The 214,925-nt window shown below is 44.6% G+C and overlaps 2 protein-coding genes across 2 annotated transcripts; one reads left to right on the forward strand and one right to left on the reverse strand.

The window, feature by feature from the left end:
* Positions 1-31,503: 31,503 nt before the first annotated feature.
* On the forward strand, positions 31,504-199,236 carry LOC138681523 (interferon-induced, double-stranded RNA-activated protein kinase-like). Its single transcript, XM_069769100.1, has 20 exons — positions 31,504-31,649; positions 38,102-38,225; positions 38,334-38,454; positions 48,794-48,849; positions 55,781-55,829; positions 59,646-59,749; positions 64,652-64,784; positions 82,196-82,260; positions 83,231-83,285; positions 86,006-86,049; positions 114,341-114,410; positions 116,817-116,872; positions 116,968-117,033; positions 118,474-118,596; positions 169,766-169,879; positions 173,427-173,601; positions 175,437-175,580; positions 177,282-177,377; positions 180,962-181,024; positions 198,985-199,236. Exons 2-20 carry the CDS (start codon positions 38,122-38,124, stop codon positions 199,093-199,095), a joined length of 1,749 nt encoding a protein of 582 aa, XP_069625201.1. The 5' UTR covers positions 31,504-31,649; positions 38,102-38,121; the 3' UTR covers positions 199,096-199,236.
* Positions 145,286-152,070, reverse strand: LOC138681524 (acrosin-like). Its single transcript, XM_069769102.1, has 3 exons — positions 151,887-152,070; positions 150,809-150,954; positions 145,286-145,712 (listed from the first exon to the last, which is right to left on the reverse strand). Exons 1-3 carry the CDS (start codon positions 151,945-151,947, stop codon positions 145,365-145,367), a joined length of 555 nt encoding a protein of 184 aa, XP_069625203.1. The 5' UTR covers positions 151,948-152,070; the 3' UTR covers positions 145,286-145,364.
* Positions 199,237-214,925: the final 15,689 nt, after the last annotated feature.

Raw genomic sequence — 214,925 nt, forward strand, 5'->3', positions numbered from 1 at the left:
CAGGGGTTTCCCTGAAAGCTATCCATGGAGCCCATGTAGTATAGGTTTTATCTACACTACCTGGGGATTGATTTATTAATTGCTCCATTCTGTAGATATCATTCAGCTCCGCCACAAACTCCGCGCGCGAGGGGAATTTTTCTTGTTTCCAGAAGCGTGGGATCAGGTTCCTAACCGCAGTGAGGAAGTGTCTGAGGATGCCCTTCTTATACCGAGAGATCGACAAGTCACATAGGGATAGTAATGCTAAACTTGGAGAGGGTTGGATCTGCGTGATAGACATCTTGTTGTGGAGTTCAAAGACGGCCAACCATAGGGCTTTTATGGGGGGACATTCCCACCAAGTGTGAATATAGGAACCCGTCTCCTTTAGGCATCTCCAGCAAATGTCAGGAGTCGTGGGGAATACCGCATGTACCATAGAGGGACATCTGTACCATCTTGTTAGGATCTTGTAGCTCCTCTCCTGCGAAACCGCACATAGTGACGATCTAAACGTGAAGAGAAGAATTTTTTCTCTATCTTCAGGCAACAGTGTTCCTCCCAGTTCGCTCTCCCATTTCGAGAAGAATGCTGGTGAACCCTGCAGTGGAGCCCTTCCCCCCTGGAAGATTTTATATAACAATGAGACGGTATGATCCGGAGGGTTTGTTGATGTACAAAGCGTCTCAAAAGGAGTTAGTGACCTGCCAATAATGGTTTGTTTAGAGATCGCATGAATAAAACTTTTAAGTTGTTCATAGAAGAACCAATCGGCAGGGGGAGCTTCCTCCTCCGGAAAGAGTTCCTGAAGGGATTTCATCCCGGTCTCTTTTAAATAATCATGAAGAATGGGTTTGGATTCTTTTCTCGTTTAAATACGTCTCTCTGCCTAGCCCCGCAGGGAAGGCAGGGTTGTCATAGATTGGGATCAAGGGGCCTGGGAGAGTTGTGATCTTAAGATCCGAGTTTCTATTTTTAATGAGGAGTAATATGTTTCGTGTAAGAAAGGGCAAGTAGGCGCTCGACCCCGTCCCCCTACCCCCGGACCAGAGAACAACCTGAGAGTCACAACCATTCAGATCATTCTCTAGCTTCACCCATTTTTTGCTATTTTTGTTATGGTAGAGGTCTAATACACATGTTCCAATTGATGCATAACTATAGATCGCAAGGTCCGGGAGGCCTAGACCACCTGTCAGCTTTGATCTACTTAATAACGCATACAAAATACGCGCCCGACTGTGAGACCATATAAACCGGGTGATTATTTGTTTAAGGCGGGAAAAGAAGGAGGCTGGCAGATATAGCGGTATTGTTTGGAAGAAGTATAAAAGGCGTGGTAGGAGGTCCATTTTAACTGCGTTGATCCTACCTAGCCACGACAACTGGAGCCTATGCCATTTCTCTAGATCCAAATTGACTTTTCGTAGGGCTGTTGTAAAATTGGTCTCGAACAGTTTGGAAGTCTGGTTGGTAATTTTGATACCTAGGTAGGTGAGGAAGTCAAAGCGCCATTTAAATGGAAAGGTCGTCTTTAGTTGTTCGACCAAGGGGAGTTGTAATGAGATGTTTAAGATTTCGGATTTGTGGGAGTTCATTTTAAAATTACTTAGGAGGCCAAATGTGTGTAGTTCCGAAATAATGCTGGGCAGGCTTGTAGATGGAGACGTGATATATAGCAGAATATCATCTGCAAAAAGTGCTATCTCGTGTTCTTCGGAACGCAGTTTTATCCCTTTGATTGAGGGGTTATTTCTTAATGCCACGGCCAAATGCTCCATTGTTAGTATATATAAGAGAGGAGAGAGTGGGCACCCCTGCCTTGTACCATTTCTGACCGGGAATACAGATGAGAGTGCGCCGTTGACCTTGACCTGTGCACTAGGAGAGGTATATAGAGCAGAGATCCTGCGCAACATATTTTCCTTTAGGCCTATTTCCTCTAGAGTTTGAAAAATAAAATCCCAATGAACCCGGTCAAAAGCTTTTTCAGCATCAATTGACATGATACACAGGGGGTCCCCCTCTCTACCCGCTCTGTCAAGCAGAGAGATAGTTCTGATTGTATTATCTCTTGCCTCCCGTCCTGGGACGAATCCTACCTGGTCCTGATTTATTAATTTAGGTAAAAGGGGACATAATCTATTTGCCAACATTTTAGCATATATTTTAATATCTACGTTTATCAATGAGATCGGCCGATAATTGTTACACATGGAAAGGTCTTTACCAGGTTTGGGAAGCACCGTGATGTGAGCGGCAAGTGACTGCGTAGGAAAAGAACCCCCAAGAGAGACAAAATTACAAGCCTCCAAGAACAATGAGCAAAGTGATACATTGAATGATTTGTAGAAGCCTGCTGCGAACCCATCAGGGCCTGGACTTTTCCCTTGTTTTAGGGCGCTAATTGTTTCGGATATCTCCTCCTCTGAAAATTCCCTTTCGAGGTCAGCCAAGTCACTCTCAGGCAATGAGGGCAATTTGTGTTCCTGCAAGTGTGATTTAATTTTGTTATGAAGAAATTGTGGGGGTGCATCTTTATAGTGTCCTGCTATGTTGTATAGGGATTCGTAGTATCTGCTAAAATTGGAAAGGATATCTCTTGTATTAAACAGTTTTTTTCCCCTCTTTGTTTTTGATAAAAGGGATGTATGTATTAGGATTGCGTTTGTTAAGAGCTCTGGCCAAGAGTTTACCACTTTTGTTGCCGAGTTGGTAGAAGCGGCTTCTGAGTCTCTCCCTAAGACACTTAGATTTTTGATCTATGATAGTCAATAATTTCTGCCTGACAGAAGAAAGCCGGGCAAATGTATTGGCATCGAGATCTCGCTTATGCTGGTTTTCTAATTGATGGATTTGATCTGTTAGGCTAATTATTTCCGCCGCTCTTTCCCTTTTCAGCCGGGCACCATGGGAAATCAAAACACCTCTCACAACGCACTTCAAGGCCTCCCATCTCACAGTGGGAGACGTGGTGTCCCCCCCATGGTCGGCCACGAAATCCGTGATTGTCTGTTCAACCTCGGACTTACATATTGGGTCCAGGAGTAAATTTTCATTCAAACGCCAGGAGAATCCCGATCTCAAGGCAGTATGAAGTGACAGTGATAAGTAAATAGGTGCATGATCCGACCATAGTATTGACCCCACGTCCGCCTCCATCTGCAAGTTAAGTAACCTGTGTGAGACAAAAAAGTAATCTATTCTACTGTATGTGTTATGAATTTTCGAGAAGAAGCTGTAGTCCTTTACTGTAGGGTTCAAAACCCTCCAGATATCCACCAGTCTCAAGCTGCGTAGTTGGGATCTAATTTTGTTAATAGAAGAAGAAGAATAGGAGGACTTACCCGAAGAGACATCCACCGCAGGGTTCATTGGGATGTTAAAGTCGCCTCCAAGTATCACAGGAGAGGAGCCAGCGAACTCCTCAAGGCGCTTTTTGCAGTCATCCCCAAAAGTCTGTTGTCTTTGGTTTGGGAAATAAACATTAGCTATTACAAGTTTGTATGATGCCCATGAAATGAGTAGGAAGATAAATCTACCATTTTTGTCGATTAAAGAATCCAGGATTTCAGGCATGAAGGATTTGTGGAAGGCTATTGAAACACCTTTTGATTTGGAATATGGGTTAGGGCTGTGATACCATTTTGGATAATTTTTTGTGATACAATGTGGTACCACTCCAGTTTTGAAATGAGTCTCCTGGAGCAGTAACACAGAGACCCGTTGTTTGTGACTATCATACAAGACCCGCCTCCTTTTCTCTGGAATATTTAGCCCCTTTACGTTAAAGGAGCAGAATTTTATTTTATCCATAATCTAAAATTTTTACAACTTCTTGCAGCATAGTGAGCCCCACCCGCTGGGACATGGGACAGCCAAGTGTGGAAGGGTAAGAACAATAGGAAAGGGGGAGGAAAGATAAGGTAGAGAAAAGGTAAGAATACATGAAGAACATAGAAGAGGGTGCGTTACGATTGACGCACCGAGTCTGATCTTGCATCATTATGGCTGGGGCAATATGATGGGAGAGAGAAAACTCCCTCCCCACTCCCAACCTGTGCACCTCAAATGGGAAAAGGAAGCCGAGGAGAGCACTGACCCCCCCACTTCCCCGTGGACTTGATAGGTCCTATGGACTAGGGTTTACAAGCATATAATATCTAAACAAGACAAAATAGTAGTGGTTTTAACAATAACCCAAACAGGGTCGAGGTGTCTCGCATGTTGGCAGGAAACTACAAACAGTTATAACATTCACGACACCATATACTTAAAAGTTTAGAACTTAGACCAGATCCCCATGGCAGACCAACAATAAGTCCGTCCGCCCAGCCAGGGGGAATTCGGCCTGTTAACAATATATTAACGTAGGACCTATTTAACTGCAATAAAACATCTGGACGTTTTGCAATAATGAACATAGACTAGTTGATAATAAAAAGGAAGAAAAATGAAAAATGAAGAATGAAAAGGGAAAAAAAGGAACTTCATGGAGGATCAGAAGGGACCCCATTGGGGAGCCTTTTCTTGGGCTGAGGGACCTTGAGCCATCTTGGAGGGGCATCCGGAAGTGTTGGAGTTAAAGGCCAATCTGGAAGATCTATTAACGGCAGTTCAAATGTTCCCAAGAAGTTAGCCAGGTCCCCAATTCGGCGGAAGTATGCGCTTTTGCCACCTTTGGATGCCGTTAGTTGAAATGGGAACCCCCATCTATAGGGGATGTCTCTTTCCTTAAGAACCGCCAACAGAGGTTTCAAGGCTTTACGCAGGAATAAAGTACGCCTGGATAAATCTGACAAGAGTAGAATTGGTTGGCCTTCAAACTGGAGAGATCCCTTTTTCCTAGAAGCCATCATGATAGCCTCTTTAGTTCTGAAGTAATGCACTCTACAAATGACATCTCTAGGGCGTGAGTCAGAGGTGGGTTTGGGACCAAGAGATCTATGTATCCTGTCAAATTCGATAGTGCTGTCCTCACAGTCACCTAGAATGTCCAGGAATATTCTCTGAACTGTACGGTCTAAGTCTTGAGGACTGACGGACTCTGGGAGGCCTCGTATACGAATATTATTACGCCTGTTGCGGTTTTCCAGATCTTCGAGGCCAGAAGACATTTCCTCCAGTTTTATAGTATGATCCATTAAGATTTCTCTGTGCGCCTGGAGTTCCTGTGAAATATCTTCCTGCGTCTTTTCTACGTCCTCTATGCGTGATGTAAACTCCATCTGTAGATTATGTACACTGTATCTCCTTTTTGTACGAGTTCTCAAGCCTGCAAGCAAAGCTTTCTAGATCCGTTTTTGTTGGAAGAGCTTTAATATATTTGCTTAGTTCAGCTATATTCATGTCCTCAGGCAGGTCTTTATCTCCTTTACTGTTATCTGTTGATTTTATGGGAGAAATATGTGAAGCCTGTGGCCCTTTTGTGGAGGAGTTGTTTTTATGTGAGGCTTGCGACATTGTTGATCTCGTGTTCCTTGTTTGGAGCGGCTGATTTAGAAACCGTTTCATGTCCTCCAAAAGAGGTTCCTTATGTAAGCTTGTGGAGTTTCTAGAAATCCTTTTATTTTTGCCCATAAGTGACTGCTGCTTCCATTGGTAGTCCAAAAAGATATTTAGGGGAACGTGGGGGTGCAGTAATCACCGCATTAGCCACGGCTCCCCATCAGCAAGCCCCCTCCGGGGTGCGTAAGTTTATGTTGTTAGTGTTAAGGGGAGCATGAACAGAGCCTCTGTCAAGAAGAGGAAGGACCCCTTTCTGTTATTATCGAACCCAGCACTAGGTGTCGCCAGAGGTCTATGTTTGTAAGACGTAGGTCTATTAGATGATATGCTGGAGAATTGTTTTCCAGTGTTAATATAATAAATGCACAATGACACCTTGGTGTGGTATGATGATAGAGAAGCTGCTACACCTCTTCAGAATAAGCGCGCCAAAGGTCTCAGATATTCTAGGTCACGTGGGTGCTTCTTCATGGAGGAGGTTGTCTCCAAGATGGCGTCTGCCTCCCAGTGGCGGGAAAACAATCTGGTCGATAAGCACAATAGTGGTTGCTGTAGGGGTCCCTGATACCACCTGTGCGGCCTTATCCCAATCCAGCCCCCCCTCGCCGGGGTATAGCGCCGATATAGAGACTGCGTGGGCAGCGCTGATGCCCGAGAGGGACTCCCGTTGCCGGGCTTACCTTGCTCCCTCTTATGTAGGGAGGGCGCCAGAGTTGTCAAGGACCAGCCTTTATCGTCTGCGGTGGAAAGTAGTGTCCCCGGCTGGAGTCGCATGCACCGCAGGGTCAGGAGCGGCGCCCCAGCTTCCGAGGTCCGGAGCGGTCACCAAGGGTCAGCGTCCCAGCACAGTGGCCTAGCGCTGGCAGGCTGCGTTGAGCTCTAGCAGAGCGGCTCACCTCCGGGTCCTCTGCCTCCGTCTGTGGTCCCCCTGCCTCAGCCGCTCCGTGTGCTCGGCCGCAGCGTCCTCCTCCCGGGAGTGAACTATTTTTAACTAAATTAAAGGTCTATTAATTTTGATAATAATCGTTTATAAGTGTTGTGTATCAAATGCTCCTATTGTTCAACTGTCATATAATTTAAGATGATATTTAAATGTCAGTTGGAAGTAATAGTGTCTAAGCTTGCTATAACTCTTAATAACTAACGGAGAATCAAGATATAACCTAGAAACTGTAATTCTTTTATACTAATATATCGATTGTTCTACTTTCTATAAGTATGATGGGTATGGGCTTTAAATAATTCTGTTAGGTCAATTAACGCAACCAGATATTCAGCTCCTCGGTCTCTCTGAAAGCAATCCAAGGAGACCAAACATTAAACACTTTACTCGAAGTTACGGTATCTTGACCGATCAATTGTTCTATTCTATATATATGATTCAGTTCCATAATAAAATCAGCGCCATTTCTTTTGTATTTTAATCAATGTTAGAATGGTTTGACATTTTTGCATTAGTTTTCATGTTGTGCATACATATTATATACACCTGCTACCTACTGTACATAATTCCCACAAAGTTATCGTTAAGTAAAAGGTTTATTTTTGATTGGTGTTCTCCCTCATGGAAGTCCTCAACATCTGGTCCTGGACAACCAAAGTCATTGTTAACATTTAGCCTGCTTGGGTGTAGTGCCCCCATAGCACAAGTCCACACATCCAGCCAGGACCCCCACTTTCATGTATTGTGCAGGGGCGTGAAAGACTAGTACCTCGCCCATGGCTACTGCCCTGCACCACAATACATATGCATTATTGCATGTGTCAAACACTTGGTATTATTAATTCTTCTCGGTTCATTTGTATCAATGCTTCCTTTTTGTTGAGTCCATAATGAACCATTTTTATATGTCAAAAACATAACCGGTGCAAAAGAACTACTTTACTGTAATAAAGCTGTGTTCACGCATTAAGTTTTTGCTGTGTTTTTTTCAGTGCAGATTTGTCACAAAACCTGAAGGGTTTCCTGATGCCAGCAAAGTGAATGAGAATCCTGAAGTCTCATGCAGACGATGCTTCTTTGTGACTTGGAGATTTGGTGCAGATTTAAATTTGCAGTATGTCAATTCTTTCAGTGTTTTTGCTGCATATTTCACCCATAATAATGATTTTTTTTTAAAAATCTGCACTAAAAACACAGTAAAATTCGCAGTGGTTTTAACTGCCAAGAGTGGCAGAAATGGCACAGAAATTTTTAACCAAATACTTAACGTCTGAACATAGCCCAATGGGGTTTGTCAGGGTTTTGTGTTTATTTTTATACTCTGGACAATGTAATAGACTAGTCTTCTAATAAATAACAGAAACCAATAATAATCAAAGTAAAACAACAAAAAAATGAGGGCCTTTTCAATCACACGCCATGATGATTATTATGTTATGTAAATGAAGACTTTTTCGATATTTTTCTGTAAAAGTGATGTGACAGAATAACACACAGACCTTTAGGGTATGTGCACACGTTGCGGATTTTGCTGCGGATCCGCAGCGGATTGGCCTCTGCGGATTTTCAGCAGTTTTCCATGCGTTTACAGTACCATGTAAACCTATGGAAAACAAAATCCGCAGTGCACATGCTGCGGAAAATACCATGCGGAAACGTAGCGTTGTTTATTCCGCAGCATGTCAATTCTTTGTGCGGATTCCGCAGCGGTTTACACCTTCTCCACAATAGGAATCTGCAGGTGTAAAACCACAGGTGGAATCCGCACAAAAACCGCATAAAATCCGTGGGTAAAACGCACTGCTTTTTACCTGCGGATTTCTCAAAACAGGTGCGGAAAAATCCGCAGAGGCTTCATCTACGTGTGCACATACCATACCCTTAATCTGTGTAATTTTAATACTGTAAGTAGCCAGGTTTCAACATATCTTGTACCTAGAACAGCACAGTGGCCCAGTGGTTAGCACTGCAGTCTTGCAGCAATGGGGTACTGGGTTCAAATCCCACCAAGGACAACATCTGCAAGGAGTTTGTATGTTCTCCTCGTGTTTTCGTGGGTTTCCTCACACACTCTAAAAGACATACAGATAGGGAATCTAGATTGTGAGCCCCATTGGGTACAGAGATGATAATGTCTGTAAAGCGCTGTGGAATTAATGGTGCTATATAATTATTAATGCCCGGTAAACAAAAACGTATTACGGTAAATTATTTAGATCCATTGATCTAATTTAAATCTTCTGAAAAACTGATTTTAAAGAAACAAAACTGTAATATGTTCAATAAATGGTTTGAATGTGCTTTATTTCTGGTGTTTTTATTTGCTGAAGCAGTTCTAGCACATGTGAACATGGACGTTAGGGCAGGGCTGGGCCGGATCTTAAACGCCTAGGACAACTAGTGATGCGGTGTTTGTAAAATATGTTTGTGTGCTTGTGGCTGATGATAGTGTACATTACATGACAAAATAAGTCACACCATGAAGAATCTGAGTTGCCCTCTAGGAAATCTTTAGTTGTTTTTTTTACAGTAGGCAGGATATTTTAATTTGAAACTTCATAGTTTAGTACAAGTTTGTAATAAATAATCAAGCACACACTACCCCTCTATACTCACTAATCAAACCTCACAACTTTGAAAAGACAGGAAAAAGGGGCACATATTACGGCGCACACCATGGCAACCTCGTTAATATGCATACCACACAGTACGATAATGCTTTAATATCACCTCACAGTATGATACCTCACAAGCCCACCCTACAAATAATAATGCTCCAACATGCTCTCTTCACACCAGTTCCCCCCACAGTAGTCCCTACATAATATAATGCCCCCACAACTCACCCACATAATATAAGCATCCCACTATACAGTACAGTCACCCACACAGTGTAATTCCACACAGTACATCGCCACAGAGTATAATCTTCAAACACCATCCCCAAAAACAGTATAATGACCTCGCACAAACTGATACCCACAGTGCCCCCACACACAGTATAATGACCTACATTCCCCCCTCCTATACAATGAAGTCCCCAGTCCTCTCAACACAGTTTGATGCTCCCATAGAACATCCTCACATACTATGATGCCTCCCCACACGGTACGATAACCCCACAGCTTCCCCAAAGTATATACCCTCACACAAAGTATAATGCCAAGTTATGCTTATGGGAAAAAATGTATTCTGTGCAGACGGGACAAGTAGTTTCCGCTAGCCAGCTGTGCACAATGTTCATGTGCACAGTAGGAGGTCCAGCATGCGTGACCAATCAGAGTGGACGCAACAGTTACCTGACAGATCATACATACTCGACCTCCTACTGCGCACTCGCACCTTATGTTTAATGTACTGTTCAAGAGAGGCTGGGGCACGTGTGTTTGCATCTGCTATGGGCCGGGAACTGAGTTTTGATTGCCCTACTTCACCTCTTCTAAATGGATGTCTGGGTGGGGTGTGTGGTGTGGTGGGGTATGTTTCTTACACACTTTTCTTCTCCCACCATCTTCACCTTACTCTGTGACCCAGCTGACATATTCCTCATCAAGGAGACAGAGGCATGACACTGTATACCTCTTCTGGACCTTGAGTCTAAGACTGTCCTGGCATCCAGGCATGACTGGAGCTGTGTCCTCATTTTTCTAGGTAACGAATACTGACCAGTGCTGTTTTTTTCTGCTACAGTTTAGCTGGACTAGAACTTGTTATCTCTGCTATGTTTAGCCTTGCTGTCCACCAGGGCCGGCGTTAGGGGCAGGCAGACCAGGCAGCTGCATATGGCCCCCGCTCTTCCAGGGGCCCCCACTCAAGCAGCGGCTATGTGGCCAGTACAAGGGGCCCGGCAGTGCCCCCTGCCCCCCCCACATCGCACATTCAACTGATCGGCATCGCAGCCGATACAGTTGAAAGAAGTGATGGAGAAGAGAGTGTGATGTGGTGCTACCTCTCCCATCACTCCAGTTCTCCCTCTGACTTAGCAGCGTGTGCCAGCAGTGGAGCTGATGAGATGCTCTGCAGAAGCCAGAGCAGAGGGGGAATGAGGAGGAGAGGTAAGTATTGTTTGTGTGTCTGCTGCACTATGCTGTGTGTGTGTGTATATGCATTATAGTGTGTGTAGCTGCATTATACTATGGGTGGGGGGCTGCGTAATCTATTGGACACAGAATGAAGAGATGATGGAGGTAATACAAGGCATATCTATACTCACCTGACCAGGTGTCAGAAATAGCGAATTCAGGATGCACAAAACCCAGCATCCTGAATTAACTATTTCTGACACCTCGTCTGGTGAGTATGGATATGCCTCGTATTACCTCCATCGTCTCTTCATTCTGCGTCCAATAGATACTGCAGACTTAAGAGACGCTGGATCGAATCAGAAGTCGCCTACCATAGCACTGACGACATACGTGGATTTGAGTTGATTATAGACAGACGGCACTCGGTACAGGTTTCAAAACAGGTTTTTAGTTACACAAAACATTCCAAAAACATTTTAACATTACAGGTATATACACAAACACAACAGAACATTTTATTAAACCATTCCATCTTGCCATGCCACACGTCCGATATCAGAAACCAAGTAGGCAGCAAATTGGCCCCTCATCTGGGCAACTTTTACTGTTGACCGCTGAGGGTAATGGTGGTAATCTGGCAAAGGGTTTGAAACTGGTTCATCAAGTTCAATGTTGGGTCGCTCTTTAGCCATTATGTAGTTATGCAGAATCACACAGGTTTTGACAACCTCATCGACTCTCTCCATTTTTAGATTAATGGTTGTTCCAAGAATGCGCCATTCTGAGACAAGAATCCCAAAGGTATACTCAACAGTTTTTCGTGCCCTGCTCAGTCTGTAGTTAAAATTTTTTGTTGGTGTGGTTCCCGACTGGAGTATGGTTTCAGTAGGTTTTCACACAGTGTTGGGAAGAGGTTGTGCCAGGGGGAAATTAAAATGTTTTGCATACAAGCGTTGGCCCATGTCGAGTTTTTAAAAGTCATGGAGTCATTGCCACAGCCAAAAGCTCCAATGTCCACGGCGACAAAGCGACAGTCAACATCTGCAATCGCCATGAACACTATGGAAAAATATTTTTTGTAGTTGAAGTACTCAGATCCAGTTTTGGAGGGTTTGGTAATCTGAATGTGTTTTCCATCCACTGCACCCAAACAGTTGGGGGAAGTACACACTTGCCAGAATTTTTCAGAAATTTCCAGTCACATTCCGCACTGGGTAGGGGGATAAATTCTTCCTGGAGAACGTTCCACAAAGCACGGCAGGTATCCGAAACTATTCCAAACAAGGTGGAAATTCCTAGCCGTTACTGAAAATGGAGCGATGATAAGCTCTCTCCAGTAGCCAGGAATCTGCCAAAAAAAGAAATAAAAAATTACGAATAATATTTATGATGGGGTTTTGCAAAACAAATAAAGGAAAAAACAAATAATACATGGCAGAACAATAATAATTATTACAGGGGTTTGTTTTGAAACATTAAGTACCTTAATGTGACCAGGAGACGTTCCTCAGCAGGAATCGCTCTACGGAGCTGGGTGTCCTGTCTCCTGATGGCTCCTTGGACACGACCAATCAAATCCCAGAAGGTCTCTTGAGACATCCTGGTATAGTCCACAAATTTTTCTGGGTTCGCATGGAGCTCACTGTATAGGGTGTGGTAGGCTCAACGGCTCTCCAGGACATCGATAATGGGGTGTCTCTAAAAATGCCGACACCGAGTTCTTCTCTGTTTTTCTCTGTTTCTTTGTTGCTCACAAGCAAACGCAAAGGCAATAAGCAGCTTTAGATCCAAATCCGGGATGAAATAAAAGCTCTCCATGCGAAGATACATCGTGACGCAGGATACAGGACCAAAATCTGAATATTTCAGCTGTACAAAGGGTCTATATAAAGAAATCCCATGAGACACGCCCATTGTTGTCCCATTGGTGGTGCCTGTTTATCTAGATTTTTCTCCTGGCAATTTTTCACCATAACAACTCAGGCGCATAAAAAGCGCAAACACATGCAAAACGCATGCTAACGTATGTAAACGTTGCAGTTTTTTTTACCACATGCATAAGCTTCTGCGGATAAAAAGCGCTGTTTGCATGTTCTTTTTCGTGCGTTTATGGTTGCGGATGAAACGCTACGGACACAGCCGCAAATGTGAAACCAGCCTTACATCTTTGCGGCTTACTGCAGCCAACACTAGTTTACATACCGTATTTTTCGGACTAAAAGACGCACTTTTTCCCCCCCCAAAAAGGGGGGAAAATGGGGGGTGCGTCTAATAGTCGCAATGCAGGCTTACCTAGGTGGCAGAGGTGCGGGGGCAGAGGTCCGGTGGCAGAGGTGCGGTTGCGGGGGTGTGGCGGCAGAGGAGGCGCAGTAAGCGGGGTCCCTTTCCCCGGTATGGTGATGCAGCAGGCCCGGTATGCAGCAGAGCCGGGTGAATCCTCTTGTTATCGGTGGTGGCGGCCATTTTCCGGAGGCCGCGCGTGCGCAGATGGAGCGCTCTGCTTCCCGGGGCTTCAGGAAAATGGCCGCCGCGATCTCCATCTGCGCACGCGCGGCCTCCCGCAGCCATTTTCCTGAAGCCCCGGGAGCAGAGCGCTTCATCTGCACACGCGCGGCCTCAGGAAGATGGCCGCGCCCACCGATAACAAGAGGATTCACCCGGCTCTGCTGCATACCGGGCCTGCTGCATCACCATACCGGGGAAAGGGACCCCGCTTCCTGCGCCTTCTCTGCCGCCACACCCCCGCAACCGCACCTCTGCCACCGGACCTCTGCCACCGCACCTCTGCCACCTAGGTAAGCCTGCATGGTACGCCAGGGACCCCTCTCACGCCATACCTCTCACTGCACCTCCTGATCCCAGCACCTCCTGATCCCAGCACCTCCTGATCCCAGCACCTCCTGATCCCAGCACCTTCTCATCCCAGCACCTTCTCATCCCAGCAACTCCTGATCCCAGCACCTCCTGATCCCAGCACCTCCTGATCCCAGCACCTCCTGATCCCAGCACCTCCTGATCCCAGCACCTCCTGATCCCAGCACCTCCTGATCCCAGCACCTTCTGATCCCAGCACCTTCTCATCCCAGCACCTTCTCATCCCAGCACCTCCTCATCCCAGCATCACCCCACCTTGCCTCCTGTGACCCTGCTCTGCCACCGCCATAAGATACTGTAAATTCGGACAATAAGACGGACCCCCATGTTATAAAAAATCTTTTTTCTGCAATTTTCACCCCAAATTTGGGGTGCGTCTTATGGTCCGGTGCGTCTTATAGTCCGAAAAATACGGTAATATCTGTACATAATTAAAAAAAAAAAAAAAAACGTTCCACGGCAATCACGTTTTATGTGCCAATAATACATGTTCTTCATGAAACAGCTAGAAAAAAAAAATCAGTTTGAAAATGGTGCCCACACATCTGCGCAGTAGCAGCTATCGATGGATATAGCTGCGATCCGATTGCTGCTACTTGGCTGGCGAAGGGCGGTGCCATCTTGCTGGAGAAGAAAAAAAATTCCTCCTCCAAGACGGCACCTGCCTGCAGAAGGTTTATTTAAGTATGTTGTACAGATGTTCAATATAAAAACTAGGGGGGAGGTCAGTGAAGGATCAGTGACCTGTCAGAAGCCATACTGATGAATACCTAATCAGAGCACCACATGAAGATCCCCCACAGGCCGCCCCGGAACACGAGCATATCATTAACTGAATACAAAAATTGAAAGGAACGAATGGCACTCACCGGTTAAAAAAACTTCTTTATTCCAATACGATAAAACATTGGTGTCGGGAGGATGGGAGCAGGAGTGGAATGGACGACAGCCGTTTTGCACTGCATTGGCACTTCTACTGGTCACATCATATCATAAACTGAAAATAAAGATTAAACAGCAACCACAAGACGGATTTCATGAACCAAGGTATCATTGTAATCAATAAAGACATCCCACAATGGAAAGCAATATTCTGGATCTCTCACACACACTCATAGTGTAGTGTATTGGGAAAATACCCATACTAGAGATCCATCATAGTTATCAAGGACACTCCAATTACATATTTAGAAAAACCGGAGAAAGACACATGGAGTACAAGTCCCAAATTGAAAAGGTAAAAATACACGTTTTTATTCAACAATATTTAGGAATACATAATCATAACAAATACAAAATGTACAGCAAGGAAAACTCTGGATAGCACTGAAAAATCAAAGCAGCGGCAGCCCCCATGAACCACTGATACTATTTAAACCTAAAGTGCCATTAGTGCATGTTAAAAGGTAATGATACCACCACAGCTGGAAATCTAAAAGTCAATCCCTATCACTCCCCCAGTTGGGTGCCACTCATCCCAGTGGCATGTGTCATAATCTAACCGGTCAGCAGCTCTTACCCATTCAGCCCTGCGGCGGTGACCCCTGTGTACCGACTGAATGGGTAAGAGCTGCTGACCGGTTAGATTATGAGACAAGGGCTGCGGCGGTGACCCCTGTGTACCGACTGAATGGGTAAGAGCTGCTGACCGGTTAGATTATGATACATGCCGCTGGGATGAGCGGCACCCCACTGGGGGAGTGATAGGGATTGACTTTTAGATTTCTGGCTGTGGTGGTGCATGTTAAAAGGTAATGATACCACCACAGCCGGAAATCTAAAAGTCAATCCCTATCACTCCCCCAGTTGGGTGCCGCTCATCCCAGTGGCATGTGTCATAATCTAACCGGTCAGCAGCTCTTACCCATTCAGCCCTGCGGCGGTGACCCCTGTGTACCGACTGAATGGGTAAGAGCTGCTGACCGGTTAGATTATGAGACAAGGGCTGTGGCGGTGACCCCTGTGTACCGACTGAATGGGTAAGAGCTGCTGACCGGTTAGATTATGACACATGCCACTGGGATGAGCGGCACCCAACTGGGGGAGTGATAGGGATTGACTTTTAGATTTCCGGCTGTGGTGGTATCATTACCTTTTAACATGCACTAATGGCACTTTAGGTTTAAATAGTATCAGTGGTTCATGGGGGCTGCCGCTGCTTTGATTTTTCAGTGCTATCCAGAGTTTTCCTTGCTGTACATTTTGTATTTGTTATGATTATGTATTCCGAAATATTGTTGAATAAAAACGTGTATTTTTACCTTTTCAATTTGGGACTTGTACTCCGTGTGTCTTTCTCCGGTTTTTCTATCATTGTAATCAGTATAACAGCGCCGACCTGACACTGTCTGTAGGTTGCTGTGCACAATCCGGCTGACAGGTTCCCTTTAAGGCTACTTTCACACTAGCGGTTTTTTCAATACATCGCAATGCGTCGTTTAGGGCAAAACGCATCCTGCAAAGTTGTCTGCAGGATGCGTTTTTGCCCTATAGACTAACATTAGTGACGCATTAACACACGTCGCAACCGTCGTGCGACGGTTGCGCCGTGTTGTGGCGGACCGCCGGGAGCAAAAAACGTTACATGTAACGTTTTTTGCTTCCGACGGTCCGCCATTTCCGACCGCGCATGCGCAGCTGGAACTCCTCCCCCACCTCCCAATAGGGCAGCGGATGCGCTGGAAAAATGCATCCGCTGCCCCCGTTGTGCGGCGCATTCACTGCTAGTGTCGGTTCCTCGGCCCGACGCACTGCGACGGCCCGAGTACGACGCTAGTGTGAAAGTAGCCTAACATGATTTGCTTGTCATTTTTTTTTTCAGACTGACACATTAGCATAGTAGATTACATTATTCTGCCTGTGAGAAATAATGGACTCTGCCAGAAAGGAGCACGTTTGCCTTACTATGAAAAAGTGTTTGCCCCTTTCCTGATTTCCTATTCTTTTGCATGTTTATTGCAATTAAATGTTTCAGATCACCAAACAAATGTAAATATTAGACAACGATAACACTTAACCCTTAAGACATAAATTAACTGGTTTATCACATCTTTGGGAAGCAGAGTTCAATTTCCCTAGCCATACGCAGGCCTGATTACTGCCACACCTGTTTTCAATCAAGAGATTATTTACACAGGACCTGCCTGACAAAGTGAAGCAGACCAAAAGATCCGAAAAAGCTAGACATCATGCCGCGATCCACAGAAATTCAGGAACACATGAGAAACAAAGTAACTAAGATCTATTAGTCTGGAAAAGGTTATAAATAGTGATGAGCGAATATACTCGTTACTCGAGATTTCTCGCGCATGTCCTCCGAGTATTTTTTAGTGCTCGGAGATTTAGTTTTTCCGCAGCTGAATGATTTACATCTGTTAAACAGCACAAGTACATGTGGGGGTTGCCTGGTTGCTAGGGAATCCCCACATGTACTTATGCTGGCTAACAGATGTAAATCATTCAGCTGCGGCAAGAAAAAACAAATCTCCGAGCACTAAAAAATACTCAGAGGACCTCCGAGCATGCTCGAAAAATCTCGAGTAACAAGTAAATTCGCTCATCACTAGTTATAAAGCCATTTCTCAAGCTTTTGGACTCCAGGAAACCACAATGAGAGACAATATCTACAAATGGTGAAAACATAGAACAGTGGTGAACTTTCCCAGTAGTTGTCAGCCGACCGAAAAGTCTCGCCCTCCATCATCTGTTTGGGGGTCTCCATCAGCTCAGCACAGAGTGCTCCATTAGCTTCGTCCAAGAGGCCTCCACATTATAGGGACTCTGTCACCTGAATTTGGAGGGAACAATTTTCAGCCATAGGGGCGGGGTTTTCGGGTGTTTGATTCACCCTTTCCTTACCTGCTGGCTGCAATATTGGATTGAAGTTCATTCTCTGTCCTCCGTAGTACATGCCTGCACAAGGCAATCTTGCCTTGCGCAGGTGTGTACTATGGAGGACAGAGAATGAACTTCAATCCAATATTGCAGCCAGCATGCAGCCAGCGGGTAAGGAAAGGGTGAATCAAACACCCAAAAACCCCGCCCCTATGGCTGAAAATTGTTCCCTCCAAATTCAGGTGACAGAGTACCTTTAAGCTGGAGTCCTCCACCAGCTGAGTCTGGAGTCCTCCATCAGCGCAGTCTGGAATCCTCCACCTGAGTCTGGAGTCCTCCACCTGCTGAGTCTGGAGTTCTCCACCTGCTGAGTCTGGAGTCTACCAGTAGCTCAGTCAAGAACCACCCACCAGCTCAGTCTGGAGTACTCCACCAGCTCAGTCTGGAGTACTCCACCAGTTCAGTCTGGAACTATCCTTAGTCCGGAGTCCTCCACCAGCTCAGTTGGAACCATCCACCAGTTCAGTCTGGAACCATCCACCAGTTGTCACGCCTCCCGCACCTCCCTCTGGCTCTTTACATGCTTACCTGTCTCGGCGCGCCACTGCTGCTGGGTCTTCTTCTGGCTCCCGGCGTGCGTGTCTGGCTCTGCATGCTCCTGGGGTGTCTGTGTGCCGCCTAGCCTCCTCTCTTCCTGTCTCCTCGCTGGATCCTGGTTCTCGGCGGCGACGCGTGCGCACTTCACCTCCCTGCTCTGGCGGCACACGCACACTCCCACAGGCTGGTCTTCGCTTGCTCCGTTCCTCCCCTTCATGATCCTGGAGGTTTCCTGACCCGGAAGTTCTGCGCTACTTGTCCTATATCAGGTAGCCTTTTATGATCCGGTGACCTTGGAGCTGCATGAGAACTTTCACTGGAGAAAGTGGCCACTATACTGACCGCAACCCTGAACTTAACACCGCAACTAGAAGTAGCCGTGGAGTGTACCTAACACACCTAGACAACTCGTCACAGCCGGAGGACTAAATACCCCTAAAGATGGAAATCGGAATACTTCTTGCCTCAGAGAAAATCCCCAAAGGATAGACAGCTCCCCACAAATATTGGCGGTGAGTCGGAGAGGAAAAAACATACACAGGCAGAAAAAACAGGATTTAGCACAGGAGGCCACTCTAGCTAGATAGGACAGGATAGGACAGAGTTCTTTGCGGTCAGTATTAAAACGCTTCAAAAAATCCACAGCAGAATATACAAAAAACTTCCTACATCTACTAAAAGATGTAGGAGCGTAAATCTGCAACTCCAGTGAAACCAACCAGACTGAGAAAACACAGACACAGTCTAATCTGGACAAAAGAAAAACAAATGAACAGTACTGAAAATAAGCACACTGCATGTGTGCCACAGGAAAAGAAACAGACACTTATCTTTGCTGAACTGGCAGATAAGCAGGAGAGGCCAGGCAGAGATCCAACACTTCCAGAGAAACATTGACAACTGGAAGGGGCTAAAGGATCCTGCACACCTAAATATCCCAGTGAGAATTGTAATTATCCGATACACCTGGCCAGGACTGCGAGTCAGAGACAACTGCATTCCCACCAACAACCACTGGAGGGAACCCAAGAGCAGAATTCACAACAGTAGCCTCTCTGTTATGACCTGGTGGTCAGGACAATAATGGACCTGGTGGTTAAGAGCACACGGAATGACCTGATAGTTACTGATAATATAGGACGAGCTCTGAGACGTGGGAACTCTGCTGACCGCAATCCCTAATCCTATCACACACACTAGAAATAGCCGTGGATTGCTCCTAACGCTCCCTATGCAACTCGACACAGCCTAAGGAACTAGCTAGCCCTAAAGAAAGAAAAATAAAGCCTACCTTGCCTCAGAGAAATTCCCCAAAGGAAAAGGCAGCCCCCCACATATAATTACTGTGAGTAAAGATGAAAATTACAAACACAGAGATGAAATAGATTTAGCAAAGTGAGGCCCGACTTACTGAACAGACAGAGGATAGGAAAGGTAGCTTTGCAGTCAGCACAAAAAACAAAAAGACCACGCAGAGGGCGCAAAAAGACCCTCCGCACCGACTCACGGTGCGGAGGCGCTCCCTCTGCGTCCCAGAGCTTCCAGCAAGCAAGACAACAATCAAAATAGCAAGCTGGACAGAAAAATAGCAAACCAGAGAAAAACAAGCAGGAACTTAGCTTCTGCTGGGAAGACAGGTCACAAGAACGATCCAGGAGTGAACTAGACCAATACTGGAACATTGACAGGTGGCATGGAGCAATGATCTAGGTGGAGTTAAATAGAGCAGCAAGCTAACGAATTAACCTCGTCACCTGTGGAAGGAACCTCAGAAGCCGCAGCCCCACTCACCACCACCAGAGGAAGCCCATGGACAGAACCAGCCGAAGTACCATTCATGACCACAGGAGGGAGCTTGACAACAGAATTCACAACAGTACCCCCCCCCTTGAGGAGGGGTCACCGAACCCTCACCAGAGCCCCCAGGCCGACCAGGACGAGCCAAATGAAAGGCACGAACCAGATCGGCAGCATGACCATCGGAGGCAAAGACCCAGGAATTATCTTCCTGACCATAACCCTTCCATTTGACCAGGTACTGGAGTTTCCGTCTCGAAATACGAGAATCCAAAATCTTCTCCACCACATACTCCAACTCCCCCTCAACCAACACCGGGGCAGGAGGATCAACGGATGGAACCACAGGCGCCACGTATCTCCACAACAATGACCTATGGAATACATTATGGATGGCAAAAGAAGCTGGAAGGGTCAAACGAAACGACACAGGATTGAGAACCTCAGAAATCTTATACGGACCAATGAAACGAGGCTTAAACTTAGGAGAGGAAACCTTCATAGGAACATAACGAGACGACAACCACACCAAATCCCCAACACGAAGTCGGGGACCCACACAGCGCCGGCGGTTAGCGAAACGTTGAGCCTTCTCCTGGGACAATGTCAAATTGTCCACCACATGAGTCCAAATCTGCTGCAACCTATCCACCACAGTATCTACACCAGGACAGTCCGAAGACTCAACCTGCCCTGAAGAGAAACGAGGATGGAAACCAGAATTGCAGAAAAACGGCGAAACCAAAGTAGCCGAGCTGGCCCGATTATTAAGGGCGAACTCAGCCAAAGGCAAAAAGGACACCCAATCATCCTGATCAGCAGAAACAAAGCATCTCAGATATGTTTCCAAAGTCTGATTAGTTCGTTCGGTTTGGCCATTCGTCTGAGGATGGAAAGCCGAGGAAAAAGACAAATCAATGCCCATCCTAGCACAAAAGGCTCGCCAAAACCTCGAAACAAACTGGGAACCTCTGTCCGAAACGATGTTCTCCGGAATGCCATGTAAACGAACCACATGCTGGAAAAATAATGGCACCAAATCAGAGGAGGAAGACAATTTAGACAAGGGTACCAAATGGACCATCTTAGAGAAGCGATCACAAACCACCCAAATGACCGACATCTTTTGAGAGACAGGGAGATCCGAAATAAAATCCATAGAGATATGTGTCCAGGGCCTCTTCGGGACCGGCAAGGGCAAAAGCAACCCACTGGCACGAGAACAGCAGGGCTTAGCCCGAGCACAAGTCCCACAGGACTGCACAAACGAACGCACATCCCGCGACAAAGACGGCCACCAAAAGGATCTAGCCACCAAATCTCTGGTACCAAAGATTCCCGGATGACCAGCCAACACCGAACAATGAATCTCAGAGATAACTCTACTAGTCCATCTATCAGGGACAAACAGTTTCTCCGCTGGGCAACGGTCAGATCTATCAGCCTGAAATTTTTGCAGCACCCGCCGCAAGTCAGGGGAGATGGCAGACAAAATTACCCCCTCTTTGAGAATACCCGCCGGCTCAGGAACACCCGGAGAGTCGGGCACAAAACTCCTTGACAGGGCATCAGCCTTCACATTCTTAGAGCCTGGAAGGTACGAAACCACAAAATCAAAGTGGGAGAAAAATAGCGACCAACGAGACTGTCTAGGATTCAACCGTTTGGCAGACTCGAGATAAGTCAAATTCTTGTGATCCGTCAAGACCACCACGCGATGCTTGGCTCCTTCAAGCCAATGACGCCACTCCTCGAATGCCCACTTCATGGCCAACAACTCTCGATTGCCAACATCATAATTGCGCTCAGCAGGCGAAAACTTTCTAGAAAAGAAGGCACATGGTTTCATCACCGAGCCATCAGAACTTCTTTGCGACAAAACAGCCCCTGCTCCAATCTCAGAAGCATCAACCTCGACCTGAAACGGAAGCGAAACATGTGGCTGGCACAACACAGGGGCAGAAGAAAAACGACGCTTCAACTCCTGAAAAGCTTCCACAGCCGCAGAAGACCAATTGACCACATCAGCACCCTTCTTGGTCAAATCAGTCAACGGTTTAGCAACACTAGAAAAATTACTGATGAAGCGACGATAAAAATTAGCAAAGCCCAGGAACTATTGCAGACTCTTCATAGATGTCGGCTGAGTCCAATCATAAATGGCCTGGACTTTAACAGGGTCCATCTCGATAGTAGAAGGGGAAAAAATGAAACCCAAAAATGAAACCTTCTGAACTCCAAAGAGACACTTTGACCCCTTCACAAACAAAGAATTCGCACGAAGGACCTGGAACATCATTCTGACCTGCTTCACGTGAGACTCCCAATCATCCGAGAAGACCAAAATATCATCCAAATACACAATCAGGAATTTATCCAGGTACTCTCGGAAGATGTCATGCATAAAGGACTGAAATACTGATGGAGCATTGGAAAGCCCGAATGGCATAACCAGGTACTCAAAATGGCCCTCGAGCGTATTAAATGCTGTTTTCCATTCATCGCCCCGTTTAATACGCACAAGATTATACGCACCACGAAGATCTATCTTGGTGAACCAACTAGCCCCCTTAATCCGAGCAAATAAATCAGACAGCAGCGGCAAAGGGTACTGAAATTTGACTGTGATCTTATTAAGAAGGCGGTAATCAATACAAGGTCTCAAAGAGCCATCCTTCTTGGCCACAAAAAAGAACCCTGCTCCCAATGGTGACGACGACGGGCGAATATGACCCTTGTCCAAGGATTCCTTTACATAACTCCGCATAGCGGCGTGCTCTGGCACAGATAAATTGAACAGTCGGCCCTTAGGAAACGTACTACCAGGAATCAAATTGATAGCACAATCGCAATCCCTATGAGGAGGTAGGGCACTGGATTTGGGCTCATCAAATACATCTCGGTAATCCGTCTAAAACTCCGGGACTTCAGAAGGGGTGGATGACGAAATAGACAAAAATCGAACATCACCATGTACTCCCTGACAACCCCAGCTGGACACAGACATAGATTTCCAATTCAATACTGGATTATGGACCTGTAGCCATGGCAACCCCAAAACGACCACATCATGCAGATTACGCAACACCAAAAAGCGAATATCCTCCTGATGTGCAGGAGCTATGCACATGGTCAATTGGGTCCAGTACTGAGGCTTATTCTTGGCCAAAGGCGTAGCATCAATTCCTCTCAATGGAATAGGATACTGCAAGGGCTCCAAGAAAAAACCACAGCGCCTAGCAAACTCCAAGTCCATCAAATTCAGGGCAGCGCCTGAATCCACAAATGCCATAACAGAATAGGATGACAAAGAGCAGATCAGAGTAACGGACAAAAGAAATTTCGACTGTACCGTACCAATGGTGGCAGACCTAGCGAAACGCTTAGTGCGCTTAGGACAATCGGAGATAGCATGAGTGGAATCACCACAGTAAAAACACAGCTCATTCCGACGTCTGTGTTCTTGCCGTTCAGCTCTGGTCAAAGTCCTATCACATTGCATAGGCTCTGGTCTATGCTCAGATAATACCGCCAAATGGTGCTCAGCTTTACGCTCACGTAAGCGTCGATCGATCTGAATGGCCAAAGACATAGACTCATTCAGACCAGCAGGCATGGGAAATCCCACCATGACATCCTTAAGGGCTTCAGAGAGACCCTTTCTGAAAATTGCTGCCAGGGCACATTCATTCCACTGAGTGAGTACAGAAAACTTCCTAAACTTCTGACAATATATCTCTACCTCATCCTGACCCTGACACAGAGCCAGCAAGATTTTCTCTGCCTGATCCACTGAATTAGGTTCATCATAAAGCAATCCGAGCACCAGAAAAAATGCATTAACATCACGCAATGCCGGATCTCCTGGCGCAAGGGAAAATGCCCAGTCTTGAGGGTTACCACGCAACAAAGAAATAATGATTTTCACTTGTTGAACAGGGTCACCTGAGGAGCGAGGTTTCAAAGCAAGAAACAATTTACAATTATTTTTGAAATTCAGAAACTTAGATCTATCCCCAAAACACAAATCAGGAATAGGAATCCTAGGCTCTAACATTGGATTCTGAACCACAAAATCTTGAATGTTTTGTACCCTTGCAGTGAGATTATCCATACAAGAGGACAGACCTTGAATGTCCATATCTACACCTGTATCCTGAATCACACAGAGGTAAAGGGGAAAACAGAGACAAAACACACTGCAAAGAAAAAAAAATGGTCTCAGAACTTCCCTTATCCCTCTATTGAGATGCATTAGTACTTTGGGCCACCTGTACTGTTATGACCTGGTGGTCAGGACAATAATGGACCTGGTGGTTAAGAGCACACGGAATGACCTGATAGTTACTGATAATATAGGACGAACTCTGAGACGTAGGAACTCTGCTGACCGCAATCCCTAATCCTATCACACACACTAGAAATAGCCGTGGATTGCTCCTAACGCTCCCTATGCAACTCGACACAGCCTAAGGAACAAGCTAGCCCTAAAGAAAGAAAAATAAAGCCTACCTTGCCTCAGAGAAATTCCCCAAAGGAAAAGGCAGCCCCCCACATATAATGACTGTGAGTAAAGATGAAAATTACAAACACAGAGATGAAATAGATTTAGCAAAGTGAGGCCCGACTTACTGAACAGACAGAGGATAGGAAAGGTAGCTTTGCGGTCAGCACAAAAAACTACAAAAAGACCACGCAGAGGGCGCAAAAAGACCCTCCGCACCGACTCACGGTGCGGAGGCGCTCCCTCTGCGTCCCAGAGCTTCCAGCAAGCAAGACAACAATCAAAATAGCAAGCTGGACAGAAAAATAGCAAACCAGAGAAAAACAAGCAGGAACTTAGCTTTTGCTGGGAAGACAGGTCACAAGAACGATCCAGGAGTGAACTAGACCAATACTGGAACATTGACAGGTGGCATGGAGCAATGATCTAGGTGGAGTTAAATAGAGCAGCAAGCTAACGAAATAACCTTGTCACCTGTGGAAGGAACCTCAGAAGCCGCAGTCCCACTCACCACCACCAGAGGAAGCCCATGGACAGAACTAGCCGAAGTACCATTCATGACCACAGGAGGGAGCTTGACAACAGAATTAACAACACCTCTCCCCCTGCTCTTTGCCTGATTGTCTATTGTGCTTCACGCTAGCTTCAGGTCCCTTGCTTCCCTGAGCTTTCTTGTTTCTCTCCCACTCAGTCCAGTATTTTTGCACTGTCGTATCCAGTGCTTCCCTGTCCTGGTACCCCTCTGTAGTGCTCTCCGTGTGGCTTACGTCCATCCCTGTCTGCTCCTTGATCTCCCGTTTCCCAGTCTCTCCTGAGTTTCCTCCCTCCGTCCTCCTCTGTCTGTTTTGTAACAGTCCCTCTTGTTATCTCCAGTCTCCGCTTCTCGTTCTATTTCCTCTCTTGCCTTTCATGCTTCTCCTATGTCCTGTCCCCGGGTATCAGCATCCACGACAATAGTCTCCTTTGGGCCTGCCCCTGATGCTCCCTGTATAGGGGGTGGTTTACCAGGCCAGCTCACCATTGGGAGGTTCGTTGTTGCGGTTCTCCGGGTTCACCTTTGGAGTTCCACAAATCCTACATCAGTTCAGTCTGGAACCATCCACTAACTTAGTCTGGAACCATCCACTAGCTCAGTCTGGAGTACTCCACAATCTCAGTCTGGAACCATTCACCAGCTCAGTCTGGAGTCCTCCAGCAGCTCAGTGTGAAACTATCCACCAACTCAGTCTGGAACTATCCTCAGTCTGGAGTCCTCCACCAGCTCAGTCTGGAACCATCCACCAGTTCAGTATGGAATCATCCACCAGCTCAGTCTGGAACTATCCTCAGTATGGAGTTCACCAGAAGCTCAGTCTGATGTCCTCCACCAGCTCAGTCTGGAGTCCTTCACCAGCTCAGTCTGGAACTATCCTCAGTCTGGAGTCCTTCAACAGCTCAGTGTGGAACCATCCACCAGCTCAGTCTGGAGTCCTCCAACAGCTCAGTCTGGAACCCTCCACCGGCTCAGTCTGCAGTACTCCACCAGCTAAGTCTGGAGTCCACCAGCAGCTCAGTGTGGAACCCTCCACCAGCTCAGTCTGGAGCCCTCCTTAGTCTGGAGTCCTCCACCGGATCAGTCTGGAATCCTTCACCAGCTCAGTATGGAACCATCCACTAGCTCAGGCTGGAGTACTCCACCATCTCAGTCTAGCTCAGGCTGGAGTACTCCACCATCTCAGTCTAGAACCATTCACCCGCTCAGGCTAGAGTCCTTCATCAACTAAGTCTGGAGACATCCACCAGCTTAGTCTGGCGCCTACCAGCAGCTCAGTCTGGAGTCCTCACCACATCAGTCTGGAACTATCCTCAGTCTGGAGTCTTTCACCAGCTCAGTGTGGCACCCTCCTCAGTGTGGAGTCCTCCACTGGCTCAGTCTGGAATCCTCCTCAGTCTGGAGTCCTCCACCAGTTCAGTCTGGAGTTCTCTACCGGTTCAGTCTGGAATCCTTCACCAGCTCAGTCTGGAACACTCCTCAGTCTGGAGTCCTCCACCGACTCTTTATGAAACTATCCTCAATCTGGAGTCCTCCACCAGCTAAGTCTGGAGTCCACCAGCAGCTCAGTATGGAACCTTCCATGGCTCAGCCTGGAGTCCACCACCAGCTCAGTATGGAACCATACACTAGCTCAGGCTGGAGTACCCCACCATCTCAGTCTGGAACCATTTACCAGCTCAGGCTAGAGTCCTTCATCAACTCAGTCTGGAGACATCCACCAGCTTAGTCTGGGGTCTACCATCAGCTCAGTCTGGAGTCCTTCACATCAGTCTGGAACTATCCTCAGTCTGGAGTCATTCACCAGCTCAGTGTGGCACCGTCCTCAGTGTGGAGTCCTCCACTGGCTCAGTCTGGAGTCCTCCACGGGCTCAGTCTGGAATTCTCCACCAGCTCAGTCTGGAGTCCTCCACCGGTTCAGTCTGGAATCCTTCACCAGCTCAGTCTGGAACTCTCCTCAGTCTGCAGTCCTCCACCGGCTCAGTATGAAGTCCACCAGCAGCTCAGTGTGGAGTCCTCCACTGGCTCAGTCTGGAATCCTTCACCAGCTCAGTCTGGAGTCCTCCACCAGCAGCTCAGAGTGGAACACTTCACCGGGTCAGTCTAAAGTCCTCCACCAGCTCAGTCTGGACTTCTCCACCGGCTCAGTATGAAACAATCCTCAATCTGGAGTCCTCCACCAGCTAAGTCTGGAGTCCACTAGCAGCTCAGTGTGGAACCCTCCACCGGATCAGTCTGGAGTCCTCCACCTGCTCACTGTGGAACTCTCCAGCGGCTCAGTCTGAAGTCCTCCACCGGCTAAGTCTGGAGTCCACCAGCAGCTCAGTGTGGAACCCTCCACCGGCTCAGTCTGGAGTCCTCCACTGTCGCAGTCTGGAGTCCTCCACTGGCGCAGTCTGGAGTCCTCCATCGTCGCAGTCTGGGATCCTTTACCAGCTCAGGATGGAGTTCTCCTCCGGCTCAGTCTGGAATTCTCCACCAACTCAGTCTGAAGTCCTCCACCAGCTAAGTCTGGAGTCCACGAGCAGCTCAGTGTGGAACCCTCCACCAGCTCTGTCTGGAGTACTTCACCAGCTCAGTCTGGACCCCTCCACCGACTCAGTCTGCAGTATTCCATCAGCTCAGTCAGGAGCTATCCTCAGTCTGCAAAAAAGGTTGCACTCTATCATGCTAAAGCATGTCAATTTGGAATATGTGAAATTTGAAGAGCAATATGGCTTTGGAGAATTAGGAAAAAATGAGACGCTTAGCATAAAATTTTGCCAAATATTATGTGCCCATCAACCAACGTTAAGGTGGTCTCAGTCTGGTGGATCCCTGGCCTGTGTGAATACCTAAGGCTGATGACTGAATTCCAGGGTGAATGTGGACACCTCTCTCAACAAAGTCTATAGTTATAGGTAGGTAGGAACCTGATGTGATTAAAATCATCACATATATATTGTATATGGAGGTAGCTCCTCCTCGTATGCACCTTTTCACACTAGTCTGGATGTGCCAGTCAGTTTTTTGTCCTTTGTATGTTAGCTTAGTGACTGAGCACTCCGCCCTCCACCAGGTGGTGATTTTAATTGCAGCAGGTCCCTAGCTTACACATAAATGCAGGCATTGCTGACAGGTGTCCACATTCACCCAGGATTTCAACCAGGTGGAGTCCTCCACCGACTCAGTTTGGAATTCTCCACCGGCTCAGTATGAAGTCCTCCACCATATAAGTCTGGCGTCCACCAGCAGCTCAGTATGGAACCCTCCACCGGTTCAGTCTGGACTCCTCTAATGGCTCAGTCTGGACTTCTCCACCACCTCAGTCTGGAGTTCTTCACCAGCTCAGGCTGGCGTTCTCCACTAGCTCAGGCTGGAACTACCTTCAGTCTGGAGTCCTCCACCAGTTCAGTCTGGAGTTCTCTACCGGTTCAGTCTGGAATCCTTCACCAGCTCAGTCTGGAACACTCCTCAGTCTGGAGTCCTCCACCGACTCTTTATGAAACTATCCTCAATCTGGAGTCCTCCACCAGCTAAGTCTGGAGTCCACCAGCAGCTCAGTATGGAACCTTCCTTGGCTCAGCCTGGAGTCCACCACCAGCTCAGTATGGAACCATACACTAGCTCAGGCTGGAGTACCCCACCATCTCAGTCTGGAACCATTCACCAGCTCAGGCTAGAGTCCTTCATCAACTCAGTCTGGAGACATCCACCAGCTTAGTCTGGGGTCTACCATCAGCTCAGTCTGGAGTCCTTCACATCAGTCTGGAACTATCCTCAGTCTGGAGTCATTCACCAGCTCAGTGTGGCACCGTCCTCAGTGTGGAGTCCTCCACTGGCTCAGTCTGGAGTCCTCCATGGGCTCAGTCTGGAATTCTCCACCAGCTCAGTCTGGAGTCCTCCACCGGTTCAGTCTGGAATCCTTCACCAGCTCAGTCTGGAGTCCTCCACCGGATCAGTCTGGAATCCTTCACCAGCTTCGTCTGGAACTCTCCTCAGTCTGCAGTCCTCCACCGGCTCAGTATGAAGTCCACCAGCAGCTCAGTGTGGAGTCCTCCACTGGCTCAGTCTGGAATCCTTCACCAGCTCAGTCTGGAGTCCTCCACCAGCAGCTCAGAGTGGAACACTTCACCGGGTCAGTCTAAAGTCCTCCACCAGCTCAGTCTGGACTTCTCCACCGGCTCAGTATGAAACAATCCTCAATCTGGAGTTCTCCACCAGCTAAGTCTGGAGTCCACTAGCAGCTCAGTGTGGAACCCTCCACCGGATCAGTCAGGAGTCCTCCACCTGCTCACTGTGGAACTCTCCAGCGGCTCAGTCTGAAGTCCTCCACCGGCTAAGTCTGGAGTCCACCAGCAGCTCAGTGTGGAACCCTCCACCGGCTCAGTCTGGAGTCCTCCACTGGCGCAGTCTGGAGTCCTCCACTGGCGCAGTCTGGAGTCCTCCATCGTCGCAGTCTGGGATCCTTTACCAGCTCAGGATGGAGTTCTCCTCCGGCTCAGTCTGGAATTCTCCACCAACTCAGTCTGAAGTCCTCCACCAGCTAAGTCTGGAGTCCACGAGCAGCTCAGTGTGGAACCCTCCACCAGCTCTGTCTGGAGTACTTCACCAGCTCAGTCTGGACCCCTCCACCGACTCAGTCTGCAGTATTCCATCAGCTCAGTCAGGAGCTATCCTGTCTGCAAAAAAGGTTGCACTCTATCATGCTAAAGCATGTCAATTTGGAATATGTGAAATTTGAAGAGCAATATGGCTTTGGAGAATTAGGAAAAAATGAGACGCTTAGCATAAAATTTGGCCAAATATTATGTGCCCATCAACCAACGTTAAGGTGGTCTCAGTCTGGTGGATCCCTGGCCTGTGTGAATACCTAAGGCTGATGACTGAATTCCAGGGTGAATGTGGACACCTCTCTCAACAAAGTCTATAGTTATAGGTAGGTAGGAACCTGATGTGATTAAAATCATCACATATATATTGTATATGGAGGTAGCTCCTCCTCGTATGCACCTTTTCACACTAGTCTGGATGTGCCAGTCAGTTTTTTGTCCTTTGTATGTTAGCTTAGTGACTGAGCACTCCGCCCTCCACCAGGTGGTGATTTTAATTGCAGCAGGTCCCTAGCTTACACATAAATGCAGGCATTGCTGACAGGTGTCCACATTCACCCAGGATTTCAACCAGGTGGAGTCCTCCACCGACTCAGTTTGGAATTCTCCACCGGCTCAGTATGAAGTCCTCCACCATATAAGTCTGGCGTCCACCAGCAGCTCAGTATGGAACCCTCCACCGGTTCAGTCTGGACTCCTCTAATGGCTCAGTCTGGACTTCTCCACCACCTCAGTCTGGAGTTCTTCACCAGCTCAGGCTGGCGTTCTCCACTAGCTCAGGCTGGAACTACCTTCAGTCTGGAGTCCTCCACCGGCTCAGTATGGGGTGCTCCATCGGCTCAGTCTGGAATCTACTAGCTCAGTCTGGAGTCCTCCACCGGCTCAGTCTGGAACTACCCTCAGTCTGGAGTCCTCCACCGGCTCAGTATGGGGTGCTCCATCGGCTCAGTCTGGAATCCACTAGCTCAGTCTGGAGTCCTCCTCCGGCTCAGTATGGGGTGCTCCATCGGCTTAGTCTGGAATCCACTAGCTCAGTCTGGAACCCTCCTCAGTCTGGAATTCTCCACCAGCTCAGTCTTGACTCAAAGGGAACCTGTCACCCCGTTTTTTCAGATTGAGCTATAAATACTGTTAAATAGGGCCTGCGCTGTGTGTTACTATAGTGTATGTAGTGTACCCCGATTCCCCACCTATGCTGAGAAATAACTTACCAAAGTCGCCGTTTTCGCCTGTCAATCAGGCTGGTCAGGTCGGGAGGGCGTGTTCACAGCGCTGGTTCTTCCTCAGCTTTACGTTGGTGGCGTAGTGGTGAACAAGCAGCGCGCGATCTGCGCTGTCATCTCTTTCGTCGGTGGGGGCGGCCATCTTCCTGGGGCCGCGCGTGCGCAGATCGAGTGCTCTGCTGCACGGGGCTTCAGGAAAATGGCCGCGGGATGCCGCGCGTGCGCATTAGAGATCGCGGCGGGCATTTTCCCAAAGCCGAGATGCAAACTCGGCTTTGGGAAAATGGCCGCCGCGATCTCTAATGCGCACGCGCGGCATCCCGCGGCCATTTTCCTGAAGCCCCGTGCAGCAGAGCACTCGATCTGCGCACGCGCGGCCCCAGGAAGATGGCCGCCCCCACCGACGAAAGGGATGACAGCGCAGATCGCGCGCTGCTTGTTCACCACGCCACCAACGTAAAGCTGAGGAAAAACCAGCGCTGTGAACACGCCCTCCCGACCTGACCAGCCTGATTGACAGGCGAAAACGGCGACTTTGGTAAGTTATTTCTCAGCATAGGTGGGGAATCGGGGTACACTACATACACTATAGTAACACACAGCGCAGGCCCTATTTAACAGTATTTATAGCTCAATCTCAAAAAACGGGGTGACAGGTTCCCTTTAATCTCCTGATGATGAGCACCATGCTAAAGTTGTTTTCTTTTTCTGCCATTTATTATATGCAAAAAAATTTTTTGGCAACTTTAATAAAGGGCAGACATGTTTAGAAGGGTTCCCAGAGCCTGTGTGCTGCCAGAAGGGGGTGTACCTTTGTGTGTTATGGGCAGTGTGAGACTCGCTGAAACCTTTCGGTGCCCACTTTGTGACCAGCCTGCACCACTGGGCACCTCTGCATTGTATGTTATTATGGGGATCAGTTTTGCTACTTAAGGGACTTTTTGCATGTGATATTAGTGGGCCCAACTGGTGGTCTCTATGGTGATGCCGGACCTGAACACCTGATAATCCGGCCATGTGTCCGGCATAGGCCGTAGTCACTGACAGGTTTCGGTTTTCTGCTATTAGACGAGAAACGAAACTGAAAGCGGCGGCACTCCCGTCTCCGCCGCCCTCCAGCCAGACTCTCTTGTGTTGTTGCAGCTCCCGTAGCAGAAGCCATCGGTGTCCGTACATAACCCTTCCCGGGACACGGCGGCGAGTAACCGGTGCAGTCTGTGGACGCCAAAGAGCGGCAGGTGAGGAGGACGCGGCCCCGGAGCTGACCATAGGCGGACGTGCTGTGTAGCTGCCACCGCTGGGGAGAACACACAGGTCTCTGGGAAGTGGGAACCTACGCGGCATGCTGGGAGTTGTAGTTCCACAACCCACTACCAGCCTCACTCTAGGTTTTTTCTTGGTGCAAGCCAGGATTCCTAATAGTGTAGATTGGTATGCTGAGATTTGTAGTTCACCAGAAGAATTTTCAGGGTTGTGAATTGTAATGGCGGACATTTACTATTGTATGGTACCAGAATTTTTTAGCCCAGCTAGATTCTCGGGGTGTGTGCACACAATCTTTTTGCTGAGTTTTTGGAGCAGAAATTGAGCAACAATGCCCCAAGTTTTTTAAAAGTTTCTGTTCAGATTCTGCTCCAAAAACTGCAAAAAAAACAAACAAAACCCTCTTCTTAAGCCGGCGTCACACACAGCGTATGAAAATACGGTCCGTATATTACGGCCGTAATACGCTGAAAAGTCCCGAAAATAGTGGTCCGTAGCTCCTCCGTAGGCAGGGTGTGTCAGCGTTTTTTGTGCATGGCGTCCTCCGTATGTAATCCGTATGTCATCCGTACTGCGTGTTTTTATTGCAGGCTTGCAAAACCAACAAACGGCTATACAAGGGATCCATGTGTTAAAAAAAAACATATATACTGTATCTATCTATCTATCTATCTATCTATCTATCTATCTATATAGTCAGTAGACACATATATGTACATATATTAATATTTCATCCAGCGCGATATAGCAGAAAGCCGGTAATTCAATTACCGGCTTTTGCTTTCTCCTTCCTAAACCCGACATGATATGAGACCTGGTTTACATACAGTAAACCATCTCATATCCCCATTTTTTTTGCATATTCCACACTACTAATGTCAGTAGTGTGTCTTTGCAAAATTTGGCCGTTCTAGCTAGTAAATTAAAGGGTTAAATGGCGGAAAAAATTGGCGTGGGCTCCCGCACAATTTTCTCCGCCAGAGTAGTAAAGCCAGTGACTGAGGGCAGATATTAATAGCCTGGAGAGGGTCCACGGTTATTGGCCCCCCCCGGCTAAAAACATCTGCCCCCAGCCACCCCAGAAAAGGCACATCTGGAAGATGCGCCTATTCTGGCACTTGGCCACTCTCTTCCCATTCCCGTGTAGCGGTGGGATATGGGGTAATGAAGGGTTAATACCACCTTGCTATTGTAAGGTGACATTAAGCCAAATTAATAATGGAGAGGCGTCAATTATGACACCTATCCATTATTAATCCAATACTAGTAAAGGGTTAAAAAAAAACCACACACATTATTAAAAATTAATTTAATGAAAAAATCACAAAGGTTGTTGTATTAATTTATTCTACTCTCATTCCACTCACTGAAGACCCTCGATCTGTAAATAAAAAAAATAATATTAAACCAATAATATACATACCTTCCGAGGATCTGTCCCGTCCAACGATGTAAATCCATCTGAAGGGGTTAAAATATTTTGCAGCCACGAGCTTTGCTAATGCAACATTGCTCATGTCTGCAAAACCCCGGAGAATGTAGGTAAAGTAGGTCAATGACCTATATTTACCTGCATTTGCGGTGAGGCGCCCCTCTGCTGGCTGTTCCTAGATCGTGGGAACTTTCCTAGAAAGCTCCCTGGCTCCAGTTCATATGAGGACAACCAGCAGAGGGCGCCTCTTATGATCTCGAGCCTGGGAGCTTTCTAGGAAAGTTCCCACGATCTAGGAACAGCCAGCAGAGGGCGCCTCACCGCAAATGCAGGTAAATATAGGTCATTGACCTACTTTACCTTCATTCTCCGGGGTTTTGCAGACATGAGCAACGTTGCATTAGCAAAGCTCGTGGCTGCAAAATATTTTAACCCCTTCAGATGGATTTACATCGTTGGATGTGACAGATCCTCGGAAGGTATGTATATTGTTGGTTTATTATTTTTTTTTTATTTACAGATCGAGGGTCTTCAGTGAGTGGATTGAGAGTAGAATAAATTAATACAACAACCTTTGTGATTTTTTTCATTAAATTAATTTTTAATAATGTGTGTGTGTTTTTTTTAACCCTTTACTAGAATTGGATTAATAATGGATAGGTGTCATAATTGACGCCTCTCCATTATTAATTTGGCTTAATGGATCCCTTGTTATTAATTTGGCTTAATGTCACCTTACAATAGCAAGGTGGCATTATCCCTTCATTACCCCATATCCCACCGCTACACGGGAATGGGAAGAGAGTGGCCAAGTTCCAGAATAGGCGCATCTTCCAGATGTGCCTTTTCTGGGGTGGCTGGGGGCAGGTGTTTTTAGCCAGGGAAGGGGGGGGGGCAATAACCGTGGACCCTCTCCAGGCTATTAATATCTGCCCTCAGTCACTGGCTTTACTACTCTGGCGGAGAAAATTGTGCGGGAGCCCACGCCAATTTTTTCCGCCATTTAACCCTTTAATTTACTAGCTAGAACGGCCAAATTTTGCATAGACACACTACTGACATTAGTAGTGTGGAATATGCAAAAAAAATGGGGATATGACATGGTTTACTGTATGTAAACCATGTCTCATATCATGTCGGGTTTAGGAAGGAGAAAGCAAAAGCCGGTAATTGAATTACCGGCTTTCTGCTATATCGCGCTGGATGAAGTAACAATATATATACATATATGTGTCTCAATTATATATATATATATATATATATATATATATATATATATATATATATATATATATATACCTATTCTATGTGTACACATTTATTCTACCTATTCTATTGTAAGCTGTCAGTGTGATTTTACTGTACACCGCACTGAATTACCGACTTTTCTCTCTAACACCGCTGCGTATTCCTCGCAAGTCACACTGCTGGTCCGTGTGTAATCCGTATTTTTGGGGCTTCCATAGACTTTCATTGACGTTTTATTTGCGCAATACGGTGACAAACGCAGCATGCTGCGATTTTCTACGGCCGTAGAAAGCCGTATAATACTGATCAGTAAAATACAGCAGATAGGAGCAGGGGCATAGAGAATAATTGTGCCGTATGTTTTGCGAGTTTTACGGACATAGTTTCTGCGCTCTTACGTCCGTAAAACTCGCAAGTGTGATGCCGGCCTTAGTGTAGAGATACCTTTATGCAATGTTCACAGGGAATTTATTTCAGAAAATAAAAAATTTCTTGGAAAACTCTTCCTGTTCATTTCTATGGGAAATCTACTTTGCTGTTCATACAAGGATTTTTTTTTAACCTGAAAAGATTAACCCCTTTACCCCCAAAGGTGGTTTGCATGTTAAAGGGAATCTGTCACATAATTTTGGGCCTATAAACTGCGGCGGCCACCGGCATCAGGGGCTTACCCACAGCATTCTGTAATGCTGTAGATAAGCCCCCATGTAACCTGAAAGATAAGAAAAACAAGTTAAGGCCCCTTCACATTTAGCGACGCTGCAGCGATACCGACAACGATCCGGATCGCTGCAGCGTCGCTGTTTGGTCGCTGGAGAGCTGTCACACAGACCGCTCTCCAGCGACCAACGATGCCGGTAACCAGGGTAAACATCGGGTAACTAAGCGCAGGGCCGCGCTTAGTTTCCCGATGTTTACCCTGGTTACCATCCTAAAAGTAAAAAAAAACAAACACTAGATACTTACCTACAGCTGTCTGTCCTCCAGCGCTGCGCTCTGCTTCTCTGCTCTCCTCCTGTACTGTCTGGGAGCCGGAAAGCAGAGCGGTGACGTCACCGCTCTGCTTTCCGGCTCACAGCCAGTACAGGAGGAGTGCAGAGCACAGCGCTGGAGGACAGACAGCGTTAGGTAAGTATCTAGTGTTTGTTTTTTTTTACTTTTAGCATGGTAACCAGGGTAAACATCGGGTTACTAAGCGCGGCCCTGCGCTTAGTTACCCGATGTTTACCCTGGTTACCAGTGAAGACATCGCTGGATCGGTGTCACACACGCCAATCCAGCGATGTCTCCAGGGAGTCCAGCGACGAAATAAAGTTCTGGACTTTATTCAGCGACCAACGATCTCCCAGCAGGGGCCTGATCGTTGGTCGCTGTCACACATAACGATTTCATTAACGATATCGTTGCTACGTCACAAATAGCAACGATATCGTTAACAATATCGTTATGTGTGAAGGTACCTTTAGATTATACTCACCCAGGGACAGTCCCGCTGCGGTCCGGTCCGATGGGCGTCACGGTCCGGTCCGGCACCTCTTATCTTCTTACGATGACGTCCTCTTCTTTGCTTCCTGTCGTGGCTTCGGCGCAGGTATAATTCTCTGCCCTGTTGAGCGCAGACCAAAGTATTGCAGTGCGCAGGGAAAGGACAGTCTGACCAGGTAATAACTCTGGAACGCTTCAACGGATCTCGGTGATTCTGAAACAGTTTTTTCGTGACATATTGTACTTCATGTTAGTGGTAAAAGTTAGTCGACATGACGTGCGTTTATTTGTTAAAAAAAACGAAAATTTGGCGAAAATTTAGAAATTTTCTAACTTTGAATTTTCATACCCTTAAGTCGCAGAGATATGTCACGCAAAATACTTAATAAGTGACATTTTCCACATGTCTACTTTACATTAGCACAATTTTGGAACATTTTTTTTCTGTTAGGAAGTTATAAAGGTTAAACGTTGGCCAGCGATTTCTCATTTTTCCAGCAAAATTTACGAAACCCTTTTTTTAGGGACCGCCTCACATTTGAAGTCACTTTGAGGAGTCTATATGATAGAAAATACCCAAAAGTGACACCAATCTAAAAACTGCACCCCTCAAGGTGCTCAAAACCACATTCAAGAAATTTATTAACCCTTTAGGTGCTTCACAGGAATTTTTTGAAAAAAAAAGTAAATTAATATTTAACTTTTTTTCACAAAAAATTTAGTTCAGATCCAACTTTTTATATTTTGACTAGGGCAATATCCCATATGAGGGAGAAAACCACTGTTTGGGCGCACGGCAGAGCTCGGAAGGGAAGGAGCGCCATTTGACTTGAATTTGTTTTGAATGCAAAACTTGCTGGAACAATTGGCGGATGCCATGTCGCATTTGGAGAGCCCCTGATGTGCTTAAACAATGGAAATCTCCCACAAGTGACACTATTTTGCAAACTAGACCCCTCAGGTAACATATAGATGTGTGGTGAGCACATTGAACCCTCAGGTGCTTCACAGAAGTGTACAACATTGAGCCGTGAAAATAATCACATTTTCCTCACAAAAATTATATTTTAGACACAAATGTATTTTCATAAGGGTAACAGCAGAAATTGCACCATGCAATTTGTAGTGCAATTTCTCCTGAGTACGCCAATACCCCATATGCAAGAGAAAACTACTGTTTGGGCGCATGGCAGGGCTCAGAAGGGAAGGAGCCTCATTTGACTTTTTAAATGTTAAATTTCCTGAAATCATTAGCAGACGTCATGTCCCATTTGGAGAACCCCTGATGTGCCTAAACAGTGGAAACCCCCCACAAGTGACCCCATTTTGGAAACTAGACCCCTCAAGGAATGTACTTAGATGCGTGGTGAGCACCTTGAACCCCCAGATGCTTCACAGAAGTTTATAACATTGAGCCGTGAAAAAAAAAAAAAAAATTTGTGTGGGGTCACCCTCATTTTTGACAACCAGCCAAGCTAAAGCAGACAACTGGGGGCTGGTATGCTCAGGCTGGTAAGGGTCTATGGATGTTGCCCCCCAAAGCCTAAAAATTGCAGCCCGCAGCCGCCCAGAAAAGACGCCTCTATCAGATGTTCCAATTCTGTCGCTTTGCCCGGCTCTTCCCTCTTGCCCTGTGGCAATTATTGTGCACTGTAAATATACAGAATAATACAGATACTGAGGATTACACCCAGTATACAGGACAGGAGAAGTGGTACTGTGCAGACCTCTGGAGTGGCCTAAATGGGTCTGACAGATTTTGGTCTGAGGCGCTATGCATTCTCTCTTATTTAAATTGGGTGAGATCCACCTGTTTTTGATGCCGTTGAAAAGCAAAACTGAAAGAAATGAACTGGAGTATAAGCTGGCTTACATGCAATGTGCAGGAGCATGTTCACATTGGCCATTAAACGGACAAAACTTGCGATAGAAATAGAATGAACATATACCCTGCTATAAGTAAGTAAAAAGCAATAGTACATATAAATAACATAGGGGACTTCATGAACACTGTTATGACCGTTCTGACTGGGTATACCTTGGCGCTGGTGAAATGCCTTTTATGCTTTTTTGAATCAAAAACAGTATTTACTAAGTACAGAATGTTATATGTGCTATTGTTTTTTACTTATAGCAGGGTGTATGTTCGTTTTATTTCTATCCTAGTTTTGATTCCATGATGTATTTGGAACATGCCAAAATTAATGCCCAATTTTTTTAAACAGGTATTTACACTATTAATATATTTTCCTTTTCTTTAAGGTTCCTAATTGAAATCCATTATGGCAGAACATAACTATAAAGGCATGCTCATAAGTCAGTGTGACACATCTGGGCTGCGCTTTAGCTTTCAAATCTCCTCAACAGGACCAGCTCACAATCCCAGGTACAGAAGGTTCTTTCACTGGCTGTAGGGAACGGAGGATATCTTTATTCTTTATTTTATAATGTTGACATTATGGATTTTTTTTTCTTTTTGTTTTTGTATTTTTAGATTTACTGCCTGTGTGTTTGTAAATGAAGAAAAACGTGGCGAAGCACAAGACAAAACTAAAAAGGCAGCTGAGAACCTTGCATGCAAAATGGCTTTCCTCTCTCTACAAAACCAAGACCAGGTAAACAGTGTATCTATTTTTTAAAGGGGCTGTCTGCTTTTGACAATCTTTTTCTAAGTCCCTTTCATATGAACTAATTACTACAGTAGGTCTCTTTTCTTAATACCTTGATTTCCAAAATCTTTCTGTAACCTGAGCTGTTCTCCTTGTTACATGACCTGTGTCATGATTCCAATGGCAGGGAATCACAAAAGGACAAGCACCAACGAGCTCTAGGGTGATGGAACCTGAGCTGACCGCGACCCTAAACCTGAACACACAAATAACAATAGCCGGGGAACGTGCCTACGTTGATCCTAGACGTCTCGCACCAGCCGAAGATCTAACTTCCCCTATTAGAAGAAACACAGACCTCTCTTGCCTCCAGAGAAATACCCCACAGAAATAGCAGCCCCCCACATATAATGACGGTGAAATGAGAGGAAGGCACATACACAGTATGAAATCAGATTCAGCAAAATGAGGCCCGCTAAAACTAGATAGCAGAGGATACAAAAGTAAACTGCGCGGTCAGCAAAAAACCCTTCAAAAAACCATCCTGTAATTACTTGAACTCATGTTCCAACTCATGGAACATGAGGAGCAATTACAGCCCGCTAGAGCAACCAGCAGCAAAGAAACAATTATATGCAAGCTGGACAAGACAAAAATAAATCAAAACGTGGAACAAGAAAATCAAAAACTTAGCTTGTCCTGAAGATTACTGAAGCCAGAAGCTGAGGTAACAAAACACTCTGATAACCTTGATAGCCGGCGGGGAAATGACAAGAAAGCCCGGTTAAATAGGAAACTTCCAAATCCTAATAGAACAGGTGGACACCAGAGACAGCAGAACACCAGTCACCCAGTACCATCAGTAACCACCAGAGGGAGCCCAAAAACAGAACTCACAACAGTACCCCCCCTTGAGGAGGGGTCACCGAACCCTCACGAGAACCACCAGGGCGACCAGGATGAGCCCTATGAAAAGCGCGGACCAAATCATCAGCATGAACATCAGAGGCAACCACCCAAGAATTATCCTCCTGACCATAACCCTTCCACTTGACCAAATATTGGAGTTTCCGTCTGGAAACACGAGAATCCAAGACCTTCTCCACAACATACTCCAATTCTCCCTCCACCAGCACCGGAGCAGGAGGCTCAGGCGAAGGAACAACAGGTACCTCATACCTCCGCAACAACGACCGATGGAACACATTATGAATAGCAAACGATGCCGGGAGATCCAAACGAAACGACACAGGGTTAAGAATTTCCAAGATCCTATAAGGACCGATGAACCGAGGCTTGAACTTAGGAGAAGAGACCTTCATAGGAACAAAACGAGAAGAAAACCACACCAAGTCCCCAACACGAAGTCGAGGACCCACGCGGCGACGGCGATTAGCAAACTGCTGAGCCTTCTCCTGGGACAACTTCAAATTGTCCACCACATGACTCCAAATCTGATGCAACCTATCCACCACCATGTCCACTCCAGGACAATCAGAAGGCTCCACCTGACCAGAGGAAAAACGAGGATGAAACCCCGAATTACAAAAGAAAGGAGAAACCAAGGTAGCAGAACTAGCCCGATTATTAAGGGCAATCTCGGCCAGCGGCAAAAAGGTAACCCAGTCATCCTGATCAGCAGAAACAAAACACCTCAAATAAGTTTCCAAGGTCTGATTAGTTCGCTCCGTCTGGCCATTCGTCTGAGGGTGGAATGCAGACGAAAAGGACAAATCAATGCCCATCTTAGCACAGAACGTCCGCCAAAATCTAGACACAAACTGGGATCCCCTGTCAGAAACGATGTTCTCCGGAATCCCATGCAAACGAACCACGTTCTGGAAAAACAGAGGGACCAACTCAGAGGAGGAAGGCAACTTAGGCAAGGGTACAAGATGAACCATTTTAGAAAAGCGGTCACACACAACCCAGATGACGGACATTTTTTGAGAGACAGGGAGATCCGAAATAAAGTCCATGGAAATGTGCGTCCAAGGCCTCTTCGGGATAGGCAAAGGTGACAACAATCCACTGGCTCGAGAACAGCAAGGCTTAGCCCGAGCACAAACCTCACAAGACTGCACAAAAGAACGCACATCCCTCGACAAGGAAGGCCACCAAAAAGACCTGGCCACCAAGTCTCTAGTACCAAATATTCCAGGATGACCTGCCAACGCAGAAGTATGGACCTCAGAGATGACTCTACTGGTCCAGCTATCCGGAACAAAGTCTCTCAGGCGGACAACGATCAGGTTTACCCGCCTGAAACTCCTGCAAAGCACGTCGCAAGTCTGGGAATACGGCCGACAAAATCACCCCATCCCTAAGGATACCAGTGGGCTCAGAATTTCCAGGGGAGTCAGGCACAAAACTCCTAGAAAGAGCATCCGCCTTCACATTCTTTGAACCTGGCAGGTATGAAACCACAAAATTGAAACGAGAGAAAAACAGTGACCAACGAGCCTGTCTAGGATTCAGACGCCTGGCAGACTCAAGGTAAATCAGATTTTTGTGATCAGTCAAGACCACCACACGATGTCTAGCACCCTCCAGCCAATGACGCCACTCCTCAAATGTCCACTTCATGGCCAAAAGTTCCCGATTACCCACATCATAATTCCGCTCAGCGGGCGAAAATTTTCTAGAAAAGAACGCACATGGCTTCATCACCGAGCAATCGGAGCTTCTCTGTGACAAAACCGCCCCCGCTCCAATCTCGGAAGCATCAACCTCAACTTGGAAAGGAAGCGAAACATCAGGCTGACGCAACACAGGAGCAGAAGAAAACCGGCGTTTAAGTTCCCGAAAGGCCTCCACAGCCGCAGGAGACCAATCAGCAACATCAGCACCCTTCTTAGTCAAATCCGTCAAAGGCTTAACAACACTAGAAAAATTAGTTATAAAACGACGATAGAAATTAGCAAAGCCCAAGAACTTCTGCAAACTCTTAAGAGATGCAGGCTGCGTCCAGTCACAAATAGCCCGAACCTTGACGGGATCCATCTCAATAGTAGAAGGGGAAAAAATATACCCCAAGAAAGAAATCTTTTGGACTCCAAAGAGACACTTTGAGCCCTTTACAAACAAGGAATTAGCCCGCAGGACCTGAAACACCTTCCTGACCTGCTGAACATGAGACTCCCAGTCATCAGAAAAAACCAAAATATCATCCAAATACACAATCATAAATTTATCCAGATATTCACAGAAAATATCGTGCATAAAGGACTGGAAGACTGAAGGAGCATTAGAAAGTCCGAAAGGCATTACCAAATACTCAAAATGGCCCTCAGGCGTATTAAATGCGGTTTTCCACTCATCACCTTGCTTTATTCGTATAAGATTATACGCACCCCGGAGATCAATCTTAGTGAACCATTTAGCCCCTTTAATGCGAGCAAACAAATCAGTCAACAAAGGCAAAGGATACTGATATTTTACGGTAATCTTATTCAAAAGACGATAATCTATACAAGGTCTCAAGGACCCATCTTTCTTGGCCACGAAAAAAAAACCTGCTCCCAAAGGGGACGAAGATGGACGGATATGTCCCTTTTCCAAGGACTCCTTAACATAATCCCGCATAGCAGTATGCTCTGGCACTGACAGATTGAACAAACGACCTTTAGGAAATTTACTACCAGGAATTAAATCTATAGCACAATCGCAATCCCTGTGAGGAGGAAGCGAACTGAGCTTAGGCTCCTCAAAAACATCCCGATAATCCGACAAAAATACAGGAACCTCAGAAGGAGTAGATGAAGCGATAGAAATCGGAGGTGCATCATCATGAACCCCCTGACATCCCCAGCTTAACACAGACATTGTTTTCCAGTCAAGGACTGGATTATGAGTTTGTAACCATGGCAGACCAAGTACTAGAACATCATGTAAATTATACAACACCAGGAAGCGAATCACCTCCTGATGAACGGGAGTCATACGCATGGTCACTTGTGTCCAGTACTGAGGTTTATTCATAGCTAAAGGTGTAGAGTCAATTCCCTTCAAAGGAATAGGGACTTCCAGAGGCTCAAGACTAAACCCACATCGCTTGGCAAATGACCAATCCATAAGACTCAGGGCAGCGCCTGAATCTACATAGGCATCGACGGAAATGGATGATAATGAGCAAATCAGAGTCACAGACAGAATGAACTTAGACTGTAACGTACTAATGGCAACAGACTTATCAACCTTTTTTGTGCGTTTAGAGCATGCTGATATAACATGAGCTGAATCACCACAATAAAAGCACAACCCATTTTTCCGCCTATAGTTTTGCCGTTCACTTCTAGACTGAACTCTATCACATTGCATTGTCTCAAGTGCCTGTTCAGAAGACACCGCCAAATGGTGCACAGGTTTGCGCTCCCATAAACGCCGATCAATCTGAATAGCCATAGTCATAGACTCATTCAGACCCGCAGGCGCAGGGAACCCCACCATAACATCTTTAATGGCCTCAGAAAGGCCATCTCTGAACTTTGCAGCCAGGGCGCACTCATTCCACTGAGTAAGCACTGACCATTTCCGAAATTTTTGACAATATATTTCTGCTTCATCTTGCCCCTGAGAGAGAGCTAATAAAGCTTTTTCAGCCTGAATCTCTTGGTTAGGTTCCTCATAGAGCAAACCCAATGCCAGAAAAAACGCATCCACATTAAGCAACGCAGGATCCCCTGGTGCCAATGCAAATGCCCAATTTTGAGGGTCACCCTGCAGGAAAGATATAATAATCTTAACCTGCTGAGCAGGGTCTCCAGAAGAGCGAGATTTCAAAGAAAGGAACAGCTTGCAATTGTTCCTAAAATTCAGAAAACTAGATCTATCTCCAGCAAAGAACTCTGGAATAGGAATTCTAGGTTCAGACATAGGAGCATGTACAACAAAATCTTGTATATTTTGAACCTTAGCAGCAAGAGTATTCAAGCTGGAAGCTAAACTCTGGACGTCCATGATAAACAGCTAAGGTCAGAGCCATTCAAGGATTAAGAGGAGGAAAAAAAAAAAAAATCAGCCAGGCTGCAATTAGGGCTAGGCAGCAACCTCAGAGGAGAAAAAAAAAAAAAACTTCCTCAGACTACTTTTCCTCCTACTTCAGCCCAAACATTTTGTGGCCGGCTATACTGTCATGATTCCAATGGCAGGGAATCACAAAAGGACAAGCACCAACGAGCTCTAGGGTGATGGAACCTGAGCTGACCGCGACCCTAAACCTGAACACACAAATAACAATAGCCGGGGAACGTGCCTACGTTGATCCTAGACGTCTCGCACCAGCCGAAGATCTAACTTCCCCTATTAGAAGAAACACAGACCTCTCTTACCTCCAGAGAAATACCCCACAGAAATAGCAGCCCCCCACATATAATGACGGTGAAATGAGAGGAAGGCACATACACAGTATGAAATCAGATTCAGCAAAATGAGGCCCGCTAAAACTAGATAGCAGAGGATACAAAAGTAAACTGCGCGGTCAGCAAAAAACCCTTCAAAAAACCATCCTGTAATTACTTGAACTCATGTTCCAACTCATGGAACATGAGGAGCAATTACAGCCCGCTAGAGCAACCAGCAGCAAAGAAACAATTATATGCAAGCTGGACAAGACAAAAATAAATCAAAACGTGGAACAAGAAAATCAAAAACTTAGCTTGTCCTGAAGATTACTGAAGCCAGAAGCTGAGGTAACAAAACACTCTGATAACCTTGATAGCCGGCGGGGAAATGACAAGAAAGCCCGGTTAAATAGGAAACTCCCAAATCCTAATAGAACAGGTGGACACCAGAGACAGCAGAACACAAATCACCCAGTACCATCAGTAACCACCAGAGGGAGCCCAAAAACAGAACTCACAACAGACCTGTGGCTGAGAAATTCCTGACTTCCTGTGATGTCATGTCAGATCCTTCCTGACTTCCTGGCTCTGGAATCTGATCTGACATCACAATCATGTGACCTTTACATGCTGAGGAGTGCGGTGCTCCACACACCCTATTCTATACTCTTATAAAATATGCAGTCCAGCTCATTTTGTTGAGCTGTATCTTTAGGCTTCACTCATCAAAAACAGCCAGCTATTTTGGATTCTTATTAACTACCATATTTTTCGGACTATAAGAGGCACTTTTTTCTTATAGTTGGAATATATTTACAAATAACGTAGCGGCGGTCCCGGTCAGACAATGCAGCCTCCCTTCCCAGGTTGGCGCAGCTCTCTGTTGCGGCGGTGGCCTGTTGGGCGGCTGTGGCAGTGCTCTGTGGAACGGGGGAGGTGGTGGTCTGTGGGGCAGCGGAGCTCCGCCATCATTTCGTGAAAGCTCGGAGACCCGCTCAGATCCATTCCTGCGATGCGGTGGCCTCCGGGAAAATGGCTGCCAGGGGCGGCACATGCTCAGATTCAGATCTTGGCAACGAGATCTGAATCTGAGCATGCGCCGCCCTCAGCGGCCATTTTCCCGTAGACCCCCGCATCACAGGAATGGATCTGCATGGGCCTCTGGGCTTTCACGAAATGCCGGCGGAGGCCCGCCGCTCCACAGGTCACTGCTGCCCCTGTCCCACAGAGCACTGCCGCCCCACAGGCCACAGCCGCCCCACAGGCCACAGCCGCTCCACAGGCCACAGCCATCCCACAGAGCACCGCAGCCCCACAGAGCACCGCTGGCCCACAGAGCACCTGTCGCCAAATGCCTGCGGAGCCCCGCCGCACCACAGAGCAGCTCCACCCCATTGCCTGGGATGGGATTTCCCGGAGGCCACTGCACCAGCCTGGACCTCCGAACAACCCTTTGACCACTCCTTCACCTGTGCCGAACCCCCCCCCCCCCAAGCTGAATTCGGACTGTAAGATGGACCCCCATTTGACACATTTTTTTATTTCCCTATTTTCCTTCGGGTGCGTCTTATGGTCTGGTGCGTCTCATAGTGCGAAAAATACGGTATCTGTTCACTCCAGTCAAAACCCCTCCCATCTGCAGCTAGCCGATGACAGAGCTGGTTGGGCAGAGTTTTGGCTGTCAAACAGTTATTTTACGCCCCCAGTGAGAGCCATTCAGAAACTGCATGTGGCTCTCACCGTTTTGCCGGCTCCCATTGTTCACAGAAGGGAGCCAGCTCTTTGTGCCAGATCGGTTGTGAATGACCCATCACTAATGCAGTATACCCTGTATATACATCTTTCTCTCCCCACCCATCATCTGTAAAGGCTGACTAGGTGATAAACATTATTACAATTATTACTTTGTCTGGTGTTCTATTGCTTTGTGTGTTACTTGTATCAAGGTGAAGCTGGGGATAGGATGGGAGGGTAAAAACAAGGGATGTGCTCACTGCTGGCATGCAGGCCAGCACAAGGGCGGATGTGAAATGTAGTCAGAAGGGAGAAGAGGATCTGAAGAGGGAGTGATGGCTGTAAAAACAAGTTGGTGCTTGGGGCAGGAAGTAAAGCAGAAAGGCATAAAACAACATGAACATTGGTAGAAAACGGGTTCTTTCTTAGTGGATCACATCTTTAGATGTAATCTCTTAGTAGGATCAACCCTCCGGAGCCGTCTATTGAGGCATGCAGGGCATAGAAAGTTGAATAAAATAATAGCTAGATCTTTGTGATCTGATGTCTTATTCTAGAGAAATACACTTTTTTCATAATATGCAACTGAAGTGTTAAAAGGGTCATCCATGCTGGGGGTTCAGGGCTGCAGTCACTCTATGTGACTGCAGAATTGTGACTCCTAAAGCGCTCGTTGTCAGGATTCTTTAGTGCTGGCGCCAGGATAGGCTGGTCGATTTGCATACTTCCGGCCACATTCCGACTAAACATATCTGGTCTTGATTAATTTGCTTGTATTGAGTGAGGACACACACATCTAGATGGCACGTGACCGCATGTATGCAATTTCAAAGCTTCGGTAAAACATGCGTTGGGTACAGCGGAGAGAGTGGATGAGCAGCATCTTTCCATATTCAAGATACCTTGAAACTTATCTCCTTCTTTCCCTCCACACCAGCCACTTTGGGCATTTGTCACTTTACACCTTTTAAAACGGTTACAATAAATATTTAAATGTTATCTATACTCGTGTTTCATATCTATAGGCTTCATGTATGCAATTTTGCATACTTGGAGTTATGCGCTTACCTGCTCTCGGCAAAGATACTGGAGAATCCTGACAGCGTGCACTGCAGACTTGAACCCTGAGCCTGGACAACACCTTTAACACTAGGATTAGTGGTATAGTCATTTTGACTACTTACTTGCAGTAGTTCTAATCGGGGTCACGAGTCCAGTAGTCCTAGTGTTAAAGGGAACCTGTCACTTGGTTCATTATACTCACATGCAGGGCGGTTCGGTCCGATGGGCGTCGTTGGTCTTGGTTCGGCCTCCCTTCTTCTTATGATCCCCATCCTCCTGCTTGCTTTGTGTGGATAACACATCCCTCCATCATCTACAGTCTTTGCAGGCGTACTTCTACAGTCTTCTCAGCAAATCCCTCCTGTGCAGGCGTACTTCTACAGTCTTCTCAGCAAATCCCTCCTGTGCAGGCGTACTTCTTCTACAGTCTTCTCAGCAAATCCCTCCTGTGCAAGCGTACTTCTTCTACAGTCTTCTCTGCAAACCCCTCCTGTGCAGGCGTACTTCTCTGCCCTGTTGAGGGCAGAGCAAAGCACTGCAGTGCACAGGCACCGGGGCTCTTTCACCTTTCCCGGCACCTGCGCATTGCCGTACTTTGCTATGATCTCACCAGGGCAGAGAAGTGTGCCTGCGCAGGAATGCGGTGCTGAGGAGATGCCATCCACACAAAGCAAGCAGGAGGACGGCATCACAATAAAGAGAGGCGCTGGACCAAAAAGAGCGACACCCATCGGACTGGACTGCCTCGCAGGTGAGTATAATTAAAGTTTTTTTTCTTCTCTTACAGGTCAGGTTGGGGGCTTATATACAGCATTACAGAATGCTGTATATCAGCCCTGAAAGGTGATGGCCATAACTCATATCGGCCAAAAGTGCTGACAGGTTCCCTTTAAGATCAATGGGCCAAATACAGATCCCCATGAGAATCTGCCTCCAGAGCTTATTTTAAATGAAAGGGGGTGTTACCAGTGTTATGTAATAGCTGACAGTCTGCTCTCATGTTCACAGAGCTGTGTGTGATTCCAACTAATACAGTACAGCATTACAAACACATCTGCTTAGTTCTTCAGCTTCCATCTCATAGGCAGATAATGTGGGGGAAGGGTAGTTGTTACACCCACCAGTCTCACGCCCTCCAAGCGCTTCCCTACTCACCCTGCGTTTCACTCTGCTCCATCCAGTACTTGACCATCTCCCTGAGTTGTGCTGGTTGTGAGTCATGGGGGGCGCGGCCAAATTCTGAAGGCATTTGTATCCACTCTGTCCTGCAGAGATTTGCTTTCCCAGCCTATTATCTGCTAGCAGGTGATATATCAGGTGACTCCACCATCCATTCCTTGCCTGAATGTTGATTCCTAGCCTGCTAGCACCCGGTTATGCATTTGTCAGTGTTCTTGTATACCTTTATTGACTCGGTCTGTTTATCTGCTCAGATTGACTACTCCATCCCTCACTTTGACTTTATTTTGTGAACCCATGCTGCTTGCGCTGACCTCAGACCATCTGACTACGCTTTTGACTTCCTCCAGTACCTCATACCAGCACCTCTGACCCTCCAGTCAGCTGCTGCAGACATGGGAACTACTATGGAGTGGTACCTGATGACTACCGGCATCCCAGCCTATCGTCACCATCAGAGGCCCTAGTGAAGACCTAGTATACACTTAGTCACCCCCTCCATGGTAAACCCGGTCCGTGGCGCATTGGGTCCACAACCACCAGCATTACGGTAGTACAGCAGAGCTGACTGCACTGACTAGAGAGCTGTAGCTGCAAATGTATTTGTCCTGAGAAAAATTTAAACTCTGCTTCATTGTATAAGTTGTAATCAGATACAACTCTGCAAGCTCGGTTGACAGCACTATGAGTTAATAACTGCACCTGTTTGTCAGGAGACAAAGCTCAGCTCTGCTGTGCTGCGTTAGTTATAATCACAGCTGTGCAGAGCTATAGGAGAGCAGACTGTCGGTCATTAAATGTGTCACACTGGTAAAGTCCCCTTTCATTTGAAATACATGCTGAGCTCTGCATACCTCCCCCACATAAATCAGTGGAGTGGGTGGGGTTATACAGAGCTCAGCATTCAGCGAACTTGTAGATCTGCAACAGAAAACAATTTTTAGTTAAAACTTCAACAATCATCAAAGGAAATTACAATACAGGAATCAAGGTTTAAAATCTATATTTGTTTTCTGTTTATTTTGCAGCCTCAACCAGTAGCTAACTCCCCCTCCCCAGCAAGTCCTGCAGTATCAAATATAAGGTAATTCAGACATTGTTTAAAGGGGTATTCCTATCATTAGAAGTTCACCTCTATCCATAGGATACGTGATAACTCGCTGATTGGTGGAGAACTAACCTTGGATCTTTACCTATCCTGAGAATGGACCTATGCAGAGCCCTGTCTCTATAGGACTGCTGGAGATAGCTGAGTAAAGCATTCCGTTTTTTCCTGCTGTCACGTAGAGCATTAAAGTGCCACTCCAGCATTTATTTGTGTTTTTTTTCTGCATAGCTGGAGAGGTGCTTTTATTCTAAGATTCCTGACCCTAGTCTTATACTTACTAGCCGCCATCTTCACCTGTTTTCGGTGCCACTTTGGACCTGCTGCACCATCTTGTGACATCTACTTCTGACTGGCCAGAAGTATCGTCAGTAACGTGAGCTCCGGTTCTCTATGGCAGATCATAAACTGCCATAGACCGACTAGAGCGGTGTCGATAGATGGTGAACTTACATTAGAAGCACCACTCCAGCACTGCAATAAAAAAACAACAACAACAAAAAAAAACAGGCTGTAAATCAGACACTTGCCAACACCTTTTTTGTTTTATAACCTCTTATTATTTGCATTACCTTTTTATTAGTTATTTCAGTGTTAGTGTGATATTTTTGTTCATTATCTTCTCATGTACGGGGAACCTTTCAGATCCCCCAGATTGTACCCACAGCTACTATAGTGGTATGGGTGCAGAGTTCTTTCATGGATTTCATGTAACTTATTAATGCTGCAGTGTTTGAAGAATATAATTTTATCCTGCGGCTTTACATGTGAGGATAGGGCAGGACGAATCAGTGCGGCATCTTTTCCTCCCTGACTAGTTCTGCCTCGAATCTTATAGTCACACCTCTTTTGGCTTGATTGCCAGCCTACCAACAACAAATTGCTATAATAATGTACATTATTTACATATCTGTAACAGGGTGGTCTTATTATGGTGCCCTAAGCCCCGACGTGGGTTACCCCCATGGGATTATGTATTGCTTGATTGCCAGCCTGGATAATGGTAGGACCCTAATGCAAGATGTCAGTCACTTCCTGTGAGGCGTAATTAGAAGACCCAGGACTAATTTGGGGGAACAAATGCCACACTGGGCTAGTCCTGCATAGTTTTCATATGCACCTCTTTACAATACAATGTTATTCTTCAATCAGGGCAGTAATAATATGGCACGTAAGACACCTATTCAGATTAAAGAAATGCGCACTGTAGTAGCAGCGGATCTGACAAGTTTCCCTGTCCTGTAAATTCCATTACATGCCACATGTTACGTCCTATTAATTTATATTTCTCCATCGCCGCATTGGGGGACACAGGACCGTGGGTGTATGCTGCTGCCACTAGGAGGCTGACACTAAGTAAATACAAAAAGGGTTAGCTCCTCCTCTGCAGTATACACCGCCCACTGGCTCCGGATAATCTCAGTTCTTGCTTAGTGTCCGTAGGAGGCACACTGCGTCTGTTTTTCTCCAGACGTTCTTATTTTTTAATTTTATTTTTTAATTTAATTTTTTAACTTTGCGCAAGAGGATGAAGGGGCGACGGACCCTTTTAAGGGGGCCGATCTCCCCTGAAACATCAACAGGCGAGGACGGAGAATTTACTCCCTGTACGCTCTCCTGCGACGTGGGATGTTCAGCCGTGAACTAGCCCTGTGAAATCCTAGGGGAACGAACCCTTAGGATACACAGAGGCCACCTTCCATGTGTACAGTCCGGCCGCTCTCCCTCTGCACCACCACTGAAGAACAGCGGTGTTGCATGGAGCTCCCCGCACATTGCGAGAAGCGCTCCCCATACTCTCAGCGGCCATCTTTGATGAGAGGAAACCTTCTGGACGGCGCCTGCACCTTCTCCTCCCGATCACAGCGCTGCGACAGGACACAGGACCTGGGTAGGTGCGCTGCACACTGACACAGGCCCTCCTCCTGCACACAGTGCTCCGCTTTTTTAGCTGCACATAAGTGCCCTACATCAGCCCTGCACGGATGTCAGCAGTACAACATGTCTCTGCCTAAACCCTCCAAAAAGACTGCAAAAACACATACGGTGTTCTTCACTTCTTGCACCTCCTGTCAGGCTGCGCTACCACGCGGGCATACTGCTCCGCTCTGTAATGCTTGTGACTCTAAATGCGCTCAGGAGCCCCCCGCCGCAACCGAGCCCACGGTGACCAGTCCCCCTGAGTGGGCTTTTGTCACTTTCGCAATCTATGGCTTCTTTGACTAAAGCTATAGACTCCCTCCAGGATCCAACCAGGAGCAGGACCACTAATCTGCCTATTCAGGAAACTTCCCCTATGGCTGCGGAATCTTCAGCCTGCAGGAGCCGCTCTCATTCTAAGCATAAGCGGCCATCTAGGAAGCGCGTCTGTAGCTCGTACCCCAGGCTCTCTGGTGCCTCGGTGTCTGTTAGCTCCGCTTCCCGCTCTCGCTCCCCAGGCACCTCTTCCGACCAGGACTCTGAACCTGAGTCTGATAGGCCTCTAGATCTGGAGTCGCAAGGTTTTCAGAGCTCTATAGATAGTCTCATTGAGGCCGTCAACCAGTCCCTTCAGGTTGATGAGGAACCGGCGACCTCCAGTACGGATAATTCGGTGTCCTTCAAAAGGACCAAACGTACTCAAAGGGTGTTTGCCATTCACCCGGAGTTCCAGGACATAGTCCAGCGACATAGGAAGCGTCCAGACAAACGCTTTCAAGGCCAGAGATCTCTGGAGGCCAAATATCCTTTTTCTTCTGATCTCTGCAAACAATGGACAGAATCCCCTCCTCTGGATCCTCCTGTTTCACATTTGTCCTCTAAAACCCTTCTATCCATGCCGGACGGATCTTCTATCAAAGATCCCACAGATCGCCTAGTTGACAGTCTCAACCGTTCAGCTTTTGAAGCTTCAGACTCGGCACTCTTTCCCTCCTTCGCGACTGCCTGGGTAGCCAAAGCCGTGACTTGTTGGGCAGACTCTCTGCATAAGGCCTTACAGAACAGTGATCTTCCTTCTGACATAGCGGATCTAGCAAATCAAATTTCCTTGGCTGGCGATTACTTAGTAAACGCTTCCCTGGATGCGGCGAACTGCTCTGCACTTGCTGCTTCAAATGCTGTGGCGATTAGGATAGCGTTATGCTTGAGGAACTGGCGAGCGGTCTCCGCATCTAAAAAGTCCCTCACGTCTCAGCCATATTTCAGTGGCCGTCTTTTTGGTGAAAAGCTGGACAAGCTGATTTCAGACACTACAGGGGGAAAAAGTACTTCCCTCCCCCAGCAGAGATTCATACAACCGTTCTGACGACAGCAGCAGGCTCGTTTTCGGCCCTTTCGTGGAACTTATGCATGGCATTCCTCGGACAGTTCCCCTGGTTCGAGACTCCGCGCAGGCAGAGGCAAAAGCCATCAGACTTCATACAGGCCCAACCATTCCTGGAGGGGCCGCTCCACACAGTCTAGGTCCAGGGGATCTCGTGCCCAACCATCTTCCTCTAAATGACTCGCAACCTCGTCCGGACGACACCGGCAAAGTAGGCGGACGCCTTCTTTAGTTTCGTCATGCCTGGCTCCCAGTCGTTCAGTGCGCAGTCGTTCACGACGAGTATGTCAGGGAACTGGTGTCCTCCGGCTACAAAATCGATTTTTCCTTCCCCCTCTAACCCGGTTTTTCGTTTCCAAAGCGGGAGTGCGAGCTCAGGCTTTTTCCCAGGCCATCAAGTCGCTCCGCCAAGACGGAGTAATTGTCCCTGTCCCAGAGGACAACACGTTCTGCTGTTTCTATTCACATCTGTTTATAGTCCCCAAAAGGGATGGAACAGTCAGGCCCATCCTGGACCTAAAGCTCTTGAACAGATTTGTCAAAGTCCGTCATTTCAGGATGGAATCCCTCCGTTCCGTCATTGCCTCGATGGAACAAGGCGAATTCTTACCATCCAATCGACATTCGGGATGCGTACCTCCACATCCCAATCTCCCCACCTCACCAAAGGTTTCTTCGCTTCGCCGGCGGACAGGAGCATTTTCAGTTTACAGCTTTGCCTTTTGGCCTCGCCACTGCCCCCAGAGTTTTCACAAAGGTCGTGGCGGCGGTCATGGCCATTCTGCATTCCCGGGGTCTAGTTGTGTTTCCCTACCTAGACGATCTACTGGTCAAAGGCCCATCTTTCCGAGCCTGTGAGGAGCGTTCGCATTTCCTTAGATACTCTTTCTCGGCTGGGCAGGTTGATCAATTTAAAAAAGTCATCTCCTGTTCCAGCTCAACGGATCTCCTTCCTGGGCATGACCCTGGACACCTCCCTAGGGTTGGTGCCTCTTCCTCGGGACAAGGTCCTGGCTCTTCAACAGGGGTCTGGAAGCTCCTTCAGTCGTCCCCTTGTTCCATCCGTTTCGGCATGAGGATTCTCGGGAGGATGGTGGCCGCAATGGAGGCGAATCCATTTGCGCAACTACACCTCCGTCCCCTCCAGCGCGCTCTGCTGGATGCATGGGACGGGAATCCTTTTTCCCTTGACCGTCTGTGTCTTCTCTCTCCTCGGGTCAAGCAGACACTCCATTGGTGGATGCCCTGGTCCTCTCTTATCCAAGGTCCTTCCTCCCAGTCCATTGGCTGGTAGTCACTACTGATGCCAGCCTCCTAGGCTGGGTAGCGGTCTTTTGTCATCACACTGTGCAGGGAACCTGGACTCATCACGAGTCTCGCCTTCCAATCAGTATCCTGGAGATACGTGCGATTCGGCTGTCCCTAAAACAGTTCCATCATCTCCTAGCAGGCCGTCCCATCCGTATCCAGTCGGACAATGCCACAGCTGTGGCTTATATAAATCATCAGGGGGCACCCGCAGCAGAGCTGCAATGCGCGAGGTAGAGCACATCCTTCGCTGAGCCGAAAACAACCATTCGGTCATATCGGCCGTTCACATTCCAGGAGTGGAGAATTGGGCCGCGGATTTCCTCAGCCAGCAAGGTCTTGCCTCAGGAGAGTGGTCTCTCCATCAGGACATATTCCAACAAATCTGCCTTCGTTGGTTTACTCCGGACGTAGACTTGATGGCTTCCTGTTTCAATGCCAAGGTACTTCAGTTTGTGGCCCGGTCCCGGGACCCCAGAGCAATGGGGGCGGGCGCCCTAGTCCTTCCTTGGAGTCAGTTTCGCCTTCCTTACTTCCCCCCCCCCCCCGCCCCTGCTTCCCAGAGTCTTCAGGAAGATCAGGGCAGAGGGTGTCCCGGTAATTCTCATCGCCCCGGATTGGCCTTGCCAGGCGTGGTATGCAGAGCTGGTCCAACTCATCGCAGACGTTCCTTGGCGCCTACCAGATCTACTTTCTCAGGGCCCGATCTACCACCAGAACAAAAGGGCCCTGTGTTTGACGGCTTGGCCGTTGAATCCTGGGTTCTGACTCAAGCAGGTTTTTCCCATGAGGTAGTTTCCACCTTGATCAATGCCCGAAAGCCGGTGTCATCGCGCATCTACCATCGGACCTGAAGGATCTTCTTTGATTGGTTTTCAACATCCCTAACATCCTGGATTTCCTCCAATCCGGTCTGGACTCGGGGCTTTCACCGAGTTCCCTTAAAGGGCAGGTCTCGGCCTTGTCAGTCCTTTTTCAGCGGAAAATTGCTTCCAAACTTCAGGTCAAAACCTTCTTTCAGGGAGTATCTCACATGGTGCCTCCCTACAAAGCGCCTCTAGAGGCTTGGGACCTTAATCTGGTCCTAGGTGTCCTGTAGGAATCTCCCTTCGAGCCGTTGCAGGACATCTCTCTACCTCTCCTTTCATGGAAGGTGGCCTTTCTCATCGCTATTACCTCGATCAGACGAGTCTCGGAGTTGGCTGCTCTTTCCTGTCGGATGCCGTTCCTTACGTTCCACCGGGATAAGGTGGTCCTCAGACCGTCCCCTACTTTCCTCCGAAAGGTGGTGTCTTCCTTCCACCTCAACAAGGATATCGTACTTCCGTCATTTTGTCCGTCTCCAACGCACCGCGTGGAAAAGGCTCTTCACTCCCTGGATCTTGTCAGAGCTCTCAGAAAGAGGGTGTCTAGGATGGCACCTTTTCGACAGACGGATGCTCTGTTCGTGCTCCCGGTGGGACACCGGAAAGGGCTGGCCGCTTCTAAGTCGACAGTCGCCAGATGGATTCGGTTGACTATTCAAGAGGCTTACTGCGTCAGAGGCAAGCCTATCCCTACGGCCTCAGGGCACACTCCACTCGGTCAGTGGGTGCTTACTGGGCCATTCGGAATCAAGCGTCTGCAGAGCAGGTTTGCAAAGCTGCAACCTGGTCTAGCCTGCACACCTTTTCAAAGCATTACAATGTTCATACTCAGGCTTCTTCAGATGCAAGCCTGGGTAGGCGTATTCTGCAGGCAGCGGTAGCGCACCTGTAGACAGCAGGTGCCATAAGTTTACACTGTTGGGTCCACCCAGGGACTGCTTTTGGAGGTCCAACGGTCCTGTGTCCCCCAATGTGACAATGGAGAAATAGGGATTTTTGTGTACTCACCGTAAAATCCTTTTCTCCGAGCCACTCATTGGGGGACACAGCACCCACCCCTGTTTTTGGCTTGTTGCCTATGATGAGTGTTTTAGTCTTTGACATGTTGTTCCTACGGTTACATATTGTTAATCTCCTACTGCTTTGCTACGAACTGGTATTATCCGGAGCCAGTGGGCGGTGTATACTGCAGAGGAGGAGCTAACCCTTTTTATATTTACTTAGCGTCAGCCTCCTAGTGGCAGAAGCATACACCCACGGTCCTGTGTCCCCCAATGCGTGGCTCGGAGAAAAGGATTTTACGGTAGTACACAAAAATCCCTATTTTCACTTTTGGAAGGCGGTAAGCAGTTTTGTTGCAGCTTTTTTTTTTAAACTTTTTATTGAAAATATTGTTGCTACAATTTCTTGCGATTTTTTTTTTTTTTCACAGACCTGAACCTAGTCCATCGCTTGCTAATGGAGCTGCCAGCAACATTGTGGTATGCCACCCTGTTTTATTTTTTATTTATTTGCATTTCAGTTTTCTTTTCATAATAACATGTGGATTATCCCAACAAATGCTACTTATTAGCACTTCAAGAAAATTTCTGACTGAGAAGTGGAAAAAAATCTGAAGACATTCTAGGTCGCTTGCTTTTCCAATTATCCCTCTGCCCTAGCTTAGGGGCCCCACATACTTGGCTTTGGCCAAGAATGGTTCAGCTGGTCATTTGGCCAGCAGCTATGTCTTCTGACTCCTCTATATAAAGGAGCTTGCACTTTGCTGAACGCTTTTATGTTGCCTACCAGCCTGTCACTGACAGAGTTTTCTAATGTCGGCTTATCTCACCAAGAACAAAAGGATTGATAATCCAATATCAGATCTGTCCAATTCTTGTTTTTTCAGATATTACCTGTTGGCAGAGAGTCAGGAGGCCCCAATGTATATTAGACTGTTGGCCGAACCCACCAATAATGGTGGCTTTGGCCATCGTTAGCTGACCATGTGTGGTTCCTTCTCACTTTGAAATGGCCACCTTAGACAATCAGGAGGATCCCTCCATTTCAGGCAGCCGAATCTCTTCCAGGTGACTTAGAACAGGTTTGCGCGGGTAATCTTCTTAAAGGGGTGGTCAAAAGCTAACATTTATTTTAATCCTAAATGTCTATTTAATGTTATAATCTAATCTCTTTTCTGATAAACTTTAATTAAAAAGTCTGTATTGATCCATTGATCCCTCACTACATTATCTAAATACTTTATATATACAGTTGTACTCAAAAGTTTGCATACCCTGGCAGAGTTTTTGCTTTCTTGGCCTTTTTTTCAGAGGATATGAAAGATAACACCAAAACTTTTTCTCCACTCATGGTTAGTGGTTGGGTGAAGCCATTTATTGTCAAATGAATGCAGCACGTTATCAGAAAATACTGGAGGCAAATTTGCACTCATCAGCCCCGAAGCTGCGCATGGGACGTACTTGGAGGTTGCAATATGACAACGTTCCAAAACATAAGACCAAGTCGACCTGTCATTGGCTACAGCAGAACAAAGTGCAGGTTCTGGAGTGGCCATCTCCGTCTCCTGACCTCAATATCATGGGGAGATCTCAAGCGCACAGTTCATGCTAGACAGCCCAGGAATTTACAGGAACTAGAGGCTTTTTGCCAAGAAGAGTGGGCAGATTTACCATCTGAGAAAATAAAGAACTTCATCCACAACTACCACAAAAGACTTCAATCTGTCATTGATGTTAGATGGGGCAATACATAGTATTAAGAAATTGAGTATGTGAACTTTTGATCAGGATCATTTGGATGTTTTGGGTTATCATTATGATTTAAAAAGTGAAAACACAATAGTTTGACAATAAATGGCTTCACCCAACCACTAACCATGAGTGGAGAAAAAGTTTTGGTGTTATCATTCATATTTTCTGAAAAAAGGCCAAGAAAGCAAAACTTCTGTCGAGGTATGTACATTTTTGAACACAACTGTATATTTTGTTTAACCTACTTTCATTTTGTTGACGCTTTGTTTGAAAGTCTCCAGTGCATGCTGCCATATTCAAATAAGACTTCATTAGGGGGCAGAGGCTGTGGACAATGCTGCAGCCTCTACCCCCACCCCCACCCTGAAATGAAGCTTCATCAGTACCATCTGTGTTTCAGCAGCTGGGCTAGTCCCTTCTATACAGAGCATGCGTCAGTTGTCAATTCCGATGTATTCTTTGTAGGATCTTGTGACTGTGCAATATTCTTTTAAATACACAGTGACAGTGCACTCCTTCGTTTGCTCTGATGAGTGACGAGCTAGTAAGAGAGTGCCCTATCTGTGCACGTTGTAAGGAGAGTACCTGGCAAGCAGGCATCAACCTCTATACTGCAAGTGATGCTGGGTAAGCTCCGTACAATGTGCACTGACTGAGTTCTGTTGCCAGCTCATCACTTCTCATCAGAGCAGGCAATGAAGCTCAATGTCACTGTGCATTAAAAAGAACATTGCACAGTGACAAGATCCTATACGTCAGATCCTATACTTAGCATACGTCGGAATTGGTAACTGATGCATGCTCAGTATGCTCAGTATAGCAAGACTAGCCCAGCCTGAAACAGACGTTATTGATGATGCTTTGCTTTAGGATGTGGCAGACGCTGCTACAGTGACCGCTGCCTTTGCCCCCGGATGAAGTCCCGTTTGAGTATCCCAGCATGCACTGGGGGTTCTCAAACAGAGCATCATCAAACAGGAAGTCGGTAAAAAAAAATAAAGCAGTTAGATAGCATGGTAACTTTTTAATTAAAGCATATTAGATAAGGGATTAAACTATGAAATTAAAATCGACATTTAAGATCAAAGTAAATGTTAGTTTCAGACCATCCATTTAAGTGCATGCGTATAGATGACCAGCATATCATTCATCGGGGCAGGAGCTTCTCTTTTTCTTGCTCGCTACAGCAAGGGAAATCGACAGGATTAACACTAGGGTTAGGGCGTGGATTATAAATATCCTTAGGACTAGGGTTAGTGAAAGGATTGAAGCCCCCGTACACATTAGACTAAGGTCAGCTGAACCCGCTAGATTGGCCGACAGTGTAATCTTATGGGGTCTCCCAATTCTTCCTCCACAGGTGGAGCCGATAGAGAGAAGGATCCGGCATGTCAGATTTCCAATGGCTGATCCTTTTCTTCTCTAGTAGATAAGCCGCTCCCAGAGGAGTCTGGCAATGGCTCTTACAGAGAACACGAGTGCTGGAGAGTAGTAAGGGACTAATTGAACAGCAGTGGAGATTTGAGACTGTAGAGACTATGATCGCAGTGATGCGGTAGCAGAGCCTATGAAGAAGAGGCATATACTGTCAGATTGGCCTTTTAACTCGTACCACAATGTCTCCTGTTCAGTATGATGTAATAGGAATACAAGCGAACAATAAAATGTATAATATGGGATTTTTTATTTATGTTCTCTGCTTTGAAGGGATCCTGTCATATCCAATAACGCTATTAACTTGCAGACGTAAAGTAAATCAGCAGGCTAACTATTACCATTATGGATGTGCCCGACTTCTGTACTGAAATTTGGCACCCGGGAGAGCACAAATTTTATTTCTATCTGTAAGCATGCCCCGGCACTGACTGACAGCCAGCTTTGTAATGATGCACTGCACAGTCAGCTGTCAGTCCGTGCAGGGCGTGTTCTCAGCTGCTGCTCTCAGTGCTGTGAGTGGTGACTGTAATTGCTTTGGGCATGCCTGTATGACCAAAAGCTGCATCTTTCAGGAGAAAGTTCATTTTATCCTGACTGCCATACATTTGGCAAATCCATAACGCTGTTAATCCACAGATTAACGCTATATCTGCAGGTTAATAGATAATTATTAGAACACATAGGTTCCCTCTAAATCTTTTCTGTGAACATTTATACCTTTTTTAGGAGCTTCTAACAGCACTAAGTGTTGCGGCACAAACCCTTTAAAGTGCGACAACCATACCACACATCCACCCAAAAATCTGTAAATGTATGCATTTCACACTGCCACTATTTATCCATGCGCCTCGTAATACAGTTTTTGCACTGTAGTTTAGTGGCTTCTTATCAAAACTTGAGTCTGAAACACCTGTCTTGAAGAATTCTTCCCTCTGTGATTCAGGTTTCAAAAAGGAGGACCAACATTTTTTCCCAGCATAAGTTTACAAAATCATAGATTGTTCAATCATAGATTTATACATGGAGTCAAATTCATACACTCATGTATTTTAAAACCACATGCTCTCTCTAGAACTCTCTTATAATTGCATCCATTTTTTTATGTAGGTAGACCTTAACTACATTGGATTCTTCAATGAATTTTGCCAAAGAAATAACTGCTTGGATTCTAGATTTGTGGCTGAGCGCAGAGGACCTCCTCATTTGCCAGAGTACGTGAATATTTTAAATGGGTTTTTTGGGGTCACAATTTTGTTGATTTCTGTGAATTTTAATAAATGCTCAATTATATTTAACACTTTAACCCCTTAACAACCGCCAATGCGCCTTTTAACGGCGGCAGTTAAGGGTACTTATTCTTCAGCGCCGATTTTTACTGGCACTGAGAAATAAGGGTATAGCGCCCCCCAGCGTCGGAAAATCTCCAGGGACACGGCTTCTGGATAACGGCGACCGCAAAAAAAAAAAAAAAGTCCAATTTCACATGTATTTCTCTCTTCACTGATATGATCTAGCACATCAGAGGAGAGAGAAATGGGGTCCCTCAAACCCACCTGTTACGTCCAGCACCCCTCGGTCCCTCTGGCTCTGTCCTCCGGCCCTCGACGTAATCTTTCGGGAAGAAAATGGCGGGCGCATGCATATTGTGCCTGCTGAAATCTGCTGGATGGCACCCGACAACAATAGGAGATTTTTTCTATTGGTCCATTTTGATCACTGTGATAGACCCTATCACAGTGATCAAAATAAAAAAAATAGGGTAGTAGGGTTGGGCTAGAGTTAGGGTTGGGGCTAGGGTTAAAACTGGGGTTAGGATTATGTTGGGGTTAGGGTGGGGTTGTGGTTAGGGTTATGGGTAGGATTGGGATTAGTGTTAGGGGTGTGTTGGGGTTAGGGTTGAGATTAGGGCTGTCTTAGGGTTGGCTTTAGAATTGGGGGTTTCCAATGTTTAGGTACATCAGGGGTCTCCAAATATGACATGGCGCCCGCCAATGATTCCAGCCAATTTTGGGTTCAAAAAGTCAAACGGTGCTCCCTCCCTTCTGAGCCCTGCCATGCGCCCAAACAGTGGCTTTCCCCCCACATACGGTGTATCAGCATACTCAGGAGAAATTGTGCAACAAATTTTGTGGTTCATTTTCTCTTCATACCCTTGTGAAAATAAAAAAAAGTTTGGTCCCACAGTATATTTTTTGTGAAAAAAGTTAAATGTTCATTTATTCCTTCCACATTGCTTTAGTTCTTGTGAAGCACCTGAAGGGTTAATAAACTTCTTGAATGTGGTTTTGCGCATCTTGAGGGGTGCAGTGTTTAGAATGGTGTCACTTTTGGGTATTTTCTGTTATATTTACTCCCCATACTCACTTCAAATGTGAGGTGGTCCCTAAAAAAAAGTTTTTGTAAATTTTGTTGGAAAAATGAGAAATCGCTGATCAACTTTTAACCCTTATAACGTCCTAACACAAAAATACAGTATTTTCGGATTATAAGACTCAATTTTTTCCCAACAAATTTGGGGGGGAATATTGGGTTGCGTCTTATAATGTGAATATACCTTACCGGTACTGTTGCTGCAGGCCGCAGGCTGGGATGAAGGGGTGTCCGGCAGTGCTGCAGGTGTCTGGCGCTGCTACCTAGTGCTCTGCGGGTGTCTCCGGTGCCCGGCGGCGCTGCGGGGGTGTCTGGCAGTGCTACTGCTGGTCTCCGACGCTGCCCGATGCTGCTGCAGTCTCCGATGCTGCCGGGGCCCACCCCGTCAGTCCCATGGTTTCCGGTGTGGTGGACTCCTGGAAAATGGCAGCCGGGCGGGGCAGCGCATGGGCAGATGGAGATCTTGGCACTGAGATCTCGGGAGATGAGATTTCAGCGCTGAAATCTCATCTCCCGAGATCTCCATCTGCGCATGCGCCGCTCCCACAGCGGCCATTTTGCCGGAGTCCACTGCACAGGAAATCATGGGACTGCCGGGGCTCTGGCCTTTCACAAACTGTCAGCGGAGCCCCGGCAGCATCGGAGACCGCCGCAGCAGCATCGGGCAGCGCCATCCGGGCACCCGCAGCACTGGAGACACCAGCAGAGCATCGGGCAGCAGCGCCGGACACCCGCAGCAGGACCACCGGATACCTCCCCCAGCACCGCCGAGCACCGGAGACACCTGCAGAGCACCGGACAGGACCGCTGGACATCCCCGCTGCACCGTCGGGCACCGGAGACACCCGCAGAGCGCCGGACATCCCCGCTGCACCGTCGGGCACCGGAGACACCCGCAGAGCACCGGGCAGCAGCTCCAGACACAAGTAGCACTGCCGGACACCCCTTCATCCCAGCCTGCGGCCTGCATCATCACCCCACTCCTGCCTCCTCCAGCAGCAACCCTGGGTCGCCACTTCACTGCAGCCACCACCTCCGGTAAGCAGTAAGACGCATGGATTATAAGAAGCACTAATTTTTTTTCCCCTGTTTTTCTTCTCAAAATCTGGGGTGCGTCTTATAATCCAGAGCGTCTTATAAAACGAAAAGTATGGTATGTTTCCAAAATTGTGCTACTGTAAAGTAGACAAGTGGGAAATGTTATTTATTAACTGTAATGTGCGATATGACTCTCTGATATAAGGGCACAAAAATGAAAGTTTGAAAATTGCAAAATTTTCCAAATTTTCACCAAATTTCCGTTTTTTTCATAAATAAACGCAAGTCTTATCAAAGAAATTTTACCACTAACATGAAGTACAATATGTCATGAAAAAACACTCTCAGAATCAGTGGGATCTGTTGAAGCGTTCCAGAGTTATAACCTCAAAAATTGACAGTGGTCAGAATTGTAAAAATTGGCTTGGTCATTAAGTACAAAATTGGCTCTGTAACTAAGGGACTAAGGACAAAGGTATTTTTTGTTTGAGCTTTCATTTTTTCCTCCACCTCTTTCAACATCCATAACTTTTTTATTTTTCTGTCAACATAGAGGAGTAGAGGCTTGTTTGGTTGCTGGACGTGTTGCAGCTTCATATGAATGGCACCATACATTTTACCACATAATGTACTCAAACAGAAATGCAATTCCGACTTTGTTTTTCTGGCTTGTTTTTCTGGTGCTCATTGTGGCACCCTCGGAGATTTGTGTGCCCAAACTCTGACCAAGGTTTCAGACCTTAACCCCTTCACGACCAGATTTTTTTTTTTTTTTTCTCCCCCTTTTCCCAGAGTCATAACTTTTTATTTTCCAGTCAGTATGGCCATGTGAAGGCTTGTTTTTTTGCGGTTTGTACTTTTGAACAACACCATTGGTTTTAACATATCATGTACGGGATTAGTGAAGTGCTTTCGGTAAGCACGAGTTAAATGCCGCTGTCAGAAATTGCGATTCCACCGGCAACTTTTGCAGGCACATATCAGCAGTATAGAGCAGCTGCCATGTGCCCGGAAAGGTGCGGGCTCAGCGTCGGAGCCCGCACCAAATGGAGGGAGTCTGACTTCAGCGTACTATTATGCCCGATGTCAGAAAGGGGTTAATTAACCTGCTATGGTTCCGGCTTGTTCACTATCATCATTAGGAAAGGCCAGGTGATGCAAAATACCCAGTTTTATAGATACCCATCTTCTAACCTTGTGCCAAAAAAAGTCAGCCATGGGTTCTTCGCCACTGCCTAACACTCTGAAAATGAAAATGGTGGAGACCCACAAAGCAGGAGAAGACTATAAAAAGATAACAAAGCGTTTTCAAGTTTCCCTTTCCTCAATTTGAAAATTAATTTAGGAATGGCAGTTAACAGGAACAGTGGAGTTCAAGACGAGGCAAAATTTCAGCGAGAGCTTCTCATAGGATTGCTAGAGAGGCAACACAGAACCCCGCTTACCTGTAAAAGACCTTCAGAAAGATTTAGCTAACTCTGGAGTTGTTGCACATTGTTGTACTGTTCAGAGAAACTTGCACAAATAAGGCCTTCATGGAAGAATCATCAGAAGAAAACCTCTCCTGGATCCTCACTATAAAATTCAGCTTCAGAAGTATGCAAAAAAAATCTAAACAAGCCTGATGCATTTTGGAAACAAATCCTGTGGACCGGTGAGGTTAAAATAGAACTCTTTGACCACAATGATCAAAGGTAAGTGGGGAGAAAAAAGGGCACAGAATATCAGGTAAAGAACATCTCGCCAACCATTAAGCATGGGGGTGGATCAATCATGCTTTAGAGTTGTGTTGCGGGGAACATTTCACTGGTAGAGGGAAGAATGGATTCAATTAAATTTCAACAAATTCTTGATGCACACCTAACACCATCTATAAAAATAAAGCTGAAGTTGAAAAGAGGATGGCTTCCACAAATGAATAATGATCCTAAATATGTCAAAATCCACAATGGACTACCTCAAAAGGCACAACTGAAGGTTTTACAATGGCCCTCACAGTTCCCAGATCTGAACATCCTTGATAATCTGTGGCTAGACCTAAAAATAGCAGTGCATGCAAGACGACCCAGGAATCTACAGAACTGGAAGAATTTTCCAAGGAAGAATGGATGAAAATCTCTCAAACAAGATTTGAGAGACTCTTGCCTGACTACAAAAGAGTTCTCATTCTGTAATATTTTCAAAAAGGGGGTGCTACTAGATACTAACCATGTAAGGTGCCCAAACTTTTGCATCGGCCAATTTTCTTTTTTGTAATTTTTAAAATGAAAAATATGAAAATATACTTTTTTTTGGCTCACAATACAAAGGGTATGTGTCATCTTTAACTTCAGACCTTTTAGAGAACATTTAATCTTCAACTTGCTTAACAATTCACAATAACAGTAATTTTGACCAGTGGTGCCCAAACTTTTACATGCCTCTGTAAATGTACTGTATTTTTTTAAACCTCTTTTCAAAGACTGCTATAACAGGTCTAGAATATGCAACCTTTATGTCAAAATGCACCCTTTCTAGGCACTTTTAAAGTTTTGGAGTAATAATAAATTGCGGGAAAAAAATTGAAAAATTTGACATGGGCTTTTACAACAATTTGACTCAATTTGTGCAAAAAAAGTTACAAAGTAATGATAAATATCCTGGTGTATATTTTGCCCTAACTGGATACAATTTTCTCAACTCTAAAATCCCTTTTGGTTTTGTAGTTTTTTCTGCAGTGTAGAAATTGGCAAAAGAAAATTTCCTGCAGCTGAAGGAAAAAGTAAGAAAGAAGCAAAAAAGAATGCTGCATATTTGGCATTAAAAGAGCTTAAGCCGGAATATCCTGGGGATCTCCAGGTATATTATCTTTTATCATAAAAATTTATTATTACCTTTATCATAAAATGCAATAAGCAAGTACATGTTTACCAAGTTTCTAAAATAAGCACCTCCATCATAAACGTACATTGATCATAGAATAATGATTTTCATAAGAAATGAACAGGTCATGGGTAAACTCTGCATAAGTCAAAAGCTGCTAATCAGTGGTGGAGGTATGGTTACATAGAGCAATTGACGAGGTGGCATAAGACAGCTAGTCCTCTAGTGTTAATCTCCTGCTGATAAAACACTGATTTTATTGAAACTGTAGCAAGCAGCCTATTAAGTAACACATTGCTAGAGTCAGGGTCTCCGCTCTTACATCATGATACTCTCAGATTACATGGCAAATACCTGGTGACAAATTACCTTTTTTTTTTTTTTTTAATGAGTCCAGCTATAGAGTGATATAGCAAATGATTTCAAATACAGTATAGCAGTCTCCATCCATTCAGCCTGACCGACAACTGCGGCTCGTACTGAGCAGTGCAGGAGGAGGTCACTGAGGATTTGTCAATCACACTTGGTTCGCAGAGATTGAGTTAAACTTTCATAAAAGATTATACAGATACTAGCTATTGAACCCGTTCTATGCCCGGGTGGCGAGCATTTATATTGGTATATGGTCTCCATCCTGGTATGTGCTGCTCCATCCTGCGCCCCCATCCTGTCATGTGCTGCTCCATCCTGCACCCCCATCCTGTCATGAGCTGCTCCATCCTGCGTCCCCATTCTGACATGTGCTGCTCCCATCCTGCGCCCCCATCCTGTCATGTGCTGCTCCATCCTGCGTCCCCATCCTGTCATGAGCTGCTCCATCCTGCGTCCCCATCCTGTCATATGCTGCTCCCATCCTGCGCCCCATCCTGTCATGTGCTGCTCCATCCTGCGCCCCCATCCTGTCATGTGCTGCTCCCATCCTGCGTCCCCATCCTGTCATGTGTTGCTCCCATCCTGCGCCCCCATTCTGACATGTGCTGCTCCCATCCTGCGCCCCCATTCTGACATGTGCTGCTCCCATCCTGCGCCTCCATTCTGACATGTGCTGCACCCATCCTGCGCCTCCATTCTGACATGTGCTGCTCCCATCCTGCGCCCCCATCCTGTCATGTGCTGCTCCCATCCTGCGCTCCCATCCTGTCATGTGCTACTCCCATCCTGTGCCCCCGTTCTGTCATGTGCTGCTCCCATCCTGCGCCCCCGTTCTGTCATGTGCTGCCCTATTCTGTCATGTGCTGCTCCCATCCTGCGCCCCCATTCTGTCATGTGCTGCTCCCATCCTGCGCCACCATTCTTTAATTTGCTGCTCCCATCCATATGCCCCATACGCTGCTCCATAAAGGTTTATGGCCCCCATAAAATGTTCCATAGTATATGCCCCCGTACACTGCTCCATAAAGATTTATGGCCCCCATAAGATGCTCCATAGTATATGCCCCCGTACACTGCTCCATAAAGGTTTATGGCCCCCATAAGATGCTCCATAGTGTATGCCTCGTACGCTGTTCCATAAAGGTTTATGGCCCCCATAAGATGCTCCATGGTATATGCCCCCGTACACTGCTCCATTATGGTTTATGGCCCCCATAAGATGCTCCATAGTGTATGCCCCGTACGCTGTTCCATAAAGGTTTATGGCCCCCATAAGATGCTCTATGGTATATGCCCCCGTACACTGCTCCATTATGGTTTATGACCCCATAAGATGCTCCATTGTATATGCCCCCGTACACTGCTCCATTATGGTTTATGGCCCCCATAAGATGCTCCATAGTGTATGCCCCGTACGTTGTTCCATAAAGGTTTATGGCCCCATAAGATGCTGGTGAAACCAAAAACATAAATAGGTTGGAACCCTAGAACAATAGAAAACCAAACCAGAAAAAACAACAAGGATCCCTAAAAAATAACTTTTAATCACAACAATTACAAAGACTCTATTTTATCAAATACAATAAAAAGGTATATAATGTACCTAGAGAACCCTATAACGGAATACCATGAATCCTGCCTATCAATGGAGGTTGGCACCCTAATTTACCGCGGTAGGCGCCCCCACTCCTCGACGGCTCACCCTATTCAATCCCTAGCTGAACCTGCAATCCAGGAAAACTGGTGAGTCCTAAAGCTCAATCCTATACTGATAACTGCCTGACAGTGGAGGTAGACACCCTAATTTACTGTGGTAGGCGCCCCCACTCCTCGGCGGCTGACCCTCGGGTCCCTTACAATCCCTACAATAAGGATAGACAAAAGATAATGTCCCAAAACACCTCCGATACCCGTGAAAAAAAACACAAAAAAATGAAAAAATAAACATAAAAAATTAGTAAAAAGAAAAAAAAGAAATTGATTATGAGTGCAGCTCTATATGGCAATGCAGAGTGCAGCGTAATAATGTATAATTCCATAGATATACCCTCAAAAATAACCGGGTAAAACGGAGTGCAAAGATACGTTTTGTCCAAATCGGATTTTCCTGAACAGCACCGGAGTGCAATAATGAACAGATATTGTATGATGACAAATGTATTTTAAACACACTCCTCCCTCTGCCAAAAAGACGTCCCGTCTTGTTTGATAGCAGAATATCTAATAGCATGCGAGTGCCCTATGTCAACAAATGACCTCTCAAATATCACTGGAAAGACAAACACTAATGTGCATTACTAATACTCCAGTAAACGGCAACATGACACTCGAACATCCCGTAGTTACAAGACAAAGAATTGAAGATGTAGAAACATGGATCTACCAGGTAATGCAGAAATATCAAAAATAGAAAAATGATTTTAACATGAATACACCTCTTTAGCAGTTTCCAGGGTACAAAGACACAATCGTCTTGACCATATAGACAATCAAAAAAATGCCACCGCTATACTCATCTATTTGCTGAGGTGTTTTCTGACATTTCCAAGTGAACCCAGAAGTCCATGTAGTAAAATGGATGTCATCTTGACCATAGTCTGTCAGTAAATCCCCAGGTAATGCTCGACGCGTTTCCCCCCCATTGGGGATGACGGGTTCATCAGGGGTTAGGCAGCCACACAAAAGATACAGGAGCTCCATAGTGTATGCCCCCGTACACTATTCCATTATGGTTTATGGCCCCCATAAGATGCTCCATACTAAATGCCCCCGTACACTGCTCCATTATGGTTTATGGCCCCATAAGATGCTCCATTATGGTTTACTAGATTGTGGCCCGATTCTAACTCATCGGGTATTCTAGATTATGCATGTCCCCGTAGTATATGGACAATGATGATTCCAGAATTCGCGGCAGACTGTGCCCGTCGCTGATTGGTCGAGGCAACCTTTATGACATCATCGTCGCCATGGCAACCATTATGGCATCATCGTCGCTGTGCCCGTTGCTGATTGGTCGAGGCAACCTTTATGACATCATCGTCGCCATGGCAACCATTATGACATCATCGTCACTGTGCCCGTTGCTGATTGGTCGAGGCCTTGCGGCCTCGACCAATCAGAGACGCGGGATGTCTACGTCCTTTATGACATCGTCGCTGTGCCCGTTGCTGATTGGTCGAGGCCTGGTGGCCTTGACCAATCAGAGACGCGGGATTTCCAGGACAGACAGACAGACAGATGGAAAAACCCTTAGACAATTATACATATAGATGACCCCATAAGATGCTCCATTGTATATGCCCCGTATGCTGCTGCAATATATATATATATATATATATATATATATATATATATATATATATATATATATATATATATAAAATACCATACTCACCTATGGTCGCTGGGCGCCGAGTGCTGGGGGACCTGAGCAGGCGGGGACACTGGCGCGCTGTGGGGGTCAGGTGCCGGTATCGCCGCCAGCTCAGGCCCCCCAGCACTTACTATATTCACCTGGCCCCGTTCCACCGCTACGCGCCACCATCTTCCCGGTCCTGTGGCTGTGACTGGTCAGTCAGAGGGCGGCGCCGGCGTGCATTAAGCGCATCATCGCGCCCTCTGAACTGAAGGTCACAGGCCGAGGACCGGGAAGATGGCGGCGCGCAGCGGTGGAACAGGGCCAGGTGAATATAGCTCATACTTACCCTCCTGGCGGTCCCTGCTTCTCTGTTGGAGATCGCGGTGTGTGTTCAGTGTTTACGCATACCGCGATCTCCTGGGAGCGTCACTTTGTGAGGCCCAGACTGCGCCGGCGCTTGCGCAGTCTATAAAGGCTTCGGACAGAGTGATGCTCCCAGCGTTATATTATAGATTCTGACTTGTATTTTCAAAGTAAATACAGTATCATTATCAAGTCTATTTCTCTATCGCCTTTCATTGGGGGACACAGGAACCATGGGGTGTATGCTGCTGCCACTAGGAGGCTGACACTATGCAAATAAAAAAGTTAGCTCCTCCTCTGCAGTGTACACCCCACCGACAGGAAGTAGGATCTTCAGTTTAGCTTAGTGTCAGTAGGAGGTGGACACGGGTCTTTCATTAGACCCTTATCTACCTCAATGTGCGTCGTTTTCTTTCAGGTTTTTCGGAAGGGATACAGGGTGAGCAGTCACACCTGTAATCCCACAATCGGACTATGAGTACGGCGTGTACTGCCACCCCGTATCCTCATAGATCCCACAGCAGGACCAAGATCCTGGCACACAAGCGTGCTCAGAAGTCCGGTCCTGGCTCCGTCCCCCACCCACTCGCCCACCAGAGCCTGTCGGTTGGAGGAGACGAGGACGTCCATCAGCTCCCTGGACGTCTGATACCTTCACCGGTTTGAGGTTAGTAACAGACTGCATGGGATGTTTAGGTGAGTATTCCTGCTCCCCTTCCTCTGGGTCCTTCTCGGGGTGACATGGGAGAAGTCGTTTCTCCTTCACGCGGCGGCCCTTTGGGGGCCCACCGTCTGGGCGACCGCACTACCCTTTTTGCTGCGGCCGCTCCTGTTCCCGAGTGGCGCGGAGGCCCTTCTGGCCGCCGCGCTGTATTTTACGGTGGCCGCCCCTGCGCATGGCGGCCGCACTGCTTCCCCCGCACCGTCTCTGCAGCCGCACAGCCCCTTTTGGCTGCGGCCGCTCCTGTACCCGAATGGCGCGGCGGCCCTTCTGGCAGCTGCGCTTAATTTTACTCCGGCCGCTCACCTCTGACGGCGGCCGCGCTGCACTGTCTAGGCAGCCGCACAGCCCCTTTTTGCTGCGGCCGCTCCTTGCTCTGGGTGGCGCGGCGGCCCTACTGGCACCCGCGCTGTCTTTTTGCAGCGGCCGCTCCTCCCTCTCTGGCGCGCACACAGCCGCGCCGTTTTCCACCGGCGACCGCGCTTTTCTGTGGGGCCGTTGCGGCGGGCCTGCAGGCAGCCTGCGCTGCCTTTTCCTCCGGCCGCGCTCCTTTCTGTCTGCGGGCGGCCGCGCCGCTTCCTGGCTGCATGTCCACCGTCGCCGCGGCCCTCTCCGGCGGTCGCCGACTTCTAATTTAGGTCCCGGCTTTTCCCGGGGCCTACTTCCGGCCGCCACTCCGCCCATTTCCTTCTCTCCATCGGGCGGGCTTTTCTCCCGCCCGACTGGTTCATTTCGGCACAGCAGGCGGTACTGACACGGCGGTTAGCCCCGCTCACTTTCCCCTGTGCTCTCAAGTTTGTTTTTCGGCGCCAGGAACGCCTTGCCCCACTCCTTGCGGCTGCAGCTGGTCCCGGACTGAAGGGGCCAAACAGCAGTGTCCCAGAAGTCTGCTGTCTGTTTGCATTTCTGCGTTAAGGATCATCGCTGATGTGCATCTTCTATCAAGATCCTCCTCTGGGCAGCTATGCAGCCTTTCCGTCCGAAGATCGCTCCGCCTGTCATGAGTAGCTCTGCTCTGCAGACTGCCACTCCTCTGCCCTTCTGGCCCCTAACCTTCTGGTATTTCTTCTCTCTGTCAGACGTGTAGCCCCCCTCCCAGGACCCTCCCGCTGTTCCGCTACAGAGCGAAAACTCCACTCCAGCCTGGGTGTCCTCTCTATCACAATCCATAGCGGATCTAACACGGGTGTCTAAAACCCTTGTGTCTGTGGTTGATAGGTTGCCCCTGCAGACCCCCGGAGTAGCCACGGGTCGCAGGAGACTCCGCCTGAGCCTTCCGTTATAGGTCGCAAAAGGTCCAGACAGGAACGCTGGTCTGAGTCCTTTTCCCATTCCATTTCGCCCCACGGTCCTTTTCTGCGGTCGGCTTCCCCCGATCCTCCTCCCCTGCGTCAGGCGAGGCTTTCTCTGATGCGCCTTCGTAGGATATTTCAGCGCTGGATTCGAACCAAATCCATGAGGGATATGGTTCAGTACCTCATGGGAGCGATAAATCAGACCTGTGGCATCAAAGATTCCGCTACGGAACCCGCAGACCAGGCGGTTTCGTTTAGACGGGCTAAACCACCTTCAAAGGTTTTCGCTCCTCACCCTGATTTAGAGGAAATCATGACGAGAGAAGGAGAGAATCCGGCCAGACGCTTTCAGAGAGGAAAGCGCCTTGGCGTTTTATATCTCTTTTCTCCGGAGCTCACCGCTAATTGGACTTCTCCCTCGGTGGATCCTCGAGTTTCCAGGCTGTCGAGAGACCAACACTGTCCTTTCTCTAGCTGGCGGAGCATCTCTGAAGGATTCTAATGATAATCATAGAATCCTTTGCGAAGTATCCAAATGGGCCAAACCGCTCCGTCAGGGCATCCCGGACGGGACTCCACCCGGACAGCTAGCTGAGCTTGCTAGCCAGATTTCTCTTGTAGGTGAATACCTGGCCTCCGCTTCCCTGGATGCCGCGTCTTGTGCGACTCAGGCTTACAGCAATGCTGTTCCCTCCCGTCGGACCGTTGGCTCAAGGCCCGGCAGGCGGATTTGTCTTCCAAAAAGTCACTTACCAGCCGACCTTTTTCAGGGTTCACGCAGCAAAGGCCACAGGCACGTCCAGAGAAGAACAGGGTATTTTTTTTTTAGACCCACTCCTTCCTGGCGTTCTCGCTACTCCCAAGGTATATCCTCCAGGTCTAGAACTGGAAGATCCACCTCAGCATGACTCTCGACTAGAACCCAGCCCACTTCCCAGGCTGGGCAGCCGTCTCCTCTTCCTCAGGGACTTCTGGATCTCCTCAGTAGAGGGCACATGGGTCAGGGAAGTTGTATCCTCGGGATACAAGATAGAGTTCGTTTCATGACCCTGGGATCGTTCCTTTGAATCCCGACCTCCAAGAGACCCCGCTCTAGTTCCGGGTTTCTTCGCAACCATTGCTTCTCTTCTCAAAGCCGGGGGTAATTGTTCCCGTCCCAGAAGAAGCACGGTTCACAGGTTTCTATTCTAATCCTTTGTGTGACCGATAAAAGAAGGCAAGGTTCATCCCATTCTGGATCTCAAATTGCTGAACAGGAGAGTTCGTCTGAGACTCCTCAGGATGGAATCCTTTCATTCAGTAATTGCTTCCATGGAGGCTCAAGATTTTCTGTGTTCCATAGAAATTCAAGACGCCTACCTCCATGTCCCGATATTCCCGGGACATCATGCATTCCTGGGCTTTGCGGTGCTCCAGGACCCTTTGCAGTTTGTCGCCCTGCCGTTCGGTCTCGCAACCGCTCCCAGGGTTTTCACGAAGATCAGGGCGCCACTGATAGCCATCTTGAGGGTCAGGGGACTGGTACCTTTTCCGTACCTCGACGGCATCCTCATCAAGGCTCCGTCCTTTTTCTCAGGCTCGCGAGAGCCTCTCCATCGTCCTCGACACTAGCTGTTTCGGGTGGCTTGTCGACAAGAAGAAATCCTGTCTTGTTCCCTCGCAGCGCCTCCTTTTTTTCTGGACATGCTCTTCGACACTCGTCAGATCAAAGTCTTCCTTTCCCGAGGGTAAGAGATCCGTCCTTCGTCGGGACGTACACTTGCTCCAGGGTCCTCGGCTTCCCTCTTTCCAATCGGCCATGAAGGTTCTGGGGAGGATGGTAGCAACATTGGAAGCGACACCCTTCGCCCTATTTCATTCACGTCCTCTTCAGCAGGCCATCCTGTCACAGTGGGACAGGTCTGTCTTGTCCCTGGATCGTCCAATCCATCTCTCTCCCCGGGTCAATCGGTCCCTCAACTGGTGGCTGATGTCACCTCTCATCTCCCAGGGCAGGTCCTTCCTTCCAGTTTTCTGGCAAGGTGGTGAAGACAGACGCCAGCCTGCTCGGCTGGGGCGTGGTGTTTCGCCACCTGACTGTTCAGGGTCATTGGTCGGCGCAGGAGTCTTCTCGGCCGATCAATGTGCTTGAGATTCGGGCCATCTTTCTCTCCCTTCGCCACTGGGAAAGGATTCTCAGGGGTCTACCTATCCGAATCTCGGCGGACACCGCCACGGAGGTGGCATGTCAACCATCGGGGGAGACTCTAAGTTCCTTGGCCGAGGTATCCAAAATCCTCCTCCGGGCAGAGGCAATGGTTCCGGTGATATCCGCAGTGCTTATCCCCGGTGTCGACAATTGAGCCGCCAACTTCCTCAGCAGCTAGGGCCTCTCGGCAAGGAAATGGTCCTTGCATCAGGGGTTCTTACATCAGCCTTGTCTTCAATGGGGGACTCCGGACGTGGACCTCATGGCGTCCCGAATGAACATGGAGGTTCCTCAGTTCGTCTCCTGGTCTCGCGACCCTCTCGCAATGGGCGTCGACGCTTTGGCCATTCCTTGGTCGCAGTTCGTGCTCCCCTATCTATTCCCATTCTTCCCTTGCTTCCCAAGCTGTTGAGAGATCAAGGCGGTGGGGTGCCGGTCATTCTGATCGCCTCGGATTGGCCCAGGAGAGCTTGGTTTGCGGAGATCGTCAATCTTCTCGCGGACGCCCCCTGGTGCCTTCCAGACAGTCCCGATCCGCTGTCTCAGGGTCCGATCTGCCACCCGAATTCTCGGTCGTTCAGTTTAACGGCGACCGCAGTTCTAAGAGCGTCTGGTCTTTCGGACTGGGTGATTCTCACCATGATCCAGGCTCGGAAGCCTTCGTTTTCCCAGACTCTACTATCGTACCTAAAAGACTTACTCCCGTTGGTGTGAGTCCAACCACGTTTCATCTATGTCCTTTTCCCTGCCTTCCATCTTGGCCTTCCTCTAGGCAGGACTGGATTTGGGCCTTGCCCGGAGTTCCCTCAAGGGCCAGGTTTCTGCGCTTCCCATCCTTCTTCAGAAGACTTTAGCTTCTCGGCCACAGGTTAAGACCTGCCTTCAAGGAGCAGCCCATGCTGTCCCTCCGTATAGGGCCCCTGTGGATTCATGGGGTTTTAAACCTGGTACTGGACGTTCTGAGGTTTTCCCCCTTTGAGCCTCTCAGAACTGACAGGGGAATCTCCCTATCTTGGAAGGTGGCCTTTTTTTGTGGCCATCACTTCTATCCGCGCGTTTCCGAGTTGGCTGCCCTTTCTTGCCGACCTCCGTTCTTGGTCATTCATCAGGACAAGGTGGTCCTCAGGCCTCCGCCTTCGTTCCTTCCTAAGGTGGTTTCCACCTCCAACGAGGACGTCGTTTTACCTTCCTTTTTGCCCAGCTCCGACGCATCCTCTGGAGCGATCGTTGAAAAAGCTGAACCTCGTCACGGCAGTGAGGATCTACCTGGATAGAACGTCCACTTTCCGGAAGACGGGTTCTCTCTTCGGCATTCCTGATGGCACGCGCAGAGGCCATCTGGCTTCTAAGGCGACTATTGCTCGCTGGATCAGAACGACAATTCTGGAGGCTTACCGGGTCAAGAACAGAGTGCCCCCTCCTGGGATCAAGGCTCACTCTACCCGGGCAGTCGGCGCCTCCTGGGTGGTGCACCACAGGGCTTCCGCCCTACAGCTTTGCAAAGCGGCAACTTTGTCTTCCATCCACACGTTCGCCAAATTTTACTAGGTGCATACCTATGCTTCGGCGGACGCCTGCCTGGGCAGAAGGATCCTGCAGGCGGCAGTGGTGAGTCCTCTGACCTGATGGAAGTCTGTTTTTCCCACCCCAGGGACTGCTTTGGGACGTCCCATGGTTCCTGTGTCCCCCAATGAAAGGCGATAGAGAAAACAGGATTTTTGGTTGCTTACCGTAAAATCTGTTTTTCGGAGCCTTCATTGGGGGACACAGCACCCTCCCAAGTTGAACACCTCTGTTTATTGTGTTATACTGTTTACGTTTGAGTTCTTTGAACACTCTTTGAGTGTTTGAAACTGTTAATCTGTGGAGCGCTGCGGAATTTGTTGGCGCTATATAAAGTTTATTATTATTATATTATTATTTCTCTTTTACACGTTGCTTCTCCTACTGCTTTCTCACTAACTGAAGATCCTACTTCCTGTCGGTGGGGTGTACACTGCAGAGGAGGAGCTAACTTTTTTATTTGCATAGTGTCAGCCTCCTAGTGGCAGCAGCATACACCCCATGGTTCCTGTGTCCCCCAATGAAGGCTCCGAGAAACAGATTTTACGGTAAGCAACCAAAATCCTGTTTTTAACCTCATCGGTCCACAGGACTTGTTTCCAAAATGCATCAGGCTTGTTTAGATGGTCTTTTGCATACTTCTGAAGCTGAATTTTTATGGTGAGGACGCAGGACATGTTTTCTTCTGATAATTCTTCCATGAAGGCAATATTTGTGCAAGTGTCTCTGAACAGTTCAACAATGTCCACAACTCCAGATTCTGCTAAATCTTTCTGAATGTCTTCTGTAGTCAAGCTGGGGTTCTGATTTGCCTCTTTAGCAATCCTACGAGCAGCTCTCACTGAAATTTTGCCTTGTCTTCCAGACCTCATCTTGACCTCCACTGTTCCTGTTAACTGCTATTTCTAAATTTCGAATTGAGGAACGGGAAACTTGAAAAGGCTTTGCTATCTTCTTATAGCCTTCTTCTGCTTTGTGGGTCTCCACCATCTTCATTTTCACAGTGCTAGGCAGCTGCTTAGAAGATCCCATGGCTGCTGTTTTTTGGCACATGGTTAGAAGATGGCCATTGTTGCTGTGGTTTTGTGCTGGTGGGGTGGTGCGTTCCGCTGCCGGTGCATTGTTGCTGCGGCGGTGGTCAGCACTCCACTCTGCTCTGTTAAGGCAATAGGGACCAACTGAGAGGCTCGCCGTGATGTGGCAGTGGGCTTCATACAGTCTGATCAGAATGTTAAACTAAGAACCTCATGTTCAGTTATGTAAATTTTTGTGTAGCAGCATTAGATCAATGAATGATTTTTGGAGGTGTGGTCCATTCTCTTTTCTAGCATATTAAAAATGTTGCTCAATACTGGCTTCAATATTTCACATGTATGGGTCATCCAAAGTCAATGTCCGTTCAAGGTAAAACTGCATTGCACATGATCCTGTCGGAGTAGGAGCAACATATATTGGTGCAACCTGTGCAGCCTCCCAGGGTTCCCAAGAGGTAAAGGGGCCGCACCCACCTCCAAAGCAGGTGGAATTGTGTATTATGATGAGCTATTGAACAGCACAGACCCCATATACTGTTCTTGCATAGGAACCCTCTTCTGCCTCTGTCCCCACTGTATCTGTATTTAGAGCTGTAAGGCTATGTGCACACGTTCAGGATTTCTCGCAGAAAATTCCTGAGAAAAAACGGACATTTTCTGCAAGAAATCCACAAGAAATCTGCATGCAGTTTTGCCGCGATTTTGACGCAGTTTTGACGCGTTTTTTTGCCGTGGGTTTGCCACGTTTTTGCCGCTTTTTTTTCTGGACACTTCCCAATGCATTTTGTAGTGGGAAATCCGCAAAAAAAACGCAAAATTAATGAACATGCTGCGGTTTTTACCGCGATGTGTTTTTTTCGCGGGAAAAAAAACGCATCATGTGCACAAAACATGCGGAATTCATTCTAAATGATGTGATGCTTATTGTATGCGTTTTTTGCGGTTTTATAGCGTTTTTATCGGGAAAAACCGCGAAAAAACCGCAATGTGTGCACACAGCCTAATGCTCACCTTGTGACGTGGACTCGTTAAACCCCAGGTCAGGGTGGGTACACGGACCCTGGGCATCTGTGCAGCTGACAATAGCACGTTGAGAGCGTAGACGTGGCAAACACATTGTCACCAGAACAGCAGAAAGGTCAAAGAGAAATCCGGGTTGCTTGGATTAAAGCAGGTTAGCATGGTGTGCACAGGAGCTGGAAAGTAACAATCCAAATAGACTGATAGGCAATAAAAGGTTAAGGGATATGATGTCACATGCCGGGCAACCTGCAAAGGCTGGCGTGGAGCACAACAGAGGCCAGCGGGCATATGTGAGGCGTGGAGTAAAGCCCGGATCCAGGACAGGTGTGCAACAAGAGCTTTACAATTTATCTACTTTTTGACTTGAAGCTAAACACAACAACGTACAAAAAGAGTAACTAAACATGGCTAAGTTAGTGACAAGAAGGAGAATGGGAACAGCAGTCGAGATTGCATGCTGCTGATTTGGTATTGAGGTGACAGCATGGTTATTGCAGGTGGTAGGTTTCTTCAGATATGTGGGGTTTTAAGTTACATTTGAAGGTTTCAAAGGTGGGAGAAAGTGATTGTTTCTGCTAGTGAATTCTAGAGTTCTGGGGAAAGCACAGGAAAAATCTTTAAGACTGTTGTATGAGGAACAGACAAGAGGAGTCATAAGGAGGTGTTGTGACAACTGGAGATGATGTAGGGTGTTAAGGTACTGTGGTGAAATATGTGTATGTATATTATATATCTATATGTGTGTAGGGACATCTGTCTAGGGTTATATGTGTGACTAGTGATAATGTAGCATCTGTCCTGAAGGCCAGCCGCACCTAGATGTTAATACAGTTAGGGCCAGAAATATTTGGACAGTGACACAATTTTCGCGAGTTGGGCTCTGCATGCCACCACATTGGATTTGAAATGAAACCTCTACAACAGAATTCAAGTGCAGATTGTAACGTTTAATTTGAAGGGTTGAACAAAAATATCTGATAGAAAATGTAGGAATTGAACACATTTCTTTACAAACACTCCACATTTTAGGAGGTCAAAAGTAATTGGACAAATAAACATAACCCAAACAAAATATTTTTATTTTCAATATTTTGTTGCAAATCCTTTGGAGGCAATCACTGCCTTAAGTCTGGAACCCATGGACATCACCAAACGCTGGGATTCCTCCTTCTTAATGCTTTGCCAGGCCTTTACAGCCGCAGCCTTCAGGTCTTGCTTGTTTGTGGGTCTTTCCGTCTTAAGTCTGGATTTGAGCAAGTGAAATGCATGCTCAATTGGGTTTAGATCTGGAGATTGACTTGGCCATTGCAGAATGTTCCACTTTTTGGCACTCATGAACTCCTGGGTAGCTTTGGCTGTATGCTTGGGGTCATTGTCCATCTGTACTATGAAGCGCCGTCCAATCAACTTTGCAGCATTTGGCTGAATCTGGGCTGAAAGTATATCCCGGTACACTTCAGAATTCATCCGGCTACTCTTGTCTGCTCTTATGTCATCAATAAACACAAGTGACCCAGTGCCATTGAAAGCCATGCATGCCAATGCCATCACGTTGCCTCCACCATGTTTTACAGAGGATGTGGTGTGCCTTGGATCATGTGCCGTTCCCTTTCTTCTCCACACTTTTTTCTTCCCATCATTCTGGTACAGGTTGATCTTTGTCTCATCTGTCCATAGAATACTTTTCCAGAACTGAGCTGGCTTCTTGAGGTGTTTTTCTGCAAATTTAACTCTGGCCTGTCTATTTTTGTTATTGATGAATGGTTTGCATCTAGATGTGAACCCTTTGTATTTACTGTCATGGAGTCTTCTCTTTACTGTTGACTTAGAGACAGATACACCTACTTCACTGAGAGTGTTCTGGACTTCAGTTGATGTTGTGAACGGGTTCTTCTTCACCAAATTAAGTAAGCGGCGATCATCCACCACTGTTGTCATCCGTGGACGCCCAGGCCTTTTTGAGTTCCCAAGCTCACCAGTCAATTCCTTTTTTCTCAGAATGTACCCAACTGTTGATTTTGCTACTCCAAGCATGTCTGCTATCTCTCTGATGGATTTTTTCTTTTTTTTCAGCCTCAGGATGTTCTGCTTCACCTCAATTGAGAGTTCCTTTGACCGCATGTTGTCTGCTCACAGCAACAGCTTCCAAATGCAAAACCACACACCTGGAATCCACCCCTGACCTTTTAACTACTTCATTGATTACAGGTTAACGAGGGAGACGCCTTCAGAGTTAATTGCAGCCCTTAGAGTCCATTGTCCAATTACTTTTGGTCCCTTGAAAAAGAGGACGCTATGCATTACAGAGCTATGATTCCTAAACCCTTTCTCCGATTTGGATGTGGAAACTATCATATTGCAGCTGGGAGTGTGCACTTTCAGCCCATATTATATATATAATTGTATGTTTGAACATGTTTTTGTAAACAGCTAAAATAACAAAACTTGTGTCACTGTCCAAATATTTCTGGCCCTAACTGTATGTACTTCCTTGGGAAGTGTAGGAATTCTGTCTCCAGATCTCACCAGGGGGTCTAGCTAGAGCCAAGAACAAAGGAACACTTGACACCTCTGAGTGCTTGGAGGGGAGATGCTAATTGCGGCTTGAGAGAAGGTATCCCTGGGAACCATTTCACAAGTGTCCCAGAGGAAATGAATATATATTCATTGGTAGAGTGGCCGTGCCTAATCAAACAGACCGCAATTATGATATTAACCTGGGAGGCCGGTCTAGAAACCTGACCTCAGACCAAAGTTATAAATTTAGGCTGCAGACAGAGAATTGTGTTCACATGATGAGGGCAGCCTGAAAAGCTGATGTGTTCCACAACTACATTCACCCCCCCCTCAGGAAGCAGAAAGCAGACTACAAGTTAGATGATTTCTGTAAGTTTTCTCCTGTTTATTTGATACTGTTTTGCATAAGTTGTATGTCTTTTTATTATCATATTTTTATACCTTTTTCTTATTGTAATCATTGAACCTTTTTCTATTAAAGTATAAACCTTTAATAAGTTGAACCTTGAATGTTCTAAGGAATCCATAGCCTAGAGGTGTGTGAGCCTTATGAGTGCAGGGCCGCGCTTAGTAACCCGATGTTTACCCTGGTTACTATTGTAAAAGTTAAAAAAAACAAACAGTACATACTTACATTCCGGTGTCTGTCACGTCCCCCGCCGTCAGCTTCCCTGCACTGTGTCAGCGCCGGCCGGCCGTAAAGCAGAGCACAGCGGTGATGTCACCTGCTGACAGTCAGTGCGGGAAGCTGACGCTGGGGGACGTGACAGACACCGGAATGTAAGTATGTACTGGTTTTCTTTTTTTTTTAACTTTTACAATGGTAACCAGGGTAAATATCGGGATACTAAGCGCGGCCCTGCGCTTAGTAACCCGATATTTACCCTGGTTACCAGTGAACACATCGCTGGATCGGCGTCACACACACCGATCCAGCGATGACAGCGGGTGATCAGCGACCAAAAAAAAGGTCCTGATCATTCCCAGTGACCAACGATCTCCCAGCAGGGGCCTGATCGTTGGTCGCTGTCACGCATAACGATTTCGTTAACGATATCGTTGCTACGTCACAAAAAGCAACGATATCGTTAACGAAATCGTTATGTGTGAAGGTACCTTTAGTCGAGGTAGATTAGGATGGGGGAAAATTTAAAGGAAGGCCTTGTAAGTCAGGGGGTGATGTGAGGAGGTAGCGTGAGAATTGGAGACGTTAAATGTGCAGACCGTAAGGTAGGAGGCTATCCAGTCTTTGATGCCAAAGGATGAGACTATTAGTAACAGAAGGAAATAATGGACAAGTGAGGAGATGGGATGTAGAGAGTAGGGTGTATACCAGGGGTGCACAACCTCCGATCCGGGTTCCACATGCGGCCAGTGATGCCTTTCTCTGTGTCCCCAACCATATAGTAAGAAAAATGCTTGTCTGGTAGGTGAACTATAAGTGAGCAGCACACACAGAGGACCAGTGGTAGCAGCCGGGGAGCAGAGACTGGCAAGTTCTAATGGTGCCCAGTGTAGACATCTCTGGATGCCTCATACATCAGGAGAAGGTGTTCCTCTCACCTGATGAGAACTCCAGAAAGCAGCATGTGAATTAGGTGGCCTTTCATACCTGTGACTCGCTCTACTGTAGTTTATGAGAATTGTAAAACATTAGGCAGAAAGCCCAAACCCATGATCTATTGTAAAGAGCCATGTGCATTCATCATGTCTTCCTTTTTAGGGCCTATTCATAAAGGTCTTTTATGAAGATTTAGAAGTGTATTTTACTGCGAATCCACATTAAAAATTGCATCAAATACACTTTTTGTATGTGGATTTTTAAGCAAAATCGGTTTCTAAATCTTCATCAAAAACCTGAGAATGTATCATTATCATGCAGATTGGTGGTAAGAGTCCTGTAAATAAAATTTAAGGGGTTTTACCTTCTGTGATATTTATGGCATACTGAAAGTAAATACAATAAATTTCATAGGTACAAATTCTTAGTACGGCCCCCGGATTGTCATCCTGAATCAATGTGGCTCTTGGACCAAGAAAGGTTGTCACCTCTGGATCTGTAATGGTGGAGAAGCAGGTTTTGGATGGAGAAGACTGAGCAGTTGTGTAGAGGGGTAGTGGTCTGTAGGACAAAGCTTTCTCTAATGTTATCAGTCTCATGTTGCGACGTCTTCAGATGAGATGAGAGTAAGGGTACCGTCACACAGTGGCATTTTGATCGCTACGACGGCACGATCCGTGACGCTCCAGCATCGTAACAATATCGCTCCAGCGTCGTAGACTGCTGTCACACTTTGCAATGTACGACGCTGGAGCGATAATTTCATGACGTATGTGCGATGTAGAAGCCGTTGGTTACTATGCGCACATCGTATACAATATCGTGCACACCTTTGTTACACCATGCGATCATGCCACCACAGCGGGACACTAGACGACGAAAGAAAGTTTCAAACGATCTGCTACGACGTACGATTCTCAGCGGGGTCCCTGATCGCAGGAGCGTGTCAGACACAGCGAGATCGCTGGAACGTCACGGATGTATCGCTGGAATGTCACAAATCGTGCCGTCGTAGCTATCAAAATGCCACTGTGTGACGGTACCCAAGGAATGAGCACGTGTGTTACACCATAGACACCATGTCTGCAGCATGTAGATGAGATTTTTATTTTCTTTCTCTTCCTTTAGCCTGGTAAGTTAATGTACTTTCTATTTACCTGCACAAATCCCCTGGCCGTGTAGTTTCATCTTAAAAAGAAAGCATTGCTAATGTTATTTTTTGAGCATTTTTGCTATGGTGTGTCCATTTAGACACAGAATGGTAAGTTTACACACGGCAATGTTCAGGATTACCAAGCAGGATGTCACATAGCAGTTTTCCATAGAAGTATGCTAATGAAATCCTCAAGCTCAGAATGATCCAGCATCATAACTTTCCAATTATTCCAGTTGCAACAGATCCCAGGACTAGATGGTATAGAAGAAGCCGAGGAAAATGGTGCCAAGTCTGAAAGGTAATTCCTTCTTCATTATAGGCCATATGCTTCCTCTGATTCACTGAGCTTAAAAGGGTTGGTCACTTTCTGCTACAAACTCTGAAAAGGTATAAAATGGGCTGACCAGTATGGAAGACCGTTCCTCCCTCAGTCCTTACTACAGCACCCCAGGTACAGAACCCCTTGCTCACCATGGTATTTGTGTGTAAAGAGTTTACACCAGTGGTCGCTGCATTCAAAGTCCTCGAGGTGGCGATGGTCACATAATTCATACAAAGGATCTCTAGCTTGGCTGTGTCCTTCTCTGCACAGACAATAAAACATTCAGATACAGACAACATCTATCTTACTTATTTACACCATCATTGTACCACCTCATGCCCTGACGTAATCCACATGGCTTACATATGCCTCCACATTATAATTTAAAGTAAGAGTTAAACCCCCCATATTTGCTAGATGAAGTCCTTGAAAGATGTCGTTTTACAATATGGGGTCAGTTCTTGGTGGCTACTTAATACCTCTTGACAAGTTCAGTTTCCTAAAACGGAAACCCTAAAAATTTCCCATATACAAGGATAGGTGACTGATAAGTGATTGATCAGTGGACTCGGCCTCACTGATGGGCAGAACGTCATTTTTATCACCGGCAGGGTACCTTTGTCCCTGTTAGAATAAAGTAGCATCTCAGATGCCCAACCGTCGCTCCATTCATTTTCTGGGCTGCTGGGAAAGGCCCAGCACAGCGCTTGGCAGCCCCTTAGGAAATGAATAGAGCATCTGACCTACTCCATTGTAACAGGGATAAAAGTAACCTGTTCTGCCATTCACGGCGGATTGCAGTGATCAGGACCTCTGGATAGGTGATCACTTGCTTTCTCTGAACAATCCCTTTTACCTTTTCATTGTTTTATTGTTGGGGAAGAGGGATTTTATCAACTCCTGCTGAAAAAAACAGAAATATATAAATCTGCCTTTATCATTGTAGTTCTGAAGACCAGTCTTCTTCAAGCGAGCAAAAGCCAGAAAGCAGTAATTCCCAGGTATTGTGAAATACGCATACTCCGCACCAATAGAAGGATTTCAACTTTGACACATATCTAAAAGACTGAAAAGTGAAACTTTAAAATTAAGAGACTACTCAATAAGTGACATTTATTAGAATAGCTAATATCATAGTGAATGCAAAAATATTCACCCCATTTGAGTGTGAATTAGTGACTTTTATTCTTCATTTATTCTTCGTCTACAGTGGGGTCATTTTGTTTTTTTTCTGCTATTCTGGCACCTTGCGGGCGACATTTGCGGAGCTCAAAACTATTCTAGTAAAGTCTGTGCTCCAAAAGCCAAATAGCGCTCCTTCCTTCTCTGCCCTGACGTGTGGCCTAACAGCAATTTCTAACTAGATATGAGGCTTCGCCGTGATCAGGAGAAATTGCAAAATAAATTATGGGGTCCAGTTTCAAGTAATAACTCTTGTGTACCTGAAAGTTTGCAGCAAATACAAAAATTACATTTCTCCTTCCCCTCATTGGGGGACACAGACAGTGGGTGCATGCTGCTGCCACTAGGAGGCTGACACTAAGTAATACAAAGAAAGTTAGCTCCTCCCCTGCAGTATACACCCTCCTGCTGGCTCTCAGCTAACCAGTTCTTGCTTAGTGTCCGTAGGAGGCACACGGACGGGTCTGCTATTCAGACCCAACACTCTTCATTATTTTATTTTTACATTTTTGATTTTACTTTCTACAACGAAGGGGCGACGGATCCTTTCAAGGCTCCGATCTCCCCGAACCATCAACAGGCGAGCACAGAGAGTTTAGCCTCTCCGTTTCCTCTCCTGCGACGTGCCACACCTGAGCTGATTCTTAGGGGCGATGGTTCGCTTCAAGGGCACCGATCTCCCCACACCCTAAATGAACGAGCACATGGAGTGTCGCCTCCATGTATCCTCTTCCCTAGCCAGGCCTAATGCCGGACAACTGTCCCTGTCCACCCGAGGGCTTGAACTCCGTGGATGAACAGAGGCCCCTCTCTATTGCGTCCGAGCAGCCCCCACTGTCCTACTACTGTTAAAGCGGATGGCACAAGGAGGCGGACAGTTCCTCTCCACCTCCCTAACAAAGGGATGGTGGATTGAGGTTTACCCCTGTATCCCTGCACCGTCCACGCTGCAATACCTGACCTGCAGCAGAACAGTAGAGTGTGTGCGCTTTCCTCGGCGCTGAAACCCTGTCATCACGGCGGCTCCATGCCAGGACACGCACCGATAGTGAGTGGATCCAGTCAGCGATGGGCCTCTGCAGTGGGATATTCACATGCTGACAGGCAGCCCCAGCTTCCCTGTGGCCCACCTCCCTGAGGTAACGCTGCGGCCGGCTGCAAAAATTTAGCCCCCGGTTTCGGCCGATGTGTAGGCTGCATCCCAGAAGCCACGCCCGCACTATGGTGCACTAAGGCGGCTCCTCCCACCTTTTCTGGCGCTTCTCACCTAGCACGGGAGCGATCGCTTCTCTCGGCAACGCCCCTCTATTCTACCCCTGGTATTGCGCACGCCGGCTGCAGAAATTTAGGCCCTGGCTTGGGCCTATTCTTGGAAGTCACTAGGCTTCGCCCACATCACGTCTGTGGCTCCGCCCCTCAATTTGCCGCCTCTCACTCTCTGCGAGACTTTACCACCTCTGCAGCTCTCGGTGGCCATCTTGGTCCACCCTGCCAACAAACACACACACACACACACACGGGCTATGGCTTTGCATTAAAGGGACTCTGTCACCCTCTCCAGCCGTTAGAAACTAAAAGAGCCACCTTGTGCAGCAGTAATGCAGCATTCTGACAACGTGGCTCTTTTAGTTATTGGTGCAGTTAAAGCCAAAATAAAGTGTTTTATAATTTCGCCAAAATACCTGTTTTAACCCCCCTGCTGCAAATGCCACACTTCAGTCACTCAAATCTTCAGGGGCGCCGGGCGCCGCCCCCTCCGCACTGTTTTCCAATGAAATCCGGCGCCTGTGCTGTTTAGTACTGGCTGGGGCAGGTGCAGTGAGCTCTGGCCGTCTGACCTTAGATGCAGTCTTGCAGACTGCGCCTGTGCGGCCGCCCTGCCTGTGAATCCCAGCCCCGCACTGTGCATAATGCATAACACACTGCGGGGCTGGGAATCACAGGCAGGGCGGCCGCACAGGCGCAGTCTGCAAGACTGCACCTGAGGTCAGAGCTCACTGCTCATGGTGCATTTATCGCATTGCACTCGTCCGTTTAAAACGCCAGTGTGACGCCGGCCTTAAGCTCAGAACTTTACAGTGCAACATCCTCTTAATATATTGCAGTCATCATATTACAGTATATAGCACTGTGTACTTACTATTGCTCATTTTGTGTTTCTACCCAGTTAATTATTCCATTTTCTCTGCTCTATGTAGCAACAGGAAGTCTCTTTTCCCTGCATTTATCACTCCCTTTTTCACCTCTTGACCCAGCTGCTCCGCTCCCCCCCTGCCAGGGACTTTTGCAGTGATGTATGACTCATACAGCGAGAATTTACATCCTGTTTCTACATAGAGCTTAGAAGGATTCAGCTAGCCAGTTTTTAATCACTTGATGTCATAAACCTATTTGAAAAAAGAAGAATTAGCTGGGTAGAAGGGAATTTTTTCCCCTCAAAGATGTCCATATCTTTTTAAGTAATACTCACTAGAAGCTGACTTTCCCATATTTTGATGCTTTGTGAATAATGTGTTACCTATGTATGTTCTTCTTTCAGTCTTTATCCAGTGAAACCTCATTTGAACCAAGCAACCCACAGAGGTGAGCTCATTTCATCTTTTTTTTTAAATAAATTGAATAGTCGCTGTCATTTTAACAAACTTTGCATAAATCAATAGTACAAGTGAAAATAAGAAACTTATACCATGTAGTTCAAAGGAAGATGGACTTACAACAAAGTGAGGTGTCAGGTTATACATTCTGTTATACCCTATGGGAAACGCAATCCGCAGTGCACATGCTGCGAAAAAAAAACGTGCGGAAACGCAGCGGTTTACATTCCGCAGCATGTCAATTCTTTGTGCGGAATCCGCAGCGGGTTTACACCTGCTCCATAATAGAAAACTGCAGGTGTAAAACCGCAGTGGAATCCGCACAAAAACCGCGGTAAATCCGCAGTGTTTTAGCACTGTGGATTTATCAAATCCGCTGCAGAAAAATCTGCAGTGGACCATTCCTACGTGTGCACATACCCTAAGAGACCAGGCGGTCAGTGGCAGATTGTGGAACATCTTCAAGCAAATTGAACTCACAGCCACACGGCTTAGTACCGCAGTATAATATTCCCCATACTGCTGCTTCTGTAAGTGTAGTTCAGGAATCAATCTCTCTGTGCGTACCGATATGGGAGACAATAGATCAGCAAGTCACCATCTTCTGGATCAAAGACGCCTGAAATATGGAGATAGAGCCTGCAGAGGGAAAACTGATGAAAAATTCAGGAAGTACGTCACATAATGACCAGAAATAGTGTTACTTCTCTTGTACACAAACATGACCGCTTATTTTGAAATGTACCTGAAATGACACGTATGCTTTAAAAGGTTTGGCAACTTTTTGCTAAACACTATAAAATGACAAACTGCTGTGTACTGGGATGAGAGACCTTAACCCCCTTATTTTGTACTTGGAGAGCTTGAGGTGCCTAAACAGTGGAATCCCCCACAAATGACCCCATTTTGGAAACTACACCCTCAAGGAATTTATCTAGATGTGTGGTGAGCAGCTTGAACCCTCAGAAGCTTCTCAGAATGTTATAATTTTGAGTTGTGAAAATTAACCTCTTTCTGCTATCCGACATACTATTCCGTCCATGTGACCTGGGCCCTAATTCCCATGGACGTAATAGTACGTCACATGCGATCAGCCGCACTCACGGGGAGGGGGAGCGCGGCCGATTGCGGCCGGGTGTCTGTTGATTATCACAGCTGACAGCCAGTACTATGTGCCAGGAGCAGTCACGGACGACTGCGATCAAACAAGATCGCAGCATTCCGGTGGCATAGAGAAGCATCGCGCAGGGAGGGGGCTCCCTGCGTGCTTCCCTGAGACCCTCGGAACAACGCAATGTTATCACGTTGTTCCGAGGGTCTCCTCCCTGCAGTCCCTCGGATCCAAGATGGCCACGGGGTCCTTCCTGGTCCTGCAGGGAGGTAGCTTCTCAGTGCCTGCTGAAAGCAGGTGCCAACAAGCCTCCTGCACTGCCTGTCAGATCGCTGATGTGACACAGTGCTGCGCAAAGGATCAGATCAGCGATCTGACTTTATACAGTGATGTCCCATCCTGGGACAATGTAAAAAAAAAAAAATATTATAGTATATAAAAAATTAAAAAAAAAATTTTCCTAAATAAATTTTAAAAAATATTGTTCCAATAAGTACATTTCTTTGTGTAAATAAACAATAAAAGTACACATATTTTAGTATTGTCGCGTCTGTAACGACCCAACCTATAAAACTGTCCCACTAGTTAACCCCTTCAGTGAACACCGTAAAAATAAATAAAAAAACTAGGCAAAAAACAATGCTTTATCATCATACCGCCAAACAAAAAGTGGAATAACACGCCATCAAAAAGAAGGATATAAATAACCATGGTACCGCTGAAAACATCATCTTGTCCCGCAAAAAATGAGCAGCCATGCAGCGTCATCAGTGAAAAAAATAAAAAAGATATAGTCCTCAGAATAAAGTGATGCAAAACAATTATTTTTTCTATAAAATAGTTTTTATTGTATAAAAGCGCCAAAACATAGAAAAGATATAAATGAGGTATCGCTGTAATCGTACTAACACAAAGAATAAAACTGCCTTATCAATTTTACCACACGCGGAACGGTATAAATGCCTCACCCAAAAGAAATTCATGAATAGCTGGTTTTTGTTCATTCTGCCTCCCAAAACGCTTAATAAAAAGCAATGAAAAAATGTCATGTGCCCGAAAATGGTACCAATAAAAGCGTCAACTCGTCCCTCAAAAAATAAGACCTCACATGATTCTGTGGGCCAAAATCTAGAAAAATTATGGCTCTCAAAATGTGGTGATGCAAAAACTATTTTTTACAATAAAAAGCGTATTTTAGCATGTAACAGCTGCCAAACATAAAAACCCGCTATAAATAGTAAATCCTTTATCACCCACTTAGTTGGGGGAAAAAAAAAATACATTTATTTCCATTTTCCCATTAGGGTTAGTGCTAATTTTAGGGTTGGGGCTAAAGTTGGGGTTAGGGTTTGGATTAGGGTTGGGATTATGTTTACAGTTGGGTTTAGGGTTAGGGGTCTGTCAGGGTTAGGGGTGTTTATAGGGAACCTGTCACCCCGAAAATCGCGGGTGAGGTAAGCCCACCGGCATCAGGGGCTTATCTACAGCATTCTGTAATGCTGTAGATAAGCCCCCGATGTTACCTGAAAGAGGAGAAAAAGACGTTATATTATACTCACCCAGGGGCGGTCCCGCTGCTGGTCAGGTCAGATGGGCGTCTCCGGTCCGCTGCGGCGCCTCCTATCTTCTTTCCATGACGTCCTCTTCTGATCTTCAGCCACGGCTCCGGCGCAGGCGTACTTTGCTCTGCCCTGTTGAGGGCAGACAAAGTACTGCAGTGCGCAGGCGCCGGGCCTCTGACCTTTCCGACGCCTGCGCATTGCAGTACTATCCTCTGCCCTCAAGGCTCTGCGTTATAAACTGTAGTGAAGCACTTGGGGGTTCAAAGTTCTCACAACACATCTAGATAAGTTCCTTGGGGGGTATACTTTCTAATATGGGGTCACTTGTGGGAGTTTCTATTGTTTAGGTACATCAGGAGCTCTGCAAATGCAACGTGACGCCTGCAGACCAATCGATCTAAATCTGCACTCCAAATGGCGCTCCTTCCCTTCCGAGCTCTGCCATGCACCCAAACGGTGGTTCCCCCCACATATGGGGTATCGGCGTACTCAGGACAAATTGGACAACAACTTTTGGGGTCCAATTTTTCCTGTTACACATGGGAAAATGCAAAACGGGGCTAAAAAATAATTTTTGTGGAAAAAAAAAAGAATTTTTATTTTCAAGGCTCTGCGTTATAAACTGTAGTGAAACACTTGGAGGTTCAAAGTTTTCACAACACATCCAGATAAGTTCCTTAGGGGGTCTTCTTTCCAAAATGGTGTCATTTGTGGGGGGTTTCAATCTTTAGGCACATCAGGGGCTCTCCAAACGCGACATGGTGTCCCATTTAAATTCCAGTCAATTTTGCATTGAAAAGTCAAACGGCGCTCCTTCCAAGCTCTGCCATCAGTGGTCTACCCCCACATATGGGGTATCAGCGTACTCATGACAAATTTTACAACAACCCTTGGGGTCCAATTTCTTTTGTTACCCTTGGGAAAATGAAAAAATTGGGGGCGAAAAATAATTTTTGTGAAACAATGTGTTTTATTTTTACGGCTCTACATCATAAATTTCTGTGAAACACTTGGTGGGTCAAAGTGCTCACCGCACATCTGGATAAGTTCCTTAGGGGGGTCTACTTTCCAAAATGGTGTCACTTGTGAGGGGGTTTCAATGTTTAGGCACATCAGGGGCTCTCCAAACGCGACATGGTGTCCCATCTCAATTCCAGTCAATTTTGCATTGAAAAGTCAAATGGCGCTCCTTCCCTTCCGAGCTCTGCCATGCGCCCAAAGAGTGGTTTACCCCCACATATGGGGTATCGGCGTACTCAGGACAAATTGTACAACAACTTTTGGGGTCTAATTTCTCCTGTTACCCTTGGTAAAATAAAACAAAGTGTAGAAATGAGAAATTGCTTGTCAACTTTTAACCCTTATAACTTCCTAACAAAAAAAAATGTTGGTTCCAAACTTGTGCTGATGTAAATTAGACACGTGGGAAATGTTACTTATTAAGTATTTTGTATTATATCTCTGTGATTTAAGAGCATAAAAATTCAAAGTTAGAAAATTGCGACATTTTCGCCAAATTTCCGTTTTCACAAATAAACGCAGGTAAGGCTACGTTCACATTTGCGTTGTTGGGCGCAGCGTTGTTGACGCAACCCACAACGCATATACACAACGCTGCGTTTTTTGACGCATGCGTTGACATAAAATAGTAATGTTCATGAATTTTGGCGCAGGGAAAACGCTACAAGTAGCGTCGTCCGCGCCCTGTCTGGTGCGTCAAATTGACGCATGCGTCGTAAAACACAATACAACGCATTCCGGCGCATGTCCATGCGCCCCCCATGTTAAAGATAGGGGCGCATGACGCATGCGTCGGTATGCGTCGACGACGCTGCGCCCAACAACGCAAATGTGAACGTAGCCTAATATCAAAGAAATTTTACTACTATCATGAAGTACAATATGTCACGAGAAAACAATGTCAGAATCACCGGGATCCATGGAAGCATTCCAGAGTTATAACCTCATAAAGGACAGTGGTCAGAATTGTAAAAATTGGCCTGGTCATTAACATGCAAACTGCCCTTGGGGGTAAAGGGGTTAAAAACACATTTTTCCCACAAAAATGTTGTTTTAGCCCCAATTTTATTTATTTTCACAAGGATATCTGGAGAAAATGGATGCCAAAATCTGTTGTGTAATTTTTCCAGTGTATGCTGACACCCCCATATTTGTTGGAAAATGACTACTTGGGTGCACGGCAGAGCTAGAAATGAGGGCTATTTTGACTGAAATAGGTTGTTGCTACGATGTCACATGAATAGCTCTTGACATGCAGAAACCTCCCCAAGTGATCCCACTTTGTAAACTACACCCCTCAAGGAATTCATCTAGAGGAGTAGTAAGTATTTTTAACCCTCAGGTGATTTACAAACTTGTATAATATTGGGCTGAGTAAATGAAATATTACTTTTTTTTCCCACTAAAATGTTGCTTTGACCCAAATTTTGCAATTTTCAAAAGGGGTAAGGCCGGCTTCACACTCAGCGTATGAAAATACGGTCCGTATATTACGGCCGTAATACGCTGAAAAGTCCCGAAAATAGTGGTCCGTAGCTCCTCCGTAGGCAGGGTGTGTCAGCGTTTTTTGCGCATGGCATCCTCCGTATGTAATCCGTATGGCATCCGTACTGCGTGGTTTTCTCGCAGGCTTGCAAAACCAACATACCGCTATAGAAGTGATCCATGTGTCCCAAAAAGAAAAAAAAAAAAATACTGTCATATATATATGTATATATATATATATATATATATATATATATATATATATATATATATATATATATATATATATATATATAGTCAGTAGACACATATATGTGTATATATTAATATTTTTTCCAGCGCTATACAGCTTGAAAGCCGGTAATTCAATTACCGGCTTTTTCTTTCTCCTTCCTAAAACCCGACATGATTTGAGACATGGTTTACATAGAGTAAACCATGTCTTCTCTCCATATTTTTTGCAGATTCCACACTACTAATGTCAGTAGTGTGTATCTGCAAAATTTGGCCATTCTAGCTCTTAAAATAAAGGGTTAAATGGCGGAAAAAATTGGCGTGGGCTCCTGCGTAATTTTCTCCGCCAGAGTAGTAAAGCCAGTGACTGAGGGCAGATATTAATAGCCTGGAGAGGGTCCACGGTTATTGGCCCCCCCCTGGCTAAAAACACCTGCCCCCAGCCACCCCAGAAAAGGCACATCTGTAAGATGCGCCTATTCTGGCACTTGGCCACTCTCTTCCCATTCCCGTGTAGCGGTGGGATATGGGGTAATGAAGGGTTAATGCCACCTTGCTATTGTAAGGTGACATTAAGCCTAATTAATAATGGAGAGGCGTCAATTATGACACCTATCCATTATTAATCCAATTGTAGTAAAGGGTTAAATAAAACACAAACACATTATTTAAAATTATTTTAATAAAATAAAAACAATGGTTGTTGGAGTATTTTATTCTACGCCCAATCCAGTCACTGAAGACCCTCGTTCTGTAAGTAAAAAAACATAATAAACCAACAATATACTTACCCTCCGCAGATCTGTAACGTCCAACGATGTAAATCCTTCTGAAGGGGTTAAAACATTTTGCAGCAAGGAGTTCCGCTAATGCAGGCTGCTCCTTGCTGCAAAACCCCGGGGAATGAGGCTAAATATAGATCAATGATCTATATTTAGCTTCATTTGCGGTGAGGCGCCCTCTGCTGGATGTTCATAGATCGTGGGAACTTACCTAGAAAGCTCCCATGCTTTCTAGGAAAGTTCCCACGATCTATGAACATCCAGCAGAGGGCGCCTCACCGCAAATGAAGCTAAATATAGATCATTGATCTATATTTAGCCTCATTCCCCGGGGTTTTGCAGCAAGGAGCAGCCTGCATTAGCGGAACTCCTTGCTGCAAAATGTTTTAACCCCTTCAGAAGGATTTACATCGTTGGACGTTACAGATCTGCGGAGGGTAAGTATATTGTTGGTTTATTATATTTTTTTACTTACAGAACGAGGGTCTTCAGTGACTGGATTGGGCGTAGAATAAAATACTCCAACAACCATTGTTTTTATTTCATTAAAATAATTTTAAATAATGTGTTTGTGTTTTATTTAACCCTTTACTACAATTGGATTAATAATGGATAGGTGTCATAATTGACGCCTCTCCATTATTAATTAGGCTTAATGTCACCTTACAATAGCAAGGTGGCATTAACCCTTCATTACCCCATATCCCACCGCTACACGGGAATGGGAAGAGAGTGGCCAAGTGCCAGAATAGGCGCATCTTACAGATGTGCCTTTTCTGGGGTGGCTGGGGGCAGGTGTTTTTAGCCAGGGGGGGGCCAATAACCGTGGACCCTCTCCAGGCTATTAATATCTGCCCTCAGTCACTGGCTTTACTACTCTGGCGGAGAAAATTGCGCGGGAGCCCACGCCAATTTTTTCCGCCATTTAACCCTTTATTTTAAGAGCTAGAACGGCCAAATTTTGCAGATACACACTACTGACATTAGTAGTGTGGAATCTGCAAAAAAAATGGAGAGAAGACATGGTTTACTGTATGTAAACCATTTCTCAAATCATGTCGGGTTTTAGGAAGGAGAAAGAAAAAGCCGGTAATTGAATTACCGGCTTTCAAGCTGTATAGCGCTGGAATAAATATTAATATATATACATATATGTGTCTCACTGACATATATATATATATATATATATATATATATATATATAGAATACGTATATATATATATATATATATATATATGTGTACACATTTATTCTACCTATTGGACTGGAAGCTGTCAGTGTGATTTTACTGTACACCGCACTGAATTACCGGCTTTTCTCTCTAACAGCGCTGCGTATTTCTCGCAAGTCACACTGCTTGTCCATGTGTAATCCGTATTTTTCACGCTTCCATAGACTTTCATTGGCGTATTTCTTGCGCAGTACAGTGACAAACGCAGCATGCTGCGATTTTGTACGGCCGTAGAAAGTCGTATAATACTGATCAGTAAAATACGGCAGATAGGAGCAGGGGCATAGATAATAATTGTGCCGTATTTTTTGCGAGTTTTACGGACGTAGGTTCTGCGCTCTTATGTCCGTAAAACTTGCAAGTGTGAAGCCGGCCTAATAGGAGTAAATAAACAGTACAATTTGTTAAGCAGTTTCTCTTGAGTACATCAATACCTGGTCCAAAAATACTTTTGAGGCACAGTGCAAAGCTCCGAAGTGAAGGAGTGCCATATTACAGTGCAGATTTGGTCCACTGGTGTGAGGGTGCCGTGTCACATTGGCAGAGCCCCTCGGGTTCCAGAACAGCAGAAACCCCCATAAGTTACCTCATTTTACAAACTACAGCTCTCAATGAATTCATTTAGGGGTGCAGTGATCATAATGACACCACAGGCGTGTCACAGAATTTTATACCATTGGGCAGTGAAGAAAAAAAAATATTTAACCCCTTTCTGACATGGGATGTACTATCCCGTCGAGGTGGGGTGGGCCCCCATGACCATGGACGGGATAGTACGTCCAGCGCGATCGGCGGCGCTCACGGGGGGAGCGCCGCCGATCGCGGCCGGGTGTCAGCTGTTTATCGCAGCTGACATCCGGCACTATGTGCCAGGAGCGATCACGGACCGCCCCCGGCACATTAACCCCTGGCACACCGCGATGAAAGATGATCGTGATGTGCCGGCGGTATAGGGAAGCTTCCCGCAGGGAGGGGGCTCCCTGCGGGCTTCCCTGAGCCCCCCGCAGCAACGCGATGTGATCGCGTTGCTGCGAGGGTCTCACCTCCCTCCCTGCTTCCTCCAGCCCCGGATCCAAGATGGCCGCGGATCCGGGTCCTGCAGGGAGGGAGGTGGCTTCACAGAGCCTGCTCAGAGCAGGCACTGTGAAGGCTGCAGCGCTGCATGTCAGATCAGTGATCTGACAGTGTGCTGTGCACACTGTCAGATCACTGATCTGTGATGTCCCCCCCTGGGACAATGTAAAAAAGTTAAAAAAAATTTTTCAAAATGTGTAAAAAAAATAAAAAAAAATATTCCTAAATAATGAAAAAAAATATATATATATTATTCCCCTAAATACATTTCTTTATCTAAATAAAAAAAAAAAACAATAAAAGTACACATATTTAATATTGCCGCGTCCGTAACGGCCCGACCTATAAAACTGGCCCACTAGTTAACCCCTTCAGTAAACACCATAAGAAAAAAAAAAAAAAAAAAGAGGCAAAAAACAATGCTTTATTATCATACCGCCGAACAAAAAGTGGAATAACACGCGATCAAAAAGACAGATATAAATAACCATGATACCGCTGAAAGCGTCATCTTGTCCCGCAAAAAACGAGCTGCCATACAGCATCATCAGCAAAAAAAAAAAAAAGTTATAGTCCTGAGAATAAAGCGATGCAAAAATAATTATTTTTTCTATAAAATAGTTTTTATCGTATAAAAGCGCCAAAACATAAAAAAATGATATAAATGAGGTGTCGCTGTAATCGTACTGACCCGAAGAATAAAACTGCTTTATCGATTTTACCAAACGCGGAACCGTATAAACGCCTCCCCCAAAAGAAATTCATGAATAGCTGGTTTTTGGTCATTCTGCCTCGCAAAAATCGGAATAAAAAGCGATCAAAAAATGGAACGTGCCCGAAAATGTTACCAATAAAAACGTCAACTCGTCCCGCAAAAAACAAGACCTCACATGACTCTGTGAACCAAAATATGGAAAAATTATAGCTCTCAAAATGTGGTAACGCAAAAAATATTTTTTGCAATAAAAAGCGTCTTTCAGTGTGTGACGGCGGCCAATCATAAAAATCCGCTAAAAAACCCGCTATAAAAGTAAATCAAACCCCCCTTCATCACCCCCTTAGTTAGGGAAAAATTAAAAAAATGTATTTATTTCCATTAGGGCTAGGGTTAGAGCTAGGGCTAGGGTTAGGGCTAGGGTTAGGGCTAGGGTTAAGGCTACAGTTAGGGTTGGGGCTAAAGTTAGGGTTAGGGCTATGGTTAGGGTTAGGGCTACAGTTTGGGTTGGGGCTAAAGTTAGGGTTGGGGCTAGGGTTAAGGCTACAGTTAGGGTTGGGGCTAAAGTTACGGTTAGGGTTTAGATTACATTTACAGTTGGGAATAGGGTTGGGATTAGGGTTAGGTGTGTGTCAGGGTTAGAGGTGTGGTTAGGGTTACTGTTGGGATTAGGATTAGGGGTGTGTTTGGATTAGGGTTTCAGTTATAATTGGGGGGTTTCCACTGTTTAGGCACATCAGGGGCTCTCCAAACGCGACATGGCGTCCGATCTCAATTCCAGCCAATTCTGCGTTGAAAAAGTAAAACAGTGCTTCTTTCCTTCCGAGCTCTCCCGTGTGCCCAAACAGGGGTTTACCCCAACATATGGGGTATCAGCGTACTCAGGACAAATTGGACAACAACTTTTGGGGTCCAATTTCTCCTGTTACCCTTGTGAAAATACAAAACTGGGGGCTAAAAAATAATTTTTGTGGGAAAAAAAAAGATTTTTTATTTTCACGGCTCTGCGTTATAAACTGTAGTGAAACACTTGGGGGTTCAAAGTTCTCATAACACATCTAGATAAGTTCCATGGGGGTCTAGTTTCCAATATGGTGTCACTTGTGGGGGGTTTCTACTGTTTCGGTACATTAGGGGCTCTGCAAATGCAATGTGACACCTGCAGACCATTCCATCTAAGCCTGCATTCCAAATGGAGCTCCTTCCCTTCCGAGCCCTCCCATGTGCCCAAACAGTGGTTCCTCCCCACATATGGGGTATCAGCGCACTCAGAACAAATTGGACAACAAATTTTGGGGTCCACTTTCTCCTGTTACCCTCGCGAAAATACAAAACTGGGGGCTAAAAAAATAATTTTTGTGGGAAAAATTTTTTGTTTTATTTTTACGGCTCTGCATTATAAACTTCTGTGAAGCACTTAGTGGGTCAAAGTGCTCACCACACCTCTAGATAAGTTCCTTAGGGGGTCTACTTTCCAAAATGGTGTCACTTGTGGGGGGTTTCAATGTTTAGGCACATCAGTGGCTCTCCAAACGCAACATGGCGTCCCATCTCAATTCCTGTCAATTTTGCATTGAAAAGTCAAACAGCGCTCCTTCCCTTCCGAGCTCTCCCATCCGCCCAAACAGTGGTTTACCCCCACATATGGGGTATAAGCGTACTCAGGACAAATTGTACAAGAACTTTTGGGGTCCAATTTCTTCTCTTACCCTTGGGAAAATAAAAAATTGGGGGCGGAAAGTTAATTTTTGTGAAAAAATATGATTTTTTATTTTTACGGTTCTACATTATAAACTTCTGTGAAGCACTTGGTGGGTCAAAGTGCTCACCACACATCTAGATAAGTTCCTTAAGGGGTCTACTTTCCAAAATGGTGTCAATTGTGGGGGGTTTCAATGTTTAGGCACATCAGGGGCTCTCCAAACGAAACATGGCGTCCCATCTCAATTCCAGTCAATTTTGCATTGAAAAGTCAAATGGCGCTCCTTCGCTTCCGAGCTCTGCCATGCGCCCAAACAGTGGTTTACCCCCACATGTGGGGTATTGTCGTGCTCAGGACAAATTGTACAACAATGTTTGGGGTCTATTTTCTCCTGTTACCCTTGGTAAAATAAAACAAATTGGAGCTGAATTAAATTTTTTGTGAAAAAAAGTTAAATGTTCATTTTTATTTAAACATTCAAAAAATTCCTGTGAAGCACCAGAAGGGTTAATAAACTTCTTGAATATGGTTTTGAGCACCTTGAGGGGTGTAGTTTTTAGAATGGTGTCACACTTGGGTATTTTCTATCATATAGTCCTCAAAATGACTTCAAATGAGATGTGGTCCCTAAAAAAAAAATGGTGTTGTAGAAATGAGAAATTGCTGGTCAACTTTTAACCCTTATAACTCCCTAAAAAAAAAAATTTTGGTTCCAAAATTGTGCTGATGTAAAGTAGACATGTGGGAAATGTTACTTATTAAGTATTTTGTGTGACATATCTCTGTGATTTAATTGCATAAAAATTCAAAGTTGGAAAATTGCGAAATTTACATAATTTTCGCCAAATTTCCGTTTTTTTCACAAATAAACGCCGGTACTATCAAAGAATTTTTACCATTGTCATGAAGTACAATATGTCACGAGAAAATAATGTCAGAATCACTGGGATCCGTTGAAGCGTTCCAGAGTTATAACCTCACAAAGGGACAGTGGTCAGAATTGTAAAAATTGGCCCGGTCATTAACGTGCAAACCACCCTTGGGGGTAAAGGGGTTAAATTTTTTTTTACCACAAAAAATTTTTTAGCCGTAGATTTTACATTTTCATTTGTGGAAATGGGTAAAAATGGTGCCAAAATGCGTTACACAATTTCTACTGAACTTGGCAATACCCCATATGGGGTTGTACAGTAGTTCTAAGCGACACAGCGAGACTCTGAAGGGAAGGAGCGCTTTTTGACTCTGACAGCAAATTATTGTAGAATAGATTGTGGACTCCATATAAGTGCTAGAAGAACAGAATAACCGCTAGGTTAACCCAATTTGGAAATTACACCTCTCTGGGAATTTAACTACAGGTGTAGTGATGATTTTGACTCCATAAGCATTTTCCAGAAACAACCAGCATGTTGCTGAGTGAAATTTGCAAACTGCTGTTGTAGTGACCAGTACTGTCGTGAAGTGACTGACCTGGTATGAATCGACCCCACGTAGGTCTGTCACAAACAGAACAACAAACAAGGGAACATCGGGGACACAATTACAATGGTGGGGCCTGTCGGTAGAGACTGGGGGAATGGGCACCTCCTGCACTGGCCTGCAGATGTGCCCTGATCTTGCATTAGGCCCCGATGACCTGAAAGGAAAAAGGGTCTTAAACTGAGGGAAACCAGATCTGTCACAAATCCAAAAATGGATCGTGACAGTACCCCCCCTTTCAATGAGGGGCCTCTGGACCCTCATCACTGGACCTCGCCAGTAAACAACCTACAAAGAGGATGCTTTGATTCACCAGAGTTCACCTCGGCAGTCACCTGACCCTTAAGTTTATATTGAACACAGCACAATGGAGATTACAACGTAGGCAGCACAAATCTCCAGAGCGCCGACCTGTGGAATGAGTTATGTATGGGCATTACTGAGGGTAACTCCAGCTGGTAAGTCCCGGGCTGACAATGGCTGACACCCGATATGGCCCGATTACCCTCGAACTCCAGATTCCAGTACCACACTTCCACCTGATATTTTTGGTGTACACCCATAAGTATTCATTCACACACAGTTCCGGACCTGAACTTTTATTTTCACACATGCATCTGCCACAAGATGGTGAACTCTTTACAGAACTGACAACAGAGGCGTCCCCCTGTGTCACCAAACTCACACCCCCACTATGCACTGAGGGAACCACCACCACCCTCTTCTGAGCCCTCCAAAGAGGTCTCGGACATAGCGGTTAACCTGCGGTGAGGGTATAGTCTTGCCCCTACTCCCTGGCAGCACCTCTACTGCCCCCACTGGAGATGAAGAGGTAGGTTGTATAAGGACGGCAGAGATCATAGCTCCCGGGCAGCAGTCCTCACATGACTGACCCCAGCTGACTACTTCCCTGGACCGCCAGTCTATGACCAGGTTGTGTTTTTCCAACCAAGGGAGTCCTAAGACTATGGGAGTTGGTATGCCCTCCAAGATGTAGCATGACGAGCCCCTATATGCAGATGTATATTGTCTACGACTTGGGTAATCCTCTCCTAGCTGAATGGAGTAGAGTCAATGACCTGGACGCTTAGGGGTCTCGCTAGCGTCCTATTCATCAGGCCATGGGTCTGGACAAAATGAGCATCCACCAAATTGACTCCTGCTCCACTGTCCACAAGCAACGGAATATTCTCAGTTACCCCACCCACAACCACCTCAGCAGGTAAGGTACACTGAGACGAGAAAATGGAGGAAATATACACTCCCTGGTTGCTTCCCATGGGTTCGTCCGCCTGGTCAGGTGAGTGCTCCCTGGCAAGGACTACAGGGGGCACATTTTGTGTATGCATCTCCCTCAAGCGTCTATCCACCTGGATGGCAAGGGACATGGCGGCCTCCAATGACCTGGGGGTGGCGTACTGCACCAGAGTATCTTGCAACCTTGGGGACAGACCCTGTACAAAATGGCTCCTAAGGGCAGGGTCATTTCACTGTGTGTCAGTGGCCCACCTCCTGAACTCTGGACAGTACTCCTCAGCCAGTCGGCCCCCCTGTTTGATATTCCGGAGTCAGGATTCCGCCAAGGAAATGCCATCTGGATCATCATATACCAGTGCCAGAGCAGCAAAAAACTCGTCCACTGATCGTAGAGATGGGGAACCGGTCGGCAGGGAGAAGGCCCAGGATTGGGGATCACCCTTAAGGGAAACGATGATTCCCACCCGTTGTTCCTCACTCCCTGATGAACGAAGGCGAAGTCTGAAGTATAAATTGCAGGCCTCCTTAAAAAACAAAAATGTATCTCTCCCTCCAGAGAACCTGTCAGGGAGAAATATCTTTGGTTCTGGTTGAGCTTGTACCTGAGCCGAGGCCCAGAACCCCAACAACTGCTGCAGCTGCTGCACCACCTCTCCACGCAGATGCTTAAGCTCAGTGGCGAGGTGTAGAGCAGTTGGGCAAAGGCCTGCATTTGAGCCATGGCTCACCAGAAAAAATGTGAAAATGTGACGGTCGGTGTTAGTTACGAAGTGACTAACCCGATATGAATCAACCCAATGTAGGTCTGTCACAAACAACACAACAAACAAGGGAACACCGGGGACACAGTTATAACGGTGGGCCCTGTCGGTAGGGACTGGGGGAATGGGCACCTCCTGCATTGGCCTGCAGATGTTCCCTGATCTTGCTACTGTCCCTATATGGGTTCTTTCACCCTGTCGCCGACCAGGATACCTAGTCCCTCACTTGCCCTGCACCTATCCCGACGTAGGGAACTGGCAGGTGAGAGCACTGGTCCCACCCCTGCACTAAAACAACAAGGGGTAAGGAAAGACAGACAAGGCATAGGAAAACAACACTTAGCTTATAGCTGCAAAGCACAGCACAGCGGGAAAAATACCAGCTTCACCGGACTCAGCAGAAGAACAGCTGTTCCCAGCAAGCTCCTTCTCCCAGCTTGGTCACTGCAGAATGAATTAACACTGACAGTCTGCTGATGCATCAGGTGACCTCTTAAAGGATGGTGGGAGTGTTCACCACCAACATCAGCTGACCCAGTAGCAATGCAGTAGCACCAGGGCCACAAGGGGGAACTGCATTAACCCCCGATGACCAGAAAGGAAAAAAGGTCTTAAACTGAGGGAAACCAGATCTGCCACAAATCCAAAAATGGATCGTGACAAGTACATTATGCCCAACTCATGCTTCTGGAGACATACACCCGTATATTAGGAAGGCTCAGAAGGGAAGAGGGCATTTGGGAGCGCAGAATTCATTGGATTTATTTTGGGGGGTAAGGAGTTATAAAGCGTTAATAGAGCCTTTTTACTACCAGTAAAGTGGAAGCCCCCTTTATTTCCGTTGACTTAGTGTGGTCTTGCTTCTTTTGTGGATTGAGTTGAAGCTTTTTTTTGGAACATTTTACGTAGCATTTTGGATCACATTTATCCTGTGCTCTACACTGAGCACTTACTTTAAGGTTTCCATCTAAATCTCTGAGTAACGTGATTCAGATGAAACCCCCGAGGGATCCATTCACTATAATGAGGCAGCAGAGTTACTCTGGATTTCGTCTGGCCTCCGTTCAGTTTTGTCCTTCTTTTCAGAGGTTTACAAAACTGTGGCAGACCGTGCTTTTATGCACACCTAAAACGACGGATACCATCGAATCACTGGTCAGACAGCGTCCACAGTGCTTCCATCTACAACCCCTGGCAAAAATTATGGAATCCCTGGCCTTGGAGGATGTTCATTCAGTTGTTTAATTTTGTAGAAAAAAAAAAGCAGATCACAGACATGGCACAAAACTAAAGTCATTTCAAATGGCAACTTTCTGGCTTTAAGAAACCCTCAAAGAAATCAAGAACAAAAAATGTGGTAGTCAGTAATGGTTACTTTTTTAACCAAGCATGAGGGAAAAAAATATGGAATCACTCAATTTCTGAGAAAAAAAAATTATGGAATCATGAAAAACAAAACAAACAAAAAAACACTCCCAAAAAATCACTAGTATTTTGTTGCACCACCTCTGGCCTTTATAACAGCTTGCAGTCTCTGAGGCATGGACTTAATGAGTGTCAAACAGTACTCTTCATCAATCTGGCTCCAACTTTCTCTGATTGCTGTTGCCAGATCAGCCCATAGACGAAAAAACGGGGGCACCACGATACGTGGGACTCAAACCAGACCCAAAATAGACCAAAAATATACTAAGAAAGAACAAGTAGGCCTTACAAATGGGAGTCACCACCAGACAAATATGAAAACACAGCTTTATTGGTAACAAAAATATATAACACAAAAGCAAAAACACACTAAAAACATTAAAAACAAGGGGGTGTACAATAGCCCCATATGTAATCAAGCCCAAAATAAGGCAAAAAGCCCACACAGACCTGAACCAGGTGAACAGCACATGTAAAAAGGATAAATAAACCTAATAGATGAATGACTAGATATGGAAAAGCAGTCTAAGCAAACCCCAAGTATGTACACCGTAAGTGCACGTAATGAAAACCTGGGGATGAGGTAATCTGTTCAGCTACATACCATATGAACAATATAGCCCAATAGCCACTGTTGGAGGTAGTGCACAAGCGAACAAAGTACCAGTCATAATAAAGTATAAGTGCTGGAACCGCAAATAAGCACAAGTAAATAGTCAAACACCCTCCTATGATCAGAACATATTCCCATAATAAGCTCACCTACGATCAGAACATGCTCCCATGATAAGAAAAAAAGCAGCATAAAGTGCCAAAGTGGCAACACTCAGGCAGCGCCGATCGTAGGCAAGGCAAGTAGAAGGTGCATACCCAGTGCAGAGTAAGTGTGGGCTGCAGGCACCCAACGCGTGTCGCCACGCTCTGGTGGCTTCTGTTGCCAGATCAGCTTTGCAGGTTGGAGCCTTCTCATGGACCATTTTCTTCAACTTCCACCAAAGATTTTCAATTGTATTGAGATCCGGACTATTTGCAGGCCATGACATTGACCATGTGTCTTTTTTTAAGGAATGTTTTCAGTTTTTGCTATGTTAGGATGCATTATCATCTTGAAAAATGATTTCATCATCCCCAAGCATCCTTTCAATTGATGGGATAAGAAAAGTGTCCAAAATATCAACATAAACTTTTGCATTTATTGAAGATGTAATGACAGCCATGTCCCCAGTGCCTTTATCTTACATGCAGCCCCATATCATCAATGACTGGAAATTTGTATGTTCTCTTCAGGCAGTCATCTTTAGTTCCAGCATCATCACTTTGCCCAATGCAGATTTGCGATTCATCACTGAATATGACTTTCATCCAGTCATCCACAGTCCACGATTGCTTTTCCTTAGCCTATTGTAACCTTGTTTTTTTCTGTTTAGGTGTTAATGATGGCTTTCATTTAGCTTTTCTGTATGTAAATCCCATTTCCTTTAGGCGGATTCTTACAGTTCGGTCACAGACGTTGACTCCAGTTTCCACCCTTTCGTTCCTCAATTGTTTTGTTGTGCTTTTCCTGTTTTGGAGACATATTGCTTTAAGTTTCCGGTCTTGACGCTTTGATGTCTTCCTTGGTCTACCAGTATGTTTGCCTTTAACCCCTTTACCCCCAAGGGTGTTTTGCACGTTAATGACCGGGCCAATTTTTACAATTCTGACCACTGTCCCTTTATGAGGTTATAACTCTGGAACGCTTCAACGGATCCCAGTGATTCTGACATTATTTTCTCGTGACATATTGTACTTCATGACAATGGTAAAAATTCTTTGATAGTACCTGCGTTTATTTGTGAAAAAAACGGAAATTTGGCGAAAATTATGAAAATTTAGCAATTTTCCAACTTTGAATTTTTATGCAATTAAATCACAGAGATATGTCACACAAAATACTTAATAAGTAACATTTCCCACATGTCTACTTTACATCAGCACAATTTTGGAACCAAAATTTTTTTTTGTTAGGGAGTTATAAGGGTGAAAAGTTGACCAGCAATTTCTCATTTCTACAACACCATTTTTTTTTTAGGGACATCTCATTTGAAGTCATTTTGAGGGGTCTATATGATAGAAAATACCCAAGTGTGACACCATTCTAAAAACTACACCCCTCAAGGTGCTCAAAACCATATTCAAGAAGTTTATTAACCCTTCTGGTGCTTCACAGGATTTTTTTGAATGTTTAAATAAAAATGAACATTTAACTTTTTTTCACAAAAAATTTAATTCAGCTCCAATTTGTTTTATTTTACCAAGGGTAACAGGAGAAAATGGACCCCAAACATTGTTGTACAATTTGTCCTGAGTACGCCAATACCCCACATGTGGGGGTAAACCACTGTTTGGGCGCATGGCAGAGCTCGGAAGCGAAGGAGCGCCATTTGACTTTTCAATGCAAAATTGACTGGAATTGAGATGGGACGCCATGTTTCGATTGGAGAGCCCCTGATGTGCCTAAACATTGAAACCCCCCACAAGTGACACCATTTTGGAAAGTAGACCCCCTAAGGAACTTATCTAGAGGTGTGGTGAGCACTTTGACCCACCAAGTGCTTCACAAAAGTTTATAATGTAGAACCGTAAAAATAAAAAATCATATTTTTTCACAAAAATTATCTTTTCGCCCCCAATTTTTTATTTTCCCAAGGGTAAGAGAAGAAATTGGACCCCAAAAGTTCTTGTACAATTTGTCCTGAGTACGCTGATACCCCATATGTGGGGGTAAACCACTGTTTGGACGGATGGGAGAGCTCGGAAAGGAAGGAGCGCCGTTTGACTTTTCAATGCAAAATTGACAGGAATTGAGATGGGACGCCATGTTGCGTTTGGAGAGCCACTGATGTGCCTAAACATTGAAACCCCCACAAGTGACACCATTTTGGAAAGTAGACCCCCTAAGGAACTTATCTAGAGGTGTGGTGAGCACTTTGACCCACCAAGTGCTTCACAGAAGTTTATAATGCAGAGCCTTAAAAATAAAACAAACATTTTTTCCCACAAAAATTATTTTTTTAGCCCCCAGTTTTGTATTTTCCCGAGGGTAACAGGAGAAATTGGACCCCAAAATTTGTTGCCCAATTTGTCCTGAGTGCGATGTTACACCATATGTGGGGGGAACCACTGTTTGGGCGCATGGGAGGACTCGGAAGGGAAGGAGCTCCATTTGGAATGCAGACTTAGATGGAATGGTCTGCAGGTGTCACATTGCATTTGCAGAGCCCCTAATGTACCTAAACAGTAGAAACCTCCCACAAGTGACACCATTTTGGAAAGTAGACCCCCTAAGGAACTCATCTAGATGTGTTGTGAGAGCTTTGAACCCCCAAGTGTTTCACTACAGTTTGTAACGCAGAGCCGTGAAAATTAAAAAAAAAATCTTTCCCCCAAAAATTAATTTTTAGCCCCCAGTTTTGTATTTTCCCGAGGGTAAGAGAAGAAATTCGACCCCAAAAGTTGTTGTCCAATTTGTCCTGAGTACGCTGATACCCCATATGTTGGGGGGAACCACCATTTGGGCGCATAGGAGGGCTCGGAAGGGAAGGAGTGCCATTTGGAATGCAGACTTAGATGGAATGGTCTGCAGGCGTCACATTGCGTTTGCAGAACCCCTAATATACCTAAACAGTAGAAACCCCCCACAAGTGACCCCATATTGGAAACTAGACCCACCCAGGGAACTTATCTAGATGTGTTGTGAGAATTTCGTACCCCCAAGTGTTTCACTACAGTTTATAACGCAGAGCCGTGAAAATAAAAAATCTTTTTTTCCCCCACAAAAATAATTTTTTAGCCCCCAGTTTTGTATTTTCCCAAGGGTAACAGGAGAAATTGGACCCCAAAAGTTGTTGTCCTATTTGTCCTGAGTACGCTGATACCCCATATGTTGGGGTAAACCCCTGTTTGGGCACACGGGAGAGCTCGGAAGGGAAGAAGCACTGTTTTACTTTTTCAACGCAGAATTGGCTGGAATTGAGATCGGACGCCATGTCTCGTTTGGAGAGCCCCTGATGTGCCTAAACAGTGGAAACCCCCCAATTATAACTGAAACCCTAATCCAAACACACCCCTAACCCTAATTCCAACAGTAACCCTAACCACACCTCTAACCCTGACACACCCCTAACCCTAATCCCAACCCTATTCCCAACTGTAAATGTAATCTAAACCCTAACTGTAACTTTAGCCCCAACCCTAACCCTAACTTTAGCCCCAACCCAAACTGTAACCCTAACCCTAACCCTAGCCCTAACCCTAACCCTAGCCCTAACCCTAGCCCTAATGGGAAAATGGAAATAAATAAATTTTTTAAATTTTTCCCTAACTAAGAGGGTGATGAAGGGGGGTTTGATTTACTTTTATAGTGGGTTTTTTAGCGGATTTTTATGATTGGCAGCCGTCACACTGAAAGACGCTTTTTACTGCAAAAAATATTTTTTGTGTTACACATTTTGAGAGCTATAATTTTTCCATATTTTGGTCCACAGAGTCATGTGAGGTCTTGTTTTTTGCGGGACGAGTTGACGTTTTTATTGGTAACATTTTCGGGCACGTGACATTTTTTGATCGCTTTTTATTCCGATTTTTGCGAGGCAGAATGACCAAAAACCAGCTATTCATGAATTTCTTTTGGGGGAGGCGTTTATACCGTTCCGCGTTTGGTAAAATTGATAAAGCAGTTATTCTTCGGGTCAGTACGATTACAGCGACACCTCATTTATATCATTTTTTTATGTTTTGGCGCTTTTATACGATAAAAACTATTTTATAGAAAAAATAATTATTTTTGCATCGCTTTATTCTCAGGACTATAACTTTTTTATTTTTTTGCTGATCATGCTGTATGGCGGCTCGTTTTTTGCGGGACAAGATGACGTTTTCAGCGGTACCATGTTTATTTATATCTGTCTTTTTGATCGCGTGTTATTCCACTTTTTGTTTGGCGGTATGATAATAAAGCGTTGTTTTTTGCCTTGTTTTTTTTTTTTTTTCTTACGTTGTTTACTGAAGGGGTTAACTAGTGGGCCAGTTTTATAGGTCGGGCCGTTACGGACGCGGCGATACTAAATATATGTACTTTTATTGTTTGTTTTGTTTCTTTTTTTAGATAAAGAAATGTATTTATGGGAATAATATATATTTTTTTTCTTCGTTATTTAGGAATATTTTTTTTTTAATTTTTTTTTTTACACATTTGGAAATTTTTTTTTTAACTTTTTTACTTTGTCCCAGGGGGGGACATCACAGATCAGTGATCTGACAGTTTGCACAGCACTCTGTCAGATCACCGATCTCACTTACAGTGCTGCAGGCTTCACAGTGCCTGCTCTGAGCAGGCTCTGTGAAGCCACCTCCCTCCTTGCAGGACCCGGATCCGCGGCCATCTTGGATCCGGGTCTGGAGCAGGCAGGGAGGGAGGTAAGACCCTCGCAGCAACGCGATCACATCGCGTTGCTGCGGGGGGCTCAGGGAAGCCCGCAGGGAGCCCCCTCCCTGCGCGATGCTTCCCTGCACCGCCGGCACATCGCGATCATGTTTGATCGCGGTGTGCCGGGGGTTAATGTGCCGGGGGCGGTCCGTGACCGCTCCTGTCAGCTGCAATAGGCAGCTGACACCCGGCTGCGATCGGCCGCGCTCCCCCCGTGAGCGCCGCCGATCGCGCTGGACGTACTATCCCGTCGGTGGTCATAGTGGCCCACCCCACCTCGACGGGATAGTACGTCCGATGTCAGAAAGGGGTTAACAACATTCCCATGTTGTTTGCATTTGGTCCAGATTTTAGACACAGCTTACTATGAACAACCAACATCTTTTGCAACATTGCGTGATGATTTACCCTTTTTTAAGAGTTTGATAATCCTCTCCTTTTTTCAATTGACACCTCTTGTGTTGGAGCCATGATTTATGTCAGTCCACTTGGTGCAATAGCTCTCCAAGGTGTGATCACTCCTTTTAGATGCAGACTAACAAGCAGATCTAATTTGATGCAGGTGTTATTTTTGGGTATGAAAATTTACAGGGTGATTCCATAATTTTTACCTCAGAATTGAGTGATTCCATAATGTTTCCCCTATGCTTGGTTTAAAAAAAGTATCCATTACTGAATACCACATTTTTTGTTATTGATTTCTTTTAGTGTTTCTTAAAGCCAGAAAGTTGCCATTTGAAATGACTTTAGTTTTGTGATCTGCTTTTTTCTACAAAATTAAACAACTGAATGAACATCCTCCAAGACCGGTGATTCCATAATTTTTGTCGAGTTGTACCTCATTATAGGGAATCTTCCACTGGGTGTTCTGTATGAATCATGTATTTCAGATATTTACACGGAAACCCCGGTGTAAGCGCTCAGCACAGAACGCAGGATAAATGTGCATCGAGTCTTACTGCGATCTTTGGGAGCCAAAATGGACAAATCAATTGCAGATGGTTTTATTTTATTTTATTTTTTTTTTACACAGTTCTTCATGTGCTATAAGTGATTAGACGCCTTTATTCTTCGGGTGTGATTACAGCGATACCAGATTTATGTCTGGTTTTTATGTTTGGCTGCTATCATACACTAAAAAAAGTATTATTTTTTTTAACAAAAAAGTTTTTGCCTTACCATATTTCTCTATAATTTTTCCACATTTTGGCCGGCACTGTAATGTGATGGCTTGTTTTTTTACAAGACGAGTTGACGTTTTTATTGGTACCATTTTCGGGCAGATGACGTTTTTTGATTGCCTTGTATTCACATTTTTGTGTGGCAGAATGAACAAAAACCAGCCACAAGGGCAGTTTTATTCTTTGGTTCAGTACAATTACAGTGATACATTTATATTTGTTTTTTTACGTTTTCAACTTTTACACAATAAAAAATATTTTATTAAAAAAGACCTGTTTTTGCATCATTTTATTCTGAGAGCTGTAACGTTTTTACTTTTCCACTGAGCCGTATGGCGGTTTGCTTTTTTTTGGGGGGGGAGGGGAGAATGACGTTCTCATCAGTACCATTTTTATTTCCGTTTGGCGTTTTATTCCACTTTTTATTCTGCGCTATGATGAAAAAGCTACTGGCTGAGTCTAACAGGCCACCGTAGCTGACAGACCCAGTGGTCATCATGTGACCTCCGTCTGCCATGTCAACGCTCGATTCCCTGTGTGCATGGGGGGAGGGGGGTATCGGAGAGGTGAGTGAAGCAGTGATCTCCCTCTCAATATCTTGAGATTGATTGTGGCATCTAGAAGATAGCATTATTGGGACCTGATCCAATTAGTTCTCGATGATGTCATCTGTCAGAGCTACCGCTCTGCACCGGAATCGCAGCTCGTGGGTGTTCTGAGTGCTGCGAAACTGCCAACCATAGAGAAACATCGGCCCTGCATAAAGCCCTGTATGTACCGACGTATTTATACAGTAGGCGGTCGGGAAGTGGTTAAATCCGCTAATTTGTTTGCCCCTGTGTGCTAACAAAATATATGTCCAGTAACGTTATAAATTCTTGTTTCATGGAAGGAAATCTGTCACCACATTTGCGCTATGTCACTTATTAATATGGGCATACAGGTTATAGAATGCTGAAAAAGTCCGACCTGTATGTCTCCTGGATGATGACTTGTTGTTGAGAAATCTGCTTTTATCCAGTTATGACCTCTTCCAGGCTATAAGGCGGACGCTGCCCGGAAGATAACTCCGCACCTCATTATCCTATGTATCATCTTCCCCAGCATCACTCTTCCGTTCCCAGTGATCACCCGTGTGCAGAATCCTTGCACTGCACAAGTACCAGTGACTCGCTTACACCTGCGCAGAAGTAACGTGAAGCCAATACCCAGAGAAGGGCGTAACACTGATGAGGAATGCCAGCAGATGGAATGCGCAGGCGTGAGATTTCCAGACAAGTGCCCGACGTCACAGGGACAGAGTGACTGTGTGGGAGGTGATACATAGGATAATGAAGTGCAGAGGCAGTGTTTACTTCCGGGCAGTGTCCTCCCCATAGCCTGGAAGGACTAATTTACATAATCGTATAAAAGCAGATTTCTCAACAACAAGGCATTTGATAGGAAGTCTGACTTTTTTCAGCAGTCTATTACTTCTGTGTCCATATTAATAGGTTGCATAGCTCAAAATATGGCGATACAAAAACAAGTTTTTTTAGTGTGTGATCGTAGCCAAACATAAAAAAAATATATAACTCTTGTAATTCTGCAATTTTACCTACCTGAAGAATAGTCATCTAATCACTTATGCTGCACAAAAAAGGCATAAAAAATAAATAAGACAAATTCTTGACTTACGGTTGATTTGTTCATTCTGCCTCCCAAAAACCGCAGTAAGTTCTGCTAACATTTATCCTGCGCTGTACTCTGAGCACTTACATCGGGTTTTCCATGTAAGTCTGTGAAATACATGATTCAGACAGAACCTCTGACGGAAGATTCCGTATAATGAGGCAGATGGAGGCACTGTGGATGCCATAGGACCTGTGATACGGCGGTGTCCATCTTTTTAAGTGTGTATAAAAGCGCGGTCGCCCACAGTTTTCTCTGCTGCTGCAAAGAAGGACAATGACAGAGGCCAGATGAAGTCCAAAGTAACTGCTGCCTCATTATAATGAATGGATTCATCGAGTGTTTAATCTGAATCGCATCATTCGGAGATTTAGATGGAATGCACGATTTAAGTGTTTGGCATAGAGCACAAGATAATTGTTATGTAATCTACAGTTATATTCACCGAAATGAAATTCTCCCTGTGAATTGCAGTGAACTTACCTCTGCACTGTGAGACATTCTTATGGTGCTAGCGGGGATCAAACCAATGTCACCGCAGTTCAGCATGGCTGGGAATGCAGCTTCAGTTACCAGCAGTAACCTCGATGACATCACCGCTGGTCACAGATACTGCACCCTTAGCAACTAATTCACCAATGGTTCTCAGCCTGGACGGTTACATCTTGGCACCGTCCAGCTTGAAAACTGTTTATCCCCAAGACATGGATTACGGTGTGGGACATAACGACGGACAGGTGAGGGATATACAGTATATTTTTGTTTTTTTTTTAATTACAGAAGACGAGGGATTCAGTGGAATTAGGCGATAATTATACTCATCTATTTTTATTTTTAAACAAAAAAGGAAAAGCGTATTTTGTTTTATTTCAAGTAAAAGACTTTCTTATAGACGCCTCTCGATTACTAATCTGTGGGCTTAAAGGGAACCTGTCACCCCCAAAATGGAAGGTGAGCGAAGCCCACCGGCATCAGGGGCTTATCTACAGCATTCTGTAATGCTGTAGATAAGCCCCCGATGTATCCTGAAAGATAAGAAAAAGAGGTTAGATTATACTCACCTGGGCGTGCGGTCCGATCCGATGGGCGTTGCGGTCCGGGGCCCCCCATCTTCTTACGATCACGTCCTCTTCTTGTTGAGGGCAGAGCAAAGTACTGCAGTGCGCAGGCTCCGGGAAAGGTCATAGATGCCCAGCGCCTGTGCACTGCAGTACTTTGCTCTGCCCTCAACTGTTGAGGGCAGACGAAGTACGCCTGCGCCGGAGTTGCGGCATGAAGACAAGAAGAGGACTTCATCTGATGAAGATGGGAGGCATCGGACCAGACCGTGACACCCATTGGACCGGACTGCAGCGGGGACCGCCCCTGGGTGAGTATAATATAGCCTCTTTTTCTCATCTTTTAGGATACGTCCGGGGCTTAGCTCACCATCGATTTTGGGGGTGACAGGTTCCCTTTAATGTCACCGGACAATTCAAATGTTTCATCAACCCCACAAATATTACCCCACTTGCCACCACTACAGGGCAAGTGGAAAGGGCTGGTCAAAGCGCCAGAATTGGTGCATCTAATAGATGCTCCATTTATGGGCGGTTGCAGGCTGCTAGTTTTAGGCTGGGGGCCCATATTCATGGCCCCTTACCAGCCTGAGGATACCATCCCCCAGCTGTTTGCTTTAGCTTGGCTGGTTGTCAAAAATGAGGAGGGACCCCCATGCCGTTTCTCAAAAATTATTTATGTAAAGAATTAAAAAATACAGCGTGGAAACCCCTCTATTCTTTATAACCAACTTTGCTGAAGCTGACAGCTGAAGGTTGCTGTCCCAGTTGAGCATTTTGCTTGGCTGGTTATCAAAAATAGAGGAACCCATTTTTTTTGTGTTTTTTCTTCATTTTTTTAAATTATTTATTTACAGAGCAGGTGCCGATTGATGAATACTCCCATCCGCCGCTCCTGCTTTCACAGTAGTCCCATCAGCTGACACCAGTGACCAGAGATAAACTTTATACCTCCGATCACAGCTGTGTACTCACGCTGTTTTTTGACTGCGTGGGAACCGCGGCTGTCTAACCGGCGGTGATGACTTCACTGCCAATCAGAAGCGGTGTTTGTCACACTGTCATGCACATGGCAAACACTGAATGTTCGGGCCCCCCATTCAAGTGAATGGGGTACGGATACTGTTCTGGTACCTTAACTTTTTGTAATTATTCAGCCGAACCCACTTGAAATGAACATCCAGTTGTCAGTCCATCTCTAGGCAGGGATTCTAGCGAAAATTGCATTCCAGAATTCAATTGGCATTTGTTCCCTTCCAAGCCGTGTTGTGTGCCCAAACAATAGTTTTCTACCACATATGGAGTATTGGCGTACTCAGGAGAAATTGCACAAAAAAAAATTGGGGGTTGATTTTCTCTTGTTACCCTGTGAAAATAAAATTTTTTGAGCTAAAGCAAAATTTTTGTGGGAAATTTTTTTTTTCATTTTTTCCTTCTACATTGCTTTAATTCCAGTGAAGCATCCGAAGGTTTAATAAACTTACTGAATGTGGTTTTGTAAATTTTGTTGGAAAAAAGAGAAATTGCTGATTAACTTTTAACCCTTCTAACTTTCTATCAAAAAAATAAAAATGTTTAAAAAATGATGCTGATGTGGTAGACATGTGGAAAATGTTAATTTTTAACTAGTTTGTGTGACATAACTGGTTTAACTCCAGTCCGACGTTGGGCGTAATTATTCGCCCACGTCGGACTCCCCCTGCACCTTTCCGGGAACATGGCAGCTGTTCTATACAGATGACATGTGCCTGCAACAGCCGCGGGTGGAATTGCGATCCACCTGCAGCTGTTAACTAGTTAAATGCCGCTGTATCTGAAGGAAGCATTTGACTTGTGCTTACTGAAAGCACGTCGCCAATCGTGCCCATCATGACCCTGTCACTTGATTGCAGGTTACTGATGGGTCGGCATGACAACCAAACCAGAAGTCTTGAGCAGACCTCTATGGCTGTCTTTGCCAGATTTCTATAGCAAGTGAGCATTTCTGCTACATACAGGCGATCTGGTCGCTGTTTACATTCCAATAAAATGCAATAACGGACGATCAAAAGATTGTATCTGCACCAAAATGGTATCACTAAAACCATCAGCTCGGCGCACAAAAAAAAGCCCTCACCCAACCCCACATCACGAATTATGCACAGTGCGGTGCGGGGATTCCAAAGGTGGCTGGCCGCAATGCCCGCGCAGGCGCAGTCTGCAAGCATGGCTGGGACATCAGACGGCCAGAGCTTACTGCGTCTGCGCAGCACAGCAGTACACTGCGCAGGCGCCGGTTTTGAAATGTACACAGCGCTGAGGGGGCGGCGCCGAAAGCGCAGGAAGATTGGAGTGACGGCAGAGGAGCGTTTAGAGCTGGGGAGTGAGGACCCGCTTCCCTGGCTAGAGACAGGAATTGTGGCTAAGTATAAAAACGCTTTATTTGGGGTATACTTGAACCTAAAACTAAAAGAGCCACCTTGTTAGAATGCAGCATTACTGCTGCACAAGGTGGCTCTTTTAGTTTATAACGGCTGGAGGGGGTGACAGTGGCCCTTTAAAACCAATGGTGTCGTTCAAAAGTACAACTTGCGCCGCAAAAAAAATTAAAAATCCTCACAAGGCCATATTGACTAAAAAACAAGTTATAGCTCTGGGAAGAAGGGGAGCAAAAAACAGAAATTCAAAAACTGAAATACCCCTGGTCATTAAGGGGTTAAGGGCATAAAAATGTGAAAACATTTTGGCAAAATTCAAATATTTAAAAAAAATAAACCACAAATATCGCCCTAAATTTACCACTAACAAAAAGTACAATGTGTCACGAAAAAAAACATTCTCGGAATCACTGGGATATGTTGAAGCGTTCTAGAGTTATTACTACAGTATATAAACTGACAGTGGTCAGAATTGTAAAATTTGGCCTGGTCAGGAAGCTGAAAACGGGCTGGGGTAAAGGGGTTAGCCTCTTTTGTATAATTTTTGGGGGAGAAAGGAAAGGATTTACCCAACCCCTGCTCAGCAAACCTGTGCTGGCTGCTCTATATAAGCAGAAATATACAAATCTGCCTTTCTTATCTTGTAGTTCTGAAGATGACTCTTCCTCACGCGAGCAAAAGACAGAACCTTTCCAGTCACAAAGCAGTGATTCTCAGGTACAGTCTTTTAGTTTGTGCACTTTTGAACCCCTCCCCCCCCAAAGGCTTTTTTATTTTTTATACATACAGTGCAGAAATCTGGAAGATCACCATACTCATAGCATGATGCACTCGGTGTAAGAGAAAAGCTAAAAATGAACACTTTAAAAAAGTACCGTATATACTCGAGTATAAGCCGAGATTTTCAGCCCAAATTTTTGGGCTGAAAGTGCCCCCCTCGGCTTATACTCGAGTCACGGTAGCGGTGGGGTCGGCGGGTGAGGGGGTGAGGGCGCTGAGGTATACTTACCTAGTCCCAGCGATCCTCGCGCTGTCCCTGCCGTCCCACGGGCTTCGGCGCTGCAGTTTCTTCCTCTCTTCAGCGGTCACGTGGGACCGCTCATTACAGAAATGAATAAGCGGCTCCACCTCCCATAGGGGCGGAGCCGCTTATTCATTTCTCTAATCAGCGGTGCCGGTGACCGCTGATAGAGAAAGAAGCTGCGGCACCGAAGACAGGAGGGGACAGCGCGAGGATCGCCAGGACTAGGTGAGTATGTTATATTCACCTGTCCTCGTTCCAGCCGCCGGGCGCCGATCCATCTTCCCGGCCGGCGCCTCCATCTTCCCGGCGTCTCTGCTCTCTGACTGTTCAGGCAGAGGGCGCGATGACGCATATAGTGTGCGCGGCGCCCTCTGCCTGATCAGTCAGAGCAGAGACGCCGGGAAGATGGAGGCGCCGGAACGAGACGCCGGGAGCTGCAATCAAGGGAGGTGAGTATGTGTTTTTTTTTCTTTATTGCGGCAGCGGCGGCACAAATTTATGTGGAACATCTATGGGGCACAGTGAACGGTGCAGAGCACCGTATATGGCACAGCACAGCTATGGGGCACAGTGAACGGTGCAGAGCACCGTATATGGCACAGCACAGCTATGGGGCACAGTGAACGGTGCAGAGCACCGTATATGGCACAGCACAGCTATGGGGCACAGTGAACGGTGCAGAGCACCGTATATGGCACAGCACAGCTATGGGGCACAGTGAACGGTGCAGAGCACCGTATATGGCACAGCACAGCTATGGGGCACAGTGAACGGTGCAGAGCACCGTATATGGCACAGCACAGCTATGGGACACAGTGAACGGTGCAGAGCACCGTATATGGCACAGCACAGCTATGGGGCACAGTGAACGGTGCAGAGCACCGTATATGGCACAGCACAGCTATGGGGCACAGTGAACGGTGCAGAGCACCGTATATGGCACAGCTATGGGGCACAGTGAACGGTGCAGAGCACCGTATATGGCACAGCACAGCTATGGGGCACAGTGAACGGTGCAGAGCACCGTATATGGCACAGCACAGCTATGGGGCACAGTGAACGGTGCAGAGCACCGTATATGGCACATCTATGGGGCACAATGAACGGTGCAGAGCACCGTATATGGCACAGCTAGGGGGCACAATGAACGGTGCAGAGCACTATATGGTTCACACCTATGGGGAAATATGAACGGTGCAGAGCACTATATGGCACAGCTATGGGGAAATAATGATCTATTTTTATTTTTGAAATTCACCGGTAAATGCTGCATTTCCACCCTAGGCTTATACTCGAGTCAATAAGTTTTCCCAGTTTTTTGTGGCAAAATTAGGGGGGTCGGCTTATACTCGGGTCGGCTTATACTCGAGTATATACGGTAATTAAAAATGCAATGTTTATACAGAGTTTCATGATTTTTACAGCAAAAAAATCAATTAGCGAAACTGCAAAAATATGCCGCGTTTTTACAAAAAGCACAGAAGATGCTCCCAAAAAGCTGATTTTGACACTGCCTAATATTTTATACAGTTAATGATAAATTATATACTTATTGTAGAGATTCACGCTCCCTGGCAGTGGTAAGGCTTCACACAGACATTTGGTTTTAGTGCAAAACAGCCTTATGTTTATTTTCCAGCATAAACATTAGCAACATTCACGTGAGAGCAAAATGGCCGTACCCCGTCCCTAAACGAATGTCAAAGGAAGGGAAAACTGTCCCTTTTCTGGGTAGGCAAGATCTAACACTGTCTCTCCCCGTTAGCCATCTATGCACTGCCTCTAGCTCAGGCGGCTCAGCCACAATGAAGAAGCTGCAGCTTCTACACGTTGCCCTAAACGGCTATTGTCCATAGCAGCCTGTGATACTTGGAGCCTGGTGCACACGGCGTGACCGGTCTCCTCTCAGAGAGATTCTGGCTTGTCTCATTGTAGCTCCAACACCAATTCACACTGCTCAGCTGACTGTCCAGCAAGTTATCACAGGGCCTGGCTCTAGATCTAGCTAGCCAGGTGCACGTAATGGACCTCCAGTACTAGGTTTTAACTGTGTCCTACCTGTTATATACGTTTACATATATAGATATTATTTTATTTAGATCACATTTCGCTCGTCAGCATGTGGGACGCCATCAGGACCAGTCAGACCCCAAAGGTAAGCCCACCTCCTCTTTTTTTATTTTTATTTAAGTAAGTAGTAAACCAAATTTTCCATATAATAATATAGAAATGTTTTCTTTTTTCTTTTAGACGTATTGAGTTAGCAGCCAAGTTCACAAACCCTGAGCCGGTACATGATGTGACCACTAACAAAATGTAAGTTAAATGATATCTCTGTTAAAAACACTTGCAATTGATCTTAGACCACCATCTTTCATAAACCAAACCTCCCATTTCCATCCCCAAGACATCTCTCGTGTTGCACCAGTTTTCTGGAATGCACTATTCCTGATAATCCAGTTAATTCCTAACTACCATCTTTTTAAGCGTGCTTTAAGAACACATCTTTTTAGAAAGGCCTATCACATCGCATCACTAATCTAACTCTTCCCTGTTCCCTATTTCTAAATTTTCCTCAAAATATGGTCCCATCTATTAATTTCCTACTTGCACAGATACTGGCTGGTGACCGGCTCATGCTGCTTTATTTAAATACCCTCATCGATTATACCGATGACTGGAGACCTATTGTTCGCCCCCTATTTCCTTATAGATTGTAAGCTTGTGAGCAGGGCCTCGCTCTCTGTAACTGTTGAACTAGGTGTTACTCTTTAATGTCCGTTATCGTCAGTACATATCCCTGCTTAATTATAAAGTGCTTCAGAATATTTTGGCGCTACACAGTGTGTGTGTATATATATATATATATATATATATATATATATATATATATATATATATATATATATATATATATATATATATATATATATATATATATATACACATATGTATACACAATTATTACTTGCTTGTTCATTGAGAAACCTGCTCTGCGCTATGGTAGGGGTATGTTAGTATTTTCTTTTGAGTGTGTTGCTGCCTTCTTATGATTGGCCAGCCTAATACAGGGGGAAGAAGTACACACCCCTTAGTGAAAACTATCTGATAAAACCCAAAATAAGATTTAACATTTTAGGTGCCAAATACTTTGATTTCTAATATGTCCACAACAGAGAGGTGAAATCAAACAGAAAACCTTTATTTCACTCTGCAGCCACTATTACATCCTGTGTCCAGCTCAACATTAAGAATTTAGCAAAAGGTGTTTTGTTTTTTTAAATCTGTCTCGCAATACAAACCAAATATGTTCTTGGATCTGATATCCATTTCAGAGTGATTGTGTAATCCTGATATTAACATGAGTATTATTCTAGCCAAAGAGTGAGAGCTTATGATGTTCCTTACGTCATTCACGCAGTTTTACAAATGTCATGGTGTACTGATAAGATCGGCGCATGTGCAATTCACTCTTCTGTTCAGTGCAGTGGACTCCATTCTCTCCTGTGCATACAGTGATCTGATTAATACCACTACTGCTAAATTTAATGCATGTACATATCAATCAAAGCCAGAGGGGCGGCATTAACAGGCTCTCGTCAGTCGCGGAGCTCGGGTGTCTCTGTAAATTTCAGCGCACATTCACATACAACAAGGATACCGTTCTGTGTATAAGGTATGCCAGGATGCAATAGACAGCTTATCACTGCATAAGAATGAGGAGGTGCTCGTCTGACCCCAGCTTCTATTTTCCAGCTTTTTAGACCTTTTTGACAATATTACAAAGCTTGATTCTGGAGGATATGGGACAGTATACAAAGCAAGAAAAAAGCTTGATCAAAAATATTATGTCGTCAAAAAAGTAAAGAGGCGTTCAGAGTAAGTATTTTCAATAGATACACATTGTTGCTAACATAATATCACACAATACATATTTTAGTTTGTCTAATTATGTATAAATCTATTGCTTGCTGCATACACCACAGTTGCGAGCAGCACCCTCCATGTTTGGAGCTGGCTTAGCTGCTCAAGAAACTCCAAGAACCATTGATCCCCTTAAAGGGTTAGTCCCATCTCCAAGATCCCAATGTGTAGTAGGTTTAATAATAATAATAATAATAATAATAATAATAATATTTGTAAATGACTCCAATTAGAAATGTATAGTTCTTCTGATTCGCTATGTCGCTTACCCTTGTGCAGGCATCGCAGTAGCTTAGGTATCCATGGACCACTAACAACTAACTATCACTATAAGTGGTCGTACCCATGGATACCTACGCTACTGGAATGTAAGCAATATCGTTCATCAGGAGAACTATGCTACATTTCCAATTGGAGATATTTTATAATACTCTTATTATTAAACCTACTACTTATTGGGACTGGATCTTGGAGAGGGGAATACACCTTTAAGACTTCCCTTCACTGCAACTAAGGGATCATTATTTTTATTTCAATTTGGGTTCTTAATTGATTAAGCAGGGGTTTTCTAATAGTGGACAACCCCTTTAAGTGGGGCGAGCCTGAAATAATTTAAAGATGTGGTTGAGAGGTCTCAATTACTTTCGGCAGCTAGAATGTGGACTGTGACAGAATAAACCACACAAAAAGTCTCTGAGTGGGGTGATTATGTGAAGACGTTTGTGGGAGAGTGGGGACCATAAGAGACATTATATGAGAGGAGGGGCAATGAAAAGCAGTTGATGAGCGGGAGAAGCAGTCTGTGACACCGGGGTGACCAAAGACACCAGTTTATGAGCGAAGAGGAACCCAAGGAGCAGCCTGTAAGAAGGAGGGAACAATCTTTTAACATGGGAACCATAAAGAAAAGTGCTGTGTGAGGGGGATATATAGTGTGATGTGAAGAATATGGGGGTGCCCGACTGTTACTGTCAGGTGCTCTTTAGATGGTGTGTGATAGGTTTCCCATGGAGTGCCCGACATTCCTCTGCATTAGTTGTAAAAAAATTTCAAACCGCAAAAATCCTCTAATTTTTCCCTCTTTTTTTTATTCAATTGTGGCTCATGTGGATAGAGGAAATGTGACCCCACAATGAATAGACTCCACTGAAATATTTATTTTATGTTTCTTATGTTTGTTAATTTTCTTGCTCCCAAATATATTAAAGAGACATTCCCATAAGAAATGCCATAAATATTTGATAGGTGATTGTTCTACTTGACGAGGTATTGAATGAATGGCTAGACAGCCACACAAGTGTCCTCGGCATGCAGTGATTAGTAACTGCTGGCCACAGGGCCATTAGAGATATTGAGTCTGTGGGGCTGCATAGCCACTGACCAGTCAGAGGGCCAAAGCTATTCCCTGGTCACTGCCAAAAGTGCCCGCGGGGAGCATCAAAGGATTAAAACTAAACCATGGAGCTCTGGAAGATGGTAGCTTGGTCTGATGAATCTTGTGGACTGCCAGGTACATGTATATCGCTTACCTGGGAAATACTGTAGATGGCACAAGAATGCATTATAGGAAGAAGGCAAACTAATGGGTGTAGAATTTTTCTGGGGACCTTGGGTCCTGTCAGGCACCTGAATAGTACATTGCCACTACGTAAATATTGTTGCAGACAAGGTACAGCCCCAATAGCTAGGATATACAGTTGTGCTCAAAAGTTTACATACCCCGGCAGAATTTTTGCTTTTTTGCCCTTTTTTCAGATATGAATGATAATAATAATAATAATAATAATTTTATTTATATAGCGCCAACATATTCCGCAGCGCTTTACAAATTATAGAGGGGACTTGTACAGACAATAGACATTACAGCATAACAGAAATACAGTTCAAAACAGATACCAGGAGGAGTGAGGGCCCTGCTTGCAAGCTTACAAACTATGGGGAAAAGGGGAGACACGAGAGGTGGATGGTAACAATTGCTTTAGTTATTCGGACCAGCTATAGTGTAAGGCTCAGGTGTTCATGTAAAGCTGCATGAACCAGTTACCTGCCTAAGTATGTAGCAGTACAGACACAGAGGGCTAATACTGCATAAAGTGTATGAGAACATGATGCGAGGAACCTCTTTTTTTTTTTTTTTTTTTATTATAAATAGGCCACACAGGGATCGTTAGGTTAATGCATTGAGGCGGTAGGCCAGTCTGAACAAATGAGTTTTTAGGGCACGCTTAAAACTGTGGGGATTGGGGATTAATCGTATTAACCTAGGTAGTGCATTCCAAAGAATCGGCGCAGCACGTGTAAAGTCTTGGAGACGGGAGTGGGAGGTTCTGATTATTGAGGATGCTAACCTGAGGTCATTAGCGGAGCGGAGGGCACGGGTAGGGTGGTAGACTGATACCAGGGAGGAGATGTAGGGTGGTGCTGAGCCATGGAGTGCTTTGTGGATGAGGGTAGTAGTTTTGTACTGGATTCTGGAGTGGATGGGTAGCCAGAGTAATGACTGGCACAGGGTAGAGGCATCGGTGTAACGGTTGGTGAGGAATATGATCCTGGCTGCAGCATTCAGGACAGATTGGAGCGGGGAGAGTTTTGCAAGAGGGAGACCGATTAGTAGAGAGTTACAATAGTCCAGACGAGAATGAATAAGTGAAACAGTCAGAGTTTTTGCAGAGTCGAAATTAAGAAAAGGGCGAATTCTAGAAATGTTTTTGAGATGATGACACCAAAACTTTTTCTCCACTCATGGTTAGTGGTTGGGTGAAGCCATTTACTACTGTGTTTTCTCTTTTTAAATCATAATGACAACCCCAAATATCCAAATGAATCTGATCAAAAGTTCACAAACCCTGGTGATTTTTGCCTGATAACATGCACAGAAGGTGACACAAATGGATTTCAATGGCTACTAAAGGTAGCATCCTCACCTGTGACCTGTTTGCTTGTAATCAGTGTGTGTGCATAAAAGCTGAGTGAGTTTCTGGGATCCAAACAGACTCTTGCATCTTTCATCCAGCCACTAATGTTTCTGGATTGTGAGTCGTGGGGAAAGCAAAAGAATTGTAAATGAATCTATGGGAAAAGGCAGTTGTACTGTATAAAACAGGAAAGGGATACAAAAAGTTCAAACTGTGACTAACAAATTTAAAATCAGGGGCTCTGTAAAAACAAAACCACGGTCAGGTAGACCAACAAAAATTTTGTACACAACTACCAGGAAAATTGTTCGGGATGCAAAACAACCCTCACAAACAACATCAGCTGAAATACAGGACTCTCTGAAAACTAGCGGTGTGTCTATTTCAAGATGTACAATAAGGAGGCACTTGAAGAATAATGCGCTGCATGGTCGATTCGCCAGAAGAAAGCCATTACTGCACAAGTGTCACAAAGTATCTCACCTACAATACGCTAAACTGGAGAGAAGAAAGACCAACCAAAAAATGGTGTGCACATCCACATAATAATAGCTAAAATTAGATATCTTTATTTAGACACAGCAAACGTTAAAACCACTTAAAAAAACATGTAGAAGAACATGGCAAATAAACCACACCCCTGAAGATGGAATAGTGTGGGACATAATAAACAATGAACCAGAAGGACCAGCAATGAAAAGCACATATGCTATAAATGAGCCACAAAGTATCCACAGTATAACATGGAAAGCGAAGCAGACACATTCACAAAATGGGGCATGATGAAAATTAGAAAACATGTAAACAACAAGTATAATGAATAAACTGAAACATCAATGCTCCCAATAGTATTAAACCCAAAAATAGCAGCACATGCTCTGGGCATATGTAAGATGTAATGTGAACAGTGGATTTAGATCCAGAGCACAAGGTGAGTGTATATCTCCACGTCTGGAAAGCCTGGTTAGATGTAGATGGTAAAAAATCCCCAAACTATATGATGTATACAACCTGTGGTGTATAATCTGAAGGTGTAGCTGAATGCAAAAGGGGAAGGTACCTGGCTGTCTGATGTCGTGGCCGCCTGGTCGGTTCAAGAGAGGCTCATGTATAGTGCCGATGGAAGCATAAAGTCCCAGTAAGATAGGGGTGTGGGGAAAGCCCCCCGCTTATCACTGCTGCAAGCAGCTTCATCAGGGAAAGTTGTCAGAGGTGTCAGAAAATAAATAGGTGGAGTAATCAGAGTAAGCACATTACCGGTGTGAAGCGCTGGTTCAATGGAACAGATGGAGGGAGCCAGCCATGCTGAAGGAGCAATTACGGTATAACAATGAGACTGCACAGATGCGATGACACATAGCAGCCGTAAATGAAACAAAAAAGCAGCAGTGGAAAAGCAAAGATAAAAAAAAACAAAACGAAAAGTGCACGCACTGGTATCAGCGAAGGCGATGCCTCCAAAAGGAGTATAAATCATTAGTGCATCCATGCAGAAGCTAAAAATAAAGATACAAATTAAATGGCTGTCTGCATGAAGAAACAGGCATTCCAGCATAAAGGTACCGTCACATTAAGCGACGCTGCAGCGATATAGACAACGAGCCGATCGCTGCAGCGTCGCTGTTTAGGTCGCTAGGAGACGTCAAACACGACAACACCAGAACGATGCAGGAGTGATCCAGTGACGTACTTATCGTTGTAACTGGTTGTTCGCTTCATGAAAAAACATTGCTGGCAAACATGACGAATCACGCCGACCTGACGACCAAATAAAGTTCCGGACTTTCAGCTACGACCAGCGATGTCACAGCGGGATCCTGATCACTGCTGCGTGTCAAACACAACGAGATCGCTACCCAGGACGCTGCAACGTCACGGATCGTTGTCGTTCTCGTTGGTAAGTTGCTCAGTGTGAAGGTACCTTTAGATGAAACGGTAGATTCCAGGCAAAAGTGTCACGAACACAATGACCATAAATGTCAATAGACTTAGTGATGATGCAACAGTCCATATATGCAGTCGGTGGCAGCAGTCACAGAACATTGGTTCATGGGTTAGATGATGTGCATAGAAATAATGCAAAATGAAACTGATTGAAGCTTTGAACATTGATGTGAGTGTCGGCATAAGCATGCGGAGATGACAGCGTGACACAATAACCACCAAAACTACCTGATACAAAAAGAGCAAAAAACAAACAAAAAGTAAGTAAAGATGAGTAAATGGAAAAGAGAATATAATGATGAAGTCCTTAAACTACACAAGTCAAACTGCTCTCATGTGTCCAATTAGCTTAAGAAACCGGTGAAGAGAAGCTATTCATTGAGCCCAGTTGGTGCCACAGACTGAAGCTCAAAGATCCACCCGGATTCAATTTGCTGCCACATCTGCCATTATATGGAAGCTTTTGCAGGCCAATAATCCTGAGGTAGAGCCCCCATGAACTGCAATGAAATGAGTGGCTATGGGATTGAGAGTTTACCCTTCCTCTGGTCGGCCGCCACTATATGGATGGTGGATATACGGTATGTTTTTGAGCCCTCTTTCTCAATTCCTGACACGTCTGTTCCACATATATTTTGCTACAGGGGCATATATCACATTTCTAGTCTTACAGTTGATATACGATTTTAATGAGTGACTTCTCAGATTCAGAGGATTGACAAATGCATCCCACAAGGGAATGATTCCTTTAAAACGATGCTTCTATTCAGCTTTACAGTGGGTCTAGAGAAGTGACTCTCCTGGCTGTAAGAAGAGGATTAGCACTGGTCACTGTAGCAGTCTGGGCATCCGTTTTCAAAATTGGGCAATATTTAGATGGTATGTCCCCCCCATGCTCCGATCCACCCCGTGCTCCGATCCACCCCCCCGCGCTCCGATCCACCCCCCCCATGCTCCGATCCACCCCACCGTGCTCCCCCCACCCCATCATACTTACCGATCCTCCCGGGGTCCGTCCGTCTTCTCCATGGGCGCCGCCATCTTCCAAAATGGCGGGCGCATGCGCAGTGCGCCCTCTGAATCTGCCAGCCGGCAGATTCGTTCCAAAGTGCATTTTGATCACTGAGATATAACCTATCACATTGATCAAAATAAAAAAAATAGTAAATGACATCCACCCCCCCGCTTTGTCACCCCCATAGATGGGGACAATAATAAAATAAAGAATTTTTTTTTTCCCCACTAAGGTTGGGGTTAGAACTAGGGTTAGGGTTAGGGTTTCGATATGTGCACATGTATTCTGGTCCTCTGCGGATTTTTCCACAGCGGATTTGATAAATCCGCAGTGCTAAGCAGCTGCGGATTTATGGCGGATTTACCGCGGTTTTTCTGCGCATTTCACTGCGGTTTTACAACTGCGGTTTTCTATTGGAGCAGTTGTAAAACCGCTGCGGAATCCGCAGAAAGAAGTGACATGCTGCGGAATGTAAACCCCTGCGTTTCCGTGCAGTTTTTCTGCAGCATGCGTACAGCGATTTTTGTTTCCCATAGGTTTACATTGAACTGTAAACTCATGGGAAACTGCTGCGGATCCGCAGCGTTTTCCACAGCGTGTGCACATATCTTTAGAATTAAGCTATGTGCACACGGTGCGGATTTGGCTGCGGATCCGCAGCGGATTGGCCGCTGCAGATTCGCAGCAGTGTTCCATCACGTTTACAGTACCATGTAAACCTAAGGAAAACCAAATCCACTGTGCCCATGGTGCAGAAAATACCGCGCGGAAACGCTGCGTTGTATTTTCCGCAGCATGTTAATTCTTTGTGCGGATTTCGCAGCGTTTTACACCTGTTCCTCAATAGGAATCCGCAGGTGAAATCCGCACAAAAATCACTGGAAATGGTGTGGAAAAATCTCACACGAATCCGCAACGTGGGCACATAGCCTTAGGGTTAGAGTTGGAATTAGGGTTGTGATTGGGGTTATGGCTACAGTTGGGATTAGGGTTAGGGGTGTGTTGGGGTTAGTGTTGGAGGTAGAATTGAGGGGTTTCCACTGTTTAGGCACATCAGGGGTCTCCAAACGCAACATGACGCCACCATTGATTCCAGCCAATCTTGTATTCAAAAAGTCAAATGGTGCCCCCTCACTTCCGAGCCCCGACGTGTGCCCAAACAGTGGTTTACCCCCACATATGGGGTATCAGTGTACTCAGGAGAAACTGCGCAACAATTACTGGGGTCCAATTTCTCCTGTTACCCTTGTGAAAATAAAAAATTGCTTGCTAAAACATCATTTTTGAGGAAAGAAAAATGATTTTTTATTTTCACGGCTCTGCGTTGTGTTGTGAGTTCTGTTTTTGGGCTCCCTCTGGTGGTTACTGATGGTACTGGGTGATTTGTGTTCTGCTGTCTCTGGTGTCCACCTGTTCTATTAGGATTTGGGAGTTTCCTATTTAACCGGGCTTTCTTGTCATTTCCTGGCCGGCTAGCAAGGTTATCAGAGTGTTTTGTTACCTCAGCTTCTGGCCTCAGTAATCTTCAGGACAAGCTAAGTTTTTGATTTTCTTGTTCCACGTTTTGCTTTATTTTTGTCTTGTCCAGCTTGCATAGACTTGTTTCTTTGCTGCTGGTTGCTCTAGCGGGCTGTAATTGCTCCTCATGTTCCATGAGTTGGAACATGAGTTCAAGTAATTACAGGATGGTTTTTTGAAGGGTTTTTTGCTGACCGCGCAGTTTACTTTTGTATCCTCTGCTATCTAGTTTTAGCGGGCCTCATTTTGCTGAATCTGTTTTCATACTGTGTATGTGCCTTCCTCTCATTTCACCGTCATTATATGTGGGGGGCTGCTATTTCTGTGGGGTGTTTCTCTGGAGGCAAGAGAGGTCTGTGTTTCTTCTAATAGGGGAAGTTAGATCTTCGGCTGGTGCGAGACGTCTAGGATCAACGTAGGCACGTTCCCCGGCTATTGTTATTTGTGTGTTCAGGTTTAGGGTCGCGGTCAGCTCAGGTTCCATCACCCTAGAGCTCGTTGGTGCTTGTCCTTTTGCGATTCCCTGCCATTGGAATCATGACAGTATAGCCGGCCCGAAAGTTTGGGCTGAAGTAGGAGGAAAAGTAGTCTGAGGAAGTTTTTTTTTTTTTTTTCTCTCCTCTGAGGTTGCTGCCTAGCCTTAATTGCAGCCTGGCTGATTTTTTTTTCCTCCTCTTAATCCTTGAATGGCTCTGACCTTAGCTGTTAATCATGGACGTCCAGAGTTTAGCTTCCAGCCTGAATAATCTTGCTGCTAAGGTTCAAAATATACAAGATTTTGTTGTACATGCTCCTATGTCTGAACCTAGAATTCCTATTCCAGAGTTCTTTGCTGGAGATAGATCTAGTTTTCAGAATTTTAGGAACAATTGCAAGTTGTTCCTTTCTTTGAAATCTCGCTCTTCTGGAGACCCTGCTCAGCAGGTTAAGATTATTATATCTTTCCTGCGGGGTGACCCTCAAAATTGGGCATTTGCATTGGCACCAGGGGATCCTGCGTTGCTTAATGTGGATGCGTTTTTTCTGGCATTGGGTTTGCTCTATGAGGAACCTAACCAAGAGATTCAGGCTGAAAAAGCTTTATTAGCTCTTTCTCAGGGGCAAGATGAAGCAGAAATTTATTGTCAAAAATTTCGGAAATGGTCAGTGCTTACTCAGTGGAATGAGTGCGCCCTGGCTGCAAAGTTCAGAGATGGCCTTTCTGAGGCCATTAAAGATGTTATGGTGGGGTTCCCTGCGCCTACAGGTCTGAATGAGTCTGACTATGGCTATTCAGATTGATCGGCGTTTACGGGAGCGCAAACCTGTGCACCATTTGGCGGTGTCTTCTGAACAGGCACTTGAGACAATGCAATGTGATAGAGTTCAGTCTAGAAGTGAACGGCAAAACTATAGGCGGAAAAATGGGTTGTGCTTTTATTGTGGTGATTCAGCTCATGTTATATCAGCATGCTCTAAACGCACAAAAAAGGTTGATAAGTCTGTTGCCATTAGTACTTTACAGTCTAAGTTCATTCTGTCTGTGACTCTGATTTGTTCATTATCATCCTTTTCCGTCGATGTCTATGTAGATTCAGGCGCTGCCCTGAGTCTTATGGATTGGTCATTTGCCAAGCGATGTGGGTTTAGTCTTGAGCCTCTGGAAGTCCCTATTCCTTTGAAGGGAATTGATTCTACACCTTTAGCTATGAATAAACCTCAGTACTGGACACAAGTGACCATGCGTATGACTCCCGTTCATCAGGAGGTGATTCGCTTCCTGGTATTGTATAATTTACATGATGTTCTAGTACTTGGTCTGCCATGGTTACAAACTCATAATCCAGTCCTTGACTGGAAAACAATGTCTGTGTTAAGCTGGGGATGTCAGGGGGTTCATGATGATGCACCTCCGATTTCTATCGCTTCATCTACTCCTTCTGAGGTTCCTGTATTTTTGTCGGATTATCGGGATGTTTTTGAGGAGCCTAAGCTCAGTTCGCTTCCTCCTCACAGGGATTGCGATTGTGCTATAGATTTAATTCCTGGTAGTAAATTTCCTAAAGGTCGTTTGTTTAATCTGTCAGTACCAGAGCATACTGCTATGCGGGATTATGTTAAGGAGTCCTTGGAAAAGGGACATATCCGTCCATCTTCGTCCCCTTTGGGAGCAGGTTTTTTTTTCGTGGCCAAGAAAGATGGGTCCTTGAGGCCTTGTATAGATTATCGTCTTTTGAATAAGATTACCGTAAAATATCAGTATCCTTTGCCTTTGTTGACTGATTTGTTTGCTCGCATTAAGGGGGCTAAATGGTTCACTAAGATTGATCTTCGGGGTGCGTATAATCTTATACGAATAAAACAAGGTGATGAGTGGAAAACCGCATTTAATACGCCTGAGGGCCATTTTGAGTATTTGGTAATGCCTTTCGGACTTTCTAATGCTCCTTCGGTCTTCCAGTCCTTTATGCACGATATTTTCCGTGAATATCTGGATAAATTTATGATTGTGTATTTGGATGATATTTTGGTTTTTTCTGATGACTGGGAGTCTCATGTTCAGCAGGTCAGGAAGGTGTTTCAGGTCCTGCGGGCTAATTCCTTGTAAAGGGCTCAAAGTGTCTCTTTGGAGTCCAGAAGATTTCTTTCTTGGGGTATATTTTTTCCCCTTCTACTATTGAGATGGATCCCGTCAAGGTTCAGGCTATTTGTGACTGGACGCAGCCTACATCTCTTAAGAGTCTACAGAAGTTCTTGGGCTTTGATAATTTCTATCGTCGTTTTATAACTAATTTTTCTAGTGTTGTTAAGCCTTTGACGGATTTGACTAAGAAGGGTGCTGATGTTGCTGGTTGGTCTCCTGCGGCTGTGGAGGCCTTTCAGGAACTTAAGCGCCGGTTTTCTTCTGCTCCTGTGTTGCGTCAGCCTGATGTTTCGCTTCCTTTCCAAGTTGAGGTTGATGCTTCCGAGATTGGAGCGGGGGCGGTTTTGTCACAGAGAAGCTCCGATGGCTCAGTGATGAAGCCATGTGCGTTCTTTTCTAGAAAATTTTCGCCCGCTGAGCGGAATTATGATGTGGGTAATCGGGAACTTTTGGCCATGAAGTGGGCATTTGAGGAGTGGCGTCATTGGCTGGAGGGTGCTAGACATCGTGTGGTGGTCTTGACTGATCACAAAAATCTGATTTACCTTGAGTCTGCCAGGCGTCTGAATCCTAGACAGGCTCGTTGGTCACTGTTTTTCTCTCGTTTCAATTTTGTGGTTTCATACCTGCCAGGTTCAAAGAATGTGAAGGCGGATGCTCTTTCTAGGAGTTTTGTGCCTGACTCCCCTGGAAATTCTGAGCCCACTGGTATCCTTAGGGATGGGGTGATTTTGTCGGCTGTCTTCCCAGACTTGCGACGTGCTTTGCAGGAGTTTCAGGCGGGTAAACCTGATCGTTGTCCGCCTGAGAGACTGTTTGTTCCGGATAGTTGGACCAGTAGAGTCATCTCCGAGGTCCATTCTTCTGCGTTGGCAGGTCATCCTGGAATATTTGGTACTAGAGACTTGGTGGCCAGGTCTTTTTGGTGGCCTTCCTTGTCGAGGGATGTGCGTTCTTTTGTGCAGTCTTGTGGGGTTTGTGCTCGGGCTAAGCCTTGCTGTTCTCGAGCCAGTGGATTGTTGTCGCCTTTGCCTATCCCGAAGAGGCCTTGGACGCACATTTCCATGGACTTTATTTCGGATCTCCCTGTCTCTCAAAAAATGTCCGTCATCTGGGTTGTGTGTGACCGCTTTTCTAAAATGGTTCATCTTGTACCCTTGCCTAAGTTGCCTTCCTCCTCTGAGTTGGTCCCTCTGTTTTTTCAGAACGTGGTTCGTTTGCATGGGATTCCGGAGAACATCGTTTCTGACAGGGGATCCCAGTTTGTGTCTAGATTTTAGCGGACGTTCTGTGCTAAGATGGGCATTGATTTGTCCTTTTCGTCTGCATTCCATCCTCAGACGAATGGCCAGACGGAACGAACTAATCAGACCTTAGAAACTTATTTAAGGTGTTTTGTTTCTGCTGATCAAGATGACTGGGTTACCTTTTTGCCGCTTGCCGAGTTTGCCCTTAATAATCGGGCTAGTTCTGCTGCCTTGGTTTCTTCTTTCTTTTGTAATTCGGGGTTTCATCCTCGTTTTTCCTCTGGTCAGGTGGAGCCTTCTGATTGTCCTGGAGTGGACATGGTGGTGGATAGGTTGCATCAGATTTGGAGTCATGTGGTGGACAATTTGAAGTTGTCCCAGGAGAGGGCTCAGCAGTTTGCTAATCGCCGTCGCCGCGTGGGTCCTCGACTTCGTGTTGGGGACTTGGTGTGGTTGTCTTCTCGTTTTGTTCCTATGAGGGTCTCTTCTCCTAAGTTCAAGCCTCGGTTCATCGGTCCTTATAGGATCTTGGAAATTCTTAACCCTGTGTCGTTTCGTTTGGATCTCCCGGCATCGTTTGCTATTCATAATGTGTTCCATCGGTCGTTGTTGCGGAGGTATGAGGTACCTGTTGTTCCTTCGCTTGAGCCTCCTGCTCTGGTGCTGGTGGAGGGAGAATTGGAGTATGTTGTGGAGAAGATCTTGGATTCTCGTGTTTCCAGACGGAAACTCCAATATTTGGTCAAGTGGAAGGGTTATGGTCAGGAGGATAATTCTTGGGTGGTTGCCTCTGATGTTCATGCTGATGATTTGGTCCGCGCTTTTCATAGGGCTCATCCTGGTCGCCCTGGTGGTTCTCGTGAGGGTTCGGTGACCCCTCCTCAAGGGGGGGGGGTACTGTTGTGAGTTCTGTTTTTGGGCTCCCTCTGGTGGTTACTGATGGTACTGGGTGATTTGTGTTCTGCTGTCTCTGGCGTCCACCTGTTCTATTAGGATTTGGGAGTTTCCTATTTAACCGGGCTTTCTTGTCATTTCCTGGCCGGCTATCAAGGTTATCAGAGTGTTTTGTTACCTCAGCTTCTGGCCTCAGTAATCTTCAGGACAAGCTAAGTTTTTGATTTTCTTGTTCCACGTTTTGCTTTATTTTTGTCTTGTCCAGCTTGCATAGACTTGTTTCTTTGCTGCTGGCTGCTCTAGCGGGCTGTAATTGCTCCTCATGTTCCATGAGTTGGAACATGAGTTCAAGTAATTACAGGATGGTTTTTTGAAGGGTTTTTTGCTGACCGCGCAGTTTACTTTTGTATCCTCTGCTATCTAGTTTTAGCGGGCCTCATTTTGCTGAATCTGTTTTCATACTGTGTATGTGCCTTCCTCTCATTTCACCGTCATATGTGGGGGGCTGCTATTTCTGTGGGGTGTTTCTCTGGAGGCAAGAGAGGTCTGTGTTTCTTCTAATAGGGGAAGTTAGATCTTCGGCTGGTGCGAGACGTCTAGGATCAACGTAGGCACGTTCCCCGGCTATTGTTATTTGTGTGTTCAGGTTTAGGGTCGCGGTCAGCTCAGGTTCCATCACCCTAGAGCTCGTTGGTGCTTGTCCTTTTGCGATTCCCTGCCATTGGAATCATGACAGCGTTGTAAACGTCTGTGAAGCACTTGGGGGTTCAAAGTGCTCACCACATATCTAGATAAGTTCCTTGGGGGGGTCTAGTTTCCAAAATGGGGTCACTTGTGGGGGGTTTCTACTGTTTAGCCACATCAGGGGCTCTGCAAACGCAACGTGACACCCGCAGAGCATGCCATCAAAGTCTGCATTTCAAAACGTCACTACTTCACTTCCGAGCCCCGGCATGTGCCCAAACAGTAGTTTACCCCCACATATGGGGTATCACTGTACTCAGGAGAAACTGGACAACAACTTTTGGGGTCAAATTTCTCCTGTTACCCTTGGGAAAATAAAAAATTGCGGGCTAAAAAATCATTTTTGAGAAGATAAATTTTTTATTTTATTTTCACTGCTCTGCGTTATAAACTTCTGTGAAGCAATTGGGGGCTCAAAGTGCTCACCACACATCTAGATTAGTTCCTTTGGGGGTCTAGTTTCCAAAATGGGGTCATTTGTGGGGGATCTCCAATGTTTAGGCACACAGGGGCTCTCCAAACGCGACATGGTGTCCGCTAACGATGGAGATAATTTTTCATTCAAAAAGTCAAATGGCGCTCCTTCCCTTCCGAGCCTTACCATGTGCCCAAACAGTGGTTTACCCCCACATGTGAGGTATCGGTGTACTCAGGAGAAATTGCCCAACAAATTTTAGTATCAATTTTATCCTGTTGCCCATGTGAAAATGAAAAAATTGAGGCTAAAATAATTTTTGTGAAAAAAAAGTACTTTTTCATTTTTACGGATCAATTTGTGAAGCACCTGGGGGTTCAAAGTGCTCACTATGCATCTAGATAAGTTCCTTGGGGCGTCTAGTTTCCAAAATGGGGTCACTTGTGGGGGAGCTCCAATTTTTAGGCACACGGGGGCTCTCCAAACACGACATGGTGTCCGCTAAAGAGTGCAGCCAATTTTTCATTCAAAAAGTCAAATGGCGCTCCTTCCCTTCCAAGCCCTGCCGTGCGCCCAAACAGTGGTTTACCCCCACATATGAGGTATCACCATACTCAGGACAAATTGTACAACCACTTTCGTGGTTCAGTTTCTCCTTTTACCATTGGGAAAATAAAAAAATTGTTGCTAAAAGATCATTTTTGTGAATAAAAAGTTAAATGTTCATTTTTTCCTTCAATGTTGCTTCTGCTGCTGTGAAGCACCTGAAGAGTTAATAAACTTCTTGAATGTGGTTTTGAGCACCTTGAGGGGTGCTTTTTTTAGAATGGTGTCACTTTTGGGTATTTTTGACACTGGTCAAAATTGCAAAAAACAGCCAGGTCATTAAGGTCAAAATAGGCTGGGTCATGAAGGGGTTAATAACCATATCAGACTGTCTATAAAATTCCTGCAGAGTCGGCGGTACCTCACTCAACCAGTGCCTGGCAATTAGCTTTCGCGCAACATACAATAATCTATCTATGGCCACTTTATGATGATTTGGAACTCGGAACGAACCTGGTCTTTGAGGGCCTTGGATGGGTACACAACATTCTCCTCCCACCATCCTAAAAAGAGGGTAGCGTACGCAGGCTCACATTGAGCCCCCATTGCTACTCCAGAGATTTGTAAAAAGAATGTTCTGTCAAAAAGAAAATGGTTATGTTAAAGAACAAATTTTAACAAGTCAAGGAGAAAGGAGTGGCTACTGTTATGAAAGGTAATTCAGTACCACAATGGACATAGAGGTCAGCGCACATACAGTGACCTGGCAATAACCCAAAAAACAAGAACGAGCTCTGAGACGTGGGAACTCTGTTGACCGCAATCCCTAATCCTCTCCAACCACACTAGAGGCAGCCGTGGATTGCGCCTAACGCTACCTATGCAACTCGGCACGGCCTGAGAAACTAGCTAGCCTGAAGATAGAAAATAAGCCTACCTTGCCTCAGAGAAATACCCCAAAGGAAAAGGCAGCCCCCACATATAATGACTGTGAGTTAAGATGAAAAGACAAACGTAGAGATGAAATAGACTTAGCAAAGTGAGGCCCAACTTTCTGAACAGAGCGAGGATAGGAAAGGTAACTTTGCGGTCAACACAAAACCCTACAAAAACCACGCAAAGGGGGCAAAAAGACCCTCCGTACCGAACTAACGGCACGGAGGTACACCCTCTGCGTCCCAGAGCTTCCAGCAAGCAGTAAAAACAAATTGACAAGCTGGACAGAAAAAAAACAGCAAACAAATAGCAAAGAGGAGCTTAGCTATGCAGAGCAGCAGGCCACAGGAACGATCCAGGAGGAAACAGGTCCAATACTAGAACATTGACTGGAAGCCAGGATCAAAGCACTAGGTGGAGTTAAATAGGGTAGCACCTAACGACTTCACCATATCACCTGAGGAAGGAAACTCAGAAGCCGCAGTACCACTTTCCTCCACCAACGGAAGCTCACAGAGAGAATCAGCCGAAGTACCACTTGTGACCACAAGAGGGAGCTCTGCCACAGAATTCACAACAGTACCCCCCCTTAAGGAGGGGTCACCGAACCCTCACCAGAGCTCCCAGGATGACCAGGATGAGCCATATGAAAGGCACGAACAAGATCGGGAGCATGGACATCAGCGGCAAAGACCCAGGAATTATCTTCCTGAGCATAACCCTTCCACTTAACCAGATACTGGAGTTTCCATCTAGAAACACGAGAATCCAAAATCTTCTCCACAATATACTCCAACTCCCCCTCCACCAAAACCGGGGCAGGAGGATCAACAGATGGAACCACGGGTGCCACGTATCTCCGCAACAATGACCTATGGAATACGTTATGTATGGAAAAAGAATCTGGAAGGGTCAGACGAAAAGACACAGGATTAAGAACCTCAGAAATCCTATATGGAGCAATAAAACGAGGTTTAAACTTAGGAGAGGAAACCTTCATAGGAATATGACGAGAAGATAACCAAACCAAGTCCCCAACCCGAAGTCGGGGACCCACACAGCGTCTGCGATTAGCGAAACATTGAGCCTTCTCCTGGGACAAGGTCAAATTGTCCACTACATGAGTCCAAATCTGCTGCAACCTGTCCACCACAGTATCCACACCAGGACAGTCCGAAGACTGAACCTGCCCTGAAGAGAAATGAGGATGGAACCCAGAGTTGCAGAAAAACGGTGAAACCAAGGTAGCCGAGCTGGCCCGATTATTAAGGGCGAACTCAGCCAAAGGCAAAAAGGACACCCAGTCATCCTGATCAGCAGAAACAAAGCATCTCAGATATGTTTCCAAGGTCTGATTGGTTCGTTCGGTCTGGCCATTAGTCTGAGGATGGAAAGCCGAGGAAAAAGACAAGTCAATGCCCATCCTACCACAAAAGGCTCGCCAAAACCTCGAAACAAACTGGGAACCTCTGTCAGAAACGATATTCTCTGGAATGCCATGTAAACGAACCACATGCTGGAAAAACAATGGCACCAAATCAGAGGAGGAAGGCAATTTAGACAAGGGTACCAAATGGACCATCTTAGAGAAGCGATCACAGACCACCCAAATGACTGACATCTTTTGAGAGACGGGAAGATCTGAAATAAAATCCATAGAGATATGTGTCCAAGGTCTCTTCGGGACCGGCAAGGGCAAAAGCAACCCACTGGCACGAGAACAGCAGGGCTTAGCCCGAGCACAAATCGCACAGGACTGCACAAAAGTATGCACATCCCGCGACAGAGATGGCCACCAAAAGGATCTAGCCACTAACTCTCTGGTACCAAAGATTCCAGGATGACCAGCCAACACCGAACAATGAACCTCAGAGATAACTTTATTCGTCCACCTATCAGGGACAAACAGTTTCTCCACTGGGCAACGATCAGGTTTATCAGCCTGAAATTTTTGCAGCACCCGCCGAAAGTCAGGGGAGATAGCAGACACAATTACTCCCTCTTTGAGGATACCCACCGGCTCAGATACACCCGGAGAGTCGGGCACAAAACTCCTAGACAGAGCATCCGCCTTCACATTTTTAGAGCCCGTAAGATATGAAATCACAAAGTCAAAACGGGCAAAAAACAATGACCAACGAGCTTGTCTAGGATTCAAGCGCTTGACGGATTCGAGATAAGTCAAGTTCTTATGATCAGTCAAGACCACCACGCGATGCTTAGCTCCTTCAAGCCAATGACGCCACTCCTCGAATGCCCACTTCATGGCAAGCAACTCTCGATTGCCCACATCATAATTTCGCTCAATAGGCGAAAACTTCCTGGAAAAGAAGGCGCATGGTTTCATCACCGAGCAATCAGAACTTCTCTGCGACAAAACGGCCCCTGCTCCAATCTCAGAAGCATCAACCTCGACCTGGAATGGAAGAGAAACATCTGGTTGACACAACACAGGGGCAGAAAAAAAACGACGCTTCAACTCTTGAAAAGCTTCCACAGCAGCAGAAGACCAATTGACCACATCAGCACCTTTCTTGGTCAAATCGGTCAATGGTTTAGCAATACTAGAAAAATTGCAGATGAAGCGACGATAAAAATTAGCAAAGCCCAGGAACTTTTGCAGACTTTTCAGAGATGTCGGCTGAGTCCAATTATGGATGGCTTGGACCTTAACAGGGTCCATCTCGATAGTAGAAGGGGAAAAGATGAACCCCAAAAATGAAACCTTCTGGACACCAAAGAGACACTTTGATCCCTTCACAAACAAAGAATTAGCACGCAGGACCTGAAACACCGTTCTGACCTGCTTCACATGAGACTCCCAATCATCCGAGAAGATCAAAATGTCATCTAAGTACACAATCAGGAATTTATCCAGGTACTCTCGGAAGATGTCATGCATAAAGGACTGAAACACTGATGGAGCATTGGCAAGTCCGAATGGCATTACAAGATACTCAAAATGGCCCTCAGGCGTATTAAATGCAGTTTTCCACTCATCGCCTCGCTTAATACGCACAAGATTATACGCACCACGAAGATCTATCTTGGTGAACCAACTAGCCCCCTTAATGCGAGCAAACAAATCAGATAATAATGGCAAAGGGTACTGAAATTTAACCGTGATCTTATTTAGAAGGCGGTAATCTATACAAGGTCTCAGTGAACCATCCTTCTTGGCTACAAAAAAGAACCCTGCTCCTAATGGCGACGATGACGGGCGAATATGCCCCTTCTCCAAAGACTCCTTCACATAACTCCGCATAGCGGCGTGCTCAGGCACAGATAAATTAAACAGTCGACCTTTTGGGAATTTACTACCAGGAATCAAATCGATAGCACAATCACAATCCCTATGCGGAGGTAGGGTATCAGACTTGGGCTCATCAAATATATCCCGGTAATCAGACAAGAACTCAGGAACCTCAGAAGGGGTGGATGACGAAATAGTCAGAAATGGGACATCACCATGTACCCCCTGACAACCCCAGCTGGACACAGACATGGATTTCCAATCTAATACTGGATTATGGACTTGTAGCCATGGCAACCCCAACACGACCACATCATTCAGATTATGCAACACCAGAAAGCGAATAACCTCCTGATGTGCAGGAGCCATGCACATGGTCAGCTGGGTCCAGTACTGAGGCTTATTCTTGGCCAAAGGCGTAGCATCAATTCCTCTCAATGGAATAGGACACTGCAAGGGCTCCAAGAAAAACCCACAACGCCTAGCATACTCCAAGTCCATCAAATTCAGAGCAGCGCCTGAGTCCACAAATGCCATGACAGAATACGATGACAAAGAGCAGATCAAGGTAACGGACAGAAGAAATTTTGACTACCATACCATTGGTGGCAGACCTAGCGAACCGCTTAGTGCGCTTAGGACAATCAGAGATAGCATGAGTGGAATCACCACAGTAGAAACACAGCCCATTCAGACGTCTATGTTCTTGCCGTGCAACTCTGGTCCAAGTCCTATCGCACTGCATAGGCTCAGGTTTAAGCTCAGGTAATACCGCCAAATGGTGCTCAGATTTACGCTCGCGCAAGCGTCGACCGATCTGAATGGCCAAAGACATAGACTCATTCAGACCAGCAGGCATAGGAAATCCCACCATGACATCCTTAAGGGCTTCAGAGAGACCTCTTCTGAAAATAGCTGCGAGCGCACCTTCATTCCACTGAGTGAGTACAGACCACTTTCTAAATTTCTGACAATATACCTCTATCTCATCCTGACCCTGACACAGAGCCAGCAAATTCTTCTCTGCCTGATCCACTGAATTAGGCTCATCGTACAGCAATCCGAGCGCCAGGAAAAACGCATCAATATTACTTAATGCAGGATCCCCTGGCGCAAGGGAAAATGCCCAGTCCTGAGGATCACCACGCAAAAAAGAAATAACAATTCTCACTTGTTGAACTGGATCACCAGAGGAACGAGGTTTCAAGGCCAGAAACAGTTTGCAATTATTTTTGAAATTCACAAACTTCGCTCTATCACCATAAAACAAATCAGGAATAGGAATTCTTGGTTCTAACATAGGCTTCTGAACCACCAAATCTTGAATCTTTTGTACATTTATAACGAGATTATCCAATGAAGAGCACAGACCCTGAATATCCATGTCCACATCTGTGTCCTGAACTACCCAAATGTCTAGGGGAAAAAAAAAGGCAAAACACAGTGCAAAGAAAAAAAAATGGTCTCAGAACTTCTTTTTTCCCTCTATTGAGAATCATTAGTACTTTTGGCTTCCAGTACTGTTATGAAAGGTAATTCAGTACCACAATGGACATAGAGGTCAGCGCACATAATGACCTGGCAATAACCCAAAAAACAAGAACGAGCTCTGAGACGTGGGAACTCTGTTGACCGCAATCCCTAATCCTCTCCAACCACACTAGAGGCAGCCGTGGATTGCGCCTAACGCTGCCTATGCAACTCGGCATGGCCTGAGAAACTAGCTAGCCTGAAGATAGAAAATAAGCCTACCTTGCCTCAGAGAAATACCCCAAAGGAAAAGGCAGCCCCCACATATAATGACTGTGAGTTAAGATGAAAAGACAAAAGTAGAGATGAAATAGACTTAGCAAAGTGAGGCCCAACTTTCTGAACAGAGCGAGGATAGGAAAGGTAACTTTGCGGTCAACACAAAACCCTACAAAAACCACGCAAAGGGGGCAAAAAGACCCTCCGTACCGAACTAACGGCACGGAGGTACACCCTCTGCGTCCCAGAGCTTCCAGCAAGCAGTAAAAACAAATTGACAAGCTGGACAGAAAAAAAACAGCAAACAAATAGCAAAGAGGAACTTAGCTATGCAGAGCAGCAGGCCACAGGAACGATCCAGGAGGAAACAGGTCCAATACTAGAACATTGACTGGAAGCCAGGATCAAAGCACTAGGTGGAGTTAAATAGGGTAGCACCTAACGACTTCACCATATCACCTGAGGAAGGAAACTCAGAAGCCGCAGTACCACTTTCCTCCACCAACGGAAGCTCACAGAGAGAATCAGCCGAAGTACCACTTGTGACCACAAGAGGGAGCTCTGCCACAGAATTCACAACAGGCTACATCTGTCTAGAAAAAAGTTACCGCGTCAATGCCATCCTTGTGACTGATATTCGAGTAGAATGGCGCGATGTCACATGTTACTAGAATAAATCCTGGTGGCAGGATGATATTTCAGCAGATTTCAGTGAAATGGGCAGAATCTCTGAAATATGAGGGTAATGAAAGCACAAGCGGTTGTAAAAAGAAGTCCAGGTAGTCACAAGCTTTCTCACATAGGCTACCTATACTGGAGACTATCGGACGACTAGGTTTTTTTGTCATCCTTATGAATTTTTGGCAGGATATAAAATGTGGAAATGGTCGGATGCTCCACCCACATGTATTTCTTTTCATTGAGAGTGATAATGCCTTTTTGATTGGCTCGGTGGAGTAAAACTTGAAGCTTGGAGAGGAACACAGATGCAGGGTCAGAAGGTAATTTCTGGTAAAACGGGTGTTGTTAAGCTACCTATTTGCCTCTTTTAAATACGGAGATCTCAAGCGCACAGTTCATGCTAGACAGCCCAGGAATTTTCAGGAACTGGAGGCTTTTAACCAAGAAGAGTGGGCAGCTTTACCATCTGAGAAAATAAAGAACCTCATCCACAACTACCATAAAAGACTTCAAGCTATCATTGATGTTAGAGGGGGCACTACACGTTATTAAGAAATTGGGTATGTGAACCTTTGATCAGGGTCATTTGGATGTTTTGGGTTGTCATTATGATTTAAAGGGAACCTGTCACCCCGTTTTTTCAGATTGAGATAAAAATACTGTTAAATAGGGCCTGCGCTGTGCGTTACAATAGTGTATGTAGTGTACCCTGATTCCCCACCTATGCTGCGAAATACATTACCAAAGTCGCCGTTTTCGCCTGTCAATCAGGCTGGTCAGGTCAGATGGGCGTGGTGACATTGCTCTTTTCTTCCCCAGCTTTCCGTTGGTGGCGTAGTGGTGTGCGCATGTCCAAATGCCGAATCCACTGCGCGGACGTGAAGAAACAGCGCGCGATCTGCACTATTACCCCTGTCATCGGTGGGGGCAGCCATCTTCCTGGGGCCGCGCGTGCGCAGATGGAGTGCTCTGCTGCACGGGACTTCAGGAAAATGGCCGCGGGATGCCGCGTGTGCGCAGATGGAGATCGCGGCGGCCATTTTCCCAAAGCCGAGTTTGCATCTCGGCTTCAGGAAAATGGCCGCCGCGATTGAGTCAGCCTCCAAATTCCACAAATCTCAATACCATAGACTCAGAGTATCTATAAGATGTCTGGGAAAAATCAATGCAGGGAGGCCACTCTACAAATTACTTGACCATAAAACCTGCTAATTTCTTGGTTCTAAATACCACAAGATACATTCACACAAGTGGATGCCTCGAAGGGTCAGAGAGGTTTTGATGGTACGTGGGGGGGCCTAGAAGTTTTAATGTTATGGCTGATTGGTATATATTTCTTTATTTATTGCTGTTAACTCTGTGGAATCTTGAAGATCTCCAGATACAGTAAGAAGACACATTGATTTTAATATCAAAGCACAACCTGTTCATGTTCATATTATGAACTATAGCTCTAATGCAGGGGTGGTGTCACAGGTATAGCGCAACAGAGAGGGTACAAAAGACCGCAGCGTCTGATTTCATGTACTCCTAAACTGGTTAGAAGCACTTCACCTTCATATTAATTAGTGCGGATTTTTCCTTGCTAGCAGTGCAAGGGTTAGTTAATCTGTTCAGTTGAGCGCTTCTGAAGCTTCCCTGTTGTGATGATCTCAACTGTTCAGTGTTAGCCACTCCCCTCTGCTATATATACTGGTCTCTGGCATTCAGGGATTGCCAGTGTAAGGGTACCGTCACACTATACCATTTCGATCGCTACGACGGTACGATTCGTGACGTTCCAGCGATATCGTTACGATATCGCTGTGTCTGACACGCAGCAGCGATCAGGGATCCTGCTGAGAATCGTACGTCGTAGCAGATCGTTTAGAACTTTCTTTCATCGCTGGATCTCCCGCTGTCATCGCTAGATCGGTGTGTGTGACACCGATCTAGCGATCTAGCGATGCGATCCAGCGATGCGTTCGCTTGTAACCAGGGTAAACATCGGGTAACTAAGCGCAGGACCGCGCTTAGTAACCCGATGTTTACCCTGGTTACAAGCGTAAAACTAAAAAAAAACAAACAGCACATACTTACATTCTGGTGTCCGTCAGGTCCCTTGCCGTCTGCTTCCCGCACTCACTGACTGCCGGCCGTAAAGTGAAAGTGAAAGCACAGCCGCTGTGCTCTGCTTTCACTTTACGGCCGGCAGTCACAGTGCGGGAAGCAGACGGCAAGGGACCTGACGGACACCAGAATGTAAGTATGTGCTGTTTTTTTTTTTTTAGCTTTACGCTTGTAACCAGGGTAAACATCGGGTTACTAAGCGCGGTCCTGCGCTTAGTTACCCGATGTTTACCCTGGTTACCCAGGGACCTCGGCATCGTTGGTTGCTGGAGAGCTGTCTGTGTGACAGCTCCCCAGCGACCACACTACGATTTACCTACGATCACGGCCAGGTCATATCGCTGGTCGTGATCGTAGGTAAATCGTATAGTGTGACGGTACCCTTAATTCATACTGCTTGATTCTGGTGTTGGAGGAGTTGATTGTTTGAGGAGGTGTTTTACAGTGTTGTTCATTAGACTGTTGCTTGTAGTTTTTTTGTGTGCTCCTCCTTTCCTATTTTGCTTCAACCCTTAGTCCCCGGTGATCCACTTTGTTGTTTTGTGAGTGAATATTTGTACACTGCTCAAAAAAATAAAGGGAACACTTAAACAACAGAATATAACTCCCAAGTAAATCAAACGTCTGTGAAATCAAACTGTCCACTTAGGAAGCAAAACTGTTTGACAATCAATTTCACATGCTGCTGTGCAAATGGAATAGACAACAGATAGAAATTATTGGCAATTATCAAGACAGACTCAATAAAGGAGTGGTTCTGCAGGTGGGGACCACATCTCAGTACCAATGCTTTCTGGCTGATGTTTTGGTCACTTTTGAATGTTGGTTGTGCTTTCACACTCGTGGTAGCATGAAACAGACTCTACAACCCACACAAGTGGCTGAGGTAGCGCAGCTCATCCAGGATGGCACATTATTGTGAGCTGTGGCATGAAGGTTTGCTGTGTCTGCCAGCATAGTGTCCAGGGGCTGGAGGCACTACCAGGAGACAGGCCAGTACATCAGGAGACATGGAGGGGGCCGTAGGAGGGCAACAACCCTACAGCAGGACCACTACCTCAGCCTTTGTGAAAGGAGGAACAGGAGGAGCACTGCCAGAGCCCTGCAAAATGACCTCCAGCAGGCCACAAATGTGCATGTGTCTGCACAAACGGTTAGAAACTGACTCCATGGTCTGATGGTCTGAGTGCTCGACGTCCACAGATGGGTTGTGCTCACAGCCCAACACCGTGCAGGAAGCTTGCCATTTGCCACAGGATATCAGGATTGGCAAATTCGCCACTGGTGCCATGTGCTCTTCACAGATGAAAGCAGATTCACACTGAGCACATGTGACAGACGTGACAGAGTCTGGAGACGCCTTGGAGAGCGATCTGCTGCCTGCAACATCCTTCAGCATGACAATGGGTCAGTAATGGTGTGGGGTGGCATTTCTTTGGAGGGCCGCACAGACCTCCATGTACTCACCAGAGGTAGCCTGGCTGCCATTAGGTACCGAGATGAGATCCACAGACCCCTTGTGAGACCATATGCTGGTGTGGTTGGCCCTGGGTTCCTCCTAATGCTGGACAATGCTAGACCTCATGTGGCTGGAGTGTGTCAGCAGTTTCTGCAAGATGAAGGCATTGAAGCTATGAACTGGCCCGCCTGTTCCCCAGACCTGAATCCGATTGAACACACCTGGGACGTCATGTCTCGCACCATCCAGCAACATCTCGTTGCACCACAGACTGGCCAGGAGTTGGCAGATGATTTAGTCCAGGTCTGGGAGGAGATCCCTCAGGAGACCATCAACCGCCTCATCAGGAGCATGCCCAGGCGTTGTAGGGATGTCATACAGGCACTTGGAGGCCACACACACACAACTGAACATCATTTCCTTGTCTTGAGGCATTTCCACTGAAGTTGGACCAGCCCATAATTTGATTTTCCACTTTGATCTTGAGTATCATTCCAAATCCAGACCTCCATGGGATATTAATTTTGATTTACATTGATCATTGTTATGTTTTATTGTTCTCAACACATTCCACTATGTAATGAATAAAGATTTGCAACTTAAATATTTCATTCAGTGATACCTAGGATGTGGTATTTTAGTGTTCCATTTATTTTTTTGAACAGTATATGATTAGTATTTTCATTTATTCCTGTCCGTCTAGCCTTGTTTGTCTGGTTGATGAATACATATACACTATTACTTCCCTGTTTACTGGGTGGGGGAGGGGACAGATCAGGTCTGATATAGGAGCACAGCAATGCACATGGCCCCGGCATCTTCATCATCAGAAGTAATCCAAGTATCCCTTGCTTGAGGGATAGGGAAGGAGCCCCTAGCCCCGTGATATCCTGCTACTGACCCGTGACAAGTGGGGAACCTCAGAACCACTGGGGCCCTCAATGACCTTTTATCCGGCCCTCAGACAGATTCCTGGGGACCGCAGTGCTTGGGCCGGCAGCTGTATGTTGACGGTCACCTGCCCTTTCATTTCTTTTTGCTCTGTGAGCACGCTCATGCAATGTTCACTGCTGAACGCTGAGGCGCGTGCAATGAAAGATTGTCCTGACACCAGTGCCAGCGTCAAGACATACTTTGTGGGCAGAGTTAGCACGTGATTTGTTCTGCCCCTCAAGGATGTTATAAATATCCAAATGGCCCTTGGCAGAAAAAAGGTTCACCACCCCATCTCTACTGCATGGAAATATATACCATACAGGTTACTAAACTAAGTGTTACTCTTTTGACATTACTCTGGCGTACATTAGATTTTGAACTTGTGCAGGATATACTCTGGTACGTGAAACATGGCATGTATACAGCTTATACATAGACTTCATATTCAACATTTATTTTAGGGACTGTACAGTTTTGATGACACCTGTTCTGTTAACACATTAGCTGATCAGAATGGCTCCTTTTGCTTGGAAGCCGTGCGATCAAATATCCCAACAGGTTAAACTCACTTAGTGAAAAGACTCCCTTTAAATCGAATGTGTCCCAAGGTTTTTGCCATCTCATCTGAGAACAGGAACAGAGACCTTGACTCCAGTGGTGTGTCAACTACTGGACTCGATGCAGTTTTGATAAAATCACTGGTTTATCTGCTACAGATCTACAATTTCTCTGAATGCTGAGCTCTGTATAACCTCCCCCACACCACTGATTGGCAGCTTTCTGTATACACTGTGCATAGGCAGGAAGCTGCCAATCGGTGGTGAGGCCTGGGTCATAAAGAACTCATAAATATGGAGGACTACATGTCAGCAGGTTTACTAGTACTCTAGTGATAATCTGCTGATAAAACAGAGACATTATTAAAACTACAGGAACGAGTCGAGTAAGTGACATATAGCTAGAATCATGGTCTCTGTCTCTACATTACGCTGCTCTCGGATTAGGTGGCAAAACCTGCTGACAGATTCCCTTTTAAAGCATTTTTATTAAGCGGGTTGTCCACTACTAGGACAACCCCTTCTTGAACTAAATATTTTGCCCAGATTAAAATTATAAAGCCTATACTCACCTGCCATGCCAGCTCTGTAGCAGCGGTGTTGGCACTCGCTCTTTCCGGGGCTCTCCTGTGTGTGTTGTGACATGTGATGCTGTCGCCCAATCAGCGCTGGCGTCACAGTTTCCGCCTTTGGACAAACTGAACATGAAGAGGAAGTTCAGGCAGCAGCTGATCCCTGGCATCCTCTTCATATTCAGTTTGTCCGCAGGCGGAGACAGTAACGACAAAGCTGATTGGGCGACAAGGTCACGTGTCACAACACCGCCTCACAGTCCTGGGAGAGCCAGTGCTAACAATGCGGGAATGGCGCCAGCATGGGAGGTGAGTATAGGCTTAATTATTTTATCATGGCGAAACATTTAGTTCAAGGAGGGGTTGTCCTATTGGTGGACAACCCCTTTAAGCATGGCTTGGCTCCCTTTCATCTGTGAAAGACCACAGAATATTTTACTTTCCCTATACCTAAGCCTAGAGGCCCGGGATATAGGACATGAGGATTCACTCTTTAGAGTAGCAAGGTAATCATGACCCATAGACATAGAATGCAAAAATTTGTATTTATTAGATAATTTGTTTTCAGAAACTATTCTGTCCTGGGATGTGATGGTGGCTGACCATAGGCTTAGGGCTTTCCTTTTACTTTACTGGATACTTCTATCCTTTGCTTACCGTGTACGTGGCGTGGAGGTGGCCCAGTGAAATTGTGTTTCAGTTCCTGAACTAGAGTTTTATTGAGCAAGTTTTTTCTTTTAATAACCGCAGTAGATGTCATAGTTTCCGAATTTGGTGTAGTTATAGTTGATATGGTTCTTGACAACTTTTCATGGATCCATTCTAAAAAATACTGGGTGTTTGTGTACACGCCTGGCTTCTTTGACTGGGCACAGCCACTGCCCCAACTTGTGACACCAATCACATAATATTTAGAAGTCGCTTCATCCTTGCACATTAAGGGTCCTCCGCTGTCACCCTGTAAGTAGCAAAACATTATTAAAATGTTGAAACAAAATAGGAAAAACAGATCAGCTCACCAACATATGGAAGATCCCTTCAGAGGAAACCTTCAGTGCTACAGGAAAAAGGTAAGGAGATAAATTCCAACATACAAATCTTGCAGTGATTAAAGACAACAGTCTGAATTGCGTTTGCTTGTAACAGCCGGTTACCGGATGTAATGGCGGCAACTTGCATGTCTTCTCAGCGCTGCTCCACTCACCGTGCAGTTTCTCCCTGCGGCAGGCCATTCTGCTAAATTTGTTTTCTCCTGCACTCCTTAGCACTGTTGCACTTACATGTGGTATCCATCTAGCCTTAGGATAACATGGTCGGTCTCTGCAGGAATTTAACCCTGCCGTGTCCTGCAGAGATAAAGTGCCTCAGCCTATCCCATGCTAGCAGGGCCTTTATTAGGCAGCTTCACCTACTACTCCCCACCAGAATGTTGGTTCCTGCTCTGGCAACAAACGTGTATGCATTCATCTATATTCCGCTTCTTGTTAACATCCCGGCCTGTTTCTCGTCCTGCCTGACCTCTCCGATCTGGACCTCGGTTATTTTTTCTGATCCTGTTCTGCCTGCCCCGACCTCGGATCACTTGACTATGCCTCTGTCTCGCCCCTCTGTACCGCATATCCATGACTCTGACTCTTCGGTCAACTGTTGCAGTCCTGGGGAATGCTCTGGAGTGGTACCTGGCACATTGGGTCTACACCCACCAGCGTTACACTGGAGTTGTGACCTTTTTAACCGCTTCGTGACCGCCAATGGTAGATAAATGTCGGCGCTAGCAGGGCTTTGTGCAGCACCGACGTTTCTCTACGGTTGGTGGTCTCGCAGCACTCAGCACCCCCAGGGTCCTGCAAGAGCTGCGATTCCAGTGCAGAGCCGTTGCTCTGACAGGTGACATCATCGGGACCTGATTAGATCAGGTCCCAATGATGTTAACCCTTTGCTATCTTCTAGGCATTTAGAAGATAGCAAAGGAAGACCCCTGCTATGCTTACCTCTGACGCCCCCCATGATGAGATCTGAACACATGACGGGGAATCCCGCGTTGTCATGGCAGCCGCAGGTCACGTGATGACCTCCGGGTCTTCAGCTGAGTCTAACAGATGATCTGCCTGTGTAAAACTAGCAGGTCTCTTGCAATGCAATACATGTGTATTGCATTGTTAGAGACCAATGATCAGACAAATAAAAATACAGGGACTAAGTAAAAAAAAAAGTTAAAAAAATGTTTTAAAACTATTAAAACAAATTCACAACATAAAAACAAAAAAAAAAAAATGAACCCAATAAATGCGTGTAGAAACAAAAAAAGGTTTACATATTTGGTATTGCTGCTTTATCATCATGCTGACAAACAAAAAGTAGAATAAAACGTGATCAAAAAGTCATATCAAAATAAATATAGTACCGCTGAAAATGTCATTTTGTCCCACAAAAAAAAGCCACCATACAGCTCCAACAGCAGAAAAATAAAAAGTTATAGCTTTCAGAATAAAGCAATGCAAAAAGACGCCTTTTATTGCAAAAACAAGTTTTTGCATCACCATATTTTGAGAGCTATAATTTTTTCATATTTCGGCAGACAGTCATGTGACGGCTTGTTTTTTGCTGGACAAGCTGATGTTTTTATTGGTACCATTTTCGGGCACATTACATTTTTTGATCGCTTTCTAAAACTGAGTTTTGGGAGGCAAAATGATCAAACACCAGGAATTCAGTAATTGTTTTTTTTTTTTTTTTAATGACGTCCCGTGTGTAGTAGAATTAATAAGGCAGCTTTATTCTTCGGGTCAGTAGGATTACAGCGATACCACCTATATATATATTTTTTAAAGTTTTGCTGTCTTTTCACAATAAAAACTATTTTATAGAAAAAATAATTGTGTGTGACAGCAGCCAAACATAAAAACCTGATATAAATCTGGTATCGCTGTAAGTGCTCCGGCCCGAAGAATAAAGTCGCCTAATCACTTACACCGCACGAGGAACAGCGTAAAAAAATAAATAAAACCAATTCTTCACCTGCTGTTGATTTTTTTTCATTCTGCCTCCCAAAGATCGCAGTAAGGCTCGGTGCCCATTTATCCCGTGGATTGCGCTGAGTGCTTACAGCGGGTTTTCCGTTTAAATCTCTGAAATACGTGATTCAGACGGAACCCCCGACGGATGATTCCCTATAATGAGGCAGATGGAGACACTGTGGATACCATAAGACCTGTGATTCAGTGGTGTCCGTCTTTTGAGTCATACATAAACACGCAGTCAGCCAGTTTTGTTCACTTCTGAAAAGAAGTACACCGCTGAACAGAGGCCAGACGGAGTCCAGAGTAACTATGCTGCCTCATCATAGTGAATGGATCGGGGGTTTCATCTGTAATGTCACTCAGAGATTTAGATAGAAACCCCAAAGTAAGTGGTCAGCGTAGAGCACCAGATAAATGTGATCCCAAACGTTATGTAAAATGTTCCAAATAAAAGCTTCAACTCATTCCACAAAAAAAGCAAGACCCCACTCAGGTCTGTCATCTGTTAACGGAAATATAGGAGGCTTCCACGATACTGCTAGTACAAAGGCTCTGGAAAAGCATTATGGCTACTCCCCCCCCCCCCTATAAGAAATTCTGTGCTCTCAAATTTAAATGCCCTCCTTCCTTCTGAGCCCCACAGTGTACCTAAACCACATATATCATCCACATGTTTGGCATTTCTGTTGTGATGAGAGCCCGCCTAATTTATGGGTGCATGTATCAAGAAGCACGGGCTGGGCATAACGTACTTGTGACTACAACGTACTGGTCACTCCAACGGCAGTTTGCATTTTTCACTCAGCAACATCCACTGCTGCCTGTTTCTAGAAAACACTCATGAAGTCAAAATCATCACTACACATGTAGATGAATTCCTAAAGGGGTATAATTTCCAAGCTGGGGTCAGTTGAGGGGAGAGTCTGCTTTTCTGGCACTTAGGGGCTCTTTATAGAGACTGTGTTGAAACTATTCTATAATAATTTGTTCTCCAAGAGTCAAATAGCGCTCCGTCCCTCCAGAGTCTTGCTGTGTGGCTAAGCAGTACTGTATGGCCACATATGGGCTATTGCCAAGTTCAGAAGAAATTGTGTAACATATTTTGGTACCATTTTGCCCATTTCCCAGCGTGAAAATGTAAAATCTGGGGCTAAAACACATTTTTTTTTTAGGTAAAAATGTAATTATTTTTTCTTCACTGCCCAATGGTATCAAATTCTGTGACACACTTGTGATGTCAATATGATCACTGCACCCCTAGATGAACTCACTAAGAGGTGTAGTTTGTAAAATGGGGTCACTTACGGGGGTTTCTGCTGTTCTGGCACCTCAGGGGCTCTGCCAATGTGACATGGCCACCTCAAACCAATGCAGCCAAACCTGCACTGTAATATGGCGCTCCTTCCCTCTCATGCCCTGCCGTGTTCCCAGACAGTAGTTTTCCACCACATACACACATACATACTGGGTATTGGCATACTAAGGAGAAATTGCACAACAAACTTTGGGGTCCATTTTTCTTGCTACCCTTGTGAAAATAAAAAAGTGGGGGCTAAAATTGCATTTTTGTGGTAAAAATGTTTTTTTTTTTTTTGTTTTTTTTTTTGACGGCTCAATATTATAAAATTCTTTGAAGCCCCTAGAGGTTCAAGGTGCTCACCAGACATCTAGATAAATTACTTGAGGGGCGACATGGCAGCTGCTAATTATTCTAGCATATTTTATATTCAAAAAGTTCACAAATGGTGCTCCTTCCCTTCTGAGCCCTGCCATGTGCCCAAACAGTAGTATTCCCCCACATACGGGGGATCAGCGTGCTCAGGAGAAATTGCACAACAAACTGTATGGTGCAATTTCTCCTGTTACCTTTATAAAAAAATGCAAGATATGGAGCTAAAAAGATGTATTTCGGAAAAATGTGGGTTCAAGGTGCTCAATACAGATCTAGATAAGTTCCCTATGGGGTCTAGTTTCCAAAATGGTGTCACTTGTGGGGGGTTTCCACTGCTTAGGCACATCAGGGGCTCTCCAAACGTGACATGGAAACCACTAATTATTCCAGCATATTTTACATTCAACAAGTCAAATGGCGCTCCTTCCCTTCTGAGCTCTGCCGTGCGCCCAAACATTAGATTTCCCCCACATATGGGGTATCGGCATGCTCAGAAGTAACTGCAAAACAAAATGTATGGTCCATTTTCTCCTGTTACCCTTGTGAAAGTAAAAAAAAATAGGTCTAAAGGAAAATTTTTGTGAAAGAAAAGTAAACATTTTTTCTTTCCACATTCCATTCATTCCTGTGAAGCACCTGAAGGGTTAATAAACTTCTTGAATGTGGTTTTGCACACCTTAAAGGCTGCAGTTTTTAGAATGGTGTCACTTTTGGGTATTTTCTTTCATACAGGCCCCTCAAAGTCACTTCAAATGTGAGGTGGTCCCTTAAAAAAAATGTTTTTGTAAAATTTGTTGAAAAAATGAAAAATCACTGGTCAACTTTTAACCCTTATAACTTCCTAACAAAAAAAAAATGTTGGTTCCAAAATTGTGTTGATGTAAAGTAGACATGTGGGAAATGTTATTTATTAACTATTTTGTGTGATGTGACTCTCTGGTTTAAGGGCATAAAAATTAAAAGTTGGAAAATTGCAAAATTTTCAAGATTTTCACTAAATTTCCATTTTTTTCACAAATAAACACAAGTCATATCGAAGAAACGTTACCTCTATCATAAAGTACAATATGTTACGCCAAAACAGTCTCAGAATCACCAGGATCCGTTGAAGCTTTCCAGAGTTATGACCTCATAAAGGTGGCAGTGATCAGAATTGTAAAAATTGCCTCGGTCACGAAGACAAAAAATAGGCCCGGGCACGAAAGGGTTAATATTAGTTTAATACAGAGTGTTTTTGTGAACATGTAGATGCTGGAATTTATCTCCCTACCATTACTAAAATGTGCTAAATTGTCATTAATACTAATAATGTGATTTAAAGCAAGAAATATTGGTACACGTTCTGATTATTTTAAGTCCTACCTGGCAACTGTCAATTCCACCTTCCTCATATCCAGCACATAGGTTGTAGTTCCATATCGCACCGTTATACCAACGAGAGCTGTTGCATCTTTGGAGATTAACCCGGTTCACTTTGGCCTCCTGCAGAATATCTGCCGTTTCTGCAGCTATATAAAGGTGTAATAGTCTGTATCATTATTGGGCTGTATTACGGGTAACATCAGTAAATTATATAAAACAGTCCACATGTTCAGGATCTCCTTCCCAACGTAGTGCATGGCCCTTTTCTTAGAGGCAATATTGTTCTTCGTAATAGCTCTGTTCACTTATGGCATAGAGTATCGTTACCTAAATACCAACTGAAAATGCAATGGGCAGTCCCTTTCTACATCTTAGGGCTTGCTCACCTCAGGACCTGTGATGGGTGCAATAGACAGACTTCCAAGCAAAAAAAATTGTTTGGTTCAGTACGTGCTCCAATCCTCTAAGAATACTGGGAATGGATCAAGCTGCTGCTCTTACAGAGGAAATACTGTGTGAAGCAGGGAATGCATGTGGATAAAGGGGTGTACTTCAAAATATATTGCTCTTGGAGTGCATATGGAATATGTAAGTTATAGAAACTTGTGAAATTGTACCAAACAGACTATTAAAGGGGTTCTCCACCACGGAGAGCCATTATTTTTTGAAGGGTCTATTGCTTAGACTGATAACCAAATGTTATACTGTGATACCCAACCATCAGATGTCATCTAGGAGAAAACCAATTCTCCTGATGTGCCACCAAAGGGAATTAAGTGTTACACAATCAACATTCAAATGAGTAGGTTGTACGTACAATGCAGGGCAGCACACACCCTCCAGAGAAAGAAAGAAAAGTTCTTTACAACCACTCAAGACATAAGGATCTTGAACTGAGGACCCCCCCCCCCCCCTCTATTAATTCAGAATTCCTAACAGGGTATGTGAAAATCGGTTCTCTAAGCTAACCAGCCCCTTTAAGAAGTCTCCTACTAAATCTTGTTAATTGTCCCATATTTGGTGAACTAGGTGCCATAATAACTTTACAGAGGAATTATATGCGATGGTTATTACTTACAATTCTCAGCCATGACTCCCCAGCCACCTATGTAGCACGGCAGGAATGTTGTGATGTCCATGGTGGCAGTAGGTAAGCAGGCTGGCTGCACATAGTCATTATATTGCACTGTTGAATTTAGCTCTATAAGGGCAATATCTGAAGCCTCTATGCGTGGGTTGTAATTCTCATGTTCAATATATAACTTGATTGAACGTATCTGCACATCTTCAGAAGGCTCAGATAGTTGGTGACCGCCTATGACTATTTTCCATTTGGGCACAGACCTTTAAAGTTTAAAAAAGAATTATTTAGTTACACACACACACACAGCATCTGATTTCACGTACTCCTGTACTGATTAGAAGCGCTTTTACTTCATATTAAACAGTGCTGGTTTCTGTTAGCAGTGCAGGGATTAAAATGTTCAGCTTAGAGTCTGTGAATATTCCTGCTTGAATGATCTCAGCTGTTCAGTGTTGACCACTCCCCTCTCCTATATATACTAGCCTCTGGCAAACTGGATGGCCAGTATTAGTTTTATACTGCCTGGTGTGGAGTGGAGGTCAAGATTGTTGGTAAAGGCATTTGGAGTATTGTTCTGTGACTTTTGCTTGGTGTTTCGGCAGTGTCCAGATCCTCATTCTCTCTATTTGGTTTTCCTCGCTGGTGTTCCTCTCTGTTGTTTTGCGTGCATATTTGGATGTTTGCAATTTTCCTTTATCGCTGGAAATCCCCCTTGTTAGTCTGGTTTGTGTATATAAATACACTATTACTCCTCACTTCCTTCGGTGGGGAAGGGGGACAGATATAAGGCTAATTAAAGAGTTCAGCAAGATATGTGGCCCCGGCATCTTCACCATCTGAACTAGTCCAGGGAGCAGGGATAGTTAGCGCAGTCTTAGTGTTAGGAACAGGGAAGGAGCCCCTGGCCCCGGGTATAACGACAACAGTGTTGTGAGAGATACGTTCAGAACAATGTGACAATGGACAGCATACGGACCCAATGTTAGCCTGTGTGTCAGTTCACATGGACTATTTAGCACATGGACCTTATGTCTGTTTCAGCTTGTGCTACAATGGTCCAATTTATGGACCAGACTAGTGCATGTAAATAGCAGACAAGCAGATCCTGTCAGGGATTGGAGTAGCATTTCTGGCATTGCAAAATGCCCGCATATGTAAGTTCAATAGATGGCGCAGCCCTACCTCCGCCCGACTCCTCCCCAGTTATGCCCATTTCGGTGGAGCTAATCCAAAGTGGAACGTCAAAGATCAAAATCACACATTTATGTGTATGGGTCCGTGAAAAGCTGCTGTCAGTTTTTCAGTGACTATTAGGAGAACCTTGAGAAACCTCCGTACAGACAAGAAAGGCACCTGGCGCACTACCATATCATGATTATAAATCAAAGTCAAAACGGGGTGCAAACAATGGTGAATGCCAAATTGTGTAATATAGAAAAAGCACCACTGTAATACTGCACACCACCTCATATGTACAAAAATGTAAAAAGAGGCTTTTATTGATACAACACACATAAGTTAAAACATAACTAAAAATGCAACACAGCAAAGAACCCGGTCCATTAGAAATAATATCCGCATAACAATTCATACATAATATAATGCCTAAACATAGCCTATACAACTACTGGCTCATGGGACTGCTAATCTGAGCTTTATAACCCGTAACCAAAGTATGACTCCAACAAAAATGTATATATCCTACAAAAGGAGGAATGGAGCACAAACATTCCCAGGGCTGAACAGCCCCTGGCCGGGAAACGTGTGTGAATGAACAAAAAGGCCCAGGAAGCAGAAACCCTAGAGATCAGAATAGAGTATAGATTACCCGTTTGTAGATATTGGCAGGGGCAGGTCTCCCATGAACCAGGTGGACGGACCTAGGAACAAGGCCCCACACGTATCGCCCTCCAGATAGAGCTTCGTCAGGGGCCTTGCTGTGTTGCATTTTTAGTTATGTTTTAACTTATGTGTGTTGTATTAATAAAAGCTTCTTTTTGCATTTTTGTACATATGACGTGGTGTGCAGTATTACGGTACGTGTCCACCTTCAGAATGGCCGGCGGATTGGTTGGAGCGGCAAACCCGCTCCACGCTAAGCTCTGCCCCCTTCTGTGACGCGATGATGCCGGATGTGTTCATAGCACACATCCGGGATCATCGCACCCCACACATAGGGCCCTGTGTTATACCTTGCGGCGACGCAGCGTCGCCGCAAGGTAAACGGACATGCTGCGATCTTAAAAGATATGCCGCATGTCCGGAGTCGCAGGGCCGCCGGATGCGTGTTACCACGCATAGTGGAGACGGGATTTCATGAAATCCCCTCCACTATGCTGGAACATCTGGACGCTGCGTGTTTGACGCTGCGGCCCCACGCAGCGTTTCCTGAACGTGGAAACATACCTTAACAGTGGTGCTTTTTCTATATTACACACCTTGAGAAACCTCCATGACTTATTTTTTCTTTGCATACAAGAAAATATGCTAAAACTAATGGTAAAAACTACTGACCAAATACAGATTAAAGTCTGTTCCAAAACATTTATGTATGAGAAAAAAATGGAAGTCTGTATGGGCCTGAATAATTATGGCCTTACCCACATACATTTGTGCAGGATATCAGCTAGCAAGGAAATAAATCTGAGAGATTTTGAGTCTGAAAAGGAACCTGTTGGTATTTCTTACATTACGTAGCGGCACTTGTTCCCCAATAAAAATTATTTTTTTTGTATATATCTGATGTGCAAGTCATGAGAAATATAGTATAGACACCATATGCAAATCAGACTTATAGTGCATAGGGGTGTTTCATTGCTCTCGGACTGCTTTTTCCAAGTTAATTGACACGCCCACAATGCACTTTCAGCCTATCTTGCATATGCCCGTGCTAGATTTCTCATGTCTGGCATATTGGATCTTTACAAAGTACATCCCACTCATGCTGCTGCCGACCTCCTGTAGAAGTGACCCTACCACCTGGGACCCCATTACACCATTGCCGCCAGCTAGGTAAGCTACCGTAAAAAAGCGGATTATAAGGTGCGCACCACCATTTTATTTAAAAATATTTTTTTCCTATTTTCCAACCCAAATGGGCTGATGCTAAAGTTTTGGCACTGTGCACGTACCTAGTAGCACCCAGTTTTGAAAGTATTAGAGCTTGTAAACAATTTTTGTAGCCAGACAAGAGTCTTTCAATTTTTGTTTGAGGGATTTTCATCCATTCTTTTTTTAGAAAATTCTTCCAGTTCTGTGAGATTCCTGTGTCGTCTTCCATGCACTGCTATTTTAGGTCACAGATTTTCAATCTTGTTTAGATTAGGGGACTATGAGTGCCATTGTAAAACCTTCAGCTTCTTTTGAGGTAGTCTATTGTGGATTTTGACGTGTGTTTAGGATCATCCTCTTTTCAACTTCAGCTATTTTACAGATTTAATGTTTGCATCGAGAATTTGTTGAAATTTCATTGAATCCATTCTTCCTTCTACTTGTGAAATCTTCCACGTGCCATTGGCGGCAACACAACTCCAAAGCATGATTGATCCATCGCCCTGCTTAATGGTTGTCGAGATGTTCTTTTGCTGAAATTCGGTGCTCTTTTTTCTTCACACATACCTTTGATCATTGTGGCCAAAGAGTTCTTTTTTAACCACATCAGTCTACAGGACTTCTTTTCAAAATGCATCAGGTTTGTTTAGATGTTCTTTTGCATACGTCTGACGCTGAATTTTATGGTGAGGACACAGGTGAGGTTTTCTTCTGATCAACTCTTCCATAAAGGCTATATTTGTCTCTGAACAGTAGAACAATGTACCACAACTATATAGTCTACTAAATGTTTCTGAAGGTCTTTTGCAGGGGGTTGTGGTTTGCTTTCCTAGCAATCCTACTAGCAGCTTTCACTGAAATTTTGCTTGGTCTTCCAGACCTTATCTTGACCTCCACTGTTCCTGTTAACTGCCATTTCTTAATTACATTTTAAACTGAGGAATGGGAAACTTGAAAATGCTCTATCTTCTTACAGCCTTCTCCTGCTTGGTTGCTTTGCTTCCACCGTCTTTATTTTCAGAGTGCTAGGCAGCTGCTTAGAAGAACCCATGGCTGCTGTTTTTTTAGCACAAGGTTAAAGGAGGCTGGATTTTAATAAAGCTGGGAAATTTGCATCACCTTTCCTAATGATGATGGTGAACAAGTCATAACTCCAACAGGCTAATTAAGGTCTGAAACCTTTGGTCAAAGTTATCTAAGCACACAAATCTCCAAGGGCGCTCAAAGCTTTTGCATTGGCTCATTTTCCATTTTTTAAGTTTTAAAATGAAAAAAATTACATTTTTTTTTGCCTAAAATACAGAAAATTGTGTTTTCTTTAACTTTACGCCTTTTAGAGATCATTTCATCTACAACTGGCTTAACTGTTCACAATATCAGTAATTTTGATGAGGAATTTGAAAACTTTTGCATGCCACTGTATGAAAAAAAACCAAACCCCAGCCTGTACACACCTTCGGTGCCGACGCTGTTCTTCAGATTTTAGCACTGGGTCTCCCAAGACTTGAGTGACATTGGGTGCACGTGGCATAACAATCACCATCCACTTCACTCTCACTTCCTGACACCCTGAAGATGTGAGAGCTGCTGCTCTCTGAATTCCTCTAGATATCACTAACATCCAAAGGAAGCGAGAGTGAAGTGGCCGCTGATTGACTGCAGGGTTCACTTTGCATAACAATGTCACATGAGTCTCGAGAGACCCAGCAATGACGAAGGCATCGGAGGTGTTGTTATTTTATACGGGGAGATATGGAAAATGGCAATGCCTTGTCCGAGTAATGGGCTAAACCTGCAAAATCGCAAAAACCTGCTGACAGATTCCCTTTAAATAAGAGAAAAATTCTTTGATCCATATACTCACAAAACACATAAACACTTTTCTTATAAAAACAATTGGCATGCTGACTATGTTGTGAGTTAGGTTTCACCTTGCTAGGATTTTCCCCAATATTTTAATTTGTCATTTGAAATAGAAAAGAAGTCAATGGCTTGAAGAGTTTCATGTGTATACATGGTGCACTCTGTACTTAATGAATCGACGTTCCACCTTAATGCCTTATGTACACATGACTGTGTAATGTTGGGTACGACTATTTTAAATTCTGCATGTCAGAATTTACATGAAAGGGTGGTGCACATCGCAAACTGACCTTTTCTGACAATATATGATTATAAGATTTTACTCCTCAGGTCTTAATATTGTTATTTCATCGCTATGAATTAACTTCTTGAAAGTCTTCCTTACCTCTTGTTGGCTTTGAAGCAATGTGCTGCTGTTAACACCCACAAATGATTCAGTAGTGTTCCTCCACAAGAGTGTCGATGACCACTTCGACTTGGGAGCTGAATGCTCACAAGCCATGGCCATGCTCCTGGTTGAGCATCCACTCCACCCACAATCCGCATGCCTCCATATGCTGCAACCAGGGGTCGTACGCCACAGTCTTGAAGAAAGAATGACTTTCATGTCAGAAAGGGGTGATGAATACAATTTTACCATGATTTACACACAAATACATATTCTAAAGCATGTCAGTAAATGTCAGTTTATCTAGGACATTGTGTTTCCATAGACCAGGGATGTCAAACTCAAATACACAGAGGGCCAAAATTAAAAGTTTGGACAAAGTCACTGGCCAACCTTGATATTTATTTAAAAAATGTCTACAATTGAGGAAGTTTTTTATTATCATCAAATGTAATGATGAACTTAGGGGTTGTCTCACAAACAGCAAACATTTTAATGAATAGATTCTAGAATAAAATATTTGAATAATATGTTATGTAAAAAGCATATGGCTCAATGGCCTAATTTAAATATGTAATTAAAGGGACAAAAAGACTTGAATAATACAGCTAATAAAGTATGATGCAAACAAAAGTGCCCCCAAACACGGTATGATACCCCCGCAGTGAATTCCTCCACGTGCACGGTATGATTATCCTACTGTACCCCCCTACCTCAACTACTGTGACATATAATTGTGAAGCCATCACAGTGTGATTCTCCAACTGTAATACCCACAAAGCCCTCCATACAGTATAATGGCCACAAAAAGTGCTCCATACAGTATAATGGGCCTTACATAGTCCTCCATGCAGTATAACGGGGCCACACATTGCCTTTTATACAGCATATTTTCCCCACATAGTGCTCCATTCAGTAAATTGGCCACAAAAAGTGCTCAATACAGTATAATGTGCCCGACATAGTCCTCCATACAGTATAATGGGGCCTTGCATTGCCTTCCATACAGCATAATGGCCTCACATAGTGCTCCATACAGTATAAAGAGCACCACATAGTGCCTCATCCAATATAATGAGCCCACATAGTCCTCCATACAGTACAATGGGTTCCATATAGTGCTACATGCAGTATAATGGCCTCAATGGTTAGCACTGCAGCCTTGCAGTGCTGGGGTCCTGGGTTCAAATCCCACCAAGGACAACATCTGTAAGGAGTTTGTATGTTCTCCTTGTGTTTGTGTGAGTTTCCTCCCACACTCCAAAGACAAATTGATGGGGAATTTAGATTGAGAGCCCCAATGGGGACCGTGGCAATAATGTCTGCAAAGCACTGTGGAATTAATAGCGCTATATACGTAATTAAAATAAATCTAATATATAAAGCTGAATGTGTGTGTGTGTGTGTGTGTGTATATGTATGTCCGGGATTGGCATCTGCACCGTCGCAGCTACAGCCACAAAATTTTGCACAGTCACACGTCTGGACCCCGAGAGCATCATAGGCTATGTTGTGAGGCGAAATTTTAACCCCGTGCTTTCCAATTCACCAAACAATTTTGCCCCTATCTACATAATGGGGAAAAAGTGAAAGGAAAAGTGTTGGAGGCGTCGCAGCTAGAGCCACAAAATTTTGCACAGTCACACGTCTGGACCCCGAGAGCGTCATAGGCTATGTTGTGAGGTGAAATTTTAACCCCGCGCTTTCCAATTCACCAAACAATTTTGCCCCTATCTACATAATGGGAAAAAATGAAAGGAATAGTGTAGGAGGCAAATTGACAGCTGCCAGATGTGAACAAGGGGGACTTAAAGAATGAGAGCGATGGCGCCAAAGAGTATATACTGTACAGTTGCTAAGGTGGGGCCTCGATATGGGATACTCACCACACACGGGGATATGAACACACACACAAAATGCGCCACACACTACCACGTGCTTGAACACATATTACCCTCAGCACACATTTCACCACAAATACACCAACCTCGCCACATAAAAGTCGAAACACAAAAGTCGCCACTCAAAACTCGCCATGCGCAGAACTCGCCACATGCAGAAACTAGGCTCTTGCAAAACTCGCCACAAGTGCAAAACTCACCTCATGGAAAACTCACCACACGCAAAACTTGCACAAGCGGAAAAATTGCCACATGCACAAAAGTTGCAACACATGCAAAAGTTGCCTCACACAAAACTTGCACATACTCAAAAGGCACCACACATAAAACTCGCCATGCGCAAAACTTGCTGCACACAACTTGCTACACTAACCTGTCACATGCAACTCGACACACAAAAAGTTGCTACACGCATGTTGCCACACACAACTCATCTCACAAAAGTCGCTACATGCATGTCGCCACACGCAACTCAACACACACAACTTGACAAATGAAACTCGCCCTAAAACACACACAAGTCTGGTATTATCCTTCAAAAATAAAAATCTGATTAATAAGCAGACAAACTACAACAAATGTACCATATAGGAAATACGGCAGCTGTCAGTCACATGACCTGTCTATTATGTGTATGTGTGAGCTAATATATACTGCCAGGGGGAGGGCTTCCTGTTGGCTGGGGATTTATCAGGCTGCCAATTTAGCTTACAAATACTGAGGTAAAAATACTGAGCAAATAACGTGTGAACGAGGTCTAATACAGGAGGAGATGACACACAGGTATATACTATATACAGGGGAGATGACACACAGATATATACTATATACAGGAGATTACACACAGGTATATACTATATAGAGGAGGAGATGACATACAGGTATATATATATACAGGAGGAGATGACATACAGGTATATACTATATACAGGAGGAGATGACACACAGGTATATACTATATACAGGAGCAGATGACCTACAGGTATATACTATATACAGGAGGAGATGACATACAGGTATATGCTATATATAGAAGATGACATGCAGGTATATACTATATACAGGAGGAGATGACACACAGATATATACTATATACAGGGGAGATGACACACAGGTATATACTATATACAGGAGGAGATGACATACAGGTATATAGTATATATAGAATGAGATGACATTCAGGTATATACTATATATAGGGGAGATGACACACAGCAGGTATATACTATATACAGGGGAGATGACATACATGTATATACTATATACAGGAGATGACATACAGATGTATACTATATATAAGGGAGATGACAAACATGTATATACTGAGGTGATGAGGTGAAAATGAAAGGTGTGAGGTGAAAATGAAAAGGTGTGAGTGCAAAATGAGAGGAGTGAGGAAAAATAGTGGAGTGATCAGAAAATGACAGATGTGAGGTTGAAATGACAAGTGTTAGAGGGGAATGAGAGGAGTGAGGGAGAAAATGAGAGGTGTGAGGGAGAAAATGAGAGATGTGAGGGGGAAAATAAAAGATGTGATTGGGAAAATGAGAGGCGTGATGGGAAAATAAGAGAAGTGAGGTGCTATAACTAACCACAGATATTTACTATGCCCAGGCAACACCGGGCTCTTCAGCTAGTAAAAAATAAATGAACATAATTCTCAATACATTATAACGACCACACATAGTGCTCCATACAGTATAATGGACCTACATAGTGCTCCATGCAGTATAATGACCCACATAGTGCTCCATACAGTATAATAAACCCCACTTAAAACAAATGAAAACTCACATCTGGCCATTCTTTCATCTGCTCCGGTCTCTTCATGGTGTCTTCAGATCCTCTGCACATCTTGGTACAGCGGGTGCATTGTAATAAAATCATTGTACCCGCTGCGTTGAGACGTCACTCAGAGGGGGAATAATGGGAGCGAAAGGGAGCATCTACAGATGCTCCTTCCACAATCATTGCTTTTGACTGTATTGGCATCTAGGATGCTGGGCAGGGGACCCTCCCTGCGTCACAGGCCAAATATACTCTGGGGACCTGCCCGACTTCGTGGGCCAAATATACTCAACCTTCAGGCCAGAGTTTGACTTGTGTGTCATAAACAGTTAGATAATTGATTTCACTATTTGTTCTCAGTTTATTCAACATTCTGGCCTTGTATACAACATTTCTTGTTTTGGCATGCTACTTGTTACACCTGCGTGATTTCACCTTTGAATATATATTTAGCTCAATATTTGTAGAAGTGGACTTACTTTCACGATTGTATCCATTGATAACTGTTATAAGTGCAGTGACAATGCATGTGATGACTGAGGAGTAGGTATACAAGGCCATTGTTAATTCATTTCAGCAGGATCTGTCAATATTCCATTGCTTGGATATAACAAGTCTATCCTTCATCTGCCAAGTTATCACTGTTAGTTCTATTTCTGTTTCAAACACCTTTGTGACATCATAGAGCAGAAAACCGTTAGGTAGGACTTCATAGGTTAGGTATGACTGCATGATCCAACTGGCAATTACCCAGGGACTCCACCATTTAAAGGGGTTGTCCCTCAAACAAAGTACATTTTGATCAATAGATCTTGTAATAATAAGTTTCAAAATGGGATGTGTTAAAAAATAATGTTCCTGTTCTGAGATAATGCATTAATTGCACATTATTATGGGAGGTTTTTTATTAGGATATGCTTGTTTTTTCCACTATAAAATTTTTTATATATAAATTTTCAGGGAATTATTATACCCCGATTTTGGGAATTGTTTACCTTGCACAACTATATAAGTGGTTATCACACTAATTGTGCTTATGGGTTTCCTTTCATTTATTTTTTATACGCCGTCCTGCTTTGCACACTTTTTGTATGTTTTTTGTTAAAGTTATTGATTTTATATTCTTATATGGCTGCTAATTAATTAATTAATAAAGATATTATTTCTTATGATCCAGTCTGGTCTTCCTTGGATCTGGTGGTTGGTTTGTTTCTGTGTCCGATTATGCAGAGATGTTCCAGTTATTGTTGACACATAGCACAGCTTCTGGCCAGGGGGAGATGGCATAATTCAGTTTTGATAAGTAAGTATACAGATAGGACAATAGGATCTCACAGTTGCTTCTTTCTGAGGTAACACATTTCCCTCCCTGAAGTAACACAAAAGGGAGTGTTTCTGCCACGTGTTCAGCCCTCTGTGCTCATCATAAGTAAAGTCGGTGATGTAGGCACTGAGTTTGCATGTCATCGACTTGATTTTTCATGAGCTCACAGGACTGGTGACAGGGCAGAAACACTCACTCCTGTGATAAAACAAGAAAATGTATTACCTCAGGCAAGGATATGTTACCTCAGAAAGCAGCAGCTGTAAGCACCTGTTTCACCTTTATACTCACTTATCATAAGTGACTTATTCTATCTCCTTAGGCCTGTGTTATGTGCTGACCATGAACTGCAGCATCTCTACATGGGCAGCCAATACACATTACATAGCAGGGTAACATTTATAACAATATCTCAACATTGGAAAAAAATGTTCACACATCCAATTCAACAAATTATTATTATTCAAGACTAGATGGTGGCCCGATTCTAACGCATCGGGTATTCTAGAGTATGTATGTAGTTTATTTATGAAGATTTGAGAATAACGCAATGAATACACAGGATTCGGCCGGCCTGGCGCAACCAATTAGCGAAGCGTGGTTCAAATCCAAGCCAATTCGTGGCCGGACTGCGCCCGTCACTGATTGGTCGCGGCCGGCCGCAAACAATCAGTGAGGCCAGGACCAGCTGCAGGTTTTTGAGGGCGAAAGAGTCTCACAGCCCACGTAGCATATAACAGAGCCACGTAGTATATAGCACAGGCACGTAGTATATAGCACAGCTATGTAGTATATAACACAGCAACGTAGTATATAGCACAGCCACATAGTATATAGCACAGGCACGTACTATATATAGCACAGCCCACGCAGTATATAACACAGCCACGTAGTATATAGCACAGCCCACGCAGTATATGACACAGCCCACGCAGTATATAACAGCCCACGTAGTATATAGCACAGCTCACGTATTATATAGCACAGCCCACGCAGTTTATAATACAGCCCACATAGTATATAGCACAGCCACATAGTATATTGCACAGCCACGTAGTATATAGCACAGCCCACGTAGTATATATCAATGTGGGCACCATATCCCTGTTAAAAAAAATAATTTAAATAAAAAATAGTTATATACTCACCTTCCGGTGGCTCTCGGATCCAGCCCAGGCCTTTAGGGATGCTCCATTCCCAGTAATACCTCGGGGCAATAACATGTGATGATGTAGCGGTCTCGCGAGACCGCTACGTCATCACGGGTCGTTGTCGCAATGCATTCTTGGGACCGGAGAGTTGCGAGGAGCGGGAAAGGCTGCCGCGGACGCCGGAAGGTGAGAATATAATGATTTTTTTTTAAATTATTTTTAACATTACATGTTTTTACTATTGATGCTGCATAGGCAGCATCAATAGTAAAAAGTTGGTCACATGGGGTTAATGGCAGCATTAATGGACTGCTAAAATGTTGTGTGGGCGCTGACTGGAAGGGAGTATGGATGGAGCACTGACTGGAGGGGAGTAGGGAGGGGACAATTCGCGGCCGGACTGTGCCTGTCGCTGATTGGTTGCGCCCAGCCGCCGCGACCAATCAGCGACTTGGGATTTCCGTGACAGACAGACAGACAGACAGACAAAAAGACGGAAGTGGACATTAGACGATTATATAGATCTATTAATTAAAACTTACTTTCTTGATTGGACAGCTCCTTTAAGGACACAGTCTAGCACTGAATGTAAAGTCTTCTTTATTGAAAAATGATTTAACCCCTCTGTGACCTTAGACGTACTATCCCGTCGAGGTGCCCTGGGCTTATCTGACCCTGGACGGGATAGTACGTCATAGCCGATCGGCCGCGCTCACGGGGGGAGCGCGGCCGATCGCGGCCGGGTGTCAGCTGCTTATCGCAGCTGACATCCGGCACTATGTGCCAGGAGCGGTCACGGACCGCCCCCGGCACATTAACCCCTGGCACACCGCGATCAAAGATGATCGCGATGTGCCGGCGGTGCAGGGAAGCACCGCGCAGGGAGGGGGCTCCCTGCGGGCTTCCCTGAGACCCCCGGAGCAACGCGATGTGATCGCGTTGCTGCGAGGGTCTCACCTCCCTCCCTGCTCCCTCCAGCCCCGGATCCAAGATGGCCGCGGATCCGGGTCCTGCAGGGAGGGAGGTGGCTTCACAGAGCCTGCTCAGAGCAGGCACTGTGAAGCCTGCAGCGCTGCATGTCAGATCAGTGATCTGACAGAGTGCTGTGCAAACTGTCAGATCACTGATCTGTGATGTCCCCCCCTGGGACAAAGTAAAAAAGTAAAAAAAAAATTTTCCAAATGTGTAAAAAAAATAAAAAAAAATATTCCAAAATAATGAAAAAAAAAAAAAAAATATTATTCCCATAAATACATTTCTTCATCTAAATAAAAAAAACAAAACAATAAAAGTACACATATTTAGTATCGCCGCGTCCGTAACGACCCGACCTATAAAACTGTCCCACTAGTTAACCCCTTCAGTAAACACCGTAAGAAAAAAAAAAAAAAAAAAAACGAGGCAAAAAACAACGCTTTATTATCATACCGCCGAACAAAAAGTGGAATAACACACGATCAAAAAGACAGATATAAATACCCATGGTACCGCTGAAAGCGTCATATTGTCCCGCAAAAAAAGAGCCGCCATACAGCATCATCAGCAAAAAAATAAAAAAGTTATAGTCCTGAGAATAAAGCGATGCAAAAATAATTATTTTTTCTGTAAAATAGTTTTTATCGTATAAAAGCGCCAAACCATAAAAAAATGATATAAATGAGGTATCGCTGTAATCGCACTGACCCGAAGAATAAAACTGATTTATCAATTTTACCAAACGCGGAACGGTATAAACGCCTCCCCCAATAGAAATTCATGAATAGCTGGCTTTTGGTCATTCTTCCTCACAAAAATCGGAATAAAAAGCGATCAAAAAATGTCACGTGCCCAAAAATGTTTTCAATAAAAACGTCAACTCGTCCCGCAAAAAACAAGACCTCACATGACTCTGTGGACCAAAATATGGAAAAATTATAGCTCTCAAAATGTGGTATTGCAAAAAATATTTTTTGCAATAAAAAGGGTCTTTCAGTGTGTGACGGCTGCCAATCATAAAAATCCGCTAAAAAACTCGCTATAAAAGTAAATCAAACCCCCCTTCATCACCCCCTTAGTTAGGGAAAAATAAAAAATAAATGTATTTATTTCCATTTTCCCATTAGGGCTAGGGTTAGGGCTAGGGTTAGGGCTAGGGCTAGGGTTAGGGTTAGGGCTAGGGTTAGGGCTAGGGTTAGGGCTAGGGTTAGGGCTAGGGTTAGGGTTAGGGTTGGGGCTACAGTTAGGGTTGGGGCTAAAGTTAGGGTTAGGGTTTAGATTACATTTACAGTTGGGAATAGGGTTGGGATTAGGGTTAGGGGTGTGTCAGGGTTAGAGGTGTGGTTAGGGTTACCGTTGGAATTAGGGTTAGGGGTGTGTTTAGATTAGGGTTTCAGTTATAATTGGGGGGTTTCCACTGTTTCGGCACATCAGGGGCTCTCCAAACACGACATGGCGTCCGATCTCAATTCCAGCCAATTCTGCGTTGAAAAAGTAAAACAGTGCTCCTTCCCTTCCGAGCTCTCCTGTGTGCCCAAACAGGAGTTTACCCCAACATATGGGGTATCAGCGTACTCAGGACAAATTGGACAACAACTTTTGTGGACCAATTTCTCCTGTTACCCTTGGGAAAATACAAAACTGGGGGCTAAAAAATAATTTTTGTGGGAAAACAAAAAGATTTTTTATTTTCACGGCTCTGCGTTATAAACTGTAGTGAAACACTTGGGGGTTCAAAGTTCTCACAACACATCTAGATAAGTTCATTGAGGGGTCTAGTTTCCAATATGGGGTCACTTGTGGGGGGTTTCTACTGTTTAGGTACATTAGGGGCTCTGCAAACGCAATGTGACGCCTGCAGACCAATCCATCTAAGTCTGCATTCCAAATGATGCTCCTTCCCTTCCGAGCCCTCCCATGCGCCCAAACGGTGGTTTCCCCCCCACATATCGGGTATCAGCGTACTCAGGACAAATTGGACAACAACATTTAGGGTCCAATTTCTCCTGCTAACCTTGGAAAAATACAAAACTGGGGGCTAAAATATAATTTTTGTGGAAAAAAAAATATTTTTTATTTGCATGGCTCTGCGTTATAAACTGTAGTGAAATACTTGGGGGTTCAAAGCTCTCACAACACATCAAGATGAGTTCCTTAGGGGTCTACTTTCCAAAATGGTGTCACTTGTGGGGGGTTTCTACTGTTTAGGTACATTAGGGGCTCTGCAAACGCAATGTGACGCCTGCAGACCATTCCATCTAAGTCTGCATTCCAAATGGCGCTCCTTCCCTTCCGAGCCCTCCCATGCGCCCAAACGGTGGTTCCCCCCCACATATGGGGTATCAGCGTACTCAGGACAAATTGGACAACAACTTTTGGGGTCCAATTTCTCCTGTTACCCTAGGGAAAATACAAAACTGGGGGCTAAAAAATAATTTTTGTGGGAAAAAAATTTTGTTTTATTTTTATGGCTCTGCATTATAAACTTCTGTGAAGCCCTTGGTGGGTCAAAGTGCTCACCACACATCCAGATAAGTTCCTTAGGGGGTCTACTTTCCAAAATGGTGTCACTTGTGGGGGGTTTGAATGTTTAGGCACATCAGTGGCTCTCCAAACGCAACATGGCGTCCCATCTCAATTCCTGTCAATTTTGCATTGAAAAGTCAAACGGCGCTCCTTCCCTTCCGAGCTCTCCCATGCGCCCAAACAGTGGTTTACTGCCACATATGGGGTATCAGCGTACTCAGGACAAATTGGACAACAACTTTTGAGGTCCAATTTCTTCTCTTACCCTTGGAAAAATAAAAAATTGGGGGCAAAAATATAATTTTTGTGAAAAAATATGATTTTTTATTTTTACGGTTCTGCATTATAAACTTCTGTGAAGCACTTGGTGGGTCAAAGTGCTCACCACACCTCTAGATAAGTTCCTTAGGGGGTCTACTTTCCAAAATGGTGTCACTTGTGGGGGGTTTCAATGTTTAGGCACATCAGTGGCTCTCCAAACGCAACATGGCGTCCCATCTCAATTCCTGTCAATTTTGCATTGAAAAGTCAAATAGCGCTCCTTCCCTTCCGAGCTCTCCCATGCGCCCAAACAGTGGTTTACTGCCACATATGGGGTATCAGCGTACTCAGGACAAATTGGACAACAACTTTCTGGGTCCAATTTCTCCTGTTACCCTTGGTAAAATAAAACAAATTGGAGCTGAAGTAAATTTTTTGTGTAAAAAAGTTAAATGTTCATTTTTATTTAAACATTCCAAAAATTCCTATTAAACACCTGAAGGGTTAATAAACTTCTTGAATGTGGTTTTGAGCACCTTGAGGGGTGCAGTTTTTAGAATGGTGTCACACTTGGGCATTTTCTATCATATAGACCCCTCAAAATGACTTCAAATGAGACGTGGTCCCTAAAAAAAAATGGTGTTGTAAAAATGAGAAATTGCTGGTCAACTTTTAACCCTTATAACTCCCTAACAAAAAAAAAAATTGGTTCCAAAATTATGCTGATGTAAAGGAGACATGTGGGAAATGTTACTTATTAAGTATTTTGTGTGACATATCTCTGTGATTTAATTGCATAAAAATTCAAAGTTTGAAAATTGCGAAATTTTCAAAATTTTCGCCAAATTTCCGTTTTTTTCACAAATAAACGCAGGTACTATCAAAGAAATTTTACCACTATCATGAAGTACAATATGTCACGAGAAAACAATGTCAGAATCACCAGGATCCGTTGAAGCGTTTCGGAGTTATAACCTCATAAAGGGACAGTGGTCAGAATTGTAAAAATTGGCCTGGTCATTGACGTGCAAACCACCCTTGGGGGTAAAGGGGTTAAAAACCTGTAGAAAGACAGAGTACAATTGCATGGTACATTAGCGTAAAATCCTTATAGGTTTCAAATGATCTTATTCTAAATCATAGCAAAGTACATTGAGAAGTGGTGGATTGCAGTGGTTCTTGGATTTTGTTCAGAACTTGTCAGGCTCCTTGCACTGCATTTGTTATGGAACATATAGAGGATATGGAAGGATGAGAAGAACACTTCTTTCTCTTTCTTCACTACTCACCATGGCCGCCATATGACACATTTACTTTGTATTAATACATTGTGGTTACAGTTATTACTCATAAATAGACATGATTATTTTCATGTAATATACAAACATCTTTCAAATGTAAATTAAGTAACAATTTCTGAAGGCAATGGCCCATGGCCGATACTTGGAAAGGATTCTAATATTTCTAGTCCAGTTGATAATCACCTTTCTGAACGTGAGCTCTTCGGATATCATCTTTTTTAAACTTTTATTAAGCCAGTGATGTAGAAGTCTGGTCAACTTGTCTTTACAGTAGTCTCTAAAGCCTTTCTGTGCACTGTCCTAAGTATACTACACCAGCGAAAAACAGGAGAATATTGACACCAAATTTAGTAGAAAAGAATATACAAAATTTTATTTATAAATACCAGACAAATAACATACATTAAAAAGAAGCATGAAAGACTATAAAACAATTCCTCCATGCAAGGAGGAGGGAAAACAACCGGTACACAAATGGCTCACCAATGCATATATGACCTGGGTAGCTAGTACTAAAAGTGCTAGAAAAAACAGGGTACAGGAAACTGAAGAGGAAAGATCCCCCTGGTGTTCAACGGGCCTCATATAATCTTAATCCCTGAAACAATCCTGAATCCCGCAAGTAATATGGTAATCAGCACTTACCCATCATAAGTCAGCGTTGGTGCAGCCTTCCCACTACCCCTGACGCGCGTTTCGCAATAATAGCTTTCTCAAAGGGGAGAACACCTCCCCTTTGAGAAAGCTATTATTGCGAAACGCGCGTCAGGGGTAGTGGGAAGGCTGCACCAACGCTGACTTATGATGGGTAAGTGCTGATTACCATATTACTTGCGGGATTCAGGATTGTTTCAGGGATTAAGATTATATGAGGCCCGTTGAACACCAGGGGGATCTTTCCTCTTCAGTTTCCTGTACCCTGTTTTTTCTAGCACTTTTAGTACTAGCTACCCAGGTCATATATGCATTGGTGAGCCATTTGTGTACCGGTTGTTTTCCCTCCTCCTTGCATGGAGGAATTGTTTTATAGTCTTTCATGCTTCTTTTTAATGTATGTTATTTGTCTGGTATTTATAAATAAAATTTTGTATATTCTTTTCTACTAAATTTGGTGTCAATATTCTCCTGTTTTTCGCTGGTGTAGTATGTTCATTATTAGGAGTGACACTCCCGTATATACGAGTACATCTTCTATGTTAGGGAGAGCGTTTTTTTCTTTGGTAGATTGTGACCATGCTCTCGGCCATTTATCATACTAAATGCTTTACGATTATCGTTGTTACTGTCCTAAGTATGTATGTGTTTGTTGTTTGTGAGCTTATATTCTGTTGTGTTTTTAAATAGAAGAGATGAGAATGAGATCCAAACGTTAGCCCGGTTGGAACACAAGAACATTGTCCGGTACTACCACTCCTGGGCTGGAGAAGACTTCTTTACAGATCAGAGCAGCAGCGGCAGGTAATACTATCCTTGCTCGCTCTTTGGGCTTAAGGACTTGTACTTATGTTCACTTATTATACGTGGTTTTACTTCTGAAAGAAAGAGTTGGTTGTGCGCTTGTTATCTTATAAGGTAGTATAATTTAGTATAGAAAATGTGTGTGGTTACATATTTCCCATACACAATATTGAAAATACATGTCACCTCTTTCATATGTAAGTTATGAATATAGTGCTATAAATACTATTTATTTTTGCAGCAGACTGCGGGTGTCATATTTGTTAGGGTGTTTTCTACTCATGAATCTATTTTGCCAACATTTTTTTTATAAAAACTAGATTTTTGGTGAAAGGTCCTCTTTTAACAATTATTGTGGCCCATTGACTTTGCGACTAATTCGGAACAAAAGATCATACAGTGGGGAAAAAAAGTATTTCGTTAGCCACCAATTGTGCAAGTTCTCTCACCTAAAAAGATGAAAGAGGCCTGTAATTGACATAAGAGGGAAACCACAACTAAGGCTATGTTGACATTTGCGTTGCGTCGGGCGCAGGTTCGGCGACGCATACCGAAGCATGCGTCATGCGCCCCTATATTTAACATGGGGGCGCATGGACATGCGTTGTCTTGCGTTTTGTGACGCATGCATCATTTTAGACACAAGCGTCATGGCGCAAAGGACGCTGCATGTTGCATTTTTTGCATCCAAAATCAAGCCAAAAATGGACGCATGCGTCACAAAACAATGCGTCTTTGCATGCGTTTTGCATGCCGACGCAACGCCCAACAACGCAAATGTGTACGTAGCCTAAGAGAGTCAAAATGAGAATACAAACCCAGAAAATCACCTTGTCTGATTTGGCAAGATTTATTTTGCAAATTATGGTGGAAAATAAATATTTGGTGATTAACAAAAGTTCATCTCAATATTTTGTTATATATCTTTTGTTGGCAATGACAGAGGTCAAATGATTTCTTTAAGTCTTCACAAGGTTGGCACACACTGTTGGTGGTATGTTTGTGCATTCCTCCATGCAGATCTCCTCTAGAGCAGTGATGTTTTTGGCCTGTCGCTGGGCAACACAAACTTTCAACTCCCTCCAAAGGTTTTCTATGGAGTTAAGATGTGGAGACTGGCTAGGACACTCCAGGACCTTCATATGCTTCTTACGAAGCTTCTCTTTCATTTGTGTGCTTGGGATCATTAACATGCTGAAAGACCCATCCACGTTTCATCTTCAATGCCCTTGCTGATGGAAGGAGGTTTGCACTCAAAATCTCACAATACATGGCCCCACTCATTACTTCATGTACACGGATCAGTCGTCCTGTTCCCTTTACAGAGAAACAGCCCCAAAGCATGATGTTGCCACCACTATGATTCACACTAGTTATGGTGTTCTTTGGATGTAACTCGGCATTCTGTCTCTTCGAAACACAACGAGTTCTACTTTGGTTTCATCAGATCTTATGACATTCTCCAAATACTCTTATGGATAATCCAAATGCTCTCTAACAAACTTCAGACTGGCCCAGACATGTACTGGCTTAAGCAGGGGGGCACGACTGGCACTGCAGGATCTGAGTCCCTAACGGCGTAGTGTGTTACTGATGGTAGCCTTTGTTACAGTGGTTCCAGCTTTATGCAAGTCATTCACTAGGTCCCCCGTGTGGTTCTTGGATTTTTACTCACCATTCTTGTGATCATTTTGACCCCACTGGGTGAAATCTTTTGTGGAGCCCCAGATCAAGGGAGATTATCGGTGGTCTTGTATGGCTTCCATTTTCTTATTATTGCTCCCACGGTTAATTTCATCACACTAAGCTGCTTGCCTATTGCAGATTCATTCTTCCCAGCCTGCTGCAGGGCTACAATTTTGTTTCTGGTTGTTTCAACTGCTCTTTGGTCTTCACCATAGTGGAGTTTGGAGTGTGACTGTTTGTGGTTGTGGACAGATGTCATTTATACTGATAAGTTCAAACAGGTGCCATTACTACAGATAATGAGTGGAGGACAGAGGAGCCTCTTAAAGAAGAAGTTACAGGTCTGTGAGAGACAGAAATCTTGCATGTTTTTAGGTGACCAAATACTTATTTTCCACCATATTTTGCAAAATAAATCTTGCCAAATCAGACAAGGTGATTTTTTTGGATTTGTTTTCACGTTTTGACTCTCATAGTTGAGGTCTACCTATGATGTCAATTACAAGCCTCTCTCATCTTTTTAAGTGGGAGAACTTGCACAATTGGTGGCTGACTAAATACTTTCTTTCCCCACTGTATATGGATTAACTTTGGTTTTTATTTCAATCATGTTTTTTATCAAAATTCTTACTGCAGTTACATGATCAAAGGGTGATTTATTTACGTGATTTATCATAAATGTACAATTTTGTATTAATTGTATGCGTTTGTTCCTTAACTGATGAGACGTTCTAGCTGTGAGAACTATCTCCCTGCTCTTTGTTTTGCTATCTTCCTTATTTTCCTCTAATCATTTTGTTGATTATATTCCAATAAAATTATATGATTGTTTCTATTGTACAGTTGACTTTGTGGACGCTTAGTTCTTTGTAGGTATTTATAGTATTATGGGAACATGAAACAGTCAATTTTGACATACATTGATGGGAGAACTGTATAATTAGGTTATGTTCCTGGCTAGGACAAATGACTTGTGCTATGTCTATTCAGTATATTTTTAATCTGAGAGCGGCATCATGTAGGGGCAGAGAACCTGATTTCAAGGTTGTGTTGCTTGCTCGGCAGCTTGCTGTAGTTTCAATACGATCAGAGTTTTATCAGCAGGAGATTATCATTAAAGGACTAGGTGTCACATGCAAGCCAGTCCAGCTAATTTGTACAACCCCACCACCGATTGGCAGCGTGAGATCAATTCACAGTGTAGACAGGAAGCTGCCAATCAGGAATGTGGGTGGAGTTATACAGGGCTCAGCAGTAATAGCAATGCTACATCTACAGCAGAGAAAACTGATTTTATCAGAGCTGCACCAAACAGTCCAGTAAGTGATATATCGCCGGAAGCAGCTTCCCTGCCCCATCATGATGCTATCAGAAAACATGGCAAAATCTGCTGACCGATTCCCTTTAATAGCTAATGCAGAGACAAAAAGGGGATGGACTTGCTATTAAAATTAGCAATTAGCCAGCCCCCTCCACACACAGCACTGGGCACGTGAATGTCAACCCTTATATACCATTTTGTTTTTAGAAAGAGGCGCATTCTTTTACACTCTGTTCACACTTACATCCAAGCCCTCATTAAAAGGCTGCTTTGCAAGTTATTTCCATTTTACCTGATAAAAAGGTGCAGCATGCTTTTTTTTTACATTAAAATGACAGCCACCTGGAAGGAAACCCAACAGACCCGTTCTAGTAAATGGGGCACCATCTGGTGCAGTTTGTGTCCCACATAAAGCAAAGCTGTTTCTGTCAGGAGATCGGCATTTCTATTTCTATTAGATAACATGAAAACGGAAACTTAACTATGTTATATTGTATAATTATTACTTGTATTGTAATTGGTTCATATTAACCCCTATAGAGATAAAGTTGAGAGCCTGTTTATTCAGATGGAATGGTGTTCAAAGGGCACATTGGAAAACTGGATCAAATCGATGACCATCGTCGAAAAATTGAAAAGTCTTGATATTTTCCGGCAAATCATCGATGGAGTGGATTATATTCACAGTAATAACCTAATCCACAGAGACTTGAAAGTAAGCGATTTACCACTTTTAGTTACCCAACCTTGATAGCCACATCAGTCATGCATTCCTATCATCTGTACACCTTTTAGAGGTTTATTCCCATTTTAGCCATTAGTCGCATAGTCACACATTATGCTATAAATGTTGAGAACAGCCTTTCTGTAAGTCACAGATTGCATAGCATCGCCACTCCTTTATTCATTTAAGTAATACAAGTAACCTCTGCATTGAGTCGGTGAGCAAGAATCCTATTCTTCTGTTAGGCTAGGGTCCAGGGGATGGTACCCCCACCTAGCATATATTTCTAACATATGCCATAAAAAATCAAGTGCAATATTTTTCAGTTTTGCCTATGATTCTAAACCCTAGTCCTCAAGCCCCCAAAAGATCATGTTTACAGAATTTCTCTAAAGAAACACTCTCATTTTTTTTTTTTTACGTAAATGTGTGTATATGTAGTGTAGTGTGTGTGTTAATAAACTCACCTACTGTGGTCTTCTCCGATATCCAGCGCTGTTCTGCTCCTCTTCTCAGTGATGTCACCGCTCTGCAGACTCTCCGGGTCTCACTATGCTCTCCGTGACGCAGTAGAGGCTTTTACAATGTAAGTCTATGGAGAGTCAGGGCGAAGCTATACAGACTTGTATTGTAAAAGAGACTTGCAGCTCATTCATAGAGTGTGGAGAGACCTGGAGAGCGTGAAGAGCGGTGACATCACTGAGAAGAGGAACAGAGCGGTGCTGGATCCTGGAGAAACACACACTACACACCATACACAGATTTAATTAAAAAAATATTAATAGGAGTGCATCTTTAAAATTGCACAGGTGATGGAATTATTATCAAAGCATCATACTTTACCGCAGGTTTCCTCACTTGAACAATACTAAGGAAATCCTTAAAACATGATCTCTTGGGGGACCATGAGGACTGGAGACCTAGTTTAACACTTGTCACTCTCCGGTCTGCATATATGTTTTTTTCTAGTAAGGATATTATGTTTAAACTTCATTTTGCAATACATATAATGCTGCGTGCCCATGATCAAGAAGAGTAGCATTTTGGACACAGCGTATTTTCCCAAAAAACATTCAGTTCTCATATCCAGCACTTCTGTGAATTGTCACCCCCAAAATCGGAGGTGAACTAAGCCCACCAGCATCAGGGGCTTATCTACAGCATTCTGTAATGCTGTAGATAAGCCCCTGATGTATCCTGATAGATAAGAAAAAGAGGTTAGATTATACCCACCCAGGGCGGTCCCGCTGTGGTCCGGTCCGATGGGCGTCGCGGTCTGGTCCGAGGCCTCCCATCTTCTTACAATGACGATCTCTTCTTGTCTTCACGCTGCGGCTCTGGTGCAGGCATACTTTGGCTGCCCTGTTGAGGGCAGAGCAAAGTACTGCAGTGCGCAGGCGCCGGGAAAGGTCAGAGAGGCCCGATGCCTGCGCACTGCAGTACTTTGCTCTGCCCTCAACAAGGCAAAGTACGCCTGTGCCGGAGCCGCAGCGTGAAGACAAGAATAGGACGTCATCGTAAAAAGATGGGAGGCCCTGGACCCGTTTCGACGCCCATCGTACCGGGACCGCAGCGGGACTGCCCCTGGGTGAGTATAATCTAACCTCTTTTTCTCATCTTTCAGGATACATCGGGGGCTTATCTACAGCATTCCAGAATTCTGTAGATAAGCCCCTGATGCCGGTGGGCTTAGCTTACCTTCGATTTTGGGGGTGACAGGTTCCCTTTAATACCCCAAACAAAGCATCTTATGAACTTGTTTGTTGTATTCTAGAATTTTATACATTATAGATAATGAAATTATGGTTTCTTCTGGTTTCCTTCAGCCAGCAAATATATTGTTTGCGGAAGATATGACTGTAAAAATTGCGGATTTTGGTCTTGTGACACCAATGAGTGAAAAACACAAAAATGAAACCCGTTTGCGTACTGCTGGGCAAGGAACTGAGTGTTACATGGCTCCAGAACAGGTGACTTATACATGAATGGCTCCGATATTTTATACTGATGACCAAGTAGCAGGTTACATATTAACTTACTAATGTCAACGGTGTTTGTTTCCAAGAGAATTTCAGATTCTTTCTATTGAATGATGTATGTAAAATAGAAATCTCTTTAGTTATTACAAAGGACTGGAGTGTCAGCAAGAAGCCACAATAATTTGAAAATGTTTTGCCATCTACAAATAGTTACCACATCAAAAGTTAACCTTTATGTGAATATCGGCTCATTAAAGTGCTTTAAATCATGTCTAGGTTATTTTGGGGTTTTTGCTCCTTAAAGGGGTTGTCCACTGCTAGGACAACCCCTTCTTAAACTAAATGTTCGGCACCGATAAAATAATAAAGCCTATACTCTCCTCCCGTGCCAGTGCCGTTTCAGCAGTGTTGGCACTCGCGGTCCCTGGGCTGTGATGCGGTAGAATGACATGTGAAGCCCGGGGCCCAATCAGTTCTGGCATCACTGTATCCGCCTTCGGACAATCTGAACACGAAGAGGAAGTCCAGGATGAGCTGAAGCCTGATGGTCAGTTTGTCCAAAGGCGGAGAGTGTGACGCCAGAGCTGATTGGGCGCCAGGGTCACGTGTCATTACACCGCATCACAGCCCAGGGACTGCGAGTACCGACACGGCGGGAACAGCGCCGACACAGGAGGTGAGTATAAGCTTTATTATTTCATCGGGTCGAACATTTAGTTTAAGTAGGGGTTGTCCTAGTAGTGGACAACACTTTTAAGTGACCAGCAGAATAAGCACAAGGGCAGCAATATAAAGGTATGAATGCATAAACGTCTTTCAGTGTAATATAACAGACACAGTGGTCATAAAGATTTATGCAGACAGACAAATACATAGATTAGGTATATGGCACAAAAACGGCTTCTACCCATAGCAATAGTGCAAATTGCAAGGTCAACACATGAAGAAAAATCCCCAACGTGTATTTTTCATCAGCCCCCGGAGGAAGCAACACACTTAATACGAGAAACTCGTGACAAGGTGCAGTTTTTTTTAAATGGGTTCTTGCTTGGAGGTTTTTTGAAATGCAGGCCCCTCAGTCATTTCAAGGGGTCCCCAAAAAACAGGTTTTGTAAATTTAGTTGAAAAAATGCTGCTAAACTTTTAAGCTTTTTTAACATCCTAACAAAATAAAGGGACATGTCAAACATGATGCAGACATTAAGTAGCCGTATGGTAAGTGATATAGTGGTATTTATTAGCTTTTTGTGTGGTATGACACTCATTAAAGTCCTAAAAAGATTAATCTTTTAACCAGATATTTTCATAAATAAATATAAATCACCTCAACCTAAATTTGCCACCAACAAAAAATACAATGTATTAGAAGAAAACATTTTTAGAGTCTTTGGATTATGTACAAGTGTTCCAGAGTTATCAGGATGCCAAAACTAGCTGCAGAGGGTGAGGGTAAAGTGCATAAAGCATAGACTTGACCATGCTCATTTATTGGCATGCCAAAAACCTGCATCGAAAAGTCTAGAAATTTTACCGAGAATACTGAGGTTCAAGAGGTTGTCCGGGTTCATACAGGGTGAGGGTGGGTGAGGCTGCTTTTGCAGCCAGTTGCACATTAATGATTTGCATCCTTACATTATGTCTGATCGATGTGTATTCGTATTGACAACTGCAAATATATTGTTCGCTTTGCAGGAGAATAAAACTTACGAAAATGAAGTCGATATCTTCCCACTAGGACTGATATTGATTGAACTCTTCTGGAAGTTCGAGAACAAATACAAATATGACGTACGTTCTGAATATATATAATTAGTATGCAATTTTTTTGGTGTCCATATTTTGTGATCTTTTGTTTTTTGTTTTCCCCATGTTCTGAACATGTGGGAAAATATAAGGGCTTACCTTGGATCTTCATATTACTATACTTTACATTTCTAATATGCAATTTAATCACAGATTAATTGATGCACAAATTAATTAATTGAGTGATTAATGCTGACCATTCATGTATTACACGAATATGCCAGGTTTGTCAACAAAAGAGTCGCGCTCTGTGAGCTGTTATCAATTCTGATTGTCTCCTAGGTAAATCCAATTTCCTCATTTGTATCCCACTCAGTAGGATTTCCTTTCCAAAGTATAGTATTTTTATTTTATTAACAAGTTGTCCATTACTGCAACATTTATGACACGTACCAAGGATAGGTCATCATATCAGTTTGGTAGGAGTCTCACACTTGACACTCCTAAATCAGCTATTAGTAGGTCCCGTGACCACCAGAAGTATACAGTGTACAAGGCTAGAACACCACAGCTCCGAGCTTTGTGTGGCGACCATTGTCAGGCACTGCAGCTCTGCTGTTATTGAAGTGAATGTGAGCTAGACTTCAATACTGGAGATCTGCCACTACACTTCCAACTGCTGATCGGTGGGGGTGCCAGATGCTGGAGCCCAACCATCCTGATATTGATTACATACAGTATATCACAAAAGTGAGCACACCCCTCACATTTTTGTAAATCTTTTATTATATCTTTTCATGGGACAACACTGAAGATCTGACACTTTGATGCAATGTAAAGTAATCCTTGTACAGATTGTATAACAGTGTAAATTTGGTGTGCCCTCTAAATAACTCACACAGCCATTAATGTCGAAACCACTGACAAAAAAGTGAGTACACCCCTGAGTGAAAATGGCTATATAATGCCAAATTAGCGATTTTTCCTTCCCGGTGTCATGTGACTCGTTAGTGTTACAAGGTCATAGGTGTGAATGGGGAGCAGGTGTGTAAAATTTTGTTTGATCATTCTCACGCTGGTCACGGGAAGTTCAACATGGTGCCTCATGGCAAAGAACTCTTTGAGGATCTCAAAGAAATATTGCTTGCTCTACATGAATATGGTCGAGACTATAAAAAGATTGCCAACACCCTGACACTGAGTTGCAGCACGGTGGCCAGGACCATAGAGCGGTTTAACAAGACAGGTTTCACTCAGAACTCGCCTCACCATGGTCGACCAAAGATGTTGAGTGCACGTGCTCAGCGTCATATTCAGAGTTTGTCTTGTCAAAATAGACGTATGAGTGCTGCCAGCATTGCTGCGGAGGTTAGAGGGATTGGGGGTCATCCTGTCAGTGCTCAGACCATACGCCGCACAGTGCATCATGTTGGTCTGCCTGAATGTCATCCTAGAAAGAAGCCTCCTCTACAGATGATGCACAAGAAAGCCAGCAAACAGCTTGCTGAAGAACAGTACACTAAGGTCATGGCTTACTGGAGCAATGTCCTGTTTGATGAGACCAAGTCAAACTTATTTGGCTCAGATGGTGTCAAGCGCGTTTGTCTGCAACCAGGTGAGAAGTACAAAGACAAGTGTGTCTTTCCTACAGTCAAACATGGTGATGGGAGTGTCATGGTTTGGGGCTGCATGAGTGTTGCCAGCTGTGGGGAGATACAGTTCATTGAGGGAACCATTAATGCCAACATCTACTGTGACATACTGAAGCAGATCATGATCCCCTGCCTTCAGAAATTGGACTGCAGGGCAGTATTCCAACATAACGACCCCAAGCGCACATCCAAGAAGACGACTACCGTACCTTGGTAAAGAAACTGAGCGTAAAGGTGCTGGACTGGCCGAGCATGTCTCCAGACCTAAACCTTACTGAGCATCTGTGGGGCATCCTCAAATGGAAGGTGGAGGAGTGCAAGATCTCTAACATCCACCTCTTCCGTTATATCATCATGGAGGAGTGGAAGAGAATTCCGGCGGCAGCCTGTAAAGCTCTAGTGAACTCCATGACCAAGAGAGTTAAAGCAGTGCTTGAAAATATGGTAGCCACAGAAAATATTGACACTATGGGCACAATTTGGCCATTTTCACTTAGGGGTATACTCACATTTGTTGCCTGCAGTTTAGAGATTAATGGCTGTGTGTTGAGTTATTTATAGAGCACTCCAAATTTACACTGTTATACCAGCTGTACACTGACTACTGTACATTGTATCAAAGTGTCATATCTTCAGTGTTCTATGAAAAGATATAATAAAATATTTCCAAAAATGAAGGGTGTACTCACTTTTGTGATATACTGTATACTAAGAATATGCCCTTTCTTTCTGTGTTAAGCTAACTAGCAGATGTGGGTCCACTGTAAGGCTATGTGCACACGTTGCGGATTTCTGTGCGGATTTTTTCTCTCAGCGTTCCAAAATTACCAGCGTTGTTTGTGCGGATTTCACCTGCATTTTACCATCTGCAGATTCCTGTAAAGGAACAGGTGTAAATCGCTGTGGAATCTGCAAAAAGAATTGACATGCTGCAGAAAATACAACGCATCATTTCCGCGTGTTATTTTTCGCACCATGGGCACAGCGGATTTGGTTTTCCATAGGTTTACATGGTACTGTAAACCGGATGGAAAACTGCTGCGAATTCGCAGCGGCCAATCCGCTGCGGATCCGCAGGCAAATTCGCAACGTGTGCACATAACCTAAGGCTGTGTGCACACGGTGCGTTTTTGCTGCATTTTTTTTTCAGTGCAGATTTGTCACAAAACCTGAAGGCTATGTGCCCACGTTGCGGAATCGTGTGCGGATTTTTCCTCACCGGTTTTGCAAAATCCACAGGTAAAACGCACTGCGTTTTACCTGCGGATTTATTGCGGATTTCCCACGGAATTACTGCGGGTTTTGTGCGGATTTCACCTGCGGTTTGACACCTGCGGATTCCTATTGTGGAGCAGGTGTAAACCGCTGCGGAATCCACACAAAGAACTGACAAGCCGCGGAAAATATAACGCAGCGTTTCTGTGTGGTATTTTCTGCATCATGGGCACAGTGGATTTGGTTTTCCATTGGTTTACATGGTACTGTAAACCTGATGGAAAACTGCTGCGAATCCGCAGCAAAATCCGCAACGTGTGCACATAGCCGAAGGGTTTCCTGATGTCAACGGAGTGAATGAGAATCCTGAAGTCTCGTGCACAGGTTACTTATTTGTGACTTACATCTGCAGCATGTCAATTCTTTCAGCATTTTTGCTGCAGATTTCACTCATACTAATGAGTGGGGAAAAATCAGAATCAAAAACGCACATAGAAAATGCAGCAAAAACACGTGTTTTTTTCCAGAGTTGTTCCTGCCAAATGATGCAGAAATTTCTGCACCAAATTAACGTGTGACCATACCCTGACATGTCCATATGGAGAGAGATTTTCATCATGAGACAACTCCTTTAAATTGCTATGAGGGATTTTGCTGTAGAGATCTAGAAACATCAGTTGTAATGAATTAAAGATCAGTGGTTTCCTGTGTATTGCCGGTTGTGAAGTTTATGGTACTAATAAAAGATATGTTTGTGTTTAGGAATGGGAGAAATTGAGAAATGCTGAATTGCCCCCAAAATTTGTACAACAGTATCCCTCTGAGGTATAGTATGATGATTGCATTAGTGTCAATTTTTATAAAAATTGTGAGAAATGCCACCTGGGAATTGTAGGGGAACTGCTCTGCAGGCTTCACCGTCCTAAGCCGTCTGTATCTGTATGGACATGTAGGTCCTAGAAAGTTGAACATAACAATTAGTGATGAACGAGTATACTCGTTGCTCAGGTTTCCCTGAGCACGCTCGGGTGATCTCCGAGTATTTGTGACTGCTGGGAGATTTAGTTTTTGTTGACTCAGCTGCGTAATTTACAGCCTGAGTACATGTGGGGGTTGCCTGGTTGCTAGGGAATCTCCACATGTAATCAAGCTGGCTAGTAGCTGCAAATCATTCATCTGTGGCAAGGAAAATGATATCTCCCGGCAGTCATAAATACTCAGAGATCACCCGAGCAACGAGTATACTCGCTCATCACTAATAACGATACCTTGATATCTACGATCCAATGTCTTATTCCAGAGAATACCACGTTCTTATATTAGCTGTTAAGATCTATGGGCCGGACACTGATCTGCATGAGAATCTGCCCCCAGAGATTATTATAAATTAAGATAGTAGTTTACAGTGTGATGCAAGTCATCACTGACACTTTGTTGTCATAATCACACAGCTCTGCAGTGAGATCAGAGCTGACAGAGTACAGCAGAGCTGACAGAGTACAGCAGAGCTGACAGAGTACAGCAGAGCTGACACAGGAGAAGTGAACTTTATCTCATTAGAAACATTTGCAGCAGCATTTGTCCTCTCATAGTGCTGTCAGCTCTGATGTAGATCTGTGCCTGATTATAACTAAAACAGTACAGTAGTGTGGAACCTTGTCCCATTTCAAACACAACAAACAAATTTGCAGTTGTCTTCTCACAATGCTGTCACAGTGCTATGTTCTACTGCCCTTCCTACACACTGGCTGCCTGTGAGATGGAAGCTGAATCACTGTGAGAGGACACTTGTAGATATATTTGTTCTCTTTGTAATGAGACCAAGTCCACTTCTGCTGTACTGTTTGCATTGCTCTACTGCACTAGCTCTGCTGGAGCTGTGTTAGCTCTGATCTTACTGCAGAGCTGTGTGTGATTTTGAGAGCAGACTGTAGTCATTACATTCCTGAAACTAGTAACACACCCTTTCATTTAAAATAAGTTTTGGAGGCAGATTCTCAGGGAGATCTATGCCCTGCCCATAGATCTCAATGGCTCACGTGCATATAAGAAAAAAATGGATTTCTCTGGATTAAGACATCGGATGGCAAATATCAAGGTATCATGTTATTCAGCTTCCTATGACCTGCATGCCCATAAACATGGCTTAGGAGTGTTGATTCTACTGACAGATTCCCTTTAATCTTGGTCTGCAATTTTATCACAAACAAATGTATTTTTTTCCTTTTGTACTTTACATTTTTAAGTGGGTACAATTCAAAACAAAGTTCCGATAAATTAAACTGTTTATGCAAGAAAACTGGTGTACAACACTTTAAATAGTCACAACATTTTTGCACAACATGGAGTTATGTAAAACTGTAGGATTATTGGCTTCTTCAAGCGAGTTTCAAGCTGCTCTGCTAAAATGGGTGGAGCAGGGATGGGATATGGCTACGCCTACCTATCAAATATATAAAAAGTGTTGGCATTTCTTACACCAGAAATGTTACTCCCGGCCGAAACTGGAGTTTTAATACTATAATAAAATGTGCATAATAGCACCACAAAAATTTCACCCCAACACAGTCTGTATTAAATGATATGAGTGAAGGAAACTGGGGAGAGCAATCCCTATTATATAGCTATTGTCTTTTATTTATTTTATTTATTAACTGTTTTTTGGCTTAAACTCTCTCTGATAAATTTCACGTACCATATGGTATATCAGAAGTAGGTTATCACGTTGACCTGATTACATATGGTACCTTACTAAAAACCTTTGCACCCTATTATACTATAGCCGCTGATGAGTGGGGCTGCCAATGCGTAGGATTGAGGGTGCCAACCTCCGCTGGTAGGTAGGGAGACAATAGCTATATAATAGGGATTGCTCTCTCCTGTTTCCTTAACTCATATTATTTAATACAGACTTTGTGTTGGGGTGATATTTTTATGGTGCTATTATGCACATTTTATAAGAGTATTAAAAGTTAAGTTTTATTAAGTGGTAATTCTAATTTGGTGATATTCTGTGAATTTGTTTTTTCTTTGGTATTTGATTACGATGATCCAATAATATCCAGGCAGTGAATGGAGTACATTTCTGGCAAGGTGCACGCCACTGATCAGATGTGCCAAATTAATTAAATGGAGTGTACCTCTTATCACTGCATGCCCTTAGTTAAGACTGGTGTAAAAAAAATGCCAGTCTTAATGAATAGGGGTGAAAGTTCCTGGACAAGACTGATGGTGGCCCGATTCTAACGCATTGGGTATTCTAGAATATGTGTAGTAGTATATAGCACAGCCCATGTAGTATATAGGACAGCCCATGCAGTATGTAACAAAGCCCACGTAGTATATAACACAGCCACGTAGTATATAGCACAGCCACATGGTATATTGTCCAGCCACGCAGTATATAACACAGCCACATAGTATATAACACAGCCCACGTAGTATATAACACAGCCCACATAGTATATAACATGTATAACACAGCCACGTGGTATATTGCCCAGCCACGCAGTATATTGCACAGCCACGTAGTATATAGCTCAGCCCACGTAGTATATAGCACAGAGATGTAGTATATATCACAGCCCACGTAGTATCTAACACAGCCCACGTAGTATATAGAAATGTGGGCACCATATCCATGTTCGCTCCGGTCCCAAGAATGCATTGCGGCAATAACACGTGATGATGTAGCGGTCTCACGAGACCGCTACGTCATCATCTCGCGAGACCGCTATGTCATCTCCGGTCATTGCCGAAATGCATTCTTGGGACCGGAGCGTCGCGAAGAGCAGGAAAGGCGCCGGAAGGTGAGAATATAATGATTTTTTACTTTTTTTTTTTTTTTTTACTATTTTTAACATTATATGTTTTTACTATTGATGCTGCATAGGCAGCATCAATAGTAAAAAGTTGGTCACACAGGGTTAATAGCAGCGTTAACGGACTGCGTTACACCGCATTATGCCGCGGTGTAACGCACTCCGTTTAACTGACTGCTAAAACCCTATGTGGCCCCTGACTGGAGGGGAGTATGGAGGGGGCACTGACTGGAGGGGCCAATTCGCGGCCGGACTGTGCCTGTCGCTGATTGGTCGCGACCAATCAGCGACCCGGAAATTCCGCGACAGACAGACAGACGGAAGTGCCCCTTAGACAATTGTGTATGTGTGTGTGTGTATATATATATATATATATAGATAGATAGATAGATAGATAGATAGATATACAGGTGTGTCTCACAAAATTAGAATATCATCAAAAGTTAATTTATTTCTGTTCTTCAATACAAGAGGTGAAACTCATATACGGTATTATATAGAGTCATTACAAACAGAGTGATCTATTTCAAGTGTTTATTTCTGTTAATGTTGATGATTATGGCTATAGAATCATTATCATTAGTATTATCTCAGTAAATCAGAATACTTTATAACACCAGCTTGAAAAATGATTTTAAAATCCGAAATGTTGGCCTACTGAAATGTATGTTCAGTAAATGCACTCAATACTTGGTCGAGGCTCCTTTTGCATCAAGAACTGCATCAATGCGCCGTGTGTTGTGAATTCTGTGGCTGAGTTCACTTCTGTGGTCACAAGTGGTATTGCAGTCTCTGGGCTTCCTCCCTCAGGTGTTTTGGTGAGCTCGTTGGCTGCCTTGCTATTTAGCTCCACCTGAGTCTGTCTTCCTTGCTCCTTGTCAATGTTCCAGTGTTGGATCTGAGCTACTGCATCTTTCCTTGGGCCTGCTGCTCTGCTAGATAAGTGCTTCTAGTTTGTTTTCTGTTTTTTCTGTCCAGCTTGCTATTAACTTTTGCTGGAAGCTCTGAGAAGCAAAGGGGTGCACCGCCGTGCTGTTAGTTCGGCACGGTGGGTCTTTTTGCCCCTTTGCGTGGTTTTCGTTTTAGGGTTTTTTGTAGACTGCATAGTTCTCTTGCTATCCTCGCTCTGTCTAGAATATCGGGCCTCACTTTGCTGAATCTATTTCATTCCTACGTTTGTCTTTTCATCTTGCTAACAGTCATTATATGTGGGGGGCTGCCTATTCCTTTGGGGTATTTCTCTGAGGTAAGTCAGGCTTGTATTTCTATCTTCAGGCTAGTCAGCTCCTCAGGCAGTGCCGAGTTGCATAGGTAGTTGATAGGCGCAATCCACTGCTGCTTATAGTTGTGTGAGGATAGATCAGGTACTGCAGTCTACAGAGATTCCACGTCTCAGAGCTCGTCCTATTGTTTTTGGTTATTGCCAGATCTCTGTATGTGCGCTGATTACTGCACGCTGTGTTGCCTGATTGCCAGCCATAACAGTACAAGGAGCCCTTCAATGATTTCCAATAGAGGGAAAAAATAAATCCTGACATCATTTTTTTTTCTTAGCTCTGTCTTCAGTCTTTTTTTTCCCCTAGACATTAGAGTGCTTCAGGACACAGCTGTGGACATGGATATTCAGGCTCTGTGCTCCTCAATGGATAATCTCGTTGTAAATGTACAAAAGATTCAAGATACTATTGATCAGAAATCGATGCTAGAACCAAGAATTCCGATTCCTGATTTGTTTTTTGGTGACAGAACTAAGTTCCTGAGCTTCAGAAATAATTGTAAGCTATTTTTGGCCTTGAAACCTCATTCTTCTGGTAATCCTATTCAACAGGTTTTGATTATTATTTCTTTTTTGCGCGGCGACCCACAGGACTGGGCGTTTTCTCTTGCACCAGGAGATTCTGCATTGAGTAATGTTGATGCATTTTTCCAGGCGCTGGGATTGCTTTACGATGAGCCTAATTCAGTGGATCAAGCTGAGAAAAATCTGCTGGCTTTATGCCAGGGTCAGGATGATGTAGAAGTATATTGTCAGAAATTTAGGAAATGGTCAGTACTCACTCTGTGGAATGAATCTGCACTAGCGGCTTTGTTCAGAAAGGGTCTCTCTGAAGCTCTTAAGGATGTAATGGTGGGATTTCCTATGCCTGCTGGTTTGAATGAGTCTATGTCCTTGGCCATTCAGATCGGTCGTCGCTTGCGCGAGCGTAAATCTGTGCACCATCTGGCGGTATTGTCTGAGAGTAAGCCTGAGCCTATGCAGTGCGACAGGACTATGACTAAAGTAGAACGGCACGAACACAGACGTCTGAACAGACTGTGTTTCTATTGTGGTGATTCTACTCATGCTATTTCTAATTGTCCTAAACGCACTAGGCGGTTCGATAGCTCTGCCGTTATTGGTACTGTACAGTCCAAATTCCTTTTGTCCATTACCTTAATGTGCTCTTTGTCATCATATTCTGTCATGGCGTTTGTGGATTCAGGCGCTGCCCTGAATCTGATGGATTTGGATTATGCTAAACGTTGTGGATTTTTCTTGGAGCCTTTGCGGTGTCCTATTCCGTTGAGAGGAATTGATGCTACACCTTTGGCCAAGAATAAGCCTCAGTACTGGGCCCAGCTGACCATGTGCATGGCTCCTGCACATCAGGAAGTTATTCGCTTTTTGGTACTGCATAATTTGCATGATGTGGTCGTGTTGGGGTTGCCATGGCTACAAACCCATAATCCAGTATTGGATTGGAACTCTATGTCGGTAACCAGCTGGGGTTGTCAGGGAGTACATGGTGATGTTCCATTTTTGTCTATTTCGTCATCCATTCCTTCTGACATCCCAGAGTTCTTGTCGGACTTTCAGGATGTATTTGAAGAGTCCAAGTCTGATGCCCTACCTCCGCATAGGAATTGTGATTGTGCTATCGATTTGATTCCTGGTAGTAAATTCCCTAAGGGTCGTTTATTTAATTTGTCCGTACCTGAACACACCGCTATGCGCAGTTATGTGAAGGAGTCCCTGGAGAAGGGACATATTCGCCCATCGTCGTCACCATTGGGAGCAGGGTTCTTTTTTGTAGCCAAGAAGGATGGTTCGCTAAGACCGTGTATTGATTACCGCCTTCTTAATAAGATCACTGTTAGGTTTCAGTATCCCTTGCCATTGATTTCTGACTTGTTTGCTCGGATTAAGGGGGCTAGTTGGTTTACTAAGATTGATCTTCGTGGTGCGTATAATCTGGTGAGAATCAGGCAGGGAGATGAATGGAAAACGGCATTTAATACGCCCGAGGGTCATTTTGAGTATCTGGTGATGCCGTTCGGACTTGCCAATGCTCCATCTGTTTTTCAGTCTTTTATGCATGACATTTTCCGTGAGTATCTGGATAAATTCTTGATTGTTTACTTGGATGACATTTTGATCTTCTCAGATGATTGGGAGTCTCATGTGAAGCAAGTCAGAATGGTTTTCCAGGTACTGCGTGCTAATTCCTTGTTCGTGAAGGGATCAAAGTGTCTCTTCGGTGTGCAGAAAGTTTCATTTTTGGGGTTCATCTTTTCCCCTTCTACTATCGAGATGGATCCGGTTAAGGTTCAGGCCATCCAGGATTGGACTCAGCCGACATCTCTAAAAAGTCTGCAGAAATTCCTGGGCTTTGCTAATTTTTATCGTCGCTTCATCTGTAATTTTTCTAGCATTGCCAGACCATTGACCGATTTGACCAAGAAGGGTGCTGATTTGGTTAATTGGTCTTCTGCTGCCGTGGAAGCTTTTCAGGAGTTGAAGCGTCGTTTTTGCTGTGCCCCTGTGTTGTGTCAACCTGATGTTTCTCTTCCGTTCCAGGTCGAGGTTGATGCTTCTGAGATTGGTGCAGGGGCGGTTTTCTCACAGAGAGGTTCTGGTTGCTCAGTGTTCAAACCATGTGCTTTCTTTTCCAGGAAATTTTCTGCTGCTGAGCGTAATTATGATGTGGGCAACCGAGAGTTGCTGGCCATGAAGTGGGCATTCGAGGAGTGGCGTCATTGGCTTGAGGGTGCTAAGCATCGCGTGGTGGTATTGACTGATCATAAGAACCTTACTTATCTTGAGTCTGCCAAGCGCTTGAATCCTAGACAGGCCCGTTGGTCGTTATTTTTTGCTCGTTTTGATTTTGTGATTTCATACCTTCCGGGCTCTAAAAATGTGAAGGCGGATGCTCTGTCTAGGAGTTTTGTGCCCGACTCTCCGGGGTTATCTGAGCCGGCGAGTATCCTCAAGGAAGGAGTCATTGTGTCTGCCATCTCCCCTGATTTGCGGAGAGTGTTGCAGAAATTTCAGGCTAATAAACCTGATCGTTGTCCGGCCGAGAAACTGTTCGTCCCTGATAGGTGGACTAGTAAAGTTATCTCTGAACTTCATTGTTCGGTGCTGGCCGGTCATCCAGGAATCTTTGGTACCAGGGAGTTGGTTGCTAGATCCTTCTGGTGGCCATCTCTGTCACGGGATGTGCGTGCTTTTGTGCAGTCCTGTGGAATTTGTGCTAGGGCTAAGCCCTGCTGTTCACGTGCCAGTGGGTTGCTTTTGCCCTTGCCGGTCCCGAAGAGGCCTTGGACACATATTTCGATGGATTTCATTTCTGACCTTCCCGTTTCTCAAAAAATGTCGGTCATTTGGGTGGTCTGTGATCGCTTTTCTAAAATGGTCCATCTGGTGCCCTTGGTTAAATTGCCTTCCTCCTCTGATTTGGTGCCTTTGTTCTTCCAGCATGTGGTTCGTTTACATGGCATTCCTGAGAATATTGTTTCTGACAGAGGTTCCCAGTTTGTCTCGAGGTTCTGGCGAGCCTTTTGTGGTAGGATGGGCATTGACCTATCTTTTTCCTCGGCCTTCCATCCTCAGACTAATGGCCAGACCGAACGAACCAATCAGACCTTGGAAACATATCTGAGATGTTTTGTTTCCGCTGACCAGGATGATTGGGTGTCATTTTTGCCGTTGGCTGAGTTCGCCCTTAATAATCGGGCCAGCTCGGCTACCTTGGTCTCTCCATTTTTCTGCAATTCTGGGTTCCATCCTCGTTTCTCTTCAGGACAGGTTGAGTCTTCGGACTGTCCTGGTGTGGATTATGTGGTGGACAGGTTGCAGCAGATCTGGACTCAGGTAGTGGACAATTTGACCTTGTCCCAGGAGAAGGCTCAGCTTTTCGCTAATCGCAGACGCCGTGTGGGACCCCGACTTCGTGTTGGGGATCTGGTTTGGTTATCTTCTCGTCATATACCTATGAAGGTTTCCTCTCCTAAATTTAAACCTCGTTTTATTGGTCCGTATAGGATTTCTGAGATTCTCAATCCGGTGTCTTTTCGTCTGACCCTCCCAGACTCCTTTTCCATACATAATGTATTCCATAGGTCGTTGTTGAGGAGATACGTGGCACCTATGGTTCCATCTGTGGAGCCTCCTGCCCCTGTTTTGGTGGAGGGGGAATTGGAGTATATTGTGGAGAAGATTTTGGATTCTCGTGTCTCTAGACGGAAACTCCAGTATCTGGTCAAATGGAAGGGTTATGCTCAGGAAGATAATTCCTGGGTTTTTGCCTCTGATGTCCATGCCCCAGATCTTGTTCGTGCCTTTCATGTGGCTCATCCTGGTCGGCCTGGGGGTTCTGGTGAGGGTTCGGTGACCCCTCCTCAAGGGGGGGGTACTGTTGTGAATTCTGTGGCTGAGTTCACTTCTGTGGTCACAAGTGGTATTGCAGTCTCTGGGCTTCCTCCCTCAGGTGTTTTGGTGAGCTCGTTGGCTGCCTTGCTATTTAGCTCCACCTGAGTCTGTCTTCCTTGCTCCTTGTCAATGTTCCAGTGTTGGATCTGAGCTACTGCATCTTTCCTTGGGCCTGCTGCTCTGCTAGATAAGTGCTTCTAGTTTGTTTTCTGTTTTTTCTGTCCAGCTTGCTATTAACTTTTGCTGGAAGCTCTGAGAAGCAAAGGGGTGCACCGCCGTGCTGTTAGTTCGGCACGGTGGGTCTTTTTGCCCCTTTGCGTGGTTTTCGTTTTAGGGTTTTTTGTAGACTGCATAGTTCTCTTTGCTATCCTCGCTCTGTCTAGAATATCGGGCCTCACTTTGCTGAATCTATTTCATTCCTACGTTTGTCTTTTCATCTTGCTAACAGTCATTATATGTGGGGGGCTGCCTATTCCTTTGGGGTATTTCTCTGAGGTAAGTCAGGCTTGTATTTCTATCTTCAGGCTAGTCAGCTCCTCAGGCAGTGCCGAGTTGCATAGGTAGTTGATAGGCGCAATCCACTGCTGCTTATAGTTGTGTGAGGATAGATCAGGTACTGCAGTCTACAGAGATTCCACGTCTCAGAGCTCGTCCTATTGTTTTTGGTTATTGCCAGATCTCTGTATGTGCGCTGATTACTGCACGCTGTGTTGCCTGATTGCCAGCCATAACAGCCGTGGCATGGAGGCGATCAGCCTGTGACACTGCTGATTATGGAAGCCCAGGTTGCTTTGATAGCAGCCTTTAGCTCATCTCCATTGTTGGGTCTGGTGTCTCTCATCTTCCTCTTGACAATACCCCATAGATTCTCTATGGGGTTAAGGTCAGGTGAGTTTGCTGGCCAATCAAGCACACTGATACTGTTGTTTTTAAACCAGGTATTGATACTTTTGGCAGTGTGAACAGGTGCCAAGTCCTGCTGGAGAATTAAATTTCCATCTCCAAAAAGCTTGTTGGCAGAGGGAAGCATGAAGTGCTCTAAAATTGGTAGACAACTGCGCTGACTTTGGTCTTGATAAAACACAGTGGACCTACACCAGCAGATGACATGGCTCCCAAACCATCATTGAGGAAACTTCACACTAGACTTCAAGCAGCTTGGATTGTGGCCTCTCCACTGTTCCTCCAGACTCTGGGACCTTGATTTCCAAATGAAATGCAAAATTTACTTTCATCTGAAAACAACACCTTGGACCACTGAGCAACAGTCCAGTTATTTTTCTCTTTGGCCCAAGTAAGATACTTCTGGCGTTGTCTATTGGTCATGAGTGGCTTGACACAAGGAATGCGACAGTTGTAGCCCATGTCCTGGATACGTCTGTGTGTGGTGGCTCTGGAAGCAATGACTCCAGCAGTTGTCCACTCCTTGTGAATCTCCCCCAAATTTTTGAATGGCTTTTTCTTAACAATCCTTTCAAGGCTGCGGTTATCCCGTTTGCTTGTGCACCTTTTTCTACCACACTTTTTCCTTCCACTCAGCTTTCCATTAATATGCTTGGATACAGCACTCTGTGAACAGCCAGCTTCTTTAGCAATGACCTTTTGTGGCTTACCCTCCTTGAGGAGTGTGTCAATGACTGCCTTCTGGACATCTGTCAAGTCAGCAGTCTTCTCCATGATTGTGGAGCCTCCGGAAATAGACTAAGGAACCTTAGCTTAGGAAGCCTTTGCAGGTGTTATTTGTTATATATTCTAATTTAATAAGATAATGATTTTTGGGTTTTCATTGGCTGTAAGCCAAAATCATCAGCATTAACAGAAATAAACACTTGAAATAGATCACTCTGTTTGTAATGACTCTATATCAGGGGTGGGCAAACAATTTTTCTGAGGGGCCACATGAGAGACCGTGACTGTTGTGGTGGACCAAACCAATAGGTCGAAATTAATTCTGCTCAATATTAATATGGATATATTATAATTATTATATTATTGATAATTAAATTAATATTAATTGTATTACTTAATATTGAGCAGAATTAAGTATGCTGACATCCCCCTATATATCGTTTGAACCCGAATACCAGCCCCTTCTGTATATCGTTTGAGCCCCCCCAACAGCCCCTTATAAGCGGCATGAGCCCCACACAGCCTCCCCCATATGCGGCATGAGCCCCATACAGCCTCCCTATATATGGGAAGAGCCCCACACAGCCTTCCTATACACTCGGCATGAGCCCCACACAGCCTCCCCGTATACTGAATGAGCCCCACACAGCCTCCCTATATACACTGCATGAGCCCTGCACAGCCTTCCCATATACACTGCATGTCACCCCCGTAGCCTCCCCATGTGCAGCATGTCACCCCCATAGCCTCCCCATGTACAGCATATCACCCCCATATGCAGCACCATGTGCAGCATGTCGCTTCCATATGCAGCACCATGCACATGTCACCTCCATATGCAGCACCATGTCACCCCCATATGCAGCACCATCTGCAGCATGTCACCCCATATGAAGCGCCATGTGTAGCATGTCACCTCCATATGCAGCACCCTGTGCACCATTTCACCCCATGTGCAGCTGCATGTGCAGCACCATTTCACCCCATGTGCAGCTGTATGTGCAGCATCATGTCACTCCCATGTGCAGCAGCATGTGTAGCACCATGACACCCCTATGTGCAGCAGCATGTGCAACACCATGTCACCCCCATGTGCAGCAGCATGTCACCCCCATGTGCAGCATGTCACTCCATCTGCAGCACCATGTGCATCAGCATGTCACCCCCATGTGCAGCAACATGTCACCCCCATGTGCAGCATCATGTGCATCAGCATGTCACCCCCATGTGCAGCAGCATGTCACCCCCATGTGCATCATGTCACTCCATCTGCAGCACCATGTGCATCAGCATGTCACCCCCATGTGCAGCAGCATGTCACTCCATCTGCAGCACCATTTGCAGCAGCATGTCACCCCCATATGCAGCACCATGTCACCCCCATATGCAGCACCATGTCACCCCCATGTGCAGCACAATGTGCAGCATGTCACCTCAATAGTCTCCCCATGCCCACCCAAACATCCCATACACATGAAAAAAAAAAAGAACACCACATACTCGCCTCAGTCCCGTTCCCCGGTGCTCTGCCTCTCTCCCTGTCAGTGGCGCGGCGCAGATGGAGACAGCTTGTGGGCTGGCACTATGCAGCCAGAGGGCCGGATGTGGTCCGCAGGTCTCACTTTGCCCAGGTCTGCTCTATATAATATATGTTTCACTTTTTGTATTGAAGAACTGAAATAAATTAACTTTTTGATGATATTCTAATTTTGTGAGAAGCAACTGTATATACAGTGGATACGGAAAGTATTCAGACCCCTTTAAATTTTTCATTCTTTGTTTCATTGCAGCCATTTGGTAAATTCAAAAAAGTTAATTTTTGTTCTCATTAATGTACACTCTGCATCCCATCTTGACTGAAAAAAACTGAATTGTAGACATATTTGCAAATTTATTAAAAAAGAAAATCCAAAATATCACATGATCATAAGTATTCAAACCCTTTGCTCCGTATTGAGTAGAAGCACCTTTAGAGCTAGTACAGCCATGAGTCTTCTTGGGAATGATGCAACAAGTTTTTCACACCTAAATTTGGGGATCCTCGGCCATTCTTCCTTGCAGATCCTCTCCAGTTCCATCAGGTTGGATGGTGAACGTTGGTGGACAGCCATTTTCAGGTCTCTCCAGAGATGCTCAATTGGGTTTAGGTCAGGGCTCTGGCTGGGCCAGTCAATAATGGTCACAGAGTTGTTCTGAAGCCACTCCTTTGTTATTTTAGCTGTGTGCTTAGGGTCATTGTCTTGTTGGAAGGTGAACCTTCTGCCAAGTCTGAGGTCCAGAGCATTCTGGAAGAGGTTTTCATCCAGGATATCTCTGTACTTGGCCGCATTCATGTTTCCTTCAATGGCAACCAGTTGTCCTGTCCCTGCAGCTGAAGAACACCCCCATAGCATGATGCTGCCACCACTATGTTTCATTGTTGGGATTATATTGGGCAGGTGATGAGCAGTGCCTGGTTTTCTCCACACATACCACTTAGAATTATCACCAAAAAGGTCTATGTTCGTCTCATCAGACCAGAGAATCTTATTTCTCATAGTCTAGGAGTCCTTCATGAGTTTTTTTTAGCAAATTCTATGCGGGCTTTTATATGTCTTGCACTGAAGAGAGGCTTCCGTCGGGCCACTCTGCCATAAAGGCCCAACTGGTGGAGGGCTGCAGTGATAGTTGACTTTGTGGAGCTTTCTCCCATCTCCCTACTGCATCTCTGGAGCTCTGCCACAGTGAGGGTTCCTCTTTACCTCTCTCACCAAGGCTCTTCTCCCATGATTGCTTAGTTTGGTTGGACGGCCAGGTCTAAGAAGACTTCTGGTGGTCCCAAACTTCTTCCATTTAACCCCTTCACCCCCGGAGCTTTTCGTTTTTTGCTCCCCTTCCTTCCAGAGCAATAACTTTTTTATTTTTCCGTCAATATGGCCATGTGAGGGCTTATTTTTTGCAGGATGAGTTGTACTTTTGAACAACACCATTGGTTTTAGCATGTCGTGTACATAAAAAAGGAAAAAAAATTCCAAGTGCGGTGAAATTGCAAAAAAGTACAATCTCACATTTGTTTTTTGTTTTGCTTTTTTGCTAGGTTCGCTAAATGCTAAAACTCGGCTGCCATTATGATTCTCCATGTTATGATTAGTTAATAGACACCAAACATGTCTAGGTTCTTTTTTATCTAAGTGATGAAAAAAAATTCCAATGTATGCTAAAAAAAAAATGTAAAAAAAAATTGTGCAATTTTCCGAGACACGTAGAGTCTCCATTTTTTGTGATCTCAGGTTGAGTGAAGGCTTATTTTTTGGGCGCCGAGCTAACGTTTTTAATGATACCACTTTTGTGCAGATACGTTCTTTTGATCGCCCGTTATTGCATTTTAATGCAATGTCGCGGCTACCAAAAAAGCATAATTCTGGGGTTTAGATTTTTTTTTCTCGCTATGCCGTTTAGCGATCATGTTAATCCTTTTTTTTTATTGATAGTTCGGGCGATTCTGAACGTGGCGCTACCAAATATGTGTAGGTTTGATTTTATTTTATTGTTTTTATTGTGAATGAGACGAAAAGGGGGTGATTTAACCTTTTATGTTTTTTTCATTTTTTTCATATTTTTAAAAGCATTAGAAGCTGCCACAACTTGATTGGCTCTGCTACATAGAGTCGATGCTCAGATCGCCTCTATGTAGCAGAATTACTGCACTTCTATGAGCGCCGACCACAGGATGGCGCTCATTGCAATTCCGGCATCAACAACCATAGAGGTCTCAAGGAGACCTCTGGTTGTCATGCTGATGCCCCGATGACCCCCAAACACGTGACAGGGGTCAGCGGTGCGCGTATGTCCAACCCGATGGCCGGAAGCAGTCAGTTTGACAGCAGCATTTAACTAGTTAATAGGCTCAGGTAGAACATGATTCCACCCTCTCCTATTGCGGGCACATGTCAGCTGTTCAAAGCAGCTGACATGTCCCGGTTTTGATGCGGGCTCACCGCCGGAGCCTTCATCAAAGCTGGGGTACTGACATCGGATGTACTATTCCGTCTGATGTCAGTAAGGGGTTAAGGATTATGGAGGCCACTGTGCTCTTAGGAACCTTGAGTACTGCAGAAATTCTGTTGTAACCTTGGTCAGATCTGTGCCTTGCCATAATTTTGTCTCTGAGCTCCTTGGCCAGTTCCTTTGACCTCATGATTCTCATTTGGTCTGACATGCACTGTGAGCTGTGATGCCTTCTATAGACAGGTGTGTGCCTTTCCAAATCAAGTCCTATCAGTTTAATTAAACACAGCTGGACTTAAATGAAGGAGTAGAACCATCTCAAGTAGGATCACAAGGAAATGGACAGCATGTGACTTAAATATGAGTGTCTGAGCAAAGGGTCTGAATACTTAGGACCATGTGATATTTCAGTTTTTCTTTTTTAATAAATTTGCAAACATTTCTACATTTGTTTTTTTCAGTCAAGATGGGGTGCAGAGTGTACGTTATTGTGAAAAAATTAACTTTTTTTTAATTTACCAAATGGCTGCAATGAAACAAAGAATGAAAAATGTAAAGGGGTCTGATTACTTTCTGTACCCACTGTATAGTTTTTGTATCCCCCCTAAATTGTATGAGAACTATTTACGGAAGGTAGATTACTGAAAAATGTCAGTTTTCTGTCAGGTGCATTACTAGTAAGGAGACTTTTCAAGGCTTAAGGGCGCTAGCTACATGGACCTTTTCATTGCATACTGTACATTTTTTACGCTAGTCTGTTTTTAAGATGTCCATGATGACTTAAAGGGAAATTACCACATGATTCCTGCTGCTTGAACCACAGACAGCATGAATCAGAGACCTGCTCCATTCATTACAAACATGAATGTTTTACTCTGAAATGATGCTGTGTTTCAGAGAAAAACCTAGTTGAGAGGGTGACTGGGGACAAGATGACTAGTCAAGAGGAATCTTCCCATTACCTCAGCTAGACTGACAGGTCTCCGTATGTTTGTGTACACACTGTGTGCAAAATTATTAGGCAAGTTGTATTTTAATCACATGACACTTTTTATACATGTTGTCCTACTCCAAGCTGTTCATGCTTGAGACCCAACTACCAATTAAGTAAATCAGGTGATGTGCATTTCTGTAATGAGGTGGGGTGTTGTCTAATGACATCAAAACCCTATATAAGGTGTGCTTAAAGGGAACATGTCACCCCCAAAATCGAAGGTGAGCTAAGTCCACCGGCATCAGGGGCTTATCTACAGCATTCTGTAAAGCTGTAGAGAAACCTCCGATGTATCCTGAAAGATGAGAAAAAGAGGTTAGATTATACTCACCCAGGGGCGGTCCCGCTGCGGTCCGGGTCCGATGGGCGTTGCGGTCTGGGGCCTCCCATCTTCTTGCGATGACTTCCTCTTCTTGTCTTCATGCTGCGGCTCCAGTGCAGGCGTACTTTGTCTGCCCTGTTGAGGGCAGAGCAAAGTACTGCAGTGCGCAGGCGCCGGGAAAGGTCTGAGAGGCCGAGCGCCTGCGCACTGTAGTACTGTGCTCTGCCCTCAACAGGGCTGACAAAGTACGCCTGCGCCGGAGCCGCAGAGTGAAAACAAGAAGAGGACGTCATCGTAAGAAGATGGGAGGCCCCAGACCGGACTGCGACGCCCACCGCAGCGGGACCGCCCCTGGGTGAGGATAATCTAACCTCTTTTTCTCATCTTTCAGGATACATCTGGGGCTTACCTACAGCATTACAGAATGCTGTAGATAAGCCCTTGATGCCGGTGGGCTTAGCTCACCTTCGAGGTGACCGGTTCCTTTTAATTATTAGGCAACTTCCTTTCCTTTGGCAAAATGGGTCAGAAGAGAGATTTGACGGGCTCTGAAAAGTCCAAAATTGTGAGAGGTATGCAGCAGTCTTGAAATTGCCAAACTTTTGAAGCGTGATCACCGAACAGTCAAGCGTTTCATGGCAAATAGCCATCAGGGTAGCAAATAACTGCCCATGAATTGAGGAAAACCACGCGTGAAGCTGGCAAGATGTCATTTGCCACCAGTTTTGCCATATTTCAGAGCTGCAACGTTAATGGAGTAACAAAAAGCACAAGGTGAGCGATACTCGGGGACATGGCCAAGGTAAGGAAGGCTGAAAAACGACCACCTTTGAACAAGAAATATAAGATAAAGCTTCAAGACTGGCCCAAGAAATATCTTAAGACTGACTTTTCAAAGGTTTTATGGTCTGATGAAATGAGTGACTCTTCATGGGCCAGATGGATGGGCCAGAGGCTGGATCAGTAAAGGGCAGAGAGCACCACTCCAACTCAGATGCCAGCAAGGTGGAGGTGGGGTACTGGTATGGGCTGGTATCATCCAAGTTGAACTTGTGGGACCTTTTCGGGTTGAGGATGTAGTGAAGCTCAACTCCCAGACCTACTGCCAGTTTCTGGAAGACAACTTCTTCAAGCAGTGGTACAGGAAGAAGTTGGTATCTTTCAAGAAGAACATGATTTTCATGCAGGACAATGCTCCATCACATGCCTCCAACTATTCCACAACGTGGCTGGCCAGTAAAGGTCTCAAAAAAGAAAAAATAATGACTTGGCCCCCTTGTTCACCTGATCTAAACCCCATAGAGAACCTGTGGTCCCTCATAAAATGTGAGATCTACAGGGAGGGAAAACAGTACACCTCTCGGAACAGTGTCTGGGAGTCTGTGGTGGCTGCTGCATGCAATGTTGATCGTAAACAGATCTATTAACTGACAGAATCTATGGATGGAAGGCTGTTGAGTGTCATCATAAAGAAAAGTGGCTATATTGGTCACAAATTTTTGGGGATTTTGTTTTTGTATGTCAGAAATGTTTATTTCTAATTTTTGTGCAGTTATATTGGTTTACCTGGTGAAAATAAACAAGTGAGATGAGAATATATTTGGTTTTTATTAAGTTGCCTAATAATTCTGCACAGTAATAGTTACCTGCACAAACAGATATCCTCCTAAGATAGCCAAATAAAAAAAAAACCCCACTCCAACTTCCAAAAATATTAAGCTTTGATATGTATGAGTCTTTTGGGTTGATTGAGAACATTGTTGTTGATCAATAATAAAAATAATCCTCTAAAATACAACTCGCCTAATAATTCTGCACACAGTGTAAGGAAAAATCTGTCAGTCTAGCTGACAGGGCATGGAGGCGTTGGTGAGGACACACTTCTAGGATTGGTCATCTCATTCCTGGTCTTACCTTCTTCAACGTTGCTTACACTGAAACACTGCAGTGCCTCAATGTATAAATTGCATGTTTCTAAATGCAGGAGCCTATCCCTGGAATAATTCTCTCTGGGATTTTGGCTGCATTAATCATGTCACAGGTTCCTTTTAAATTCACATAAGGTTTCAATGAAAATTCCTCATCTAGCAGAAAAAAGAAAATCAGAATGTCTCAGTGCGGACTCAGGCTCTGAGCCTTTCACAATCTTATCTTGGTACAGTATATCCAAGATGCAAACTAAATTCTCACTTTATTAATGTACATCCAAATTTATTAAAATTTATAACTGATCTCTTGTGTGACCATGTGTGAACAGGAGCCTTTTGTTTTAATATATTAATTTCTCAGATTAATTTCAGATTATCATGTTTTTTTCCTATTTTTTTCTTCTATTTCAAGGAATCCATGATCAAGTTGATGTTGTCGAAGGATCCCAAGAAAAGACCAAAAGCCTCTTCTCTGAAGGATTATTTTGAAGTAAAGTCAAACCGCTATTCTAAAACTCGTTAATAGACCTCAATTATTGACACAACCAATTATAAGAAAGCAAAAGGTTGATCTGCACTGAGGAGCCAATATCCGAAATCTTCATTGTGCCTAATGTGCAGCATGTCCATTCTACTCCCAGAATATTCTATACTCCAAAATAAAAAAAAGAACATATATAATTTTTATATACACATTGATTAATAGAAAAGCTTGACCATGAACTGCAATTACAGACAAACCAGTTCAATTGCCGCTGCTCCATTGATTCTAGAACTTTTTTCTTTTCTTTGACCCTCCGATTCAAAGTTATACAAATTTTCCCTTTAACAATGGGCATATATCACAGAAGTTCTCTCTGGGCACGGCTGTGTTTTGATTGGCCAGAGTCCAAAAAAGCAAATGCCCACAGAGAACTTCTGTTTTATACACCTAGGTGGATAAAGTTAAAATTTGAATCTTTATTACCACGGAGCATACGTTTGGAACGGAGGGGCACATAAGAAAAATAAAAACTGTTCCTGTATCAGTGGCGCAGCAACAATTGTAGGAGGGTTTCCGATAAATAACAAAAATTCAGTGAAAAGGTCCTCTTTAAAAGGGTTTTCATTGATGGCCTATGCTGAAGGTATGCCATTAACATGTGATCTTTGTGGGTCCGACTCCCATGATTACCATAACTTAGCAGAATAAGGCTGGAGTCACACTAGCGAGTTTTACGGACGTATGAGTGCAGAAAATACGTCCGTAAAACACGCCTAACAAACGTCCCAATTATTCTCTATGCCCCTGCTCCTATCTGCCGTATTTTACTGATCAGTATCATACGGCTTTCTACGGCCGTAGAAAATCGCAGCATGCTGCGTTTGTCACTGTATTGCGCAAAAAAAATGCCAATGAAAGTCTATGGAAGCCCCAAAAATACGGATTACACACGGACCAGCAGTGTGACTTGCGAGAAATACGCAGCGGTGTTAAAGAGAAAAGCCGGCAATTCAGTGCGGTGTACAGTAAAATCACAATGACAGCTTACAATAGAATAGGTGGAATAAATGTGTACACATAGAATAGGTATATATATATATATATGTCAGTGAGACACATATATGTATATATATTATTACTTCATACAGCGCTAGATAGCGTTAAAGCCGGTAATTCAATTACCGGCTTTTGCTATCTCCTTCCTAAACCCGACATGATATGATACCTGGTTTACATACAGTAAACCATCCCATATCACCTTTTTTTTGCATATTCCACACTACTAATGTTAGTAGTGTGTATATGCAAAATTTGGCCGTTCTAGCTATTAAATTAAAGGGTTAAATGGCGGAGAAAATTGCGCGGGAGCCCACGCCAATTTTTTCCGCCATTTAACCCTTTAATAGCTAGAACGGCCAAATTTTGCATATACACACTACTAACATTAGTAGTGTGGAATATGCAAAACAAATGGTGATATGAGATGGTTTACTGTATGTAAACCATGTCTCAAATCATGTCGGGTTTAGGAAGGAGAGAGCAAAAGCCGGTAATTGAATTACCGGCTTTAAAGCTATCTAGCGCTGTATGAAGTAATAATATATATACATATATGTGTCTACTGACATATATAGATAGACAGTATATATATATATATATATATATATATATATATATATATATATATATATATATATATTTTTTTTTTTTACACATGGATCCCTTGTATAGCCGTATGTTGGTTTTGCAAGCCTGCGAGAAAAACACGCAGTACGGATGCCATACGGATTACATACGGAGGATGCCATGCGCAAAAAACGCTGACACACCCTGCCTACGGAGGAGCTACGGACCACTATTTTGGGGACTTTTCAGCGTATTACGGCCGTACTATACAGACCGTATTGTCTTACGCTGAGTGTGACTCCAGCCTAAGGAGGACAGGGTTCCATTAATTCACAAAATAGTCCCTCTAAATATGAAACCACCCTGTAATGGGAGATGGTACTTCACTATAACAATATATCACCTCTATTTACCCATAATGTTTTTAAGTAAATAAAGTGAAGTACAGAAATTGAATATAAAATATACTTTATTGAACAAAATTAAAATAAGAAAAAGGTGCAAGGACAGAACGAGGGAACCGAATCCAAGGTGTGCAACAAAATGCAGTAGCATTTTTAGCACTAATGCACTTTCCATTGCTAGCCAGAGATATCTCGATTATTTAATCTGAGTATATGTGGATTTTCAGCTGTTTTACTGCTACTGCATTTTGTTGCACACCTTGGATTCGGTTCCCTCGTTGTTCTGTCCTTGCACCTTTTTCTTATTTTAATTTTGTTGAATAAAGTACATTTTATATTCAATTTTTGTACTTCACTTCATTTACTTAAAAGTATTATGGGTAAATAGAGGTGAGATAATATATTCACATGAATGCTGCTGTGTCTGGTACAGCTGAAAAGGGGCCACGGTGCCCCCACAAGTACCACAGCCCTTCATTCTGCTGAGCTTAAGGGTTCGCTCTCACTAGCGTATAAGATATCTGTCCCATTCTCATCCAGGAGAGTGGGTCGTTTTTTTTTAATCAGCAGCTATTAATCTTTTACAGTTTCCTATGCTTTAGAATTTTAATGTATCTGTAAAAATCAGATGGCACACTGATGGTTTGTATGGCATGCATTTTTTTTCTCGCACTCTTCGATTTTGAAGTGGAATTGCAGCATGCCGAATACAGCTGAAAAAAATACGCACATCTGCACTGCCTCATTGAATAAAATTGGTCCAAGTGTAATCCAATTTTTTTTTTATTGGATTGCACTCGTCTGATTTATACACAAGTGTGAGCGAGCCCTAAAGGGAACTTGCCAGAATTTTAGAGAGGTCACTAGGAGTACTGCTATAAAGCTTCTTGTACAAAACCAAAAATGCTAACTATAACTTCCCAATCCATTGCTTCTTTGGAGAGAAATCCAGGTGGAGAGACCTGAGACAGAGCAGCAATGGACTGAAAGTGCACCTGCAATCTAATTTGTAAATGGATAAAAATAAGGATTTTTCTGCACTGAATTGGGACGATATAGGTATTGTTTTAATTGTTGAACAATGACCAATACATCACTACTTCTGTTAGCCTCTTTAAAAGTATACTGTAGGCCATTAATGTTAATCCTGGAAAACCTCGGCAGGCTTCTTTCACCCACAAACACTTTTTTTTAAAAGTAGAGGCTGCAACTCGAGACACTGGCAGAAGTTGCTTTTCTTATTACCTTGAATAATTGTATATGCACCTAGTGTTTATGGTTATGCTTCAGGGTTTGCCAAATACCTGTCACTCATAAGGTTCCATGTAAAAAAAAAAATCAGTACATTTAACAATCTTGTTTTTTGTTTTTTTTAAATTACTGGGTACTATTGTATAGAGTATTGTAGTCCAACACTGTGTTTCAGGCTTTTTTTTGTGGTCCTGTATTTTGACAAGACCAAGGCTAAAAGGATACTCTTCTGTATGACCTGTGGACACGTTTAGTGGGTATGTGAGGAGCATTCCTGCTCTACTTGCTAAACATACATCTCACACATCATGTGAACCCAGCCTTTTCTGTCAAATGATGAAACTGTGCTCCACATAACTTTTCCATCCTGGAAATCGCTGATGATTGTTCTGAGTTAGAAGAAATTCTATTGCCTCTATACAGCACTGCACGCCAAGGGAAGGCGAGAACTAGCACTGATGCAGGAAAGAAGCTTTTAAAGGATAGTTCCTTTGTCACGGCTCTTCGATGATGCATTTTATCATCTTTGCTTTCCGCATTCTCATTTTTTTGCTCACAAATTGTACTTGAAATATCAAGCTTAATATTCTTAAGCCTGATATGTTAGCATCTAAGAAATGATTTGCCGGAATAACTGCATGCAGTGGAGACGACCATTCTTTAGATGATCTGTATTAAGCCCCACTGTGTTTAGAGACAATGAGGGTTAAGGTGTGAAGACCGAGCAAATCTTTGCTAAATATGGAGGAAATACTGCCTAAAGTGTGTGGAGTGATCACATGTCAGCAAGCTAGACAAGTAAATGTGGCCTTTCGGCCTACACAGCTGTTAAGCAAACACTCTTTTGATCTACAGCTGTTTCTATCAACCCTCCCTATTTACATGCACTCTCAGCCAAGCATGTGTGTGTTATTAGGAAGAGGGGAATAGGCAGCTGCGACAGACCTATTCACAGAATAGTTAGTGACTAGTGATGAGTGAGCGTGCTCGGATAAGGCATTATCCATGCTCGAGTGCTAAGAGAGTGACTTCGGCGTGCTCGAATACTATGTTCGAGTCCCCGCGGCTGCATGTCTCACAGCTGTTAGACATCCAAAACACATGCAGGATCACCTGTTTGTTAGGTAATCCCTGCATGTGTTGCTGCTGCCGAACAGTCGTGAGACATGCAAACGCGGGGACTCGAACATCTTATTCGAGCATGTTCGCTCATTACTAGTGGTAACTTACTGATCACAGGGCATATGACTGCTGGGATCCAACCATTTCCAAGGATATGGCTCTGAAATTCTCCGTTGGAATGGACTGATGGCTGCGCATGCCCTCGATCGCTTAAAGAATGTTCTATGGCACTGCCAGAAATAGCCATGTACTTTACTATCTCAGCTAACCCATAGGCAAGTGGTAGCGAGCATGAATAGCCACTGCTCCATTTTAATGGTGCATTGCAGATCCTCATTCTTTAGCCTGGTGGAGTTTTAGCAGTTGGACCGCTAATGTTCAGAAAATTATCATTCATTCTGGTGGATAAGTAAGAACTTGCTAAATTGGTAATAACCCTTTAAGTGCAAAAATTGCTAAATACACTCCTAAATATTAAAATTGCAACACCAAGAAGGAAAAACCTTGAAATTATGAAAATCACGGAACTGATACATGTTAATATTTAAATTATGAAAAAAGGAAACTACATTTTGAAAACATCTTGATTTATTCACTTGAGTAGAAATCCCCACACTTAGCAACCACAGTGTGTATCAGTGAGGTTATTGATGGTTGTCACAAGACGGTTCTGCCACACTGAATGCACTTTGTCAGGAAAATCATCAAGATCCGCTGCTGGCAGCTCCCTTTGAAATTGCTGACCAATGACATATCAGATGTGCTCAGTGGGAGACAAGTTTAAAGACGCTACAGGCTGTGGTAGCACATCTAGGCCATGCAGACTGCTCACAGTAGCACAAGCAACATGTGGCCTAGCATTGTCGAGTTGATAACCGGCAATTGGGACACTTTGGATAAATGGCCATTACCAAATCAATGTAATTCTGAGCTGTTGGCATACCTGAAATGAAGCTGAGAGAAGTTTAGCTATCCTACATTTATGCAACCCCACACCATAATCCCAGGAATAGGACTGGTGTGGCGTTTCCTCATAAAGACCCCTTCATATCGTTGATCACATGGTTTCGTCAGATTCAAAGAATGCATGTAGTGTTCTATTCTGTATGCCAATTGAAATTTGACGCTTGATGTCATTTATAACAGCGTCTATACAAACCATTAGAAGAGATTTTCATGACACTGAACTACAAGCCCGACATCCAGCTACATATATTCCATTTACCTAATGCTACTACTCATGGTGCAGAGCAAGATGGCAATGGAGGTCTATTCTCTTCAGCGATGAGTCCCACTTTTGTCTTGGATGCATGGATAACCAGAGATTGACTTGGAGACTGTGTGTGCAGCACTATGAAGAAGCCTTCAAGAGGGAATGTAAAAATGTCCCAGGAGTCATTTTTAAACTCCACAACACCAGGCCGCATGTTGCTGGTACTGCCACGAGCAGCCGATGTGGCTTAACTCTGCTACCAGGGCCGGCAGCGTCCTAGGACTTGTCTCCCATTGAACACATCTGGAACGTCATTGGTCTGCAATTGCTGACGGAGCTGTCAGCAACGGATCTTAAAGGGAACCTGTCACCAGTTTTGTGAAACAGCAGGTAAAAATATCACCTTATTCAAAGTCTGCGCTGCATTCCCTAAATCCTTTTAGAACCCCCTGGCTCCCCTTGTATACTCCTGAAAGCCTTTTTTAATTTCTCCTGCCCTGTACGGTAATCTTCTCAGTCCGGTCAAATGGGCGTGGTTTTGGGCCTCTGCATTCGTCCCCCCAGCTTCTGCTCGCCGTCCTCCTGACATGGATACCGATCCACGTCACCATGCGACATATCCGCCTGCTCAGAAATATTGTGTTTTTCTTCTGTGCAGTATGCAACTGCGGGACTGAGAAGACCGGACTGAGAAGATTACCATACAGCGCAGGAGAAAGTAAAAAGGTTTTTCGGGAGTATACAAGGGGAGTCAGGGGGTTATATAAGGATTTAGGGAATGAATAGCGGACGTTGAATACGGTGATACTTTTAGCTGCTATGTCACAAAACTGGTGACAGGTTCCCTTTAATGATTTTCCTGTCCAAGTGCATTTAGCTTGGCAGACCATTCATCAGATAACCATTAATAACCTCATTGATAGCGTGCCAATGCGTGTAGGTGTGTGTATTACTGTGTCTGGTGATCATACTCGATACTGAACAAATTGAGATGTTTTTGAAATTTTAGTTTTCACTTTTCCATCATTTGTGTATCATTAACATGTCTATTCATGCTAGATACTATATTAGCATTTAAAAAAGAGCAAGCTGCTTTTCTCACAACAAAAGGCATTGTGGGCTATAAATAATCCAGCAATAGAAAGTGTCTAACTTGTGGAGAAAGTTTGGACATATGTCTTCTTTTCAACCTATGTAACTATATGAGCCTGTGATTTCTATAGCTTCACGACTTTTCCTTCTTGGTGTTGCAGTTTCAATGTTGAGGAGTGTATGTTGGATGAACATTAACTGAACCAACCAATTTCAAATTTGTTTTGCTCTCATGGGAGAAAAGTTGCTGCCAGAGGTGTCTGCCGGTGGCCCATTTCCCTCTGAGATGAGAGTGCATGTGGATTTGGTTGTTTGGGGAGGATATCTGTGGGCCAGTCACCTGCATAACCGCATTTATAGGTTTCTGGCCACCATTAGGACACATGTACCCAAGTATCTCATTGTTCAGTGTGTAAAAAGTATATATTAGCGTAAAGGAGGTTACTATATCCTTTCTTGTGAAACCAGGATGCGTTTTCCAAAGAACTTTTCACGAAAACATTCCTAATCTCTTTGGACATGATAGCGTCCTTGGTTCTACGCACATTGCATATACACTGAGCCGCTTGTGTACGAGCCCTACAATAAATCCTCCATGTGAAGTTTAGGCATTATTTATTGCGTGTTTTAGTGCCTACTATGTAGAAGGTGTGGTTCTTTTTTGCATATTTGTGTTATACACGTGTTTGCTTGTGTAGTTCAGTAATATGAAGCTGGGACAACCTAAAAGAAGATGTAACACTAAATACCAGCCACAGGGGTCCTGATCTTGTTCTTTCTCACTTCAATTGAAATTGAATGTGGTGGCATACAGTAGATGCCTCGTGACTGTTACATTCATCTCGGTGGGATTGAGATAAAGCTGTACTCGGCCATCAGCCAGTGCTATAGTCTGATTATAGCGCAGCAGCCACCAGTGCTGCATCATCCAAGCTGAGGTGAAGAGAAACAGGGTTGAGACCTCAGTTCTTGTGATTCGTGGGGCCCACAGTGATCAGACACTTTTGTTTAGTTTCAGAATTATTGAGGTTTAGATCAAGTATTGGGAGCTGCTTTAGTTCTTGTTTGTGAGTTGAAAGCATAGGTCACTTATCTTCCTATGAAAACCTGCAGGGTCATGAGTCCTACATTCATCCATAGGTCACTATGTGCCAAATGGAGGCCACAAGATTATCCTCTTGGTCTTGTCAAGCCATTATTCATTGCCATACTTTTCCTTTTCCAATTGAATGTGCAAAACACTGAACTTGACTATAAAAAAAACACTTCAAACGTGTACACTGTGTGTATACATACATATATATATATATATTTTTTTTACAATGGAACCCTATGTGCAGTGTATGCCTATGTGATGGCATACGTCAGGAGCGAGAGCCTTTACTAGCTCAAAAACTGTGTTCTTGTAGCTTAAGGGTGGTTGGAATAAATTATCACTAGTGATGAGCGAGTGTACTCGTTGCTCGGGTTTTCCCGCGCACGCTCGGGTGATCTCCGAATATTTTTTGTTAGTGGTCGGAGATTAAGTTTTCATCACCTCAGCTGAATGATTTAAAGCTACTAGCCAGCCTGAGTACATGTGGGGGTTGCCTGGTTGCTAGGGAATCCTCACATGTAATCAAGCTGTCTAGTAGCTGTAAATCATTCAGCTGCCACGATGAAAACTTAATCTACGAACACTAACAAATACTCGGAGATCACCCGAGCGTGCTCGGGAAAACCCGAGCAACAAGTACATTCGCTCATCACGAATTATCACCTATCCACAAGATACCCCTTTAACCTTTGGATCCACTATTCTGACTTTAATGACTAGAAATATTTTTCTAAAGCAGCAGAATGTCTACAGTATGTTTCACTGTGGTTTATCATGCCAACAATATATTTTAGAATATAAAATTAACATTAATAATAATTGATTGCAGTATTTGTATGACAAGTGTGATATAATAAATGCCTAATCATGATGTGATTACAAATTAATTGATAATAAAAGCATTCCACATAACATGTCTGTCATTTTTGAGTACATAAGTAAAGCAATGCTGAAAAGAGGAACGGTCATCAAATTTTTATGTTGAACTGGACACACAATGTAAGAGTAGCAGCAAAGCTGAATAAAACTTTTTATTTTGCTTCTCCGTTGCAGAGATATTAGCAAGACAAAGTATTTTCCACCTAAAGAGATAATACCAGTTGGACTTAATAAAAGTTAAGAGTTTTCCAATGGAGGTAGGCACTTCTTCTCTCTGTATGATGCTGACCAATCATAAGCAGGCAGCAACACAGCAGAAAAATAACAAGCCTCCACCATAGCTTAGAGCAGATTTCCCAGTCTGTGAGAAGAATGATAGACAGCCCTGATCTCCTGGTCTAACCTCTGGTAAGAGTCGGTGTGGAGTAGGGGAGTTTAGCTGTGTCACATTACAAACCCTGTAATAAGCTTTCCTCTCCTAGCATGGTCACCTCTGCTGTGCTGCCCCTACCCCCAAACTGACTGGTGATGTGTCAGTATTCACCCTTATGTATGTTGTGTTCACGGCAACTGTTCTTTCAAATAATTTTTAAATAAAGTAAATATGGGGAAGGATAGGAACAGAAAGGAGTACAGGAATGGAAAAAGGGCTCCCGGGAGGGAAGATGGGAAAGGTAAATGAAAGGAAAAATAAAGGAGGAGAACTCAGGTTACATTGTCATTGTAAAATGTATACACAAGTCAGATAGAGATATAATCAAACAAGAAAAATAAACTAGTTCCTTATTAACAAAGTACCAGGATTAGCAAGAGAACAAGAATTCAAAGATTTTGGCGAGATCAAGTAAAAACGGAGGGCCAGCATTTCCAGTTCTTTTTGTATTTCTTAAAGTTAATATTAAATTTGGAATATCTCAATTCAATTGATTTATGAAGAGCAATTTTTTTCCAGAATGTCAGAAAAATTAGGGGGAAAGGGTTTTCTCAGGGCAACTTTTAATCACTTGGCAATGAGAGCAGAGCAGGCTCAAACCTATGGTGCGGGAGGGGGGTATTTTTTTATATGAATAAAGAAAAATAGACTAACAAGAGAAGACATACAGGGATAAATGAGAATCCAAATCATACAATTATGCACTCACAAATAACACAGTTAACACAGTGAAACACCGGAAAGTAAAGGGAGGGAAAAACCAAATAGGAGATGATGAGGGTATGCACACAGAGATATCATCACAACAACAGTCTCCTGAAAAACACTCCAAAATGCCTTTGCAAAGAAGCAACACTTCCATCTCTCGAACCAGGCAGTAAAGAACTAACTCTGACAGTACCAGCTTGCCAGAGGCGAGTATATAAACATTGCCGAGTGGGGTGACCAACACTGAACAGCTGAGATCATCAAAGCAGAAAAGCCTCCAGGAGCTTTCAGCAGAACAGGTTAACCCCTGCCCTGCTAGAAGAAACTTGCACTGTTTAATTTGATGATGAGGTACTTCTAATCAGTGCAGGAGCTCAAGCAATCAGACAGAGTGGTCTTCTGGCTCCTCTCTGTAGCGGTAAACTTGTGACAATATCCATGAGTATACAGAAAAAAGGTTGCACTCTATCATGCTAAAGCATGTCAATGTGAAATCTATAAAATATGAATAGCAATGCTGCTTTTGAATATTAGAAAAAAAAAAAGACGCTTAGCATAAAATTTGGCCAAATTATATCTGCCCATCAACCATCGTCAAGGTGGTCTCAAAGACTGATGGGTCCCTACGTGTGTCAATACCTCTCTTAGGCCGGCGTCACACAAGACGTATAAAAAAAAAATCAGTCCGTTTTACACAGACAAGAATTACAGAAATGTTCCCTGAACAGTGATCCATATGTCATCCGTGTGCAGTGCGATGATGCGATTTTCTTGCATCTAAGCATCCGTGTGACATCCGTATGGTGAGATTTTCTCTCCTGCTTGCAAAATGGACACATAATGGATCCATGGCCTCAAATATTCGTGAAATTATATATTTCATACAGAGCTAGATAGCAGAATAGCCAGTAATTCAATTGTCGGCTTTTGCTAAATCATTACCGAACCCGACAGGATATGAGACATGGTTTACATACAGTAAACCATTGCATATCCGTTATATTTTTATATATCCCTCACTAATAATGTTAGTAGTGTATGTGTGTGTAAAATTTGGGAGCTGTAGGTGTTAAATTAAAGGATTAATTTTCAGAAAAAACTCCAGAGAAGGAAAACCAGTGACTGAGGGCAGATATTAATAGCCTAGAGAGGGACCATGGTTATTTCTCCCCCGGCTAAAAACATCAGCCTGTAAACGACTGGGGAATGAATGAAATACAGGGAGCGGAGCTTCTTTGACTAGCGGTGCCGTCGCCGAAGTTGCGCCCCCTTGCGGCATGAACTCAAATTAACTCTTCAGCCTGGGAAAATGCCAGCTTCGGTGACGGCAGCGCTAGTCAAAGAAGCTCCGCTCCCTGTATTTCATTAATTCCCCAGTCGTTTACAGCCGGAAACGGCCGCATTAGCAGCGCTCCCGGTTGTAAAATGTAAATGCCCCCAGATATGGATTACTCTGTGGAACTTGACAGTACGGTGGACAGGTATGGGATAGTGTTGCTTTTTTATTTTGGAATTTTTTTTTACAGGAGAATGAGGGCTTCGCTTGGATTGAGAGTAAAATAAAGATGTTAAAACCTGTGTGTGTTTATTTCATTAAAAGATTTTATTCTTAATGTGTGTGTATTTTAACCCTTTCAGACTTGGATTAATGGATCGGTGTCTTATTGACACCTCTCCATTATTAACCAGGCTTAATGTCACCTTACAATAGCATGGTGACATTAACCCCTTATTACCCCATATGCCAATGCTACAGGGCAGAGTGATGAGTGAGGCTAAGTGCCGGAATAAGCGCATCTTAGGCTGCCGTCACACTAGCAGTATTTGGTCAGTATTTTACATCAGTATTTGTAAGCCAAAACCAGGAGTGGGAAAAATAGAGGAAAAGTATAATAGAAACATATGCACCACTTCTGCATTTATTATACTTTTCCTCTATTTTTCCCACTCCTGGTTTTGGCTTACAAATACTGATGTAAAATACTGACCAAATACTGCTAGTGTGACGGCAGCCTTACAGATGTGCCTTTTCTGGGGTGGCTGGGGGCAGATGTTCTTAGCCGGGGGGGAAGGGGTGGGGGGTAATAACCATGATCCCTCTCTAGGCTATTAATATCTGCCCTCAGTCACTGGCTTTCCCTCTCTGGCGGAGAAAATTGCGCGGGAGCCCACGCCAGATTTTTCCCATGAATTAATCCTTTAATTTAACACCTACAGCTCCCAAATTTTACACACACACACACACTACTAATATTATTAGTGAAGGACATATAAAAATATAACGGATATACAATGGTTTACCATATGTAAACCATGTCTCAGCCGGAGAAGGTGGAGGGAAACAACCCCACTGAATATATTGAGGCATGGCTTAAGAACTCGGTGGGAGGAGCAGACCTTACCAACCATTTCTCGGTGGAGAGGGCTCACCGAGTCCCCACTCGTCCTCTGCCGCCTGGCTCCGCCCCTCGAGCTATATTGGCAAAAATTTTGGACTACCGGGATCGGGAAACCCTACTGAGGAAGGCTTGGCTCAGTGATGGCCTGAGCATAAACGGAAATCGGATCTCCATGTATCCGGACTACTCGGCATCGGTGCAGAAACTTAGAATGAAGTTTGGTGAAGTCAAGCGACGGCTCCGTGAACTGGACCTAAAATACTCAATGCTCTACCCAGCCAAGCTCAGGGTGGTGGCGCTGGACCGTGTTCAATTTTTTCAAAGTCCGGAGGAGGCGATGCAATGGCTGGACACTAACGCCAAGAAAATTGGCACTGATCGGAACCGTTGAGACGGATTCTGAAGATTTATAACTCTACTGGTTCTGCCTCTCTTTGGGAGAGGGGTTCTTTTTGAATGTGACTGGTGTAGTTGGTCTAATTGCACCTAACGGTCACAGTATTGTGTTCAGCGGCGCAATGAATAGTTCATATTGGTCGCGGTGGGAGGGGGAGAGATGGATGGTAAAGGACCTAGTTCTAGGGTATATCAAGTGCTCTCAGTTCTCATGTGGAGAAAGAAAGTTCGGAGTATCTGAGTTATTTTGAGTTTCAGATGGGGAAGGTTGGTTTAGTTGTTGGGGGGGGGGGGTGGAGGAGGTCATTGGTGGAGACCTGGGAGAGACGATTCTCATCTTATATCTTTCGTTAAGGAAATGGGAGGGAATGTTAATATTATAAGTTGGAATGTTAGGGGGCTAGAGGATGCTACTAAGCGTGCGGCAATATTTCAGTACCTATTGAAACAGAGGCCCTCGGTGATATGCCTGCAAGAAACTCATTTAGTGGAGGAAAAAGTTGATATGTTACAGAAAAAATGGGTGCGCAGGGCGTATCACTCGACGTTCTCTAATTATGCAAGGGGGGTGTCCGTTTTGATCCATACAAGTACTCCATTTGAGGAAATTGAGGTAAAAACTGATAAAGATGGTCAGTATGTCCTTTTAGTGTGTAAAATTTGTAACCCTTTGATTTGCATTGTTTCACTATATATACCCCTGCCGTATTCTGGTAAGAAAATTCAAGAGATTTTGGAGCATATGAGAGGGTGGGTCGGGGTTCCCCTTCTGGTGGTGGGAGATGTGAACAACATTGCTGACGACCACTGGGATAAGAGTAATCACGCTCCGCTACGCAGGGACGGTAACGGCACTCCTTTTGGGAACTATCTTAGAGAAATAGGCTGGATTGACTTATGGCGGGTTCGCAATGCTAATACATATTCTTATTCCTGTTACTCGACCACATATGGTTCTATGTCTCGTATCGATGTCGCCTTGGGTAATGATGGGATGAACGAACTGTTAAGTGGGGTGGAATATAATCCCAGGATTCTATCAGATCATAGTCCAGTTCAGGTCTCATTAAAGCTATCAGAACAGGTTGGATCACGGAAGATGGGATGGAAGGTTCACCCCTCCTGGTTACAACTTTTGGACATGGAAAGGGTGGGGGCTGAGATAGAGGAGTTTTTTAAGATTAACGATGGTAGTGCGGATGTCATGTAGTATGGGACACTATGAAGGCGTATTTAAGGGGCATTTTGTTTCGGGACATTTCACGACACAAGACAAGGACTAGAGTACAGGATCAAGCTGTCCTGGAGGAACTGAAGGCAGCTGAGGCGGCATTGGGGGCCCATTGCACTAGGAAGTCTCAGAGTCGAATGAGGAAGGCTCAACAGGAGGTCAATCAATTATATTTGAGAAAGGCGGAGAGATTGCAGGCTTTTCAAAGAGCATCTTTCTATTCAGAGGGGGAAAAGGTGGGGCATTTACTTTCGGTAGTGGCGTCTGCACAGAGGGACTCCTCGCATGTCTACTCCATTAAGACGGAGGATGAAACATTGGTTACTCGGGGGGAGCAAATTCTGGAAGTGTTTAGGAAATTCTACGATAAATTATATACTTCTAGTGTGGAGAGGGGGGCTGAGGACATGACGGGCTACTTGGAGGGGATTGACCTGCCAAGGTTGAGCAGAGAAGAATGTGAGGTGTTGAAGGAGCCGATTGGGGAGGAAGAATTGGGGGCCGCTTTGGCGGGGGTTGCTGGGGGTAAGGCTCCGGGGGCGGATGGTATTCCAGCCGAGGTTTATAAGGTACTGAAAGAAACTTTGTTGGCCAGATTGTCGGAAGTGTATAATAGATCATTGGAAAGAGGGGAGCTACCTTTATCAATGAGAGAGGCTATTGTGGTCGTTATCCCTAAGGCCGACAAGGACCCACAACTACCAGAATCCTATAGACCAATCTCACTTTTGACGGCCGACATTAAGATACTGGCAAAAGCTTTGGCAAATAGGTTGTCCAGGGTGATTGACAGACTGGTTCACCCGGATCAATCAGGCTTTATGCCCAACAAATCAACGGCACTCAATCTGAGAAGGTTGTTTTTAAATTTGCAAATCCTTTCTGATAATGTCGGTAAACGGGTTGTGGTATCCTTAGACGCCCATAAGGCTTTTGATTGCGTGGAGTGGAGTTATCTGTGGTCAGTACTGGAACGAATGGGGCTTTGACCTAAATTTATTTCCTGGGTGCGACTGTTGTACTCTTCTCCGGTGGCCAAAATTAGAGTGAATGACGCTCTCTCTGAGACCTTTTCTTTGTCTAGGGGTACTAGACAGGGCTGCCCTCTGTCCCCGCTGCTCTTTGCCTTGGCTGTGGAACCCCTCGCTGCGAAGATCAGAGGGTCCCGGGAGGTGAGGGGTTTTATGTACGGGGAGGCAGAAGAAAAAGTAGCGTTATACGCTGATGATATTCTGCTTTTCTTGGAGGATTCTGAGGAGACCCTGGTTAAGACGGAAGTCATTATTGAGGAGTTACCCGGGCTTAAGGATCAATTGGGACAAATCGAATATGATGTTGATAGATGGGGATTGTGGTGATGGTGGTGGGGGGGGGACTCTTTCACAAGGTTCAGGCTAGTTGATAAATTTAAATACTTGGGGATCCAGATCGCTCTCCCTTTGACTAGTTTTGAGGAACTGAATTTGGCACCTCTTCTGCGTAAGATACGTACTAAGGTCCAGGCGTGGATAAAGTTACATTTATCAGTAATCGGCAGGATAAACCTGATAAAGATGATTGTGATGCCGCAGCTACTTTATGTGCTGCACAACTCCCCTATTTGGATATCGCAGAATAGATTTCGGAGGATTAGATCTTTGTTTGGCGAGCTGATTTGGGGTGGAAAGAGCCCCAGATTTAAACAGGAAACTCTACAGAGACCAAAGACGGAGGGAGGGGTGGCATTGCCTAATCCGTGGTTGTATTTTTTGGCTTCACAGTGTCAGCATTTCAAGAGATGGGGTGATGTGTCAGGGGGGACGCGGGCACCCTGTAGCCTGAGATCATTGATTGGGATGAAGGTATTGAGTGAGGGCCTGGAGGGGGGGCATTTCCGTGAGAAAGGTTATTAAAGTGAATATGAATTCAAAGGCACTTACTGTTGGATATCGTTGGTGATGATGTAAGTTGCAGATCTTATTCGATACCAGTGACAAGTAGAGTCTTATAAAAAATAAAGGATAAAGGAAATGTGCGCTC

The sequence above is a fragment of the Ranitomeya imitator genome, chromosome 5, assembly GCF_032444005.1.
Source record: "Ranitomeya imitator isolate aRanImi1 chromosome 5, aRanImi1.pri, whole genome shotgun sequence".
Lineage (NCBI taxonomy): Eukaryota > Metazoa > Chordata > Amphibia > Anura > Dendrobatidae > Ranitomeya > Ranitomeya imitator.

Excerpts from the sequence above, each read along its gene's own strand:
- LOC138681523 (XM_069769100.1), top strand. The coding sequence starts at position 38,122 with ATGGCAGAACATAACTATAAAGGCATGCTCATAAGTCAGTGTGACACA. Across the intron at positions 55,830-59,645 it reads GAGCTGCCAGCAACATTGTG|GTAGACCTTAACTACATTGG; the intron begins GTATGCCACCCT and ends TTTTTTATGTAG. Across the intron at positions 59,750-64,651 it reads GGACCTCCTCATTTGCCAGA|TTTTTTCTGCAGTGTAGAAA; the intron begins GTACGTGAATAT and ends TTGGTTTTGTAG.
- LOC138681524 (XM_069769102.1), bottom strand. The coding sequence starts at position 151,947 with ATGGACATCACAACATTCCTGCCGTGCTACATAGGTGGCTGGGGAGTC. Across the intron at positions 150,955-151,886 it reads GGGAGTCATGGCTGAGAATT|CTGCAGAAACGGCAGATATT; the intron begins GTAAGTAATAAC and ends ACCTTTATATAG. Across the intron at positions 145,713-150,808 it reads GTGGAATTGACAGTTGCCAG|GGTGACAGCGGAGGACCCTT; the intron begins GTAGGACTTAAA and ends TGCTACTTACAG.